A 288,358-nucleotide genomic window follows, 5' to 3' on the forward strand; every position below is an offset into this window, starting at 1 on the left:
TAGACTTCCCTTTTTTCTTTCTGACGGGCCTGGTATACTTCATTCTGAGTCACCTCTTCCATATTATAGTTTGCTACTTCGTTCTATTCTTCTCTTCCTCTGTAAAAAGAAATTAAGGACTTTACACATTCCTGGCAGGCTTAATACTAAGATCAGAACATCATTGGATCTGCGATGTCTTACTAACAACAACAAAAACAAGATCAACTTATTATTTTCAAAACTAGTCAATTTGGTCACTTTGAATGACATTCATGGCAATAGACTTCCCTTTTTTCTTTCTGACGGGCCTGGTATACTTCATTCTGAGTCACCTCTTCCATATTATAGTTTGTACTTCATTCTATTCTTCTCTGCCCTCTGTAAAAAGAACTTCAAAAAGTCTCTTCCATTCAGAAATGGTAATCATTCCAGTTCCCCTTCTAATTGCAGTAGGACCTCTTACTTCTGATGCCCTGTTATATCCAACTAAATGTTCTACCTACCGGGCGAGTTGGCCGTGTGGTTAGGAGCGCGCAGCTGTGAACTTGCATCCGGGAGATAGTGGGTTCAAACCCCACTATTGGCAGCCGTGAAGATGGTTTTCCGTAGTTTCCCATTTTCACACCAGCCAAATGCTGAGGCTGTACCTTAATTAAGGCCACGGCCGATTCCTTCCCATTACTAGGCCTTTCCTGTCCCATTGTCGCCATAAGACCTATCTGTGTCGGTGTGACGTAAAGCAAAATAGCAACAAACAAACAAAAATCTACTTCAGCAAATTTCTTCCCCTATAACTTTTTGGTTTTAATAAACTTTTTTTTTTTTTTAACTTCTGTCTTAATTGTGTTATACTACTCTTTCAGAGATTAACCATTTATGGTTCGCAACCTTCTTTTTCTCAACACTTTCTCTTAAGTTCCGAGTCATCCATTCAGCACCCTACAGAGTGAGTTGGCCGTGCAGTTAGGGGCGTGCAGCTGTAAACTTGCATCTGGGAGATAGTGGTTCACTGTCGGCAGCCCTGAAAATGGTTTCCCATGGTTTCCCATTTTCACACCAGGCAAATGCTGGCGGCTGTACCTTAATTGAAGGCCATGGCCGCTTCCTTCCCACTCCTAGGCCTTTCCTGTCCCATCGCCGCCATAAGACCTATCTGTGTCGTGCGACGTACAGCAAAAAAAAAAAAAAAAAAAAAAAAAAAACAACAATTCAGCACCACACCTTCTTCCTCTTTCCATTCAAACAGACTCCTTAACAGTTTCTAATAAACATAATTTGAAATCCTCATACAGCAAAGTTGCAGTTCTCTTCTAATCCAATCCAAGTTTCTGCTCAACTTGTATCTGGTATAGATCTCGTAACTCCAGTCCTGCAAAAGCCCCACATTTAGTCGTGGCATATCAGTAACAATTCATTCTTGTTCCCTTTCTACATCCTTAGATTTTAAAGGAATTATAACTCTTCCTACTACCATTTGGTGATTGTTTCCACATTCTGGTCCATGAAACACACTCACATTCTGAACTACAGATCTTCTATCTTGTCTTGTGATTACTAAACGAATAACTGATATTAAATTCCTAGTTGGTTCGATCTATGTATATTTATGGATATCCTTATGCTGAAAAAACCCATTCATAATTTGACATATCTGATCACATACTTCAATTAATTAATTGCTTAATTTTTTAAAAAGCTTGTTGGTAACTCTGTAGAGTACTAGTCAGTCTCTTGGGTAAATGTGTCATTTCTACTAACAAGACCAGTAGTAGAATAGGGCAAAATGCGGAATTTTTTGGCCTAGAAGTCTATACACTTTAACACTGAATCTTAATTTCAAAAATCTCATTAAAATTGCCTAGATTTCAGTCATGGTCATGTTGTTGAGAAGGAAGCAACTATATTTTCGAACTATCACACACAAGTTATTATAACTATCAGAGAGCAAACAAGTTGCCGTGGGAACCAAACCATAGGCATGTTACATTTCAAAATTCTTGCATGCAATGGTCAGTATTCGAACTGATATTGTCTATCATGGCCCTCATGACAGATTAATAAATAAGTATAAACAGCAGGAAAGTGTAAAAATACTGAGTTAGTGAACATAAATTTTATAAGGTTCAAACAGAATAAATAAAGATTACAATATGTATGTACAACTGATAGTCAACAAACCACAGAAAAAGAAATATTGAAGTATTTTGTCATGCATTACTTACTGGCTCTCAACATGCTTGTTTTCCTTTGAAAATTAACATTTTCTTTTATCTTATTCTCTATTTTTCAAGAGAAAATAAGAAGACTAAATGAAAATTACAGGGAAATATAAAAAGAAATAGTTTAATGAATTCCTACTTGATATTTTTAAAATGAAGAAAGGAAAACTACTTTCAAAATCAAGTATGGAGAGGTATTAATTAGGATCAGCCTGTCAAAACTTGTGCAGTTATGAATTTATAACGATCATACGAGTTTCGCAGAAAGTTAGGACTTCGTTGGTATTCTCGCTGTTATACATGTCAACTAAATGATATGTACTGACTACGGTGCGACAATGTTGCCAGAGAAATACAGATCCACAGCAAATATACTATCAAGATGAGAATTTTTTGAGCTTGTTTGAACAATAATCTACCGCAGATGACAAAACAAATAGCGAAAGATTTAAGCTGAAGTATTTCACATACAGTAGCAGTTTTCGCAGGTGCAACAACCACATTTTAATTTTGTCAGTTTGCAACTCTTGCACTTCACTTTTAACAATACTGTTAGTTTTCATCTTCAAATAAAATTAAAATACTATATTGTTAATTATGAACAGTTTGAAATAAATCTTCCATTTGTATTTTTTAAACCTTTAAAAACAAGAATGTTTTTCACTCTCATATATATAGAACAGTGTGTCACACCATTATTGCCAAAATTAAAAATACACAACTGACAAGCTATAATGTGAATTGACTGAAATGAATATTTCATTTATTTTAATCAACCTCAAAAGTAAATTCATTTGGTAAAAAGAAGAAAGAAAGAAATACAACAGACTTGAACCTCAATATTCCTTCTTGTATAAAATGATTAATGCCCTAGTTCTGGTTTTCATAAGCGCAGTAGTGTTTATGCAAATGCTTTACATCTGGGTCATTTGTCTAAACTGAACTAACAAGACTCAATCCAGATCTGAAGGAAGTGATTTAAGTAGCTTATGCAATTGAAAGCTGTGATGTATTTTAAAAATCTATTTCACACTAAATTGAAAACTAAACTAAATCCATCGCACAGCAGTCATGTAATCATTTTTCAAACAGAAACCAAGAAAGGAAGAGCGTTTGTTTCTGCTTTCTTTTACGCATGGCAGTGGTGTCAAAGTTCTTACTTCAATACATCTCTCCTTGTCTTTTCTCAAGAGGAACTACTAAGCAATTTTCAACAACAAAAATAAATAAGAAAGTTAACACTCATACAGTAAACTTATTTACCTCCGATAAATTTCAGTTCACACTTTAGATCACACGCTCGCACTTTCAAATATTAGTATTCACAATATCAGTCTCTTCATGTTCATTGAATAATTAAAGTCTCTTTTACTCCATCAAAACAGTTTTTATGGTGGGGAAAATGAAACAGGATATAATCAAGTTAAAAAACAATATATAAATAAGATTTTATATGCACACTTACATGTTTTCAGCTTAAAAAAGATAAAGGTTCAATGTACACAAAGACGGGGCAAAGTTCTCTTTTGTAACATCGCACTTCCCCTTCTAGTTCATAAGCAGTGCCAATGTAAGAATTAACAAACACTTCATAACAAAGCTTAAGTGACTAGTTCTCAAGAAAGGAAACAAACTCTGTTAGTTTGTACAACTGATCTTCACTTGAGGTCACTTCATCCGGTCCAGTTGAAGGACGACATGGTGATACCATGAAACTAGAATCCACCTGCCAACCTTGTTCTACAGCCAGCTGAGCTGCTTGTTCTGCAGGCAAACCAACAAACTTCCCCAGATCATCCAAGCTGATAGAGGAATATGCATGTGCTACAAGATGCAAGGCTCGCTTCCTCACAGATTCTATATAAAACAAAATAATTTTTAATTAATAATCGGTTAGTTTCATGTTAAGAGGATGGAAGAGGGAAGAATGCTGCTGCTGCTGCTGATGATGATGATAATGATGATAGAAACCCAGATAGAAGAAGGGAGGGGAAAAGGAAGACCCAGAGTAAGGTGTTTGAAAACGATTAAGAATAGTATGATTAGAAGAAATCTGAATAAAGACACAGTTGAGGAGGAACAATGGTGGCAGGATAGAGGAAGATAGAAAGAAGCCACAAACATCCCAACCCAGTGGGAAATGGGCAAGAGAAACAGATGATGATGATGATGATGATGATGAATCAGTTAGTTTAAAGGTGCTGAAGTAATTTTACACTAATTATAACACTCATATGAAAACAGCCATAAAGAAATACAAAATAGTAGGCAATAACAACAAAAGAATAAAAAGTAGAATCAAGAACTAAATGAAATTTGGTAAGGAAAACTAAACATCATGAAACACTGTCCTGCTCAGGATATCAGATAATCAGAGTTTACTCCACTGTTAGTTTACAACACACCATGGTAATGCATGAACGTAACGTATGAAACTACCACTTACAGTGTCAAGTATAAAATGAAATAACATTGTTTTATGATTAGTCTATGTTACAAATACTCCTCTGCTTTAGGTATGCACCAGTATACTATAGCCATTATCTTTTAGAACATAAAGCTGTAAATGAAGTGTGCCGTATTCTGGAAACAACCACGTACCATACTGACTGGAAGCTTGCAGGTGTAAGATGTGGAGGCTATCAGTTACTGATACAAAGATGAAATGAAATGGTGTATGGCTTTTAGTGCCGGGAGAGTCAGAGGACATGTTCAGTTTGCCAGATGCAGGTCTCTTGATTTGACGCCCATAGGTCACCTGCGCGTCATGATGAGGATGAAATGATGAAGACGAGACATACACGCAGCTCCTGTGCCAGCGGAATTAACCAATGGTGATTAAAATTCCCTACCCTGTCGGGAATGAAACCCGGGACCCCTGTGACCAACGGTCAGCACGCTAACCATTTAGCCATGGAGCCAGACAATACAAAGATGCATGGTGTTGATACCTCACTGTTCACTAATGCTATCTCCACAGGGCAGTGAGAACCACTTGGCAATTCCTTGATCTATAACAACTCTCAATTTTACCACTAATCACAACAGCAGCTAAGGATGTTCCCTCAGATCAACTTTTGTACTATAAAGCAGTAAACCACACCTGCCAAAGCTAATTGTACAGCATTGCAAAAAACTACATTTCTGGTATATTCCGAGCATGCTCATATAATTTATGAAGAAACATTATACGGAGCACAGGTTCAAATCCTTTTTAACTACCAAGTGAACATTTTAAAGACAGCAACAACTGTGATACAATCTTTTAACATATCATTTTGAAGAGTGCTATTTTAGTCTTTAAGAATTATTCATGTATCCAGCTGAGGATAACTCAATTAAAAGGGTCAAAACTAGTTCTAGTGTTTTAATATAATTGAACTTTAAATTCTTGTACTGATCAAGTGGAACATCCCCTCCTTTGAATTACAGACTGAATCTTAACTTTAGTTTGCCTATTACAAACATGTTGCAAACCAAGGGATGTATCAAACTGCATTTTCGAGAAATGCTCGTAAGTACAATAAAATATAAGTTGTGAGGTTGAGATCACAACAAGGCAACAGCTTGCCCCAAGGAACACCATGTGATACAGTGAGATCAGTGCCTGCTCTCACCCACTACAAATGCAAATTGAAGTGTTCTTGATATTTCATAAAGTATTTGTCCAATGTATGAATTAATTACTTGTCTGTTATACCTTAAGACTTTACTGCACAATTAAGAAGATCCTTCAGTGCTTAATTATAAGAATTGTACAGGGACTTTAATTAATACTAGTTTTACCAAATTGTATCGAGTTTTAGCTAGCAAACTTTTGGTGATCGCTAGGAATATCTAACAAACATGGAGAATGTCATTACACTCAAATACAAGTATTCGTGAATGGACTTTGTATGAACTATGTTCAATCTGACAAATTGAATTTCATAGTAACATACATTTCTATTCATGTTATGTTGTTTTATACATTGTGGGTGTCTCAGCAGTTCACATTCGGAAGTGAAATGACAACACTATCCTGCCTGCCAATTGAACTGCCTACTTGGAAGTAAGAGTGTTGCAACCTCACACCAAGAAAATTTCCCTAAAAGGGTCATGTATTAAAAGATGAAGCATGTTAGGGTCCCACAGCATGTTTCAACAAGTGAAATGTTGAAATGGAAGCACTGTTCCATAAGAAAATGCAAACATTTGAAAACACTATAATGATTATCAACCCTTGATTAGATTTGAGGGTCTAGAAGCAAAACTGGCAACGTCCAAATCAACCCAATTTTACAGGACACATTTTTTAGAACTCTCTAACTACAAGAGATATATACATGAATTCCATTTCTTTTTTTTTACAGAATATAACCCTTCTGTATGCTTAAAGATTTTAAAATGCAGCATGACCTAATATCTACGATAAACTTTGAGCACTGACGTTATTAAAATTGCAGTCTGACAGGTCTGCAACTAACAGATGGAAGATTTACACTTCTGTGTCCAACATTCTTAGGAGATAGCCATAACTACAAGTGAAATAATAGAAAATCGTGATCAAATAAGAATTCAATGCATATTAACTGCATTTAAACACATAAATAGAATGTCTAAATCATTATATCACATGTTTCTACAAAAACTTTCTCATTCTCTGTCACATCATTCCCCATTGTTTCCAGCATATTTGTGTGAAAATGGAGGTTGTCAACATTTTCCACCGATTGCCGTAATATTTAGTCAACAATCTGTCGATGTCTCATAATTTCAAACCACTCAGTTTAACACCTCTTTCAATGACAGTGGGATTAATCATTCTTATATTTCTTTCCAGTTTTACAAACACTTCGATAATAAGGCTCTCCTCGTACTAGCATATTGTTCATTGGATTTTTTTTAAGCTATTGTTACAACAAAACGCTTCATAACGTTAAATTTGAAATGCTTTTTTCTTTGCTAGTTGCTTTACGTCTCACCGACACAGATAGGTCTTATGGCGACGATGGGACAGGAAAAGCCTAGGAATCGGAAGGAAGCGGCTGTAGCCTTAATTAAGGTACAGCCCCAGGATTTGCCTGGTGCGAAAATGGGAAACCATCGAAAACCATCTTCAGGGCTGCCGACTGTGAGGTTTGAACCCACTATCTCCCGGATGTGAGCTCACAGCTGCACGCTCCTAACCGCACGGCCAACTCGCCTGGTAATTTGACATGCCAGGCATTGATACTTTTCAACACATCATACAATCAACCATGTGATATCTAATTCACTTGTGATTGACCAACATGGAGACTGTCATTCCCGAAACTCAAAGCTGCATGGAGATGGCCGACTTTGGAACTAACTACAATGTTTAACGTTATATTTGAGGAGGATTTTGTAGGTTAAACAACTCAACATTTTCATAGATGGTATTTACCTTGCAGAATGCTACTCATTTCTGCCAAAATGTAAAGGTTGCCAGTTTTGCTTCTAGACCCCTCATACGGATCCCACAGAAATTGAATGTTAACGGGTTTCAGTATTAACTTCAAATAAATAAATAAATAAATAAATAAATAAATAAATAAATAAATAAATAAATAACTAACTAAATAAATAAATAAATAAATAAATAAATAAATAAATACATAAATACATAAATAAATACATAAATAAATAAATACATAAATAAATAAATACATAAATAAATAAATGAAAATAAAAAAATAATTAAAATAAATAAATGAAAAACAAATAAATGAATAAATAAATAATACCCTAAAACAACATTAAAACAATATGAGTACCATGTTGGAAAGCACAAATAAGTGTCAAATCAAGTCATATATCTATATGTGACAAAAACAATACGGTTAGCCCTAGTTTGTACATACAACTCACCTTGTAATGCCTGCATAACCTGTACAACATTTTCAGACCAGTCTGCATTCAAAGCACCATACACTCCAGGAAAATCTCTTTGCCACATTTTCTGTCCTACTTTCCAGACAGTGCCGAGTTCTGGATGTGAATTTTTCATATTCTGAGGAATTCTTCGCCAAAGGTATTTAGCATTGCATCTGTGGTCAGTTAAACAACTGTTAATTATAAGTGTAAGATTATTTTCTTAAAACATCACTCATTTCACTGTATCATTTTCATAAAAACCTTTCTACACTCAGAGAATTTCAATATGCAGTTAAAAAAACATAATAACCCTTGAGTAAGAAGGTTAGAAAACTAGTGAGAAAAACACCAAACAAGCAAACAAAAATCTATAAATATGGAGCAGATAAGGAATATCCACCCCTTGTAAAGCTGGCAAGAAGAGATAAGCTCCACAGGATGAAGAGAAAAGTAGATAAGAAATGAAAAGGTTTAATGTCCCTTTAATGACTTTCAAGATGCCATAGTGTTCCATAACATGCCAAAAAAAAAATTGTATCCTTGCTCTACTACTCCCGATATCCACACTGATCTGTTATAAAGTCTATTCTTCGAGTACTGCATGTTTTTTCCTTTCCAATTTCTCGTCTCTGAGGCAAATATATGATAAAATAAGTATTATAATGGAGAAGAACAAACAAGTGACCAACCAATGTATAGAAAAACAGGAACATGAACAGGGACACATATAATGGGATAAATACAATGACAGCTCAGTGTGAGAAGAGGGAATAACAGAAAGAGAAGATTATTAATTCAGCCTGGCTGTCAAGATTTTCACACCCGCACAACGACTGTCGTTTGAGTTTCACACCCACGCAATGACTGTCGTTTGTTTACACGTTCGCGGCCTTCGAGAAGGATGTTGTCTAATGGTGCTCAGTGCTGACAACCTCTGTACTTAGGAACTAATGAGTGAGTGGTGCTTCGATAGCTGGAGGGACAAGCAAAGGGGGTTAGAAGCCGTGAAGCGGCTCTAGGAAACACGATTGGTCTGGACTGGTTCTTGCCGTGCAGACAGTTAGGATAGGACCTGGACAAGACCACTGGTCTGGAGTGGTTCTTGCCATGCGGACCGTTAGGATAGGACCCGGACAAGATCATTGGTCGGAGTTGGTAACGGATTATGATTAATATTATTGACGGGAACGAGATCACGTGCCACTTCACATTGGCCAATAGGAATGCAAGAAGCTACTTCAGGAATGAAAATGGTGTGTAACAGTCTTCATTAGGTTATAAAAGTAAATGTACTTCTTCAGATGGGATGGTGGGTTCCTGGACATGGCAATGAACACAACTCTCCTCTGAGATGCTCTCCAAGTAAGATTTCATTTATTTCCACTTAATATAACATTACAAATGAGATGACAGCCGGGCTGAAGTAGTACCAGAGGAGGCAAGGACTGATGTACCCATAAAGATGCACACAAAATGCTGTCAGTTGGTACACTTATTTATTTCACCTTAACTTCACATAAACATACACATAACCTAATCAACTGCTTTCACAAACAAAATACACACATCAACAAACTGCCATTTTTAACAAATGCCTATCACTAAGCCACACGGAGATCGCAACCTTAAAACAATTGACTGCTTACACGCATGTCGTAACATGTGGTCACAAGTATAACTCCTGTTAAACCATAACTCCAAATGAACAGTAACTCGTCTCTACCATCAAGACCACCTTCTTATATATGTGCCTGGTCAGGCTTCTGGAAAGATACATTTTCCCGTAAATTCCAGAGTGCTTAAGGCCCAGATATAATGTAAAGAATATTCTACAGAGTTCTCATCTACCCAGTACCATTCTGGATGTTACAGTATGTTTCACAATTCTGTAGTGGATTACAAATCAAATATACAGGTAACAATAAATTATATACAGGTTCCTACATTAACTAAACTCATATAAATATCTATATACAACAAATGTTTTGCGACAAAACCTCACAAATAATGCGATTGTAAACTAATAATGATACTAATAAGCGGATGTACATCACAAGTCATAATAAATAATAATAATAATAATAATAATAATAATAATAATAATAATAATAATAATAATAATCTCTGCAAATAAGCCTTTGTGGGTGAGGTTAACTTCCAAAAGTAACCAGGGGAACCCGACCCCTACAGAGCGCGTCTCCTACAGAACGGTCTCAATGGCGGATGAGGAGAAGAATCTCCCAACGGCAGAGAGGTTAGGATTCTGGAGAGTCTGCAGCGTTACACAGAGACGAGTCGGAGTGTCTTGGAACCTCAAACAAAATCAAATGCAAATACCCAAATTTCATAGCCACCTTCAATGCTAATTCTCTTCTTAAAACTGGAAAGTCAAAACACCTTACAGACACTCTCAGAAATCATCGTATTATCATAACGGCACTTCAGGAGACCAGATATATAGATGAAAACAACTTCGACTCTGACGGGTTCAGGATATACAAGGGAAAAGTTGGTCAGAGAGTCATGAAAAACATGCCACACCTAGGAACTGGCTTCATAATAAACAAGAGCGTCCTGGATTCCATACTCCAGTTTGAGTCCCAATCTGAAAGACTATCAACTTTGGTTTTCAAATCTACCAATATAATATACACTATTGTGAATGCCCACACCCCCATAAATGAGGACAACAGAAAGAACAAGGAGAAAGTGGAACTCTTTTGGGATCAGTTGGACGATGTCATCCAAAGGGTACCTGAAAAACACATGGGAGACTTCAACGCCCAGACAGGGAAGGAGAGAAAGTATCGGCACGTAGTCGGGAAATACCCACCGCATAACAGGACCAATCAAAATGGTGTCAGACTTATAGAGTTGTGCCAAGCCCACGGTATGATTTTTAAAAAGCTTCCTAGAAAACAAAAAACGTAGATCTCATCAAATCCTAACTTGGGTGAATTTCAACTGGACCATGTGGCGATTAGACAGAAGTTCAGTAGGGAGATACAAAATGTCAAAGTCCTCAAGGGAGCTAATTTAGACTCGGACCATTACATGTCAAAGATAAAGATCAAAATCATCCCCAGAAGGAGAGACAAGGTCCTTAAACACACAAGCAAATGATATGACCCGGAGAAAATTTTAAATTCAAAAGAATATCATCTTGCGACAAAAGATATATACAAACAAAATTGGGATCAAATAAAACGGAACTTATTATCAAAAGCCGAAAAATTAGCCCCTATAACAAAAGTAAAAAGCATGCTTGGTGGTCGGAAGAATGTGAAGATCTATTGAAACAAAGGAAGGAAGCATGGCACAAATGGCAGTCGCAACAAACGGAAAGTAATAGACAAAATTTCTTGAATATCAGAAAGATGGTCAATAAAAAATTCAGAACAATTAAAAAGGCTTACAAAAACCAGATGCTTATTCAAATAGATGAGGACTTTACTAAAAACAAGACAAAAACTTTCTACAAAATCTTTAAACAGAGAACAACGAAGTACAAGCCACCAACTCTACAGTTACGGGACAAGAATGGAAATATACCATATAACAACACTGATAACTGCAGGATTCTAACCGACTACTTTGGAAATCTCCTCAACTGTGAAACACCAGTAGAAAAAATGACATTTAACGTCCCAACAAATACCAATCCTGACTCACAGCCGCCAACCTTCGAGGAACTAGAAAAGATCATTTCGAGCCTTAAAAACAACAAAGCATTGGGAGAAAACCAGATCACAGCCGAACTTTGGAAGAATGCCAACACGGAAGCAATAGAATCCCTACAAAAAGTTTTTGAAGAAATCTGTGTCAAAGAAAGAATTCCAGAAGAATGGAAGATGGCCCTTTTCCACCCAATCCACAAGGAGGGGGATAAAATGAACCCCAACAACTATAGAGGCATATCACTTTTGGATATTACATAAAAGATATTCTCAAAGGCCTTACTTAATAGGATAGAACCACAGTTAGATCATTGAGAAAGGGGAGATCCTGTCTGGAACAAATCCTGAACCTTAAAAATCTCATAGCATACCAGAAATCTAGGGCAAAAACATACGTCATCACTTTTATTGACTTCCAAAAGGCATACGACTCACTAGACCGGGAAAGTCTCCTTTCTGTACTCAAAGAATTCGGTGTAGACAACAAAACAACAAACCTCATTAGGGAAACTCTCACTAATACATTTTCCAAAGTCAAATTCATGGGAGAATTATCGGCTCCTTTTGAGATAAAAACTGGTGTCCGACAGGGTGATGGATTGTCCCCCATACTGTTCAATTGTGCCTTGGAGAAGGTAGTCAGAGAATGGGATAAGACAACCAGTGGTGGAATTCGATTAGGTTTGGTAAACAAGGGTATCAAGATCAAATGTTTAGCTTTTGCAGACGACATGGCCTTACTAGCTGAGATGTGGGAGGAAGCCAAGGAGCAGGAACTGCTGAAGCAAGCAGAGAAGATAGGTCTCAAAATCGCCTTTGGAAAGACCAAAATAATAACCAACATTAAGAATCCTCCAAAATATTTGAAAGTGGAGGAACAAAAAAGAGATTGTCACGAATTTCAAATACCTTGGTGAATGGATCAGTTGGAATGGTCTTGAGAAGAAAGCAATGGAATCTCAACGAACCAAAATAGAAACAGTCTTCCAGCTTACGAACGACACTTATAACAAAAAAATCCCTCTCCTGGAATTCCAAGATCAGACATTATAATACAGTAGTCAAGCCTGAAGCCCTTTATGCTGCAGAAACACTGTCTATAACTACATATGGTCCAATGGAGAAGTTGGAGATAAAGGAAAGGAAAATACTACGAAAAATTCTAGGCCCCAAATTCCATAATAACGAACTTTCACACATCAGCAATGAAACCTTGTATAAGAAATCAGAAGGGATTTCCGACAAAATAAGGAAAAGGAGAATTGACTTCTATGGCCACATCCTACGAAGGGACCCGAAAAGGTGACTATAAAAGAATCTTCTACTATTTTCGTAATAAGAAAACCAAGCCGAACTGATTTAAGGAAACTGAGGAGGACCTACGAGAATTCCAAATTACAGAAGAGATGGTTGTAGATGTATCTGCAAAGAAAATAACCAAAGATAAAATAAAGAGGTTTCAGGACAGGGTGAAGCCCAAACGACTATACAGAATTTCTGAAGAGAGGAAGGCAAGATCTGAAAGGATGAAAAAGTACTGGGAGGACAGGAAAACACGACTCACTAATCATTGATAGATCTATCGTACCCCAAAGAGGGTGAAACGGACAATAATAATAATAATAATAATAATAATAATAATAATAATAATAATAATAATAATCGTAAAATAATAATTCAAGTTCGATACTTGCATTATTTACCCATGGGTGAGAGAATATTGTTTTCAAGTTATATCAGTTTATCACACTTGCGTCAGAACACACTTGAAAATTTAGAACGACAAGGTCAATCTCTACATCTTTATACACTGTTTTCTTCAGAGAGACTCCATTAGGTCCCAGTTCTTCCACATCTACTCCTTTGCAGCCTTTGATGAGCTCATTTCAGCTTCCCAGCTTCACCACTCAACAAGGGACCATTTTGACAGATCTTCAGTCTTCATGTATAAAGAGTAAGATAATGGGAAAACCAGATACATATAGAAAAAGAAAAACAAAGATGAAAATGTGTACAGAACACAGAACAAACATAAAAATAAAATACAGAGACAGCCATCTATGTGAAGATGCAGAGTTTGTCCTTATCTTTTTTTTTTCCTCTTCATGTTTGTCCTTGTCTCCTCTTTCCACTTTTCCCTCCTCCTACACTGACCTGTCATTGTGTTTATCTTATTATGTGCTCCTCTTTTTCTATATATGGCTGTTCTGTCACTTGATTGTTCATTTCCATTACTTATATTGACCCTATTGGGATCCTCTGTTTGTCCTAGTCCTACCAGCTGTATTCATCTTGATCTTTCCTCTTTCCCTTTTCTCTATTTATCTGCTCTTCTCCTTAACTTCAACACGAAGATCTGTCAAAATGGACCCTCAATCACAGTTGTAAACTCTCTCCTGATGAAGCTGAGATGCAGGACAAGCTCGTAATTGGCTGACAAGTATGTAAATGAACTGGGACTGATATGGAGAGAATCCAATTCTGTCTGGGCAGGTTCACCGTGCTGCAGAATGGAGTAGACTGTATAGCCATCAACTCAACACCAAGTGTCAGGCAGAGGGAAATAGCCTGACTTCCTATGAAGACCACATGAGCCTTTATATGAGGGCCCTGTTATCTGAATTCACATAAGACTATTTCACTAGTGTTTGTATTAGTGCTGGGAGCGAAGCACCTGCTCTGAGTGACCGAATCGGTAGTAACAATTACAGCACCCCTCCGGAGATAACCAGAGATATCCGAGTAGCAAGTGACACTGAAGTACCTGGAGGACATTAGCAGGGAAGTAGCAGTTAGTACGCAACTGAACCCTGTTCCGGTGTCCGCATATTTAGATTAAATGTTGCAACGTCAGTAAGTAGTTTGGTCGTTCTTTGAACGAGATACAGGCAAGAAGTGGGCCAAATATAAAGTGTGTGAGCAACAGGAGGAGGAACGCCTAATTTGTTGGATTACCTGAAATGTGTTCACCCCAACCAGCTCAATTTGGACAAGAAAGAAGATGGGTCTGTCTACCCCCGCAGAAGTAATGAACAAAAGGGGTATTTTATAGCTAGAGGTCAAAATATCCTTGCATTTATGAAAAAGAAGATATCCGTAAAGTGACAACATTCTAGTGCCTCATCAAACGCAGTAATACTTTCATGGGAGTACACTGAACTGAAACCAGAAAATAGTTCTACAAACCCAGTGAAATACTGGTGTCAGGTGGAAAACCATTCCAATTCACTCCATGTAGTTGAAGGATATTATCTGTGTTCCAGCTACATCCGTACCTGCAGGGAGAAGGTTTTCTGCTGCAGAGTAAATAATATCAGACAGAAGAAATGCAGAAAGGGTGAAAGTGCTGCTGTTTTTAAATAATGTTATTTGTTTTACGTACCACTAACTGCTTTAACGGTTTTCGGAGACGCCGAGGTGTCGGAATTTAGTCCCGCGTGAGTTCTTTTACGTGCCAGCAAATCTACCAACACAAGGCTGATGTATTTGAGCACCTTCAAATACCACCGGACTGAGCCATGATCGAACCTGCCAAGTTGGGGTCAGAAGGCCAGCGCCTCAACCATCTGAGCCACTCAGCCCGGCCCTGCTGTTTGGAAATTCAAACTTGCTGGAGTAAGATTTATTTTTATGTAGAAACGTCAAGGATATATTATATAGATTGTTAAAATAAAACTGTCCAATAGTTTAGGAGATAATAGTTTGCAAAAACCAAGGAAAAAAAGTCTGATAAACATGGGTCCTAGAACGCATGTTCCGAGATCTGAACACTTGTTCGTAGAAGGTTCCAAATGTGATGTAATTCATGGCAATGCATTCCTCTGCCCTGCAATAGCAGCAGACAGCCCTTTGGTTCATACTGTTGTTTACTTTGATTCTGAAGGACATCAAAACACACTATTGACCTCGTTATGACAACTGACTTCTTGTATATTTGTTGGTAGATTCAACAAAACTGTAAAAAATAATTTCAATTTATATTTGATTCACCTGGTATTAATAATAATAATAATAATAATAATAATAATAATAATAATAATAATAATAGTAACCTCCGTGGCTCACATGGCAGCGCTCCGGCCTTTCACCGCTGGGTTCTGTGGTTCAAATCCCGGTCAGTCCATGTGAAATTTGTGCTGGACAAAGCGGAGGCGGGACAGGTTTTTCTCTGGGTACTTCGGTTTTCCCTGTCATCTTTCAATCCAGCAACACTATCCAATATCATTTCATTTCATCTGTCAGTCATTAATCATTGCCTCAGAGGAGTGCGACAGGCTTCGGCTGCCAGCACAATTCCTATCCTCGCCGCTAGATGGGGGCTTCATTCATTCTATACCCGACTCTGTCGAATGACTGAAAACAGCCTGTGGATTTTCATTTCAATAACAATGGTTATACGTCCCACTACCTACTTTTTTGATGGTTTTTCCGCAGGTGCTGAAGTGCCAGAATTTTGTCCCACAGGAGTTCTTTTATGTGCCAGTAAATCTAGCCCCTTGAGGCTGACTTATTTGAGCACCTTCAAATAGCACCGGAATGAGCCAGGATCGAATCTGCCACGTTGGGGTCAGAAGGCTAGCGCCTCAACTGTCTGAGCCACACAGCCTGGTAGAATGGGTAGATTGCTTGTGAGAATCAGAATCAGATTCTCTGGAGAGAGAGATGCAGATGACCCTACATCCTGACGGAAACACCACCAGGAAGAAGAAGTCTGTCAATTTCAAGATAGCAGTGTAAGAAGAAATATAGATTGTCCTAGTCATTTTGTGTTTTCATATTTGTCCTCATCTCCTCTCTTTGTTGCTTCCTTTTTCACTCTGACCTGCCATTCTGTTTATCCTATTATGTCTTCCTATTCATGTACCTACTTTTCTATATAAATGACTTGACATGTTAAAATAAAGCTAGGATAGACACAAGATTTTATCTTAGTCAACCATTTTGATAGAATAAACAGAGGATTTTTTTCAGACCAGGGGCATCTTAAGTCCATAGTCTTCTAAGTAGTGCATACCAGATAACCTGTATTTCTTTAACATTTGTATCTCTAGTAATATGAATGTGGGATAGCCCTATTTCATCCAGAACTGGAAATAACGATCTAAGCTGGAGAAAATATGGGAAAATCATTTGGAGGATGATTGCTGAAACATTCCATGAACTAAAATCAAACCACTTCAACTTGAAAACCTAGCATATTGCAAAGTCTGTTTTAATACACTTGACTCTCTTTTGGAGTTGTCTACAGTAAGTGAAGGTCATAAAGAGATCAACATCACAAGGACAACGTTTCAACTTGTTATAGAAATTAATATAATAAAAAAAGGCATTATGCACTGCAATATTATTAAATGTTTACAGAATAAAACACTAAAAAGCTTGTGTGCTTGAAAACAACTTTTTTAAAAGGAGGAAGAAGAAGAAATGACAGATTGTAGTGTATAACAGACCTACACCAAGGAAATAAATTGTTGGAAATGTGCAGGATAGCATAGTGATGAACTTGAAGAGAACATTCTTTTGGGTAAGTATGATATGTTTAAACTTTTTCTCACAGGAGTTTAATGCATCATAAGCCAACAGTAAGGGTTGTCAAATTTAAACACCCTCCAATGTCACCAACCTCAGCTGGGATTTAATCTACTAGATTAGAAAAGTCCAGAAAGTAGTGGAGCCTGAAGGTTACGCTGCAGTGTCAGTACAAATGATTTCGAAAACACAGCGAACAGGGTGCTGTAAAGGCTACTCCCGCACCACTGAAATGTGGCTGGAAACCTGGCTAATGCAACCTTGAGAGTTCACCACTTGCTGGACGAACTGTATTATAATTATGGTTTTAAACACAATTAAGTACATTTTTGGTGTTCAGAGATTTTGAGATGTGAGATTTTGTCCCAATAAATTTACCAATGCAAAGCTGACATGTCTGAGCACCTTCAAACACCATCAAATGAAGCTGGAATTAAATCTGTCCAACCTGGGTTCAAAATGCCAGTGGTCTGCCATTGAGCCACTCAGTTCTGCACACAATAAAATGAGGTTGATAACAAGAAATCCATTGAGCTCTAACACTATAACCTAAACAAGGATGTAGTAATTCACCACAAAAATTCAGTGGGGAAAATAACATCACTGATTGTAGGGGAATTATACGAAGATACATTCTGTCACTAAGTAACCCTGACAGATTTTCTTCTAATTCTGAAAGAGAATCTGAATTTATAGGCCTAATAGTTGACGGGAGAGTACTAAAATACAGACTGGTAAAGTATAAATTTGCTAAGTTACAAACTACTACTGCTGTACTGTATACAAGATTCTCGTGTCACACATGAGCACCTAAAGAATGGAAATCATTGTAAAATCTATCAGGAGGACTGGTAACTAAGAACTATCTTCACCTGGCAGCCATGACTAAAGGAATCATGTTTTTATGTTCTGAAACAATGGTTAGCCGGTGCGAGTCCTGATGATGGAAAAAGGGTTTATCATCACAATGTTAGCCAGCAAAGTAGGAGCGGTCCTTATATAAAATTTCTTATAATTAGGTTTTGTGCCAAAGACCATGGTTTAATTCTAAACCTCTCTGCAGTGTTCGTATGGAGTGAGGGCAGATGACTCTGCTGATAGTGATTTGTCCATCAAATGGGGAACTTAGGCCTTGAGCAGACTCTTTGGCATTATTCAACAGCGGTAGACTAGGCACTGACACTGGGTTTGACTTTTTTTTTTCCTAGTGGCTTTACGTCACACCGACACAGATAGGCCTAGGTCTCATGGCGACAATGGGATAGGAAAAGCCTAGAAGTTGGAAGGAAATGGCCTTAATTGAGGTACAGTCCCAGCATTTGTCTGGTGTGAAAATGAAAAACCATCTTCAGGGATGCCGACAGTGGGATTCGAACCCACTATGTCCCAGATGGAAGCTCACAGCTGTGCGCCCATAACCGCATGGCCAACTCGCCCAGTTTTTACCTTCTCTCCACCTCGTCATCATCATCATCATTACACCCAGACTCTCAGGTTACCCATGGGCATCAACAAGAAAAACCTGCATAAGGCCTCCCCGGAAGCCATAAGACATCACTATAAATTTTGACAGAACCAAAATATCACAAGGATTAGAGAAACTCTCCAATCATTCCAACATTCAGTATTCTAGTATCCCAACAGTGAAATTTTCCAGTTTACAACAACAGGTCCCTGGACAATGACCGTTGTTGGCGTTACCACAATGAGATAGAAACCCTTTCCCTTGTCCCTGGATCCCACTGCCCACTATTGCTCGGGCACCAAGAGACACCGATTATACTGTGACCGAAGAAATCCATGGCCATGGCCTGTCAGCAGATTGTAGCACCCATTTTTTTCCAAGTAATAAATTAATAACAATAATAATGTTATTGATTTAAATGTCCAACTGATTACTTTTATCTGTTTTGGAGATGCCGAGATACCAAAATTTTGTCCTTCGGAAGTTATTTTACATTATGGTAAATCTACCGACATAAGGCTGATGTATTTGAGCACCTTCTAATACCACCAGACTGAGCCGGGATCGAATCCACCAAGTTGAGTTCAGGAGACTAGCGCTCTATCATCTGAGCTACTTAGAAAGTAATAAATTCTTTCTTTTCTTACAATGTGCTTTACATCACACTGACACCGACAAGGGAGAAGGCAAGGCCTAAGAGTGGGAAAGAAGTGACCTTAAGGTACAGACCCAGCATTTGCCTGGGGTGAAAATGGGGAAACCACGGAAAACCATGTTCAGGGCTGCTTACAGTGTCATTCAAACTCACTATCTTCCGAATGCAAGCCGATAGCCACATGACCCAAATCGTGCAGCCACTTCCTCAGTAAATAAGGAATTGTCTTTTACATTAATTATAATGTACCCTGGGTATAGCAGCATTGGATTTACCCCCATCTTTTTGGTCTTCCTTCTTGAAAAACAAGAGAAAGAATTGTTTGTCTGTGTAACGTAGTGTACTGCAGTGTAGTGTAGTTTATCTTCCTATATCAAAAGTGGCATGTGCTACGTATGCTGTATTCTGGTCACCCTCCATGAAATGCAATTTATTTTAACTGGACATGGTGGTTAATAAATTTATTTTCCACGAATAAACAAGAAAGTACATATTTCAGTTTCCTTAAAGTGATATTCTTCGTATTTATGTTCCCGCTGTGCAAGTTCATGAAAAATTGTAGGCCTTCACAGAATAGTCATATGCACATTCTATAAAATGTGTTTAGCTATTCACAGTCGAGGTCTGTCTGCAACTGTTATAGCTATATTGGCAAATGCCTTCTATTTTCCATTTAACCCTGCTCATTCACAGAGTAAATTTGCTTTCAAATCCATATACTTTCCACTACTTACAGCTCACTGACAGGTATACAAGTGCTTATCGAAGCTCTTTCAGGTAGTGTTTATAATGTTAACGAACTTGATCAACAATAATAGACCTATATTGAATGGTCTAGTTTACCATCAACCCTGGCAGGAACCACCCATAGAAACAAAATACATGAAAAGAAAAAAAAACATGAACTCTTGAATTTACAGATAAAGAATGTTGCATGCTAAAGAATTTTTACATTGAAGAATATTTATTTTTTAAACCAAGACAGGAAACTTCCCAGAAGAGAAAAATGGTAAAAGGCAAGGGTGAAAAAATTATTCTACAGTACTTAAATAACGATTCAGGCTAGAAAATATAAAAGAAGAATACTTACAAGTCATTCTGAAAAAGATATATGGCAAGCAGTTGTGCATACACATGTGAAGGTGGTATACCTCCAGGAGCCTATAACATGAAAATTTAAACATAGAACACTTTGACACTTTTAAATGTCATATTCGTACACATATATTTTGATATAAGGTATTAACTGCATAGAAATTGTCATAAAAAGAAATTATTAAATAAAGTGAGGTTAAGTGAAATGGAGTGGTAAAAGAAAATAACATACATCTAGCTCTTGTTTTTCTAAATCCTCCGCAAGTTTTCTAATGTTTTCTGCGTCTGTAACCATTTTAACTAGACAGATGAAGTTAAAGGTACAGCAAGTACGATTCACAAGTCCTTTTCATTACTCCATATAAATACCACCCTCCTAGTCCACTCGCGGTCTTCTTTGTCAAAATTTTCGGAGACAGCAGCTTCGACCAATGACAGCTAGGCTGATAAGAGACATATATTTCCTTATACCCTCTTTGCTCTTCAAAATGCTGAGAAATCCATTTTAATGACATAAAATATAAATGAAGAGTACCGTTAATTCCAGTACGACCATAATTAATCAATCTGCAAGGCCTTATGCCATTCTTGCTAGTATCATTCGGCAGAACTCTACATACATTGAGGATGTCTAGAACTGGGATAACGTTGGCAGCATTTATGAGAATGATCAATACTATATGTTATAGGGAGGAAGTTCCCCGAAAATTGATGCGCTTTGTGTGTTTTTACTTTCTAGAAAATTGTGTAGTTTACGTGAGGATAATTTTACTTCATAAAAGCTTCAAGGAAAGGAAATCGTTTTTAAAATCCCGGGACAATCTTCTTTGCTGACAGGTTAGCCAACTGTTATGTGACGTACCGCTGTCACATTGAGGATGGAGAAAAATATTTAATTTATTTAAATTACAATTTTATTGCAGAAAACAGGTATGGTTCTCATTTAGTTAATATTAGTTTTCTATTCTTCTAAATTTTGAGCAAATCATCAAGCTACCATGAAGTATCCTATTTATTTCCAAGAACTGTTTTGTTTACTACTTCGTTCCAGGTTGAGGTTATGCTTGTTTCATGCATAGCAGTTGTAGCATTAAATAGTATGCATTCAGCTCGGATTTACGTTAATTCTTTGTATAATTGCTTTATTATGGTCAAGTATGTTGCTGAGAGGAGACCTACTTATACGTATAATTTCGAGACATTGCCGATTCTAATTCCCCGCATTCGTAATTTACTGGATAGCCCAAACAAATATGTCCCAAAATTATTGAATAAATGTTTGTAACCTTTTCTACGTAAATCATATTTCATTTTCATTTGTAATATTTTATATTTTAAGAAGATTGTTTTGATATCTTAATTATAGTCGAAGTTATAACTTTATTGCAGTTTGCATTAATTTTAACATAATTTATTCATACTCTACCCTCATTCCCTATAAGAAACTTAGAAGGTAGAAGGGTAGAAACAGCATTTGATTGACGTTAGCAATGCGGTAATTCCCCCATTCCCTATAAGAAACTTAGAAGGCAGAAGGGTAGAAACAGTATTTGATTGACGTTAGCAATGCGGTAATTAGGCCTAAGTTATGAGTTTGATTAATGGTTGACCAGGATTCCATTCCTAGCTCTTCCATTGAGGATATAGGTTAGAATAAGTGCATTTTTCCTTATGAAGTTAACAGAGTTAAAAAATAAAGAGGGTACTGTAGTGAAAATTTTACTAGCAACCCTTTATCTCACTTCAGGCTATTGCTGAGATGGCCTAAAGCACACACACACACACACACACACACACACACACAAACCATGTTGTGTTTGTAAATCAAAGCAAGCAAGCTTCTTTCATGATTCTAGCTTGCTTTAGATAGCATAACAGATTGTCACATAAGCCCCTCCTCATGGAATATTTTTTCAGAAGAAATTAAACAGAAACTGACAATAAACATGTGAAAGTCAACTCAATGGATTGGCTCTTGTGACCATCTGAATCTGTTTTCTAAGAAACCTCAAAAGTTGTTACAATTACAGGAATGGAACCAGCTTTTGGGTTGTTAGGCCGTGTGCATTTGCAGAGTTTCGCCCAGACGTGCCATTTGGGCTCATCAGCTGGATTGGCATGCCCCTCCAGGACTCTGCTTAGCAGTGGCAGACTAAGCGCATGGTCCCGCCATGTTAGCAAATAGGGATTGCTAACCTGCTAAAGGAGAAGTGAATTCTTCGTTTCCAAATTTTTGATACTCAAAAGTTGTATTTTAGATCGTAATCTGAACATACCATTTGCCATAAAACTGTTGACCTTGATCATATTCTTTTGGTTCTGTATTTTAATGGAAGATTTTATACTGTAAGCCTACCGGTAACTTACTTCAATCTGAAGATCAACATAATACACTTGTATCAGTGTCCTTATAAACACTCATTCATGCACGCACCACACACGCATCTTTATTATGTTCTATAAGCATTTTGTAATTATAACACACACACGCACCCCCCTCATTGGTTGATTCTGTATACACCGGGCGAGTTGGCCGTGCGCGTAGAGGCGTGCAGCTGTGAGCTTGCATCCGGGAGATAGTAGGTTCGAATCCCACTATCGGCAGCCCTGAAAATGGTTTTCCGTGGTTTCCCATTTTCACACCAGGCAAATGCTGGGGCTGTACCTTAATTAAGGCCACGGCCGCTTCCTTCCAACTCCTAGGCCTTTCCTATCCCATCGTCGCCATAAGACCTATCTGTGTCGGTGCGACGTAAAGCCCCTAGCAAAAAAAAAAAAAAAAAAAAAAAGATTCTGTATACGCTACTGGGGATTATCATACCTTGTTCTTTAAGTGTTCATGAAGGAACAACCATTTCGAGTAGACCACTTTGCATGTGAATTTCTTCAGGATGATAGTACAAGAGCAACTTTGTCTGAAAGAACCTACATTTTTTTTTTTTTTTTTTTTTTTTTTTTGTTCTTTAAGTGTTCATGAAGGAACAACCACTTCGAGTAGACCACTTTGCATGTGAATTTCTCCAGGATGATAGTACAAGAGCAACTTTGTCTAAGTTTAGCAAATCTTTTCCAATGAACTCTCAGTATCATCTGTTTTACTGATCCTTTTTCAAGGAATAGTTTAATTCCTGGACCAAACAATCTCACAATCAGTTAATATTAAAATTGATTCCTAAATCAAAGCAGGTAAGCATGTAGCGTTATGTGACTGTTGCGATTGTGATCATAGCCACGGGATATCCTGTTTTATGTGAAATCTGAACCACAAGAATGTGACTTTTCATTTGAAACATCTTTCTGTATATTTTTAGTTCAGCCTTTTATCTATCTCGTTTGAAACTAACAGACATTCACTATCAGATGGATGAAGCTGCCTCACAAAGGAAAGGGCATTGGGCACTTCCAGGAATACACACCAGGGAACAAATGGATAGGAGATCAGCGAGACTTATCCTGTACGGAATGGAGAGAGGCCATCAAGATGACGGCGAATGTGTGTGCCGTTCGCTCCATGCCAGAAAGGTCCCAGGACAGCAGCCTCGTGTTAGCGTTGCCACTGAGAGCACAAAACCCTAGCCCATATCCTTGGTGCCTGTCCTCACGGGAAGGTATTGAGAAATTCTCGGCATCATTTGATACAGCACATGATTGTGAACTGAAGGGATCACAGTTTCACAGTGCATGAAGAGGTTTCTGGCCTAGCTACCGTTGGGAGTAACAGCTGTATTGACACGATAGCCTTTCAACCAAGTAGCAAGCAAGGATTGAACTTAGATCTCATAGTACATTTCGAGTTGTACATTGGCCAGCCTGAAGGGGTGGATGCCGAGATGAAGTCAATTTACCAGCCAGTTGTAAACTATTATAGAAGCAAATATTACCTAAACAACATCTCTGTCCATGGAGTCATGATCGGTGCTCGAGGAACAATTCCTAAATTTCTTGTACAACAGTGGGATTTTCTCGGTCTCAACCGGTCACAACTTCATGACATCGCTATCACCGCAATAGGCCTACGAGGTTCAATAACCATGCTCTGCAGTCATCTATATAGCATATGACGAGTCGTACATAACATGTTCCAAATTTATTTCTGAGCCTTGTGATTGTTGTTATTTCTATCTGGCACATTCAGACAAATTCACCAATGACTTAGAAGACATAATTATTTTGTAGTTAATATACTTGGTCCTTGTGGTAGCCTCCTCATGGGGGAAGTTGTATTTATAATTCTATAACATATCAAGAAAATGCTGTAAGTCATTCAGTAGAAAGGACTTGCATTAGAAGTTTAAATGAACAGTGTTAAAATGTGCACATGAGCATCCCAGTGTTAAAAGTGGTGTTCCCGCTCTCTGATATAGCTGGAAAGTAGAAACAAGCTAATCTGGGATTGAGAGGAAATAAGTTCTGAGAATGTGAGTAGTTGTTGGGAGAACCCATCTACGAAAAATGGCAGTGTGTGAAGATGTCAAGTTTATCCTTGACCTTGTCCTTCCTTTCTGTTGATCCCCTTTCCCACACTACTCCATTATTGTGTTTATCATCATGTGTGTACCTATCCTATTCCTCCGTTAACTACTTTTACAGTGTGTGGAGCTGCTAAGGTGCCAGAATTTTGTCTTGCAGGAGTTCTTGTACATGTTGGTAAATCTACCAAATGAGGATGAAAAATTTGAGCACCTTCAAATACCACCAGATCAAACTCATCAATTTGGTTTCAGGAAGCAAGCTGTCTACCGTCTGAACCACTCAGTCTGGTAAATAGAAATCTACAAAACAGCAGGCAGGATATGACATAAACAAATAGCTGTTCCTGAGAAGGATGTTAAGGTGAGAGAGAGAATAAAGTGACAGACAGTTATATGCATCAGCATGTGAGAACTCTTCTTCACTGTCCCCTCTTTCCACTGGTCAGCACATGGCATTATGCAGTGGTGGGGATGGAAGAAGCTCTATCCTAATCCTGCACATGTTTGGATCATGTTTCACCTGCTGACCTGACACTGCGCAGATAGAAGAGTAGAGAGGAACCGTCCTCTTTGTTATCCATAAACTGGGCATGACTCACATACTATCATATGTTTCACTGAAATAGCCTATAGGTTATAATAACTAACGGGCACCAGGAAATGCTCTCCGCTGTGCCTACATGCTGCTGCGTAAGGTAGCATGAGCAGTTTAGTTGGCAGCACGGTGTCATATCTGTCACTTAACATGATATATATGTATATCTGTACTTCCAAGCAATGCCTTATTCCATTATCATCTCTATTTTCTATACTTTTATTAGAAATTATTGCAAATTAGATCCACGGATTGTTTTAATCTCATAATCATTTTTCATTACCTATTTTTACAAACTCTAGTCAGTGGATACATTTTAATATTTTAATTATCATCTCATTAGGGGCCGATGACCTTAGATGTTAGGCCCCTTTAAACAACAAGCATCATCATCATCATCATCATCATCATCATCATATCTGTCACCCTCACTCGCCAACAGGCTAAGGTCAACAGGGTAGCAGTACAGGGAAAGCCACATGTGTGAGCTGTGGGCTGTTGAAATCATCAATGTGTATTGCAGTAGCCTGAGTGAACGTTCAGATAGATTATTGAAATAGTGCAACAGGATACAGGCAGTAATGTTTACTACTAAAGAGAGAGCTTTTTTGGTGGAACACGATTTTTTGCAAAGGCGATTGGTTTCCAGAAAGTGTAAAACTAAAATTTCAGGCGCGGTTTTATAATTCAGAGTGTTCAAACCGAGATTTGATAAGTAAATTTTGTGTGACATTTTAATATTTTAATTATCATCTCATTAGGGGCCGATGACCTTAGATGTTAGGCCCCTTTAAACAACAAGCATCGTCATCATCATCATCATCATATCTGTCACCCTCACTCGCCGACAGGCTAAGGTCAACAGGGTAGCAGTACAGGGAAAGCCACATGTGTGAGCTGTGGGCTGTTGAAATCATCAATGTGTATTGCAGTAGCCTGAGCGAACTTTCAGATAGATTATTGAAATAGTGCAACAGGATACAGGCGGTAATGTTTACTACTAAAGAGAGAGCTTTTTTGGTGGAACACGATTTTTTGCGAAGGCGATTGGTTTCCAGAAAGTGTAAAACTAAAATTTTAGGCGCGGTTTTATAATTCAACGTGTTCAAACCGGGATTTGATAAGTAAATTTCGTGTGACCATCTCAGTTCATGATGTACTGGGAACAGGCAGGCCTACGCTTTTAACAGACGAAAAACTAAATGAAATTTTTGATATAATGCTGCAAAGTCCAGGTAAATCAACACGCAAATTAGCTCAAGAAACAGGAATCTCTAAGTTGACAGCGCATAAAGCTGTAAGAGACAAGCTTCGGTTGTTCCCTTATAAAGTTACCGTGCTTCATGAATTACAAGGAGCGGGATTATGCAAAAAGAGTGCTGTACTGTAAATGGTTCCGAAGATTCAAAAATCGACATGGACTTGACGTTTTAAATAAAACTTTTCTTTTCAGATGAAGCACTTATCTGGCTATGTAAATTCTCAAAACTCACGAATTTGATCTTCAGACAATCCCAAAGTACTAAGACAAACACCATTGCATTCGCAGAAAATCGGCATAAGGGTTGTCATATCAGAAGCACGCGTAGTAGAGCCAATCTTCTTTGCCAGTTCAGTGAATTCTGATGTCTACTGCTCAGAGATAATTTACAAGTTTATTGCTCAGTTGAATAAAGACAAAATTGAATGTTCTTTCTTTCAACAGGACAATGCTACAGCACGTCCCACCAGTCGCTTCACCTTTTAAATAAATTTTTTGGGGATAGAATAATAACTAAAGGTCTCTGGCCACTACGGTCTCCTGATTTAACCCCACCAGATTATTTCCTTTGGGGTGCGGCAAAATCTGATGTGTACAAAACTAATCCAAAAACGATTGATGAACTTAAATTGAATATCATTAATTATGTGCAGTCCATTACGCAAGAAACTTTAGTGAAAGTCTTCGACAGTATGTGTAGATGTGTTGAAGTCTGTCTTCAAACACTAGGACAACACTTCCAGAATCTGTTATGAAAATTGCTGTGGTGAGTCCAAAGTTTACTGTTTGTTGTTTGTTTTGTTTTGATACAAGCAGCAGCAGCCGTGCTGCCAACTTAACTGCTGATGCTACCTCGCGCAGCAGCACGTAGGCGCTGCAGAGAACATTTCCTGGTGCCCTCTATAATAATATGAGCATTTTGACTTGACGCTACAATAGACTGCCTGTTTGTCAATTTCAATGTTTCTGTCTCTGTCAGACTGCAGAGAAACCAGAACTCCATTTGGTGACCTACTGCTGGCTTTTAATTAGTTCTTTTGGGACTGATCTGTATAGCTACAGTCTCTTAAGTGCGGCCAGTATCCAGTATTCGGGAGGGGTTCAACCCTCACGGTCGGCAGCCCTGAAAATGGTTTTCCATAGCTTCTCATTTTTACACCAGGCAAATGCTGGGGCTGTACCTTAATTAAGGCCATGGCCACTTCCTTCCCACCCCTAGCCCTTTCCTGTCCTATCATCGCCATAAAACCTATCTGTGTTGATGCGATGTAAAGCAACTTGAAAAAAAAGAAATTCTTTTGAGTAAGCACCAAATGTGTTGCTATAAATAATCTTTGCCCGAGTGTTAGGGCACTAGTTTTTTGTCTGTGAGGGGAAGGTGTTCAATTCTCAGCTGGGCTGTCAGATCAGTTTCCTTAAGTGCGAGTAGTTGATTCAAATAGCTCGGGAACTGGTTGTTTGTGCTGTGTGTATGCTTCTCTGCATCTCATACACAGCATAAAACACATTCCTCCACTGCAGTTACTCACATTACCTCACAAGGCAGACACCGCTCACGTGACTTCGAAGTGAGGGTCTACCTAAGAAGGGCTGCTTCTAGTCTACAATGTCTGTTAAGGCTTTAGCCTGGAGGCTAGTTGGATCCTTCAAATGTTCCATCTAAATAGGAAAACCACAAAAACCAGCAGCAGTGTCATGATGAGTTGTACAAGACATGAGGAGAGTGAGGTAGTCTGCCATTGCTTTCTTCACAGGGCCTAAAAGTGCTATTGCAGCACAAGTGGCTCTATCAGTAGCACAATTCATGAAATGCAGACACATTACTCTTGCTCCTTATGTCATAGCTTAGCACCACCCATGTATCAGCAGTTTCCATATTGTCAATTGTGAAAGAGACTGAAGCTTTAGTACAACCTACATTTTGCTCTGGCCTCTGCCAGGAGAAAAGACTATGGACATACATACATACATCTTCATTGTAGACTGTTGTGCTATTCAGTGTTCAGTCTGCAAGCCACTGTGAATTTAATAAATACTGTCTTAATCCTATATTTGTAACTAGTTATGTGGCCTCATTTACGTCTTATCACTAAATCATTAGAATGTCTAACCATCGCCATCTTGGTCTCCCTCTACTTCTCTTACCCTCCATGACCGAGTCCATTATTCCCCTAGATATCCTGTCCTTTTCGCCTCACATGACCCCACCACCTAAGCCAATTTATGCGTACATCTTCATCAATCAAGTCCATTCCTAACTTAGCCTTATCTCTTCATTCTAAGTACCTTCCTGCCATTGTTATCACCTGTTTGTAACAGCGTTCATTTGATGAGCCCAGCCTAGCACACGGGGGTGAAACGCTGGCAACCATGAATGAGTTAGCTGGAAAATTTATAATGTCCAATAATGGACCATTTATATTGGTATTACAGCGTTCATTCTCACTATTTTCATGTCTATTACTTCTAACTTATGAATAAGATATCCTGAGTTCACTCCCTTAAAGCAAAGTTGGTCTGAGAACAGACTGGTGTTTCATCGGGCAGCTGATTTCCTACTTACAGAATGCTATAGATTTCAACTGTGAACTCATTGCATTAGCTTTGCTACAGTTTGACTCAATCTCACTTACTATACTACCATCCTGGGAAAATACACATCCTAAATACTTGAAATTATCTACCTGTTCCTGCTTTGTACTATTCCCAATCTGACATTCAATTATCTTAGGTTTCTTACTTACTGATATCGCTGTAGTCTTGGGATCTATCAACACGCAGTGCTAATTTCTAAAATTATACAGTGCCTCATAAACTTCAACTGAACTCTTCAAGTACTTAAGTGGGTATTTAATTCTTCTTCATATACAGTGCTCTCTTAATAACATATTTGATCTACAACTTCTTCATAGACATGTATTACTTATACTTAAAATTATACAGTGCCTCATAAACTACAACTAAAAATATGTATTTGACTTTAGACTTCTACGTAACTTTGAAATCTCAACGCACAGTGCTCCCTTATGTGTTATAGTGCTCCATAAACTGCATCTGACAGCATCATCTAAACTTCATTTTTACCTGTGCATCTTTTATTTGTGTTTTGGCTATATTTCAGCGCAGAGTGCTCCTTAAATATTTTAGTGCTTCACTAGCAGAAACCAAACAGAATTATTTGAACTTCACATTTTATTTTTCTATGCATTGTTTTAAAATGTTAAAAAACATTTTTAAATGTGAGGTGAATGGAGGAGGATAGGTTACCTAGGAGAATAATGAACCTAGTTATGAAGGGTAAGAGAAGTAGAGGGAGACCAAGACGACGATGGTTAGACTCAGTTTCTAATGATTTAAATATAAGAGGTATAGAACTAAATGAAGCCACAGCACTTGTTGCAAATAGAGGATTGTGGTGACATTTAGTAAATTCACAGAGGCTTGCAGACTGAACACTGAGAGGCATAACGGTCTATAATGATGATGTATGTATGTATGTATGCATGCATTGTTTTGCACTTATTTGTAATGGCTGATGATGACCATGAATACTGGTCGAAACCGGTACCAATTTTAATTAAATAAGAATGTAAACTTGCATTTCTTATCTTAATAGTATTGAAAGGTGGAACCATTATATACCTTCTTTTAACTTAATATTGAACTCACTTCAATACGGAACAATATGAAATTCTTATCTCTTAATAATTGTAAGTGTCTGGAACAACTTGTCTTTGTACCTGTAAACCTCAAATTTGACTTCATTCCTTGACAAAAATATACTTTCAGTAATTTAATACTACATATTTCATTAATTAAACACTACATATTACCCTACTCTCATTCTCACTTCACAGCTGGTAAGATATGATTAGCTAGCAAAGGATTTTAAGTTAGTCAGGCACTTCATTCCACACAATTTCCTTCAGCCGAGTTGAGTGAACTCGGAAGAGCACTTGCTTTCTGACCTTTAGGTGATAGGTCAGATTCTGGCCAAGTTCGATTGTATTTCAAGGAGATCAAATACAGCCTCTCAACATTTCTAAACACCACAAAAGAAGTTAGTGGAATGTAAAACAACATTATTTTTTCTTCTTTTTTTATTTTTGAATACCTCTTAGTCAAACTTATGACTTTGTTAACCTGTGGTTACTTTCATGGTGAGCGCAGTGCTCGCCTCCGTAGTATATTGCTTTTTCTTGGAATGTTACAAGACCTCTACTTTTGAAATGCCCTGTACCTTTCAAACAGATTGTAGGAAGGGGATGTGTCGGACATTTCTATTATCTTTGAAAACCATGACCCTCAATCCATTATTAGGCGCAACAGTGCACATTTGGTGATCATTGCGCTCAGTAGCAAGTAACAATGCTAGTCACATTTTGCACATTGTAGTAAGTCAAGGTTTGTCTAAAGCTTGTGTTAAATGTGAAATGTTTATACTGTGACTGTTGTTAGTGAATTTATACAAGTTGTAATGGCATCCACTGATCGGATACTTTCGTGTTTGGGTGAAACGGTGGAGGAAGTGGACTTGAACAACGAAAGTGGTTGTAATGAAACAGATGAGGTTTATGGAAGTGATCATAACTGTGAAGCAGAGTTTTGAGGAAAAGAGCACTTTCGTTGATTGAAGGCTGTATTTGATACATTTTAGGAAGGATGGAATTAGCATCCGAGGCCTCCGTGGTCCCGCTACAAATGTTCAAACCTTGAAAAAAAAAAAATCTCCAAATATTGTTCCAGGAATGCTGAAAGCAACAGAAGTGATGACTGATTGTGTAAATATTTTATTTCCTATTATTCTTTATTATATGTCTGCATTATTTAGTTCATAGGAAGCACACTCCTACTATCTCAAATTTGAAAAGAAAATCCACAGCCTGCTTCCAGTCATCCGACCGAGTCAGGAATGGAATTAATGAAGCCCTCATCTAGCGGCGAGGATAGGAATTGTGGCAGCTGCCGAAGCCTGTCGCACTCCTCTGGGGCAATGATTAATGAATGACAGATGAAATGAAATGATATTGGAGAGTGTTGCTGGAATGAAAGACGACAGGGAAAACCGGAGTACCCGGAGAAAAACCTGTCCCGCCTCCGCTTTGTCCAGCACAAATCTCACATGGAGTGACCAGGATTTGAACCACAGAACCCAGTGGTGAGAGGCCAGTGCGCTGCCACCTGAGCCACAGAGGCTCTGCCTTCTATCTCAAATTTGTTTAAATTTAAGTATTCATGTTCCTAAATGAATAACTACTTGTTTACATTTAAGCATTCGTGTTCCTAAATAAATCTTTTGTCTGCTCTTTAGTTCCATTCCTTGATATAGGTTCGGGGAAAAGGTGAGGTGAATTATATCACTTGTTTTACCACCGGATGCCCTTCCTGATGACAGCCTCAGTTGAGGAGCTAATGAAGAAGAAATTATTGATGGGGAATGAATTTGGGTATGAAGGTGGAAGGAATCGTCTGTGGCCTATGTATAGAAGCTGCCCCAGCATTTGCCTGGAAGCGTAAACAGGAAACTATAGAAAAATATTCTTAGGATAGCAAACGGTAGGGTTTGAACTCACACATTTCCCAAATGCAGAGCTTGGCTCCATAGTCGCTCCACTCAGCTGTGTTCATAAATAAATAAATAAATAAATAAATAGGCCTATATCTCAAATTGACATATTTTATATGAGCTTATTATAGCCTTGAAACATAAAGGTAAGTGCTGGGCTCACTAGTGAATAATTACACCCATAAAGACCTAGTGAGTAATGCCAGGTTAAGGATAGGGTGTCTTTCACAAAGATTGTTTTGCCATTCATAATCATCTTTCTTCAAGATTATATTTTCCTATTCTTTATTCAGATCTCAGTGGTCTTATGACTTTGATTAGGCATCTTGAAATGGCTTACCCTATTCTTCTGGAGAAGCAATGAGCGTGCCTACTGTGTTACTATTCTGGCCATAAATACCTTCTTTGAGGTACCTCATAACTCATAAAATACAGCCTAATTTGTGTGAATCAGCAGTGCATTGCTTTTTGTACTACAAATAAGTTTTTCTCGTAGGAAAGTAAATGTCTTCAATAAACTTCATAGGAAGGTAGTTGATACTTTGCTGCTTGTATGATAGTAGGCTATCATTATATGCACTGGTTATCTTGGCCTTATTGAATCTCCTTATATATCACAAAGGAAACATTGTGCTGTGATCAAGATATTAGCATTTGCTGCCTGTAGTCATAATTGCTAAACTTTCAGCTGGATTGAATGTAGTGATTTTGTTTATATGCTGCTCATGATATGCATAACAAATTGTGCTAATTCTCTTTCTTTTGATGAAATATGTTGAGTTGATGGATATGTTAATTTGGTTTGTTTTTGTGTTGCAGAGATATTTTTAGTTATTTTGTGAATGTGGCAGTTTATTTCAGGATCATTCGATCAATAATCTCTGTCTAATTCTGAGTTATAATGATGATTTTGCCCGCAGGTCCATACAGTACTTTCAAACTATGCTGATTTGCTTCTTTTCCTTGATTTTAATCAGTCACGAAAACTATGAAAGTATTTAGTTTCTAGCATGATAGTGATGGTCAAGCCACAGAATATATCTAAATTCTCTAGGCTGTTGAAAAGAACAGCTCACTATTTTAAAACAGAATACTGGTATGTCTAAATACTATGGCTTCCGAAAAAGACAACTCACTGTTTTAAAATGTAATTTTTAATGTACATCTATCCATTTATATTTTCCAGGATTCACACAGTAAATTTTTTTCTAGTGATTTAACGATGCACTAACACATTAAAGGCTTTTAGTGATACAAAGATGGGAAAGGGCTAGGATTGGAAAGGTAGCAATTGTTGTGGCCTTAATTAAAGTACAGCCCCAGCATTTGCCTGCTGTTAAAATGGGAAACCACGAAAAACCGTCTTCAGGGCTGCCGACTGTGAGATTCGAACCCACCATCTCCTAAACACAAGCTTACAGCTGTGCGACTCTAACAACTCCGTTGCGATAGATGATTATAAAGTGAAACTACAATGTGATTTGGGTACAGTATTTTTTTTTTTTTTTCAAAAGCCTTCAAATATGACATTTAAAATCAATTTTGGGAAATGCATTTATTTCACTGTAAATGTACATTAACAAATGTTTATCTTAATCCAGTGAAACCAATGCTGTCATTGCATTTATTGTCATATGTTGCAGAGAGCTGATGTACATGTAATAATAGTCACATGATGTAGTGCTTAGTGTGTAGAAAATATTTGTGAGTTGTATTTAAACACCCTCTAATTACATATTCATCTCAAATAAGTATTTTATACTAGCTACTGTAGGTTATATTGGTGAGATGGGAATCATTTCCTTCAGTGAATTGTTTCTGTTGGGGACGATCATAGGTATTTTACCTTAGGAATTTAAAACAGTAATTCTCAGAGAAGATTGTCCATACTAGTCTCAATAAATAAAGCTAGATCAGTTCAGTTATTATACTGAATTCATAATCCAGTCATAAATCATGAAGCACACCTGATTTGTCGAATAACAGTAAAATAACAGTTAAATTTACAACAGCAACTCCTTGATTCTAACGCTCTCGTCAGTATCTCAACATTCACTATCTTCCCACTCAGTCAGGACAAAGTCAGTCTCCACATAAGCTCTTCCCTCATCAATCGCAGTATTTCTACATCCATTTTCTCTCAGCCCCTGATAAGCTCATTTCTGCTTCCTAGCTTCATCAAGATGGTGGGAATCAAAATTCATTGAGGAGCCATGTCAACAGATCTTCAATCTTGATGTGGGAAGTATAGGATAAGAAGAAAGTTGGATGAAGACAGGAAGAGAGAAGAGACGAAAAGATAGAGATGAATACAGGTGGTAAAAAACTAAGAACACAGCACAGACACAGAAGGAGTAAAGAAACCCAATGTATGTAAGTAATGGAAAAGAACAAACAAGTGACAAATCATCTTCCTGTCATTTTCCCCCACTTTCTTTATTCTTGCATCATTTTCTCCACTAAAGTAAAAGTAAACTCGTGTCCTCATACCGAGGTGGTGCAGCTCTTTTCAGGCACACCCCCATTGGAGGTGAGCTGCATGTACCATTTCAACCACATACCAGCCCTCCGGCCATTCTTAAATTTCTGGCAGTACCGGGAATCGAACCCAGGCCCCCGAGGACGGCAGCTAATGACACTAACCGTTACGCTACGGAGGCGGACATTTTCTCCACTTAAGATGACCCATAGCATCCCAAGGGTTGAGCTTTGCGAGGCATACGTCATCTCTCACCCTGTCCAGCCAACATTTTTGTGGTCATCCTCAAGGCTGACAGCCCTCCATGCTCAATTGAAGGGCTGTCTTTGCGTCTGAGGTGTCAGCTCTGTGAAGTAAATGCCCACACCATCGTAAGCATGATTCTCGCCTTTTTTGTGTGATTGTGACAACTTTAAATTTCTTTCGTACACCATTTTTCCTTGTATGGTGTAACTGAGTCAAGTCATGGACCATCACATCATCTTCATTTCCATTACTTGAAGTGCCTGTTCAAGTTTTGATGTTGTAGGCCAGCATTCGGTTCCATAAAGTCCATAAATCTGATCACGGAGTGGTAGACTTTAGATTTTAAATGCAGTGAAATTTTATTTTACACAGCTCTCCAATAAGGTGACACCAACTCATGTCATGACATCAGCAATAGTACTGCAGTCACAGAAGATCCATGAATCCATACATTTGAACTGGGCGACTTTATTAAGTAATTGTGCCATCTGTTTGGTTACTGAATTCCAATTTAATTTCATCCCAAATTTGTCAAGGTATTTCTTCCACTCTTGCACCTCTTGTTTGAAGCCGTTGCATGTTTCATCCTCTAAGATAACATCATTAGTATACAATAATGCCCATGTATGTGTCATCAGGAATTCATTCGTGATGAAATTCATATTGAATACCATAAATAGGAAGATAGAACATAGAAAGGAACACTGTGATGAACACAATGACAGGTCAGTGTGGGAAAAGGAAGCACCAGAAAATAAAATAGAAATATTTACTCATCATTCAGCATAAAATAAAGAAAAGCAGTGTACACATTAAATCCCACTCCCACCGCCCCGATGGTTTTGCGTGGTTTCCTGTTTTCACACCAGGCAAATGGTGGGGCTGTACCTTAATTAAGGCCATGGCCACTTCCTTCCCACTCCTAGCCCTTTCCTGTCCCATCATCACCATAAAACCTATCTATTGTAAAAAAAAAAAAAAAAAAGGCAAATCAGTTCTAGCTCCATGGGCTCCAATACCATTGTAGTCAATTCTAGTATGCAGGGCAATATGTTCAGGCTGTATCGGTCGTTTTAGAAGAAGAATCTCTACCAAGGGAGTTGGCTGCACAGTTTGGGTGACGTAGTTGTGAGCTTACATTCGGGAGATAATGGCTTCGAACCCTACTTTTTTTTTTTTTTGCTAGGGGCTTTACGTCGCACCGACACAGATAGGTCTTATGGCGACGATGAGATAGGAAAGGCCTAGGAGTTGGAAGGAAGCGGCCGTGGCCTTAATTAAGGTACAGCCCCAGCATTTGCCTGATGTGAAAATGGGAAACCACGGAAAACCACCTTCAGGGTTGCCGATAGTGGGATTCGAACCTACTATCTCCCGGATGCAAGCTCACAGCCGCGCGCCTCTACGCGCACGGCCAACTCGCCCGGTTCAATCCCTACTTCCGGCAGCCCTGAAGATGGTTTTCCTTCGTTTCTCTTTTTCATACCAAGCAAATGGGGCTGTCCTTGATTAAGGCAACATTTGCTTTTTTCACAGTCCTAGCCGTGTCCTATCCAACTTTTGCCAGAAGACATGTCTGTGTTGGTGTGGCATAAAACAAATATTTAAAAAAGGGAAAATCATTATGGAGACAAAAAATAACGTGCCATGAAAGCAACCCTCATGAATTTGACCAATTCCTTTCATAAAGTGAAGTCTGTGAAGTTGCTGCAATACAGAATAAGCAAAATGGTGAAAGTAATTGCTGTAGGTAACGTAGAGAGGTTTAATGCAGGATACTGGACTCAGTTTCTGTGGCCTTTGTCTTCATCATTGTGCAATGAATAAATAACTTTAGTAGTTAATGGTGCAGTTTGTAGGTTCTGCTGAACATCAGTAAGTTAAAATATCTCATATTTTGCAGCGTAACAGTCATTTGCAACATTTGCCTTTGTATAGTTTCCATAGTTCATAAAAATAGCAATCATGAATATCTTAATTGATTTTAATCCTATGGATTATTATTATTTTATATAGCATTTAGTACCTTATTCTCTAACTATAACAGTCTTTCCAATATTTCATGTTTCATATATACATATATCTCTTTTACTGAAAAGGCTTCAAGAATGCAACAGTTGGATGAACAGGAGGGTGAAAAGGATGAGGTTGATGAAGAAGTGGAAGATGAAGAGTTTAATGATGAGGTGCACAAACCTTACTGGTGTGTTGCATGGCTTTTGTGTGCACTTATCATTCTTGTTAAAAATTTTGTTTTGCACTTTGTGCATGGCTGTTGTGTTGCATTATTTTTGTGTAGGTTAGTTTTGTGATTTATGTTATTTTTGCTCGGTAATTGTTACAGCTATTTATTTTATTGTTTATTTCAACAATTTATTGTTTACAAACTGAGACCTACCACTGTATTTCCATGAATACGGTCTTCTCAATGGATTTAGTTGGGAAATTGGGTAATTTTAGCCCAAACTTTTTCTCATTTTTTGTAATTTAGTTTTTCTATAACATATTGGTGAATAGCCACCACTACCTGAGTAAAATAGAAGCTGCAATGAGATGGTATGAAGTTTGTTTCCAGATATAAGCATATATTGAAAGGATTTTTTTTTCTTTTTTTATTGTACTAGGCCTAATCCCAACCTATTAATGATTACTAGCATAACCTTTGAATGGATTTAGTTGGGAAATTGGGTAATTTTAGCCCAAACTTTTTTCATTTTTTGTAATTTAGTTTTTCTATAACATATTGGTGAATAGCCACCACTACCTGAGCAAAATAGAAGCTGCAATGAGATGGTATGAAGTTTGTTTCCAGATATAAGCATATATTGAAAGGATTTTTTTTTCTTTTTTTATTGTACTAGGCCTAATCCCAACCTATTCATGATTACTAGCATAAACTTTGAATCTCTGTGCTTTGCTGTTCTTCTCTGGGAGATATGTTTAGTGGTGAACATTAAGTGAGTTTATGATCAAAATACTCAGGAAAATTAGAACTAAACATGGAGAATTGAGGTTTTGTAATAATCTTAGCTGGGGTGCACAAGTGCTGAACATTTGATTTTTGTCATTAAATCACAGCTCCTTGCTTCTTGCAGATTGTGATGAATAATGTTAGTCATACATATTATGTTATATATTTATTTGTAGATGAAAGATCTGAGGAATTGCATGATGAAATGTTACAGCCTCTGTCAATCGAACTAGCTGCTGAGAAATGACTGTTGTCGATTATTTCATTAACAGCAAAGTTACATTCATGCCCTTTGTATTTTTATTTCATTGCTGTTTAGAGGGTAGTACCATAATAATTCAATTTCTGCCATTGCTTGTGATTTTTCTTCTTTCATTTACAGAGATATGGAGTGAATATGCAGATCTTTTGCATAAACTTTGCAAGACATAGAAATAGTGTCGCTCTAAAACCTTGCAGCTCTCTTTTCTGCTTGTATACAGAGTGATTCATAAGGTTGCACAGAAACTTAAGGGGTTAAAATACACAACAACTTTCAAATAGGAACGTATAGTCTAGGATGAATCTCTGTGTTAGAGCAAGCCTGAAATTGTCAGGAATGGCATAGTGGACAGTTTATGTTACTTATTTTTCCAAAATGCTCTACATTCATAAACAATTCAGAATGGGCAATGAGTGCAGTGAAGTTAGAGACTGGACTTTGAATGTTGGTTATAAAATCTGTTAGAAGCAGTGACCAAGACTTACATGCTAGCACATTGCAGGAGTGCAACACCATCTGGCCAGTGTTCCGACTGTCTTCCAACCTTTGCCTTGTTAGGTGAAAGTGTGTGAGAGAGACAGATGTTTGCTGACAGTGACGGCAAGTAGGAGTAAGCGGAAGGTCTATTCGTTGTGAAATCTGATTGCTGAGTAAAATCCATCTTGACAGCCTCGTAATCAAATATAATATGATCATAAAAATAATATTTTATATATATAGGTATATTGCGGGATTAGACGTATTTCCCAATTTGACTGAGCCAGAATTATGTCATTGGTAATCCTTGATAGCGACAGTATCACACATCTTAGGGGTTACTCAAAGTATAGTGTCAAAAACTTGGAAAAGGTACTGTGAAACCAATGCTGTGACTGAGAGACTGAGGGAAGGTCAACCACATCAAGATCGGTTCGTCCATGTACCAGCGCAGAGGAGATGAATTTTGACTGCTCAACAGTTATGAATTATGAGATGACTTCTGGAGGTCAACCAGGGTCCATATATCTGCACAAGCTTTACACAATTGGCTGCATTTTGACCAATTTGATGTGTTCCACTAGAGAATCCTCATCGTGTTGGGAAGAGAAGATGGTCCATCCAACGTCTTAATTCGAGGTTGGATGAATGGTATAATGTCGTGTTTGCAAATGAAATACAGATAATACTTGGGCCAGATATATGACGACAAAGGGTGTGGAGACGTAAAGGACATGGTGGAAATTATGCGTGTGTTCAAGAGGTGATGTGGTGGTGTAATGTTTTGGTTTGGGATTATGCACGGCCATCGTACATCTTTGATTCCAATTTGAGAGACGTTAACTGCCCAGCAGAGTACCAATGAAATTCTTCGACAAATTGTACTACCCTTGAGGGATGAATATGGTGCTGAATTCATTTTCGTCAACGACAGCAACCTCGTCCTCATTGAGGTGCATCTGTGAGGAACTTTATGAGAGAAGGAGGTATCAGCCATATGAAATGGCCAGCTAATTCGCTAGACTGCATTGACCATGCATGAGATAGGTTGAAAACTGTTGTTTTTGATTGTCCACAACCTCCACAGACACTCCTAGACCTCATTAGAGTTACCCTGCCCAGATGGAATGGGACCTTCTTCCTCAAGATTCATCAGTGTACTGATTGCAAGCAAGGTACAGCATTTCAGAGACCTGATCAATGCAAGAGACCATACAAGGTACTAAGGCCGAGTGAAGAAGGGACAACCTTCTCTAAAGAAAAATACCAAGTTGTAACCTTTTCATTATTATTGTTTATTTATGTTCGATATTGGAAGAAACATACTTGGGTTTGTAAAAGTTTACATTTCCAGGTTGTGTGCGTCTGAGGTACAATAAACAACATTCTGTAACTTTATTATTGTATTGCATCCTTGATATTCAAAACTATTTTGTGGTATATATTATAACAATGCTTTGCATACAGGTGCATATATTCGCTCTTTTCAGCAAAGCAAAGAACACTATTACCTGAGATAGGACATATGTTTATTTACGTTTGGACTGTACAGTATGTTATGTGTTTGGAACTAGGCTTCTCGATGCAGGCAACCGCAAGGAGATGCATAGGTTAACCTGCATGTCGCCATTCTTAGTCAGTTTCACAATAGAAAAGGAAAAGACTGCGTATTTGGTAGCAGTGGTTGATACTTGTATCCGAGTGTTCATTTCTCTCCTGCAATTCTTTCATCACCTGTTTACCCTGTGCCGATGTCGTTGGTGATGAAGCAAAGCGAGCCGTGCATAAAATCTGCAGCTACACACTCTACATCTGATGGAGGGTGGAGGACGTGGCTGAAACTTTGATGGATGTGTAAATTCTGTCTTCAATGTACACATTCATATTACACAACAGCATCTCTGGTAGAACGATCTTCTGCAAGAGCATGCCAGGTGCTTGTGTTTATGCCGGTGCTCCTCATGATCTTCTTTAGCTGATCTTTATATCTCTTCAGAGGGACACCATGAAACCCTCTGCCAGTGCTGATTTCACTATTCAGTATTTGCCGACGAAGTCTGTCATCTCCCATACACTAGACATATCCAATCCATGTAAGCTTATGACAAAGGATAGTGGCCTGTACATCTGTTCCCTCTCAAGAACTGCAACATTGGGTACATAGTTATCCCATTGATGTTCATAATGAATCTTAAGTTCTTGCTGGTGGAAACATTCCAGTTTCTTAACATCATGATATAGGGTCCAGGTTTCATGTCTCGAGAGTAATGTTGAGATAACAACAGCTTGGTACACCATCAGTTTAATATATATTCTAAAATCTTTGTTCAGGAAGACGTGATGGGACAGACATCCAATACAGACAGCCTGTATAGATGCAACCAAATATTGAATGAACTTTAGTGACCTACCTGTTCAGTTGATGATATTGCTGTTGAGGAATTATTTTACAAAAATCATGCACATTTCTGGATTGTAGCAATATGACCTTGAGCCAAGTGGACACTGCAGATCTGTCAGCTCAGGCTGGAGGTAATGGGGGACATTCTGAGCCAAAAGTGAGAAAAGTCTATGTACTGCCCCTATCTTCATTTGGCTAACCTCCCCTCAGTAGAAACCATTGTCAAAAGAACCGACTTGATCTTCCTTCAAAAATCCCTCGCTGGCTCCATTTACCTTTACCCATTTTGCCGCCTTACCCTATCCTTTTTTTAAATGTAAGAATTTCATTTTTGTCCGTATTGAACTGAGAATGGAAGATAGGAAACTTAATCCTTTCGCTCTGTCCACAGAGGCATTAATCTTGTACCTCCATTTGACTGTACCACCTTCTACCAATCTGGTTACTACGGCCGCTCCCCATGGCTCTAGAATGGACTACAGCTTAAAATAAAAGCCTTGACTCTAACGCAGTTTACAATACTGTATATGTCAAAAAGATGTGGTAAATCTCTGTGTGTACATGATTAGGAATAAAAGCGTTGGCGAGTGAATGAATTACTGTACGAGCGTAAATATGTGAATAATATAATATTATTGTAAATATTAGCTTACTGTTGTGGGTCTGTGAAGCAGTTAATGTACAAGGGGGTTGCACTTTTCACTAGACCATCCATAAAGTCTGTATGTTTCGTGGTAAATAAATAATAATAGTAATTCATTAATTTAAAAAATCTAAGTCATATAAGCAATAAATTTCATGGTTGTGCCTGTATGATGGATATGTATTGATTAGGTGGATAATAAACTAAAGTTTTGTAAATCTAAGTCAGTCTTAAGCTTTTCAAATTCTCAAAACCTCTTTGAAAGTGGACTAGTTGAGAGGCTGGCAAGGTGACTGTGCTGCTGTCACGCAACTTTTCTTTCTTTCTCTCCCCTTGGCACACAAGACTGTCCAGCCTTGCCTGTTGTACCCAATACACCACACATCTCATAAACTTTAGATGCAGTGAGAAGTGTTTCTGGGTTGGGCACTGGTGTTAAATAAACAAGACTGCCCCCAGAAGAAGAAACAGAGGCATCATATCTAGGGAGCAGACCAGTTATGCAAGTGAATCTTTTCCTCCAACCCAAGGCCTGATATATGTGCGATTTAGTGCATCTTATACTGCACGAGCAAAGTATATCAGTGCTTCATCCAGTTTCATCCACATCTAACTACACATCCTCTTAAGAGACGTGACAAAACATTTTGCAAAAGGTACAGTACATCACCCATTCAAACGTGGTGGCAGGAGATATGGTCCAACTAAGTGATCAACGATAATACTAACTTGTATATTCACTGTAAATTTATGTTGGCCATCGTATTCAAATAGGGCTGGGGGATACTGCTGTACCCAGACATGGCTGTTACTGTACAACAAGTACAGTAAAGAAACCATCTCTAGTAAACTGTGCCTCACCTGTGAATTAGAAAATTAGGCTCATTTGGACTATGGTCCTCCTGTCATTGACAAAACTGTGCTCACCCTGGGAAATCTTCTGCTGTCAACTTGCTGGTGATTATGGTAGGAATGCAGCTGGTTGTCATTCATGACTTGACACCCACACTTTGGGAAATTCTCATGTAATGAGCATTGGTATGTGTGCTGGTAGATTATTGTTCTGTTCTTTCACATGTACAGAAACATCCTCTTTGGTATCATTTGTTCGAGCCTGACGTTGCTGGCCCACATGATGCATTGTGCACAACAAATCTGTCTCTCCAAGCCATTGGTGAATGTTATGAAATGTGCTGCAAGGCTTGGAATGGCTTTTTGTCAGATAATGTTTGTGATACAGGTGTCTAGCTTCATGCGCATAACCAGCGGCTCTGCTGTAGATGAAATGGATGTCTCGGGGTTCTGTAAATATGTACCAGTGTTTCACCATGCGTTCCCCTCAGGATATTACAGAGACAAGAGTTACCTTCCACACAAAGTCGTGGTGTACACTACCTTTACAGAACTGCACTACAAACAACTTGCTTGTTGCTGTGTGTACTAATGACAAGCAGATGCAGCCAGTCTACACGTCACATATACTAGCATCTGTTATGACTGTAGGCTGCCCATCATCATCCAACCCAGTGCCTCATGACACCGTTTGCTTACTTCTGCCATAGTATACGACGGTGATGTGATGCCTGCATTGAATGAAGTGGGCGACAGGTTGAACAGCTTTTGTAAACATTCATTTTACTGAGCGATTGGCTATGCGGTTTGGGTCACATAGCTTTCAGCTTGCATTCAGGAGATAGTGGGTTCAAGCCCCACTGTTGGCAGCCCTGATGATGGTTTTCCATTGTTTCCCATTTTCATACCAGGCTTCATTTTCATGCCGCTTCCTTCCCACTCCTGGCTTTTTCCTATCCCATCATCGCCATATGACCTATCTATGTCAGTGCGACATAGAAAAAGAAATTCCAACAATATTCCTTGTCCATTGTCTAACTTCACTGTGTGCATAAATGACTATCACTGGTCACTATAATTGATTTTCAGTTCTGCATTGTGCAGGATTTTAGAACATATTGGAAAAATGAATAAAATAAATTTTCTTAGTCCACTTGGTGGCCATGATAGTTCAGGCAACAAGTCTGTATGGTCTGACACTGTGGTTAGCCAGTTCGAGTCCTTCTGGTCAAAAAAGTTTTCACTATCAGAATGTTGGCCAGCAGGGTAGGAGAGGTGATGGTATACAATTTTTAATTGCTAGATTGCACGCCAAAGCCTGAATTCAGTTATATACCTCTCCACATTGTTCATATGGAGTGAAGGTATATGACGCTGTTGATGGTGATTTATCCGTCGGATGGAGACATTAAGCCTTGAGCAGACCCCTTGGTGCTATTCAACAGGAGTAGGCTAAGTGCCCTACACAAGGTTTCACCCTCTCCCATCCTACTATCATATATCACGTCATTCATTTCATCTAACTCATCTGATGAGATTGACGTTAGGAAGGGCATCTGGTCATAAAACTTGTTACAAAGATGCTTCATTTCACACCCGACTCCATAAAGAAACAGGACAAGGGTTAGATATACATATAAATAAAATAAATTGTCCATTATGTTGTTCCTGACATTCCCAGGCTTGCCCTGACACTGGGTTTCGTCCCAGCCTATATGTTCCTGTTCAGAATTTGTGCTTCGAACCCTCCGTGCTGTATTTCAGTTTTTGCTTGACATTTTGAATCACCCAGTATAGAGACAGAGTAAAATGAAGAGGAACTTTTCTGTACCTTGACTTGGTGGTATCTCAATAACAGAAATGAATGAATATGATAATATATTCTTTTGTGGAATATGCATGAATTATTCAGGATATCATGAAAATCCACAGCCTGTTTCCAGTCATTCAACCAGGTCAGGAATGTAATGAATGAAAAACCCATCTAGCGGTAAGGATAGGAATTATGCTGGCTGCCAAAGCCTGTTGCACTCCTCTGGAGCAAAGATTAATGACTGACGGATGAAATGAAGTGATATTGTAAAGTGTTGCTGGAATGAAAGATAACAGGGAATACCAGAGTTCCTGGAGAAAAACCTGTCTCACCTCTGCTTTGTCCAGCACAAATCACACATGGAGTGACCAGGATTTGAATCACGGAATCCAGTGGTGAGAGGCCAGCACGCTGCCTCCTGAGCCACAGAGGCAGTTCAAGATATCTTATAAAGGATGATAAAATTTGATGTTGGTATTGAAATGTTGCAAATTATCTTGGATTCAGCACTTTTTTAATCTTAAGGACTTCCTGTTTCCTCATACTTCCTTACTCTGTTGGCAAAGGCCAAAACACTATCAATCCTTAGGCACATTTAGTCTCATGAGCTTGCTGAAAAGACTATTCATATGATTATAGATTCCAAAGTGCTATGGCAGTATAAATTCCTGTTTTCAAAAGAGAAAGTTTGTACCATCATTACACTCGAGGCAAAACATATTAGTTCCTTTCCTAAACCTTTTGCACAAAGCTTAAAAATAAATAACTTTCAATGGTCTTAAAAGAAAGGCAATTTCTTCAAATTGATTTGGATTACTTCCTGAGTATGTAAACTTGGAGTTTGTGAATCAACATTTATTATAAACTAGCAAGATACCCGTGCTTCGCTACGGTATTATACTGAAATTTATAATTGAATGTTGTTTTAGATATATAATCAGCCGAAATTCGCGATCTGAATCGTTTTCTGCGAGAATCCGCCAAAATTCGCGATCTGACTCGTTTTCTAATAGATTATGGCAAGTTTCCTCCCATTTTTCAATCTTTATTTCCAGCAATCGATTTCGTACTTCCCAGGCTAGGTCCAGGTATTCCACCCTGTCAGTTGGGTCCCTAAATCTTTGCCATCTTTTCTTATAAGCATTTTTAATATGGAACAAATCCTTCAGGAGATCCGGCGTGGTGTCGTCTTGGGTGCCTTGGCGGTACTGAACCCGCGGCCAGACTGCATTCTTAGTCATTCCCCTTCCAGGACCCGTTTCCACCGCGGTCCGCACATTTGACGACGGTCCAGAACATTATTATTATTATTATTATTATTATTATTATTATTATTATTATTATTATTATTATTATTATTATAGATGTTCTGGACCCCACAGCAAGATGCAAGACCGCTACTTGGCGGTAAATTACATCTGCTGCCATTGTTATTGTTGAGAATGTGACCAGCACCAATGTCGCGCGTAGGCAAGTGTGCGGGATTTCTGGCGATACGAATGACATACTTCCGTGCATTATTGACCTTATTATAGAGGTGAACAATTGGACGGTCAATCTCATTCCTATCGTTTATTTCAAATGTGTTTAAATTTGTATTCATATGCCAGGAGAATCTACTGTAATATAAAAACGTTCTCCGAAGGAAAAGTTGGCTGTTGAAAACGAACCCAGGAAAGATTTAAAAGATCGGTTTATGATCAGAATAAGTACATCGAAAATCTACAGCCTGTTTCCAGTCATTCGACAGGGTCAGGAATGGAATGAATAAAGCCCCATCTAGCGGCGACAGTAGGAATTGTGCCGGCTGCCGAAGCACTCCTCTGGGGCAATGATCGATGAATGACAAATGAAATGAAATATTGGACAGTGTTGCTGGAATGAATGATGACAGGGAAAAGCGAGGTATCCGGAGAAAAACCTGTCGCGCCTCCGTTTTGTCCAGCACGAATGTCACATGGAGTGACCGGGATTTGAACCACGGAACCCAGCTGTGAGAGGCCGGCGCGCTGCCGCCTGAGCAACGGAGGCTCCTTATAAGTACATTATGAACAGCAAAATCAATTGGTCTCACCTCCTTTTACACCCCACCGCCGTTAAGTTTATTTACCCCCCCCCCCAAAAAAAAAATTAAAAGAAGGAGTGTTTCTTTATGTTTAAAGGAGATTCCAAACCCCAATGTTCACGTCTATTACCTTGAGTTTTGAGATATAAGTATCCCCATAAAAATAATTCGCTTTTTTTACTTCCTTTCACACTTCTCCCCCCCCCCCCCCCTTAAGTGAATTTTCCGGCAAAAAATACTTGTTTCTTTAATAGTAAAGGATCTTCTAAATAGCAATTATCACGACTCTAACTTCTTCAGTTTTTGATTTATGTGTCCTCATGAAAGGAATTCAACTCCTTTCCACTCCCGCCCCCCAAGATGGTTTCCCCCTCAAAACGCGTATTTCTTTGTTTTTAAAGGAGATCAAAATACCAATTTTCACGTCCGTAACAACTTAAGTTTTTATTAGATGTATGTATTCTCATACAATTAAGTCAATTAATTTTAGTATTTCCCCCCCCCCCCCTTTCATTGGATTTTCCGAGAATACGCGTTTCATTATTTTTAAAGGAGATCCCATAAACAAATTTTTAGTTCTGTAATATATTTAGTTTCTGAGATATATGTATCCTCATTAAAGGCATTCAACCCACTATTCACCCTTTTACACCCCTCCTATTGGGATTTACAGAAAACGAAAAAAATTCTGATTCCTTTACTTTTAAAGGAGATTCTAAATACCAATTTTTACATCTGTAAACTTTTAAAGTTTTAAGATATAGACACATTCATTTTAAAAATTCACCCCCCCTTTTCACCCCCCATTATCCGGATTTTTCAAAAACGAAAATATACGTGTTTCCTTATTTTTAAAGTGGATCCCCAATACCAATTTTCAGGTCTGTAATATCTTCAGGTTCTGAAATATAAGTAGCCTCGTTAAAGGCATTCAACCTCTTTTTCACCCTTTTCCACCCTTCCTATCGGGATTTTCCGAAAACAAAAAAACAAAAAAACGTGTTTCTTTATTTTTAAAGGAGATTCTAAATACCATATTTTACAATTATAAACTTTAAAAGTTTTGAGACATAGATACACTCATTTTAAAAATTCACCCCCCTTTTCACCCCCATTATTTGGATTTTCCAAAAACAAAAAAATACGTATTTCTTTATTTTTAAAAGAGATCAAAGGTACCAATTTTCAGGTCTGTAATATCTTCAGTTTCTGAGATATAAGTATCCTCATTAAAGGTATTCAATCCATTTTCACCCCTTTTCACCCCTCCTATTGGGATTTTCCGAAAACAAAAAAATATGTGTTTCTTTATTTTTAATGAAGATTCTAAATACCTATTTTTACATCTGTAAACTTTAAAAGTTTTGAGATATAGATGCACTGTTTTTAAAAATTCACCCCCCCCTTTTCACCCTCCCATTTTTGGATTTTTCAAAAACAAAAAAAATACGTGTTTCTTTATTTTTAAAAGAGATCAAAAGTACCAATTTTCAAGTCTGTAATATCTTCAGTTTCTGAGATATAAGTACCGGTATTCTGATTAAAGGCATTCAACCCCCTTTTTTACCGTTTTTCACCCGTCCTATTGGGATTTTCTGAAAACAAAAAAATACGTATTTCCTTATTTTTGAAGGAGATTCTAAATACCAATTTTTACATCTGTAAACTTTCAAAGTTTTGAGATATAGATACACTCATTTTAAAATTCCAACCCCCTTTTCACCCCCTTAGCGAAGGAATATCCAAAAATCCTTTCTTAGCGAGCACCTACATCTTAATATGAATCTATGCCCAAAATTTCATTTCTTTATGTCCAGTAGTTTTGGCTCGGCGATGATGAATCAGTCAGTCAGTCAGGACAAGTTATTTTATATATATAGATATAGTGCTTGTTTTAACCCGGATCTGCTTGGTTTTCCGACAAATGGAATCTTTTGGAATCTTGTCAGGATTTGCTCATATTGGACTTCTTAATATGAAATGAGTCATTTGTCTTTTAAAACACCCATTTTCCCTTATAGGCAATAGTCTGATGGTACCGCTAGGCAGATATGGATGCAAAATTCTTTATTCTCAAATTTTCTTGAATCCCTTTACCGAAACATTGCAATATAAAGTGCAAAAATCACCAAATATATTAATTACTTTGTGTGTTATTATCAACATCATGATACAGTACAGTTCCTTGCAAAAGTAATTTTAAAAATTACAAAAGAAAGAAACTGCTTCTGTCAGTCTTATAAAAATGCCAGAAAAACAAAACCTTGTCTTTGTCAGTTACCAACATTTTCTGATTTTGTGTGAAAGCTAGGAAAACAACACACACAGAGCCGCAGCTGACACTTAACACACTGTGTGTGTGTACGTGAAGGACAAGCGGTACATCATCAGTGTTCCTTGCATAAAATAATCAGATGGTCTATACCGTCGTGCCTCAGGTTATCCAGTATCGTATAAAAGGAACATATTTTTAGATGTATAATTATATATTTCAACGAAGATAAGTACAGAGGGGTCCAGAAAAATGTAGACACTCTTTGATAGTTAAAATATTTCGAACAATATGACATATCATTGCAATTCTTGCTTGGTAGCTTAGTCCATTGTTTTCTCAACAGATGATGAAGGTCACGTGAATGGTGCAACAATCTTGGCGCACGTTTTCCAGCAGATGATAGTGCAGCAGTGAATGAATTAAGAGTGTCATTTGAGCAACACAAGGCTGTATTGAAGTGGTACTGGAAGTACAAAAAATGATGGAGTTCCACGAACACGTACAACAATTAATCATATTCGGGATAAATTTGAAGCCGACGGTACTGTTCAGGATGTGCATACGAAAAGGTTTGGCCAACAAAAAACATCAAGTCCAGCTTCCAGCGCTGCTATGTTGCAACATTTAACTAGGGCACCTAAAAGATCTGTGAATCAGGGTGCACGTGAAAGCGGGGTACGATGAATTCTGAAGGCTGCAAAGTGGAAAGTGTATATTCCAAAATTGCTGCACGCTATGAACGGGGACGACCCGGATCGAAAGATGGAGTACTTTGAATGGTTTGAAGGCATGCTTCGTGAGGATGAATGGTTTGCAAGGATGGTTAGGCCTATCTGGTCTGAAGAGGTGCAATTCAAATTGAACGGTACTGTAGACCGCCACAACTACATGTACTGGGCTCCTGAAAATCCTCACGTTCACATGGACAAACGTTAATCTACCCAGTGTTAATGTGTGGTGTGGTCTGTGTGGTCCGTCATCGGGCGGTTCGATTGGCCCATTCTTCTTTGAAGGTACCGTAACTGGTGAGGTGCAAACATCGATTTTACCTGCCATCCGAGAGATGTTTGGAAATGAAAGATTTTACCTACAACAAGATGGTGCTTCGCCTCACTACCACAGAGATGTCAGAGCCTACTTGGATGAAAATCTACCTGTATGATGGATAGGTTGAAGAGGAGCTGTTGAGTACCCACCACTGTCTGCAGATCTTACACCTCTTGACTTCTACCTGTGGCGGGCCTTGAAAAATGAAGTTTATCGACAGAAGCCAGCTTCACTGAACAAACTAAAAGAAACCATCAAGGCGTTCTGTGCAGCTATCACACCTGCAACACTGACAGCCGTAGTTCGCTCTGCAGTTCAGCGGCATCGACGTTGTTTGGCTGTTAATGGGGGTCACTTTGAACACATAAAATAACCTCCTCCCTCCTCCTTGTGCAAGAATTTTAACGGTATGTCATTTTGTTTGCAAGAAATCAAAACAACGTTGATACCGCTGAACTGCTGACCAAACTATGGCTGTCAGTGTTGCAGGTATTTTATTTATTTATTCGTGTCAGAGGTACCAATATATATACAAGAAAGAGATACTGAATATGAAAAATGTACATGAACAAATTAATCGTATATAGTTATGAATGAAGCACTTGACAAATTTGCATATGAAGTATAACGAATGGAAGAACATACGTAAAAATAAAAAAGGAGAAAGCAAGTATTATATGAAAATATCTACTATATATATATATATATACACACATTATTTACACAAGTTGTGACCAGTATTTGGCTACATTGATGGCATTGTTTCCAGCCAGTGCCAATTCCAACCCTGTACATGAATCTGGGCATAGACGACAGTGCAAGAGATGCCTAGAAGTCTATTCCTCTCCACATTCGCACGAGTCCCCATCATGCACGATGCCCCATTTCATAAAATTGTCCTTAGATCTTGCAACGCCGGTCCGCAGTCTGTTTAACGACTTCCATATACACCATCCCTCTTCGTGACCAGGTGGCAACTTTTCTTCAATTTCAACACATTCCGGATGATCTGGGTACCTTTGTTTCCATAGCTTAACCCTGGCTTTTTTTGGGGTCAGAATCAAGTGGAACAGAAGACTGTAGAAAACTCTTCCTGGACTTCAGTCGAGATGGTGGTGGCTGATGTTCATGAAGGGGATGGGCTGAGATGCTGCAAACCTTTTGTCTCTCGATATTATCAGACACCTCACATCTGATATCAGCAAGTGAATACAACTTCTGTGTGGGTGTTGGTTTTAAACAGCCTGTGATTAGCCTGCAGGTTTCATTCAAGGCAATGTTGACTTTCTTTGCGTACCACACGGGACTGGCATATTCAGCAGCAGAGTGCTAGAGCAGTTGTCCTTACTGTCTGGAGATGGGCACCCCATCCAGAACCAGTTACCTTATGCAATAGGCAGTTTCGTGATGAAACTTTTGCCTTGAATTTGGTGCAGTGTGTGGTGAAGGTCAGCAAACGATCCAGGGTAACACCAAGGTAAACTGGAGTATTGCTGTGTTCCAGCTCCATTCCTTTCCAATTCACACGCAGTTTCCGTAGGGCTTCTTTGTTCTTTAAAGGAAAAGCGCATACATTAGTTTTTGATTGGTTTGGCTTGAGGTGATTTTCCTCATAATAATCTGAGAGCATCTTCAAAGCAGCAGTAAGATTTTGTTCCACTTTCTCGGAAGTTTTCACTCTGAGTTGGCAGGGCCAGGTCATCTGCATACAGGAAGCTTCTTGTATGAGGTGGAAGAGGTTGGTCATTGGTATATGTGTTAAATAGCATTGGTGCTAGGACACTGCCTTGTGGGAGACCGTTCCTCTGTATTCTCCATCTACTCCGCTGTCCTTGAAATTCAACAAAGAAACGTCGGTTCTGCAACAGCGTGATAATAATCGTTGTGAGCCTGAAATTAATAGTAAGATGGTAAAATTTCCTTAGAACTATCTGGTATTGTACAGTATCATATGCTGAAGAGAGATCAACAAAAGCCACTCCAGTAATATCACCACGCTAAAATCCGTCTTCTATGTGCTGTGTCAGATTAAGGATCTGTGAACAGCAGTTCCTTCCTGGTCTAAAACCAGCCTGCTCTGGGATTAGAAGAGGTTCGACCACTGGTGTTATACGGTTCAGAAGCATTCTTGCAGGTGTGATAGCTGCACAGAACTCCTTGGTGGTTTCTCATAGTGGAAATTTACTGTTATTGATTCAGTGTCATTTTTTTCCATTAATATTGACCATCAAAGAGTGTTTACATTTTTCTGGACCCCTCTATATAAGTATGATACTTACTGGCCATCAGTGCTGCCTCTTGCTGATGAAGTTCTTCCAGGACCTGTGGGTGGATTTCTGTGCCTCATCAAAATAGTCTGGGTGATTGATCTTCAAAGTCCAAAGAGACATACTTGTTCCCTAGATTTTCGATAAAGGGCCTAGGCATTATGAACTGTGACATCCAAAATCCAGGAGAAAATTACTTAACCACTACTCCTTACTCTGTATTCCAATTCAATACAGGAATATGCCTTGGTCCATTCAATTTGTGCCACCCATGAAGCGCTTATATTCTGCAAACACAGATGGACGGGCTTTCCTTCCCTCTCATGCATAATCCTGCTTCTGGTCTAGTTTCCAGAAAGGTTTTCAAGCAGACTACCAGTGTTTTCCTCCCCAGAATCTTTGTCGGAATGCACTGCAAAGACTGTAGGTTCTATAAAAATATCATTGACATGTAAATTGTCATTCTCCATCATTCGAATAGCTTCATTCAGTGATATGGCCCTAGAACAACAAAAATGCATTTTCAAAATGAATGTCGTAACATGGCTGATAAGATCCTTTGAGAAAATGTTATGGTAACTGCCTAGCGGTATCTTACGGTACCAGACTAATTTCACACATCATATCTCTGGCAGGTAATATAATTATAGTGAAAATATTACTAGAATGCTTTATTGGAAGGGTTTTCTAGTTGATACCACTAATATTTACCCAAAATTATAAATATAATGTAAGTAATTTAAATACTTCAGATGTCCATGTTGGAAGATTCTGGAGCATGACAAAACTTCAAACACCTCTAGTGTACTTTATGGTAGGTAACTTCAAACTGTTATTGGACACACATTAGAGCCAGTGAGCCATATATACAAAGAGAAAATATAAAAGCAATCAAAATTGCAGTGTGCTTGTAGTCTCATACAGTGCTGCTAGGCAGATCCAGATTAAAATATCGTATAATGCACAACATTTTAATACTTTACTCTATTTGTTATTTGAAATCTTTGCTGATTGGAATCATCCTGCATTAAATCATTATGAAATTGAACACTTCTGTATTGAACTGGAACTTATTTTTGATTCATCATTGTCCACCTCCTGCTACATACAGTGAATGATTTTTTCAATTTATGATGTATTCCTTAACACAGGTGAGGGTTGCAAGAACATACTGATAAATTGAAAGGTCATGTTATGGAAGATGAATCTTTGTGAGAAGTACAGTATTGTGTATTGTTTGTTCAGGGCTTTGTAGAGTATCCAAGTGTATGTAGTAAGGTGCTGTTAAGTTAAATATAAAGGACTAGCTCATTTTCCTCTCTTGTATGATAATACCCATGTAAAATCTGTGTATTGTAGATAATCTACCACATTTGCTGTTAATTTTGGCATAAATTGGTTCACATGCATAGAAGTAGATATTTTGTGAGTGTAAAATTTTAACTGTAAATACAGCTCATGCAAATAGAGATGCACAGTGGGCCTGGCCTACATGTTAGTATTCCCTGCTTAGTCAATTGCCAGCAGCGGATGTGTTGTCAGCTGGTATTACTCTGTGGGAACACATTCGGAGTTGAAAAAGGTCACCAGTACAAAGCCAGTTACAGGACAAATTTCTTTATACTCAAACCCATGAGGTGGTTTTTAGTATGAATGAAAGAAACTGTGCTTGCTGCTTCATTGAAACTCAAATCCACAGCAAAACGATTGGGTGCAGCAACTGGTATATTGTTGACTTCCATCCAGTGAATCAAGAAAGAACTGAAAATTGTCCAGGCAGGTGAATCCCAACACCGCATTAGGAAAGGTCCATAAGATATTGGAAAGCCAATCCAGGCAGTTTTACTTATTAAGTCGTTCGCATGTGATAAATAATTTCTACACTACAGATAAAAGAATACCCACTTGAAAGAAAATTCATACAAAATTACCTCTTTATTTAAAAATCTGTTTTACGTCGTACCGACACAGCTCTTATGGCGACGATGGGACAGGAAAGGGCTAGGAGTGGGAAGGAAGAGGCCGTGGCCTTAATTAAGGTACAGCCCCAGCATTTGTCTGGTGTAAAAATGGGAAACCACGGAAAACCATCCTCAGGGTTGCCGACAGTGAGGTTTGAACCCACTATCTCCCGAATGCTGGATACTGGCTGCACTTCAGCGACTGCAGCTGTCAAGCTCGGTAGCAAAATTACAGACCAATAAACACACTCCATAAAAATGTTCACTATCTAGAATTGAGGTAGAAGAAGACAAAGAAAGAAAAACTGAAAAGTACTCCAGGAATAAAGTAGTATCAGGGCCAAGTGAATAGCTTACTTGACCAAATGTACGGGAATGGGTGTCATCCAAGTGTCTATATAAATGAGACTTCTCACACGGCATCCCACGAATGGAGTGACAATTCACTGCAGAGCCTGTTAAAACTTGTTTCAAAAGGAAATTGAATTATTCTAATTCATGCTGATGGAGAGGACTCTTTTGTACTGAATGCCCATGTAAGATTTAGATCTGGTCAGAAAACAGGTGATTATCACAATGATATGTGATTCACAAATTGTGAAAAGTGGCTCAGGGAGAGATTAATACCTAATTTACTACTGGATTCTAGATGTCATAATAAGCTTTTGGGCTTTTTCCTTGTCAAAAAGCAAGGTGAAATTCTTTACGCTTCACAGAGAACGTTGCTCCGCATCTTCAGAAGAAAATCTCATCTGTTCATTGTCAAGAATTCATCCTTCTTCTTGTCCTACCGATTTTTCCCACATCTGTGGGGTCGCGGGTGTGAACTGCATCGCACATGTGGATTTGGTCCTGTTTTACAGCCAGATGCCCTTCCTGACGCTAACCCTGTATGGAGGGATGTAAGCACTATTGTGTGATTCTGTGGTGGTTGGTAGTGTGGTATGTTGTCTGAATATGATGAGGAGAGTGTTGGGACGGACACATACACCCAGTCCCTGAGCCAGAAGAATTAATCATAAGCAATTAAAATCCTCGACCCGGCCGGAAATCGAACCCGGGACCTTCTGAACTGAAGACCAGTACGATGACCATTCAGCCAACAAAAACAAGTTTTTTCTCTGAAGGAGCAAAGTTCTTTGTGAAACGTAAGGAATTTGACCTTGTTTTCTGATGAGGCAAAAGCCCAAAAGTTTATTATCATGTCCACAATTATAGGCCGTGAAATCATCAATCTAAATACTTCATACTATTCTCATTCTAAATAACACTTCTTACCACAACGATTGCTCCCTTCCACCGCATCGCTCTTCCTGTCATGCTGTTCCCCTCCCATGCTTGTGTTTTCGTCTATTTGCATGAGCCGTTACAGTCGTCGTATAATATTCCTGTTAACTTACACTTGATAGTTTGTAGCACTGTTTTCTTTAACTACTGTTTATTTAGTGGTTATGGTATTTTCTTTTAGCCATTATATTGTGTTATACTTGATAGAAGTAATCTGTAGTTTGTAAGCTTGTAAATGCATATAGCAGCGTTTTCCAAACTCTGTTTTAGTACCACTTATATCAACACTTTGTTAACTGCCATTCAACCTTACAGTGATTTATTTTATTTCATTCTATATTTACTGTAATATTCAAACAAGATATCCAGTGATTTGAATAGGGAAATGTATGCACGTCAACATCATCATCATTGTCATGTAATCCTGGGTGGGATGATTATGAAAATGCCTCCAGCAGGTTCACCTATTTAGGAATGCCTCATTCTCTTTATTACTTGCGTCCGGCTTTTCTTCCACATCTTATCTCAGTTGATCTGGCAATCAATTTCTGGATCTTTCTAATTGATACTTACGAACTATCATCCCTTCCACATAAATATGTGGTAGTCTTGCTTTATCTCTTCTTATTATATGCCTCTCTTTCTTGTACTGTCACGCTTCATGCAATCTCATTTTTCGACAGGCAATTTTAAGAATGTTAGCTTCATGAGCCTGCTGTTAATTAAAGTCTTTCCTTCATACTGAACATGTCTTTTCTAACTTAATGTGAGGATGGGAATGAGGTACAACTTGTATGGAATTATCTTGGTTCTCATAGACACATTTTCGTCTCATACCAGTTGTCACAAGGGACTGCGGACATACCTGTGTGAACAGCTGTTTTCTAAAATGAAGTTATGTAACAGCCAGATTTTTATTTGCTCGTCAGATCTTCGCCTAAATAACTGAAGGGTTAAATATGTTCCGAATCAGGTCGTGGTGGTAGAGACTCCACGAACGAGATTCAGAGATTTGTCCTCTTCCACTTAGATGGATATATTACCAAAGTTGTTGCACTTGAGCAACCAGTCAGCCTTAACTGCAGTGTGCATTTTGTGCAGAAAGCTACCATTGCACTTTTTTTTTTCCCCTCAGTTCTTCAAGTTTGCCGTAGACACCTTTGATGTATCTACTGAAAATGATCAATTCAATCAGCTTGAAATCATGCCCATCATTTCTTGTAGCATCCAGGGGCCTAGGGATATCGGATCCCATCTTTTCATGCTGAACATGTTCCCACTGGGTTGAACCCCACAAGGAATCAAAAGTTGAAGATTGGGTGGTGGACCACCCTGGATAGGCTTTTGACATTTGGAGGCTATATCGAACGTATCCTCGCAGAAGATGGGAACATGAGCATTGTGCATTTGATCCACTGATTATTGTAAATTCTTATTTTTTATTTTTTAAATATAATTTTGCTTTACATTGCCTCAACACAGATAGGTCTTATGGCGACGATGGGATAGGACAGGCCTAGGAGTGGGAAGGAAGCGACCGTGGCCTTAATTAAGATACACCCGTGGCATTTGCCTGGTGTAAAAATGGGAAACCATGGAAAATCATCTTCAGGACTGCCGACAGCAGGGTTCAAACCAACTATTTACCCGAATGCAAGCTCACAGCTGCGCGCCCCTAATCACGTGGCCTGGCCAACTCACTCGGTCATAATCATTTTCCTCATGATTATAATTTTAATTCTAGGCAGTGGGTAAATTTTAAATTATACCTTAACTTCATTTCATCTTATACCATAAGGGGCTGATGACCTAGATGTTACGGCCCTTTGAGCAACAGTCATCATCATCAAAACAGCAGTTATCATTATGATGTGTAAGTTTATCCTGATTTGGGTCCTAGAGCAAGGTTGCCCAGTTGTACATCCTCTTAAAACAATAATCAACACCACATGTCCTGGGACCTTTAGTGTGCTATTTGTAGCACTTGTTTTGTCATAAAATTCTCAGTAGTACTGTATGGCATCAATACAGCATCATACATTACTACATATCACTTGGTATGTCTTTAAAAATTAGTTTTACTGGTAATTTATAGTGTTCAGTGCACTGGTCACGTTTTATGTACAGTAGAGTCTCGCTCATCCGACCTTCGCTTATCCGACATTCTGTGTTATCCGACACTGGTAGACTTAATTTGAACTTTTGGTGGAGACTAAATTCAGGCACACCCGCTGTGGAGGGTGCGACTATGGGACAAGCACTGGCCTGACCGCTGGCGGTAGGACAGTTTTTTTCTCAAGGACAGGTGCAGTGAGTCTTCAGTCAATGTAGTATTGGTTGGGTGCGGATGTTCTAGTTTTCATATCCTCTGTGAGTATAGCGAGTAAATGGAAGAAAGTGATTGTTTCTATAGAAGACGAGTGCATTAAAGAGACTGGACAAAGGGGAAATTCTTCAAAATGTGGCTCCAGATTATGGATGTTGGATGTGTTACTGTGGCAGACTGGAAAAAACAGAGGGAAGAAATTTAAAAGTGGTGCTCTACCAGAGCAGAGAAAAAATGAAAAATGTGAGTCCGAAAAAGTAAGTGAAGCACTATTTATTTGGTTATCTCAACACCGGGAGAAGGACCTGCCAATATCTGGCCCCATTCTACAGGAAAAGGCTGCGTATTTCCAGAAGGGGTTTAATGAAGGGGGCCGTAATTTTCCTGCCAGTGCTGGGTGGCTTGATCGGTGGAAAAAAAGGTACGGCATTAGGCAGCTTAATATCTGTGGAGAAAAGTTTCCTTTCGTAAGACATCTGGAATGTTTTCGTTCAATACTGAATGTACTGTACAATTGAATTGATAATTCAATAAACAGAGTACCGTAAAACATGTCATTGTTTTAGTACTAGAGTATAGCCTTGCTGATTGTTTCAGTTCATTTTCGAAGTTATTCTGTATTATCCGACATTTTCGATGATCCGACGTACTCCAGGTCCCGTTTAGGTCGGATAATCGAGACTCTACTGTACTAGGATACAATATAGTCATAATAATAATACAAAAAGTTAAGTCTTAGTTTCATTATAAATCATTACTGATATAGTTAATATGAGCTGAGAATTAAGCTACAATGCCAGCATCAAAAATAGAGGTTAGTAATAGTCTAAAACATCATTTTGCCATGTATGTCAAATATGAATCCAAAAACCTCTTATTGCTTCTCATTTTCTTTTCCAAATGCATGTAATATATAATTTCATTAGGCTTTTTCTAGGCTGGTGCAGCCCTTGTAAGACAGACCCTCCGACGAGGGTGGGCGGCATCTGCCATGTATAGGAAATTGCTTGTAATTGTGGTGGAGGATAGTATTATGTGTGATAAATTAGTTGCAGGGATGTTGGGGACAGTACAAACACCCAGTCCCCAAACCAGGGGTATTAACCATTTTAAGGTTAAAATCTCTGACCTGGCCAGGAATCAAACCCGAATGCAACTACACTGACCATTCAGCCAAGGAGCCAGGCTCCAAATACATGACTATAAATATATTTTAACTAAGCAGCATTTAAGCGTCCTGTTTGTTCAAACAGATCACTTAAAATATTTGCTGTATTAGCAATGAATGTGTTTGCAAACTTTGTAAATGGCTGTTGGTAGTTATGTTTCCATCAAATGAATTAAAATAACACCTTGGCATTTTATATTAAATAAATAATTTTGAAGAGGATTATTCTTGATTTTGTATTTTGCTTGAAGTTGATTTGACATGACACAGTTAGTACACATAATAAAGTTTGGGAATCGCTGTTTTATGTAATAAGGAAAAATTGTGTCATGTTTTATGTTGTAGAAAGTGAACTATTATTTTAGAATACAGTAAGCCTGTGTGTTCCTTTCAAACTTCTGTATGATTAATTGACTTGTAGATGGACATTGTTTTGTATAAGCTTTGAACTAATGTATTTCATTGTATTGTGTTTACTCTTGTGTGTCTAAAATACATAACAATAATAAGAAAAACATAGCCTACATAATCTTACAAAAGACTTTTAAAATGTTCAAACATGTTCATTTTGTATGCATATGTCTAGAAGGATACTTTTAGGTACGTATTAATATTGAGGAAAATGTTCTTGGGGGCAGGATTGAAGAACAAGACTGCGTTATTCTATTCCTGTCGCGAAAAACAATTCTTACAAGAATCAGAATGGTTGAATATGGGAAATCACTAATTTAGGGTATTACCACATCTCATTATGAATTGAGTACGGACCCTTTCTGCTTTTTTTTTTCCCTCAGCCTTCATTTTTTAGGAATTCTATATTTCTTTTCATTTTTGGATTTAAGAAATTTGCTTTAAAATTTAAGAACCATCTAGGCCTAGATTGATTTGCTGTCACTTTTGTGGCTAACCAACTATTTTAAGTGAAAGATTTCACGAAAATACTTCATTGTTTCAACTGTAAATCAGAGGCGGGTAACAGTGTATATATTCAAGATGGGCCTTTTGTTGAAAATAGCCTGTAAGACTTGCAAATAGTAGTTAATGCAGCTACTGATTTAACAACCTTTATGTTTTCTGTTTTGTAATTTTCAGTTCACGGTTCATTTTCATTACCAGTTTCTTTACAGTGCCCTCACCAGGATTATTTGATTAAAAAACTGGAAAAAAATCCAAAGCAAACCAGCTCGATTTGTTCTGGGTGATTTGCAACAAAAGAGTAGTGTTACAAAAATGTTGCAAAGTTTGGGCTGGGAAGACTTGGGAGAAAGGAGACGAGCTGCTCGACTAAGTGGTATGTCTTACTGAGTATTCAATACAATATCGAATAGGTGGGGTAATGAAATACTCCTTTTGTATACTTAGTGAGATACCGGTAGCTGTTTTCAATACGGAACAAGGATGAGAGTAATTAGTAGATGAATAAGTTTGAGTGGTGTCAAGATAATTCTTCATCAAAATGGTTTTTTTTGCTAGGGGCTTTACGTCGCACCGACACAGATAGGTCTTATGGCGACGATGGGATAGGAAAGGCCTAGGAATTGGAAGGAAGCGGCCGTGGCCTTAATTAAGGTACAGCCCCAGCATTTGCCTGGTGTGAAAATGGGAAACCACGGAAAACCATTTTCAGGGCTGCCGATAGTGGGATTCGAACCTACTATCTCCCGGATGCAAGCTCACAGCCACGCGCCTCTACGCGCACGGCCAACTCGCCCGGTCATCAAAATGGTTTAAGAGACCAGTACTTACTTTTGGTCATATTCTTCTTCTGGTTATCATCATCATAAACTGATCAAATATTATATCATGAACAATTATTAGAACATTCTTTCTATTTAAATAGGAATTCAAGAGGACAAATTGGGGCAAATATTCGTTTACAGAAAGGGGAGTTAGGTATTGGAATTACTTACCAAGGGAGATGTTCAGTAAATTTCTAATTTCTTTGCAATCATTTAAGAAGAAGCTAGGAAAACAACAGATAGGGAATTTGTCACCTGGGGCGTCTGCCCTAAATGCAGATCATTAGTGATAAGACCTATCTTTCTCGGTGTGACGTAAAACAAATTGTAAAAAAAACTATTATTAAAGGTATGCATATAATAACAAAGAGATGCCGCACTATTGTCAGTACGGCTTTTTACTGTACAACATTACAAGGGCTGAGACGTACATCCACGTCAATTTGCGCGAAAACATAGTTAAAACGAGCAGTAATTCAATACCGTACTTCACTGAAGGCCGTAATGGAATTAAATAGTGTATCGTTTCGTATGACGACGTCAGACTGGGAGCAGACGCTGATACCATGTGCTTTTAAAACAATAATAGCTATACTACATGCGGAAATAATATTCGAAACTTACAACGTTACTCAGGGAACATGCTCAAAAAGGACGACGTGTTTTGACCAGTTTTACCATCATCACGACAAAAGAGGAGTGTAATTAAATTCAATCATAGACTTTCTAAACCGCAAATCTGACAAATTTGTAGTCAGCCTGATAAACTGGCAGATACGCGCACTATGTTCCTGCATCAGCTGGTTCGTGTGCCTGCTGCCTGGTCTGCTGCGATTCATCCATCGCTTTGTCGCGCGTTGCCGTGAGAGTCACTGCGCTGCGAGCTCGATCGCATTCCCGTGCTGAGCTGACAGTGCGTCGCGCATTTACGATCGTTACATGAAAGTCTAGTCCAAGCAATATTACAAAACAAAGTTAATAAACAATGTTAATGGAAACATTTCTCAACATAGTTAATAAATTATTAACAAACTTCTTCAACATTCTGTACACACCAAAAAGCTGTTTTTGAGATAACAATGCATAGGATCAGGAAGAAGAAAATACAACCGCAGATTTCATTACTTTAGTCACTACAGTTAAACAAAAGGGCAGGCGTAAAGTGTGGCAAAGGAAAATATTGGAACTAAAGGCGTTTAGAATTAAGTTTTCAGAGAACACTTATGTCAGAACTTTTAATTAATGTCTTAGTATTGCAGGGCAGAAAATGCGACTCACATAATTTCAAAAAATTCTGTAAATGTCCCCACATGACTTCCAGTTCTTGATAGTTGGGCCTGAATTTACTAGAAATGATACAAATTATCGGAATATTTTAACTTATTTACAAACGTACAAAAAACAAAGACTGAAACTGTACACGGAGGCTATTTATTACTTTATATTCCGTTCGAAATTTGCCAACAATGTAGTATGAACATTACACGGACTCACAAGCAGAGTGGCTATAGTTTCACTTTCGTCTACGTCTATGTTACTCTGAATCATTCCCGTTTCCATCAGTCCATATAGCAACATCTTCTGTATCATTAAATGCATTGGAAATCTCATTTTTCATGAAGCACTTAAAAGACGATCACTTCAGATATGTTACCCTAAGCCTCAATGATCCATTGACAGATCAGCTGGAATGACGGATGCTTCAGCTATCCACCGGGCGTATATTCATGGTTTCCATCAGCCATCCAGTTGGAATAATTTCGCCGCAAATTGTCCTTAAATGGCTTGTTCATTGATAATTCCAAAGGTTGCAAGATCGATGTTAGACCACTCAAAATCACACAGTAAGCGGTTTTATTATACTGAAATTCAAGTTAAGAGCTTAGGAAAAGTATCCTTCCGCATGTGAGCACGTCCCCTGTTCCCCCTTCCCGTCTCCGTTCTCCATCTCCGCCACAACCAGCTTATTATTAACACGGTGCGTCTACCTGACAAGTACTTCATTCTCAAATAGTGAAGCATCAAACGAAATCACATCCTTTCACATAGCTGTACTTTGATTACGTACCATACCTATTTATTCCTTTATTGGCCATGTAAAACCTACAGATTACTGACGAATACCGAGGCAAGAGAAGCAAGGTTTATTTTTATTTCATAATGCAATTTGTGTGAGGCATATGGGGACTTACAACAGAAGTATACGATTCCGCTCTCGTGCAACGACTGTCAGTGGCAGTTTCTCACAGTTCACAATGCTGAAAAAACTACCTGTGAGTGGGATTGCAAAATACAATGTTTCCAGGAATGTTGTAAATATTGTAATCTCGTCATTCGGAAAGTAAAAAAAAACGAACTCATGATCCCCTGATGACAACATTTCTGCAGGTAGAGGGCAATTACGAACATAAAGCAAAGTACAAATTATTATTATTATTATTATTATTATTATTATTATTATTATTATTATTATCGAATACGCCAAGGATCCTATTACCATACCGTGTTAAAGCCCTTCTTGTTTTATTTACGGCGAGTGACACATCGACCTTTCGCTGGAGACTTGGATTTTCGATGGACTTTAAATTCCACGCGAGCGACGTAAACACTGTACACAGAAACGCCGGTCAGCTGCGCGGTGTTTTTCACCACGTCTTCCACAGTCCACAGCGGATTCTCATCTCGTGGGCTACTGTAAACGTTTAAAACAATTTGGTTTAGATTTCCCACTTAATTTTTCTCCACTTTTGTTAGCTTTATAGTATTTCACATGGGACTCAAGCGTCACAGCATCACACACGTCTTGCTCACAGCTGGCAGCCATTATGAATACTGACCATGTTGTTGCAGCCAGTAGCCCAGTATTGCCAACAGTTTTCTTGGATCCATCTTCAACGTCGCACATATTGTGCGAACTTATCAGCAATGGAACGAACTCTAACAAAGCTTACTAAGTACACAGTGCAAGAAGATATCAATATCATATTAAATAATTATTATTCTGCTACATACACCACTGAGAACAATAACTATTCATGGCCATCTACGTATAAAATATAAGAGTTGGTAACGAACCATACAATCTGTGACATATTTTCCATATTTATACAGAGCAAAAATATTTAATTCGTCAAGTCAGTTCACCAGAATATCTAACAAAACTGAAGGAAGCCCCTGACTTCAGAAACAAGTAACAAACCTAGGGAACTATTTGGCGCTGCGGAAGCCGTTTCACCGACCAGAAGTCTGACTACCATCAAAGGGACCGCTAAGGTCTTGAGTTGACTCTCAGTATAGCTGTCCAGCACAAGTATGCCCTACTTTCGGAACAGTACAACAGGACCTCGCTGCCACACGGAACGTATCTATTTTAGTCGCGCATCATTTTCTCGTTCATCCAGCTTTTCACCTGAGCACGTACATGGATACCAGTTAGGAATGTGATGTTCTTAAGTAATGTTTTGCGTCTAAATATAACGTACGGAGGTACTTTACGGTCATCACCGGTAATAAGCAACATCATTGTACAACGTAACGTATCGTTGCCGACAGTTTTAATTAGAACACTTGCCGCTCGCTCCCTTCCTTGGCATGTCAAATACACTGGGGTTTACCAAGCAAGTGGCCGCGCGGTTTGAGACACGTAGCTATCAGCTTGCATTCGGTTGAAAGTGGGTTCGAATCCCACTGTCGGCTGCTCTAAAGATGGTTTCCTGTAGTTTCCCATTTTCACACCAGGCAATTGCTGGGGCTGCCACAGTCTCTTCCTTCCCACTTCTAGCCCTTTCCTATCCCATCTTCGCCATTAAGACCTATCTGTGTCGGTGTGACGTAAAGCAAATTGTAAACAGCAACAACAACAAACACTAGGGTTTGGTCAGCATTGTCGATATGAGAGAGGAGGTAAGAGTTCTGCTGCCGTAACCTGATCACATGCTTGTGAAACTCTGTAACTTTATTGGAGCAGTCTTTAACACAGAGACGTTTTCCGCCACAATAGCAAGTTATTACGCCGCACCCGCGACTTGTGTTGAGTAAGTTTCCCAGAATATCGTTGGATTGCGCAATTTCCCGTGCTTTTAGTTGTGACATTTCGTGAGAAACGCTGCAACCGTTGTTCCGCATCTCTCTCACCCATTCCAGTAATGCTTCCTCAACACCCGGGAACTTAACCTGTTTCGGGCCACGAAATGCACGTCTGGATGAACTAGTATTTTTGAAATTCTACTTGCTACTTTCTCAAATTCCTCACTTGTTTGTCGTGAACAGAAAACTCACGGCCCACTGCTCTATTATAATTTTCTTCCGCGAATTTCACCACTTTTAGCTTGAATGAAGTTAACTACCTCCATGGCGAATATTTACAAACAAGCTCCACAGTGGTTGATTTCAGACTGTGCGCGGCAGCGGCTCTTACCGTTTGTTGCTGCAGACGCGCATTCTTGCGACAATCCCACGAATTGGATGTTCGGCTCTTTATCGGTACAAATATTTCTTCGAATATTCGGTCGAAAATTAGGGGTGTGGCTGATGTGCGATGGCGTCTGACATGCGAGTAAATGCGGTAAGTGGACAGGGTCAACTATATGAGATGAGTTCACTTTATTCCAGCTCATATTTCTTGTTTATCACTGTTAATGTACCTAAATAGGCCTATAATGTTCTCAGATGTTTACCACTCTTCTGTCAGAGATAACTCCCTTGGCTTGATACTACTATTTTGTCAGAGGTAACTCCTTTGGTTGAAATATTGAGATTCTGGTATGGATCTCAGGGAATTTGAGCATTTCAAGCTTAATTCTTCAAGTTTACTGTCTTTTACTTGACCATAGAGTTTCTTCTTCAATTTCTATGTTTTCTTACCTTGATTTGTCAGGTAATATGCAAGCAGTTTTGATTTTCACTTTGATCACCCAGTTTACATTTCTCATTAAATGGTATTAATATCACTGTTTACTTGGTTTGTCTTTCTCAAGTTCCATTGTTTATTTATTTAAATCACTGAAACCATGTTCAGAATCATATAACTTTAAGCATTTCCTTTTTTTTATTATTATTATTATTAATCGATACGGCCACCTGTGGGCCACGTTTACACAATCTTCCTTCTGTCACGCAGACTGATACCCTTCTCTTTACACTCTCGCCAAAGATTCTTGAGTCTTTGACTTCTTCTTGCTCGTTCTTCCACCGAGATGTTCCGTGGCTTCGCATGTTGCTCTTCAGACGCATCCCTCAATCCCGCAACCTTCTTCTTAAATGATGTCCTTTCTTTTATATCCTCCTCCTTGATACCTATTTCTGCCAAGTCATTGTGCACGTGTGTAAGCCATCCCGGTTGTTTTTTCCACCTTTCCTGCAGAAGAAGTATCCTGTTGGTCAATCTCTCAGGGTTCATTCTTTTAATATGTCCATAAAACGTCAGTCTCCTTTTTCTCATCACAGTCGTGATTCTTTCTACTGTCTTGTAGAGCTCCAAATTCGATCTTAAGCGGAATGTGTTTGGGTCACTCGTCGACTTTCTAGGGCCTAAGATTTTTTGCAAGAATCTTCTTTCTCTTTTTTCAAGGACTGGGTCAGCCATCCTCGTCAAGGTTTCTGCTCCATAAAGGCACTCTGTTCTAACCACTGTGCAGTAATGTTTTAACTTGGCCTGAATTGAGAGAGACTTGGACTTATAGGTGTCATGACATAGCCTGAATGCCAGCTCCATCCTTCTCACCCTCTCCTTTAATCCCTCCTTTTCATCTCCATTGGGGGGTGAGTATTTCTCCCAGGTATTTAAATTTTTGCACACGCTGGATATCCCCATACAATGTAACAAGTCTACCCGTGTCGCCTTTTTTTATAGAATCCATGAATGCTGTTTTCTCGAAAGAGATTCTTAACCCTGTTTTGACTGCAACATTTTGTAGTTCTTCGACTTGTTTCTTGGCTGTTTGACGGTTGTCTGTAATAAGAACGACATCGTCTGCGAAGGCAAGGCAATCCAACATCATCGCATTTTTTCCACAACCTATCTTTACCCCATTCTTCATTCCATTTTCAGTCATTCTCAGCCTCCATTCCCTAATAACTTTTTCTAAAATGCAATTAAAGAGTAGTGGAGAAAGGCTGTCTCCTTGCCTCAAACCCGTTTTTATCTCAAATGGATTTGAGAGTTCGCCCATAAATTTGACTTGAGAAAAAGTGTTGGTAAGAGATTGCCGAATTATGGCCAGAGATTTCTCATCCACTCCAAACTCCTGCAGAACGTTCATGAGCACTCCACGATCTATGGAATCATATGCCTTTTTGAAATCAACGAAGGTTATGATTGTCCTCTTCTGATTTCTCATAGATCTTATTTTTATAAGTGATTTTAGAATATAAATCTGCTCAGCACATGAACGCCCTTTCCTGAACCCTGCCTGGTATTCACCAATTTGTTTATCTAGATGTGTTTCAAGCCTCCGCTGCAATGCTTTGGATAGAATTTTGTATGCTATAGGAAGAAGAGAGATACCTCTGTAGTTGTTGACGTTAGTTTGGTCCCCTTTTTTGTGTAAAGGATGAATGAGTGCATTTTTTTCCTTTTTATTATAACTGTCATCACCATCATCATCATCATACAATGTATGAATACTTAGTTTGACTCAAATTGATGAAATAAAAAATTTGATGTCTGTAAATCTACTAGGAATATGAGGATGGTGGAGAGCGAAAGGGTCGTGCTGGAAGCGGTGCAACGGGAAGAAATGTCACTCTTCAGATGTTGCTGTCAGCTGGTGTTCTTCAGCCGGGTGATGGTGCCATGACTATTGAATATTTGGTAAGTTTCACTGATTTCCTTCACAAGATTTTCCACAATACCAGTACAAATGGCAGTGTTCAACCATCACTGCTGAACAGGTAGTCAAATAATACAAGGTGTCCAGGTTAAAGGTATAATAATATAAAATTTAATAACTTGAGAAGTAGTGGAGATATTTTCTTGCAGTTTGATTCTACAAGTAGGGTAACTCAAAATGTTTGTTTACATACCTAATAAACCTCGATATGTGCACCATTCGTGGTGCGACAGACATCTGATCGGTATTCTACTTCTCTCCAAGTGTTCTGCAGCATTGTAGGTGTAACATTTGCGATAGCTGCATGAATGCGATGATGCAGATCTGGTAGATCACAAACTGGTGTCTGGTACACTTGATTCTTGACAAACCCCCTCAGGAAAAAATCAAGTGGTGTAATGTCAGGGCTTCTAGGGGGCCAAGCAATTGATGGACTACCTCTCCCAATCCAGCAGTCTGGGAACTCACGATTCAAGAATTCCCTCACAACTTCCGCATAATGGCATGATGCACCATCTTGCTGAAAGATCACGTCACGAGGAAGTTGTGGCACAACATATTGCTCCAACATGTCTAGGTTACGTGTTCCATTAACTGTAGGCTCCGCGTAGATCAATGGGTCAATAACCGTGTCCTTCAACAATCCACATCACACATTCACTTTCGGAGAGTCCCGTTCCAACTCTATCACTACGTGGGGGGGTTTCAGATCCCCATATGCGGCAGTTGTGCTTGTTTACCGTGCCGGAAATATGGAATGTAACCTCGTCCGAGAAACAGACCGAATCGAGGAATGCCTCATTTCCATCAATTTTTGCCAGAATTATCTGCACGAATGCCTTCCATAGCGGCCTGTCCTGAGGTTTGAGTTTTGACAAAGCTGCAGTTTGTACGCCCGTAGGCGCAACCTTTTGTGGACGACATTGCGTACTGTCAAACGAGGTAACTGTAACTGCCTACTTGCTTGTCAAATTGACTTACGAGGGCTCACCTTGAAGGACTCGCAGATTAAATCAACAGTAGCTTCTGAAACTGTGTACTTGGCGTGGCGGCCCGACATCGACAGCAAGGTCCCAAATTCTCGAAGGCGCCTGTCCCATTTCATGATTGTTACGTAAGTGGGAACATCATCAGTTGGTAACAGTCCATACTCACGCCGAAATCTATGTTGTACTAGTGTAACAGATTTTATCTCCGCGAGCGAAAGCACACAGAACACCTTCTGTTGTGGAGTCCACATGCTTACTGGCGCGCTTCTCGTGAATAATGCAGTTACGCACATCCGCATGTGGTACTACCGCCACTGCAAGTGAACACAGAAAACACTTTGAGTTACCCTAGTTGTAGAAACAAACCGCCAATAAATATCTCCATTATTTCTCAAGTTATATTTTTTTGATACAAGGATTGGGGCAAAAGTCATGGCAACTATTTTTTTCCTTGTAGATATGTGAACGGCTCACAAACGTATATGTGTCGTGTGGAAGTTCTGCAGGCATAGTGTGTATGCAGAACAACAGATGGCTCTGTGATAGCTGGTAGTAGCGCAGCGAGGGCTGTGAAATCAGTCAGTTGGTGAGTGTCGCGCAAGATGGAAGTAACCCATGTTGAGCAGCGCGCTTACATCAAAATAGCTGTTCTCTGAGGGAGAAATTCGATGGAATGTCTCAGTGAATTAGTGGAAGCCCTTGGGAATAATGCCGTACCATACTGTACAGTAGCACGGTGGGTAGGAAAGTTTCAGCAAGGACGTGTGTCAACCAGTGATGAGCAATGTTCGGGACGACCTGTCATTGTGCGGACCAACGTGGTACGTGCCGTCATCGAGCAGCCCCTGGATGAAGACAGACGATGGACGCTACTGGAGTTAGAGAGGGCAAGTGGCATCAAGAAACACACCGTCCACAGGATATTGCATAAAGAACTGCAACTGCGTAAAATCGCATCGCGGTGGGTACCGCATGCACTGGCGGAAGTTCAAAGGTGGGTGCGCTATGCAATATACACCGACCACCTTGCACGCTGGCAACAGGACGGCAATCGATTCTTGTCACGAATAATCACCATCGATGAATTTTGGGCCAGTGCATACGAACCAGAACTGAAACGTCAGTCCGCAGAGTGGCGACATGCTGGATCACTAAGGAGGCAGAAGGTCCATCAGAATCCTTCCCCGGACAAATTGATAGTAATCGCCGCGTATGACGTCAGGGGTGTCATTGTTTGCCACTTTGTTCCACATGGCAGAACAGTGACCGCACAGTACTACAGGGACTTCCTGGTGCGACAGGTACGACGTCGCGTTCGGGAGAAACATCTGGATCTTGTGGACAGTGCAGAGTGTGTAGGGCAGCTACTGCAACGTTGGGGATGGGAAGAATTGGAGCATCCACCGTACTCTCCCGACATTTCGCCCTGTGACTTTGATCTCATTCGAAAGATTTAGGAATCACTACGTGGTAGGTGGCTTGCAACACGAGAGGACATTGCTAATGCTGTGCGTTAACAGATGACCCGATTCACACATGGTGCTGCAAATGCTGAGGCAGATGGTGTTCAGCACCTCCCACATCGTTGGCAGCATGTGGTGTCAGTAGTAGGGGACTACTATGAGGGTCTTTAGGCCCAGGTTTGTCATATCAACTTTATGTGTAGTGTGTTGTCATTCTTTTGCACCAGGAAGGCCATATTGCCCTGTATACTACCATAATAAAATATAGGTCTTTTCTGCTCTGATGGCAGGCGGCCTACATGCTGTCAGGGGAAGCGGGGAGCATGGGGCCGACCAATCCAGGACGACGTGAGGGGCCGTTAAGGGAAAGGGACAGAGGCCACTCTTACAACGTTGCCAGGAGCGCCCGTGCGCGTGTTAAAGTTGTGTTGAAATCCACATTACTTTGAAATGCAGAGCTTCGTATGTTATAGTTTGAGTATGGCCTATGGATGAGTTTTTATTATTTATTTATTTATTTATTTATTTATTTACTTTTAATATTTAATTATATCTTCGATGTAGTACGATACGACTTAAATAATAATGCATATAAAAAGTGCATTGACAACAGACCGAAAAATAATTCGTTCTAAAGTACAGAGTTGCACAATGCATTTGTTTAGTGTCGGGTATTCACCCTTTACGTAATACCGTAACTGAGGAGAGTTCTTCTTATTACATCTTTATGGAATCCATCGATTGCCTTTGTTATACAGTTCCTTTTGATTCATTTGCGCGGTGATTGAAACGAGATGGAACCAGATGACTGGGTAGGTAATGTCTTTATCTTCCTGTACTGTACGCTGAACGGTTCGCGAACTAACTTGACAAGCTTCCGACACACTCTGTTGCACTTCATACACACTGACTAAAGGGCCATTATTTTCTGCTTCCTTTTGAAAATATTCATTGACATTGCTGATCATTTTTCTACCCTGGCTCCTTATCTCCTTCCTCTTTGCTATTGTAAGATATATAGTGCAGTTATTACATACAACATAGATCATTGCAAATAGAAACAAACAAACATCACATCACATGTCACAAACACGCTAATCGCAGAATGCAATAAAGGACGTGGCAAGAATTCCTCATAAAACATGAATTATCCTAAAACAAACTTGTCAAGCAAGCTCTTTGTTATACCCACACGCACACTGCAAGGCTACTCGGCAACACAGCAGTTCAGAGAGCGAAGTGAGCGGGGCAAACTCCCCGGGAGACTGAGTAGTTCTCAGCGCCACCGCCAGGCGATTTTTTACCTGATTGGGCAGTGACATACTGCCTGCACCCCACTTCCCCTGACAGCATGTAGGCCGCCCGCCATCAAAGCAGAAAAGACCTATAGTGTGTTACGATATTTCAATGCTATTCATTGCCCACACATGTAGTTAACACCTTGTTCTTTCATCTGAATATGTCACATTTTCCAACCGTACTGGTATCTTCAAGAAAAAAAGTAGTTGCCATGACTTCTGCCCCAACCCTCGTATTATTATACCTTTAATCCAGACCCCTTGTATTATTATACATCAAAAGTGTTCTGCATCACCTATGAAGTTTACTAATGGAGGTACACGTTCTTTGCACGGGAGTCTCTTGTTAATAAAAGTTTGCTATTCTTCTGCATGCAAAAACAAGTGAAAGAAAAACTCTCCCTTGATTCGTAGAATGTCCACTTCATATTCCCACTTGCTATCTCTGCCAAGTATTGGCCTTTCTCTTACAGGAATCACCAGTCGGTGTTATAGAATATGGCTTGAATCTACGCCAATTGAAAAATACATTATTTACTACACACATTCTTAACTTCTTAGCTATGCTTATATGTAACTTATCACGTTATCTACCCTGTCGATAAATGCACATTCCTCAGGCATATTTAAATTTAAACATTGCAAATCTTTATGACATCAAGCATGTAGAATCCTTCACATTCACTCAACAAAACAGGAAGCAGAATTGCCAGTCGCCCCATCGTAAAATAAGGCCTAACTGCCGTAGTTGCATTTAATAAACTTCATGATCCATTCCATATTGATTTACAACTGTAATCTGGCAAAATTTCTTATAAACAAATTATAAAAGAACAAAACAGACAAAATTAAAATTCGCAACGCCTCACGTGAGAGACTTCAAACCCAAATTAATAAAAGGGCAAAAGGAATGGTGTTCTCAACTGAAGAAAAGATGTCGGCATCTGAGAGGATGAAGAAATATTGGAAGCAAGAAAAGCTAAATTGTCTTTGTATAATTGACTGGAGTGGTCCTGTGTTGGCCATAAAATGTAAAATAAATAAATAAGTACATGTTTTGGACCCTTTTGGACCTTCTTCAGCTAATAATCATAGATAGAATTAATAATTTAAAATAATAATAATTTTGCATGGCTATTTCTAGCCGAGAGCAGCTCTTGTAAGGCAGACCCTCCGATGAAGGTGAGTGGCATCTGCCATGTTTAGGTAGCTGCATGTTATTGTGGTGGAGGATAGTGTTATGTGTGGTGTGTGAGTTGCAGGGATGTTGGGGACAGCACAAACGCCCAGCCTGCGGGCCACTGGAATTATCCAATCAAGGTTAAAATCCTCGACCCGGCCGGATTTCAAACCCGGGACCCTCTGAACCGAAGGTCAGAATGCTGACCACTCAGCCAACGAATCGGACATAATTTAAAATAAACATACTAAAATATTTTTCTCAACAAGTCCAAAATCTTATGCCTGGTTTCTGGAACACCACAGTTACCTGTGAGTTACCTAAATGCGCTTGTAACTTTAACTGCGCTTTTAACTTTAATGAGTTTCCAGAAACATAAATCTAGATTTATAAGCCCTGGTAATAAACAGTGCAGTTATCGTCATGTTTAGTATCTGTCGTCCTCCAATAGATGTCTGTACGCAAATGCTTTTAGGGTTATTTTGGTAATATCTAGTTACTTTTACTAGCAGAAGTTTTCTACAATGAAAAATGGTTGGCAAATATGTACACAGACGTCTCAATTAGTCTGATTCAGCATGTAACAATCTCTCATAATATGAATATATGTATGATCTAATAATGCAAACATTAGATATATTTCCCATTCTTTCTTATTCACAGTACACAGACATCGTCTTAAATTTCACCTTGATCGTTGTCGTCAGTAAAATTATAAAAATACACAGCAATTACCAAACAGATCACTTTTCACTGATCCAGACCACAACAAGCGTAAACGAAAATAATCACATTAATGAAAACGTTCAGCACACTTTGGAACCTATCATTCCGGCACTGAAGTTCTGCACTGATAGTGTGATATCCATTTGTCCTCGCTGCAACTGTTGCAGATTTTTTGTAGTAGACTGCAAACAAACCGAAAACTCCTACTTAAAACGCATATGCCGTTTTTCTCTTCAAGGATGTTGGATATCTATGGCAAGATTGCCGTTTCTTCAGTTTTCTTCCATATCTCGGTGCCGAGTCTTACGTGCAAAATGTTGCTTATTCCTGCTCATATCTCTCTAGGAACTCACTCATTTATCATTCTTCTATGACATGAAATTTCACCTGATCAGATGCCAAACCTTTCAAGAATTCCATTTTTCCCGGGCTTTCGTGGCACAACTTGGACAACACGAAAGTATTACAAACTGCGATCTCCAATAGCCAAAAGAAAATAGCCCTATCATTCAATTTTTTATTAGTACTGTAGTTCCCTAATGTACTCCTCGAACTGAGAATTTGTAGTTTTTAATAACTGCAATGGACTAGTAATTTGAGATGTTTTACTTACACTGACCACGCAACATGCATTGACAAAAATACTGTTGTAACTGCTAATGTGAAGTCCACTTGAGAATTTCAATCGAACATAGCGAGCTAAACCTGACTCAGGGTATGAAGTGTGTTGACACAGATAAGATGATGACATAACCTACAGCTCCCTGCATGATTTTTAATTAAATAAGGCCAGATGTTTTGTGTTTATTGGGAGTCTATGAGACCTCACATCACCAGTTAAAGGATATAATAACATTAAAAAAGCAATGAAAAATCAATATTTATTATTCAGCAGGCTTATATTAAATGCATACTGGTACCTAAGATATTTATTATTTATTATTTAATACAAATTAAATATTAATGGTAAATACTCCATAATTTCAGATTGGGTGTAAACTAACTGTTGGTGGGACTCATGATCAAAGCCTGACGAAAGAAATCTTAACATTATAGCTATGGTACACTGAAAGATCAATTTGAGCCTGATGAAAATCCGTTTGTTTCCAGTTCTATTTTATTTGATGATTCATTTCCCGTATTGCAAGATACATCTACATTAGAAGTGTCATGCTCCAAGGAGATTATAACCTAAACAGATGACAGGGACAGATGACACCATACAAGTGGAATCAGTGACTAAAGCCAGTGATAACGTGGAAGTAAATGTTCTGACCGAAATATTGTCGACTCCAGCACACCCAAGCACGTTAAAACTACAATGAATGACTGTAAATATATTATAACCAGTTCATTATCACTTACTAATGTTTACAAAACTAATATAAGATCTTGTAGGAAATGGTATGGAGTGGCGCCTCATAGCAGTATTTGTTGGAATCAGTTCTGACATAGAGGTAACTACAGCACTAGCTGCAGTTACCAGTTGTTGCGCAGATAACTGTGAAGAAGCCGATAACTTTTGTTTCGGAAACTCATTTTAAACATATCACCATGTTAAGTCACTGATAACCATGCATCTACAGATAACTGTCATTAGAGAAACTGGCCATTAAAGTGTCCTATTTTTCATTAAAAATTCATGTTAAAATAATGGGACAGTGAATTTTAAACATTTAGTTCAAAATTACATCAAATTTGAATCATTCTTGAAAGAATCAAACTTATGAAATCGTCATTAAAATGACTTGAACACCACTGAACGGAAGATAATTAAAATATAATCTGTAAGTAGTTAAACTTCCTGTTGATCTAAGAGCAGTACTAGAATGTTCATTACCAGGCTGAGTAGCTCGGTTAGTAGAGCACTGGCCTTCTGAGCCTAACTTGCCAGATTCGATCCTGGCTCAGTCTGGTGGTATTTGAAGGTGCTCGAATTCATCAGCCTCGTGTTGGTATATTTACTGGAACATGAAAGAACTCCTGTCAGATAAAATTCCGGAACTGGCATCTCCGAAAACCGTAAAAGTTGTTTGTGGGACGTGGAAACCATTATTAGTCATTCATCAGATTATTATCTGGGAAAACAAGAAAAGAAAATTAATATTGTATAATACTGTATAATAACAACAATTTAACTTTTACTTACGCGCACAGCTGTGAGCTTGCATTCAGGAGATAGTGGGTTCGAACCTCACTGCCACTAGCCCAGAAGATGGTTTTCTATGATTTCCCATGTTTACACCAGGCAATTGCTGTGGCTGTACCTTAATTAAGGCCACAGCCACTTCCTTCCTGCTCCTAGCCATTCCCTATCACATTTTCGCCATAAAACCTATCTGTGTCGGTGCGACGTAAAGGAACTTGTAAAAAAAAAAAGTGTTTACTTAAAACTCGTGAAGATGTGTATGTATGCAGTGAGAAGTTGACACTGAACTGACGTTGCTCAAGGTTGAATGCTGAAGCGTGTTCATCAGAGTGCATTCATCAGAGTATATGAATGATTAAAATCTGACATATTCACTCATCACTGAATTTATTTTTTCTTGACATTAACATGCTCCAGATACTGTATGTGAAAACTTCTACCCATCATAGTAATGATTTGATCATTTTGCATTGAGGTCAGAAAAAAAGTCTGTTGCTTAATATTCTCATATTCAAATGAATCAAAAAATTTCTGAGACTGTATATTATGTGATGTCTTTTACCCCGTCCCTTACCACCACCTCCGGTTTCCATCAGTGAAACAAATATATATTTTCCACCATAAAACAAAAACTATTTTCACACAGTACCAGCAACATAACACAAAGCACACAGCTGATACAACCTCACACGCCGCTTAACTTCTTACCTGTTAGGCGCACTGCAGGCGGCACTTCCAAACTTGCCTACATTAAGGCGGCAGGAACATATATTGTGCGCAATTTCTCAGACACTGTGAGTGATGTAGATGCACAATATGAATGTCCAGCTTTTCCAATGTTACGTTGTATGGTCCTTTCAGCCAGTTCCGAGCAAAAAAGAAAAATTTACCATTGTGGCACTTTCACCCTTTTCCATTTTCACTCATCAGTTAATTGTTTGTTTCATATTGACTGTTGACAATGTGGAGAGGTTTGACATTGAACTCAGGCTTTTGGCAGACAGTCTAGTAATTAGAAATTGTATACCACCACCCCTTCTACCCTGCTGACAAACATTTTTAAGGTGTTTCTTTTTCCCTCCCACCAATGTGACTCGAACTATTTAAACTTTATGCACTTGTTATATGTGATCAGGGGTCGAAAAATACGGGCGCCCAGTTGCCATTGCGTCTGAAAATTTTTACTTGGTGCCTGAATTTTCAAATTTGGTTTTGAAAATTTAATTTTTGAAATCCGGAGTTCCCTTACATGTATGTTCTTACCACTGTACAAAGTAACAAGTCGTGTGGTGTTTCACGTGTTTTCTGTAGCTCATACGAGGGCCATCCGGAAAGTAGTACCCTTTAGCGTCGCATGAAGCGCTGACGACTCGGGTAGCCGCTGGGCAAGGTCATACCACGTCAGTGGCTTGTCTGCCTGCTCTGTGCGAGGTTGCGTGACGCTAGCATTGCCTGTGTTGTGTCTGTGATCGTTTAAAATGTTTAAACAAATTGAGAACCCCGCCAGTTGTGAAGTGAGGGCCATGTTTAAATTTCTTAATGCATGAAACGTTCGACCTTGTGATATTCATCGCCAATTAACAGAGGTGTATGGAGATAATGTGATGGACGAGTCGTCTGTTCGGCGCTGGTGTCGCAACTTCAACCTGGGAAGGGGGAATACACATGACGAGGAGCGTTCAGGGAGACCATCTGTCATTACAGACCAACTGCTGAGCGCAGTAGACGAATGCGTGAGGAACGATTGGCGCGTCACAATTGATGAACTCTTTGGACATTTTCCTAATGAGTCTCGAACAATTGTTCATGAAATTGTCAAAGACCATCTGCATTATTCAAAAATCTATGCAAGATGGGTCCCTCGCATGCTTACAGAGGAGCACAAAACCAAGCGTATGGTTGCAACACTGACGTTTCTGGGACATTATTCCGATGAAGGAGACTTTTTCCTGACTCGCATCATTACTGGGGATGAAACATGGGTTTGTTATGCATCACCTGAGAGTAAATGACAGTCAATGGAGTGGCATCATGCTCATTCACCAACCAAAACAAAAAAATTCAAATTCTGTCCACCAGGAAACTCATGGCAACCGTTTTCTGGGATCGCCGAGGTGTACTGTTCATTGATTTTATGGCCCGCGGAGACACAATTAATGCTAATGCGTATTGTGAAACATTAAAGAAATTACGGCGGGCAGTACTAAATCGACGGTGAGGTCTATTGTCTACAGGTGTCATTGTCCTTCATGACAATGCCAGGCCTCATACAGCTGCGATAACACAACAACTTTTGCAGCAGTTCAAGTGGGAAACCTTCGGCCATCCCCCATATAGCTCGGACTTGGCCCCTTTGGATTTTCATCTCTTTATGAAGCTTAAAGACTTTCTGGCGGCAAAAAGATTTGACAGCGATGAAGAAATTAAACGAGCCGTGACTACGTATCTCAATACGCTGGCGGCGGAGGACTATGACGCTGGAATACAAAAACTCGTCCCACGTTATGACAAATGCCTAAATTTGCTTGGAGATTATGTGGAGAAGTAGTGTAAAGTATGCTCTTTCCAATAAAAATGTGTATATTTGTTCATATTTACTCCTGTGTCTTTATTGCGCAAACGGGCACCACTTTCCGGATGGCCTTCGTATATGCTAATATGATTGTGCAATAAACATTTTCAGTGTTTTTGGCAGTCTTGAATTCTGTAATTCATCTTCGTATCTTGGAACGGGATGAAACTAATTTAAATAGTTCTGCAATAGATTCCATTACAGATGGTCAGCTATCGGTAGCCGAGTACAAAGATAAGACCAGAGTTGTGTAGAAATGCAGAGAACTAATATGTTAAATAATTCCACAAACACTATATTACTGCCTTCCCGTGACTAGCCGTTCCTGAACTATTGCCACCAAAGCCGTGCTCATAATTATTCTTGCATGTAGAACATACGAAATGACGTGTTTATCAATTCTTGTATTTTCACCGAACATTATTTTTACTTTTAATTTAATTACAGCATCTTGGTATTGAACGGTCTGCACTTTAGAAATACGGTTGTTTTTATTCCTGTGCGTTTACGGAAAATTGGCAACGTAGCATCAGATATCAAAGCCTGTGAACTCGGAAGCCATTTAACGCTGCACAAATTGACTGATGCGGGTAATAAACAGTGTATTCTTTCGAATTTCCTTGTAAGTAGGGCCCGTAAATGTAACACAAAGTGATACAGAAGCGAGTGAATGTGAGAAAACACTTGATGGAAGTGCCGATTGTAGTGTCCAGGACGACAGTGACCAGTGTGAAATTTATGGTGTTCAAGACAAGGATAAGTCAAACATTAAAAATACGTTGAAATTTCAATTTTACCGGGCAAGTTGGCCGTGCGGCTTTGAGCTCGCATCCGGGAGATAGTGGTTTCCCATTTTCACACCAGGCAAAGGCTGGGGCTGCACCTTAATTAAGGCCACGGCTGCTTCCCTCCCGTCCCTAGGCCTTTCCTTCCCCATCGTTGCCATAAGACCTATCTGTGTCGGTGCGACGTAAGGCAAATACTGTAGCAAAAAAAAAAATTCAATTTTCAGGCAAACGGAAATTTCAGCCCTTTTAGCGAAATGCATAAAGAAAATTAGTGCTAATATGTTACAGCATATTAATGCATTGTTCATGGCATCTTATCATATTGCGAAAAATAACACACCCTACACTGATTTTGAAGGTTTGGTTGCATTGTTAAGCAAGTTGAATGTTACTGATTTGGAGAAGTATTTGAATGTTACACAATGCAGAGAATTTATTTCATACATTGCCTCAGATCTTCGTCAAGATTTTACATGTGACAATAAGGAAAGTTCATATCAGTATCTGACTCGATGGATCAGCAGATAAATCTGATGTTGGGGAGCTGATACTTTACTTTTTTTTTTTTTTTTTTTAATAAGGTGACCTTCTATTGTGTCATTGGAGGATGCAACAAGTGATAGCTATATGGAGGCTCTAGAAACAGAATTGCTTCAGTTAGGGCTTGGAGAACTATTCACGGTACCAAACTGATAGGTATAGGGACTGATGGAGCACCATGTGTGATTCGTGTCTGTAATGGCTGGGTTTCAAAAATATCTGGAAAAATTGAGAACTTCATTGTGTTGCACATCAATTCCAACTCGTTGTTCTTCACTCACTGAAAAATGTGAAACTTAAAAAATCATTGATGAAATTGATTCTACCGAGCTTGATAGCTACAGTCGCTTAAGTGCAGTCAGCATCCAGTATTCGGGAGATAGTGGGTTCGAGCCCCACTGTAGGCAGCCCTGAAAATGGTTTTCTGTGGTTTGCCAGGCAAATGCTGGGGCTGTACCTTAAATAAGGCACAGCCGCCATAAGACCTATCTGTGTCGGCGCGACGTAAAGCAACTTGCAAAAAAAAAGAAAAAGAAAGAAATTGATTCTACACTCAAGAAACTATATACGTTTTATCGACATTCACCAAAAAGACTTCGCGAACTGAAGAAATTTTCAGAGTTGCTGGAATGTGTAATATCTAAATTGCAGTACTTACACCAAGTTAGATGGGTAGCAAGCAAATTTAATGCTTTACATGCAGTTGTCAAAGACTGGGAATCCCTAGTGGTGCATTTAGACAATAAGGTGAAGGGGGAATCACGGCTAAAGGTCTTCTAAAGAAGATCAAGGACTTCAAATTTGTCAACACAATTCACTTCTTGTATGACTCTCAGAGTATATTTGAAAGACTTTCACTTGTGTTTCAGAGGCATGATCTGATTGTCAGATAACAGTGCATGCAAATAATGCAATTAATTCATTACAGCAACTTCAGAACACCAAGGGCCCAATGGCAGAAAAGTTTGTTTCTGCTTTAACACTTTCAGGAGTTTTCAGTGGAATACAGTTATCAGGTGTGTTGAATAAGAATTTCACGAGCGACAAGGAACATATTTTGGCAATAGTGGAATTACCTTTCTGAAAGACACCTTTCTTCAAAATGAGGACATTCAAAGTGCCACTGGTGTTTTTGACACATATTTGTGGCCATCAAGAAAACAACTGGAAAATTATGGCAACACTGAAATACAGCTTCTTGCCACTCATTTTTCGAAACACCTTGAAATTGAGGAGAACAACGTAGAAGTCATACTGAGCGAGCGGTGCAAGTTCAAAGCAGTCGGGAAAGGTCTTCCACTGAATGATCTACTTGAGAAATCGCGGACTGTGAAAGGGCGATTTCCGGTTTTAGGAAAGCTCCACAGTGTAGTGGCAACAATTTCTGTATCGACTTATCATGTGAGCGAGGGTTGAGCACAATGAATATTATTAAACACAAACTGCGAACCAAGCTTGCCAAGAAGAACTTAAGTGATCTCATAATGATATCTTTGAATGGACCATCTTTAAAGGACTTTGATGCAACGAAATGTATTGATTATTTGTGTTTTGGTGGGAAATCAAACAGGCACATATAATGTAATTTTAAAAGATGCTGACCTTGAAGGTGACTAGTGATTATTTGGGTTAGTATCCCTTAAAATATAAATTTCCATTCTTATATAAACTGATAGACTATACTACTTAAGGTCACATTTCAAAAACAACATGTAGCTTTATCCTAGTCTAACCTGTGGTTTTCATAATGTATATTTGCAAAAAATTTGTTGGCTCCTGATAAAAAAGGGGTGGCTACTGAATTATTTCTATTTTTTTCTACCCCTGTGTATTTGATATTCACCTTTTCCTGGTTTGACTTGACGATTTCTGAATATTATTACGTGCTGGCCCTGCGGTAGCCCCTTTTGGTACTTCCAGGAAGGGGCTAGTGACTCAGACGACCAGGGATCTCCCATCCGGCTTGTGGGGTGGGGCCAGCCTTTCTGTTTATTGTTCTCATTGGCTGGCTTACCTGTGAGTTTCTTCGAAATTCAACAAGAGTAGTCCGCCTCTAGCCACCTCGCAAAAATTCTTGCTCACGTCACCCAAGCTATAAAACGTAGGCTAGCCGTGGACATTCAGTCAGTATAGGGCTGTGGTGGAGTCAGAGTTGATTGCTGGACTGTTGTAAGTATCGTCCTGCTGTTGAATACTGTTGAGTCATTGCTATTTAGTTGTTCACTGCATGTGACTGTGTGAGTTACTGTACTGTCTCTGCAGTCAAACCAACAAACAGTCATCGTGTGTTGAGTGGCCCATAGCCTAGTATCAGATACAGCAGTCTACACACAGCTGCTGTATGAGGTGACTGGACTTGGGGAAGTAATAATAATAATAATTTTGTGTGGCTATTTCTAGCCGAGTGCAGCCCTTGTAAGGCAGACCCTCCGATGAGCGTGGGCAGCATCTGCCATGTGTAGGTAACTGCGTGTTATTGTAGTGGAGGATAGTGTTATGTGTGGTGTGTGAGTTGCAGGGATGTTGGGGACAGCACAAACACCCAGCCCCCGGGCCATTGGAATTAACCAATGAAGGTTAAAATCTCCGACCCAGTCGGGAATCGAACCTGGGACCTCTGAACAGAAGACCAGTATGCTGACCATTCAGCCAACGAGTCGGACACTTGGGGAAATGAAAGTAAGGATTAACTATCCTCGGGGTATTGCAACGGGCCAGACCGCCTGCTGTGCTGTAAGGAAGAGAGACTTGTAAATAGACAGCCTTTAGTAACTGTAACTTAGCTGATAAGAATTGTGTGTGTGTGTATGCGTTTATTAGGTCATCCTGAAATTAATTAGAGTAATAAAACAGGCGGGGTTTTTTTCGTAACAGTATGAAGAAATCTCTTACTATGGTAAAGTACTTTACCATCCAGTGTCCATTAGTTATTAAGAGCCATTTCTCAGGCTAAGGAGAAACAGATCAGTTGAGAAAGGAAAATCCCCTTTTAGATCAAAGACCTAATATTTTTATATCGATTAAGTACTGTAATTATATTGGTTAAGGATTATTTTATCATCAGCTACCGGATTTTCTTGGTGTGAAATCTGTTGGATAAATATGTATTTTTATTATGTCAGTTGAAGTATGGATAATTAGAATTATTGGTAAACGAGGAGTGTTGGGAGCAGGTCATAGAGGAGCATTGAATACCTATAGCCTTCAGTCTTAGAGATATAAAATGATTGCCTTGATGAACAAATGGAAAGACCAGAAAGAATAATTAAGGTGGTTTTCTTTTAAGTGGTTTAACATTGTTGTACACATACACACCGAGCGAGTTGGCCGTGTGGTTAGGGGCGCGCTACTGTGAGCTTGAATCCGGGAGATAGTGGGTTTGAACCCCACTGTGGGCAGCCCTAAAGATGGTTTTCCATGGTTTCCCATTTTCACACCAGTGAAATGCTGGGGCTGGAACTTAATTAAGGCCATGGCCGCTTCCTTCCCACGCCTATCCCTTTCCTACCCCATCGTCGCAATGAGACCTATCTGTGTCAGTGTAACATAAAACAAAAAAAGAAAAAAGAAAGAACAACCCAAACACACACAGGTTTTGGCAATGCATGAGTGGGAACGGGGTACAATTGTGAGTTTCCAACCCACCATCTTCTGAATGTATGCTCACAGCTACACAAATGGTGATGTGTTTACAACTGTCATGGTAAAATAAAATAAAATAAATAAATTACTCGTTACCCATGAAAATAAGGTTTGCAATAAGAAAGAAATTGTTGATTCTTCGAGGGTTAAAGGCATTGCTTTGTTTATCCGCCTCGGAAGAATATTTTTGAATAACAGAATGACTTAATAATTTCTCTGAAAAAATTTTTCATCATCAGTCAGTCGCTATTGTGCATTTAGGGCAGTTGCCCAGGTGGCAGATTCCCTATCTATTTATTTTGTTCCTAGCCTTTGCTTAAATGATTTCAAAGAAATTGGAAATTTATTGAACATCTCCTTTTGTAAGTTATTCCAATCCCTAACTCCCCTTCCTATAAACAAATATTTTCCCCAATTTCTTCTCTTGAATTCGAACTTTATCTTCATATTGTGATCTCTCCTACTTTTAAAGACACCACACACACTTATTCGTCTACTAATGTCATTCCTCGCCATCTCTCCACTGACAGCTTGGAACATACCACTTACATGTCATAAACCTCATGTTTTATCCGTACTGAAGGCTGTTATAACTTAAAATTCAATTAAAGTATTTATTAATCCACCTATTCAATACTTATTGTCCACTTATATGTGGTTACAAATAACATACTCTCATTTATCACTTTCGGGACATGTTTCGCCCTATTTTAGGACTTCTTCAGCCTTGAATGATAGTACTTCATTGATATTTTATTATGAGTTTATCAAATGTAATCCATTTCACAATATATGTACCAATATTTTAGATAATAAGGTTACAAGGCTATTTTTTTAAGCTTCTTTTTTAGTATTTAAGTGTAATATTTTAAGATTGTATTCAAGACTGAAGATGCCCTAAAATAGGGCGAAACAAGTCTTGAAAGTGATAAATGAGTGTATGTTATTTATAACCACATATAAGTGGACAATAAGTTTTGAATAGGTGGATTAATAAATACTCTAATTGGATTTTAAGTTACATACCACTTAGTCGAGCAGCTCATCTCCTTTCTCCCAAGTCTTCCCAACCCAAACTTTGCAACATTTTGTAACGCTACCCTTTAGTCGCAAATCACCCAGAAGAAATCGAGCTGTCTTTCTTTGTGGATTTTTTCTAGTTCTTGAATCAAGTAATCCTGGTGAGCGTCCCATACACTGGAACCATACTCTAGTTTGGGTCTTACCAGAGATGTATATGCCCTCTCCTTTACATCCTTACTACAACCCCTAAATACCCTCATAACCATATGCAGAAATCTGTACCCTGTATTTACAATTCCATTTATGTGATTACCCCAATGAAGATCTTTCCTTATATTAACACCCCAAAAGAAATTTCACCCCACTAATGCAATAATTAAAACTGAGAGGACTTTTCGTATTTTTGAAACTCACGATCTGACTTTTAACCCAGTTTATCATCATACCATTGCCATACCATCTCACAACATTATCGAGGTCATTTTGCAGTTTCTCACAATCTTGTAACTTACTGGTATTTATTACTCTATATAGAATAACATCATCCGCAAAAGCCTTATCTCTGATTCCACTTCTTTACTTGTATCATATATATATAAGAAAACATAAAGGTCCAATATACTGCCTTAAGGAATTCCCCTCTTAATTATTACAGAGTCGGATAAAGCTTCGCCTACTCTAATTATCTAAGATTTATTTTCTAGAAATGTAGCCACCCATTCAGTCACTCTTTTGTCTAGTCCAATTGCACTCATTTTTGCCAGTAGTCTCCTATCAAATGCCTTAGATAGGTCAATCATGATATAGTCCATTTGACCTCCTGAATCCAAGATATCTGCTATATCTTGCCGGAATTCTACAAGTTAAGCTTCAATGGAATAACCTTTCCTAAACCCAAACTGCCTTCTATCGAACCAGTTATTCATTTTGAAAACCTGTCTAATATAATCAGAAAGAATGCTTTCCGAAAGCTTACATGCAATGCATGTCAAACTGACTGGCCTGTAATTTTCAGCTTTATGTCTTATCACCCTTTCCTTTATACACAGGAGCTACTATAGCAACTCTTCATTCATTTCTTATAGCTCCTTCGTGTAAACAATAATCAAATAAGTACTTCAGATATGGTGCTATATCCCAACCCATTGTCTTTAGTATATACCCCAAAATCTTATCAGTTTTAGCTGCTTTTTTAGTTTTCAACTTTTGTATCTTATTGTAAATGTCATTGTTAGATAAATTTTAATACTTCTTTAGTATTAGTCACCTCCTCTATCTGGACATTATCCTTGTAACCAACAATCTTTACATACTGCTGACTGAATAATTCTGCCTTTTGAAGATCTTCGCATACACATTCCCCTTATTCATTAATGATTCCTGGGATGTCCTTGGAACCTGTTTCTGCCTTAAAGTACGTATACATACCCTTCCATTTTTTCACTAAAATTTGTATGACTACCAATTATGCTTGCCATCATGTTATCCTTAGCTGATTTCTTTGCTAGATTCAACTCCCTAGTAAGTTTCTTCAATTTTTCCTTACTTCCCCCTGTGGGTTGGGGCGGTAGAATAACACCCACGGTATCCCCTGCCTGTCGTAAGAGGCGACTAAAAGGGGCCCCAGGGGCTCTGAACTTTAGAGCGTGGGCTGGCGACCACGGGGCCCTTAGCTGAGTCCTGGCATTGCTTCCACTTACTTGTGCCAGGCTCCTCACTTTCATCTATCCTATCCGATCTCCCTTGGTCAACTCTTGTTCTTTTCTGACCCCGACGCTATTAGGTTTGCGAGGGCTAGGGAGTCTTTCATTTTCACGCCCTTCGTGGCCCTTGTCTTTCTTTGGCCGATATATCTTCATTTTTCGAAGTGTCGGACCCCTTCCATTTTTTCTCTCTGATTAGTGTTAATTAGAGGATGGTTGCCTAGTTGTACTTCCTCTTAAAACAATAATCACCACCACCACCTTTTCCTTACTTCCACAGCCATTTCTAACTCTTGTTTCCAACCTTCTTAGACTCTATCCTTCTCTGATATAATATAGTGGGTCTTTACCATTCGTTACCACCTTTAAAGGTACAGACCTGTTTTTACATTCCTCAACAATTGCTTTAAACCCATCCCAGAGTCTGTTTACATTTTTATTTACTGTTTTCCACTGATGATAGTTACTTTTTTTAAACTCCCTCATACCTGTTTTATCAGCCATGTAGTACTGCCTACTAGACCTACTTTGAAGACCTTCCTTTCTATCACATGTATTTTTAACTACGACAAAAACAGCTTCTACCATTCCTATGCTATCTCTATGATACACACACTAGTTCGGTGAGAAAACGTCTGCTTCCATTATATCATTTCTCAGCTATTATTCAACTCCTATTACAATATCTGGTAGGTATATATCTATTAAATTACTTAATTCTGTTCCTTTCTTTACAGTACTTCTATAGTTCAATCATAATAATCATCTGTTTACTCCACTCTGTGCACCTGAATCCTGTAACAATCATTTAAACCTCATGCATATTGTTATGTTTGATATTGACCTTTTTCTTGTTTTTACTTGCTAATTAGGGAAAATAGTTCCTGAAATTGATGTTGAAATATATTTCTTCATACTATATGATGCTCTTTGTCTTTCAGGGTCAAAAGTTTACTGGCGATTTGCTTCCTGATGGCAAAATTAAGTCTCAAGAAACAGATATCATATTTGCTTCTCCAAGTGCGTGGGCCATTCACTGCAAAAGAATCATTAATCCTGAAAAGAAATCTGGCTGTGGTTGGGCTTCAGTAAGTTTTGCATGTGTAATATGGTATTGCATCATTAAAGCATTTGAAAATTCTGGGAAAATTTTAATGCTAATTTTGTGGGTGAAGCATGGAATTTAAGAAGGACCTATATGAGGTGGAATGAGGAGAAATAATCAAGATACATGTTAATTTTTTCCATTATAATTATTCAGCAAATCAAACTATTTAAACAAAATACAGATAGAAAATGACACAGAAGGGCACTTAGAAAATTGATTGAAAAACAGCAGAAATTTGCATTAAGTCCTTAGTGAGAGAAAGGAGATGTGTTCCATAGTTTGGTACTGAAAATAATAGGGAGAATACTGGAGGTTGGAGAGATTAACCCTCTTGCACTCAGCCTATATGCTCAAAGCAGCTCAAACTAATTTTTGTGATTTTGCAACCAAATTATAAAAAATCAATACGTAAACAGATTAACACACATTAAAATAAAATAAATCACACTAATATAGGAAAATATAAGTATTTCATAAATGTATATACCTTGGACATATTATTATTGGTAAAGCCGAAAAAAATTTATGAAACTTTGAAAATAATTTTTGAAAAATAAATAATGTTTAATGATGGAAAGATCAGGCATTATTGTGTCTTTCTTCTTTAATCTTAAACCTGAAAGAAAGAACATTTAATCCTGAATAATTTGATATGAATATGATGTATGCGCTACAATTCACTCATGAAGTATGGCACAAAGTTATTCACTGTACATGTAACTGTCATCGATGTCAGGTTCTTCACTGTCCATTGCATAGTGAGCAGCCATGACTGTGCGAAAATCTTGAGGGGTAAAATCGTCACTTCCCACATAACAGGGTCACTTTCGACAAAAAAGCCTCTATTACTGTCTAAATCATCTGAAAATTCAAGGATATCGAAATCATTCAGCCTTGAACATGGCTCGGTCATTAGGAGAGAAAGATCACGCAAGAACGTGCAACAACGGAGTAATGAGAAGACATATATGCCCTAATTATAGTTCACGAAGTACAGCAAACACACGATATACCAAAGAAATGAAACAAACTCTAAACTAAACTTATAGCAAGATCAAATTGTTGTATTCATAAGCCAGCCAAAAACAGATCTGCGTAATAACAACTTCGAACAACCACAGCAAACATTCACGTTTGTCGAAAATAAAAATATTTCGTAGGGCTGGTGGATTTATCTGTTGAGTAAAATGCAATCAATGCTTTAAGTTACTATCATGATCATCTGTTACCATTTAACAACCACACAAATTACCAAAATCCCTAAATAGCATAGAGCCGATGTATCGGCGCTGTGAACTTTCTCGCCATAACCTCTCGTGCTGATATATCGGTGTGCTGAGTACAAGAGGGTTAAGGATAGAAGAAAAGATAAGAAGGGTTGTTCGGGGTAAAGTTATCTAATGGTTAAAACTGAGACTGCTGTGAACTGGCAATGCATGAACTAGTATAGCTGTTATTGCTCTGGAGTTGCTAGATAATAATTTAGGTAAATGGTCACTACAGTATAATTTTAAGTAGATTTGCTTTGAGGCCATCCCAGTGGAATGAGGTTGGTAAAATTGTTTCTGGGTAAAATGTACACTGACTGACAGAGCAAATGCAACACCAAGAAGGAGTGGTTCGAAAGGGATGAAAGTTGGGGGAAAAACAGAGACGGCACGGACGAATAATTGATGTTTATTTCAAACCGATATGCAGGTTACACAATGCGCACGGCATCGACTCAGTAGGATGTAGGACCACCGCGAGCGGCGATGCACGCAGAAACACGTCGAGGTACAGAGTCAATAAGAGTGCGGATGGTGTCCTGAGGGATGGTTCTCCATTCTCTGTCAACCATTTGCCACAGTTGGTCGTCCGTACGAGGCTGGGGCAGAGTTTGCAAACGGCGTCCAATGAGATCCCACACGTGTTCGATTGGTGAGAGATCCGGAGAGTACGCTGGCCACGGAAGCATCTGTACACCTCGTAGAGCCTGTTGGGAGATGCGAGCAGTGTGTGGGCGGGCATTATCCTGCTGAAACAGAGCATTGGGCAGCCCCTGAAGGTACGGGAGTGCCACCGGCCGCAGCACATGCTGCACGTAGCGGTGGGCATTTAACGTGCCTTGAATACGCACTAGAGGTGACGTGGAATCATACGCAATAGCGCCCCAAACCATGATGCCGCGTTGTCTAGCGGTAGGGCGCTCCACAGTTACTGCCGGATTTGACCTTTCTCCACGCCGACGCCACACTCGTCTGCGGTGACTATCACTGACAGAACAGAAGCGTGACTCATCGGAGAACACGACGTTCCGCCATTCCTTCATCCAAGTCGCTCTAGCCCGGCACCATGCCAGGCGTGCACGTCTATGCTGTGGAGTCAATGGTAGTCTTCTGAGCGGACGCCGGGAGTGCAGGCCTCCTTCAACCAATCGACGGGAAATTGTTCTGGTCGATATTGGAACAGCCAGGGTGTCTTGCACATGCTGAAGAATGGCGGTTGACGTGGCGTGCGGGGCTGCCACGGCTTGGCGGCGGATGCGCCGATCCTCGCGTGCTGACGTCACTCGGGCTGCGCCTGGACCCCTCGCACGTGCCACATGTCCCTGCGCCAACCATCTTCGCCACAGGCGCTGCACCGTGGACACATCCCTATGGGTATCGGCTGCGATTTGACGAAGCGACCAAGCTGCCCTTCTCAGCCTGATCACCATACCCCTCGTAAAGTCGTCTATCTGCTGGAAATGCCTCCGTTGATGGCGGCCTGGCATTCTTAGCTATACACGTGTCCTGTGGCACACGACAACACGTTCTACAATGACTGTCGGCTGAGAAATCACGGTACGAAGTGGGCCATTCGCCAACACCGTGTCCCATTTATCGTTCGCTACGTGCGCAGCACAGCGGCGCATTTCACATCATGAGCATACCTCAGTGACGTCAGTCTACCCTGCAATTGGCATAAAGTTCTGACCACTCCTTCTTGGTGTTGCATTTGCTCTGTCAGTCAGTGTATATAGCATTGTCTCTGGGTTTTTTCCTTGTTCAGCTTGTCACTAAAAAAGTTATTTGATCTTCGTCTTTATTCTTTAGCGTTTATACTGCGTGGTTGCAGGGCCTGCTACATGGGTGTGCTATCTCAGTTTCATTCTATCTCTGTCACATCTGGATGGATATTCACAGTCTTTTGGTCTTCTGGTGCTGACCTCTAGGTGTAGCCCGTCTTGGCAATTGTGCAGCTCCTGCTCGTAAAATGTACCCAAACCATCAGATTTCTTGGATTGGTTCAACTCCAAATCCTTTTTTTGATGCTGTCGTTAGAAACGTGATCTGATTTAGTGATGCTCACTGTTCAACATCTTTGTCTCTATTACGCTAAGCCGGTGTTCTGTCTCAGCTGTAGTCGGCCAACATTCGCAGCCATAGCGTGTGACAGGATGAATGACAGTATAGTAGAGTTTTGATTTTAGATTATTTTTCATCCTTCAATTGCGAGTGACTCCGGTTGATGTTTGCCACTTTATCCAGCCTGCATTAATTATAGTGTTTATCTCTTGATGAGTCGACCATTGTCAGCTTCCATGGAACCATGGTATTTAAACATTTTCACTCTCAGCAGGCCATTGACTTCTACTTAAATTGTTCCCATTTCTTGTGTGTCAGATGTCATGTACTCTGTTTTATTCTTGTTGAGGTGCTTGAGTTTGGCATTGTAGATCAGTTTGTTCTCTGCAACATGACATCATCAACATAGAGAAGGGTCCAGGGTTGTTGGTTATCGATTGATGCAATACAAAAAAACTGAAGGAACCACAATAAAATATCACATGACCAAGCACCATTATCACTATTACGACAATATATTTGATGATGTTATTCTGTATAGTGTAATAATAAGTTACAAGATTGTGAGCAACTGCAAAATGAGCTTGATAATGTTGTGAGATGGGCAGCAGGCAATGGTATGATGATAAACGGGGTTAAAAGTCAGATTGTGAGTTTCACAAATAGGAAAAGTCCTCTCTGTTTTAATTACTACATTGTTGGGGTGAATGTTCCTTATGAGGATCACTGTAAGTTAATATAAGGAAAGATCTTCATTGGGGTAATCACATAAATGGGATTGTAAATAAAGGGTACAGATCTCTCCACATGGTTATGAGGGTGTTTAAGGGTGGTGGTAGTAGTAAGGATGTAAGGGAGAGGGCATATAAGTCTCTAATAAGACCCCAACTAGAGTATGGTTCCAGTGTATGGGACCCTCACCAGGATTACTTGGATTCAAGAACTGGAAAATATCCAAAGAAAAGCAGCTTAATTTCTTCTGAATGATATCCAACAAAAGGGTAGCGTAACAAAAATGTTGCAAAGTTTGGGCTGGGAAGACTTGGGAGAAAGAAGACGAGCTGCTCAACTAAGTGGTATGTTAAAATTATGTTCGTAAATTGTACTAAGTGGTATGTTCCGAGCTGTCAGCAGAGAGATGGCGTGGAATTACATTAGTAGACGAATAAGTTTGAGTGGTGTCTTTAAAATGAGGAAAAATCACAATATGAAGATAAAGTTGGAATAACTTACCAAGGGAGATGTTCAATAAATATCAAATTTCTTTGAAGTCATTTAAGAAAATGCTAGGAAAACAACAGATAGGAAATCTGCCACCTGGGCCATTTAAAGACTTTTAAACCTTATTGAGAGCAGCTGCTGTGTTTTCATATTCATTCCACCCCATGCTAAGTGTCAGGTATACAGGGTAAACCGAAATTCGCGCACTCAGGCGTCACAGCGCAACTCCTCACATGCCAGCAATAAAAAAATGTCTCTCACAAAAGTTCATTCTGCGAGTATATCCGGCAGAAAAACTACGTTGAAGAGTGGCAATCTGGCAACACTGTAACAACATGTAAGGTAACTACCTCTGTCAGCACATATTAGTCGTGCTGTACAGTTGGTGCAGTGGATAGAGTTTTGGGTTAGCATGCAGAAGGTCGAGGGGTCGATCCTGGGTTGGGGTGTATGTTTTATATTTAGGAAATGTAGTCCAGGTGGTATGGTATGTGGCATCTTAATCATCAACAGCGAATAAATTCACGCCCACGGCGTGGAAAGGGCGTCTTTCAAAGCTGACCAATGAAAACGATTGTTCGTCCATTTCTAGGATCATAGTATGTAAGTGCAAATGGTTTCTAGAGGACCCGCTGCAATCGCAAGACGAACTTTTGTGAGAGACATTTTTTTATTGCTGGCATGTGAGGAGTCGCTGCAACGCCCAAGTGCACGAATTTCGGTTCACCCTGTATATACACTTTCACAGTTGGACACAAAATGATCACAGTTGTGATCTTCAATACTAGCATGCATTGTTACTTTAACGCTTAATTGGGCAGGTCAAGCCAAAAGTTCGAAACTGTATTTATGGCTACTCTAGGTATTTTTCTTAATCTTAAAATTGCTTGTGAATGTTTACAGGTAAGATATAGAGGAAGGAAATTAGATGCTATTAAAACATCTTGGTGTAAGAAGCGGAAACAAGACCAGAACAAGGAGAACGAGGTTTCAGATGGTAAGTTCATTAAAACAAACACAGTTTACTCTATTCTGGAGGTGGCAGCCCCACCAATGGTCTTACTTCCTTCAGGCTAGCAACCCGTCGGAAGGACATTTGATTGCTTTCAAGTCTTGCAAAAAGTAAAATGCAAGACCGTAAGGGGTCACATGGCCCAATACTTGGAAGGAAGATGATGATGATGACTCTATTCTGTTATTTCTGTCTTAGCTGGGTCATCATTTGTATTAATTGTGATAGGTTTGATGTACTGTCAACCAGCCTTGAGACAGACACTCTTTACAAATTCTCCCCCCCCCCAATCAGGGAGCATTGTTGGTAAATTTTGAATGTACTTACAAACAGTACATAACAGGAGACGACCGAACTAGTTGCCCATGCAATTAGGGGCACCAGCTGTGAGCTTGCATTCAGAAGATAATGGGTTCAAACCCCACTGTCGGCAGCCCTGAAGATGGTTTTCTGTGGTTTCCCATTTTCACACCAGGCAATGGGGCTATATATTAATTAAAAGGCCACAGACGCTTCCTTCTCACTCCCAGCCCTTTCCTATCCCATTGTCATCATAAGCCCTGATTGTGTTGGTGCGACATAAAGCAACTTGTAAATAAATAAAAATTTAAAAACAGGAGATGTATTACAGGTTATGGTGCAGTTTCCTGATGCTATTAATTTCATGGCAAAAATTATTTAAAATGGTGACCGACTCAATCCAGCAATTTAGTTATACATGTCCAGTCATTACACAAAAATAGAGCAGAAGAATGTATGAAATTGACACAGTAGCCCTGGAAATCTGCAGCAAAAATGAAACAGCCTATTTCTTTCACAATACTGGCCACTTGAATTTCAGATCTCCACATGTCATAAAATGAACGTCAAAGCCCTCTCCCCTCACATCATTATCACTAAACTCCATGCATTGATAAAAAATTAAGTTTTCATAAGGAAACTTCAATTTATTGCTTCCTTAACAGTACTTGTACAATTGAGTTATCTGAATTTATTTAAGCCCCATGTAATTTCCGATGGACTTCTTTGTGGAAAACTTTACTAGCAACCAGTCTCATCATTTTGGATCTGACTATCCAACATTTTATTTATTTGTATCGTCTTCCTCGCCATAACATTCTTCGGATGAGTCATTTACAGTGTAGGTAAACGATGATGATGATAATAATAATAATGTTATTGGCTTAACGTCCCATTAACTACTTTGATGGCTTTTGAGACTCCAAGGCACTGGGATTTTGTCCCGCAGGAGTTCTTTTATAAGCTGGTAGATCTACCGACTTGAGGCTGGTGTATTTGAGCACCTTCAAAAAAAATACCACCCGATTGAGCTGGAATCAAAACTGAGCTTAAGCTTTGGAGGCCAGCACTGTATTGCCTGAGCTACTCACTCTGACTACAAAATAACTTCTTTCAAATTCACTCTCACTCTGTTCCTTAGACATTGATGGACATTTTCTTTTATCTAGTGTAGTCTTCTTTTTTCTTGTGCTGGTTTGGTGTGTCCAGAACTAGCTGAGCCATTTTGAATTGATGGTCTATAATGAAAGTCCTCAGTTCCTACACTTTTCCCAGGTTCCTCTTTGAATTTTTCCCTTCCTTTTCATGACATTTGCCTTAGTTTCATAGTGCATATCCTAGTGCATATTACGTGTGATTTCGAATTAACTGCCAATTCGCAATTCAGAAGTACCAACCCTTGCCACGTTACAAAATATTCTAAGGCCCGTTACTGCATGCAGTTAACCTTGATTCACAGTTTATACCTTTCAAATGCCATGAAAAAAGACCTATTTCCAAAATGTATCCAGGAAGGTGCATTTACAGTATTCATGTAATGCACTTGGATATCTCACTGGCAAACATAACCTCACACAACAAAAGAAAGGGGGGAAAAAAGAGCACTATTCAAAGACGAGGAGAAATCTATGCTGGCTCCCATGTGCAAGTGCTTTATTCATTGGATTACTATACTGTATGCATTTTAGATGCCTTGTATTTACACAGAAAGTACCCGATGCTTTTAAAATAGAAGTTTCCTATGACTCTATCCGTACGATTTCCCGCCATGGCACTTCTCTCATACTGCAGAAATGTAAACACTTGCGGCGTCACGAAGTATTCTAAGGCCCATTAATACATGCAATCACCTTGATTCACAGTTTAAACCTTTCAAATGCCATGGAAAAACTATTTCCGAAATGTATCCAACAAGGTACATTTACAATGTTCAGATAATGCACTTGGATAAATCACTGAAAAACATAACCTCACGCAACAAAAGAAAAAAATTCACACAATTCAAAGACGAGGATAAATTATGCTGGTTCCCCTGTGCAAATGCATTATTTATTGGATTTCTGTACTGTTTGCATTTTTAGATGCTTTGTAATGGCATGGAAAGTGCCCAACGCTCTTAAAACATTGTGGCTTACCAAACTTTTCTATGACGAGGGGATAAAATTTCTTGTTTCCACGTGCATTGCAACACACTACAATGACCCCCATCCCCCACCCTTGTACGATTCCCCGGCTGGCACTTTCTCCTTTAAAACCATAAGACCATTTGGGCTCGCATTAAAATAAAGCAATGCAATTTGATTGGCAATGACAATATTATTCGGTGCCTATGAATTTATTACATGAGCCACATTTTTTCGTCAACTGTCGGCATCGCCAGTGTTTGCGGACTCTGTTTTTCCGCACACTGCCTGTTGCGTGATATTATGGCGTTCCTTAAAAGGTTGAATACAAAAGAATTCAGATTTCATTCAACTTAGCAATCATGAAGCACACTGTAGACCCACCGAAGTGAGTGTAAGTGTGGAGAGCTACCCCTCCACGTTCTGGAACACGTGTTCTATTATAACGCGGATAAATTTCGAGTTAAAATTACTCTGTAACATACTGTTGTTTTAAAATGTAAAGGCAGTTTCGAATTACGAATTATCCGTATTTCGAATTAAACAATTTAAATAACATGCAAATCTGTATCTCATGTTTCCAGGAACGAGAGCTTCTTCGAATTAGGCGGGATTTTGAATTAACCTATTTCGAATTATCGAGGTTCTACTGTAATCCTTCACTTTCTAAACCCATGCTGTGAAATAAAGGCTGATAAAGACTGATGGATTCCATTAACACCTTGAATACAAAAGAATTCAGATTTCATTCAACTTAGCAATCATGAAGCACACTGTAGACCCACCGAAGTGAGTGTAAGTGTGGAGAGCTCCAAGCATCAGGAGCGGGTTCTTTGGAATTGATGTCAGTCTTCTGTCAGGTCTTAGCCTCCATTTTGACAGAACTGATCTCCAAGCCATTTTCACTACCTTTGGACCCTCAAGCTTCATTTCCCATGAAATTACTGTTTACTGAAACTAGTGTTTGAAGGTGACCTCATCGAAGCAACCACACTTCAGTCGGTTCTACATTGTTCCTAGCAACCATCCTTGTGTCCATGTGGCCCACGTGTTATCAGCCTTATAAACGACATGGGGGCAGGGGATGTTTACCACTTGCGATAACAGAACACATCAGGCTTGTTGTTGATTTCGAGCTATTCATCTCTCTGCTAACAGCAGCTCTAAAATGCTTGGTGACAGGCTGTGTGACAAGCTGGCTATTAAGGTAAATCTTCAGATCCACGTGCAGTGTTGTCTTCAGAATTTAGTAATTTAGTACCAAGTCTAGGGTGTCCCCTCTAAGCAGCGCACATTGATCTCACCTGACCACATGAGAAATGGAGGAGGCAGGCCAAAGAAGCTAGTCGAACATCAACAACTCCAATTGGCTACGATTAACATCAGTACCCTTACTGGAAGATGTTATGACCTAACTGATACGACATGTTGACTTTGCTTGCCTTCAAGAGACCAAGCGGACTGGTGCCAAGGTCCATGATATTGGGAAAGGATATAAAATCTTTTATCATTGTAATTACGACACAGTGGCGAACTCTGTACACCTTGGCCAACTCAAGCCTGCTTGTCAGTAATGTACGAGGCCTTCTTTTTTTTTTTTTTTTTTTTTTTTTTTAGCGAAATTAAAACCACAATGAAAATCAAAAATGTTTTATTTGGAACATTTAGCTACACCGCCCAGCTACTTCTCTACATAGTTGCCACTCCAACATAGTCATTTGTCATAGCAATACCCTCATCATAGAAGGCCTGTGCTTTCAGCCACTTCTCTACACTGGTCTGCAGCTCGTTGTCTGTGCCAAAATGCTGTCATTCTAGCCAGCGTTTCATGTGAGCAAAGAGATGAAAATCACAGGGAGTCAAGTCCGGGCTGTATGGTGGGAAATCAAACACTTCCCATCAAAAACTCTGCAGGAGCATCTTTGTTGCAGCTGCAGTGTGTGGCTGAACATTGTCGTGAAGAAGGAAAATGCCTGATGACAACATTCCTCTTCACTTGTTCTGAATTGCCCTTCATAGATGTTGAAGAGTCACACTGTATGAGGCCGCAGTGATGTTCATGCCACATTCTATGAATTCCACCAACAAAACTCCTTTTCAGTCCGAGAACACATTAGCCATACACTTTCTGATGGAGAAGTTTCACTTGCTCTTCTTTATTTACTCAGGGAATGAGAATGCATCCGCTGTTTGAATAGCTCTTTTGTTTCTTCATTTTCGAAATGGACCCAGTTCTTGTCCCCTGTGACAGTTTTGTTAAAAAAATCTTCTTCAGCATGGTAGTGGTGGAGAAACATTAAGGCGGTGTCCATTCGCTGTGTTGTGTGATGTTTGGACAGCATCTTGGGAACCCATCTCGCACAGATTTTGTGGTACTGAAGTCTTTCACTCACGATGGTATAGAGTGCTGACCTTGAAATTTCGGGAAACAAATCACTCAACACAGAAATTGTGAACCGACAATTTTAACGAATTGCCTAATCCAATTTACAAGTAACAATATGTATCCTACTTACACGCTTTAATCTTAAAACATAACCAGGCTCCTTTCTAAAGGAATATTCAAACTGTTTCAAACCCTAACATGAATGACTTTAACCAAGGTTCCGGTATTGTTAAAATTCTTACGACTCAGGCGACCATATCAGCTGAAGAAACCCCAACTCACGCAGTGATAAATTCTAGTCAATATAATTTGAGAAACCCTAATTCACGTTGTGATCAATCCAATCCACAATTGGAAGTCTAGTCAAGAAATGAAATTAAAGCAACGTACAAAAGAAAGCCCTCCTAAATTTACAATTTTATAAGGTTCATTTATTTTTGGCCCAAATGTTGTCTCCGTTGGAAAGGTATTCATTCCAACTACATGTGGACTATAAATTGAATATTAACGATTTTAACCAAGATTCCGGTTTTGTAAAAGTTCTGAATGGAAAATTCTAAATTCCCATCGAGGGAATTAGATATTTTTCACCAATAGAGCATGTCAAAAACATATTCAGGCATTTGCTCTATTAACCAGCGTTTCGTCTTAGGTCTGACACTAGACTCTTCAGAGTGGGATGTGTCAGACCCTACCCACTGACGCTGGGTGTATGCAGGTGATCTTATCAGAAGTCTATATAAAAGGCACAGTCTGATAACTGCATACGGGAGATAAATCTCCACAATGGAATTATTGCCCGCCTAGCAATTCCGAATGGAAAATTCTAAATTCCCATCAAGGGAATTAGATATTTTTCACCAATAGAGCATGTCAAAAACATATCAGACGTAAGGCTTTTCAGGCGTTTACTCTATTAACCAGCGTTTCGTCTTAGGTCTGACACTAGACTCTTCAGAGTGGGATGTGTCAGACCCTACCCACTGATGCTGGGTGTATGCAGGTGAACTTATCAGAAGCCTATATAAAAGACACAGTCTGATAACTGCATACGAAAGATAAATCTCCACAATGGAGGTCTAAGACCTAAGACAAAACGCTGGTTAATAGAGCAAACGCCTGAAAAGCCTTACGTCTGATATGTTTTTGACATGCTCTATTGGTGAAAAATATATAATTCCCTCGATGGGAATTTAGAATTTTCCATTCGGAATTGCTAGGCGGACAATAATTCCATTGTGGAGATTTATCTCCCATTTGCCGTTATCAGACTGTGCCTTTTATATAGGCTTCTGATGAGTTCTCCTGCATACACCCAGCGTCGGTGGGTAGTAGTGGTGGGGACGGAGCGGTGCGGTTTGGAGCAAGTACTGTGACGTCATTACTCGGTTAAACCGAGTACAACTTTATAGCGGTAAATTTAAACTTTATATTGACCTTCTAAGCTACAGTTTACATTCATAAAGAAGATTATCAATTAGTATGAGTTGTACAATGCTCCGTACTTTCTATTATTGGTTATTTGCACAATTTTTATAATGTAATATAAATTTAACACATAACGTAACAAACAGTGTAATTACAAATCTGTGCTTAATATGAGGCATATCAAGTAGACATAAATAAAGAAATAAACATACAAATGAATAAATAAATACAATGAATATTAATGCATATTGATACACGTACCGTATTCCATAATGTGATAATTGACGAAACAAAATCTAGCGCTTTGAAATGTACCTAAACTCATATGTCAAACATTTCATTTATAACTACCGGAATGTTCTAAAGAGTTAAATGAAAAATCTGTTAAGATAACATCAGTACAAATGAACTCAATTCTTCATCTTGTGACAAGCATTAAAATCAAGACACAACACGTTGTACACAGAGAGTAAGGGAAGTACTGTTAGTGTTCTATATTGCATGGAACAGGTGTTATATAGGAGGAGTTTCCATTCCGAAATATCAGAGTTTCAGCTCGTTTTGCAGAAAGCGACAACCTTCGGTCTGAAATAATTTGTCCAGCACATGAAAACACCTCCTATGCGGGCACAGACGTAGCAGATACGCTAAGGTAAGCAAGAGCAATTTCACTTAAGGGTCAATGAATATTGGATTTTCAAGACCGCATTGTAATCAAAATCGACTTTCAGCCTATTAGGTCATGTTACGTACATTTAGTACGCCTCGAAGAGATGTTAAGTACAGAAAACAATTGCCAACCGGACACCAGTGTGATCCGAACCCACAACCTCCCGAGTTCGCGTTCGTAGCTCTACCAATTGAGCTATGATGGCCTGGCTGTTTTTTGTTCTGTTGGAACGGATATAAGCTATAGATCTGGCTGTATTGTCTTCAGCCCTCAGTGACTGCATGTCTTCGCATACAAAAGTAACCAAACTCCTATGCAACTTATTTGTTTTTCCTGCACTGTCTCATCCATACGTAGGAAAGGAATTACTTTCACGATGTGCAACTGTATTTGTACCATGTCCTTACGATGCGCCCGTTTTATGTGATTCCATAACTTTGATGTTCCTCCACCTACACAATAGATTTGATTGCATATTTTACAAGTGGCGGATTTTCTACCTGGACTGCTAGTAAAAAGTACTGCCATGCTTGGGAGAACTTTCATGGCATTATTGCTTCTTTCTTATTACAAATATCGGTAGAAAATATAGCGCAACAACTTTAAACAAAGATATATGTAGTATAAGGAAACACAAATAGAACAGACGTCTCAGTCTGGAGTCTAAACAACAACACAGTGGTGTTGCGAGTGTAGCCTGGCTTGAAGGTTCACTGAAGCACCCGCAGCGCTATACGGAGTATTCGAGTTGAATCGGTGCTCCACTGTGACGTCACGTAAACCTAAAGAACCGAGTTACTCTACAGATCTACTCGCTCCGTCCCCACCACTAGTGGGTAGGGTCTGACACATCCCACTCTGAAGAGTCTAGTGTCAGACCTAAGACGAAACGCTGGTTAATAGAGCAAACGCCTGAAAAACCTTACGTCTGGTATGTTTTTGTAAAAGTTCTTACGAACAGTTGAAGAAACCCCAGCTCACGCAGTGATAAATTCTAGTCAATACAATTTGAGAAACCCCAATTCACACCTTGATCAATCCAATCCACAATTGGAAGTCTAGTCATAATAAAATAAGTGAATTCATTGTACATAAATTCTGGCAAAGCTAATGCACAAATTGTACATATTGTAAACTATTGTAAACTATGTAAATAGCATAAGACAATTGTATTTAGATTAAGGTAGTTTACTATAAGTTCCAATGTTATAGTTTTAATCCTTGACCTTAAGTTTAATATAGGCTGAAGATGCCCATAACTAGGACGAAACATGTCCCTAACTGGTTTGTTTAATTCATGTAGAATTTAATCACTAAAACTATATTTTGTAATGAATAGGTGGACACAATATTTTTAATCTTGAAAGAGTTTACTTATTGCCTAATCCATTCGCTGAACAAGATCATCGGTTGACACTCGCTTCCTGACCCTGTACGTCCTGCTTCAAAGTTCCTACACCATTGCCGCACTTTGCTGTCACTCATGAAAATTTCACTGTACACATTATTCATTCATTTATGAATTTTGGCTGCCTTGCTTCCCTCAGCATGAAGAAATTGAATGACAGCACACAGTTTACACTTGGCGGGAGACCCTATTGCTCTAGGTATGTTTACATGCTCACTGCGCGCACTCAAAACTGACAAGTGCAACGTGACGTGGTCGACGGGCATACTAGAGACACTGCACAATGCTTCATCGGATTCTCACTGTGGTTTTAAATTTGTGACCGATTGGACCTTGAAAAAAATAGTCCTCATATCTTTTAGTAAAGTTGGATTTATTTCCAAAATACATATCTAAATATATGAAGAGAGTGGGAGAGAGAGAGAGAGAGATAATAATGCTATTTGCTTTACGTCCCACTAACTACTTTTACGGTTTTTGGAGACGCCGAGTTGCTGGAATCTGGCCACACAGGAGTTCTTTTATGTGCCAGTAAATCTACCGACACAAGGCTGACATATTTGAGCACCTTCAAATACCACCGGACTGAGCCAGGATCAAACCTGCCAAGTTAGGGGCCTCAACGGTCTGAGCCACTCAGCCCGGCAAGAGAGAGAGAGATAGTGTGTGTGTGTGTGTGATGTGAAAGGTGAATTTGTCAATAAAGGAATACTGCATGCAGAAACATCATATTAACTGACAAAAAGTATATGATAACAGAGCAAATCATGGTGAGTGTGAAAATAACTTTTTGTAATTAACTAGTATCTGTCTATTGATCCATCCTCCTTTTTCATTTCCAACTGAAGCATTAATTTACTAACTAATGTTAGATTCCATAGAACAGTTCCATGGCATCCACAGTATTCCTCCAGTGGAGGTTGTGGAGATTCAACAGGAAACTCAGAGAATTTTGAAGAAGTTTGTTAATCCAATCTAACAGGAAGTGAAAGAAGAACAATGAAAGAACTAGGGTTGGACTTAGGAGGGAAGTGCCCTGACTGGTGTTTGTCTTGAGAAAGAACCTGACAGTGTTGATAATGCATCTCCTATTAGTTTTATTTACCAGATGAGTTGATCAGGGCCATTTAGAATGGTGGTAATTATTTCTGCATTTCTTGCCATTATTCACCGACTGAACTCGTTCCAGTTTATTGTCGTGTATGTTAACTTTTAGGGTTGCTTGACCAAACAAGTTGGCTGCATGATACGGGCCTTATGCTGTAAGCTTGCATTCAGGAGATGGTAGGTTTGGAATCCACCATCAGCAGCCCTGAATATACTTTTCCTTTGTTTCCCATTTTCACGCGAGACAAATACTGGAGCTGTAACCTAATTAAGTCCACGGCAACTCCTTCCCAGTCTTAGCCCTTTCCAATCCTATCATTACTATCAAAGAGAATGGGCAGATCCGCCTATTCAGTACCATTATTTTGATGTAATTATTTATTACATATCGGGACTAGTTTCAATCCTATTGTATTGGGTCATCTTCAGCCTTAATTCATAATTAGAAAAGATATTACATGCAAATTACAATCACGAATAACATAATATAGTACAATCGGTATGTCTTGACTTATTGTCATAATATGTTTGTGGTTAAATATGAGTATTCAAATTGATGTTGCTTGCACATGCATCTAAAATTTATTGGGGTCACTTTCCCTTGTAAGAAAAATCGTGGTCTTGATGTAAAACAGTACATTATAATGTAAACACTGCACAGTTAAAACAAAAAATGGTCCTCTGATATAAGTATTTGTTATGAACTTACGACATCCTTCGATGTGGTTTTAATCTTACGTTAGTGTTGTTATTAAGAAGTTGACCTATATGTGATGGGCACCTTTGGTCCTCAAGTTGTAATTATTGATAAGAACATGCAAACTATCATTTTTAATACTTATGGGGACATTCACAGTATGAATATGTGGCTTCCTGATCTGGTGGATTGATCCATCAATATTCCATATAAAGTGAATGTCCCCAGGTGCCTTGCGTACCAGTGTGTGGACACACAAAACCATCACAAAAAACTTTTCTTAGTTAATGCAACGTTAAAAGTACTTGCAAAACAAGTTGCCTTACTTTTTAAACATTAGTCATATAAACAGTCTTGTTTACTTGTTTTGTTTGTTTTCAGAAGAAGACATGGAGAAGGACAGCAAGATCATGATGGCTCCCGCTCCTATTCAGCGTTTAGTTGTGAAACATAATATGCTTGGTCCCCGAAGTATCGCTCAGTAAGTAATTTACTCATTGTTCTACCTAGTATCTACAGTTTTTACAGACCACCCGGCTGACATAACCTAGATATGTGCTAGTTACATAATATTAATACAGTTGAAACTATTTATTGCAACATTGGTTTTAACGATGTATTGGATATAACGACGGAATCGAATGGTCCCATCTAAATCCTATCTAAACACTGTACAGTAGAAGTCCGTTACAGCGAGAATTCACGAAAGCGGAAAATTTACTCGCTATAGCGGATTGACGTTATATCCGATTTTTGTATAAAACAATATAAATGGTCCGTTATTGGACATTATAAATTTTCCAGCTAACTCATTCCTGGTTGCCAGCGTTTCGTCACCAAGCAGTGGCCTCCATGGTATGCACTAGCCAGCGTCTTGGTAGGTGTACTAGGTACCAACTGATGAGCCCAGGCTAGCACACGAGGGCGAAACGCTGGCAACCAGGAAGGAGTTAGCTGGAAAATTTATAATGTCCAGTAACGGACCATTTATATTGGTATTATAAATTTACTCATTCGGAACAAATATTTCAAATTCCCTATGGGAATCAACATCTATATCATCATTTTGGAAAAACCCATACACATGAAAATCCGTATGAAACGACAATCAGTTTGTTCAAAAGTTGCGTTTCCGCGGATGATATCCACACTACGGCTTACTTGTTTGTTATTTTTCGAAATCTGATACAACGTGAAAGTGTATGTTTAATTTCATTCTGAAAAAATTACAATACCGGTACCGTATTTCTCCGAATCAAAGACGAACCCCACCTTTTCAGTCACAAAATTTAAATCAGGCTCAAAAAAGTGTAAAATCATATGAATGCCTTTGTTGTAGAGTACGCATTTTTAGACGCCAAACATTGGCGTTCGTTATGCCGTATTTTTTTGCGGCTGCACAATTATTCTTTATTTCTATGGGTTTAATGACTAGTAACTTAAAATTGGAATCATAATACCGAAGAGAACGCGTTGAAAATTTGCCGGCAATACCTATTCCATGCGTCTCTATAATACGGCGATCCATCAGGAAAATATTCTTATTGTCTATAAAACTGTTACGGTACTATTACTCAGCGTCAGATATAACCGGCTACCGCTACACGCACGTCTTTACTTAGCGTCAGATATAACCGGCTACCGCTACACGCACGTCTCGCTTATCGGGTTCGGCCAACTTCAGTGGCTAGCGATGTATAGGCCTAATCGAAGACGTTGAAGGTCAACGAACGAATTTATTGTGCCATGGTATGACCATTCCGCCCTTGCATTTTTCGTGCGCATACCTCACAATTTCATTTTCGCCTTGTTTAAAGCGTCTTTATGGTTCAAGTTTGTGGGTTACTGTAGTCACCTTCTAGTTCGTGAACCATGGGCAACGGCTGAGTGGCCTAGTAAGTGGTCCTGAGAGTCGGGATACCATTTGCTATAGAATGGGAGTGGGCATCTCAGACATATTCTGAGTCGTGACCCTCCTTGTGCTCAGGCGGCTAGGACTATACAATTCACCGGTGGTCCATAACCCGTTAGAGGAGAGATCCTCACTTGGACTATGTGCAAGTAGGGCAGCATCCTGCTTTATGAATTTACCGAGCTCAGAACACTTAAAGCAAGCCTCGGACCTATGGGAGTAATGGAGTCCCACTCCCATTTGACAGGCGAGGGACTCCTTGGAAACAACTTGGCGAACGAAATGGAATTCGATGGGGAGCTATCAATATTAATGGGGCTTATGGAAGAAAGAAGGTAGAACTGGCTGAGTCAGCAAAGAGGATGCATCTGGATGTGCTAGGAGTAAGTGATATTCGGGTAAGGGGAGATAATGAGGAAGAGATAGGAGATTATAAAGTGTACTTGATGGGTGTTAGAAAGGGAAGGGCAGAGTTTGGGGTAGGGTTCTTTATCAGGAATACCATTGCACGCAACATAGTTTCTGTTAGGCACGTAAATGAGCGAATGATGTGGGTAGATTTGTTAGTTGGAGGAATTAGGACAAGAATTGTGTCCATGTATTCACCATGTGAGGGTGCAGATGAGGATGAAGTTGACAAGTTTTATGAAGCATTGAGTGACATCAGGGTCAACAGCAAGGATAGAATAGTGCTAATGGGCGATTTCAATGCGAGAGTTGGGAATAGAACTGAAGGATACGAAAGGGTGATTGGTAAATGTGGGGAAGACATGGAAGCTAATGGGAATGGGAAGCGTTTGCTAGACTTCTGCGCTAGTATGGGTTTAGCTGTTATGAATACATTCTTCAAGCATAAGGCTATTCACCGCTACACATGGGAGGCTAGGGGTACCAGATCCATAATAGACTATATCTTAACAGACTTTGAATTCAGGAAATCTGCTAGGAATGTACGAGTTTTTCACGGATTTTTCGATGATACAGACCACTATCTGATCTGTAGTGAACTAAGTATCTCTAGGCCTAGGGTAGAGAAAGTGAAATCTGTCTGCAAACGAATAAGGGTAGAAAATCTCCAGGATGAGGAAATTAGACAGAAGTACATGGATATGATTAGTGAGAAGTTTCGAACAGTAGACAGTAAGCAGGTTCAGGATATAGAAAGTGAATGAGTGGCATACAGGGATGCTGTAGTAGAAACAGCAAGGGAATGCCTAGGAACAACTGTGTGTAAAGATGGGAAAAGGCGAACATCTTGGTGGAATTATGAAGTGAGAGCAGCCTGTAAACGTAAAAAGAAGGCTTATCAGAAATGGCTCCAAACAAGGGTCGAGGCAGACAGGGATTGGTACGTAGATGAAAGAAACAGAGCGAAACAAATAGTTGTTGAATCCAAAAAGAAGTCATGGGAAGATTTTGGTAATAACCTGGAAAGGCTAGGTCTAGCAGCAGGGAAACCTTTCTGGAGAGTAATAAAGAATCTTAGGAAGGGAGGGAAAAAGGAAATGAACAGTGTTTTGAGTAATTCAGGTGAACTCATAATAGATCCCAGGGAATCACTGGAGAGGTGGAGGGAATATTTTGAACATCTTCTCAATGTAAAAGGAAATCATCATGGTGGTGTTGCAAACAGCCAAGCTCATGGGGAGGAGGAAAATGTTGGTGAAATTATGCTTGAGGAAGTGGAAAGGATAGTAAATAAACTCCATTGTCATAAGGCAGCAGGAATAGATGAAATTAGACCTGAAATGGTAAAGTATAGTGGGAAGGCAGGGATGAAATGGCTTCATAGAGTAGTAAAATTAGCGTGGAGTGTTGGTAAGGTACCTTCAGATTGGACACAAGCAGTAATTGCACCTATCTATAAGCAAGGGAACAGGAAGGATTGCAACAACTATCGAGGTATCTCATTGATTAGTATACCAGGCAAAGTATTCACTGGCATCTTGGAAGGGAGGGTGCGATCAATCGTTGAGAGGAAGTTGGATGAAAACCAGTGTGGTTTCAGACCACAGAGAGGCTGTCAGGATCAGATTTTCAGTATGCACCAGGTAATTGAAAAATGCTACGAGAGGAATAGGCAGTTGTGTTTATGTTTCGTAGATCTAGAGAAAGCATATGACAGGGTACCGAGGGAAAAGATGTTCGCCATACTGGGGGACTATGGAATTAAAGGTAGATTATTAAAATCAATCAAAGGCATTTATGTTGACAATTGGGCTTCAGTGAGAATTGATGGTAGAATGAGTTCTTGGTTCAGGGTACTTACAAGAGTTAGACAAGGCTGTAATCTTTCACCTTTGCTGTTCGTAGTTTACATGGATCATCTGCTGAGAGGTATAAAATGGCAGGGAGGGATTCAGTTAGGTGGAAATGTAGTAAGCAGTTTGGCCTATGCTGACGACTTGGTCTTAATGGCAGACTGTGCCGAAAGCCTGCAGTCTAATATCTTGGAACTTGAAAATAGGTGCAATGAGTATGGTATGAAAATTAGCCTCTCGAAGACTAAATTGATGTCAGTAGGTAAGAAATTCAACAGAATTGAATGTCAGATTGGTGATACAAAGCTAGAACAGGTTGATAATTTCAAGTATTTAGGTTGTGTGTTCTCCCAGGATGGTAATATAATAAGTGAGATTGAATCAAGGTGTAGTAAAGCTAATGCAGTGAGCTCGCAGTTGCGATCAGCAGTATTCTGTAAGAAGGAAGTCAGCTCCCTGACTTACATCGATCTGTTTTCAGACCAACTTTCCTTTACGGGAGCGAAAGCTGGGTGGACTCAGGATATCTTATTCATAAATTAGAAGTAACAGACATGAAAGTAGCAAGAATGATTGTTGGTACAAACAGGTGGGAACAATGGCAGGACTGTACTCGGAATGAGGAGATAAAGGCTAATTTAGGAATGAACTCGATGGATGAAGCTGTACGCATAAACCGGCTTCGGTGGTGGGGTCATGTGAGGCGAATGGAGCAGGATAGGTTACCTAGGAGAATAATGGACTCTGTTATGGGGGGTAAGAGAAGTAGAGGGAGACCAAGTCGACGATGGTTAGACTCGGTTTGTAACGATTTAAAGATAAGAGGTATAGAACTAAATGAGCCCACAACACTAGTTGCAAATCGAGGATTGTGGCAACGTATAGTAAATTCTCAGAGGCTTGCAGACTGAACGCTGAAAGGCATAACAGTCTATAAGGATGATGTATGTATGTATGTATGTATGTATGTATGTATGTATGTATGTATGTATGTAAGGCGTCTTTGTTACGGACCACTGAATGCATTTTTTTTTTACAGTAGGCCTACACATTTTTTTAGCTATCTTTGTCATCACGCTGACACCAAATATTAACTTTAATTAGGCCAGAGCCATATTTTCTTGCGACTGCACAATTATTCTATATTTCCGAGTGTTTAATAACCATTAACTTAAAATTGGCATCATATCGACGAGAACCCGTTGAAAATTTGCCGGCAATACCTGTTCCACGTATCTTTATGACTATCCATCCCGAAAATATTCCTGTTGTCTATAAAACTTAATTTTACTAAGAGTCAGTTACAGTAGACGCGTTATAACACTGCCACTTGGTACCCGTGGTCTTTCTAAGAATTCGAAGTGTCGCATGTTTTGAGGCCATTTTGCAGATTTGAGAAACGTTTTAGAGGCCAATAGAATGTCATTCTCTCTTCACTATTTTCTGAGATCCAGTGACGTTACACACAGGCACTGTACAACCGGTTGTCGCGGCTAGCGATGTGTTATAAAGAGGCAGTCATTTATTTTCAACGAATTTTGTGTGTGCATGCGGGGGTGAAGAGAAGCGGCGTGGTTACCGCGGTAGTTGCCAGTGGTATTCATTACTGTTCGGCCGCGAATGCAAGACAACCCTTAATATTTCGCATGAGATTCTGAGGGAAAAACGTTGTCCTGGATTCGAAGAAATACGGTATCACTACAGAGTTTTCTTCTTCAAATGGCATCACCTAACCTAACCGTATATGTGTCATGAAAACATATTTGAAACGCTTGTAGAGAAATGAGTTATCCTCGCTAAAAATGTACATGTGAATAGCCTTTCCGAAATGTAACTAGACGCAAGAAAATATGAACTAAACTTATCCTCTGAAATCAGTGATGCACTCTGCCATATCTTGAGGTGTATCACATTCTTACTTAATTTCATTATATAACATTAAAATTAAGAAATTGTTTACGTCAGCCGTTATTTTTAATTAGTTAACAACTGATATCGAACACGTTATTTACGCATTTATTACGAAAACTTGTTATCCTCTTTCATTTCGAATTTTCTTTAGTGAACAGCAGTTGTTGGGGTATTTGTAATCGACTCCAACATCGCCTTCGAATGTCGACGAGAGAGTTCGCAAATGCCCATAGTTAAAAAACTATACCGTACCAAAGATGATCGATCACATTTTGTGGCAAACCTTTCAGTTTCCTTATTCAACAGCGTCAGCTACTCTACGAGTAACATAATCGCTGGGGTGCATAAATATCGGTAACAGAAAAAATCGTGCGCGCTTAATCGCTCGTAATAACGGATGCATTGGTGATAGGGCTCTCGCTGTAACCGAAGGATAATACACATATGATGAAAACATACTTCTAGCGTCAGATAACTGTTGTATGTCCGGCGCTCCCTTCTCGCTCCGCCAGCCAGCTGCACGCGCGCCTGTGTATCATTCTGCTTGCTTCGACGCGCAGCCCTCAGTGCGCGTGCCTGACCATCGAGTGTACTATAAATAGGAGCTCCCTGCCTGCTCACTTGCCCACTTGCCCCGGTGTCCAGCTCCAGAATACACCCTACGTCGAGCACGGAGGCTACTCCTCTTGAAAATGTGCTTCGACCAGGTGGACTGAATTTCTGGCAGTACGAGGTTTCACCTCTGGTCACCGCTCCCTTACCTGTTTCCGCTGCCTATGTTCCGTAATTCTTTTACAAGCCATTTTCATTCCCTAATATATGCAAGCTCCCTTAGTTTCGCTAGGTGGAATTTCTTCAATCAGTTGAACTTGCTTTTTAGGAATTCAGGCACTTCAACAAACAAAGACTCTCATGAACATTTATGTTAGTGTGCCAGATAGTTCTCGACTATCAACGTGTCAATTCACAAAGACTATCTTTTCAAGATAGAAGTGTATATAAAGACTGCAAACCTGTACATATTGTATAAAGACAGACTTTTTTCAAGATTCAATATTCCTTTTTGCTTCAAAATAAATTTCAGTTATTTGTGTAAATATCATAAAGTGAAGCAATAAAAGTTGTGTTTTGTAAACTTCAACCTTGGTTACAACACAACTCTATGGCGACGAGGTAAAAAGCACCCACTACAATTCATCGGCACCAGTCGCCAACTCTATGGCGACGAGGTAAAAAAGCGACACTACAATTCATCGGCCCCAGTCGCCAACTCTATGGCGACGAGGTAAAAAAAGCAACAAACTGCAATTCTTCGGCCCCAGTTGCCAACTCTATAGCGACGAGGTACACACGAAACCAACACTTCCACGGGCCCAGTTGTCAACTCTACGGCGACGTGCTAAACTACAACGACACTCCAACCAGTGCTGACACACAGCTTACCTTCCTCTTTCTTGCACGCATCTCGCAATGGCTACTGCGGAACAACTCGCTACGGTCTTCCAAGCCTTACAGCAGCAACAACAACAGTTTATGCAACAACAACAGGCAGCATTAATTCAGGCTATTCAAGCTCTTTCTGTATCTACACAGCCATCAGCTATTCCTCCGTTCTCTGCTTTTGATCCGGCTAAGGAAGAATGGTCAGTTTATTTAGCCCGCTTGCAACAGCATTTCATCTGCCATTCTGTCACAGATGATCAACGCCGCCGCGCACTATTTCTTAGTTCGGTTGGCAATGCTACGTGTGAATTACTACGTAAATTAAGTCCAGAAGAACACTTATCTGAGGTACCCTTCACGCAGCTCTTGGCCCGTCTCACGGAACACTATGCCAAAGCTCCTCACATAGTGGCTGCTCGTTATAAATTTTTTCAGAGCAGAAAGCAACCCCATCAGACACATACTGAATGGATAACTGAATTGCGTGGTCTAGCTAAACCCTGCCAGTTCATCTGCTCCAAGGACGGTTGTGATTCATCCTACACTGATTCTCTCATTCGGGACATGATAATTTTACATACTCCTGAAGACAAAATACGTTTTGACGCTGTCAAGCAGAGTAACCCTTCTTTAGAAGACGTCCAGCGTATTGCTACGGTTTATGAGCTTACTATCAAGACTGCCGCAGCCATAGCTTCTCCACACGAAGTTGCACAAGTCTCACCTCAGGCCCGCAAGTCCTCTGCTACAGTGAACCGTACGGATAAGGCGCTCTCCACCAAGCATTCTCGCCAGGTTCCCTCTCGTCATGCTACACGGAAGTCCAATTCTAAAAGCACCTCGAAACTCCTGCCTTCCTGCCGAGGTTGTTTCAAGCATCATGAACGTCGTGACTGTCGTTTTTTCAAAGCTACTTGTGAACGATGTAATAAACTTGGACACATTCAGACTGTCTGTCACAGTTCGCTCCGCCCTGCTAAGACTACTGCAGCGCGCCGGAAGCATATACAGCCCCGCCAAGACATGGAAGTTGATCAGATCAATCTTATTCTTCCCACAAAGGATTCTCACAAAATCATCATTCCTCTCTCATTCTCTGATCGATCTGTCGCTTTTCAATTAGACACTGGATCACCTGTCTCTATTATTAACCTGACTACCTACCACGACTTAGGTTCACCTTCCTGCTCTCCAGCTGACATCCAGCTCGTGACATTTAACAAGAAGAAAATTGACATCAAAGGTCAAATTAAGCTTCAGGCTAGTTATAAAGGAATTCAGAAGGCCATTCCTCTTCTCGTAGTTAACAACTACACTGCATCCAACATTATGGGCATGGATCTATTTAACTTATTTGGTTTCCAGATACATGACAACATTAACGTCGTATCTACATTGCATCCTACTTCTGACGTTACCGCTCTCCTAGCGCAGTTTCCTGAAGTCTTCGACTCGCAGCTCGGAACAGCAAAAGACTATACAGCTCACATACAGCTGAAATCCGGAGCTAAGCCTCGCTTCCTCAAAGCACGTCCAGTACCCCTAGCACTTCAAGACCAGGTCACGAACGAATTAGAAAGATGGATACAAACTGGAATAGTAGTACCAGTTACTTCTAGTCAATGGGCTACTCCACTCGTGGTAATCAAGAAACCTGATGGTAATGTTCGACTTTGTGGCGATTTTCGATCTACAGTCAACGCACAACTCGAAACCGATATCTTTCCTATTCCACGTCCAGAAGACTTATTTCGTCGTCTCTCTGGTGGACAATTCTTCTCTCGAGTTGATCTTAAAGAAGCATATCTCCAGCTACTTTTAGACGAAGAATCTAAGAAATTTCTCACACTCAACACTCCTCTCGGACTGCTCCAGCTCCAGCGGCTCCCATTCGGTGTTTCATCCTCAGCGGCTATTTTTCAGCGCTATTTGGCTCAACTCACCGCCTCAATTCCCGGTTGTGCTAACTACCTGGATGATATTATTGTTACTGGAAAAGATCATCAGGAACATCTAACCAATCTCCGCCTTCTTCTCCAGAAATTGAAAGACAATGGCCTACGAGCGAATCTCGCTAAATGTACCTTCTTTCAGCCTCAAGTTCACTACCTCGGACATATACTTGATAAGAATGGAATTCGTCCTAGTATGCAGAATGTCTCCGCGATAGTAAACATGCCAGCACCTCAGAACCTCAAGCAGCTTCAGTCCTTCATAGGCAAAGCGAACTATTATAATAAGTTCATTCCACGCTTCGCTACAGTGGCAGCTCCATTAAACGCTCTACGTAAAAAAGGTGTTAAGTTTCAGTGGACTCCGCAATGCCAACAGGCATGGAAAACAATCAACAACGCCTTAATTCAAGCTATACAACTCACTCATTTTCAGCCTGACAAGATCATCACGCTAGCTACTGACGCTTCAGACTATGGTGTCGGTGCAGTTCTCTCCCAGAAGGATCGTCATGGACAAGAACGCCCCATCGCCTTCGCTTCGAAAACACTTAATGACCATCAACGTCGATACTCACAGATAGAGAAAGAAGCTTTAGCCATCATCTTTGGTATTCGCCGTTTCAATGAATATCTTTATGGCAACCATTTCCTGATCATTACCGATCATAAGCCTCTCGTACACTTATTCCATCCTGGTAATAAGATCCCAGAGAATTCCCTCAGAAAGCTTCAAAGATGGTCCATGTTCCTTTCTGATTATTCCTATCAGATTGTATATCGAGCCACATCCCAGCATTGTAATGCTGATGCCCTATCCCGCTTACCCGTTGGTCCTGATACTGCCTTCGATTCTCAAGAATCTGAATGTCTTCAGTTGGACATAGAACTTGAAGATACTGTATCCAGTTTTCCTATTGATGCTACCTGCATAGCTAAAGCTACGGATAAGGACAGTACACTTGCTACTGTACGTACTTACATCCGCAACGGTTGGCCTCTTCAGAGCACACTTCCTGCCCACCTGGCACCTTATCATCGTATGCAACATCGTCTCACGACTCGTGCCGGAGTTGTCCTACTAGAAGCAGGCACCATCTTCAGAGTGGTTATCCCACTTAGCCTACAGAAACAAGTTCTCGAGTTATTACACCAAAGCCATTGGGGTATCTCCAGAACAAAGCAACTCGCCCGTCAACACTGCTACTGGCCCGGTATTGATGCCGCCATCGAAAAGCTAATACGTCATTGTGAGCAATGTCAAACGAATCAGAACGCCCCGTCTTCTGATCTTGCTTCATGGCCTCCTGCTACTACTCCATGGGAACGAGTTCACATCGATTTCGCAGGTCCTTTCCTCAATTCCATGTGGTTAATAGTCATCGATTCACTGTCAAACTTTCCATATGTTGTGGATATGCATTCGACTACTACAACCGAAGCTACCATTCGTGCTCTCCAGAAACTCTTTACTACAGAAGGTTTACCGCAAGTACTCATTTCGGACAACGGACCTCAATTTACAGCTACTGCTTTTCAGAACTTTTGTACACATAATGGCATTCGTCATATCCTAGCACCACCTTTTCACCCTCAATCTAATGGTGAAGCTGAACGCTTCGTACAAACATTTAAAAGAAGTATGAAGAAAGCTGTCTCTTCAGGCTTAACTAAAGACCAAGCCTTGCTCCAACTCTTAAACAACTACAGAACTCTACCCGGCGCTGATAATATCACTCCTGCACAGAAGCTCCATGGACGACCTCACAGAACTTTGCTTTCTCTGTTACAGCCTCTTCCGACCCAGCATAAGACCTCACCAACGAAGTTCTCCCTCAACGACAAGGTCTACACCAGGACATTCAAATCCAACCCACTCTGGATACCTGGAGTCATCTGCAGATCTTTGGGTCATCGTCTCTACGAGATACAGACTACGGAGAAACGTATCTGCCGCCATCAAGATCAGATACGTCAGCGCTACCGCCCCTGTCCAGCTATTGATGCTATTGCTAAACCAGATAAATCTATTGCTGAACGCGCTTTAGATCATTTAATAACAATGGGTTCCTTTCAGGACGAGACAGCGCCACTCCGCCCAGTTCCAGCTCCGGACAATACAACAGAGATATCAGCAGCTCCGCCCCAGCATCGCAGTCGCCGCCAGCGCCGCCGCCGTTTCACGCCGTACCGGCGCATTTAGGAGGGGAGGGTGTTGTATGTCCGGCGCTCCCTTCTCGCTCCGCCAGCCAGCTGCACGCGCGCCTGTGTATCATTCTGCTTGCTTCGACGCGCAGCCCTCAGTGCGCGTGCCTGACCATCGAGTGTACTATAAATAGGAGCTCCCTGCCTGCTCACTTGCCCACTTGCCCCGGTGTCCAGCTCCAGAATACACCCTACGTCGAGCACGGAGGCTACTCCTCTTGAAAATGTGCTTCGACCAGGTGGACTGAATTTCTGGCAGTACGAGGTTTCACCTCTGGTCACCGCTCCCTTACCTGTTTCCGCTGCCTATGTTCCGTAATTCTTTTACAAGCCATTTTCATTCCCTAATATATGCAAGCTCCCTTAGTTTCGCTAGGTGGAATTTCTTCAATCAGTTGAACTTGCTTTTTAGGAATTCAGGCACTTCAACAAACAAAGACTCTCATGAACATTTATGTTAGTGTGCCAGATAGTTCTCGACTATCAACGTGTCAATTCACAAAGACTATCTTTTCAAGATAGAAGTGTATATAAAGACTGCAAACCTGTACATATTGTATAAAGACAGACTTTTTTCAAGATTCAATATTCCTTTTTGCTTCAAAATAAATTTCAGTTATTTGTGTAAATATCATAAAGTGAAGCAATAAAAGTTGTGTTTTGTAAACTTCAACCTTGGTTACAACAATAACCTTCTCGCTATAAATTTACATGATAATAACCTTCCTGTAATTTAACCAGACGCGAGAAAATATAAACTAATCTCTGAAATCAATTGTGCACTTTGCCATATCTCGAGATGTAACCCATTTTGACTTAATTGCAGTATTTAGCATTAAACTTAAACGATCGTTTAGTCAGCCTTTATTTCTAACGAGTTAAGAACTGTTATTGGACACGTTATTTATGCATTTATTATGAAAATATGTTCTCTTTCATTTCAAATTTTCTTTACGGAACAGCAGTATTAATAATCGACTCCGACATCGCCTTCGAATTGCAATTTGTCCACTTCATGACGTATCGATGAGTATAATCAACAAGTATAATTAAAGAACCACTTGTTGATCGCCTTCGAATGTCGATGAGAGAACTCGCTAGTGGACATAGCGAGGAAACGATACCGAAGATAATCAATTGTATGCAACATAATCGCTGGGGTGCGTGAATATCGGTAACGGAAAAAATCGCGCGCTTAATCGCTCGTAATAATGGATGCATTGGTGATAGGGATCTCGCTGTAACCGAAGGATAATACATAGTTTAATATAGGAATTTTGAAGGGACAGCAGAGCATTGTCGGTATAATGGGGTTCTCGTTATATGCCTTACTCGCTGTAGCGGACTTCTATTGTATTTTAAAAAAATTGCTTAGTACGACATCACTTTTTACAACATATTGCATAAAACGACATATTTTTATCACATTTTCGGAGACATGTATCGGCTATAAGATTCAATGTTGATTTTTATTTCCTATGTATTTGGGAGTGGCTGATAACATTGTAACACTTATTATTGTAGAGTTCAAATCAGTCTGTGCATACCTGCTAACTTTCCCGATTTAGGCGGGAGACTCCCGACTTTCGACAGTTTTTCCTGCCTCCCGATTATTCTATTATTTCTCCCGGTTTTATCTTATTTTTTGTGAACTTCAAACATTTGTTTTCAAATCCCTCCAATTCAGCTTTGTACGCCAGTGGCCGGAAGTCCTTCGCACATTGGCCACGTACAAATGAAATATCGAGGTTTATTAATACGAGAAATGCGCGCGAATGTGCAATATTTATTGAAACTTGTATATCGCGACGTGTACATCGATTGTCAATCTCTCGTTCTCGCGTGCCATGTTCATGTTCGTTTACATCAGTCTAGTCTATTCTAGAGACTAGTCGCTAGATTTGGACTTTTTAAGTAATTTAGCGACAGAATTTCAAAGATAGTGACTAGTGAATTTTCTAGAGATTTGAGGAGCCATTTCAAGACAGTTCTGGCAAATTTTAATTTATTACTTGATAAAAATAGCATTGCGCTTCGCATAATCCCGCGGGCGTGTGATGCAATGTATTAATCTATGCATTTGCTAAGTAATAGCATCTAAGTGCATGGCTGAATCATACGTGTGAAGAATGAATTCATACTATTTTTGGAAGGCTTATCAGAGACTGATCATCTCACTTACATACTTTCTGTGGGGGGAATAGAGATGTGTAATTTTTTGCTTTGTAGCCTCTTATAGCAACAGTCTGGTTTGGAGACAATAAGTGTTATATACGATAGTATTCCTGTATTGCGAAGGACACGTAGTATAAGCAGTTTTGACCAATTGTATCTCCTAATTTTTCCTGATTTTCAGATCAAAATCTCCCGTTTTTTGGTTTTGTAAAGTTGGCAGATATGGTCTATGTGTTAAATAGTCAGTAAAAAATTGAAATGGTGTATGGCTTTTAGTCCCGGGAGTGTCCGAGAACATGTTCAGCTCGCCAAGTGCAGGTCTTTTGATTTGACGCACTTAGGCGACCTGCGCGTTGTGATGAGGATGAAATGATGATGAAGACAACACATACACCCAGCCCCCGTGCCAGAGAAATTAACCAATGATGGTTAAAATTCCCGACCCTGCTGGGAATCGAACCCGGGACCCCTATGACCAAAAGCCAGCACGCTAACCATTTAGCCATGGAGCCGGACAAATAGTCAGTGCAAGCATCGCTGTAAATATATAGAAGAAAAGGAAAGTGTTTAATATTGAAAAATGTCACTCGTTATATAGGATTATATAGCATTTAGAAATGGGGAGACAAACTTCATCATCTCAAAGGAATTGGGTGTATCACACTAAACGATTTCTACAATTTGGAAGGACAGAGTGAAAATACAGTCTCTTTTCAAAGAAAATGCTTTATGAATCAAGCGGGCCAGATCATCTGAGTACAAAGATATTTAAGAATCTTTACTCACAGTAGATGGTTTAAGCAGCAAACAACAAATACAGTGAAACCTTGTTAGTGCGTTCCTCATTAACACGTTTTCCTGCTTAGTACGTCGTAAATTCGAAGTCCCGATTCTCATCATATTAAATCTGTATAAAAAATATCTCACTTATCGCGTTGCGAATTTCGCTATTACTGCTTAGTACGATTACATTTTTCTTTGTCATGAAAGTGTTATTTGTCATCCCTTATGAAACAAACGTGATTCCCAACTCTGGTAAGATCCGTCGTCACAGTTGCGTGATTACGGAAATGGGCCTTAAATTCCTGAACTTCAAAGAATAAGTTGCATGTTCGGGGAGCAAGCTGTTAGCCTCAGGAATGTTCAATTTTGCTGACTGGTTAGCAGCAAGATTGCTGAATAACACAGCGAGTCTATTTGTGCTTGTATTTTGCATTCCATTCAGAAGTTAGAAATTTATTTTGTGTTGAGTGGTACAGAGAAGTGTAGCAAATGTTTGTTGTGTAATACAGTAGCCTATATCAGGATTAGGAAAATATAAACATACATATCGCATCACGAATTTTCGCTATTACCACTTACTACAAGTACGATCACATTTTTCCTGGCCCTGAAAATGTTATTTGTCACCCCCTGTGAAAGAAACGTGATTTACAACTCGAGTAAGAGCCGTCGCCACAGTTGCATGATTACGGAAAAATTTAGCTTATTTGTGCTTGTATTCCATTCAGAAGTTAGAAAATTATTTTGTGTTGAGTGGTACAGCGAAGTTTTTTCGGGTGATAATGTAGGCTAAATCTGGCTTGGGAACATAATCGTGTGAAATTCACTAGCGTGGTGCATATTTGTTTTGTGATAGCCTAGGTATGGATACGGAAGAAGTGAAATTCCTTTCTAATGAAGACAACATTAAAATCTTTCAAAAAGTGGACTGGTATCTGCATCTTTAAGTGCGCAGAGGTTGCGAATGTTGAACTCCTTCGAGTTTCGACTCGATCGGTTCGACTTGGTCGAAGTGTTTCATAATTGCAGCCAAAGTCATTCTGTTCTGTTGCAGTCGCACATGGCCAAATGAAAATCCACAGCCTGTTTCCAGTCATTCGACCGGGTCGGGAATGGAATGAATGAAGCCCCCATCTAGCGGCAAGGATAGGAATTGTGCTGGCTGCCGAAGCCTGTCGCACACATGGCCGAATAAAACCTCCAATTCATTGTCCAAAAGTGTGACCAGAAAATTATGTTTTTTAACCCATTGCTCCAAAATAAAATGTTACTACTAACATTTGTTTTAGAAAGAGTGTGATCTGCAATAATACTTGAATATTTTTATTGGCCCCCGTTCATATATTTTCATATTTGTTGTTTGGTGTTTTTCACACTGTTGAGTGCCCTTGTTATTTTATAAGCCCCAGCAGAAAAGGTTTTCATATTCTCGTGTTTTTCATCTTGAGAAATGGTAAGATATAGTTTTCATTGTACCCACGGATTCACGACGTAAAATGCCTCTATGTCGGAAAAAAACATATCTAGTGTTTCCATATCTATGTTGGATAGTTTTTATTCGTATATTCAGTAGTACGTTTTCTCGCATAACATGTTCATTTTTGTTGTCCCCTGCAGAAATGTCTTAACAAGGTTTTACTGTAATGTCTCGATCAATGAAATTCTTCACAGTCCCACTCCTAAATACTTTACTGTAAATCCAGTACTTATTTCACTTATGTTTTTTGAAGTTTTAACTTAATTCTGTTTTAACCTTGTACATGTGCAGTCTGAAATTTACAGATATGACATTTTTAGCAACAACAACAAGAACAACACAAAACAGTTTGTGCAACTAACGGTTATAACGACTGTTCATTGGAGATCCCTTCGGGGATAACTGATTTCAACTGTACATATTTGAGTCATTGGGTGCTCCAAATTAAAATGTAAATACAGTAGAAGTCCGTATAACGAGAATTCATAATAGCAAAGAATTTACTCGCTATAATGGATTGTCGTTATATCTGATTTTCCGTAAAAGTCGGGAAAAACCCTGTACACATTAAAATTGATATGAAACTGCAATCAAGTTTGTTCAAAACTTGCGTTTTCACAGATAATATCCACACTGCGGCTTACTTGTTTGTTGTTTTCGAAATCTGATACTGCGTGAAAGTGTATGATTAATTTCATTCTGAAAAAATTATAGTATTACTCCAGAGGTCTCTGTGGAAAACGTACCAGTTTTCTTCTTCAAACGGCGTCACCCAACCTAACTATATATGTATCATGAAAACATATTTTAAGCACACATACAGAAATGGTAACCTCCTCACTACAAATTTACATGGGAACAGCCTTTCCAAAATTTAACTAGATGCGAGAAAATATAACCTAGCCTCTGAAATCAGTGATGTACTCTGCCATATCTTGAGGTGTATCATACTGAGAAAACGATATGGTACCGAAGATGATTGATCGCATTTTGTGCCAAATGTTTGAGTTTTCTTATTCAAAGAGCATCACCTAACCTAACTTAACTGTACCAGTTGTATAGTGAAAACATATTCCGAGCGCCAGTAGAGAAATTATAACATTCTCACTATAAATTTACATGAGAATAGCCTCTGCAAAATTTAACCAAACGAGAGAAAATATAAACTAACCTCTGAAATCAGTGATGCGCTCTGCCATGTCTTGAGGTATATCGGATTCTTACTTATTTTCAGTGTAGAGTATTAAAATTAAGCGATCATTTACTTAGCCTTTATTTCTAACGAGTAGCTTGGAAGGTGGACTCCAACAGCCCATTCTATCCTTGGGCCAAACTATGCTACTTGGTCCTTGGTGCCCATTGCCGTGGCTGCTCCTCTCAGTATACAGGAGGATGGTATCTCAGGGTACCTTGGGGATCCAGGGCACCCCATCCTGACATCGGCAGCAGCGACCACTCTTGCCGTCAACTTTGGACGCAACTGACCGGACTTCTGCTACTTTACAAACACCATCAAGATTACTGTACATCAAAAAACAATTAGAACAGACTCTCTATCAAGATATTTTCCAACTTATATATATATTTTTAAATTATGTGTTCCAAGATTCAAGACTTCAAAACTGTTCGCACCGTGGTAAAATCTTAAGGAGTGGAGGTCTGTACTGTACCTTCTCCGTCCAATGACCAGCGCGCCTTCTATAAGGCCATCTATGTAATCGAACTTGAACTAATGTAAAGCAAGGTACTTGGGGTTGCAACTGTTAGATGTCTCTACTATTGGCCTAAGTGCCCCCTCTGGCGGGATTAAGGACAATTAATTCTTAAGGGAATTTCAATTTTTTATGTTGTAAAGATTGTTTGGTTCATGTATCAAAGTTGTCAACACTACTACTGCTTCCTTCTTCCTTAGTTAGCAACCAATCAGAAATTTTGTGAATATTTTCTCTAGCCAATTAAAATTGGGGTGTGTGTACTGGCATCCAGCCTATCTGTAAAGATTTCTGGAAACTTCCCTTCGAAATGCTATAAAAGCTGTGCGCTTTGAGGCCGTATTGGCATCTTCATTGCTCCAGTTCCGTGAGTGCAGCATGTTATTTGGAGGCAGGGGTTGGAGGTTGACGTTCGGAAGGCCCAGCTAAACAAGGTAATGGCAGATTTTCTTAAACATGTGATAGCTATGGCAGATAACTCGAGAAGAAGGTTTCAAACCTCCTTTTATGTAAAACTCTATTTCTTGGTTTAAATGTAGATTTTCAGCAAGTGTGAGGGCTCTGTTCGAATCCCAGCTGGGAAGCATGTAAACTAAGGGAACAAAGTGTAGATTACCCTCTGTTGATTCCTATTCAACTTGGTATGGGTTGACTAAAATTTTCTAACTAAATTCTTAGTTTAGTCACCTCTTTGTAGAATAAGTTTAGCCTCTGCAACTTCGGGCCATAAGCCCACTTAGGGTTTTAAGAGTCTTTCTAAAAGGAGTGCAGGTGTTTCGCCCCCTAGCATTTTGTTCATGGCCGATCATGTTAAACCCTTTCTTTTTTCATTAAGGCCATTTAGAATGAGCGCTCATTGCCCCTGTTTAAATTGTAATTATTTATAGACCAATGTGTAACAAACTGTTGAGCAGAAGTGACTGTAAAGTTTGTCAGGTATAACTTTGTGGGATCTTGTGCATCTGAGAGGCTAGACTATAGTAACTTTTGGAGCCCAGACTCCTAGGCTATGTAAATTAGTGGAGCAAACTGCTCTTATAAATAGTGTACGTATTCAGGGGTACAATGCTCATCCACTTGTATATTACCTTGTTGATAATTTCCTCTAATTTTGTACCTGTTTTTGGACTCTAGTCGTTATTGTGGGAGCTGACAAGCTCATTTGTTGTTGTTTATTCAGATTTTCTATCTGTCAAATTTTAAACTCAAAAAAGAAAACAAACGGAAAGAAATTAAATTTCAAAATGTAATGTCTTAACTTATGCTCTGGTCATTTCCTTGTCTGCCCATTCACCCCGGCACCTTCTTACACCTCTGTGTTCCCCGAAATCTCTGGAACAAAAACGAACATTGATTTAATGCAAGGTACACAACAAGGGCAAAAGAAAGCTATAATAAAATCACAATTTAAAATTCAGACTATTGCAAGATATAATTTTCTGAATATGATGATAATTTTCTGAATTTGATGATGTCATGTTTAGCCCAAAATTAAAATGTTAGTAAGGTGTCCCTGACTATTGAGTGAACTGTGGTACTGTGCTTGCTTCTTACCTGGAGTCCTCAGATTTGATTCCAGAGCTTGGATTTTTACCTGAATCTGAAGGCTGTTTTTCAGATCCACTCAACCTGCGTGATTACAATAGAGGAGCTATCTGATGGTGAGACAGTGGCCGTGGTCTAGAAAGCCACGAATAACAACCGAGAGGATTCGTCGTGCCAACCACACAACACCTTGAAATCTGCAGGGCTTTGGGCTGAGCAGCAGTTGCTTGGTAGGCTAAGGCCCTTTGGGGCTGTTGTGTTGGGGGTTTGATTTCTTTGTTGGAATTATGCAGTAATTAATAAGGAGAGAAGACATTCTTAGATTTAGGTTTAATTCAGTAACAATAGTTGTCATTGTTATTATTGAATGGAATCTGTGTTCTGTTGTGTATTGTTCTTTGCAATGGAACACAAGTTTACTAATTAACAATGAATTTACATGATTCAGTTACAGTGGAAATCTGACAAAGACACTTCCAGAATCTCTAACAACTTTAGTATGAGATTTCCTGATGTACCATTACCAGCTTGGCAACATTTGCAAACACTTAACCTCAAATTTGAAAGAATGGGAAACATCAAAGATATGGTCTGGTCAGCCATGTAACGTCCATAATGAAGAAAAGTCTGAAGCGGTTGCTCAAGCATTTGTAGCAAGTCATCTTAAGCAATGAGGAAGGTTTCTGCTCAGTTGGGCATATCTTGAAGGAGCCTGCAGAGAATCCTAAATAAGTAAAATTGAAACCTTTTCACCCCAAATTATTTCACACATTAGCTGGCCATATATGGACAGATTTTTTCGCAGGCCTCGCCTTTGGGGCCAGATCCGAGAGACCCGGCCTGCTGCTCGCCATCAACTGTGACACCAAGCCTGTCGTGTTGTGCAACATAATCTGTCAACATTCCAGACCCTCCCGTTAATGGCATGATCCCTTTGTTCTCGGCAGGCCAAGCCTCATCCGCTGGTCTTTCAAACTAGTTTGAAATCCTTGGCGGTCGGGTCTGCCATACTTAGAACTGTGCGATGGACATCGAAGCAGACAGTGTCCAGAGGAAAAAAAAATTGCTGTTACAGCTAATGGAATGTGCATTTTGCTATACCAGTATGTTAAATCATGCAAACAGGAAAGTCGATCGAAGTGGATGAAATCATGAATAGGAGAGTGAGGTATCTTTAGTCACATGAGTTTGATACAACATCTGAGAGAAAATGAACGGGACGATTACAAGAATTATTTGCGAATGGACCACAGCGATTATGGTATGCTGTTACGTAAGCATGTACCGGGCGAGTTGGCCGTGCGGTCAAGGGCACGCGGCTGTGAGCTTGCATCCGGGAGATAGTGGGTTTGAATCCCACTGTCGGCAGCCCTGAAGATGGATTTCTGTGGTTTACCATTTTCACACCAGGCAAATGCTGGGGGTGTACCTTAATTAAGGCCACGGCCACTTCCTTCCAACTCCTAGGCCTTTCCTATCCTGTCGTCGCCATAAGACCTATCTGTGTCGGTGCGACGTAAAGCAACTAGCAAAAAATGTAAGCATGAATGGATTTTTCTCGTTATTACGTTAAATGTTTGATTTGTCTCAGTCTCATCCTTGGCTTTGACAATATGAAAGTGACTGAGGTATGAGCGATGCTAGTAATGCCATTCCTTATGCAGCCAGTCCCTGGTATGAATGTTATCATCATCATCATCGTATGGCCTCAGCTACCATGTGCACACATTTCAGTTTGATGCCATCTGGCTGTCTGCTCGTCAATTTCGACGTTCTGTTTTACTCTAGGCCCACTAGATGGCAGACCGAGTAAACCGAAACTCTCTTGGGCGTCTATGGCGGAGATTTAATTAATTTTGTCGGGTAAGATGTGTCACCAGAGATCTTTTACATGCCGACATCATACGACATGGAGTGTCGAATGGACTTTTTTCCGCCCTTCAAAAATCCGGCTACCCTCTGCCGGGTTTGAACCCACCATCTTGGGATCTGGAGGCCGACACTCTACCACTGATCCACAGAGGCAGCTGGTATGAATGTTATGAAAATATCACTCATAGGGTCAGCTGGTGCGTGCATTTCAGTGGGCTTGGCAGACTGATATGCGAGCAACTTCTGACTCGGTGAGGAAAGCAACGGGAAGCTACCTCACTCCTCATTTCCCTAGTACGCTTCTTCAGTGATGTCTAGGCTATGACAGCTTTTGGCATAGCTGTGGAGGATCAAACCAACCTTCGAGCTGAATACCAAACATACACAACACATACACAATGACTTGTTTACCGGGCGAGTTTAGCCGTGCGCTTGGGGCGCCCAGTTGTAGGCTTGCATCAGGGAGCAGTGGGTTCGAATCCCACTGTCGGCAGCCCTGAAGATGGTTTTCAGCGGTTTCCCATTTTCACTCCAGGCAAATGCTGGGGCTGTACCCTAATTAAGGCCACGGCTGCTTCCTTCCAACTCTTAGCCCTTCCCTAACCCATCGTCGCCATAAGACCTATCTGTGTCGGTGCGGCGTAAAGCCACTAGTAAAAAAATAATACTTGTTTTGCGTAGCTATTACTGGAGAACAGTCTAATTGAAAGCGTATTTACTGTGGACATTGTAGCTTCTAAGCTGAAGAAGGAGGAAAGGAGCATACTGAAGAATGCTTGATTGCGACACTGTGACATATCATGTTTTAATTGTCAGAGACACGGCCGCTCTTTGTAGGCTACATTTCAATAAATTTCTCTAGCAGTACCTTTGTCCACTCCATGCTTTCCTTACAAGAGGCTTGATCTGTGAGGCGAGGTCTTTCGGTTGAGGGGCTGATAACAGGTCTCGCCTGTATCAGATGACGCCTCGAACTGATCTCGTTCACTAACGAGCAGTCCTAGCCTGTCGGTACGCGTCACAAAAGGCCTCGCCTGTCACGATTCCTTTCCGTGTATGGCCAGCTATTGCATGAAGACAATAATTATGACAGAAGTTCTGTGATTTAACATATAAGTCAATACACTAATTACAGTATAACTCTTAGAACACTACATCATCATCATTACCCGACTCTTTCCCCTTGTCCAGCTCCTGCCATGTCGGGGCAATTATGGCACTTCTTCACCTTCCTCTCTCCTTCCACAATTCCTCTTCCATCATTTTGTCCCAGTCCAGGTTTCTTCCTCTCGCACTCCACTTTATTGAATCAATCCACCTTGTTCTAGGTTCCCCTCTCGTTCTCTTTCCCTCGAACTTCATCTCCATCACCTGGTGTGGTATTCTTTTTCCCTCCATCCTCTTTACATGTCCAAACCATCTTGGTTTAAGTGTATCCTAGAATATGAGAAATTTTACTTGTGATGTTTAATCACTAAGGATGAGAATGGCAGTTCTCAAAATATGTAGGAAAATTAAATATTGAATTAATGAAGGATATTAAATAATATTGACAGGAGGGTATCCAGCCATAAAACAGGGCCAAATCCACCTGTGCGACACAGTTCACACCCTTGACCCCACAGATGTGGGAAACGTGGTAGAATAATAATAATGAGAAGAGGGTTCAATATCGACAGGGCGGACCTAGTAACGACCCCTCATATTATTGTATGGAACTAGAACCGGCTAACCACAGTGTTAGACCGTTTAGACTTGACACCTTAACAATCATGGCCACCAGACGAGTCAAATAAAGTACAGCAATAATTGTTGGTAAAATAGACATTACCAACATAATACTGCTACTATAACAGTAAAACTTGCAGTGCAACTTCAGGATTTTGACTTATTTTTATCCATTCCAGCACGGTTCGTCAACACAACTGAATACTGCAGGTATTCCAACAAGACTGGGTTGTTAGCCGTTGAGTGTATGTATTTTGTGCGCCAATTACGATTATAGAATTTTTTTTGCATTGTTAAAGCTCGAACACGACTACTCCATCTTTCATTTCTCATCATTGCCAATATACTGCACATTGTAATCCTCTTTACATGCATGCTATGGAAATAATTGCTAGCCTTCACAGAAAATGTATTGTTTGGTCAGCACAACTGAGAGTGCAGTAATTAATATTCGTTTACTAGTTTCATTACAATCTGCAATCCATCCAGTTTTAAGATTATAAATATTACTAAGACATTTTTGTTGAGAATGAAATGTGTGAATTAAACAGGGATTTTTTCCAAAAAGTTCAGGGGAAGATTGATGTGTGTCTATTTTGCAATGGAGTCCATTACACAAATACAGTATATCAAATGTTGAACTTAATCTCAGATTGTATCGTCTTTTAATCCGTATTGCTTTAACACTGTGCAAACTGAGATATATCTTCAGCAACAATGGAATAAGAAAGGGCTAGGACTGGGAAGGAAGCGATAGGCTTTCAGGAACAACAGAATAAGACTGGAAAGAAAATGACTCTGGTCTTGGTGAAAATAAGAAACCACAAAGAAACCATCTTCAGGGCTGCTGATGGTGGGATTTGAACCCATGGTATCCAATGCAAGTTACAGTAATATGGTCCATACTCTGCAGCTAACTCACTTGGTGATCAATGGTTAAGAGATTATTTTATTTCATAGACACACTGATATTATTTTATATGCACAATTAGGGTGGGATATGGAGAAGTAAGGAAACCTAACCCAATAATACCATACTCGCCAGACTTAAAGTTTAAAAATTCAATGTTCCATTTACAATACTATGAAAAGTATGTACGTCAATAGATTATAGTTTCAGATTTTTATATGTACAGAGGTTTTTTTTTTTTTTTCCAGTGGTTTAACATCGCACTAGCACATAACACATTTTTGGTGACGCAAGGATGGGAAAGGGCTAGGATTGGGTAGATAGCGTGGCCATTGCTTTAATTAAGGTACCCCAGCATTTGCCTGGTGTGAAAATGGGAAGCCACAGAAAACCATCTTCAAGGCTGTTGATGGTTGGATTCAAGCCCACCATCTCCCGAATGCAAGCTCAAAGCTGCATGACCCTAACTGCGTGGCCAGCTTGCTTGGTTACACAGTAATACATCATAGCATTATATTCCAAATAACTGTTTCTTGCTGGCTGTCCCTTCTCCTTTCATGGATGAACATTAAAATTCATTCTCACTACTCCCTGTTTATTGTAAGAATTGGATAAAACCAAATACAGTGGAACCTCGATTCTCTGTTTTTGGAGGGACAGAAAATAAACGTACAATAAGGGAAAACGGAAAATCCGGGAACGAATGAACCATCAACAATTTGGCTAAACATCACAAAAAAGAAATATGTATACTTATAATCTTACAAACACCCCTAAACCAAACCAAACTACAGCCCCAATGGGCCTTCTGCCTACCAAGCGACCGCTGCTCGGTCCGAAGGCCTGCAGATTACAAGGCGACGCCTGGTCAGTGTGACAAATCCTTTCGGCCGTTATTCCTGGTTCTATAGACAGGGATCACCATCTCACCATTAATTAGCACCCCAATTAAAGGTAATTGTAGAATGAGTGAACCTGGAACCAGCCCTCATATCCAGGTAAAAATGCCTGACCTGGCCAGGAATCGAACCCGGGCCCTCCGGGTGAGAGGCAGGCAAGCTCGACCGCAGGGCTGGCTTCAAACATTAATTACTGGTACGCGACTTAAAAATCTCGAAACTTTACATTCAGTTTTACCGGGGAAACTTCTTTCAGTTCAGCAATTTTGATCAGTCAAACTGTTCGAAAAACCTAATAACACCAAGCCAAACAACAAGTGACCACAAGTAGTTTTTAATTCTCTAATCTAATAAAATAAAGCACATTGGATACAAAAGCGCCCAACATGATGGCGAAATCCCTTTTTTTATATCTTCTGTTGTAATTTGGTCACCGGTATATTGTTCATAGTCAGTTTATGGAAATCTTGTACCGCGTAAATTAGGCCTACATAGACTTTTGAAGATTATGTTGAACTCAAGGATATGGTTTAGAATGTAAGTATCGATTCTCAAGTTCTCGAATGCATTAAATTCAATTCAACCCGTCACCAATCACAGTCAAATTGGAAAGAAAAAAATATCATCAGAACTTCCGAAATTACGGTTATTCGCGACCTTGAGCTCAGCTGGAAAGCGCGCTCGCTGTACAAGTCGGTAGGAGTGCGAAATGATATAAAGTTTTAAATGTAACGCACACAGATAAAACGACTGCGGTTTGTATAACATTTTAACACTACAACATGAAATTCCCAGTCTTATATTAGGGCCAGAACAGCAATAGGCAATCCCAAAACCTCCCATGGCTTTATGTATTGTACCAGTAAAAGAGCCCGACTTTAAGATTTAATTTTAACGTAAGCATGAAATAGTTCTCAGGGCAAACTGGATGGACACTAGCTAGGGCTTGGTACAGGAGGCAGGGTCCTATCTACAAGAAAAATTTTAATCAGATTGAATAAGTGTTTATTCATGAAATGCAAATCAAATTGCACATCACCTCATTGTAGATAGGGGTTGTCTTCAACATCATCCTTTAAATGGTCGGGGTCTCCAGCTCACCGGGCTGAACAGGCTGGAACACGTTCCGGAAGATGCCAAATACTCCGTTATGATGAGGCCGGAACATCCAGGTTGGTTGTGTATGAATAAGTCTCGAACTTCCGATGTTCTGGATGATCTCCGATGGTCTCTGACGACGTTGCAGGTAATCACTCATTACCTAAGTCCAATGTGGCTGATAGAATCAATGTCCACAAAGACTTCAAAAATGTGTTCTTCATCACTCGCAGAATTTACAAGTCAAAGTTCATAAAGACCTTGAATAATTGGTTTCTCACCACTGGCAAAATCACAAGTCACTGTCCATAAAGACTTTAAAGAATTCGTTCCTTAACACTTGCGAAAATGACAAGTCCATGTTCATAAAGACTTTGAATAATTTGAGTCATCACTGGCAGAAATTGCAAGTCACTGTCTGTAAAGACTTTGAATAAATTGTTCCTTATCACTCACAAATATTACAAGTCCATGTTCATAAAGACTTTGAACACTGTTAGAGTTCATCACTGGCAAAGATTACAAGTCACTGTTTATAAAGACGTTGAAGAATTTTGGGGTTCACGCGCGCACAATTGGTAAGTCCCATATGGCTGTGATGGTTTAAGTTCCGCATGAAGACTGTAACTACTCGAAGATAGCCTCTGACGATTACGGCAGCGAGTAGAGCCAGGCTGAATACTCGGCTGTGACTGACTGATCAGGCTAAAATGAGCCCTCCTTATATTCGGTTTGGGGGCTACTACGTCATCATATAGCGTGATCCCTTGAAGCTGGTTATCTCATGAATCCCTCGACGGATTTACTTGAGATTCACGCTTTGCGACGTTTATGACATGTCGCCCAAGTTGCTACCATAATTATTAGAGGAGTTTTAAAATTTTCTCCATTGAATGTTCGTGAAGGTGTGACGCTCGAATCCAGAACATACCAGGTCAGGCCAGCTACACTTGGCGTGTCAGGCGAGTGATCTATCTTGCCCCTGCAGCTACGTCACACACACAGCTGTCCTCGACTCGCTCGCTTGTTCCACCGAATGTAAACAAACCAGGCTTGCTCAGAATATTACGCGCGATGATTAAATGCAATTAACTATCAAAAAATACGCATGTACAGGTCGTAACCGGTACATATCCCTCCCTCTCAGGGAAAAGAAAATACGATGAGGATTTTCTTTTGGTCTAATCTCACTCAAAGTATTTTTTGAGATTGGAAGCATTGTAGATGCCTTCAAGGTTGTCATCTAGTCTCGTGATCTTATAGGCACCGTTGTCCAAACATAAACGTAGATTACCATGGGGTTTCCTTACTATGGTGAGCAGATTAATATAGGGCATAGCGCACTTTGAGATAATTCCGTCATCCTCCATCTGACGAATTAGTGTCCTGGTTTCATCCATTTACTTCTCAGGCACCGGGTATGGCTTGCGTTTATAGGGCGAAGTATCCTTGATGTTGAAGTGGTGTTTAAAATTCTTAATCTCTCCAGGTTTCTCATCGAAGACGTCCGGATAGGTCTGATATATCTCTTCCTCCGCCGCTGCTATGTTAGGGTGGTAATCTGGGGCTTCAGTTACACTGGAGATGTAGGTGAGAAAATCAGGCCCTTTGTCATTTAAATTTCATCGATGGGTCCCTCCTCATTGGGATCTCCATCTTCCATTGACATGGGTCCCTCTTCTTCTACGGGATCACCCTCTTCTTTCTGTACCTGGTCGACTGGGGCGGCATCGCCAATCACACCATGGACTTGAGTACGGGGTAAATCAATCCCTTGAGGTCTAAGATCCTCACCGTCTACCAGCTGCAACTCTACAGATCCAATCCTACATAGGTGAATAGTGTTGGCAGAGTAGTCAATGGTAGCCTTATATTTAGACAGAAAGTCTGAACCCAAGATAAGGTTAAATTTCATAGGCGAGACTATCAGAAAGACATGTTCACACACTTCTTCATTGATAGCAAACTCAAGGAAGACTTGGTGCTTACATTTGATATTCTTGTCAGGAATAATGCCCTTGATCTTAACTTGTGTTACCGGCAAAATGAGAATGTTATATCTATCCTTGATTAATGTTATCAATTTGTCAGAGATTAGGGAACCTTGCGCTCCTGAGTCCACTAGTGATGATACTTGAAATTCCCCAGTGGTAATATTGATTATTGGTAAACTTCGTTGGACACGTTCGTCTTCAAATACTAAGTCATCATCAATGTGCCAATAATTTATTATGTCTACATGGAATGACCCGACCTCCTCATTTTCAGGCAATCTTATTTCCGAAAAATTTAAGTTTTTTTTTTTTTTTTTTTTTTTTTTTTTTTTTTTTTTTTGCAACAGCACCTGTGGACTCTGGATTTTGACCAAAGGTGTTGTTTCTTTTATGGTATTCTTGGTATTCAAAAGAAGTCGCTCCAGGTTGATGACCCTCTTGTTTCTTCTGATGGAGGTAGTCCTGCGTTTCCTTCCATCGTTGGTGCAAGTCAGAATTGTTTGAGTCTGTACTCTCTTCTTGCCTTCTCTCTTGTTTTAACCAGGTAGGTTTGGTTTGGTACGGCGTCTGGCCACGGTATGGGCGTCTCCTAAACCCTCTATACTGTGGAGGTGAAGATTGCGTATCTCTCTCTTCCCTTCTATCCGCTCGTTCAGGACTTTGTCGCGGTTGTTCAGAAGTATCGGCCTGAACTGGATGGGCGGCTACGTCCTTACTCTTGCTCGGTTTCAAAGTACCCTGCGCATGAGTAGTATCAAGATGTAATACAGCATCAAATTGATCCAAGTTCTTAATGTTCGCGGCTACTAAGATCTCTTGAACGTGAGAAGGATACTGTAATGTAATGACCTGTATGAGTTCCTTCTCAGGCAAAGGAGGGTCTAAGTACTGCATCTTCTTCAACTGAGATAATCAAAAATCTGCGTATCGAGAGGTGTTAATGGAGTTGAAGTTTGATAAGGTGCTGAGTTTCTGCATTCCAAAAATGGTCAATTAAAGCCTTCTCAAAGTCAGAGTATGTCTTGAAATTAAATTTGAATACGGAGTACCAGGAAAGAGCCTTGCCTTCTAATAATCGGGCAACTGTTCTTAGCATTCTATCTTCACTCATCTTGTGCTCTTGAAAATATTCCGCTACATTGATCAGAAACTCTTTAGCCGTATAATCTTCTTTACCGGAGAATTTAGGAGGTTTTTCCTCTTGGATTTTAACGATAGTTGTCTGGTATGACGTTTCTCCGACTCCCTCTATCGAACTATGAATAGGTCTGGACGTATCTCGAGATTCAAGATTAACAGCTTTAGTGGCTAGTTGTTCGAGATTATTCTTGACATCCCCCAACTGGAGTTGGACTATTCCTTCGACTTGTTTGACATCATTCTTTAATTCAGTTTTATGTTCACCAACATCTTTGCAAATACGACTAATTTGTGTGGTCGTATTATTGGCTTGCTGAGTGAACCATTTGTCAAACTCGCCCTGCTTAGCTTTTAATAAAGCAACTTTGTTTCCAACTCTGGAAATGTCATTCTTAACCGTGTCCCTAAGAGTATCTTGGACAGAAACAATTTTAGCCTGCATTTGCGAGAGCTGACTATGTGACGCCTGAAATTTGGCCTTGAAATCCTCAATGTCCTGCAAAAGCTGTTGGACTGAAGGAAGAATCTTCTTCAAATCTTCCTTAACAATTTCTATGACTTGGTCTTTAACAGTTTTTCTCATCTGCTCGATGTTACGAGTAAGCTGAGAATTAATTTCAGTGAATCGGTCATCAATTTTCTTATTGGACTCAGAGATTCTTTCTTCTATCCTAACACTTGCTTGATCAAAGTGAGATTCTAAGTTCGCATTTATTTCAGTAAAGCGCTGTTCTAACTTGATATTTGATTAGGCTATACTGTTTAAACGCCTATCTAAGTTGGTATAATTAGCTTTAGCTTCGGCATTTGCTTCAGCTACTCGCCTATTAGATTCAACATTTGCTTGGGCTAAGTTATTCAAACGTTAGTGTACATTGGCAAGATTAGCATTAGTTTGAACATTAGCCTCAGCTATGCTAGAAAGATTAGTATTAGTTTCAGTGAGGCGTCACTCTAAGTTAGCACATGTAGCAGTAAGCCTAGTCTCTAAATTGGCGTTAACTTCATTCATATATTAAGCCTAAGGGCTTCAATTGCTGCGAGTAAATTATCCATATTAATGGCAATTTTTAATACCTCAAAATGTGACACTTAGAAATTTCCAATCATAAATTGAAATATCAGTGGCTTTAAAAGTTCAAAAGCACTCAGTTCAGCATATATCAACACATAGAAATCAACCATATGATAAGAACACATAAAACACAAATTATTTGCCACGTCCAGGGCATAAGTTTCACTTTGCAGGTACAAAACACCACGTCCAGGGTGTTGTGATTGTCTATTAATTGCTAGCACTGTTAACCTAGCTATCGTGCCCTACGTTGGGCGCCACATATATTACCCTCCTCTCTGTACCAGTAAAAGAGCCCGACTTTAAGATTTAATTTTACCGTAAGCATGAAATAGTTCTCAGGGCAAACTGGATGGACATTAGCTAGGGCTTGGTACAGGAGGCAGGGTCCTATCTACAAGAAAAATTTTAATCAGATTGAATAAGTGTTTATTCATGAAATGCATATCAAATTGCACATCACCTCATTGTAGATAGGGGTTGTCTTCAACATCATCCTTTAAATGGTCGGGGTCTCCAGCTCACCGGGCCGAACAGGCTGGAACACGTTCCGGAAGATGCCAAATACTCCGTTATGATGAGGCCGGAACACCCAGGTTGGTTGTGTATGCATAAGTCTCGAACTACCGATGTTCTGGATGATCTCCGATGGTCTCTGACGATGTTGCAGGTAATCACTCATTACCTAAGTCCAATGTGGCTGATAGAATCAATGTCCACAAAGACTTCGAAAATGTGTTCTTCATCACTTGCAGAATTTACAAGTCAAAGTTCATAAAGACCTTGAATAATTGGTTTCTCACCACTGGCAAAATCACAAGTCACTGCCCATAAAGACTTTGAATAATTTTAGAGTTCATCACTGGCAAAAGTTACATGTCAATGTCCACAAAGACTTTGAATAATTTTAGAGTTCATCACTGGCAGAAATTGCAAGTCACTGTCTGTAAAGACTTTGAATAAATTGTTCCTTAACACTCGCGAAAATGACAAGTCCATGTTCATAAAGACTTTGAATAATTTTAGAGTCATCACTGGCAGAAATTGCAAGTCAATGTCCACAAAGACTTTGAATAATTTTAGAGTTAATTACTGGCAAAAATTACAAGACTTTGAATAATCACTGGCGAAAATCACAAGTCAATGTCCATAAAGACTTTGAATGATTTTAGAGTTCATCACTGGCAAAAGTTACACGTCAATGTCCACAAAGACTTTGAATAATTTTAGAGTTCATCACTGGCAGAAATTGCAAGTCACTGTCTGTAAAGACTTTGAATAAATTGTTCCTTAACACTCGCAAATATTACAAGTCCATGTTCATAAAGACTTTTAATAATTTTAGAGTTCATCATTGGCAAAAATTGCAAGTCAATGTCTGTAAAGACTTTGAATAAATTGTTCCTTATCACTCGCAAATATTACAAGTCCATGTTCATAAAGACTTTGAATAATTTTAGAGTTCATCACTGGCGAAAATTACAAGTCACTGTTTATAAAGACTTGGAATGATTTGTTCCTCAACACCCATAAATATTACAAGTCCATGTTCATAAAGACTTTCATCACTGGCAAAGATTACAAGTCACTGTTTATAAAGACTTTGAAGAATTTTGGGGTTCACGCGCGCACAATTGGTAAGTCCCATATGGCCGTGATGGTTTAAGTTCCGCATGAAGACTGTAACTACTCGAAGATAGCCTCTGACGATTACGACAGCGAGTAGAGCCAGGCTGAATACTCGGCTGTGACTGACTGATCAGGCTAAAGTGAGCCCTCCTTATATTCAGTTTGGGGGCTACTACATAATCATATAGCATGATCCCTTGAAGCTGGTTATCTCATGAATCCCTCGACGGATTTACTTGAGATTCACGCTTTGCGACGTTTATGTGATTCCTTTCAAAATGACATGTCGCCCAAGTCGCTACCATGATTATTAGAGGAGTTTTAAAATTTTCTCCATCGAATGTTCGTGAAGGTGTGACGCTCGAATCCAGAACGTACCAGGTCAGGCCAGCTACACTTGGCATGTCAGGCGGATGATCTATCTTGCCCCTGCAGCTACGTCACACACACAGCTGTCCTCGACTCGCTCGCTTGTTCCACTGTATGTAAACAAACCAGGCTTGCTCGGAATATTACGCGCGATGATTAAATGCAATTAACTATCAAAAAATACGCATGTACAGGTTGTAACCGGTACAGTATGTAAGGTGCAACATCTGTTCTGGTCTTGATAACATGATCGTATATGATAATATTAAAATACAAAATTTGTGCTCCTTAAGAAGGAGCAGTTTCGATTCCTGCCTGAAATTTATAACGTGCAAAATCCTGCCTGCAAGCTCAGTGACTGTACAGTGCTCTGAGGGAAGTGCCGAAAAGCTGTTCGGCGATACACTAAAAAAAAAGTAAGAAAAAAACAAAAGCATCTAACCGTGGACATAATGTAGACGTTTTGCAAGTACGAACATTTGACTAAACTTGTTCCGTCTTCAAGTAGAGCTTTCGAAATATGTTCTGTCTCCTTCCAATTGTTGTGTATACTCTTTGCTTTATGATTTTGATTCTCTAAACAATACCACCCAAATACGATGCTAAGATGGTCCCATATGCAAGGTAACCGCCGATCGCTTTTCCAATATAGTACTTCCTCAAATTACCGCAATGACAGGACGTTAACATGAAGATAAGTAAGTATGCCGTAGTCGTCCTTTCATGAGATCCAATTTCTTGAAAAACGCGTGATCGAGGATTTAGCGTAGATGGGACTGAAATTTCTGTACGGTTAATACGGGAAATCGTTTCTTAGAGGAATGGATAATGCAGGATTTTTACAACATGATTTAATTAGGGTGCTCGCAGGACCACGTAATTTGAACAAATATTACGGGAAAACGTAGCTTCCGGGAACGTATAATCGAGGTTCTACTGTACTTAGTGCTCCATAGTTGATGGTTTAAGAACTAATGATCCTAAAGTTATATACAGTCATGATTTACAGAGAATGTACAAATGTTTGAATTTACAATCATGTTTTACAGTGACCCCAATACACTGGTTGAGAGTACACCATTTTCAGCATTGGGTAAAATTCAACCATTTCTTGTCTCCCTGGCAACCAATGCGGTCTTGGTGATGGATTTTCATTGTCATCTTACAACTTCTGAGGTGGTTGGATATCTCGCTGGTCATTGGGATGTAAATGCTCACAGTAAGTTCCATGTCAGAATTAGTTAATTAAGTTATAATTAATACCATCCCATCTTGATTTATAATAGATAAGCTTAATGTGCTGGGTATTTCCTCAGATTTGGCAATCACACATGCATTCCCATGTCGCTCTCGATTGGGTGATCGAGAGTTGGCTCCGTTGGTGGAAGCAGATATTTGTCGTGCAATAGAACATCGACATCTGACCCTCGTTGGCTGGTATCACTCTCATCCATGTGCTGCAGCAACTCCTACTCTCAGGGATATAGATGCTCAACTAGATTATCAGATTCGTATGAAGGGGAACAGCGATGCTAGTTATACTCCATGTGTTGGGGTTATATGTTGTAAGTATAATTTTATCTCATTATTGAATATTGAGAACACAGTACTATGTCATGTTTCAGATGCTCAGAACCAAAGTGCTATAAAAGGGATTCTGAGAAGTCTATAAGAGTTCTCTCGGTCATCACTTCATATACTGGTTTGATTGGGTTCTATCCTGTGCTAACATCATCTCTCCTACATAACTGTTGCATTCTTTGCCCACTGTAATTTGTTTGTTATATGCATATTTTGGCCTCCCTATAACTGTATAAAATTATTTCTTTTTTTATTCTTTCATTTTCGTTGTCATTTCTTGATCTGGTACACATGTAAACCTGTACAGTTGTGGTAGGTATTAATTTAGTGTCTGTCTTGACAACAGTAGTCGGTTCACTTTGCTGGTTATATTAAGAGGACAGCATTAAGTAGAAAGGAACCTGCACTCAAAATTTTAAAAAAGATGTGTTAATTAGGGTTGGGCACTATGTCCCTGTTTCGGCACACTGTGCCGGTGCACAGTTATGTTCCGCTGTTCCGGAACACCGAGTGTTAATGGTTCCGAAACATTCTCAAGTGAGACGGAGACACTGACTCGCTGTCCCGTCAGAAGCACCACTATGCACTGCCCTTCGCCTACTAGCTGACTGTCGATACCGGCTATGTGCCACCCTGTGCTGAAGTGTAAACATTTTTTCATCCAGTTATATCTTTAATCCCAAAGCGATGACCTATATTTTTCGTGGGCTTAAAAGTTTCCTTAAAGTCCAAATTAATTTTTAACGTTAATCCCCGAGAAAGTGTTGAGGAAAATTTTTGAGATATTAAAGAAGGTAAGTGGAAGTTGAGAGGGAAGGAATTCGAAGTGCAAAGATCATAACAGCACGAAAGTAAACTTTGCATAATGTCGCATTGGAGTCCTGTTCAGGACTTTTTTACTAGAAGAAAACCGGACAGAGTGAAATGCAATTTATGTTCTTCTATTTTGTCTGCAAAGGGATCTTCAACCGGCACAATGACAAGACATTTCAAACTTAAAAATCCCACAGTTTTTATTTTCGTGTTCTGCGTGTATATTGTGTTAAGTTTTATTTTCATGTTCTGCTTGTATAGTTTTATTTTTAATCTTTGTATATAGTGTTTAATTTTTATCTTCATGTTTCGCTTGTATGGGTTAATTATTATTTTCGTGTTCTGCTTGTATATTGTGTACGTGAATAGAGTACTGATGAATGTTCCTTCAACTGTGCAAGTATACAGTAGAATTCCGTTATAGCGAGAATTCACAACAGCGAAAAATTTACTCGCTATAGTGGATTGTCGTTATACTCGATTTTGTATGGAAGTCAGAAAAGCCCCCCATACACATTGAAATCGGTATGAAACGGCAATCAGTTTGTTCAAAACTTGCGTTTCCATGGATGATATCCACACTACGGCTTACTTGTTTGTTATTTTTTGTGGAAGAGTGTGTTTAATTTCATTCTGAATAAAATTATAATACCGTATTTCTCCAAATCCAAGACAAACCCCAGTTTTTCCTTCAAAAAGTTTAAATCGGGCTCAAAAAGTGCTTTGTAAAATCATACGAATGCCTTTGTTGTACAGGATGCATTTTTAGACGCCGAACATTGGCTTTCGTTATGCCGTATATTTTTCAGCTGCACAATTATTCTTTATTTCCGTGGGTGTAATGACCATTGATTTAAAATTGGCATCATAATACCGAAGAGAACCCGTTGAAAATTTGCTGGCAATACCTATCCCATGTGTCTCTACAATACGACGATCCTTCAGGAAAATATTCTTGCTGTCTATAAAACTTTAACTCAGTGTCAGATATAACCGGCTACTGCTACACGCACGTCTCGCTTGCCGAGTTTGGCCAGTTTCAGCGGCTGGCGATATATAGGCCTAAACGTGGATGTTGAAGGTCAACGGACAAGTTTATTGCGCTATGGTATGACCATTCTGCCCTTGAGCTTCTTGTGCACATACCTTACAATTTCATCTTTGACTTCTTTACCCCTTAAAGCGGAAACACACTGCTGTCACTTCACGTGAACCATCTCTGATCTGAGTCAGCGTGGAGGGAAGGTTGATGATGTCACTGTATGCGGTGTGAAGACAGGAAACACACTGTCCTCACATTCACACATCACAGTATACATCGTCCGATGGTAAACTACGATAGTACATCCAATTCATCGGATTCTGATCTTTTAATTGCCTGTGATGTTTCTGTTGCCATGAGTACTGTCTGTCGCAAATGACTGTGGGTACATGAAAGTAATTTGCGGTGAATACCACAATTTAGTAAGGGAGCTAAATGGGCATCCAGAAAAAATTAAGATGTACTTCAGGCTGATAAAAAAAATGAATTCAACTACTTACATAATCTCATCAAGGATGAAATTGTTGGCCAAAGTACGCTCTGCATTTGCAATATATTCGAAGGAATCCTACACAAGCATTTCAGTATGGGAAAATTACAAAAAAATAATTCAACTCATTTGAGGGCTCTGTGCCATGACAATTACCATCAGTTTGTCATGGAAGAATACATTGAACAAAGAAGAAATGAACTGGATATCCTTTTTTTTTTTTTTTTTTTTTTTTTTTTTTTTTTTTTTTTTTTTTTTTTTGCTTGACGTCGCACCGACACATATGGTGACGATGGGACAGGGAAGGACTAGGAGTGGTAAGGAAGCGGCCGTGGCCTTAAGTAAGGTACAGCCCCAGCATTTGCCTGGTGTGAAAATGGGGAACAACGGAAAACAATCTTCAGGGCTGCCTACAGTGGGGTTCAAACCCACTATCTCCCGGATGCGAGCTCACAGCTGCACGACTCTAACCGCACAGCCAACTCGTGCACTGATCTCTAATTCAACAGGATAATTTGTATTTGTAATTTTTGTAGGACTTAATTTATTATTATTATTATTATTATTATTATTATTATTATTATTATTATTATTATTATTATTATTATTATGTACTGCTCTGTAGCTAAATGGTTAGCGTGCTGGCCTTTGGTCACAGGGGTCCTGGGTTTGATTGCCGGCAGGGTCGAGAATTTTAACCATCGTTGGTTCATTTCATTGGCGGGGGCTGGGTGTATGCGTCTTCATCATAATTTCATCCTCATCACGACGCGCAGGTCGCCTACGGGATCAAATCAAAAGACTTGCACCTGGCGAGCCGAACTTGTCCTCGGCGGACACTCCCAACACTAAAAGCCATACGCCATTTCAATTATTATTATTATTATTATTATTATTATTATTATTATTATTGGGATAACAGTCATAAGCACAATTGTGGGACTGTTTTCAACAAATGAATCCCTATTAAAACTAGTACATGTGATCTAAATTCCTTTCCTATTTTGTACCATGTCTCGTGCCACATTTACTGATATCTATGGTTAATCGAACCTATGTCATACAGATTCTCATGCACCCACACTAATTCAATTAACATTCTTTCCATATCCTAAAAGAAACTGCTTCTATTCGCACTTCACATCGCCAGATATGTGCAAGAGCAGAAAATTGTGCTCCGCGTGAAGAGCGCTGTCACCAGATTAGGACGTCAGCCGACGTCAACAGGCGTGACGAGTGCAGTGTGATCATTCTACATTTCATACAGTGTGGAAAAGACATAGCACATCTTTCTTGACAGGTTCGATTGCGTCACGATACGCGCGAACTCGCGTGAAGTGACAGCAGTGTGTATCCGCCTTTAGCCCTCCTTTTCTTCGCAACAGTCCTGCCTCTCCAGCTCCATTTAAGGATCTGCTTGCAGAGGGATAACAGACAGCACAAACATATTGGCATCAAATTTATAAAAATCAACTAAAGCAAACACAAAATAAATATAATGCAAATACAATACAGTATTCAGGTGCAATGTTCAGCATTTTCAAACCTGAAATTATCTCAGACAGTCACTTTTTGTCTGTAATAGTGCATTGTGCGGAACTTCCCGAAACACGTGCCAGGATGTAATACAGGCTTTTTTCTACAAGTATTGCTGAAAAACACAGTCTCATGTTGTAATTCAGGCTTACAGTTCATTGCCATATTTAGGATTATGCCTAAAAATTCTTTGAATTCAGGAAGAGCAACATCTATCCACGACCTCCTAATAGACTCACGTGTTAAGGGCGTAACCTTTTGAATGTTTACACTAGCATACCGGTTAGTCTCGCGCACAATTTCCAACAATAACTCGTCAGTCATGAATAATTGGAAAATGTCAAGTTCACTCAAACTTGCGGTAGTTTATAACCTGACGTATCTGTGAATGGGCTTTTGAAGTCCAAGTCAGTGTTACGGTATTTCCACCAGCCATCAGTAGAGGTACCAGCACTGCCATTTAGCATAATTTTCAATATGAAATACACATAACACAGTTACAATGGCAGTACAGGTGTTTAAAAGTAACTAATTCAAGAATATTTTCACCAGTTGAATGTATCGGCCTGTATTGTGAGTAATTAGGGCCAGGATAAAACTTCGCGGCACGTGAGAAAGCAGTCGGAACTCTGAATGAAATATGCACCCAAAAAATCATGTGTAAATTTTCTTTTGCTTGTTGTTTAAAGGGGCCTAACATCAAGGTCATCGGCCCAAATTTTCTTTTTAGGATAAGAATGTTTTCATTCTGAAATTCACCTGTCACAATTACACTGGCAGCACATTTATTTACAAATGTCACAATGTTATTTTCACCAGAGAGAAAAAAATGGAAGGGGTCCAACACTTCAAAAAAATGAAGATATCGGCCAAAGGAAGACAAGGGCCACGAAGAGCGTGAAAATGAAAGACTTCCTAGCCCTCGCAAACCTAATAGCGTCGGGGTTGGAAAACTTGTCAATCTTATCTTAATTTTAAGGACACTTCCTCTAAAGCATTACTTTGTCAATTTATATATTTTTCATCTAAACAGTGTTATGTGGCTGAAGATGTTGATAATATACGAAACATGTACCACTTTTAACCATTAAATTGCATTAAGCAATCATTGTATCGACTAGGTGGAAAATAAATAAATAATTGTGAATCTATTGGAGGTTACACTCGACCCTGTGCAACTGCGAGGAATGACAATGACCATAATTTTGAAATCAACAAAACTTCAACCAACTCAAAGGTGCAAGTTTCAACATTTGCGCCTCCTCTGAATATGCAGATGCCAGTCCACTTTCAGACAGATTTTAATTTTGTCTTCATTAGTAAGGAATTTCACGACTTTTTCTGCACCCATAACTAGGCTACCATAAGACAGATATGCACCACGTTAGTCAGTATCACACGATTATTTTCCTAATCCAGATATAGGCTATCACCTGACAAATATTCACTACACTTCTCTGTACTACTCAACACAAAATAAATTTCTTACTTATGAATGGAATGCAAAAGACAAGCGTAAATAGGATCGCTGTGTTATTCACCGATCTCGATACTAACCAGCAAGCAAAACTGAACATTATTGAAGCTAATGGCTTGCTCCCCGAAGGTGCAACTTCTTCTGTGAAATTCAGGAATTCAAGGCCTTTTACCGTAATCATGCAGCTGTGGCAACAGCTTGTATCCGAGTTGAAAATCACGTTTCTTTCACAAGGGATGGGGGCCGATGACCTTAGATGTTAGGCCCCTTTAAACAACAAGCATCATCAAACAACCACAAGGGATGACAAATAACTAAGCGGTAATAGCGAAAATTCATGACACGATAAGTGAGGCATTTTTATATAGATTTAATAGTATGAAGATCGGGACTTCAAATTTACGACGCACTAAGTGGGAAAATGTGTTAATTAGAAATGCACAAACGAGGTTTCACTGTATCTTTATCCATTTATTTTTAGTACAAAGAGCCATTGATTTAACTTTCGACTTCAGTTTTCTCAGAATCTATTCCATGATGCTTGGTTCATTTTTGATCAATACTGTCCAAGTTACCTGTTGCGCTGTTTTCATATTTGTTATTAAAGTGAACTACCGTATTAATATGAATAATCTCTGCATATTTTTTAAAACAATTTGAGGCACGAAATTGGGGTGCAAGTTTTATTTGCAACAAGGTTGGCAACACACTCATTCTCTCCTAGTTTTCGATGTTGGGTATACAGTTATGCGTTGTGTAACCGCAGATGGAAGAAAACTGCCCCCATTTGTCATACTTAAACTGAAAACAATTCAGACTTTAATTTAAAACTGCTTGTACATTAAAAAAAAAAATTTATAGAGTAATTTAAATTCAAAATTTCTCCGTGTCATGATAAAATGCATCTTCTGGAATGTACAGGGGTACCTTCTGCACTTTCACTTCGATGTGTCGACAGTGTGTTTCATATTTGCTAAGTTCGAGTGAAATCGTAATTCTTTTGTATTCAGCATTTTAAAGAACGCCATAATATCACATAACAGGCAGTGTGCAGAGAAGCAGAATCTGTGAACACTGGCGATGCTAACAGTTGGCAAAAAAAGCATGGTTCATAATTATAATAAATTTGTATGCACCAAACAATATTGTCAATGCCAGTGAAACTTCATTGGTTTTTATACATAGCCCAAACAGACTTTTTTTTATTTTTTTAAAGGCGATGGAATCCCTGTACTGTGTTGTAATGTACATGAAAGCAAAAGACTTCCTCCCCTCGTCATAGGAAAGTGTGATAAACCACGGAGTTTTAAGGGCGTCGGGTACTTTCCGTGCAAATACAAGGCATCAAAAAATGCAAACAGTGCAGTAATCTAAAAAATAAAGCACTTGCACAGGGGAGCCACTATAATTTGTCCTCGTCTTTGAATCTTTTTTTTCTTTTGTCGTGTGAGATTATGTTTGTCAATGATTTATTAAAGTGCATTGTTTGAATAATGTAAATGCACCTTGTGGATACATTTCAGAAATAGTTCCTTCCATGGTATTTGAAAGGTTTAAACTGTGAATCAAGGTGACTGCATGCAATAATGGGTCTTAGAATACATTGTGATGGGGCAAGGGTTGGCATTTCTGAATTACGACAGAAGTGCCATGGCGGGAAATGGTGCAAGGATAGAATTACTTCCGTTTGCATTGCAACGTAGGACAGAATTACTTCCGTTTGCATTGCAACGTAGGACAGTAATTCTATCCTTGCACCATTTCCCGCCATGGCACTTCTGTCGTAATTCAGAAATGCCAACCCTTGCCGCGTCACAATGTATTCTAAGACCCATTAATGCATGCAGTCACCTTGATTACCTCCTATGTACTTCCTCCCCTCGTCATAGGAATGTTCGATAAGCCATCGTGTTTTAAGGGCATCGGGTACTTTCCGTGCTAGTACAAGGCATCTAAAATGCATACAGCACAGTAATCCAATGAACAACATACTTGCACAGCGGAGCCAGCATAAATCTTTTTTTTCTTCTTTTGTTGCGTGTGGTTGTGTTTGCCAGTGAGTTATCTAAGTGTATTATTTAAATACTGTAAATGCATATGGTTGGATACATTTTGGAAATGGCATTTGAAAGATGAATCAATGTTAATTGCATGATATAACGGGTCTTAGAATATTTTGTGACACGGCAAGGGTTGGCATTTCTGAAGTATGAGCTGGCGGTTAATTCGAAATCATTTAATTTGAAGTCCGATTTTTGCGTCCCTACAACTTTGAATTAACAAGGTTTTGCTGTATCTCAAAACTAACATCCAAGTTTGCTGGTGTGTCTGTTTCAAGGGTTTACATTGCACGAAAAGTGTTATCCACCATCAGTCATGTTAATATCCGAGTAAAAAGAGATCGCATGTGAAAAGTGTTTTAGACGTGAAGTGTGACAAATTTGTAAGTAATTTAAGAGAGGATTCTAGTGATGCAAGAGACAATGAATCTTCCGATCTACAGGGAATCGAACCTATTGCAAGTTAGATTAATGACATACCTAGGCCTACTTGCTAATTTTTATGGCAAATATATTTTATAGCAGTGATAATGTATTTTTATCATCGCAAATATGTTCAAGCAAAGCAGCTATATCCGTAAATTTACAGTTCATATTTGCATAAAGACCACATGGACATCGCGGTGTGATAGGCAATGTTTGTTTCTGTATCAAAAAGGTTGAAGATTTTAAAAAGTATCAAAAAGGTGGAAGATTTTCAATTATTGTAAGACTTTGTGATTAGAATTTGATACGGAATATGAAGCTGATTACTTGCAATAAATACAGTATGTTAATAATGCTGTATTCACCTGACCTGAAATCCTGCTCATTCTGCCAATGCACTTCACTTATGCCAACCATATCTGATTTTAACATATCGTTGCTGCCGGGACAAAACCTCCTATGTGAAATATTTTTTTTGCTAGGGGGCTTTACGTCGCACCGACACAGATAGGTCTTATGGCGACGATGGGATAGGAAAGGCCTAGGAGTTGGAAGGAAGCGGCCGTGGCCTTAATTAAGGTACAGCCCCAGCATTTGCCTGGTGTGAAAATGGGAAACCACGGAAAACCATTTTCAGGGCTGCCGATAGTGGGATTCGAACCTACTATCTCCCGGATGCAAGCTCACAGCCGCGCGCCTCTACGCGCACGGCCAACTCGCCCGGTGTGAAATATTTTAGCTTAGAACTTTGGCCGGTAAGGTTCTGTCATCTAAGGTGCAATATTGTGTGAATATTGTCAAGGCATTGCGTATATTTTTCTCATAAACGAGGAATGCGGGAAAATTGTGGCCAAGGACTAGTTTTTTTCTGACAATCGATGCGAAAAATCGATAGTTCGAGGTACGACAGATGTGGGGAAATTTAACATTAGTTTATATGGAACATTTTCAGGACTAAATAAATTGAACGATGGATACGGAGAAACGACAGTTCTGGGAACAATGCATCGAGGTTCCACTGTATTATAGTAATAAGACAATCATATCCTCATATCACCGAGTGAGTTGGCTTTGCATCAAGGGCAATGGTATAGAAATGTCTCTGGTGAAGTGTGCTTGGGACACAGTCCAGTTAGTAAACTAGAGTCCCTAAAACCGAATTAAGCTTGAGAGCAGAGGAGGTCTAGTTTTTATAAATAGGATCTTTGTATTTTACTGTTACTTTACCGTGAGATTCTTTTATATTATTACAAACCTTAAGCATGCATGACTTAACTATAATCCTTTAATCTTTAACCATTAGAATACATTATTAAGATTCAGTCTTAATTCTGCAGATATGACATTGTTTATTTCAGGAGAAATCAGATTTTCAATTCTTCAGAACTTTTAGTATGACTTCACTCTTTACATTTTTCTTGTATTCTTCCAGCTCCATACAACATGGACTCTCCAAGCCTAGAATCATCCATTGTTAGTTACTGGGTAATGCCACCCCCTGAAAGCAAACCTCACGAATATGGGAAGCCTATGTTGATGAGCTATAGTGTGGTTCAAGACCAGTTCCTGGCACCGGATTCTCTCAATGAAATGGTATGAGATCCTAATTCTAATTAACTGATGATGCTTCTTAAATTTCAGTACTGGAGATCTTATTTTCTCATTAATTGAAATTATGTTCCTATTATTTTTTTTAGAAACGGTGTGTTGACTTCTACAAGCATGAACGTGATTTTGTCAAGTTTACAGAGAGATACAAAGGCAATATTACGTATCTGGATAAATTAAAGGTAAAGAATTTTTATTTTATTTTATTGAAGTTTGCAAGCTGTAACATTGTCCTTAACTAGAGATTTGAATCTATTCTAGTGTGCTAAAATACAGTTATAATCAGCGAGGGTTGCTCGCTCTGCCAGAGCACTAGCCACTGCCATTGGTGCCCATGGACTTGGAAGTTTGGTGGATTTGAATTCTGTGTGTGCTTTATTTAATTCAGTTTTGTGACTTTTATTCAAACTTCGGGGTATTGCTGAGATCATTTCACTAGCCTAATTACAATTAATTCATATACATAAGATACAGACATCATAGTACACAGGGTTATTGCATGGAAATTTCATATGCAGTAAGTACAGGAGATGATGACTATGTCACAAGCCTATAAGTAAAATATTTAGAAAAGCTTTAAATGAAGAAAGCAAGGTACTGTCCCCGTTTCCTATCATCAAGGTAATCTGCCCCAGACTAGTCAGCCGCTCTCAGGCGTGCTCATTTCGAACTATGAAAATAACTAAAATTACACCCTGGATTTGATGGGGAACATATGTCTAATATGGACAAGATGAGGTCAATTAATAGCTATAAATGATACAAGTCGAGGCATAACATCAGTTTTGAGGAAAACATGTTTATTATTAAAAGTAAACAAGAATTACGAAATGTATAGCAAAAAAACATCAAATATGACAAGAAATACATGACTCAGATCTTTCTCGATGGTTACAAAGTTCGTCTTGAACATTTAGCAAGAAAATTTCTGAACTTTTGCACTTACACTGTGACCTGTGTGCACACACCACGCTTCTCGCTGGTTTGTTAATTCTTTCTACTTCAGATGAGTATTTCCTCTTTCCTGCTCACTTTACATTGCAGTGGGGGTCCCTAACCTTAAAAGAAAAGCGTGTTTTAATGCACTTCGGGGTGATAATAATCTAACTGTACACATGAAACTACACTGAGTGGCAAAACATCCTACCAAAAATTATTCACCTCGATAACGAGTATCCACTTAAACACAAATCACCTGTGGATCAGAGCCACACACAATAAAAATCGCATAAATGGCAAAATATTCACAAATCAAAGAACAAAAACATGTCATATTTTCCATGGCCTCACCAAGAAAAGAAAAGCATGCCGCATTCAAGCAACTCTCACTCACACATTCTCGATGGAACATATTAATTAAAGAAATTTCACACTTTGAGCAATCACTTCCTATTCAGCGTAGGTTCCTGAAATAGATTACATGACACTAAACCAATCATCTAGTGGACCTTACAACATCAAGCAGAAATCAACGTGGTTTTCTGAAATAAATTGCATGGAACAAAATTCAAGAAAATAAACAAGAGTGGGCTTTGACCTTCATCACTTAATTCAGCGTTGGTCTCTGGAAAAGATTATATGACACAAATAATCTTCAGCGCGATCATATCATAAAAGACTAGTCAAAATCTAGGTGTCGCACTGTAAGTCTCGTCTACAGTATCAACCGTAGTGAAAAACCTACAACCTGTTTTTTCCAGTCAGGGATGGGATGAATGAAGTCCCCAACTTGTGGCGAGGATAGGAATTGTGCCGGCTGCTGAGGCCTGTCGCACTTCTCTGGGGTAATGATTAATGACTGACAGATGAAATGAAAGTATAGTGGAGAGTGTTGCTGGAATGAAAGACGACAGGGAAAACCAGAGTATCCAGAGAAAACTTTGTCCCGTCTCGACTTTGTCCAGCACAAATCTCACATGGAGTGACTGGGATTTGAACCACGGTATTCAGCGGTGAGAGGCCAGCGTGCTGCCACCTGAGCCACGGAGGCTCATTAACCGTAGTGACATGGACAAATAAAATTAACAAAATAGGCCGCTGTACAAACTCTCCTCGGTAGAAATATAAATCATCCTCGCCTACCACATGGCCGAATGACTCAAAAGCAGAGATTCAGTCTCCCAAAATTGCAGCAAATACCAAACTATCCGGGGTCCAACCCTTAACACACGCTGCTCACAAGTCTACCTGAGGCAAGTTACTCAAACATGAAAATACACATAATATATCACATGTCCTAAAGTTGCCAAATCTGATACGAATATAAATGATGTCATCTTACATTTGCTCGCACACCATAAAAAAAACGAAAAAAAACACATTACCGCGCTGGTCACATACAAGTGCACTCACGCTCGTAAAGTCAAACTTTAAATCAAATAGCCAACTCTGCTATAATTCTATAACTAGAAAAACTGAGAAATTACCATCATAGATATGATTCATGTCTGAACATCTGGTAGTTACTGAAATATTTTACACGTTCAACTCAGAAAACCGCACTAATAATAATAATAATAATAATAATAATAATAACAACAACAAGGCTTAACAAAATCTGATTCTAATATTCAGAACTTGAAATACGAACTGCGATCGAAGAAATTGTGAACCAATCACAAATTCACACCAATAATGACAACGGGCTCTTGACGCCACAAAGTACACACATATTTTCATTCAAATAACCATGAAGATTATGCTAACAAAGGTCGTGGATCCAAGTTCCACCAACACACCCATTCTCATCCACACTTTATACAATAAATCGGAAAAATGTGGCGGCATGTTCTCGCACACTTTGAAATCCCATTATCTAATGAATCTAGTCTTTCCTGACTTTAATTTCAATCCCTTTTACATTTACATTTAAGCCCCGAGATGTTCACCACATCTCGAACATCACAGAAAAACAAATTATGAAATGTGGCTAAAAAACAGGAAACTGACATAAAAAATGACATTAACCACTCAGCTATGGAGTCACAATAAAAGAAAAAGAATCGGTCCACATGAACTTTACAGTTATTTACATTTAAATATACAAGCTTCCTTACACTTTACTGAGATAGATCGTGGTCCTCCCAACCAACAGCTAAACCTACTGAAATTAAATAATAAATCCTAATCTATCCCCTTTGCTACATTAAAACACATGCACAAGTACATTATGACAATGCAAATCTAATGCTTATCTTTTTGTCGATGCCGCCGCGTGCATTTTGTCAGCCTTCTCCCATTCTTTCTAACCAGCCATTCTTACTGTGATGTCTTCAAACTGAAACATGTGCGGTCCGTGGATCTTCATCCTGGTGTAGAAATCACGTTCCCAACGTCTTGCTGCCTCTGCTGGTTTGGAACTTGACTACCACATTCCGTTCATTCACGGTATTACATCTGGGTCAATGCAACCTGCCACATACGATTTACATCGCTTTGGCTTAGTTCCCCGTGACCGTGAAAACCAATTCCTATTCAGCCACACGGCAACTCTCTACTTAACTAACACGTTAACTATGTCAAATTTCCCTCTCAGTCCACACTTCACCCATATTATGTCACAACTCTACATATGGTAACAGTACACAATGCTGGACTAGAAACTGTGCTGTCTATCAGGCGTTCGTGTCCTAGGGAAATCTACTTTACTCCACCCAGGTATAAACTTGAAATAAGCAGGTAACTAGCTGCCTCTGTGGAGCCGTGGTAGAGTGTCGGCCTCCGGATCCCAAGATAGCGGGTTCGAACCCGGCAGAGGTAGTCGGATTTTTGAAGGGCGGAAAAAAGTCCATTCGACACTCCATGTCGTATGATGTCGGCATGTAAAAGATCTCTGGTGATACATTTGGTATTTACCCGACAAAATTAATTAAATCTCAGCCATAGACGCCCAAGAGAGATCCGGTTTACCCTAGGTCCGCTAGATGGCAGACAGAGTAAACCGGAACGTCGAAATTGACGAGCAGACAGCCAGATGGCGTCAAATCGAAATGTCTGCAAACGGTAGCTGAGGCCATACGATTATTATTTTAGCAGGTAACTATACATGTAAATGTTCATATCAAATTGTTATTTCCACCTAAATTTTAGTGATGCTAAAATGTCAAATTAGGGCCGATGACCTTCGATGTTAGGCCCCTTTAAACAACAAGCAGCATCAAAATGTCAAATTTATCAAGTTTACTTCAACCCAGAAATGTTAGTGCGTAATGATCAAGTTATTATCTCGGCATTGTTCTTACAGGCCCCCATGTCTACAAAATATTCTTAGCTCGCTTCTAATGATGAAAAGTAAAGTCTGAGAATATAGAGCTAGGGTAAGAATGTCCCAACACACGATCAACACACGCGGTAAGTTGACACTACTTCTCACGACTCAGCTACTTTGTAGACTCCTGCCGAATAGAATAGCTAACCCACGCGCTGGTCACTTTTATTAATTTGCCTCCACAGTCATCATCCTATGATCATTCAGGGCATTGGAACCAATGTATTGCTAATATTTATTTATTTATTTATTTATTTATTTATTTATTTATTTATTTATTTATTTACTTATTTATTTATTCACTCACTCACTCACTCAAACAGCAAGAAGACGAATTACAACAGAGTTCCGCAATGAAAAAAATATTTACAATGGAGTAGCACAGTGCAAACACGGTGGGAGAGCAATGAGGAAAAAACATCTAATGATACAAATAGAGGAACATTTTAACAACTAACAAAATAACTGTGGAGACCATACAATTAACAACAAACCATAAAAGCAAAAGAAACAACGAGGAAAATTAAAGATTGAACGTAAATTGATGAGAAGAACAGTTTGATAAATATAGATATAACACATAAGTAACGGTATAGTACAGTTAAAAAAAAATGTCATCATCTACTAAAGAGGGGACAGCAATGAGAAGAGAGAAAAGGAATATGAAGAAAATGAACTAGGTTAAGTTGGTCATACGAAGAAAAAATGTCCAAGTTCCTGTCGGAAGATAAAGAGTTAAGGAGGTTGGCATGCAGATAAATAAAGTTCTTTGAACGAGAGAGAAAGGCGGGAATATGGAATATGAAGGGGCGGATTAATCCTGGTTTTGCGAGTTGGAACATGTAGGGAAAAGACGGATGTAGGTTCAGGAGAATGAAATAAACTGTTAACAGCATTGTATAGGAATCTAAGGTCGGCTACTTTCCTGCGACTAGATAATGGGCAAAGGTTTAACTTATCCGGTATCTGATTACTGATCAAGATTCGACAATCAGATGCTCTGGCTCTAACAGTGGCACAGAAGAATGACTGCACGCTGTCAATGTGATTCAGATTAGTGGGTGAAGAGGTAGACCAAATGGGAGACGCGAATTCAATAATCGGTAGGATGCAAGATACATAGTAGGTTCTGAGGGCATGGATATTGGTGATGTCAGAAAATCTATACAACAAACCGGGAAGTGACATTGCTCGTGAGGTTATCTTTTGTATATGGGGGACAAATAACAATTTACTGTCAACCAACACTCCTAAGTCAATTTGTTCTGTTAGAGTTGGGAACGGATTACTGAGGAGGGAGTATTTACTAAGAATAGGGGATAAGGAATAGGGAATAGGTGATCGAAATAGAGGAACACTTGGTCGGGGCTTAAGACACTATGTGGAGCACCATTCAGAGAGTGAGTTAAGCCCTCTCTGTAAGGAGTTTACATCTGATAAAGAATCGATTTGTTGAATATTTTACAGTCATCTGCAAATGGTAGAATTTCACAAGAAACAGAGGATATAGTATTAATGAGATCGTCAATAAATAGGACAAAAAGAAGGGGACCTAGGATACTGTCCTGTGGAACGCCAGAGTGTACCATAACAAGAGTCGAACTGAACCCATCAAGAACCACACGCTGAGTTCTAGTATTGAGGAAGCTCTGCAGGAGAGTTAGGAAGCGACCATGGATATTAAAATGTTCTGAGAGTTTATAGGAAAAAAGTGCATGGTCTACGGTATCAAAAGCCTTTGCAATATCAATGTAGCACATGTCCAGCTGAGAACCTGCATTAAGAGCAGATGTTGAGCGATGGAGAAGAACAGCCAGATTAGTTAAGTAGGAGCTACTAGGAAGAAAACCATGCTGCTGGGACGATATATAAGGAAGGGTGAAAGAAAGACGCTGGTGGATAATCTTTTCACAGATGAGTGACAGGGTGGGTAATATAGAAATCGGGTGATAGTTTCTGACATCAGACCTCTTTCCACTTTTAAAAACGGAGTGATGTTAGTGATTTTCCAGTCATCAGGAAAGTTGCCAGCTAAGAAGCAACGGTTAAATATAACAGCAATAGGATGGGCAAGAATCGTAGCGGTATTCTTAAGGAAGACTGGACTGAGATCATCTGGATCAGTAGATTTATTTTCTGGCAGGGAGGAAAGTAAAGAATAGACTTCTGACTCAGAGGTGGAAAGATTACTGAGACTATGAGAAGGCAGAGAATCAATACACGGAAAATCTGGGAACTGAACACGTGCAACAAAATTAGATGCAAAGTAATCATTGAAAATTTCCGGTCTATTACTACCACTGGCTAAATTATCACCCCAAGTAACTGTGTCTGGCACATGCTTTGTATTTTTCCTGTTGTTTATCAGAGACCAAAATCTTTTGCTATTACTTCTCACTTCTAGACAGGCATGTAGTCCTGGTAATCCCATTTTAGAAGCTGTTTATGGTGTTTGCGAAGGTCAGAAAAAGTTTTATAGCTGGCTTCAGAAGGCGACCTTTTCCAGTCTTTCCAGGCTTTCGTTTTATTAATTTCTGCAATTTTGGTGGGTTTTTTTCTTCCATGGTGGGCGTCTGGCAGATGTTTTACGAGTGGTAACAAGGTCACGGATCGCGGCACGAGTCCAGTCATAGAACAGGTCCACTGCTTCTTGGACTTCACCCAGTTGCAGCAAGTGCGAGGGTAGAAGAGAGAGGGTGTGAGTAACAGCCTGCCAATCAACCTTTCGCCACATGGGTAAACAGTTCCTGGTATAGGGTCGATGACATTTCGGGGGGCAGAGAGGGGCAATAGAGAATGTTGCCTCTACAGACTTGTGGTTCGATTTAAAAATATTTTGTCCCACAGAAATAACTGAAGGCTCAACGGAGCAGAGCAGAAGACTATCCCCACAGGTGTTTTCAAGGACGTACTGTTGGAGGCCTAGGCCCGTAATATAATGATCGAGATACCACTTGTCAAGGCTATTAGAAGGGACACCTTACGAAGGGGAATACCAAGATATAGAGAGATCAAAGTTACCCTGTATAATTACATTAGGCTTCAGATTAATGGCTTTCATTACAGAAGAGAGAACATTTTCAGAATAATTGAGGGTCGAGGTGGTCTGTAAAAACAAGCAAATAGATTTTGGATTGCTGAAATTTCACTTCTGCCCAAACGGCTTCACAGTTACTACTTAAATCAGTACGTAGGTTAGCGTGCAATTTGGATTTAACGGCCAGGAGAAACCCATATTACATGTTATAAACCTCATTTTTGGTCCGTATTGAAAATTTACAGTTAAAAAATAATAAAGGTGTTCATTAATCCACCTATTCAATACTTTATTTCCACTTATAGTGGTTACATAAACACAATAACACTATTTTGAAGACAGAAACCATCGTAAACATATAAACGAAGCATTTTGCTTTCAAGGACTTAACCCCTTAAGTGGGGAGCTTGGTACACACCAGCTCACTCTCCGGTGGGGAGCTATTTCCCTGATTAAAGAAAATATTTAATTACTTGATTAAAAACAATCTTAGACTAAAATTAACTATTGTAAGGCCCAAAGAGAAACATTTACTTGAATATCATGTATTTAATTGTTGAAAAATTCTATTATTTTAATTTTTCAATACTTTGTGCAAAAACGTACTAAGTGCTTTCACACTGTGATATTGAGATTGCTTCTTCCTAACAGCAAAGCTCTGGTTTTCATTTATACAGTAACTTTTACCTGAATATTTTAGGCAGTTTACTATCAATCTCTGCCTGGAAATAATTGTTTATATATATGTAAATTGTAAATTTACACAGTTTACAAGTACTTAAAAGATTTACAATGGAATAGATTATAATACTCACAAAATTTTCTGTAATGTTGGTTAGCGCTTTCGAGGGATCAAGTTTATGTAGTCTACCTACAGTTCATAAGTGACACAAACGGACTATATTACACTCCAATACAGATAATATTTACTGTATTTACAGTCTTCACAGTGTTATGTCTTTTACAGCTGTTCGTTATGATAGACACGGAAGCGGATCATGTTATATAACCTTTCTCGCCTTCGCATAATTTATATGATTCCATTCCAAAACGCGATCGTTTTCTTGGTATGTAAACTTTTCACCCTAGCCACCCTTTCCATAGCAAGAGGTTCTCATCAATTGACATTTTACCATTGGGGGTATAAGCTTCCGAAAATTTTACTAACAGGTGGTCAAATAATGGATTTATCTTGTATATTTTGGGAGGAAGTTGTCTATTATTCACCTCATTGTCGGAGATATGTAAAAGGCTGTGGAGGAAAATTTAATAATAATTGTTACAGGGTTACCCGTGGATCAGCAGAGGTGAAAGAAGGTGCCGGGATGAATGGGTCTAACTACAAAGTCAAAGTTAATTTAAAATTTTAACAAAGGTTATATTTTCTTGACACAACAAAATTTAAACAACTTAGTGAAATAACAATGACACAGCAATTTAGAAAAAAGACTTAGAAAGATCCAAGACTTCAGAACTTTAACACTTTTGGGCTAAAAGCCCCTAGTTTTACACCTTTTGAGCTCCTAGCTCAACTTTACCAAAGCACAAATTTTTTCAAAGGGCAGAAAACCCGTAATACATGGAGCACTTGCTCCCAATTTTCAATACCAAGCCTCCCAAAGGCATTCTTACAACACTAGAAAAGAGCTGACGTGCTCTCAGTGTTCCCAGCCTACTCAAGGCAACACAATGTGAAAATCTAATAATCATTGGCCTTACAAGGCACTACTTACAAATAACCCTCTTATTACACGGGGGTATCTAGTACCCAACCTATGGGTCCTTAGTAAAAAAGAACAGGTTCAATAAACGGCCCGAGTACAACAGGAGTGGAGTCGGAGATTGAGTTCCACAAAAAAAAATTTAAAGACCTATAGGGCACTTGGCCAACAAAAACAGGGGCTAATCCCAATCTACTGAGGTAGCGCGAATGGAGATAACTTGAATACATTGCAGAAACAAATGCGGTACCTCAAACCAAGATGAAGGGGAGCTCGAGAGGGTATATCACACTCTATCCCCGATTACAGTTAAAGATTTATAAAATTTTACATGAGCCAAAATGAGATTTACATTTTAGAAGGTTTGTTACATAGTTAAGGTTTCGAACCTTTCCCTCGGGTTAAACTGCAGAGTTCAAAAGAAATAAAGATGTTAAACGGCCATTACCATGCTGGAGAACTGCTGCGTGAAGAAAGAGGCGCCTCCCACCCCCTGCGTGACACACACACTTAGTTAGATGTTGATCAAATGGCCAGGAGATGTGAAAATCCGCAGTTTATAAACCCTCGGGAAAAGTTCGAGACCTTTCATGAATAATCAAGACACACCCACAGAGTTTTATTGGTTAAAATCAAAAGTTACACTCAAAATCGAAGAAGAAGTATGGGATTGGTTGAAAATTAATTACAGAAATTCTTGATTGGCTAAATTCAAAACTGGCAGAAAGAAAAGATAAATATTGCCAACCAAAAGATGAATGAACAAAATTTAGTAAGGAGAAAACTTATGAGTACAAAATTTCTTCAAAAGGGTTCCTTCACTTCACACCAGGGTGCATGATCAAAGTTTGTTAGTAGTGACATCTATGAGAGAATGTTCAAGCTTCTTGATGAATGGAAAACAAAAACAAGTAGAAATTCGTACAGTTCACAATAACAAAGTTTAGTGGTGCCATCTTCAGTGAAAATTTATAAGTTGGTCCAGTTTCAAGTTCACGGTTTCTCCTGTAGAGGAGTTCTTTAAGGCGCAAGATTTAAATGTGCGGCGTAGATGTGTACCTCCCGGTACAATAATAATAATATTTGCTTCACGTCCCACTAACTACTTTTACGGTTTTTGGAGACGCTGAGGTGCCAGAATTTAGTCCCGCAGGAGTTCTTTTGCATGCCAGTAAATCTACTGACAAGAGGCCGACGTATTTGAGCCCCTTCAAATACCACCAGTCTGAGCCAGAATCGAACCTGCCAAGTTGGGGTCAGAAGGCCGGCCAGCACCCCGACTGTCTAGGCCACTCAGTCCGGCAAGAAAAAATCTCTTCTGTGTCATCAGCTCATAGAAAATAGGCATAGTGAACAAGCGATTGCGAGAAATAGTGTCCTAATTTAGGTTTCTGTACAATCTCCTGCGGCAACAGTATGGCCATAAGAAGCTCTATTTCATCTTTATTTGTTCGGACACAGTCTTGATCTCGACTCCTTCGTTTCATCTTACTAAACTGGGTTTTATGTGCGATTTCCTGTTCGGCTTCTTTCATCTGTTCAGCTGTGTTCTGGCATATATCGTCATAAAAAAATAAATAAAATATTTCGCTTTGTTTTGTTTTCCCTAAAAACTCTCCCTTTACGTCATGATGGAATTTTGGATCGAAGCGGGACTTCCTTTGTCCATTTTCAGTATAAGTTGACGAAGAACTTGCAATGGTTGGATTGTAATCAGTATTATCGTCACAACTGTCATTGTCATGATCGCTACTTGAACTGGAATCGAACACATGTTGTCTCTTTTGCGACTGCTGAACATTCGCATCAGCTATGGCCAAACCCTGTATATTCGAGCCTGCAGTACTTATTCCAGGTTCTGAATTCCCCTTTGACAGAACTTATTTTGCTAATATCACAATTCTCCCCACTAAATTCCAACATTTCGTTTATCCTGGCCTGTAAATTATCTTCCTCTAACAGTGGGGCCGGTAATTCGTTATAGATATTTTAGCGGAAAAAAATGTAAGAAAAAGGATCGAATAGAACCCTGGTCTCTGCAGTTTGGACGGAAATCATGAAATAAGCCTGTATTGCGTATGCGTATGATAATAAAATGTTGTGTAACTCGCGGTAAACACACACACTCCAGTTGTAAAGGAAGAACTCAAGACTGGAGTAATAAATCAGGTCACAGTTCTAAAATGTCATCAGAGAGTAAGAGAGAGAGAGTTTAGTGTCAATCTCTAGAAATCCCTTCTACAGCAATATTATTACATCCAAGGGAAGTTGAGGCAATGAGCTAAAGCTTCAGCACGAAGCTATTAGGCCTTAGGTCGTTCTCGCCCGGATGTCAGCTGCGTTCTTTATGTTTCAACTCGTGGATGACACATTGGTATTGGGAGAACAGAGTTGAAAAAATTCACATCAGAGGGCAGACTCATCCATAATACGCTGCTGAAAAGGAAATAAACCTCTGCAGGCAGGCAACTGAGAAAAAAAAATTAGAATTGGCGGATATATCCGCGTTCCCCGCCGAGCAAGCGACTTGTAGCCACGGATCTTGCCGCATCGCCCACTGAACGGGTTAAGATGTAAGCATAAAATCATATAAGTGAAAGACGTATAAATTAAATAACTCACCGTGATACCACAAAGATGCACACATGAAATGCTGTCAATTGTGTACAGTTTTATTTACAAATTATATACACATTCTGCACACACACACACACACTAATAAACTGCCATCTTGATAAAACACTGCTACGAAGAAGTAGAAGAAGAAGACTGCTCCATTAGCATGTCAACCAATTACCAACAGAATCACAACATGGGTTCACACACTCAGCTAACGACTTCCACTACAAATCTCGATACAACTCAAAAACAACTCCCAAGACTGCCCCTTAATATACATTGTCTGGCCAGCCTTCTAGAAAACTACGACACAACATGTTCTCTCAAAGTTTCTCGAGTCTCCAATAACCTATTTACAAATGGATCTAATTTTCTATACAACTCTATTGACAAGATGCATTGTTCTGGACTATTACCGTGTGTTGCACAACATTACACTGGATTTATACATCATATTTACAGGTAATAATAAATTATATACTATTAATTACGTGTTTTTACATTAAATAGACATAACCTCACATGTTTTGTTACACAATGCAGATCATACAACACACAAATAATACGATCACTATTTATACCAAATAAAGTTCATACATAACTATGTAAATAATAACAATAATAATAATCAAGCTCGATATTTTCATTATTTACATATGGGTTAGAGAATTGTTTCCAAGTTATACTAGTCCATTACACTTGCATCAATATTCTCCCCATAACTTGAAACAATTTCAACAGTCTATCACACTTGTCGACTTTGCCTTGGTCGTAGATTATATCTTCTCTCTTCCTCAACATCACTGGATGTGTTCTCCACCTCTTGACCAGATCATGCCGTGTGAGGGGTCGGTGTCGCCTCGCTGCCAGCCTCCTCCTCGGTGGTAGTCGATGCATTCTCCTCCTCACGCCCAGATTGTGCCGTGTCATCAGTAGCCTCTCCTCCAGTTGTACCTGTGGCAGTATAAGGCTTACTCTGTATGCGCAGCAGTTGGGTGACTCGCCGCAATTCTGATGCATGGACCTTGACAGGAGGGTTGGTCTTTATTAACTAGACACCATGGTCCAGCTGCTTATCAACCTCGGCTGGACCAACCCACTTAGATTTGAGACCTGTGTGAAACCCTCCAATCTTATTACTGACTGGGTGGTTACGTCGCAGCACTTGTTGGCCTTGCACAAAGATCTGGGTCTCTTCGACATCTTGAGCCTTGGTCTGGGTAAGGGATCTATCTCTTCTCGGCCAAAGCTTGCTTTTCCTTGATGTCCTGCTGCTGCTTATGCTGCTACTCTGCTAGGGAAATGGCTGCCTCATCTTCATCAAAAGTGGGTGTTGGACGAATCTCCCGATCCCTGGTGCCGTATAGCTGTCAGCCAAAGAGCAGCTCCGCTGGGGAATAGTCAGTGACCCAGTTGATGCGTCATCGCAGGACAAAGAGTGATCTTCATAGGACCACATTGTTTGCTTCGGAACCACCTGAGTTGAACCTGTTGAATACCACAGATTAAGAAAACAAGATTATTCTTCCCATGGATAACACATGTTTCGCAGTTTCTTTTTAACAAAACTAAAGATACACCTTATGATCTATATGTCTCAAGCTGGACTATTTTCTTGTGTATCAACACTAAACAACTGAATTACCTTCTCAGATTTTATAGAATTTTACTTTATGGCCAGACTATCATCATCTTGTACCACAATTTAAACTTGTTACTATTTAACATTTGTCTTTGTAGGTGCTTGTCATGTGTTTTATATTGTCATGGTTTTTTTTTTTTTTGATAAGTTTTGATATGCTCAATTGATTTATTGGCTGATGATGACGCGCAATGAGCATCGAAACTACTACCAATCTTGTTGAAACGACATATGATCTAACTCCCATTAATAAATTGTCATTGTTTTGAAAACGTGAGTTGGTAGTTGACATGCAGTGGTTGCAGCCTCCTTGTGCTTCGTGATAGGCAGTTGTTAAAAATGGTGGTTTTTTTGATGTGTGTGTGTTTAATGTAAAGTTAAATTGTGAATAAAATTAGTGTACTATACATACTATTACATACTATAAATTACGTGTTCTTACGTTAAATCAATTCTTATTAATATACATACAGCAGATGTATCATGACATAACCTCACATGTTTTGTTACACAATACAAATAAAGTCCATACATAACTACGTAAATAATAATAATATTCGAGCTCATTATTTTCATTATTTACCCATGGGTTAGAGAATTGTTTCCAAGTTATAGTAGTCCATTACACTTGCATCAGCTGTAATACGTATAGGATTTTGTTGGGACCGCTGAAAAAATACTGTGTAGAAAACGTTTAAAAGAAGGTTTACTGTATTTTATTTGTATACTTTTGATTCAGGTTTCTCCTACAGCAAAATCATAGGCCCTACTAAATTGTAATAATTAATTTTTTCTTTTTTTTTTTTTTCTTTTTTCAGACCACACTGTCATCGAAATTTCCCCGTGACCAGAGTGATGGAATCTTGTGGGGTTTTATCCGTGATCTTGTTTGTCAAGCTGCTGGAGCAGCACCACCAACACCAGCAGCAGCTCCTGAGAATGGAACAGCTGTAGGAAATAGAATATTCAGTGCTCCAGATCCTCCCACTAGCATGAATACTAATTCATCTTCGGCCATGGACCGAGTGAACTTACTTGTGCCAAATATCCCTATGCCTACATCTACCACTCCTATGAAGCCAAATAACAATAGCCCAAGCAGTATACTTGGTTCTGATATTGCTAATGCTCTATTTGCAACTGGAAAATTCCCATCCCCATCATCGTTAATGGGGCTCACTCCAGAATCTGCTCGATCTATGTTGACTGCAAACAATCTCAGTAATATGTTCATGCCTCCCATGGGATTTAAAATGGACAGTATTAGTATTTTAAAACCTCTTGGCTCTGCCAATTCAAATCCTTTACCTAGCACCTCAAAAGCCTCTCCAAATCTTCTTGCAGATGTCACTGCAACTCCTGTTAAAACTGCTCAGTCTGAACCCAGCAACTTTGCAACACCTGAGAATCTTGACAAAAACTGCACTATTACCAGTGGCCACGTGATGTGAGAGAGCAACATGTTTATTTTTTAATGATTTTTTGTGTGCCAAGTCTCTGTGTGTACATTTGAAGATGATTTGTTGAATTTAACTGACTTGCCGGGGGTAATGCACCCCTCACGACACAACGAGCCTCTGAGGCTTAAGAAAAGCAAGGCACAAGAAGAATGACTGTCTGTTGCTTGGAAGAAACAGACGGTTTAATTGTGGATTTTTTGAGATTAAGATATCTGGTGGCATTCGTGTGTATGTGCCAGTATGCTGAGGAATCAAGTGTATCATTGCGGTGTAAATGTATATGCATGTGTGACACAATTGTAGTGGTGTGTTAATGACTATTTGTGATGTTTTATGATTTATTGCTTTTAAGTTCACAGAATTTTATTGACCTATTTTTGGGATAATATTTTGGTTGTGATCAAGTGTTATTATAGAAAAGTTTTAAAAAGCATTGATCCCAAGTGAACTGCATAATTCTCATGTTATTAGATCTTTCTGCAGTATTATATTTTTACACTGTTTTGTAGTCCCATTTTTTGTTGCAACATAGTAAAATATACTTTTAATTTTTTGTAATTTTATATAATATATATCCTTATATAAATAAAGAAATCGTGACTGTCAGACTGGTGGTGTTCCTCTATTATTAATCTCAATAAAACATTTAGATTAATGCTTTCACAGCCTGTGATTACAGTATATACATTATAATTAGCTTTTGGGCTTTTTCCATGTAAGGAAAACAAAGTGAAATTCTTTACTTTTCGCAGAGAACTTTGTTCCGCATCTTCACAGAAAATGTTGTCTGTTCATAAGGAAAACTTCTCTAATAATGACATAGTAGTATTTCTGCCTCTTACTTCTGGACGCCCTGAATTCAATTCCCAACTTGTCTAGTGATTTTAATCCTGGTCTGAGTTTAGCCTCAGCTTTGTGAGATCAACTGGAGAGCTATCTAATGTGAGAGGCAGCAAATCCATTGACGAAAGTTGAGCGGTGTGGCTGAGGAATCATTCCATGTGTTATAAATCGTAACTACTGAATTATAAGAGGACTTCACCGTCGTGTTCACAATATCACGTTTATTATTATCAACAACACACACACGTCATGGAGTAAAAAGGCAACTATACAAATACAAAGAATACACAGATATTTCGATGTTGACGTAACCAATGTCAATCCGCGACATCCTCCCCACCCTGTTCTATCTCCAAAGGAATGACCAGCTGCACTGGCCGAGTAATGAGCGTGTTGTCAGGCTGCCGCAGAACGACCATTCTTGCATGTCCGTCTCTTCCTGGGCGCATCTCTTACTGCTCCCAGAATCCCGGCCATTCTTCTACGTTCCCTGAGAATGACTGCAGTTTAATGGTAGGAAGCTTTATCTCCGCTGTAGTCGTGGGTTGAACAAGGACACTCAGATACGTAGTGGTAGAGTCGGCTTCATTCTTCGCGCTTTTTTGTTGTATGAGGCCCATGGCCTTTCTAATCGCCCGTTTGGAGTTGTCCATATATTCTTCACAGGCTGCCACGTCGTCTTCGTACTCCGCGTCATCGAGTAAATCTTGGATACTGTCATTTAACGCATTTAAGGACGCTAACGTTTCCTGTAGACGCTCGCAGATATGCTCTATTTCATCTAAGTCCGTGGATTGATCGAACGAATGAATCTGATTAATAAAACGCGTAGTGTTCGAACGTTGAGTTACTCGTCTACATTTTAATTTCGTGAGCTGATTCGCTATACTGCCTTCCATAATGTCTCCTGCTAGTAAATTAATTCTTCATTGATCTGAATACTATTACTCCTTGAGATATTCAGACAAAAAATAAACATGTGAAATGATTGAGCGGCTCAACGTTACGTCATACACTATTGTCAATGAATGGTTGCCAGAGATGTCTTATTAAAAGTTAAGGATCATAGCTTAGTTACTCCCTTTTTACAACAGACGGCGCTAGTGTTCTACTCGAGTGTTGCATGCATAGATCTCTTTGGAATGGAAGGAATTACGGATATTTTGACGTAGGTGGGGTTATATTTCTTGTTACGAGTAATAATGAAATTCCTTCGAACTTCTATGCATTAAATGTTCAGAAAAAATTACCAATCTACGGTCAACACTACGTATATTGTAATTGTGTTTCGTCTTATCTGTTGGTTTGAAGTTGTAGCTAGTTCTGCGTTGCTGATCCTTTCTTCTCCTCAGAGATGCGTAGATATGTCGAGATTTAAGCCGCTCAACATACGTGTCCGTGGTGTGAAAATCCTCTTCTGTTCTTTCATGTCGCGTTGAACTCGTAATATTCCCGGAGGTTTCGGCACCAAGATTTATGTGTTATAAATCGTAACTACTGAATTATAAGAGGACTTCACCGTCGTATTCACAATATCACGTTTATTATTATCAACAACACACACACGTCACGGAGTAAAAGGGCAACTATACAAATACAAAGAATACATAGATATTTCGATGTTGACATAACCAATGTCAATCCGCGACACCATGTGACATTCCAGTATCTGTGGACCACCTGGCCCAGCAGCTATTGTTTTAGTAAACCCAAGAGCCATGATGGGTGTTACCGGTATGTACCATGAGTTAATTTTCCTTTACATACAAAACTGCATACATAACTTTCCTTCTGTTTGAGATTGATATAACTTGAATAAATAAACAAATAGAGCAACGTCCGTGAAAATTTCACAGTACAGTACTTCTTCTTCTTCTTTGTCGTTTAGGCCTACTGAAGACCACAGGGCTCGTATCTACTCTTCAGTAAAGTTGTTGCTTTCTTCTTCCAATACTCCTTCATTTGCTGACTATGAGCCAGCTTTTTCTCCTCTGTCCACTTAGTTCCTGTAGTCTTCTTACTTGTAAGGGACGTTGGGAAAACTCCGTGTCGGATGGCTTGACGGAATAGTAGTCGGTCATGAGTTTGTCCCAGTGGGATATCTAGTTGTTCCATATCCGACTTAACTGACGTGATCCATTTGTTCTTAGAAGCCTTGCCTCTTCCTGTTACTGTGAATATCCTATTGGTGAGTCTTTTGGAATCCAGACAGTCCAAGTGTCCATACAAGGTTAGGCGCCTTTTCCTTATAGACGTGACGATGTCCTACTGGTGTTTATACAGTTCATCATTATGGTGGATTCTGTAAGTGCCTCCTTCCTCTGATTGGTCCTAATATCCTCCTCAGGATCTTTCTCTCTTTTAACTCCAGCTTTCTGAGTGGGCCCTTCCTAGCCATTACAAGGCACTTGGAAACATACAGAACAGATGGTTTGACGACCGAGTTGTAGTACAGTACTGATATACAGAAAAAGCTGTTTTTTCTGGTGCCTTCAAGACCAAGAAATTGTCAGTTATCATAGATAATAACCACTCCTATTTCCATTCTCCAGTCTGTCTGAACCTCCAGTCTCCTCACCTTACCAATAATGACCATTATTATTCTATCCTCCACTGACAAAAGCTGCAGCTGAAAATTTTAGACCCATGTTTTTCTTTTAAGTGTACTTCATGTATAATATTAGCACAATGGGTACAATTTGGAGCATCAGTAACCATTGACGCTGCTGAGTGAGGCTCTTGTACTGTTGATGGAATGAAATAAAAATGTTAAAAAACAGCTGCCATTTTTATCTGTTGTCTCATCACACAAAATGCTCAAATCTTTGTCTCCAACACTCCTGCATGTCAGTTTGCTTCCTCCCACTGATTGAATGAATGAATGAATGAATGAAAACCTACAACCTCTTTTTCCAGTCTTTGACCGGGTCAGGGATGGAATGAATGAAGCAGATATAGGCTATTAGTACGATGGGGTCGCCACTCCCAAAGTGATTTATTAATGACTGATAGATGCTATGAAATGACAATGGAGAGTGTTGCTGGAATGAAAGATGACAGGGAAAACCGGAGTACCCGGTAAAAACCTGTCCCGCCTCTGCTTTGTCCAGCACATATCTCACATGGAGCGACCGGGATTTGAACCACGGTATCCAGCGGTGAGAGGCTGACGTGCTGCCATCTGAGCCACGGAGGCTCCTCCCACTGATTAACAGAAGATAATGCTGACAAATTTAATTTGCTAATGGTAGATCATAAATTCTGCAAACGTACGTGGCTATCCGTTCTCATATATCTGTATGATCTAAAATTTCAATTGGAATGCTCGCTTTAATGAATGCCCCTTTCAAGGTTGCAACTTGTGATCCGCTTGTTTGGGTGAGCAAACGTTTTTGAGTGTGTTTTTCAGACAAACAAAGTTTATTAAACACATCTTACTATTTATAGTCAATACGACACACACAATCCTTGCATATCATTACAGTTCACATTACAAGAAACTGTTTTTGTTTGAATTCATTTGCCTTACAGGTAGAGACCCTGAAAAGTGTTTAATAAATGTGTGTAAAAGTGATGTAAAAATCTTAATTAAAGTAGCTTAAAAACATTTAATTTTTGGTTGAAACAGTAAATAAAACTGTCACTCGTGCTAAATCAGTGCTGTAAGAAAACATTCAATTGATCAAATAATACTATATAAGCTAATAAACATTCTGTTACATGCTCAAATGACCATCAGTCCTGTCGTAGCTCCCTTCGGTAGTTCCTGGAAGGAACTAGTGATTCAAGAGTCAACTGGGAGCTCCCTGCCAGAGAGCGTAGTGACAGCCTCTCCTCTCTATTGTTCTCTTTGTCTGGTTTCCCCTTCCACCTTCTGGAACACAAAACAGGATTGTTCCATATGTAGCCGAGACCCAAATATTCTAGTACTCCATCATCAGGATATAAAAAGGAGACTAGCCGCGAATGAGGAGTAGTTGTCGTGTTGGAGCGTTGAGTGCATGGTGGGTGTTATACCAATCAGGTCTGAGTATCGTCATTCTGGAGTACAGAATGCTGTGTACCACCGTGTACTGTACACCAATATGGAACAGATGATACCAATATAAATAAATGTCCAATAACGGACCATTTATATTGGTATTATTATAAATTTACTCATTCGGGACAAATATTCCAGATTCCCTATGGGAATCAACGTCTATGTCACATGGAACAGATGATGCGAGTAGAATTGGAGCATTGTTAATTGTTGTTGTGAGGAGTATCGTAGTGGTCGTTTGCATTGTTGAGTTGTTGCTGTTATGTGACCGCTGTTTTTAGTCATCAGTGTTGAGTAGTTCACTGTTTGGAGTGGCCACGTGAATTGTATTGACTGTGTGAGCGATGGGCTTTCTCTGGAGTTGAGCCAAGGAACATTCATGTGTGTGGCAATCAGCAGCCCTGTGTTCAACGCCCTAATATCTGGATGAAACATGGGTCAACCGGAACCACAAGAAAAAATATATTTGGCAGGAATCATTAGGGAAGGGAGGTCTGAAACTTCCTCCAGGGAAAAGAAACAGACTTATTGTTTGTCATGCAGGTTTGGCAAAGACAGGTTTCATTAAGGAGAGTAAGTAGATATTTTGTTCACAACCACACTTGCACAATTCAGACTACCATTCCAAAATGAATACAAAAAGTTTAAAATTAAATTACCTAGAAGAGGGATCCATAATAATGGACAACGCAAGTAATTGTTCTGTACTTTTGAACAAATTACCCAACACTATATCACTGAAACAAGATAAGAACTGGTTGCAGGAAAGAAATATTGAATTTCACCCCACTGAAACAAAATCGGAATAACTTCTGCGCATTGCATCTTTTAAAACAGCAGGCAAAGTCTACAAACTTGATCAAATAGCTGGAGAGATGGTCCATCATATCATTCGACTACCTCCCTACCACTGTCGGTAAAATCCAATTGCACTGAAGGCTTTTAGTGCCGGGATGTGTCTGAGGACTTTGGCTTGCCAGGTGCAGGTCTTTTGATTTGACGTCCGTAGGCGACCTGCGCGCCGTGATGAGAGTGAAATGATGATGAAGATGACACATACACCCAGTCCCCGTGCCAGGGGAATTTACCAATTATTGTTAAAATTCCCGACCCTGTCGGGAATCGAACTCGGGACCCTTGTGACCAAAGGCCAGCAAGCTAACCATTTAGCCATGGAATCGGACAATTGAACTGATATAGTCTAAGGTGGAAAGGTCAAGTTGTCAAACATAATTCTACTTTTCGACTGGCGCACGCTGAAAAATTAATGCATGGTGCAATTGATAGTTATCATGTGTTCGACATGCAGAACAATTGCAAGAGGAGAATTTCCAAAAGGAATTCATCCAAGGTGAGACTTTGCCAACCATTTATTGTTAATCTGAGGGAGTGACAGTTAGATTTAAGTGATATCAGAAGTGAATGGGAAGGTTGGCCTCCTAGATGGTGATGTCTCTCAGGCCAGGAGATTTGTAGCGGAGAAGGTGAGAGGGTTGGCGACCTGTTCCGGCATTCGCCTTAGTGCAGGAGAATGGAAAACCACAGAAAAACGTTCTCAGGACAGCTGACGTTGGGGACCAGCCCCTCACTGTTTCCCTAATACAGAGGCGTAGAGCCACGATGGAGCCGTGGTCACTTGAAGGCCGAAACCCACTCTGCATCCGCCGGCGAAGGGTAGGGAGAAGACGAGGACGACTTAGCAGTTCCGTCATATATCACATGCACGTGGAATCTCTACTGACACAGTTAGGAGCTATGAATAACGCCTTTGGTAAGTAATGATTTCTTCTTCTTCTTCTTAATCTGGTTACCCTCCAGGGTTGGCTTTGCCCTCAGACTCAGCGAGGGATCCCACCTCTACTGCCTCAAGGGTAGTGTCCTGGAGCGTGAGACATTGGGTTGGGGGATACAACTGGGGAGAATGACCAGTACCTCGCCCAGGCGGCCTCACCTGCTATGCCGAACAGGGGCCTTGTGGGGGGATGGGAAGATTGGAAGAGATAGACAAGGAAGTGGCCGTGGTCTTAAGTTAGGTACCATCCCGTCATGTGCCTGGAGGAGAAGTGAGAAACCAGGGAAAACCACTTCCAGGATGGCTGAGGTGGGAATTGAACCCACTTCTACTCATTTGACCTCCCGAGGCTCAGTGGACCCCGTTCCAGCCCTCGCACCACTTTTCAAATTTCGTGGCAGAGCCGAGAATCGAACCCGGGCCTCCGCGGATGGCAGCTAACCACACTAACCACTACACCACAGAGGCGGACAAGTAATGATTTACTGCCTGAAATAGTAGCTGTCGCATTATACATGCCCGTTTCCAATCGTTTGACCATGTCAGGAATGGAATGCTTTTTTTTTTTTTGCTATGGGCTTTACGTCGCACCGACACAGATAGGTCTTATGGCGACGATGGGATTGGAAAGGCCTAGGAGTTGGAAGGAAGCGGCCGTGGCCTTAATTAAGGTACAGCCCCAGCATTTGCCTGGTGTGAAAATGGGAAACCACGGAAAACCATCTTCAGGGCTGCCGATAGTGGGATTCGAACCTACTATCTCCCGGATGCAAGCTCACAGCCGCGCGCCTCTACGCGCACGGCCAACTCGCCCGGTAGGAATGGAATGAATCAAGCTCCTATCTAGCGGCGAGGCTAGGAAACTTGCCGGCTGCCGAAGCCTGTCGCACTCCTTTGGGGCAATGATTAATGACTGACAGATTAAATGAAATGATATTAGAGAGTGTTGCTGGAATGAAAAACGACAGGGAAAGCCGGAGTACCTACCCGGAGAAAAAACCTGTCCGGCCTCCGCTTTGTCCAGCACAAATTTCATATGGAGTGATCGGGATTTCAACCATGGAATCCAATGGTGAGAGGGCAGCGCGATACCGCCTTAGACACGGAGGCTTTGTACTGTTGTACTATTTTTATTTATTAACGAAGGAATGCAGCCCTATCGCCCGCCGCTAAGCTAATCAGTGGCAACATTGCAGCCGCTCTCTCATATCATTGGGCGCTGTGCGTATTCCTTTAAATTTTGTGTCTCGTAATAACAATAATGCAAATGTTTGGATAAAATGGACAAAGAATCCTTCAGAACCATAAGGGATAGATGTCGTAGATCGTTGAGTTAATCCCAGCTTCTTGAGGAAGGAGCTTGTGCTCTTAAAGGAGGTTCCTCTGATTACCAGGTGAAAACCCTTCATTTCGCTTGTGTATCCAGTAGTATTGTAGCTCTCATTTAAGTGAGGAAGACATGGGAAGTAGGCAGCTTTCTTCTCATCGTCCACCAGTGACGCCTACTGTGTGTTCTTCTCAAAGCGTACTGTGGGGTCCATCAAATTTCTTCTTCTTGCTGTTGACAGTGCGGTTACAATATGCGCACGCTTATTTGAACTATCTTCCGCGATATAATGGACTTCTTCGTACACTTCCTTGGGCGCTTTCCGTATAGCAGTTGCGATGTATGAACTTACCTTATGATGTCGGTTACGGTATTCCTTTGTAACTCTCCCTTTGGAGAGTGGCCCAGCACATGTACAAGAGTCTCCTCTTCTTCACAACCTGGTTAGCAACATTAGATGATATTTGACGATCGTCCAGAAACTGCTTTTACTGCTGATGTATTCCAGGACCTTTTAACAGCGTTAGTCCACTCGGAAGACGAAAGGCCTCGCCTGTTACTCATCCATAAAGTAGCCGTGGGATTGTCTTTGAATGTTTCTACCCCTTTACCTGTATGATGAAAATAACGCCAACTCTCATCTCTAGCGAAGTCCATTCCTCAAACGTCGCCCAGATGTTGAAGGAAAATCTAGTTGTTGAAGACCACTTTGTTTTTCAGCTTCTATGTCTCTCTGCCATGGGATTGAGTGGACTACCTTCTCCTCAAACTGCCCTAGAGCATGTGGTGAACATGTGACTTCCGTAAAAAACATTTTTTTTTTTTTTTTTGCTAGTGGTTTTACGTCGCACCGACACAGACAGGTCTTATGGCGACGACGGGATAGGAAAGGGCTAGGAGTGGGAAGGAAGCGGCCGTAGCCTTTATTAAGGTAATGGGAAACCACGGAAAACCATCTTCAGGGCTGCCGACAATGGGATTAGAATCCACTATCTCCCGGATGCTAGCTCACAGCTGCGCGCCTTGACCGCACGGCCAATTCGCCCGGTCAATTGAAATTAACTAGCATAACGATCGATATGGAGATTAATATCTTGGAATTAATCTTTTCACACAATTTGCATATAGGCTAATCATCAGGATTTCTTCTCCATGAATGCATTTTACAATCGGTAGCCTATTACTTCGTAGCGCGATTTTGCTGCCACCCCCGGAAGCCCGTGTTCGATTCCCGGCTCTGCCACGAAATTGAAAAGTAGTACGAGAGCTGGAACGGGGTCCACTCAGCCTCGGAAGGTCAACTGAGTAGAGGGGGCTTCGATTCCCACCTCAGCCATCCTTTAAATGGTTGTACGTCGTTTCCCACTTCTCCAGGCAAATGTCTGTATGGTACCTACGGTAACTTCAGGCCACGGCCGCATCCGTCCCTCTTCCTTGTCCATCCCTTCCACTCTTCCCATTCTCCCACAAGGTCCCTGTTCAGCATAGCAGGTGAGGCCGCCTGAGCGAGATACTGGTCCTCCTCCCCAGCTGTATCCCCTACTCAAAGTCGCATTCTCCAGGACACTGCCCTTGAGGAGGTAGAGGTGAAATCTCTCACTGAATCCGAGGGAAAAACCAACCCTGGAGGGTAAACGGATTACGAAAGAAAGACAATTACTTCGGCTATTACCGGTACGTTCAAAATTCTTTCAAGGGCATTCTTGAAGGTTTCCATCTTCTTCTTCTTCTTATGACGCCGTCTCCCTTTACGAAAGAAAGACAATTACTTCGGCTATTACCGGTACGTTCAAAATTCTTTCAAGGACATTCTTGAAGGTTTCCTTCTTCTTCTTCTTCTTCTTCTTCTTCTTCTTCTTCTTCTTCTTCTTCTTATGACGCCGTCTCCCTTCGAAGGTTAGCGATCCAATTGATAATGATTACACGCGAAACGGCAGCACGGAAGATTTCTATCGACGTATGTCCATACCACCGCCGCAAGTCTTTCAGCCAGGAATTTCTCCGTCTTCCCACAGATCTTTTCCCATCAATCTTCCCTTGAATTATCAGTCGGAGAAGTTCGTATCGTTCACCTCTCATGATGTGCCCGAGGTAACTGAGCTTACGCTCCTTGATGGTTATGAGCTCTTTCTTCTTGTTCAAGATGTTGAGGACTTCTTCATTTGTCTTCTTTTCTACCCAAGATATTCGGAGTATTCTTCTGTATAAGTACATTTCAAAAGATTCAATACGCTTCTCCAATAAAGGGCTAAGCGTCCACCCTTCGAAACCATACAGAAGGACAGGAAAGACATAACACCGTAGCATTCGAACAATGAGCTGGAGGTTGAGTTCTCGGCTGGTGAATAAGGTTTCCATACCGAAAAAAAAAAAAAAAGTTCACTGTAGGTATCGAAGTGAGTAGATCACTTTATCAATGCCTAAAATTCTATACAGTGTCAACTTGAATGCTCGTTGATTACGAAATGACAATATTCTACGCTAAATATAATTATTATTATTTTCCCTATTACCGGACACCTGCCTATATGCAATGAACAATGATCGTTTGAGCGGAGATGATGAGCATCATAATGAAACTGAACCATTAAGAACAATAGGCTACGTACCAAGAATATAAGGGTATGCCTTACAGAGAGATTATATCGTACAAATAGACTACTACAGCAGTACAGAAACACAGTTTATCAGAAATAACAAATCTGTTCTCATTCTACTTCGGTATTTCATTGTCTATGAGATGCAAGACGTTCCGCGTCTTGTCTTTGATGTCACAAACAGTAGCCTGGAAATGGACTGCTGTTCATCCTTTATAACGAAGGTGGGAGGTGATTGTATATGGTGTAATAAATTACAAGAAAATTATAAATATAAACTATTTTACAACCTGCTGTAAAATTTCAAAACAATTTCCCCATAATTCTTAACACTCGTATGCGCTTTTCTTTCTGTTTATGAAGTATATATACTGCGAGGATCGTGAAATGTTATTGGGGGAGTCCGAGGCCTTGGGGTTAGCCGAGATTCAATCTCAAAACTACAGCAGGGATCATATACTACATTCCCTGCATCATCCATGTCAGCCAATTAAGAATCCGAACGGAATTAAAATAACTCTCTGCCCACAAGGCGACTTCGACTCCTCTTTTCCCGAATTTATCTGGCGGAACCGTACGATACCAGCGTACATTTTTATTTTCCTGCCGCTAATCGATTTTCCTGCGAGAAAATTGTTTTCACCTCTTTCTTGGATTTACACTGGTGTGAAGCAGTATTGGTGATTCCACCGTTCACCTCTATAATAGCCACTGAAAATGTGTTCATTGCTTGGCGGCAACGGAAATGGCTGCTCTCTTGAAGTAAATAGGCGTGCTAAGGCTTCATTTTTCCTTAATCTTGAGTTTTACCTATTGAATATTATCACTGGTGTTATCTTAGAATACGTAATTCCATGAGTAAGTATATGTGAACTGTATAGGATACTAGTAGACCTATGTTATGGATCAAAACTGCTACCTCATTATCTTTAGTTATTGATTCTAGTTTTATTGATATGATGTTCGTATTTGAAGTATCGAACGCCTTGGAGTAGTCTACGAACACTGCGTATAATTTTGCGTGTGGGAACCTTAGGGTGCGTTCAATGTCATTGATCAGTTTATTAACTGCTTGGAGTGTATTTCTTCCTGTCCTGAAGTCAAACTGTTCTTCTGAGATTTTCTGATCGACTTCTTTTGATATCCTTTTAGTGAGGAGTCTTGTTAATATTTTCAAGAAATAGTTTTCCTGAGCTATTCCGCGATATGAATTTGAGTCAGTTGTTTCTCCCTTTCCTTTATAAAGTGTCTTTATTTTAGGGGTGTTCCACCTGTTTGTTATCGTTCCTATCAGCAGGTCTGTGAAGGCTTGGAGCAGAACGTTTTTAGAAGTTTCTGTATGTTTGTTCAAACTTCCATCCATCCCAGATACTTGATTGTCTTCAAGGGCCATGATGGTCTTTTGACCGTCTTCCTTCTTGAAAAGGATGGTAAGTGTGCGGTTTGGTTCTACTTGTTTCGGATAATACGCTTTGCTGGATCTCTCTGGATTCAACAAGATGTTGGTTTAAGTTTTTCCTCCCAGGTAGCCATGACTATTTCCGCTGTTGTGTGAAGTATTCTGGATCTTAAGCGCTACAAATGGGTCGGATTCTGCTTCCCTTACAAGCTGAGCAGCTTCTGCTTTGATGTAGTTGTTCCGTCAGTGTTTTAGGAGAGCTTTGTACTTCTTGCAGTACCACAGCTCCGTAGGTCTGCTATGTTATTACTTGGCTTTGCTTTATGCAGGCTTTTTAGGACCTGCTCCTTCTCTTTGTACTATTTAGAGTCAAACAATTCTTATAGCCTTACGTTATAATATATGTAAATTAATAATAATTCATAACCATTACAATATGATTAAAATAATCAAATCTGAATAAAATAAAATAATCGCCTCACGCTTGGGCGTATATTGTAATATAATTCAAAATATATGAATAAATTACTAACATGATTAAAATAAAATCAATTAACAAAAATAATCGAAACGTCCGTAGTATGAGCGCCAGAGTTCACCAGAATGGATCCCTCGAATTTTGATAGAGCATGATAATTCTTTCTCTACCAGGGCGTGTTGTACATAAAGCTGCGTACTGGTACATCTGCTTCAGGCCTTACCTAACCTTCTGAAAACGACTAAATAGGTGGGAACTGCACGTAGGTTCATCAATAACTCCATTGATTCTAAAATGATTAACTATATTCTGAACAATATCTGTGCATGAGCACCTCATCAACACACCAAAATATACATACAACAACAACAGTAGGAAACCAAAACCGAGAACAAAGCTACCATTTGTAGTCAGACCGATGAGGATTAATTACAAAGCATATATATATATATATATGTAGATGAATACCCTTCGCTGTCTCTGTGTCTCAACGCAACTTGCATATTCTCATTATTTTTACTTGTTATATCACACAGATACTGTACCTTATAATACTTTGTTCACTGACTCTAACATTTGGTTTAAAGATACATTCACTCGAGCAACACACGCTTGCTGTTCCAGAACATAAATTATGGAAAGTCTGAGGTACAGTACCCTATTGCTTTCACGAACATATAATACCAAGCCGCCACAAGTGATACAATACCAGGTGCCTAAGCGCTCCACAGTTGTAGGTTAGTACGACACTTGACATTCCACAAACAGAATAAGACCACGTTCTACCAAAATTACATCTCCTCTCGAAGTTTTAAGTCATGGCATGTACTGCTCACCCCGGCGTCTCCATACACGTTGACGTCCATCACGTTGTGTCAGGGGAAATATGGACTCGCCTGTGATCAATACAGGTCTCCATTGCCAGTTGGCGTGGGTACGGGCAAATAGAGGGCGAGCTGCGCGATGTTGCTGCGTTAAACGGCGCACTCGAACAGGACTTCTGGGTCGTAAGGACACTTATCTTAACCTGTTCCTTAATGTTTGGTTAGACACCGTGACTCCAGTGACCATCCTGAGGTCTTATTACAGTTTTCTGGCAGTTGATAAACGACGCCGCAACGCACAGAAGTCAAATATCGGTCATCCTGTGGGATTGTCATGCGCCCACGACCTTGTCCAATTCACCGTGTGAACTAGCCTGTCACATTGTAGTGATTCCACAAGCGTTGAATAACTGACGGAGAGACATCGAGATCCATAGCAATACGACGAAAAGTCCATCCTCCCTGGATCAAAGTTACGGCTCTTGCGACTTGAACCTCGTTAAGATGTCTCATGGGATGTGGTTTACGTACAACGTGCTCAAATGACCGCAGTAGTCTATGTACCTCACAACGACACATGTACGCACCGCTATTCACTTTGTTTTGAGGAGTCTCCTGACAGTTTAATGTAGAATACACTCCAAGGAACGCAAATAGTCAAAAATGATATTTGAAACCGAGGAAGGTGCTGCTCCCCTTACGACGCCACAGGGCAGCTCGTGACAGATGGAAAACAACTCGCAGCGTATGATATAAGAAACACGGTAATCCTTTCCCTACTGATGGCACCTTAAAGTACCAAGGACTAATATAACACCAGAAATGTAAATCAGGCTTTGAAGTCAGCCGACACTTGTCAGTATCGTTCTCTGTAGTTTCCACAGTAGCCAGAAGAGAGAGCGTGCGCTGTGGAAGCCTAGTTTGTTATTCTACGAAGGTGTATCTAGATTCTAAAATGATTGTAAATTAATGTCCATATCGCCCGGTAAGTGTCCGGCAAATAATTTTCTCGGTAGTTAAGAGTTCAGAGATTAGTTTTGTACAGTATTATTGCACTTATAATAGACAATTACTATCTCAAGATTCTTCCTTTCTTCTTTGTTTACCCTCCAGGGTTGGTTTTGCCCTCGGACTCGGCGAGGGATCCCTCCTCTACCACATCAAGGGTAGTGTCCTGGAGCGTGAGACTTTGGGTCGAAGGATACAACGGAGGAGAATGACCAGTACCTCGCCCAGGCGGTCTCACCTGCTATGCTGAACAGGGGGCCTTGTCGGGAGATGGGACGATTGGAAGGGATAGACAAGGAAGAGGGAAAGAAGCGGCCCTGGTCTTAAGTTAGGTACCATCCCAGCATTTGCCTGGAAGAGAAGTGGAAAACCACTTTGAGGATGGCTGAGGAGGGATTCGAACCCCCCTCTACTCAGTTGACCTCCCGAGGCTCCCGTTCCAGCCTTCGTACCACTTTTCAAATTTCGTAACAGAGCTGGCAATCGAACCCGGGCCTCCGGGGATGGCAGCTAATCACACTAACCACTACTACACAGAGGCGAACCTATCTCAAGGTACAAAATATTATTATTTTTAGCTTTACGTAGCACCGACACAGATAGGTCTTATGGCAACGATGGGATAGGAAAAGTCTAGGAGTGGGGAGGAAGCGGCCCTGGCCTTAATTAAGGTACAGCCCCAGTATTTGCCTGGTGTGAAAATGGAAAACCACGGAAAACCATCTTCACGGCTGCCGACAGCGTGGTTCGAACCCACTATCTCCTGGATGCAAACTCACAACTGCGCGCTCCTAACCGTACGGCCAACTCGCGCTGTGATACAAGATGTAATAATAACGGTGTAAGGCCTCCAGATAGACCTGGTGCAGGTCTTGCTCTAGTAGACGGCCTATCGGCGACCTGTATGTCTGTGAGGATGAGGCCCAACCTAAAATTATTTCTCTAATGTTGAAGACGTCACAGGCATCCATCCTGCGAGCCAGGTGAATTAAAATCCCCGTCCTGGCCGGAAATCGAACCCGGGGCCCCTTGGTCCCAAAGGCCAGCATGCTAACCAATTAGCCATAGAGCTGGACTACAAAAGAGGCCGATGACCTTAGATCTTAGGCCCCTTTAAACAACAAGCATCATCAATCAAGCAGGACTACAAAATGTAGGCTGGTACTTAGAAGTACCGACAGAATATTTCAAATTGATATTCACCCACCGTGCTTTGCATTTATACAGGCAATTTCATCATCATCATCATCATCATCATCATCATCATCATCATCTGTTTACCCTCCAGGTTCGGTTTTTCCCTCGGACTTAGCGAGGGATCCCACCTCCACCGCCTCAAGGGCAGTGTCCTGGAGCTTCAGACTCTTGGTCGGGGGATACAACTGGGGAGTATGACCAGTACCTTGCCCAGGCGGCCTCACCTGCAATGCTGAACAGGGGCCTTGTGGAGGGATGGGAAGATTGGAAAGGATAGGCAAGGAAGAGGGAAGGAAGCGGCCGTGGCCTTAAGTTAGGTACCATCCCGGCATTCGCCTGGAGGAGAAGTGGGAAATCACGGAAAACCACTTCCAGGATGGCTGAGGTGGGAATCGAACCCACCTCTACTCAGTTGACCTCCCGAGGCTGAGTGGACCCCGTTCCAGCCCTCGTACCACTTTTCAAATTTCGTGGCAGAGCCGGGAATCGAACCCGGGCCTCCGGGGGTGGCAGCTAATCACGCTAACCACTACACCACAGAGGCGGACGGCAATTTCACTTTTGTTTACTCTAATTAATACAGGTACGTCAGTATTAGGCTGGTGCGGAAATGGCTAACCACAGAAAACCATCTTCAGGGCTCCCAACAGTGTGGTTCGGACCTACCATCTCCCAAAAGAAAACTAACAGTTACTTGACTTGAAATACGTAGCAAATTTGCTCGATACTATAAATTATAAAGCTAAATAATAATAATAATAATAATAATAATAATAATAATAATAATAATAATGTTGAGTCCACAGTTGTTGAGGTCCATAGCCCAATTGGTGACAGTCCCAGTGACAGTTGGAATCATGTACTTCATATCTATTGTGCGAGGGGTAAATATACACAATTATAACTCCTTTTATGTCCGCCTCCGTAGCGATTCCCGGCATTACCACGAAATTTTAAGAGAGGTATGAGGGTGGAAATGTATTTAATTAGGCCTGGAGAGATGTTGGCATCCATACTGGCAGAGTAGAAACTCAGGAATTCGGTCCTGCATCTGTATTTGGGAAGGCGCTGCCCATCCTGAATGGGGAAGGCCTTAGAAAATGTGGTCTAAACATCGGTAGTCACACTCTCAGCCGGCTGGGAGGCCGCACCCAGCGGGTCACCCCTTATGCGGTCGAAAAACGAAGATTACCAAAACTTTGATTATAGGAACCTGGAATGTTCGAACCCTACTTGATTTGAAAGACAATAACAGACCTGAGAGAAGAACAGCGCTTGTCACCCATGAGCTTGGACGAATGAACATTGATATTGCTGTCTTAAGTAAAACCAGACTCTCCAGCGAAGGTAAACTTACAGAGTTCAGATCAGGCTACACAATCTTCTGGAAGGGAAAAGATTAGGGAGAACATCGCATTCATGGTGTGGGATTCGCTATGAAGACCGCCTTGGTGAATGATTATCAGCTACTCCAACCTCAGTCAGTGAAAGAATTATGACTCACCGAATCCCACTCTCTGGAGCCAAATCTATGACACTCATCTCTGCATATGCTCCCACCTTGGATGCTGATGTAGAAGCTAAAGACCAATTCTACAACCTGCTGAGCACTACCATCACCAAAGTACCACCAAGAGACAAACTCTTACTACTTGGCGATTTCAACGCCAGAGTTGGTAAAGATCACCAATTATGGGGCAATGTGATGGGAAAGCATGGACTTCGCAACTGTAATGCCAATGGTCTGCTGCTCCTTGGTTTATATGCTGAACATGAACTCTTCATTACTAATACTCAATTCCGCCTGCCTAATCGCTCCAAGACCACTTGGATGCATCCTCGCCCAAAGCACTGGTACATCCTTGACTATATTATATTATGGTAATGTGATAAAAATATGTCCTTGTACAAGGACCGCAAAAAACGTACAAGACTGCTGGACAGATCATAAGCTCCTTTTCTGCCGGTTGAGAATCTCAATCTGTCGCAAACCAAAAAAGATCCATCCACAACCTACCCAGAAAGAAATTTGATACTTCTAAACTTCAAATTGAATCCATTGCTGCAGATTACAGAAATGCAATCTCAAACAAACGGGCTAGACATCCAGTCAGCAGTGATAGTACAAATCAGGAATGGGTCACGCTTCAGAAGGTCATCACTGAGTCAGCTGAGGAAACAATTGGTTTTGTGAGGAAAAAAGACGAGACTGGTTTGACGAAAATAATGAATTAAATATCTGATCAATGCCAAACGGGAAGCCCACCTATACTAGCTTCAAGATCCGTCTTCTAATGTGAAGAAATCGCATTTCTTGAAACTTAAAGGAAAATGTCACGCAATAAGTAGGGAAATTAAGAATAACTGGTGGCAACAAAAAGCTGAAGAACTGCAAAGACTATCTGATGCCCATGACCTGCAAAACTTCTATGCTGGCATAAAGGAGATATATGGTCCAATTCGATCTTCAATGGGGCCATTGAAGACTGCTGACAACTCCATCATTTTAACTGATAATGGAGAAATTTTAGAGCGTTGGAAGGAACATTCCTCTTCACTTCTAAATAGTGTCGCCAATGTTGCTGAGGACTTTCTTCATAATGTTTCTCAGCAGCCTCTACAACCATGGATGGCAGTTCCACCTTCATACAGAGACTTCACCAAAGCACTGACCTTCGGTTCAGAGGGTCCCGGGTTCGATTCCCGGCCGGGTCGGGGATTTTAACATTAATTGGTTAATTCCAATGGATCGGGGGCTGGGTGTGTGTGGCGTATTCAACATTAGAAATCATCCTAGGTAGGGCCCTCATCTTCACCTTCACAGACATGCAGGTCGCCTAATAGGCCGTCTACTCGAAAAAGACCTGCACCAGGCCTCTCCGGAGGCCATACGCCATTATTACCAAAGCACTCAATCAACTAAAACCAAGAAACGCTCCTGGTCCTGATAACATCCCTCTGGAACTGATACAAAATGGAGGTATACCCTTGAAGATTAGACTTTTCACACTCATCCTCTTGATTTGGGAGAAGTGCCTTACGACTTGAAGAATGCTACCAGCATCACTATCTTCAAGAAAGGCGATCGTAGTGTATGTGGTAACTACCGTGGCATATCGTTTTTGTCAATTGCAGGTAAAATTCTCGCAAGAATTCTATTAAACCGGCTCCGAGTTATCTCAGAGAGGATTTTGCCTGAGTCTCAATGTGGTTTACGAACCTCCAGAGGCACAACAGATATGATTGCCTGTGTTAGATAACTCTACGAAAAATGCAGAGAACAACAGCAGCCTCTGTAGTTTTCTATGATCTGGAAAACGCCTTTGATTCAGTACCAAGATCTGCTATGTGGAAAGTATTGAGACATTTTGGATGTCCTGAATGTTATGTGGAATTGGTTCAAGCTCTTCATGATGGCATGTCTGGACAGGTTCTTCGTGGTAACTCAGTATCAGATTCGTTCCAATCACTCTTGGATTGAAACAAGGCTGTGTGCTTGCTGCTACACTCTTTGCACTGTACATGGCTGCCATACTGCATGAATCATCTGCAAATAAGTTAGGCATGGAGATTAAATTTCGTCTTGATGGAGGCCTTTTCAATCTGACAAGACTTCACTCACAAAGACGTACTCTGGTTATCCGGGTGACAGAACTGCAGTATGCCGATGACACCGCATCTCCTGCTCTAACACCTGCAGAACTACAACAGTCAGTCAACTGCTTTAAAACTGCATGTGGTCGCTTTGGTCTTGCCATTAATGCGAAAAAACGAAGGCACTTGCACAACCTGCCCCAGGATTAACACTTCCTGGGTTCAGTACTTCCATCTTAGACACAACAATGAAACAGGTTGATCACTTTTCGTATCTTGGAAGCATCTTGTCTAAACGGTGTACCTGTGAACAAGACGTTGATAAAAGAATTGGGGCTGCTCATGCAGCATTCGGACGGTTAATGCTCAAAGTCTTCACGAATAACGACCTAAAACTGCATACCTACCAAACTTATCGTGTACAGAGCTGTTGTCATTTCCACGCTGCTGTATGGATGTGGAACTTGGACACTCTATCGCCGTGATATCAAAAAACTTGATTGCTTCCACCAACAGAAAATGAGATTCATCTTGAATATTAAGTGGGAGGACTATGTGACCAACACGGCAGTTCTCGACAAAGCGCAGCTAAATAGCATTATTGATGAATTTTGCTCCGGCAGTAGACCTCATGGAGCCCCTCTTAAGCGTTTTAAGGACCAGCTGCAACACATCATGAGGACAACTAGTATAGATACACAGACATGGAAGGATTGTGCTGTGGACCATTCATTATGGCGGAACACTACATCCACCGCTGTCAACTTGTTTGAAAGAGAACGCCGCAGACATCAAGAGGCCACGCGACAAGCAAGAAAACTCCGTCAATTACAACCCCGCCCTCCTCCATCCATTCAGTGTGATTTGTGTGGGCGTATGTTTAATGCCAGGATTGGTCCGTTTAGTCATCGTAAACACATCCATAAACTGAGTTGAACTGGTCAATATATGCAGGAAGAAGTTATATATACTCGTAGGGTGACCAACTCTAAATTTTCAAATGGAGGACAGACTCTTAATAAAAGGAGGACCTTTCATAAAAATGTTCTAAAAATGGAGGACAAATGGAATTTTAATATTTGCATACAAAATTTAGTATTACATACATTATAACTGTTATGTTGATGAAGATGCTGAAGTTGTACCTATTTTATGCTGATACTTATCGACTGCACCCACTGTTTCAGTTTCTCCGAGAACTTACATTTCCTCTTTTGTGCCTCGCTACTTTTGAGTGATGACATACTGATATTATTCAAATTTCATAATAAAATCACAAACACTCCACTCAGTCAGAAGGTCCGAATCCAACTAGCACAAAAACAAAACTACGTAACAGCAGCCAGCATTACTTGACTGGTGAATCCCCGCCGAGAATTCCCCGGCCCCGACCGAGCACGTTCAGATCACGTCGGGCGGTGTCACCACATTGGTGACAGGCCTTTCAGACAGCTCTAAGTTAAGATATGATGTATTATTAAGTGAGAAAATGACGTAGTTTGATAGGGGTATGCAGAATATGGATTGAGATAGGGGAAGTGCAACAAAAATAGTTTTGCAAACAGAGAAAACAAGGGAACGACTAAGAATACAGTAGGCCCTATGCAAAAAGCCGGACATTTAATAGCAAATAATAAATGCCTGCCGGACAGAGGACAAGCATGAAAAAAGGAGGACATGTCCGGCAAATGCCGGACGGTTGGTCACCCTATATACTCGGATCGAGTTACAGCCGACGACGACGACTGCAGATAACAGTGACGATTGTGCAAGTGATTGTGGAATTGAGATTTCAGAAAATTCATGCTAAGATAATAAAGGTTTAGAAAATTCATATCGATCGATCATACTACCGATTCAATTCAGATTTCATCTCCATTCAGTTGGCAGTATTACCGGAACCGGGAGAGCTTCCTCCTTACTCCTCACCCCTGTAAAACCAGGTATCACTAAAAGTTGCGCGTACTGTAGCTGCTGCTGAGGATCCGACAGCCCAGGGTTTACAATGTAGTGTAATTTATCTACTTTGGCTTTCATTGAATGTTGCATTTTTCTTTTCTTTTTTATTTACAGCATCTACTCTGCCATCTACGTAGTAGGCCTAGTGTATACGATTACATTTTTAATGTTGAAAATATTTCTTAGTAGGAAAAGTAGGGATTCCGATACTACAAAAAAAAATGTAAAATTAAGCCATTTAGTCAATTGTGCCGAAAGTTGAAGGATTGAAGGGCCCGGAAAGGTTTCAAATTGTGAGTACTGGATAGCTCTATCAAACTAAAATATCAAATTTCGAAAATCACTTCCGGCCTAAATGCAGTTCCGGAAAAACAGCCTAAAATCGCTTGTTTCTTGTTTCCTTTTTTTAAATTCAAATCCTTCTTTTTGTTTTGCTATTTGCTTTACGTCGCACTGACACAGATAGGTCTTATGGCGACGATGGGATAGGAAAGGCCTAGGAGTTGGAAGGAAGCGGCCGTGGCCTTAATTATGGTACAGCCCCGGCATTTGCCTGGTGTGAAAATGAGAAACCACGGAAAACCATCTTCAAGGCTGCCGACAGTGGGACTCGAACCCACGATCTCCCGATTACTGGATACTGGCTATTCAAATCCTAGACAAATTAACTTTCTGTGATGTCTTCCTTGGTTCAATATCCTCAGGCGTTTTTTTTTTATTTTTTGAAAAATGTCCACACCGAATGCAATTATAAGGGCTTAAGAAAATGAAATGGCGTATGGCCTTTAGTGCCGGGAGTGTTCGAGGATAAGTTCGGCTCGCCAGATGCAGGTCTTTTTTGATTTGATTCCAGTAGGCGACCTGCGCGTCGCGATGAGGATGAAATTATGATGAAGAGACGACACATACACCCAGCCCCCGTGCCAGCGAAATTAACCAATTGTGGTTAAAATTCCCGACGCTGCCGGGAATCGTACCCGGGACCCCTGTGACCAAAGGCCAGCACGCTAACCATTTAGCCATGGAGCCGGACAGGGCTTAAGTGAAAATTTGCATTAAGCACATTAGTGGTGCTTAAGTGAAACTGCATTCATTGACTCACGTTAACGCTCGTAGTGGTGGAAAAACGCAAACTGTTAATCTAATCGATCGGATAACGATGATTTAAGAAAAGGATTGTAAGTTTTAGGAATAAATAAAAAACGTATTCTCATAATTTATGATATTTTATTTACCTAAAATTCGTAGCTCATATCCCTAGGATGTTTTCAACATTGAGTCTGAAGGGCTAGAACTGTGGATTTTTAAAAATCTAATGCTGCCATGTTGTAGGAATCTGTCAATCGACAATCCCCCTGTGGAAGAAAAACACCCACGGTACCCCTACCTGTAATAATAGATGACTAAAAGGGGCTCCAGGAGCTTTTACGTAAATTTGGAGCGTGGATTGGCGCCTACGGGGCCCTTAGCTCAGTCCGGTCATTGCTTCCTCTTACTTGTGCCAAGTTCCTCACTTCCTTTTATAATGTCCGACCTCCCTTGGTCAAATTTCGTTCTTTTCCGATCCCGACGGTATTACAGCATTCGAGGCCAACGGAGTCTTTCATTTTCGCGCCCTTCGTGGCCCTAGTCTTTCTTTGGTCGATACCTTAATTTTTCGAAGTGTCGGGTCCCTTTCGTTTTACCCTCTGATTAGTTTTATAATATAGAATATAGTTGCCTAATTGTACTTCCTCTTGAAACAATAATCACAACCACTACCTGTCAAACTGTAATTTCAAGCGTTGTCTGGTACTTCTATCAAGGTGGAGAACCTACTCACAAATATCACAACGTGGGACCCTACCCTGATGAAACTCTGCTGAACAAATGCGTAGAATGAAGAGGCAGCATTGAATAACCGCCCGCTTACCAGACCTGATCCTGAGGACTTCATCTTATGGGTATACCTTAAACATAGTGGGTATAGCATAAATCTTAAGATTTCAAAGTAATCATTGTAATAAATTGCATCCAAATAGCATTTTATACCATTAGGATACTTAGGACTTTATTGGCCGTCGTTATCAGTAGATCCTTAGGTCCTCGATGGTAATGGTCACCAATTCGGACACGCAAGAAACGGAGAAGTTTCTATAGTGGCCTTCATTCATTTTTTTGTTATGAAAATTTGTTGTATGTTAATTTTTTAATTTCGTTTGGCTATTTCTAGCCGAGTGCAGCCCTTGTAAGGCAGACCCTCCGATGAGGGTGGGAGGCATCTGCCATGCGTAGGTAACTGCGTGTTATTGTGGTGGAGGATAGTGTTGTGTGGTGTGTGAATTGCAAGGATGTTGGGGACAGCACAAACACCCAGCCCCCGGGCCACTGGAATTAACCAATGAAGGTTAAAATCCCCGACCCGGTCGGGAATCGAACCCGGGACCCTCTGAACCGAAGGCCAGTACGCTGACCATTCAGCCAACGAGTCGGACTGTTTGTTAATTAACACAGGTGAAATGAATGAGAATATTCGTTCGTTCATTCATTCATTCATTCATGAAACTCTCTCGCCAGTTGGTGGTTATCCATGAATGGGAAAGAGGAATGTTTCCATTTTACTTTTTTCATGAAGGAATTCAATCAATCAATCAATCAATCAATCAATCAATCAATCAATCAATCAATCAATCAATCAATCAATCAATCTGCAGTCACTTATGTGCGGCCTTAAGTTACGTACCATTATTCGGGAGATAGTGTGTTCGAACCCCAATGTCGGCAGCCCTGAAGATGGTTTCCGTGGTTTCCCATTTTCACACCAAGCAAATGGTGGGGCTATACCCTAATTAAGGCCACGGCCGCTTTCTTCCCACTCTTAGCCCTTTCCTGTCGCATCGTCACCATAAGACCTGACTGTGTCGGTGCGACGTAAAACAAATTTGAAACAATCAATCAATCAATCAATCAATCAATCAATCAATCAATCAATCAATCAATCAATCAGAATGGAATGTTTTCTCCTTAGTTGCTGCGTTCCGCAGCGGCAGACAGCATTCATTCAAATAATTTCATTCATTCACTCACTCACTCATTCATTCATTCATTCAAGCACTCATTTATTCATTGAAGCACTCATTCATTAATGAATGCTCTCTCCCTAGAGGGTGGCTATCCGTGATTGGGTGAGAAGAGTGTTTATTCATTCATTCGCGAACAAAATTCAATCATTAAATCATTCAGTCATCAATACATCCATGCATTCATTCATTCATAATATAGCCTATGTTTCAATAGTTGTATGATAACTCTATACAGGCTTGTTACACAGATGTGAGCACTAATTCAAGTTAAAGGTAAGACACATGTCCTAGATTATAAAAAAATCTGTTAACTTCCAGGACAAATATAAATAAATAAATTTTAAAAATTACATTTTAGAAATTGGGTGTAAATAGTTAATTTTAATAAATTGTAATATTTAATGTAGTAATAGATACACAAACAGTAATAAGGAAAAGAATGCATGTATCAAAACGCATTTTGAATTACAATAAATAATCACTCCCCCCGCAATTTAAGGTGATCCGAAATTATTCAGTTAACATCGGCGTTATTATCATTCTGAAATCTATGCATTTTGCTGGACCAGAATTCATACCACTTTTGTCACAAGCGCTATAACAATTGGATCATATGATATCATTATGACTCATTACGAAATAATAGGGCAGGCGCTTACCTAATTTAATCTTGAATACCTTTTCTTAACAACCCTGTTAGTTCAAGGGACAAAAATAATTTAGAATAGTTCTTATTGCTTCTTGTAACAAGTCACACACTTGTTTCTACCTCTCCGATGGAAGAACCACTGAGAATGTTTATGAACAAGATACGTCACGTTTCCTCAAGGCAGGCCTACTCCCAATTAGAAGAATATTGTGAGGTGAGTGTATATCATCTTCTATTTTATTTTATGCACCATCGTCGTTGAATGCAGTGATTTACTCCTTGATTGTTTTTGTTGACCAGTTGGCAAGTTCGCCGCATTCTGTGCTGAAGATTATGTTTGAATTTTGACGAAGTCGGATGTTAATACTTGTGTACCATGTCAGTGGATTTATTACCAAGAGAATAAAACCTTTTAATTGCCCGGCTCCTTTGCTGAATGGTCAGCGATGAGGCCTTCGGTTCAGAGGGTCCTGGATTCGATTTTTGGCCGGATCGGGGATTTCTGATTAATTCTTCTGATTCGGGGACTGGCTGTTTGTGTTTGTCCCAAAATTCTTCTCTCCATATTTAGACAACTCACCACACTACCAAACACCACAGAAACACGCAGTAGTGACTACACCTTCTACATAGCGTTAGCGTTAGGAAGCGCATTCGGCCAAATCCACGTGTGCTACACTATTCCGACATTCTCAGGTAGCTTAAGATATTGTTTCAAAAAAGTTAAACATATAATAATAATAATAATAATTAATAATAATAATAATAATAATAATAATAATTATTATTATTATTATTATTATTAGAGAAAGAGAAAATCCAAAACAGGATATCTGGCCTTACATAAGGGTTACCTTCAAGATCTTTCTTTCTTTCTTAATCCATTTAGCCTCCAGGGTTGGTTTTTCCCTCGGACTCAGCCGATCCTACCTCTACCGCCTCAAGGGCAATGTCCTGGAGAGTGAGACATTTGATCGGGGATACATCTGGGAAGGACGACGAATACCTCGCCAACGCGGCCTCACCTGCTATGCTGAACAGGGACCTTGTGGGAGGATGGGAGGATGGGAAGATCGGAAGGGATACACAAGGAAGAGGGAAGGAAGCGGTCGTGGCATTACGTTACGTACCATCTTGGCATTTGCCTGTAGAAGAAGTGGGAAACCATGGAAAACCCCTTCAAGGATGGCTGAGGTGGGAATCGAACCCCCCTCTACTCAGTTGACTTCCCGAGGCTAAGTGGACCCCGTTCGAATCCTCGTACAACGCTTGAAATTTCGTGGCAGAGTCGGGAATCGGACCCTGACCTCCGCGGGTGGAAGCTAATCACACTAACCACTACACCACACAGGCGGACCGTCAGCTATCTGTGGAGAGATGGCGTGGAATGACATCAGCAGACGATTAAGTTTGAGTGGTGTCTCTAAAAGTATGAAATATCACAATATGAAGATAAAGTTGTAATTCAAGAGGAAAAATTGGGCCAAATATTCGTTTATAGGAAGGGGAGTTGGATTGGAATAACTTACCAAGGGAAATGTTCAATAAATTTCCAATTTCTTTGCAGTCATTTAAGAAAAGGCTAGGGAAACAACAGGTAGAGAATCTGCCACCTGGGCGACTGCTCTAAATCCAGATCAGTAGTGATTGATTATTATTGTTATTATTATTATTATCAATGCTCTTTTTCTAGGAGGAAAAGTGCCGGTACTCACCATGTAGGTACTATTAGAGCAACTTCCACACTTCTGAGATACACTCCGATATATCCTCGTCGTCAGCATCCATTCCGTTCTCTTACGATGCCATTTATTTTGTGAAAGTGTCTAACGGTCTGGCCAGTCATTATCAGATTCGTTTTCTTTTGACCCCGTGAATCTTCCGTGTTTGTTTTGTGACCCTATTCACCATGTCTATTTTCGGTGTTAGTTTGGTATTTTACAGGATCACAAATAGTTTTGAGAAATTATGCTTCTTTAGCCTTTCTTATTTTGCTCATTGAGCAGTGGCGGCTGGTGGTATCTGAAGCTGCGTGTTGCACCAAATTTTGCAATGTCACATTTTTGTAGGAGAAGTTTACAGAAATAACAAGAATATTATCGTTAAGTGATGAACAACATTCCTATTAAAACTGAAATATAACCGGCAATTAAAATTCAGGAAATGAGAGTCTAATTATACAGTATAACTACAATTATTCTTACCTATCTTGAATAGAAAATTTGCCCTCCTGTATTTTATTGATGCAAAATGTTGATAATATTGTGGATGGACCGGTATGGCGTTCTCTAGTGGAGTGGAAAAGAAATTACCGTTGCGAGAGGAAAGAAAGCAGCCATGAAGTAATTTCCGAAGAGTGGTGCAATCTAACGGGGACATTTGGAGTTGTTACTCGATAGGGGGTTTACAGATCCTGTACAACACCCAAGGACCGATACTGGCTAGCGTGCTACCTGATGCTACGTACAGGCTAAGGTTTACCACTAGGGAGTTGCCGTAGGTATGCAAACTCCCGTGAGTCTGATTCGAAGAAGGCAGCGTTTATTGTTCCATTACGAAGCATTAGTACATCGAACGACCAAAGATGGTAGATTTTACCACATATTAGAATATATGTTAGGTTTATTAAACTAAAAATTTAGAAGAAAATGCGACAAGTGAAGTGTAAAATTACTGGGAGTTTACAACATTGAAACAATACCACGCATCGCTACTGTCATTGACATCAAGTAACTACTTATTTTACTCATTTTAAACAATGATTGCGCCGATTTAACTTATAGTAGATTTATTCAAAATTCGCGTGAACGCTTGAATATTGAAGAGCGGTTATAGAACTGATAGAAACAATGGGAAAGTGAATACGACTATCTATTTCCGGCCGTGTTACCAACCTATGTAGTCTATGAAACATGTAAGCAAGTTACCATCCTACGAGAATGAAACCTGAAAATTCAATTCGTGAACACAGTACTATCTGTCCTTAATTAATGTATGGCCAGGTTTGAAAATAGGAAACCACGGAAAACCACCTTCACGGCTGCGGACAGTGTGGTTAGAAGCCACTATCTCCCGAATTCAAGCTGATAGCTACGTGACCCAAACCGCACAGCCACTTGCTCGGCACAGTGGTTATCACTGGAACAGTACTGACGAAGCTATCACTTCACCAGCTATGCTTTTCGACACTGGGAACATTGCATTCCTTCTATCTGCCCGAGCTCCCTGTTCTTTTCCGACTCCGATGGAGCAAGCCTCGGACCTATGGGAGTAACGGAATCCCACTCCCATTTGACAGGCGAGAGACTCCTTGGAAACAACAAGGCGAGCGAAATGGAATTCGATGGGGAGCTATTAATATGGAAGAAAAAAAGTAGAACTGGCTGAGTCAGCGAAGATAATGCATCTGGATGTGTTAGGAGTAAATGCTGTTCGGGTAAGGGGAGATATTGAGGAAGAAATAGGAGACTAAAAGTGTACTTGACGGGTGTTAAAAAGGAAAGGACAGAGTGCGGGGTTGGGCTGTTCATCAGGAATACCATTGCACGCAATATAGTTTCTGTTAGGCACGTAAATGAGCGAATGATGTGGGTAGATTTGTCAGTTGGAGGAATTAGGACAAGAATTGTCTCAGTGTATTCACCATGTGAGGGTGCAGATGAGGATGAAGTTGACAAAGTTTATGAAGCATTGAGTGACATCGTAGTCAGGGTCAACAGCAAGGATAGGATAGTACTAATAGGCGATTTCAATGCGAGAGTTGGAAATAGAACTGAAGGATACGAAAGGATGATTGGTAAATGTGGGGAAGATATGGAAGCTAATGGGAATGGGAAGCGTTTGCTAGACTTCTGTGCTAGTATGGGTTTAGCAGTTACGAATACATTCTTCAAGCATAAGGCTATTCACCGCTACACATGGGAGGCTAGAGGTACCGGATCCATAATAGATTATATCTTAACCGACTTCAAATTCAGGAAGTCTGTTAGGAATGTACGGGTTTTCCTGGGATTTTTCGATGATGCAGACCACTATTTGATCTATAGTGAACTAAGTATCTCTAGGCCTAGGGTAGAGAAAGTGAAATCTGTCTGCAAACGAATAAGGGTAGAAAATCTCCAAGACGAGGAAATTAGACAGAAGTACATGGATATGATTAGTGAGAAGTTTCGAACAGTAGACAGTAAGCAGGTTCAGGATATAGAAAGAGAATGGCTGGCATACAGGGATGCTGTATGTTGTAGAAACACCAAATGAATGCCTAGGAACAACTGTGTGTAAAGATGGGAAAAAGCGAACATCTTGGTGGAATGATGAAGTGAGAGCAGCTTGTAAACGTAAAAAGAAGGCTTATCAGAAATGGCTCCAAACGAGGGCCGATACAGACAGGGAATTATCCTTATATGAAAGAAACAGAGCGAAACAAATATTTCGTGAATCCAAAAAGAAGTCGTGGGAAGATTTTGGTAATAACCTAGAAAAGCTAGGTCAAGCAGCAGGGAAACCATTCTGGACAGTATTACAGAATCTTAGGAAAGAAGGGAGGAAGGAAATGAACAGGGTGTTGGGTAATTCAGGTGAACTCTAATAGATCCCAGGGTATCACTAGAGAGGTGGAGGAAATATTTTGAAAATCTTCTCAACAGAAGAGGAAATCTTCCCGGTGGTGACGCGAACACCCAAGCTCATGGGAAGGAGGAAATTTATGTTGGTGAAATTACGCTTGAGGAAGTGGAAAGGATGGCAAATAAACTCCATTGTCTTAAAGCAGCAGGAATAGATGTAATTAGACCTGAAATGGTGAAGTATAGTGGGAAGGCAGGGATTCAATGGCTTCAAAGAGTAGTAATATCAGCATGGAGTGTTGATAAGGTACCGTCAGAGTGGACAAAAGCAGTAATTGTACCTATCTATAAGCAAGGGAACTGAAAGAATTGTAACAACTATCGAGGTATCTCATTGATTAGTACAGTATACCAGGCAAAGTATTCACTGGCATCTTGGAAGGGAGGGTGCGATAAGTGGATGAGAGGAAGTTGGATAAAAACCAGTGTAGTTTCAGACCACAGAGGGGCTGTCGGAATCATATTTTCAGTATTCGCCAAGTAATCGAAAAATTTTAGGAGAGGAATAGACAGTTGTGTTTATGTTTCGTAAATCTAGAGAAAGCATATGACAGGGTACTGCACCCGTCCACCTCCCGAGTCCCAGACTAGCATTTATCTCAGGGGTGTCGGTTCATTATTTAAATCATCAAATATAAATATAACGGCATAATAGAACACGGGGATGAACGGAGCAACTTAAAATTAAAAGGGGGAAGGCTCGATTGTAACTTGAATTTAAGGACTCCATGATAGGACTAGGAAGTGACTGTTACTTTAAAAAGGGCATCATCTAACTACAATAAAAAGATTATGAGAGTGGTTTCCTTTGAAATAATTTGCCAGAAGGAGCGGTTTATTACGCCATTTGACGTATAAAACTTTGATACACGTGGCAACAATATTTGAATTTACACACATGTTACATATATAAATCACTTGCCATACCGCAAGTGGTATCAATATCTTGCTGCGTTGCTTCTGAAATAAAATGACATTTTGGAGGTATAATTTACGGATCGATTCCATTTGAATCGAACCGTTACTCAAGGATATAGCTTCCTTCTATCGGGAGCCCGAGCATAACCCATGTTACGGTCGGCTTCCCGATTTAACTAAGATGATGTACTCCGGCTATATACATTTTTCCGAGACCGGTACTCGGACTGGGTAATGTTTCTCGTGAAGTGCGAAAACTGGATTCCACGGACAGTTCCTATCTTACGATATCCAGCTGGTACCATACCAATGAATTAGCATTTACATTTTATTTACATGTGATCTGAATTGTCACCAGTTAGCCTCAGTAGACTACTGACACAGATGAGATAACGAGAAGCGGTGGGAAATACCGTGGCCAGTGACCCCCCTCGCATCGCGAGCGAAGTAAACAAACACGCAAGTATGACTGTCACATCGTCCCATACGGAAACCGTACAATAAAAAGATACCAAAAGACTCTAATATTATCATTCTCATTATTCAACATACGATTAGAGGGATGTTGTCACCAAACAACTTAATCCACGAAATTATCATCCTCGAAATTATTATTATTATTATTATTATTATTATTATTATTATTATTATTATTATTATTATTCCTCAACGGTTATTATTATTATTAATGAATAGGTGACCCAAGATATTATTATTATCATACATGTCACTTAAGAGGTTATTATTATTAATGGACCGGTCACTTCCGCCAAATTATATATTAAGATATCGGTCGCAATTACAAACATTTCACTGATCAACCAACGACATCATTACAGTTATTATTATGACAATTATTATTAATCTGACCGCGATGATTTAACATCGTCCTTACATTGTTATTATTATTATCGGTTGCATATTCTCAATTAGATTCCCGTTTAACATCTTTATCAACGCTCAATTAATTAAGGCGGTCCAATCCTTTATCTGCAATATTTATTATTATTATTATCACGACATCATGATTGTCCTCACTCGTTATTACAATGAATACAATATACGACCATTTCTGTGGAATCTGAACTCTCATTATCCTTAGATCCGTTGTATCTCAACGAATAACTGTGCAGTCTATTTATTTCGTACATGCTGTCACGGGTTCGAATTCTACCCGCTGCGTAACTCAGTATTTCTCTGTGACGCTGCCCGTACATTTTACACTCATATCAATATCCTAAGTGTCTCTCGTACGGAATTTATTTTTCTCTCTATCTCAATATTCCTCGATTCATTTCTTTATTCCTCACAGAATTATCAACTGACTTATTTCTTCATTTCGGACATCGTACGACCTTTTATTATCTGACTGCAGATTCTTTCACATATTCTATTTTATTTGGATCTATGCCTTAGTTCATTCTCCACAAATAATCGTAACATCTTGAAATTATATTTACCAAAATTTGACAATCATGGTCTCGTAATATTAGCACTACATGTTCCGGCTAATGAATCGCAACTTCAAAACGCGACATTTATACGTAAAAAAAAATTGGACCGTAATTTAAACCACACGTTCATTAACATGTACGGATTATTAACACCGATCTACATTTCAATATTATTAATCGATCAAATTAAATTATCACGCACTTTAATTCCAAATTAAAACGACCTCCCGTCATTAAATGATTCCCAATAAACTCAACACTTGATCACATAAATTATTATTATCTCCAAATCATATTTAAAAAAAAAATATCTTCTTTAAAAAAATAGTTATATTATTTATTTATTATTATTATTAATATTTAAAAAAATAATAACTTCGCCTGTAATACGGTAGTCCACTCTTATTATGTTTAACGCATAACCCCTTTTACAAATTCAATTTATTCTGGCACTAATCACTCCAGATATGATTTACTTGGCAATATTATATTAATCGCATCTCACAAATTTAACAACTTCACTTTGAAAATATGACCATATTAATTCCAACAAAACACACTTGGTATGGCGAAGCTGGATTTTCCTTCCATGTCATTAAATGGCTCGTTAAAATGACAAAACATAAAAGCACATATCGGGTCTTATTTAACTAGCATAATCAAAATCAAATGTAAAGAAAATTATCGACTACAAAGAAAATATGAATGCATGCATGACTTAACGTACTACACTATATATACAAATTTACATCTCCAACAAACTGAATACATAAAAGACCCGATTATTTACATTATTATGATTTACTACTGTCCGTGCTACAAATTTAGGATGGGGTCGTTAAGCGACCCATCTTGTTACAGAAGGTAACCAAGTATAATCAAATTATTCCCATTTTTCCCATCACGATAACATTTCCCAAATATATTTTACAGTTTAGTACTCATCTTAGTTATCGGTATTCCATTGCAGCTTTGCAGACGAGAGGCTTCATCCAGCCCCTCTCTGCGTTTTACTCCTCCATCCTTGATGGCGTAGTTTCACAAAAGATTTCCTGGCACATTATTATTAATTTACACTCATATCTTGATTTCCACAAACCTTCACCATTTACTACGTTAACACTGTATACTTTAATTTGGATACAACAAATTTCTATCCTAGACCCAAGAATTTAATATATTTACACTCTTTAATCTTCGTCCACCTACCGCACAATGGACCTGGACACGTACGACGAGGTGTCAACTATTTCGCCCGTCGCGATACGCCCGATTTATACGGCATTCTTGACGTGTTCATTACATCGGTTCGGTATAGCTAAGTACAGGCTACTACTTCCTTAAAGTACTGTTCGTCACACAGTCTATTATGTACGTACTTATGGTGATATATTTTATACTACTCTCTTGCAGGATAATTACTTTACATCACTGATATTCACAGATAAATAACAAACTATCCTACGTTAACTATTTCCAGATTTAACATGTTGCTTGAGCGCGATCACACTTTACAAACACTGGCGGATGCTCGCGCCATTAAATGACTGTACGTCCGTAGAATTATAAGTTACCGGCGACCAACAGTTCAACTCCCGATATTCAATTCACGTGTGCTGGCGACCGTCAATTCAGCTCCAACGATTCAAGACAAGTGTGCTGGCGACCGTCAATTCAGCTCCGTATATATGGATGAAGCCTTTTTCCCGCGGATTCGTTGACGTCATGCCCCTTAGGGAGGGGGTGGATTTTTAATATCGGTACTTGCACTCCGAATTGGAAGTTAAAATTTACATCAAATTAATCCACTCCGCTAGCATATCTGCTGGATAAAATATGAACTCCTGGTGATCACAGATTTAGGAGATATGGGTGGATTTAGCTCCTCACATTTCGCGCCTTTGTAAGCGTCCCTGACAACGTGGTCTTCTTTCAGCCAATGAGATTCAAGCTGTCCGGTTTCCAAGAAATCCAGCCTTCAATTTAATTAATTTGCCAATAAGTATTGATTATTTTTCCATGCGTGACATCTAATAAATTCATTACATCCATCCGCGTACTCATATTAATTTATTACTGATTACTTTTGTAGTTACGAAAATATCTCATCCCTCATTCCTTAAGATGGTATCACTGAGTCTCCCATCAAATTTTTACTATTGGCCGGCAAGCGGTCACGTGATTTAAATCTCCACCTGCTCGAACTTAGGCTAGCGAACGTACACTCAGCCGCTGTAATTTTCCATGAGGTCATGGAATTTCCGTCCTACCAAAAATATCCCAAGGTCTTACTCATGTGGTGAGTTTTCTTTGTATGACTCTCCCCCTTCCTCTTTCTGACCAAGACTTATTTGTGGACTCTGTATTTCCTTGTACGCCAACTAATGATATTCCCTGCTGTGAAGTAGCTAAAAGTTGTCGTGTTGAGCTAATCCGTCAGGCTCCAGTCTGTCGTCCTTCCTTCGCTCTGATTTCAACATTACATAAACGAAATATTTTCAAATACACTCCTCTGTATTTCAATAAATGTCTCATATTATTTTACCGATCAAATCATGATTGATTATGGGCCTAAGTCACTCGGGTTCAGTACATAGGGAAAAGGTGTTCGTCACACTGGGGGGGGGGGGGCTATGGAATTAAGGGTAAATGGTTAAAATTTATCAAAGGCATTTATGTTGATAATTGGGCTGCAGTGAGAATTGATGGTAGAATGAGTTCTTGTTTCAGGGTACTTACACGGGTTAGACAAGGCTGTAATCTTTCACCTTTGCCGTTCATAGTTTACATGGATCATCTGCTGAAATGTATAAAGTGGCAGGGAGGGTTTCAGACAGGTGGAGATGTAGTAATCAGTCTGACCTCTACTGACGACTTGGTCTTAATGGCATATTGTGCCGAAAGCCTGCAGTCTAATATCTTGGAACTTGAAAATAGGCGCAATGAGTATGGTATATAAATTAGCCTTTCGAAGACTAAATCGATGTCGGTAGGTAAGAAATTCAACAGAACTGAATGCCAGATTGATGATACAAAGCTGGAAGAGGTAGATAATTTTAAGTATTTAGGTTTTGTGTTCTCCCAGGATGGTAATATAGTGAGATTGAATCAAGGTGTAGTAAAGCTAATGCAGTGAGCTCGCAGTTGCGATCAAGAGTGTTCTGTAAGAAGGAAGTCAGCTACCGGACGAAACTATCTTTACATCGGTCTGTTTTCAGATCAACTTTGCTTTACGGGAGCGTAAGCTGGGTGGACTCAGGATATCTTATTCATAAGTTGGAAGTAACGGACATGAAAGTAGTGAGAATGATCGCTGGTAGCCTACAAACAGGTGGAAACAATGGCACATGGGTACTCGGAATGACGAGAAGTTAGGAATGAACTTCATGGATGAAGCTGTACGCATAAACCGGCTTCGGTGGTGGGGTCATGTGAGGCGAATGGAGGAGAGGATAGGTTATCTAGGAGAATAATGGACTCTGTAGAGTAGTGGAGGTAGACCAATACGACGATGGTTAGATTCAGTTTCTAACGATTTAAAGATAGGAGGCATATACCTAAATGAGGCCACAGCACTAGTTGCAAATAGAGGATTGTGGCGACGTTTAGTAAATTCACAGAGGCTTTCAGACTGAACGCTGAAAGGCATAACGGTCTAATATGATTATGTATAATGTATGTAATTTCACTTTTATAAATTAGGTTGGTATTAGCCCTTATGTAATGGGGTATCTGATAAGCCCTACATAGTCTCAATTCGTTTTAAATTATTCTCTTTATGCTGTGCGAGTTGGTTACGTGGTTAGGCGCGCGCAGCTGTGAGCTTGCGTTTGGGAGATAGTGGGTTCGAACCCCGCTGTCGGCAGCCCTGAAGATAGATTTTCGTGGTTTCCCATTTTCACACCAGTCAAATGGTGGGTAGGGCTGTGCCTTAATTAAGGCCACTGCCGCTTCCTTCCCATTCTTAGCCCTTTCCTATCCCATCGTTGCCATAAGACGGTACGAAATAAAAGCAAATTGTAAACAAACAAACAAAAACTGAATAAGAGATGTGAATTCTAAGACTACCGTAATGAAATGTGAAGTCTATACCTACTAAATATGATCAATCAATCAATCAATCAATCAATCAATCAATCAATCAATCAATCAATCAATCAATCAATCAATCAGCTGCATTTAGGGCTGTCGCTCAGGTGGCAGATTTCCTATCAGTTGTTTACCTGTCGTTTTCTTAAATGATTTCAAAGAAGTTAGAAATTTATCGGAAATTTCCCCTGATAAATTAATCCAATCCCTCACTACTCGTTCTATAAATGAACTCGTATTTGGCCCAATTTGTCCTCTTGAATTCCAACTTTTCTTCGTATTATGATCTTACAAAATTTCCGCTCAGGCGTATTCGTTTACTAATGCCATTCCACGCTATCTCTCCACTGACAGCTCGAAACATACCACTTAGTCGAGCACCTCGTCTCCTTACTCCCAAGTCTTCCCAGCGCAAAGTTTGCAACATTTTCGTATCATTACTCCTCAGCTGGATAAACCTACTCAATGTTAAAAAGATAGAAATACGGAATATAAAATATAATACAATGATGATGATAATGAAAATGGCTGAATAAATGAACTACAGCTCACAGCTGTTTTCAAATATGGGTAAGTACGCTTAGCACTCTCAACAATACAACTGTAGCCTCATAGAGCTTTACGCAGAATGACGCACTCATTCTTCAGCTGGCTTGTTAACAAAACAACAACGACTTTTTTTACACAAATGATGAAGAACATGGCTTGATGATTCAGATACGCGCGAAATGAGTGACCTATTCATTAGTGACGGCGACCACAGCCATAAATACCAGAAAGCTGAGTTACAAAGAAAATGATATGACGTTTCTTTTAGAAAATGTAATTTAAAGCCCACACAGGGCAATTCATATTTCAATAGGACCAACAGTTAACCGTTATTTTAGTTGATGTAGGGAAAAAGTTGCTCACATTTGCGACACACCCTTGTAAAATCCCCCACGAGTTCGAAACTGTGAAATATATCGAAATCAAATGTATCCCTTGTGTGACTCGCGATTTCAAGCTATATCCATACCACATCTCAGCTCAATCCGTCCAATAGTTTTCGAGCCTAACTGGAACAAACAAACATAGACCATCCCATTTTTATTAATAGATGAGTCATACACTTCCAAAACCCGCCTTCTTCTCCACTTTTTTTTTAATTCAGGAAGTGAGGAAAACGTTTAAAATTTACAGCTCATTATGAAAGGTTGAATGAGCCTCCGTGGCTCAGACGGCAGCGCGTCGGCCTCTCTTAGCTGGATACCGTGGTTCAAATCCCGGTCACTCTATGTGAGATTTGTGTTGGACAAAGCGGAAGCGGGACAGTTTTTTCTCCGAGTACTCCAGTTTTCCCTGTCATCTTTCATTCCAGCAACACTCTCCATTATCATTTCATAGCATTTATCATTCATGAATAAATCACTTTGGGAGTGGCGACCCCATTGTACTAATAGCCTATATATAATTCATTCATTACATCCCTGACCCGGTCAAGGACGGAAAACAGGTTGTAGGTTTTCATTTTCATATAAAATGTTGAATTAATGCTTATAGGTGTTAGTACGGTATTGTTCTGCATAAACCTTTATAACATATGTACATTTGGGAGCCCTGTACATACTCTGTTAAAAAAAATGTGAACAATTTTAATATGGACAAGGCAACATTTGAAACTCACTGGTGGAAAGGACACGTTACGAAAATAACAACAGCAGGTTTCGCACTGACCAGTAATTTTTAAGGACCAAATTTATTTAATAGAAAATCACATGAATTATAATGCAGCAATATAAACAATCACACTAGAATGGAAATAACAGGACGGTTACTGATCTAATTTCTAAGATAATAATCATCTATATATTATTTTAAAGAATTTACTAAAACCAGCTTTGGCAAGTCCATCCGTCCGTTCTAATGGTCCGATTTGCTTCATTTTTGCTTTAATCTCTCCAGAATTACCTGCCGGTGAATCATGAGATATTGATAGTCTCAAAGTTCATCCAACTTTGAGTAATTATAAAAGCACATCATTAAATGATCACTCCAATAATTGTTGGCGAAGGTTTACCCTAAGCTGCAATCCATTCTGTATTTTGCAGGTTGCAAAGCGACTAACTATGTTATTAATATTCTGGTACGTATGTGATTTTCATCCTTAGTAATGTCATTGCTTGCAGCCATGTTTGATCACTACCTGTCAAGCCAGAGAGTATACACTTCCTCTGATCACGGAATACTCTTTGATACTCTCTGATTCTCTAACCTTTCCCAGCTTCTAAATACACTGACTGACAGAGCAAATGCAACACCAAGAAGGAGTGGTTCGAAAGGGATGAAAGTTGGGGAAAAAACAGAGACGGCACGGACGAATAATTGATGTTTATTTCAAACCGATATGCAGGTTACACAATGCGCACGGCATCGACTCAGTAGGATGTAGGACCACCGCGAGCGGCGATGCACGCAGAAACACGTCGAGGTACAGAGTCAATAAGAGTGCGGATGGTGTCCTGAGGGATGGTTCTCCATTCTCTGTCAACCATTTGCCACAGTTGGTCGTCCGTACGAGGCTGGGGCAGAGTTTGCAAACGGCGTCCAATGAGATCCCACACGTGTTCGATTGGTGAGAGATCCAGAGAGTACGCTGGCCACGGAAGCATCTGTACACCTCGTAGAGCCTGTTGGGAGATGCGAGCAGTGTGTGGGCGGGCATTATCCTGCTGAAACAGAGCATTGGGCAGCCCCTGAAGGGACGGGAGTGCCACCGGCCGCAGCACATGCTGCACGTAGCGGTGGGCATTTAACGTGCCTTGAATACGCACTAGAGGTGACGTGGAATCATACGCAATAGCGCCCCAAACCATGATGCTGCGTTGTCTAGCGGTAGGGCGCTCCACAGTTACTGCCGGATTTGACCTTTCTCCACGCCGACGCCACACTCGTCTGCGGTGACTATCACTGACAGAACAGAAGCGTGACTCATCGGAGAACACGACGTTCCGCCATTCCCCCATCCAAGTCGCTCTAGCCCGGCACCATGCCAGGCGTGCACGTCTATGCTGTGGAGTCAATGGTAGTCTTCTGAGCGGACGCCGGGAGTGCAGGCCTCCTTCAACCAATCGACGGGAAATTGTTCTGGTCGATATTGGAACAGCCAGGGTGTCTTGCACATGCTGAAGAATGGCGGTTGACGTGGCGTGCGGGGCTGCCACCGCTTGGCGGCGGATGCGCCGATCCTCGCGTGCTGACGTCACTCGGGCTGCGCCTGGACCCCTCGCACGTGCTACATGTCCCTGCGCCAACCATCTTCGCCACAGGCGCTGCACCGTGGACACATCCCTATGGGTATCGGCTGCGATTTGACGAAGCGACCAACCTGCCCTTCTCAGCCCGATCACCATACCCCTCGTAAAGTCGTCTGTCTGCTGGAAATGCCTCCGTTGACGGCGGCCTGGCATTCTTAGCTATACACGTGTCCTGTGGCACACGACAACACGTTCTACAATGACTGTCGGCTGAAAAATCACGGTACGAAGTGGGCCATTCGCCAACGCCGTGTCCCATTTATCGTTCGCTACGTGCGCAGCACAGCGGCGCATTTCACATCATGAGCATACCTCAGTGACGTCAGTCTACCCTGCAATTGGCATTAAGTTCTGACCACTCCTTCTTGGTGTTGCATTTGCTCTGTCAGTCAGTGTATATTCAAGAGATGGCAGAGCGTTCCTAATAACTTACATACCGCTGAGAGAAAAGAGTGTACGTACAAACTGACCCCATCATGATTTTTCAGTTTTTCTTCCTTCCTCCGGTCAACCTAAGTGACAGTAGAAAAGGTGAAGGCCATGTATCTTTAAAATGTTTTCTGTCTGGCAAAACACGCTCTTTCGAGACTAACCCATGAGCTCACAAGACAACCGTTCTACATAGAAGAACTGCGACACAGTATCAAGCTTTACATCAAGAACTTCAGGATAAAAAGAGAATATATGGATAGATGTTTACCATACAGACGGAATGATTACGTCACAATGGAAGAATTCTAAGAACTGTGGCGTACCATAACGCGCTTCATATTAGATGTTCATAAGGCCATTGAAAAGGACAGGCAAAACAAAATGGCTACGACAGGCATATCAAGACGAGTTATCTAACCTATTTTAACGAATGCTGCGGAGCAGCAAGGGTCCTCTAGTTTTCCTTAAACTGTTTTCCACAATAATTTTCTTCTTCTGCGACTTTTTGTGTGTCATTTTCTGTAGTCACTTGTGCAACACACAACGTTTTGTAAAAACTAAGATCCTGAAGTTCCCTCCCGGAATCGCCAAAGTGGTTATTCAGGAGTCTATCTACGTCCCTCAGCTTCAGGGAGTTTCTTCTTCTTCTTATTATTTTCTTCATGGGGCCTCTAAATATTAGTTCCTAATTAGCGTCGACCTCTACCTTGTTTTTCCTTCATTCCCACCTAGATATAGATACCTGCTCCCTTCACAAAGCTGCATGTTTTTCTTATTGGATCTTCTTGGACTTTTTCTCTCTCTTCACCTATTAGTCCTAGAGTGGAGATTCTACCCAGCGCCTCACATTCGTAAAGTATGTGTTCAGCTGATTCCTCTGCTCTATTTCATTTCCTACATACGTTGTATATTGTCTCTTATTACTCCAATTCTATGTAGGTGTTTTTTTCAGATGGCAGTGTCCTGTCAACAGTCCTACTACCCATCTTATATTTCCTCTGCTGAGTTTCAACAGTTCTTTAGTACCGGTATGCTTCTTGTTTGGTCCTTTTATCAGTTCATTTGCAAGCCTGCATCCTGGAGTATTTTTCCAATTCCCCATTTGTTTCTTTTGTACGCATTTTCCTATGTAGTGTCGGGCTTGTCCATAGGAAATCCTCCAGGGAGTTAATGACAGCACCTGCTGAAAGCACCACGGGGTTCATAGTTCGGACCGAGTTTCCCTTTTCGTTAATTGGTCTTGAAACACAAGTGTCTATACGAAAGTACTGTTCACCTTGGACAATGCTATTTAGAGGATTGTTGTTAGTCCGTATTATAATAATCCTTTTAGATGAGTGAAATTTGAAGTGTCACTTTCCAGAGAAAAGGAAAGTATCTGCAGTACAGCTTTTCCTGTCATACACTTGGAATTCCTCAGGGCCTAGATATACTAGAGTCCCGTGATTAGAAAATATTTCCACATACTCTTTCGGCTCAACTAAAGTATCTTTCCTCTTTATTGCCTTTTCGATTCTGGAGAACACCTTGTCTGAAGGAATAAAGGATTCGCTTCTAACCAGGATTATAAGCTCAACATTTCCTGCCTGTTTAGGAGCATTACACAGAAGCAATTTAGAAACCATACAAACCATTCCAGAGTTTTTATTTTGTCCACCACACCCACTAGCAAGCATTCCTATTTTAGTGGTAGTGGCCTTAATATCAACACTGCAAAGGCAATGAAATACAGCACTGTCTATTTCTCTGGATGCTTTACGTCGATCAACTTCTGTCCATGAGTAGACTCATACGTTCTCCTTTACTTGGAGGCTGTTCTGAGCCTACACAAACTGTAATATTATACATGTAGATCTGCCTACTGTAGTGCGCAGATTGATCCAGTATTTAGGCAAGACCTGATTTTTGGCAATCATAAAATAAAATTAAAATAGTATTTTCTTTCCCTTCTAATAAATGCTTTAGCCGGCATGGAATGAACTCACTTTGTTACCTTGAGATTACTTTTATCCTGAATGTTTGAACAATTTCTAAATTAATCTGACAACTGCGAACATGCACCATTTTTTTCATTGTACGAAATCCAATATTATATTGGCTGTTTATGGTATTACGGAAGAAAGAATTTTCCACACCAAGGATGACATCTTGATATCCACTACTGAACATCCTCAAAAGTTTATTAATAAACATCACTAGATAAATAGTGTCTCTGCAGTAATGACATTCGATGGGTTTTAATGTATCCATCAAAAAAGAAATAGCCTGAGTGTGATTAGCTGCCACCTCCGGAGGCCCGGGTTCGATTCCCTGCTCTGCCACGAAATTTGAAAAGTGGTACGAGGACTGGAACGGGGTCCATTCACTCTTAGGCGATCAACTGAACAGAGGGGGGTTCGAATTCCACCTCAGCCATCCTCGAAGAAGTATTTCGTGATTTCCCACTTTTCCTCCATATAAATGCCGGGATGGTACCTAATTTAAGGCCATGGCCGCTTCCTTCCCTCTTCCTTGTCTATCCTTTCTGATCTTGACTTGGATCACCTACTAGCAAAAGTACTCGTGCTTCACTACAGTATTTTACATTGCATCAGGATTTCTAAGTAAATCGCTGTATACGGAGCGAGTAAGATTTTATTAAATTGCATGTCTCTTAGCGTTATGCGAGGAACACCACAAGGAGGTCCCCAGTGTTTCCGATGTAAGGTGTGCTTTGAGGAGTTATGATGATAGTGACAAGCCACGTTTCGTACTGCCATTCACTATCAAGTTCGGGAATTTCTACTATAACGGCAAAGTCACTTGCCTACTGCCATTCACAATCGAGTCGGAGAGTTTTCATTATAATGACAGGCCCCTTTTCTTAGTGCCAGTCACAATCGAGTTGGGGAGTTTTAATTACCGTATAATGGCAGCCGAACTTGCCTGCCGTCAATCACAGTCGATATCGGGAGTTGATTGCAATGGCAGACCTCCTTGCATACTATAGTCTACTATATACGTGAGAAAATTACAAACTTTACCTGCAATCGAGTAATGTAGCTCTATATAACTTATATGGGATCATGATACGACAAAAAGTACTTCGACCAAAGTTGTTCTGGGTGATTTCCGACTAAGTATTGCTACTAAAATGTTGCAAACTTTATGCTGGGAAGACTTGGGAGTAAGGAGACAAGATGCTCGACTATGTGGTACGTTTCGAGCTGTCAGTGGTGAGTTGGCGTGGAATGAAAAAAATGAAATGGCATATGGCTTTTAGTGCCGGGAGTGTCCGAGGACAAGTTCGGTTCGCCAGATACAGGTCTTTTTTGATTTGACTCCCTAGGCGACCTTCGCGTCGTGATGAGGATGAAATGATGATGAAGACGGCACATACACCCAGCCCCCGTGCCAACGGAATTAACCAATTAAGGTTAAAATTCCCGACCCTGCCGGGAATCGAACCCGGGACCCCTGTGCCGAAAGGCCAGCACGCTAACCATTTAGCCATGGAGCCGGACTGGCGTGTAATGATATACGTAGAAGAATACGCTTGAGTAGAGCTTTTAAAAGTAGGAAAGATCATAATATGAAGGTAAAGTTGGAATTCAAGAGGACAGATTGGGGCAAACATTTATTTATAGGACGAGAGGTAAGGGACTGGAATAAATTATCAAGGGAAATGTTCGGTAAATTTCCAAGTTCATTGAAAATATTTAAGGAAGAGCTAGATTAACAATTATAAATAAATGTAAATATGAGGTAAACAATAGATAGGGAATCTGCCACCTGAGCAACCGCCCTAAATGCAGATCATTGATGATTGATTGAATTGATTTGATTGTTGTAGATCTCTCCAGCAAATATACCAATATGAGGCTGACATATTTGAACATCTTCAAATACCACCGGACTGAGCCAGGATCGAACCTGACAAGTTGGGGTCAGAAGGAGAGCGCCTCAACTGTTTAAGCCCACCATGGTTATTATTATTATTATTATTATTATTAAGGAGTCTATTAAAAATTTCTACGGGGTAATTCCGTAATGAATTTGTAGCAAAATTTGCCAGTATGTATTTGTATGAAATGCATTTTTGAAGCACTATGTTTGTAGTACATATGGATACCAGAACGAATGTTACAACTTGAAGCTGTATGTCGGGTCTTTACTTTGTTTTAAAGGCGTGGCAAAATGCAGGAAGCATTGTTCACAATATTTCTGTGGGTTTATATTATGGAGTTTGTACAAAACAGGGAGCTGGAATTCTTATTTCTAGCTCGTTGGTTCAAGGTTATCATATTCCGCTAAATCTCTAATGGTTCGTCTATTGGCCACCAGGTTTACACTATACCTTGCACTAAGGTCTGGTCACGCTACCACAATCCTTTGCGGTGACGGCCATATTGGGTCTCAAGCGTCGTTATGATGCGGGCGAGCCCGATGTGATAATATGAAATATATTTGCATTTTTAAAGGAAATGGAATACTGCGCTACACCAGATTGTCAGATTTAGTCACTGGCGGGATTATAGTGTTTCGCTTTCCAGTGATAAGCAATGGTGAGCTCAGTGGATACGGTAAGAAGTTACAGGCGTGATAAATGGCAACCCACTTATAATTCCGTCCTGTTCGAGGTTAGTAAGTTATTACAATGGAATTATTCCTGAAGAATCACATGTTTATATTAACAAGTTTTGTTTTTTGTAGGTTCCATTATGTATTTTCTTCTGAAATCATTTTGATAAATCGCAATTTGAACAGAAGTGTGTAGATGGACGGTAACACTCAACTGGAATTCGATCCCAAAAATGTTTCTAATCCACCCAACTCTTTAAAATGTTATTGGAAAGTTTCCAAACATTGCCTGGTGTGAATAATGTGAAAACTACGGAAAATCATCTTCAGGGTTGCCAACAATGGAGTTCAAACCCACTATCTCTCGAATGCAAGTTGATAGCTACGTGACCAAAACAGCACAGCCACTTGCTCGGTCTTCTTCTTATGATGGTGATGATGATGATGATGAGTAGTACATTTTTTTTTGTTGTTGCCAAAAGCCAACTGAAGACTGTAGCCCTACAAATTATTATCACCAGTTTTCAAATGATTTTGACACAAACATAATACAGATGTCGGGTTTGACCCATTTTGTGGGGACAGTAGAATACATCCAGGGTATCCCCTTCCTGTCGCAAGAGGCGACTAAAGGGGGCCCCAGAGACTCTTAACTTGAAAGCGTGCGTTAGCGACGACGGGGCCCTTAGCTGAGTCTTGGCATTCTTTCCAGTTACTTGTGCCAGGCTCCTCACTTTTTCTATCGTATCCAACCTCCCTTGGTCAAATCTTGTTCTTTTCCGACCCCGACGGTATTAGAACAGTCGAAGCTTTGGGAGTCTTCCATGTTCACAAACTTCGTGTCCTTTGTCTTTCTTTGGCCAATACCACAATTTTTTGAAGTGTCGGATCGTTTCAAAAATTCCCCTCTGATTAGTGTTAAAAGTAGATGGTTCCCCAATAGTACTTCCTCGTAAAACAATAATCACCACCACCACTTTGTACTACTCAGCTGCATGGGTTATCCGTAAACTAGTTAGAGTAGCTAGGAACATCACTCTTGTTATACAGTATATGAGAAGAGTATTTTTGCCTCAGAACCCAAAGAATTTACCACATCAGTGGACAACAACAGTGTGCGGTCAGTATTCGGGAGATAATTTATTCGAACCTCACTGCCGGCAACCTTGAAAATGGTTTTCCGTGGTTTTCCATTTTCACACCAGGCAAATGCTGGGTCTGAACCTTAATTAAGGCCACCGCCGCTTCCTTCCCACTCCTAGCCCTTTCCTGTCCCATCGTTCCCATAAGACCTATCTGTGTCGGTGCGACGTAAAGCAACTGGCAAAAAAAGATAACAGCGAAAATAATTTAATGCACTCAAGTCAAGAGGCATTCAGTCTTTGTCAACATGCTGAAGTAACCTTTTAGAAACGCAGTAACCGTTACTACTTTCTTAATAAAGGAAATGCTCAAGGAAATTTACTACAACTGTCTTTAAATGCTTTTAAGTTCAATATTTCATCGATTCATGATATACAGAGGTGTGCAAATTATTATGGTAAAGACAGAAAAATATTTTATTTCAGTTTTGAGGTGACATAAAAGTTACAAAGTGAATCACAATTTCATTTCAATACTTGGTATGCATGCCTTTGACCTTTATGAGTGTTTTCACTCTATCTGGCATGCTTTCTATCAATGTCTTGCACTGTTCTTTGATAGTTTCATCTTGATGCCATATTTTTGTGAGTGTCTCGACCAAATGTGCTTTAGTAGTAATGGTTTCCTTTTTAATTTTCTTTTTCACTATAGCCCACAGATTTTCCAATGGGTTCATGCCAGGACTGTTGCCAGGCCAGTCAAGCATTTTAACACCATTTTCTTGTAGAAAGGATATCACTTTCTTTGCCTTATGGCATGGTGCACCGTCTTGCATGAAAATGCACTCATTTGAGCCATACCAGTCCTTCATTTGAGGTAGTAGTCTTTGAACCAAGACTTTTAGATACTGTTCATGCCTCATTGTGCCCTCCACAATGTACAACCTTCCAGTTCCATGCCAAGAAAATACACTCCACACCATTACGGATGTTGGGTGTTTCACCGTTTGGTGGACGCACTCCTGGTGGAATTCCTCGTTTTTCCTCCTGCGGACATACTGGGCGGATTCTTCAGCGACACAGAAGACAGATTCATCGCTGAAGCACACCTGAAGCAAAAATGAAGTATTTAGGCCATACATTTACACATTACTACGTGGTAATAAATTGTGTGTTGGATCTGTTAATCTCGATAACTTTTTCCACTTCATTGTAAAAAAGAGGCAATGACATGTTTGAAAACCCTACAGTTACAGAAATTGCTCAAGAATTGTATAAAATAATATTCCTACCTTCTTCCAGTCTTCAACACTCCAACCCTTTAAGGAATTTGCCCACTGAAGTCTCTTAGCTGCTATTGTTGGGGTGATCTTGGCTTTTCTTCTTGGTCTCCTTGCCTTTAAACCTGAAAGGCAAAGTTGTCTTCTGACTGTTGAAGGAGATATCTGTACCCCATACTCTTCCATCTTCACAGACAGATCCCTGCTAGTTGCTTTACAGTTAGATATTGCAAGATTCTTGAGTTTCCTTGTGGATCTTGGTGTTAATTTTGGCTTTCTGCCACATTTCCCAACACGACTTTGCTGGTATACACTACCCCTGTCATCACTTTTCTTGATATTACTCACGGCCTTTTGAGAAATACAGAGTCTTTCAGCTATCTGCTGCTATGTATAACACCCCTCTTGCAGTAAGGTCCTTGCAATACCTATTTTTCTTGGTGAGAGGTCCTTCTTACGCCCCATAACCTAAAAATTTAGTTCACTTCAAAGAATCCAAGTTCAAAATAAAATTCCTGCAAAAGAAATACCATACACTATAACAAAACAGTCTAACAATAACCAAATAACATCATATCATACATACCACAACTCAAACTCAACAGTAAAAGATCAGTTACCTTCACAAACTTTATGTAAGCAACACGTTGTAACATGGAAGCTCAACAGATGAAGGTCAATAATTGCAGTTCAAGTCAGTGTTGCCACCATTTGCACCCAATATTGTTATAACTAGTAATATATTTGCTGCTTAGTATCCCTACATACATATTATGTGTCATGACTAATTTGTCAACCAAGAAATTGTGCTTAAGAGTTACTAGTGAGAAGAAACAGTAGAACAAAGTGTTTTACCATAATAATTTGCACACCTCTGTAATAGAGGTGCTGTACACAACTCTATGTTTCTGTCAATGAGATTACGTATGTTTTTTTTTTGCTAATGGCTTTACGTTGCACCGACACAGATAGGTCTTATTGCGACGATGGGATACGAAAGGCCTAGGAGTGGGAAGGAAGCGACCGTGGCCTTAAGGTACAGCCCCAGCATTTGCCTGGTGTGAAAATGGGAAACCACGGAAAACGATCTTCAGGGCTGCCGACAGTGGGGTTCGAACCCACTATCTGCGAGCTCACAGCTGCGTGACCCTAACCGCATGGCCAAATCACCCGGTATTTCGTATATTGACGGACGATAGTGATTAGAAACACACTAAGATCAAGTACCTAATATAGAAGTGAAAGAGTAGGCCTATACATGAGCACTTCTCCTGATTCTTGTTTCTCAAAAAAATGTAATTTAGGTTCTATTAATTATCTTCCTATTCAAATAGCTGTGAATGCATTCATGTCATTTATGAGTTGTACAGCTATATATACATGAGCAATAGATGTCCAGTTAAATTCTGCATGATAAATAGTTTTCGTTTCTTTTTTGTTCAATATTTGGTGCCTAAATCCTCTAAATTCGAATACACTTGCCTTTGGTTACGTTCACTTACCCAGACCCAATATGGCGGCTCCATAAGTAGCATTCGTGACTTGACCTCCCTAGACAGACCTCGGTACTATAGTAATAACGTAGTGGCACCTAGCGAACAACGCATGAACTTAGTCCAACTCAGACTAGCTCTCCATCCGTGTACAAAGACAGTAGTATTCACTAATCCTCAATATTGCGGTATTTCGTTACAAGATATTTCACAGAATATGTTCCTATTTTCAGTGATCAATGTTTAGTAGTTGTGTCCCATTTATTAAAAAGAATTAAGGTTTAACCTGTTATCTTAATGACGCTATAATCCTAAATACAAATTCGGACCTCCTCAAATAAAATGTAAAACCTTTGAATAATTTAATCTAAATTTAATTACAGTAGGTAGTAATAATGCAATATATTGTCAAGTTGTATGAACAAATGGATTATTCGACATCGTAAGATGATTATTAAACAATGTCTAATATGTTTTATTTGACTGCCTCCGGATTTTGACGGCTAAGCTGCTGAACTGCACACTTAGACCTTCGTAGGTTTCATTTTTCAGTAACTATACTCTGTAACCGATACCGAAGTCTCGGTTATAATTATTTATTCGATTACAACACAGAGAAATATAACTTATGAACAAAATCAAATCAAAAACTGTTCAAATAAAATTTGAAAAATATCAAACCGCGCAACTGATAAGCATATTATTAACTTCACGCAAAGGGAGCTCGTTTGAAACTTAGTTGAGTGATTGTTACTACAGCAACTTCTAATTGGTTGTCGAACCAGTTATATTAAGATGGCTTTATACTTAGGATGGACTTTCTTCCGCCCTCGAAAAATCCGACTACGTCTGCCGGGCTTGAACCCATTGTCTTGGGATCCGAAAGCAAACACTCTACTACTGATATACAGAGGCAGCTAAGAGGCTTCCTAAAGACATAAGAGAGACATGCACATTGTTACTTTTAAGAGTATTTTCTCCAATTTGTTTCATGTCGCACCGACACAAATAAGACTCACAACGACCAAGCGAGTTGGCTGTGCGGTTAGCGGCGTGCAGCTATGAGATTACATTCGGGATATAGTGGGTTCGAACCCCACCGTTGGCAGCCCTGAAGACGGTTTGCCGTCGTTACACATTTTCACACCAGGCTGTACCTAAGACCACGACCGCTTCCTTCCCACTCCCTGCCCTTTCCTGACCCATAGTCACCATAAGACATATCTGTGTCGGTGCGACGTAAGGCCAACCAACTGAGTTAGTGTGACTTAAAGCCAATTGTAAAAACAAAACGGTGACGATAGGATAGGAAAGGGCTAGAAGTGATAATAATTAAGGTACAGACTTAGCATTTGCCTGGTGTGAAAATGGAAAACCACGGAGAACCCTCTTCATAGCTGCCGACAGTGGGGTTCGAACTTACTATCTCCCGAATGCACGCTGAATACTACGTCACCCAATCCGTGCAACTACTCGCTGGGTACTTTTAATAACAGTAACGATGATAATAATAATAATAATAATAATAATAATAATAATAATAATAATAATAATAATAAATAAGAAGAAGAACTGCTGTCGTTCTACGAGCTCATCCCATGGATATATTTTGAGCACACTCCGTGGTTTGATATCCCTCTGACCTGCGGAATGAAATTCCATTCACGGCTCGCCACTATAGTGAAGGAGCTGTTGTGGGTGGATGATTTATGCTTAGGAATAGCGAGTAATGCCATGTTCAATGCTCTGGTATTCTTATCATGGTGTTCAGAAAGACTGGGGGTTGTAAGGTAAGAATTCGATGCAGTGAAGTCAAGGTATTCAGCGTGCGTCTGCTTTCGAAGCGTAACCATCCGAGGTCAACGTAAGACTGGGTAACATGATCTGAAAATTAGATATAAATCTCACATAAACATTCTGTGCACGTTGTAGTTTATTTTGGAGTTCAGTTTTCGCGTCTTTGTAAACTACGTCACAATAGTCGAATATTGGAAGAACAGGGGTTTCGAGTACTGTCTGACCCGACCACGAGAGGTGGTGGTCAAACCGTTACTCTTAGGTTTTTTTTTTAATGTTCTGGCAATGATAATAGAAAGGGACAGGGTGAAACCCGGTGCCGGCACATAGCCTACTCCTGTCAAATAACACCATGGGGTCTGCTCAAAGATCGTCTCCATTCGACGGACGAATCACCAACAGCGGCTGTATGACATCACTCTATATGAACACTACAGTGAGGTTCGGAATTGAATCCAGGCTTTTGGCACGCTATCTAGTGATTAGAAATTGTATACCGCCAGCTCTCCTATCCTGCGGCCATCATTCTGATTGTGAACATTTTTTTCAACCAACAGGACTCGAACAGGCTAATCACGGTGTCAACAACAATACCTCAAAAACCCTGGTTCTGGAGATACATAATATTGCAAGGAGACATCTAACAACCATCATCCGGATGAGGCTTGGACACGGATGCTACCCTCACCACCTCCATCGCATCGGAGTGACTACCACGACAGTTTGCCCACATAACTATTACGATGATGCGGATCTGAATCACACAGTCTTTTCTTGTTCCAGGTGTGAGCAACAACGAACAAAGTTATTCGCACAGCTTCGGTCATTACGTATCCCATTCCCCACAAATTTCTTCAAGACCACGATAGCAAAATCTACAGAGCACTGATCCAGTTTCTACAAGACACCAATCTAACTCTATAAACCCTAATACAGAAGCCACCAACTGAAATAATTAATAATCTCCTAACTGTTACACCCCATTAACTACTACCTTTCTATCATGGCCCTCCCACCCTGTAGTAATGCCATGACCGGCCTCATGGCGAGAAGATATAGCACCATCCTTATCCTTATCACTACCAGCTGTCCAAATGGTGTCTAACCAAAGGCCATTCTTGTAAATAAAAATAAAAAAATAAAAAATCACGGTGTCATTGTGTGGTTTTCGGAGACGGCCAAGTGACGGAATTTTGTCTCTTTATAATTATTTTAAGTTCCCGTAAATGTATCGATACGAGATTGGTGTATATGAGCACCTTCAAATACCACTACAATGACCTGGGATCGAACGCGCCAACTAGGGTTCAGAAGCAGTCCGGCTTTCCCATACTTTCTTTCTTTCTTTCTTTCTTTGAGCGTTTACCGTCCAGGGTTGGTTTTTCCCTCGGACTCAATGAGGGATCCCACCTCTAAAGCCTCAAGGGTAGTGTCCTGGAGCGTGAGACATTTGGGTCAGGGATACAATTCGGGAGGAGGACCGGTACCTCGCCCAGGCTGCCTCTCCTGCTATACTGAACAGGGGCCTTATGGGGAATGGAAAGACTGGAAGGGATAGGATTGTAACGGATAGGCAAGGAAGAGGGAAGGAAGCGGCCGTGGCCAAAATAAGATTCCATTCCGGTATTTGCCTGGAGAAAAAGTGGGAAACCATAGAAAACCACTTCAAGGATGGCTGAGGTGGGAGTCGAAACCCGTCTAGTCAGTTGACCTTCCGCGACTGAGTGGACCTCGTTCCAGTCCTCATACCACTTTACAAATTTCGTGGCGGAGCCGGGAATCGAACTCGGGTCTCCAGGGGTGGCAGATAATCACACTCATCACTACGCCACAGAGGCTACCTAAGTACAAATATTCATGCGACTGCATTTCATTACTTTTGTTTTAATTTGTTTTCATCTTCTACTCCTTGTCCATACCATTCAGTAATTTCTCCAGATCGTGTGTAAACTGAGATTTTTTTAAAAATATTGACGACAAGCTCAGAGTTTTGATTTTCATTTGCTCTCCTTGAACAGTGTTTCAAGAATATTAATTATATTAGCAAATAAACTGACTACTTCGGTGGTAAGATCATGAGAGGACAAAGGAGGATAACTTACTTAGGAGAACAATATTCGAGACTTAAAACCAATAACATGATTATTCTATTCTTCTTCTTTGTTCATATCGGCCTATTAAGGCCTGAATTCACCATGAGGCACAGCATCTGAATTTTCCCACACGATGCCTTTCCTTAAAGGTAAGGTAAGGGTTATTCTGCCCGGAGGCTGTTCCGAACCTCCGCAGAGGTGTTCCTGAGCCTGAGTTTACGTGCGGTAGGGTGGCCAGTTCCTTTCCGCTTCTCCATTCCCTTACACCCACCAACAGCGCGTGGCAACCCATCCAACTCCTGACCACGCCAAATGTTGCTTAACTTCGGAGATCTCACAGGATCCGGTGTTTCAATACGGCTACGGCCGTTGGCCCTTTCCTTCAAAGTGGTAAAGAAATGTTGGCTTTTCCATAAATCTTTTCCCTATGGGAATCAACATCTATATCATACTAAGGACCACCTTATTTCAGCTGTGTTTTCTGCCCTTTGATCTTTTTCCAGTGCTCCTTCAATCGTTGCCGGTGTTGCTCCCTTCTTTCCAACGTCTACGTCTTTCCCGTCTTCAACTTTGGCCTTTTTTGAAAACCCTGGCAGTCTTTTAGTTTCCTCCGGAGTCGGTTCAGTTCCTGTATATCTTCATAAGTGCTCCCCATCTCCTGTAGATCCCTTTCCACATCCTTGAACGAAGTAGGCTGAGTCTTCCATATTTAAAATAGGTGAAGATCTGGTTCGATAATCGTATGGATTACAAATTTCGTGGCAGTGCCGGGAACAAAACCCGGTCCTCCCGGTGTGGCAGCTAATCACACTAACCACTACTCCACAGAGACGGAAGACTTAAATTGGCAATGAGATTTATGGCAAAGCCAACATTCCTTTACCACTTTGAAGGAAAGGCATCGCGTGTTGAAAATTCAGGCGCTGTGCCCGATGTTGAATTCAGGCGTCACCCCACTCCATTGTACTACTGCTACCAGTGTTGCCAAGTCAGTGGTTTTGTAGCTAAATCTGGTGTTTTCACGATCTTGGTTAGCAACATTTTACCGTCAGTGACTAGCTATTTGTTTGGCATTCTTTAATGATCTTGGCGGGTACCAGTCAATTATATGAGATTTTAATATTTATGATTTCAGTAAAGTTATTCTGTTCTTCCGTCCGTTAAAGTGGTACATGCAGCTCAATTCCATCGGGGGTGAACCACCCCGGGACGAAGACACGAATTTACTTTATCCACTTCTTATCGTTTCCTCAGGCATAAGGATCGTGATCTTCGAAACTGTTTCTTTGTATCTGTTTCCATCCTTCGTGGCTTTCTGCCAAACGGGTTGCTTGTATGAGGGATGTCTTGGTGACATGTTTTATGCAATCTGTCCACGCTTCATCTTTCAAGACACATTTCACAAAATTATGTCTTTTCAAGGCTCTCTTCTCTGCTTTGTAAGATGTGACCAAAGAATTGGAGAATTATTCGCGTAGCTGTGAGCTTGCATTCGGGAGATAGTGCGTTCAAACCCCACTGTCAGCAGTTCTGAAGGTTGTTTTCCGTAGTTATCCATTTTCACACCAGGAAAATGCTGGGGCTGTACCTTAATTAAAACTACGGTCGCTTCTTTCCCACTCCTAGGCTTTTCCTATCTCATAGTCGCCATAAGACCTGCCTGTATCGGTGCGATGTAAAGCGGATTGTGAAAAATAAAATATTTGCTGGCTTACTGATGCTCAGCACCTTTAGGATGGACTCACTAGTACGAAGTGCTGTCCAAGGAATGCAAAGTGTTTTTCTCCAGCACCACATCTCAAAGGAGTTTCAGTACCAAAGAGGAAGATAGAGAAAACCAGAGTTTGATCTACGAAGGTGTTAAAAAAAGAAACCCAACTTTTGCCATAACATCTTTATCGCTTATTGTACAATATTTTAAGCACTGTCCATCTCAAAGTAGTCCCGTCTACTGGCAATGCACCGTTCCGATCGTTTATTCCATTTCTGGAAAACATCTTGGAACGCACTTTCTGGGATGACGCGTAGGTCTCTTGTCGCATTGTCCTGAATCTCCTCTATGGTTTGGTTTCAGTATCATAGTAGGATATAAATTTCATGTTGATTGGTCCGTATTGAACTTTGATTACATTAATATTTAAATAAGTTTTGACAGTTCCACCTTTTCAATACAGCATTTTTTCAGTACAACATTTTATGCAATGTGGAACTGTCAAAACTTATTTAAGTATTAATGTTCAGTACCATAGCCATAAATCCACGTCTCATTGCCTGTTATGATGTTCTTAGGAAGGTTTCATTGTCATTGGCAAGCAGTTCCTGGCTGATTTCAAAATGGGTCTGTCTCTGATTGTCAGCCAGCAAACGAGACACGGATTTTGCACTGACACGACGCATCTCAAGTTTGTCACTCCAAATTTGATTGAAATGTCTCCCTGAAAGTTTTGCCAATTTTGTAGCAAAATTTCACACACACGCTCTTTCATTGGCACTAATCCGATGAACAGCTTGTGCACGCGCTCACTTCAGCGCCTGTAGCTCGCCAACTGACGGTCAGAGCGAAACGCGGCAAATGGCAGTTTGTTGTCTAAACCCAATGTAACTAGAAGAACAGGTAGGCCATTCCGGTGAACTGCTGCCATTGGCTGATGCGCGTGACGTCACCGTGAGGATAGTGTTACCGCCAGATTTAATGCAGTATGACCGGGCGAGATGGCCGTACGGGTAGAGGCGCGCGGGCTGTGAGCTTGCATCCGGGAGATCGTGGGTTCGAATCCCACTGTCGGCAGCCCTGAAGATGGTTTTCCGTGGTTTCCCATTTTCACACCAGGCAAATGCTGGGGCTGTACCTTAATTAAGGCCACGGCCGCTTCCTTCCAACTCCTGGGCCTTTCCTATCCCATCGTCGCCGTAAGACCTATCTGCGTCGGTGCGACGTAAAGCCCGTACCAAAAAAAAATTAATGCAGTATGTGTTAAAGGGTACAGTTAGCTGAGTGTTTCTTGTGTTTTTTCGAGTTAATCTTGTTAGGTATTTTAAGTACACTCTACTTTGCCAGGACATAACATTTATAATTTAAAATTAATAAGAAGACATAGCGCTTCAACTCTGTAGCTGTAATGATGCACATCCACTCACAACGGCGATTGCGTAATTGAGAAAAACAATATTTTATAAACGAAGTACTTGAACTAATATGCATATGAATGAGGTAAACACTGGATTCATCCTTTTTTAACTTGAACATAAAGGACAATTAGTATCCAACTTATTACAGTTAATTCACAGCTTCAAAAGAAAGATACGAGTTATATGACATGTAGGTTACACAAAATGCAGTAATTTAAGAATATTTTGTTATACATCTAGACTCATATTCTATTGGAGATTTGTCTTAAATGATGATAATGCTACCCAGAGAAGATTCTTCTTCACAGCATTCTTTCGTAAAATCTCCAAATATCTTTTCTGGTTCTTCTCATCCTAATGAATATTTTTGTTCTAACATAAAGCGATATTATTCTGCTGAGAATTTCAGTGAATTATGCGGACCTATAATCACGTCATCAGATGAAACGTAACACATGACTATCTATATTCATTTCGTCGAAGTTGATAACTGCTACCTTCTCTAAGGGCTTAAGTGTTTTTACCTTTAACCTTAATGAGATCGAGAACCTCTGCCAGAATTCCAAGTTTAAACTTAAAAATGCTTGGCCCAATTTTGAAAGGTTGAGTGACAAGGTAGAGGATATCTCTATTTTCGCAAATAAACATATGCTTAAGGAGAGAGAGATATTAAGGTAATGGCATTTGCAACGTCGTGGAGGCCCCACTTCACACTTTTTTTTCTATTACTTAGAAGAGACCGAATTTGGCCCGGACAGAAACACTGAGACCAGACACCCTTCGGTTCACTACGTGCTTCTTGTTTTGAATTGTGTGGAGATCGCTTCGTAAAAGGTACAGCATATTTTGTAACTTGGACTTGTTCAGGACCTTAAATTATTTCCTTAATTACAAATTTTCCGTCTTCAGTTTCTGTTTTCAGCCGATTGATTTCTTCTTTAATATTGTCAGCTACCTCGAGAATCGTGTCTGTACTCGTTGACTGGTGAAGTTCTGTAGAACTTAATGAGATAGACCAATAATTTCTGAATAGCCTACGAGTAGAAAATCATAGACAGAAGGAAATATAGTAACAGGAATAGTCTATTCACAATAATTTCAGATTATTTTTCCATTCAGAATACGATTAAAGTAATTATCTTAATACCACTAATGGTGCAAATGTTGTCAACTGGTCGTCATCATTTCTTGTACTTGAAGTATCGACGTCATTTCCATGCCAGTTAGGAATGTTTTGGGAGAGTACAGCATTTACCTTTAATTTCCTTTTTAAATGGCAAGCCCCGCAGTTCGTTTTCTAAGTCCCGTTCATGGTTATGAGGGAGGAAATGTGCGGAACAAATTCTAGCAGCGTTAGGGCAGATTTTATCAGCTCTTTGACACCATAAAACATCCATTTAGCTCACAAATAATATTTTTTGGAAAGCCGTGATATATTATATTCTCAGTTGTATAGGCCATATTCTTACACTCTGCAGCAGCGCAGTTATTTCTGCTTTTACTAATTTTACTACCTCCTTGCACTAAATAACAGCACGTATTCTAAACCTCACTCACACATTGTACTAATTTACTTTATAAACACGCAATAGACAATTAAACAGCTGACCGGGGACCACTGCTGATGTTATCGCTTGGAACACGCTGTAGAAGTGTCCTCACAGTGACGTCACACGCTACGAGAGCAGTTAGCGCGTGAAAGCGATTCTGGCACCCCCAGGTCTCAACCTGCCGCTACGTGTCCTCAGCTGCCGCAGCGCACTCGCTCTGTCGATTAGCTCGCTATTTCAAAAGTTCGATTTTTTTTTAACACACCCCGTAGTCTCATTTTTAGCTTGTCTGAAAGGGAGCGATCCAAATATCGGTAAAGATAGGATTATTATTGTTATATAATTTGTAGACAGCTCAAAGTTTATCATAAACATAGGTACATTTTATTATCTGTTGGTAAAGCGGTTGCTGTAAGTCGGGAAGTAAAGGAGAATCATCTCGCAAATTATAGAACTATAGTCTTCTCTTCTGCAAGGAGCTGAAGATGATTATTCAGATTAACAGATAGACAGTGATAGGCTTACTTTCCACAGTTTGCATTTATATAATAGAGAAGAGTGTGTTCTAAAATTGCATGTGAAAAAATCTGGCGTTTTTTAATATAAGTTTAGCGGGTTTTTAAAGCGTTTAAAGCGGGAAATGGATTTTTGGGTTGGCAACACTGACGACTACTATTACTACTAACAGGTTTCATTCCGTACCCTGAAAGGGTGCGGCGGGCCTCCTAGAGGGTGGCGCCCTCTCTTGGACCAGGAGATGTGTTGCAGTCATTTGTGGTGCGGAAAAGAGAAGAGGGGAGCAGCCATGACCGTAAAGAGGAACTGCCCCAGCATTTGCCGTAGTGAGGAGAATGGAAAATCATTCTCAAGATAGTCGACGCTGGGAACAAGCCACTTCGCCTCCCGAATACAAAGCTGGGAGGCTGGTAAAACTAGCCGCTGTAGAGCATTGTATCACGTATGCGCTGAAATGCAGTGTCCAGTACGTGTCAGAAGCTCCCACTCCACAGTCACAGACTGTTCACTGGCCTTGAGCAGGGAAGACGTCCAGTTCGCGCGGGGAAATAGAGCCTGTTCACATTCGCTCTCCCTCAAACACCTAGCTACTTACAATGATCCTCAAAAGGAACTTGCACCCATCAACGCAGTAATTAAAACTGAGAGGACTTTTCCTATTTGTGAAACTCACAAGCTGACTTTTAACCCCGTTTATAATCATACCATTGTCCGCCTCCGTAGCGTAGCGGTCAGTGTTATTAGCTGCCGTCCTCGGGATCCCGGGTTCGATTTCCGGTACTGCCAGAAATTTAAGAATGGCAGAAGGGCTGGTGTGTGGTTGAAATGGTACATACAGCTCACCTCCAGTGGGGGTGTGCCTGACAAGAGCTGCACCACCTCGGGATGAGGACACGAGTTTGCATTTGTATCATACCATTGCCTACTGCCTACATCTCACAACATTGTATGTGTATGTTCAGTCTTCAGCCCTAAGGTTGGTCCTCAACAGCTCTGCCATCAGCTGTCATAATTGGCCTATGCATCACTGAAGAGGTGTACTAGGGAAATGAGGAGTGAGGTAGTTTCCCGTTGCTTTCCTCACTGAGCCAGAGGTTGCTATTACATATCAGTCTGCCAAGCCCACTGAAATGCATGCACCAACCGATCCTATGAGCAACGTTTTCACACCATTCATAGCAGAGACTGGCTGCACAAGGAATGGCATCGCTCATACCTCTGTCACTTTCATATTGTCAAAGCCAAGGATAAGGCAGAGACAGATCAATGAAAGTAACAAAATTGCTCTAGCCCATACCAGAAGACATGGTGCACTGTACACAGTGGCGAATATAGAATATATTTTTTTGGGGGGGGGGCCAAGATTGATGTAAGGTTAGGTTAAGTAATTTTAAGAGGTCAGTCGATTTCAAACACTTTAGAAAGGAAAAAGGAAACATTGATTTGGGCTGATACATACATACATACATACATACATACATACATACATACATACATACATACATACATACATACATACATACATACATACATACATACACACACATACACACATACATACATACATACATACATACACACATACATACATACATACATACAGTACACCAATGGTTACAAAACGAAGTCCAGGTTTCTTGGTACACTTGCAAACTTATCAAGAACTTCTTCGTCACTAACTATAATGTATCTGTGGATAGAGAGTAAAGCAAGCCCGTTAAGCCTACTTTCAGATGTGCTGTTCCTTAAGTAAGTCTTCAGTCTCCTTAGGTTAGAGAAAGTTCTTTCTACGTTTGCGATGGAAACAGGAAGAACGGCGAGTAATTTGAGAAGGGTATAAATGTTGGGGAAGAAAGTCTTGTCACATTTTTCTAGAGAACTTACAGCCATTTTGGGAAGATTTGAAGGATTTTCCTGACTCCAATTTTCTTTCCACAACATAAACTCACTTTGCACAATCTCTTTATGTGACAGATCTCCTTCGTAGAAACTAAAAGCAGCCTCCAGTGAACCGAAATCTGTTACGATACACAATTGTGGAAGGATGTTTTGTAAGGATGCAACTATTTCCTTGTGAGATTCAAAGCGTTCTTTTAGTGAGTTACAAAAATCGTCCAGGTTTGGCACATAAACTGCTAACTGTTGGCTCGGTATCTCAACAACGATCGAAAATTCCCATCATTTTGGTCCGGTTCTTCAAGGCTTATACATTTTTCGGGGGGGGGGGCCCAGGCCCCCTGGGCCCCCCCCTTATATACGCCCCTGACTGTACACACTAGGTCCTGCCAGCACAGGCATCTCACAACATTATCGAGGTTATTTTGCAGTTCTTACAATCTTGTAACTTATTTATTACTCTGTACAGAATAACATCCTCTGCAAAAAGCCTTATCTCTGATTCCACTCCTTTACACATATCATTGATACATAGGTTATAAGAAAATACGAAGGTCCAATAATACTGCCTTGAGGAATTCCCCTCTTAATTATTACATGGTCAGATAAAGCTTCACCTACTCTAATTTTCTGAGATCTATTTTCTAGAAACATAGCCACCCATTCAGTCACTCTTTTTTCTAGTCCAGTCGCACTCATTTTTGCCAGTTGTCTCCCATGATCTACCCTATCAAATGCCTTAGATAGGTCGAATGTAATACGGGCCCACCTGCCAAAAAAATGGGACCCCCTCAAATATAATGTAAAACCTATGAATAATATAAATGTAATTACAGCAAGTAGAAGTAATGCAGTCCGTCTCTGTGGTTTAGTGGTTAGTGTGATTAGCTGCCACCCCCGGAGGCCCGGGTTTGATTCCTGGCTCTACCATGAAATTTCAAAATTTGTTCGAGGACTGGAATGATGTCAGCCTCGGGAGGTCAACTGAGTAAATGGGGGTTCGATTCCCACCTCAGCCATCCTCGAAGTGGTTTTCCGTGGTTTACGACTTCTTCTCCAGACAAATGCCGGAACGGTACCTAAGTTAAGCCCGCGGCCGCTTCCTTCCCTCTCCCTTGCCTATCCCTTCCCACCTTCCCACTCCCAACAAGGTCCCTGTTCAGCATAGCAGGTGAGGCCGCCTAGGCGAAATCTTCCTCGCCATTTGTATCCCTAACCAAATGTCTCACGCTCCAGGACACTGCCCTTGAGGCGGTAGAAGTGGAATCCCTCGCTGAGTCCGGAGAGAAAACCAACCCTGGACGGTAAAGTGGTTAACAATATACTGTCTATCTTTTTTCTTTCTTAATCTGCTTACCCTCCAGGGTTGGCTTTTCCCTCGGACTCAGCGAGGAATCCAACCTCTACCGCCTCAAGGGCAGTGTCCTGGTGCTTCAGACTCTGGGTCGGGGGATAAAAATTGGGAGGAGGACCAGTGACTCGCCCAGGCGGCCTCACCTGCTATGCTGAAAAGGGGCCTTGCGGGGGGATTGGAAGATTGGAAGGGATAGACAAGGAAGAGGGAAGGAAGCGGCAGTGGCCTTAAGTTAGGTACCATCCCGGCATTTGCCTGGAGGAGAAGTGGGAAACCACGGAAAACCACTTCCAGGATGGCCGAGGTGGTAATCGAACCCACCTATACTCAGTTGACCTCCCGAGGCTGAGTGGACCCCGTTCCAGTCCTCGTACCACTTTTCAAATTTCGTAGCAGAGCCGGAAATCGAGCCCGGACCTCCGAGGGTGGCAGCTAATCACACTAACCACTACACCACAGCAGCGAACTACTGTATTTACAGTACGTGTATATAGTCATTCCTTTACTTTCAACTTTGTTTTCTTGAATAAATGTGTAAAATTTTGGGGTGCGTCTTATACCGAAAAATATGTTAACCATACGCAGTTAAAAAGCTTAGGCCCAGTATGGTATCGAACCCGGAGCCTTCTTAATTGAAAACCAATACGCTGACCATTCATCCAAAGAGCTGAATAGCACAAGTGTGTTACTGACTGATGTCATTTGAGATGTGCTCTGACTTCTGTTGTCCCTCATCTCCTCTAGATGGCATATTTGCAACAGGTACAAAATTTAACTTGTCAACGACGGCTAGTTCCTTATATAACAGTTATGGATGACACATGGAACAGCTGAACTTTCTCTCCTAGAGCGCATTGCTCTTTCACAATCTTCATTATTAAGGCAGTGTGTTTGTCCACTTGAGAGCCTCGAGGTGGAGAAACCTGAATGGTTTTTGCCGTTGAAAATAAAATAGAGTCCGCCTCTGTGGTGTAGTGGTTAGTATGATTAGCTGCGACCTCAGCAGGCCCGGGTTCGATTTCCGGCTCTGCCACGAAATTTGAAAAGTGGTACGAGGGCTGGAGCGGGGTCCACTCAGCCTTGGGAGGTCAAGTGAGTAGAGGTGGATTCGATTCCCATCTCAGCCATCCTGGAAGTGGTTTTCCGTGGTTTCCCACTTCTCCTCCAGGCAAATGCCGGGATGGTACCTAACTTAAGGCCACGGCCGCTTCCTTCCCTGTTCCTTGTCTATCCCTTCCAATCTTCCCATCCCCCACCAAGGCTCCTGTTCAGCATAGCAGGTGAGGCCGCCTGAGCGAGGTACTGGTCATTCTCCCCAGTTTCATCCCCCCACCCAATGTCTCACGCTCCAGGACGCTGCCCTTGAGGCGGTAGAGGTGGGATCCCTCGCTGAGTCCGAGGGAAAAACCGATCCTGAAGGGTGAACAGATAAAGAAAGAAGAAATAAAATAAAATAAAATAAAATAGGAAAACATATTTTTTAATATCTTGTATTCAGCTAACAGTTTGGAAAGGTAAACCTTTCTTTCTTTCGTTCTTTATTTCTTTATTTATTTATTTATTTATTTATTTATTTATTTTTTGTCCGTTTTCCGTCCAGGATTGATACTTTCCTCGGAATCAGCGAGTGATCCCACCTCTACCACCTCAACGGCCGTGTCCTGGAGCGTGAGACTATTCATCGTGGGATACACCTGGATGGAGGACCACTATCTCGCCCAGCCGACCTCACCTACTATGCTGAATAAGGGTCTTCTCGGGGATGGGAAGATTGGGAGAGAGAGGCAAGGAATAGGGAAGGAAGCGGCCGTGGCCTTAAGTACCATCCTGGCATTTACTTGAAGGAGAAGTGGGAAACCACTTGGAGGATGGCTGAGGTGGGAATCGAACGTCCTCTACTCAGTTGACCTCCCGAGGCTGAGTGGACGCCGTTTCAGTCCTCGTACAACATTTTAAATTTAGTGGCAGAGCCGGGAATCGAGCTCGGGTCTCCAGTGGGGGAGGGGGGAGGGTGCAGCCAATTACACTAACCACTACACGACAGAGGCGGACAGGGTGAACCATTACGAGTATGAATTGCAGACATTTTTGTGGCATTTTCCTTTTCTTTCTTTCTTTCTTTTTTGCTTTCTTTCTTTCTTTCTTTCTTTCGTAATCTGTTTACCCTCCAAGGTTACTTTCCCCTCGGACTCAGCGAGGGATCCCACCTCTACCGCCTCAAGGGCAGTGTTCTGAGCGTGAGATATTGGGTCGGGGATACAACTGGGGAGGATGACCAGTACCTCGCCCAAGCGGCCTCACCTTCTATACTCAACAGGGGCCTATGTTAATCTTTTCAGACCTCTGCGTGCCGTAGATTTGGCTGGGAATCGCGCAAGCACGCGCGCGCGCTCTCTCTCTCCCTTATTATTGTAGATTATCTTGTTTAAACATTTTGGAGGTCGCATCAGATAATGATTGAATTGACTGATGATGATAATGATTTCCACACCATTGATCGTGTGTAGGGATGGAGATCTTTCTTGTCTTCCTATTTGATTTACGTCGTACTGACACAGACAAGTCTTATGGCGACGATGGGATAGGACAGGTCTCGAACTGTGAAACTAGCGAGCGTGACCTTAATTTAAGTACAGCCCCCAGCATTTACCTGATGTGAGAAAGGGAAACAGTGGAAAACCATCTTCAGGGATGCCGACAGTGGGGTTCGAACCCACTATTTCCCGAATTAAAGCTCACAGCTACGTGACTCAAACCACGTAACCAAATCGCTTGCTGGAGGAGTTATTTCTTTTGCAATGGCTTTATAGTCCTTGCCTGTTCTCTAACTATAGATTGTAACATGATTGGATTAATTGAAAGAAAGTCCTCACTGGTATAAAAGTTTGTTGAATGGCGGTATCAATTTCTTGAGTTTTGAATTGGCTACAGATTTGTAGATGATCTACATAGAGATTGTGGGTATAGTTGAGAAAGTTATTGGCGAGACCAAAGCAATGGATAACGGGAACATGCCCAAGTATAGAACCTTGTGGGACGTCTATATTTTAGTTTACCGACCTCGATAGCTGCAGTCGCTTAATTGCGGCCAGTATCCAGTATTCGGGAGATAGTAGGTTCGAACCCCACTATCGGCAGCTCTGAAAATGGTTTTCCGTGGTTTTCCATTTTCACACCAGGCAAATGCTGGGGCTGTACCTTAATTAAGGCCACGGCCGCTTCCTTCCCACTCCTAGCCCTTTCCTGTCCCATCGTCGCCATAAGACCTATCTGTGTCGGTGCGACGTAAAGCAAGTAGCAAAAAAAAAAAAAAAAATTTAGTTTATCATTCAATAACACACTCTGACGTCTGTTTACGAGGTATGAGGGGAAGAGTTGTAGTGTAGATGAGCTCAGATGAACTTGTAGCTTAGTAGAATAGCAGAATGTACGAACTGTGATTTTTATAAGTATCTATCAAGTAAGCAGTAAAGAGGTCTCTTACTTACAATTTTACTGATTTGCTTCTTTTTTTAGGGACCACTTCTACGTAATTTCAACTCTTTCTACATACTAGCACTCCTGCCAATCTTCAATTTCTGGTAATACTTGAAAATCGCACTCAGGCCCCGGAAGACGGTAGCTAATAGCACTAACCATTACACTATGGAGGTAGACATTCACGGGGTGATGGCGAACAATGCCCTAAGCCAGTAAAACTACTCACCGAGCGAGTTGGCTACGCGGTTTGGGTCACCTAACTGTCAGCTTGCATTCGAACTCCACTGTCGCCAGCCCTTAACATGGATTTTGCGATTTCACATTTTCATACCAGGCAAATACCTTAATTAAATGTCATGTTCATGTAATTCTCGTACCTAACCCTTCGTCGCCATATGCAATTTCTCTATTGGTGCGACGTATAAAACATAAACATAAACCACACCAACAACAACTACTACTACTGCTACTAATAACACTGACTCCTATTGACTGCTCAGTAGTATTTGGAATGTTTTGGTTCCTGTTCAGTCTAGTTGGAGGCAAATGAACGGCATTTTATTTTTTTATTTTTCAATTGGCTTTACGTCGCACCGACACAGAGAGGTCTTATGGCGACGATGGGATAGAAAAGGCCTAGGAATGGGAAGGAAGTGGCCGTGGCCTTAATTAAGGTACAGCCTCAGCATTTGCGTTGTGTGAAAATGGGAAACCACGGAAAACAATCTTCAGGCCTGCTGACAGTGGGGTTCGAACCCACTATCTCCCGGATGTAAGCTCACTGCTACGCGGCCCTAACCGCAGGGCCAACTCGCCCGGTACACGGCATTTTAATTTCATTATCAGTTTACCTTTCAGGGTTGGTTTTCACCCCATACTCAGCGAGGAATCCCACCTCTACCACCTCAAGGGCCGTGTCTTGGGGATGGAACTTAGCAGGAGGACCAGTACCTCTCCCAGGCGGCCTCACCTTCTATGCTGAACAGGAGCCTTGTGGGGGATGGGAAGATTGGAAGGGATAGGCAAGGAAGAGGGAAGGAAGCGGCTGTGCCTTAAGTTTGGTACCATCCCGGTATATGCCTGGAGGAGAAGTGGGAAACCACGGAAAGTCACTTCGAGTATTGCTGAGGCTGGAATCGAACCCCTCTCTACTCAGTTAACGTCCCGAGGCTGAGTGGACCCCGTTCCAGTCCTCGTATCACTTGTGAAATTTCGTGGCAGAACCGGTAATCGAAGCCGGTCCTACGGAGGTGGCAGCTAATCACACTACCCACTACACCACAGAGGCGGACTAAATGACATTTTCTGTTGGAAATAAATAATCCGTGGACAGATACTTCCGAAGGACGTTCTAGTCTGAATGGAACTTCTTTACAAACATGAAAGTTACGAGTGACCTCCAGTGAGCGGCATGTGCCCTCAATATTTAACCCAGTGTTCCAGGTCGATGGCTTATTAGAGTAGTGTGTTCCATATCGGACTCACTAATGACCTCTATTAGAATCAAGAACATGGTCTGAAGAGTAACTACCACCTGATCATCCATTCCACTCTCTTCCTTTCTTTAACTCTCCTTCTGTCCATCCTTTCTCTTCGGTCGTCGTAAAACGAAGACAGTGTTCTACTTTTATACAGAATTTATAACCTATGGAGTCAGTTCATGGCAGAGATACCAAGTTTACATCTGTAGCGCCTTTAATCGTCATCGTTCCATATAATACTGCAATCTCTATACCTCCTTCCTTATCATTGTGAGAAATTCAATCAATCAATCAATCAATCAATCAATCAATCAATCAATCAATCAATCAATCAATCAATCAATCAATCAATCAATCAATCAATCAATGGTTGTCATTTAGGGATGTCGTCCAGGTGGCAGATTACCTTTGAATTATTTACCTAGCCTTTTCTTAAATATTTTCAAAAACTTGGAAATATATTGAAGATTTCTCTTGATAAATTAGTCCAGTCCCTTTCTCCCCGTCTTATAAATGTTTGAATCAATTTGTCATCTTGAATTTCAACTTTATCTTCATGCTATGATTTTTCCTACTTTTAAAGGCTCCGCTCAAATTTGTTCGTATACTAACGTCATTCCATGCCATCTTTCCACTGACATCACGGAACATACCACTTAGTCGAACATCTCGTCTCCTTACATCCAAGTATTCCGACCTCTGTTCCTTTGTCGAAAATTACCCAGAACGAATCATGCTGCTTTCCTGTTTGATGTCTTCCAGTTCTCGTATCAAGTAGTCCTGATGGGGATCCCATAAACTGGAACCATGCAGATTCTAAGAGAGACTTATACGCCCTCTCCTTTTCATTCTTGCTACAAGTAATAAGTACCCTCCTAACCATGTGAAGAGATTTATAACCTTTCTAACAACCTCGTTAATGGTTTTTTTTTTTTTTTTTTTTTTTTTGCAATTGCAATTTTGCTTTACGTCGCACCGACACAGATAGGTCTTATGGTGACGATGGGATAGGAAAAACTTAGGAGTAGAAAAGATGAGGCTGTGGCCTTAATTAAGGTACAGTGGGGTTCGAACCCACAATCTCCCGAATGTAAGGTCACATCTGCGCGCATGGCCAACTCGCCCGGTCGTTAATATTATTACCCCAATGAAGATGGTTTTCCGTGGTTTCCCATTTTTACACCAGACAAATGCTGGGGTTGTACCTTAATTAAGGCCACAGCCGCTTCCTTCCCATTCCTAAGCCTTTCCTATCCCATCGTCGCCATAAGACCTATCTGTGTCGGTGCGACGTAAAGCAAATAGCAAAATAATAATAATAATAATAAAAAGATCACTCCTTATATTAACACCTAGGTACTTACAGTGATCCCCATAAAATACTATAATTCCACCAACACAGAAATTAATATTGAGAGGACTTCTCCTGTTGGTGAAACTTATCACCTGATTTTTCATCCTATTTAGCATTATCCGCTGTCCTTTTTACAACATTGTATACCGTTGCTTATAATCCTGTAACTTATTTATTAATCTATACACTATAACATCATCCGCAAATAGCCTTATCCCTGATTCGAGCTCTTTACTCATATCACTTATCGATTTATTATTATTATTGTGCTTTTACGGCCGCCTTGGACCATTGTACTCTACTGTATTTCTGTTCGGCCTTCTATGATGTTTTATGGTTTTTATTTCCTATTCTTCCAGTATTTCTTCATTCTATCTGATCTTCATTGTCGTTCTTTTTCTGAAAATACCCTTTTAGATGTGTCTCTTTTATCACATTTTGGCACGAATCTAATTTTACTATTCTTCAATTTATTTACTTTGTTTGATTTATTCTTTAAATCCTCCAGTGTTATGTCTAATTCTTTCATGTCTTCTTTTATTTCTTTCACCCAGACAGGTTGTTGTTTTTGTTTCCAAAGCTTTTCCAAAATTCTGCGTATTAACCTGTCTTGAGGTGTTCTCAACAGATGACCAAAGAATGATATTCTCTTCTTTCTTATGAAATCCGTTATAGGTTCTATTTCCTGATATACTGCTGCATTTGGGATGATGCGCCATTCTCCATCTTTTTGGTACTTCTTATTAATGCATGTTCTTACTATTCTTCTTTTTAATTTTAAAATTGTGTCTATGTTATTCTTTTGCTTTAGTTTAAATAATATTTAGCTTCCATAAGTTATTTCAGGTTGGACTACAGTCTTATAATGTTTAAATTTTGTATTCATTGCCAAACATTTCTTGTTGTATGTATTTCTGGTTACATTTTGGGCTCTGGATAATTTATTCGTTCTCTCTGTCCAATAATTTTTTTTCATTTAAATTGTATGTTTTAGTTTCTCCAAGGTATTTAAATTGTTTTACAATTTCTAATTCTTTCCCACATATCAGAACACTGCTTATTAAAAGGGGATCTATTGCCATTATTTTAGTTTTTTCAAATGAAATTGTTAATCCTACTTTTCCAGCATTAGTTTGGAGACTTGTGAATTGATATATATATAAAGTAGAATATGGCACTACAGTCTAGACTATAAATAATTTTATTCACACTGGGTGAAAGGTACTTTACAGTAAGGCCAGAAATTCAAATCTCAAATATCTATGTTATGAGCAATCCTATTCATAAACACTACATAACAAAAGTTATAGACCGAGCTCGATAGCTGCAGTCGCTTAAGTGCGGCCAGTATCCAGTATTGGGGAGACAGTAGGTTCGAACCCCACTGTCGGCAGCCCTGAAGATGGTTTTCCGTGGTTTCCCATTTTCACACCAGGCAAATGCTGGGGCTGTACCTTAATTAAGGCCAAGGCCGCTTCCTTCCCACTCCTAGCCCTTTCCTGTCCCATCGTCGCCGTAAGACCTATCTGTGTCGATGCGACGTAAAGCAAGTAGCAAAAAAAAAAAGGTTATAGAAAATACAATATCCAGTTATTTATGTCATATATCGTTTTACTGTACCAGCTATGATAACAGAGATTCATAATTTAGACTTCTTTTTGCTTAATCCATGTCAAGCCGAGAATCGTTAACACAGAAATATTGTTCAATAGTGTTAACTGGTAATGGTAGTGATTTTGCCGTTATTGTCTTAAAGTGAAAAATCGTTTGGTTTGGTTTGGTTTGGTTTGGAAAATTGGAAAGATGTCTATCAAAATGAGAAAAAGTCGTGAAGGAACATCATGAAAGGAGGAAGCACGACTCCCTTTATGCTGGATATCCTAATATCACAGAGTCGGAAGGAAACAAAATGTGAAGGTCTACAGCAGGGCCTCTCAAACGCCCAAAATCTCACGCGTGCAGATAGAGGCGCAAGAGCTCCGTGCACTGTGCATCACTGCCGCTCGGCATGGCTCGGATCAACGCTTCGTCTCTGGGCTACTCGGCTAAGCTCGGCTCAACTCGCCTATACTCGGCTCAAGTCAGTCCGGATTTGGAGCGCTACGGCGCAAGTGGGGCAGAGGGAGACAGGCGGAGCGAGCGAGACAGGCGTGAGGAAAGAGAGAGTAAGCGCTATTGCTCCAAATCGAGGAGTGGGGGTCTGCACTCTGGTCAACCAAGCCAAGTCGTCTTTTGCACCGTGCACAGCGCATGCACGGCCCTGGTCTACAGTATCGAAAGTCAACAATAAACGTTACAGTGACTATTGTTTGCTGTGATGCGCTTTGTCTCCTTAGCTGCTGCACGTCCAGTAGAACACCTTGTTGAATATTGGTTGGGAAGTAGCTGGGGAGTTAGATAGCATTTTTTATTAGCATGCCGTCCCTCTGGTTCATACATGTTCTGATAACTACTGGTACGTGACACACTGGGTCACCATAGTATTCCAGCTATTCGATTCCTGCTATGAAGTGCTGATAGGAATGGGCAGGGTCGACACTTAACGGAAAACGTCAGAGCAGTGTTAGTATTCATCACTGTCTGTGGCGGGGCCATTCCAGCCACTGTTAGAACGCCAGCGTAGTACTGTTCGTGAAAAGTGAGAAACTGTGCCGTTCTAGTTGGTGAATATTATACTCTGACAAGAATACTGACATATTGTAATGACCTATGTCGAATTCAGTGTAATATTTGTCTGTTTCTGTTACAGCATCATGGAAAAAACGGATGTGTTGATTTAAACGAAACTTGGTATTTGGTTATCTTTTACGGTTGGTTTTAGATGAAAATAGCTAAAGGCGATTTTTAGTTCTAAACCTTTTTTCAATACAACCAAAAATATGGAAATATCAGTGGCAATCATGTGAAAGTTTAAGTCCAGAGCAGATAACCTCTACAGATTGTACAGAGAGTTACTATGGTAATTGTTCCAGCAACGTGTTAAAGGCTGTGTACCTGATACATGGCTTTATTTTATACGGGAAAGAAGAGATCAGTCCGCCTCTGTGGTGTAGTGGTTAGTGTGATTAGCTGCCACCCTTGGAGCCCCGGGTTCGATTCCCGGCTCTGCCACGAAATTTTAAAAGTGGTACGAGGGCTGGAACGGGGTCCACTCAGCCTCGGGAGGTCAACTGAGTAGAGGTGGGTTCGATTCCCACCTCAGCCATCCTGGAAGTGGTTTCCCACTTCTTCTCCAGACAAATGCCGCGATGATACCTAACTTAAGGCCACGGCCGCTTCCTTCCCTCTTCCTTGTCTATCCCTTCCATTCTTCTCATCCCCCCCGCAAGGCCCCTGTTCAGCATAGCAGGTGAGGCCGCCTGGGCGAGGTACTGGTCATCATCCCCAGTTGTATCCCCAGACCCAGAGTCTGAAGCTCCAGGACACTGCCTTTGAAGCGGTAGAGGTGGGATCCCTCGCTGAGTCCGAGGGAAAAGTCAACCCTGGAGGGTAAGCAGATGAAGAAGAAGAAAAAAAAGAAAAAATCAAATTAAGATCAGCAATAATGCAAAAGAATCTTCTTCTTTCTTCATCTTTTGCTACCGCCTTTTCCCACACTTGTGGGGTCCCAGGTGCGAACTGTGTCGCACATGTGTATTTGGCCTCGTTTTACGACCAGATGTCCTTCCTGACGCCAACCCTATATGGACGGATGTAATCACTATTGCGTGTTTCTGTGGTGGTTGGTAGTGTGGTATATTGTCTGAATATGATGAAGAGAGCGTTGGGACTGACACACGCACCCAGTCCCCGAGCCAGAAGAATTAATCAGAAGCGATTAAAATCCCCGACGCGGCCGGTAATCGAATCCGGGACCCTTTGAACCGAAGGCCAGTACGCTGACTATTCAGCCAACGAGTCGGACTCATAATGCAAAAGAATATTAAAGTGCGAAGGACCATACACAGAAAGGAAGTGCGAACGTCACAACAAGCCGCTGACAGGTGAAGGTATGCCCGCAAATGTGTCTCAAACTCTGGAGGAACAATATAAGGGCTAGACAAACATGTAATTATGCACATGCTAAGCGGCTATCCTGTCAACGATAGGTACTACAGCTAGTAGCCTATTACAACTGTCCGTAGTCCGTGGATATTGAGGGTTCGTAGATGTTGTAAATATGCCTGGGCCAGACTCAACGGTGATACATGAGTTTCCACTCAAGGCATGGACATTCGGTGAGCATCGATGAAGTTCTATTTATATTTAACGCAAGGCCCTTATTGTCGTAACAAGTAATCATTCAACTAACTATGTAAGGCTAAAATATATCACAACTGAATAAAGAAAGATATCAAAAATGTTAGTTTCTTGGAAGGATCTTCCCAATTTAATGAAATCATAATAATTAGAACTGAATGACAATAATATTTACATCGCAATGTGATTGGAGAATATTAAAAATAAATTGAAATCAAACTCTTTGTTGGCTAATACCATTACAATTCATCATCATTAAAATTTAATTTAAATTTAACATCCTATCATGATGAAATCAAACATGGAACTTGCTGAAGGCAATGATTGACAGCATCTGGTCTCGTCGGAACTGTCCTCCTGAAAGAAAATTGTGAAGATCTACTATCTACAAAGATCCATGATACAAATCAACTCACAAAATTATTCCATTCATTAATTGTCCGCCCTTTACAGAAATAAAAATGAAAATCTTAAATGTCTCACTTATTTTTATCGTTCATTGATCCAAGATTTCATCTTTCAATACCCTATCATTCTTATCATAAATTGCCTAAGTGCTAATCAACTTGAGTTTCCTAATAATGACGTGGATTTAGCAATAATTCAATCGAATAAGAACAGCATTTCCCAGGAACTCACGTCCGCCACCTAAAAAGAAAATGCACAATATCTAGCTAATACCATCATAATCAACAAGATCTAGGAATGATTGACAGTATCTGGTCTCGCCGGAACTGTCCTCCTGAAAGAAAATCGTGAAGATCTACTATCTACAAAGATCCATGATACAAAGCAACTACACAAATGAACACAACTTACACTACGCCAGGTGATAATAACTTGCTTAATATGACATTCCACTACATCCATGTTAGTGTTATTTAATGTCGAAAACCTCTTATCAATGATCATCCGTTCAAAATATTCAGTATCCGTACCGCATCATGCCGCAAAATGATGTCTTGATGATCGTACATCAATCTACACTCATGACCTTCGGACATGTTACACGAAAACATTAATGACAACCTTACTTCTTGCCTATCTCTGGATTCTCTTAATTTGTATGATGAACGCTTAAATCCACTTCTCAATCCTAAATTCATTGAAAATCTCGAAGATTGCTTATTACGCTTCCGTAATACCTATTCTCAACAAATTATTTACTATAATAACTTCATTTCACCCTTTAAACACTCTATCGACGACCCTACCATTTGTCATTCACCATACTTTCAAGCTCACCATGCTTATTCACAATTATTTATCCCAAGAAATTCACAAGCATCTTTTCCGAAGAACTGTTATCATCATTACAAGACATGTCACAATCATCACGACACCAATCTCACGAAATATTCGCAACTATACAACGTACGCACATATGAAAATTATCACACAAGACGACCCTTTAAAATAGACATTAAATCATATCAACTCACAGAAATATTTACGCAGAACTAGTATGATTCAAAATTATGAAGAAAACATCTCTTTACATTCACGATAATTATAAGGAAATCCCGGGTAACTCACGACAAAAATGCGTATTCTACAAGTTGAATCTCGCATGGCACAAATGACCTCAATACCTTCACATTAAACTTAATTGTAATTATGAGTATCACTGGGCACTTGTAACGATCGCATTAGGTCACTCAAGTTGTTTCAATTAATATCACATCATGATAAAATTAAATAAAATCTACTCTACTACTATGAGTTCTACAAGATAGAATAAAGATGAAATCTTGGGTACTTATCAGTGAAGATCACATAACACTGCTCTCATCTCTCCATTCCATCGGTTTCAGTTTGGCATTCATCTTAGCACCAATCCGGGCCTGTTAGGACACTAATCCTATTACGCCCACATATCGGCTCTCATCATTACACTGCAGGAATAATCTTCTATCATTGTGAGCAATCGGATCTGAAACTTATTGTACCGGGTGGTACACCCCCACGCCGCTAATTCAAACTGTGCGCCAGTTGATACTCCTCTACTGGAGGAAGTCTGAACTTTATCTACTGTGTTAATTTTCAAGTTTCTCAAAAGATGTCACTACTTGGAAATTTTGAAGTTTCTGAACTGGGTCGTTTTTGATGTATTTTTGTTTTGCCTTTAGTAAGAAGTGTGGGCATTCTCTTCCAGATGGCACTACTGAAGAACTACAATTGTGCACCCTAGTGCGAAGTGAAAGAACTATGTTTTTGGAGAAATTTTGAATTCATAAGTTTGTTCTTTGTTAAATTTCTTTCAGTTATTGTTTAAGTTGGCAATATTAACCCTTTCTTTCTGCCAGTTTTAAAACTGGCCAATCATAATTTTCTGTAATTAATTTTCCACCAATAAGGTGTTTCTTCCTCATCTAGTGTAGGGGTTTTCGTCGTTAACCAATAAAATTTTTGTGGGAGGGTGTTCTCATTCCTGAACTGCTGATTTTCGGGTCTCCGGGCCACTTCAGTAACATCTATCAGTGCGTAAAGTACGTAGCAGGGGGCGGGAAGCGCCTCTTTCTTCGGGCAGCAGTTCAGCCACCAGGTAATGGCCGTTTGATAACTTCTTTTCTTGTCAGCTCAGCAGTTTAACTCTCGGGGCAGGTCCGAAGCCTTTCTACCATGTAACTTTTCCCCTAAAATGTAAAGACACCTAGTATCAATTCTATCTTTTAAACTACATATTGGGATAGAGAGTGCTTAACCCTCTGGAGCTCCCACTCATATTGCGTTGAGGTGACCTTATTTTCTCAACGGTTTCTTCCTTAATGTAATGTAAATATTTTTCTTCTATAAGTCACCCCTCTAGTATGGGATTAGCCCTTGCAGTAACGGCCTACTGCCAAATATAAAGTGTATTAGGAGTGCAAGAACGCCTCCTCTCAAGTTGGTATTTTAGAGGCCATGTAATTGACCTGTTTCTTTACTTAATAGGCCTCAGTAGGTTGGGTATTTTTACCCCTGTTTTCATGTCCTTGGAGGACAACTTGAATGTGGAGTTTGGTGTGGCCTTTGATAGGCTTAAATTTTGAGAGCGAGTTGCTCTTTCTTGAAAATTGAGTTGTTGTATGCCTTGAGGAGGCTTTACCGTGTAAAGAGGAGCAAGTGCTCCTGGGCATGATTGGGGTCTTCTACCCCTTTGTTGAATTCTGTATATCGTAAGGTTGGGCTTATAGCTCAAGAATTGTGTGTCTGGCTCTCGGAGCCCAAATCCTGTAATCACTGTAATTGTACATTTTCGAATTGTGTTTCGGCTACTGAGTACCTGTTCTATTTCTTATTTCTTAATCTTGAAAAGAAAATATAACCTTGTTAAATTTTATCTTAACTTTAATTTCGTATTTTGAGACCTGTTCACCCCCGCACCTTCTTTCACCTCTGCTAATCCACCAAACCACGGTAACACTTATATTAATAGAATTAGTACAACGATATAGGCGTTATATAATATTCCACTATTATCCCAGAACACTCGCCTTGTTTTAACAACAAATATTGAATCGTTATTTAATGCAATATTAAATCTCCCTAATATCTCTTTCAATGTGTTTCCTTTAAATTCTACTACTCCAAATGCTTCTTCTTAATGCATGTTAATAGTTCTTATGTCGACCTTCAGTCTCAGATTTTAGCTCCTTTTTTTTTTACAAAACAATTGTTCATAAAAACAAAAGTCCATTAAAAATTGTTACATTAATAACATTGGTCCGCGTTTCATATCTTCTGCTAAGTTCGTTAGTTTATAACTTCTTTTCCATATGTGTTTGACATTTGAGGAATAAACTCTGTGATAACGTCATCTCTTCTGCTTAGGAGGTTGTAAAAAGGAAAACTTCACCATTTATTTGTCTTCATGACATATACAATCGATTTATTTCTTCAGCGCCTTCTTGATCATTTAACCTATAACGTTAAGTCATGACCTCCGCCGCGTTATTGCTGGACCTAAATGTCATATGGTAGACTTGCTTCTTTCTTGCTATTGAAAATGTAAACTTTACTTGCTAGCCTCTGCTTATATATTAAATGACATTTCATGACTGCAAGCATCCGATGACTACGGGGTTCTGAGCTTATGAATCTCCGTCCTCATTTTGTATCCATCCAATTTCTTATTTAAATAAGCGAGTTATTCCGGCTATTAGACACAATTAGACGCATGACAACTGGACCTGTCGCTGCTGGACGTATTTTTCCGAGTAATCTCCGTTGATCTTTTCCTTAGCATAGCATTCAATGGCTCAACAATTGGCCCACATGTCATTGAACGGTTATGTTATATATATAAGAAAAAAATTTCCAATAATACTGCCCTGTGGGAACCCCTCTTAATCATTACAGGATCAAATAACACTTCACCTACTAGTCTTGTGACTGGTGTATATCTGTGATAAGTCTTCTCCATTTAACTCGGTCTTGAGCAGCACGTTTCACCTCTTTATAGTTTCGCAATCCGGTGTTCTCTGGGAACGTCGTCATGAAGGTCTTTCTTGGTCTTTCTCGGGAGCGGTTGCCTGGTACGAGTATTCTGTCTTCAATAACCTCAGTCATCAAGCTGGCATGTCGGTGAGTTGTCGACTCCTATCGTGGCAAACCCCTCTGGGTGGAGGCAGTATCCCAGCCTGTCGTAAGAGGCGAATAAAAGGAGCCTTAGGGGCTTTTAACTTGGGAGCGTGGGTTGGCAACTATGGGGCCCTTAGCTGAGTCCTGGCATTGCTTCCACTTACTGGTGTCAGGCTCCTCACTTTCATCTTATCTGAACTCCCTTTGTTAATTATTCTTCTTTTGCGACCGCGATATTAATATGTTACGAGGCCTAGGGAGTCTTACACTTTCACTCCCTTCGTGGACCTTGTCTTTCTTTGGCCGATACCTCCATTTTTCTAAGCCTCGGAGCCCTTCCAATTTTCCCTCCGATTAGTGTTAATAGAGGATGGATGACCGGTTGTACTCCTTAAAAACAATAATCACCATCACCACCACCTCCTCCTGTACTGTCACAGCAATGGCCTTCTCCGTGTACCTTGTCCAGCATCTCAGCAATGGTTATTTTCTTTGTCCATCTTATTTTCTGCATTCTATGCCAACACCACATCTTGAAAGCATATAGCCTTTTGTTGTTTTTCTTATATAGTGTGATTCAGCAGCCCCTTTAATACCGTTTGCTGCAGCCCAACTAACGTGCACATGCTTATAGGGATGCTATTCCCGTGCAGGCGTACTGTATCGTACTAATGCTCAGTGAGCACATTTTGCACACGATTCTGAACCCTAGTGAAATGTTATGTAATCCGTTCGCAAAAGATGTCGCTTTGAAATCATGTAGCAACGTCCTTTTACCATGTAACTATGTTAATGTCCGCCTCTGTGGTGTAGTGGTTAGTGTGATTAGCTGCCACCCCCGGAGGCCCGGGTTCGATTCCCATCTGCCACGAAATTTGAAAAGTGTCACAAGGGCTGGAACGGGGTCTACTCAGCCTCGCAAGGTCAACTGAGTAGAGGTGGGTTCGATTCCCACCTCAGCCATCCTGGAAGTGGTTTTCCGTTGTTTCCCACTTCTCTTCCAGACAAATGCCGGGGCGGTACCTAATTTAAGGCCACGGCCGCATCCTTCCCTCTTTCGTGTTTATCCCTTCCAATCATCCCATCCCCCACCAAGGCCCCTGTTCAGTATAGCAGGTGAGGCCGTCTGGGCGACGTACTGGTCATCCTCCCCAGTTGTATCCCCGGCCCAGTGTCTCACGCTCCAGGACACTGCGCTTGAGGCGGTAGAGGTGCGATCCCTCGCTGAGTCCGAGGGAAAAGCCAACCCTGGAGGGTAAGCAGATTAAGAAAGAAAGAAAATATGTTAATGTGTCGTGCCTCGTGACCGGGTGTAACGAAGAGGGGAATCAATGCATAAAACTAGGTAACAGTGCAGTAGTCCGCCTCTGTGGTGTAGTGGTTAGTGTGATTAGCTGCCACACCCGAAGGCCCGGGTTCGATTCCCGGCTCTGCCACGAAATTTGAAAATTGGTACGCGGGCTGAAATGGGGTCCACTCAGCCTCGGGAGGTCAACTGAGTAGAGGGAGGTTCGATTCCCACCTCAGCCATCCTGGAAGTGGTTTTCCGTGGTTTTCAACTTCTCCTCCAGGCAAATACCGGGATGGTACCTAACTTAAGACCACGGCCGGTTCCTTCCCTCTTCCTTTTCTATCCCTTCCAATCTTCCCATCCCCCCAAAGGCCCCTGCTCAGCATAGCACGTGAGGTCGCCTGGGCGAGGTAGTGGTCATTCTCCCCAGTTGTATCCCCCGACCCAAAGTCTCACGCTCCAGGACACTGCCCTTGAGGCGGTAGACGTGGGATCTCTCGCTGAGTCCGAGGGAAAAACCAACCTTGATGGGTAAACAGATTAAGAAAGAAAGAAAGAAAGAAAGAAAGAAAGAAAGAACAGTGCAGTAATTAATGTCTTAAACACCGACCCGGATGGCGTATGTACTCTGCTCTCGTCGTATTACCAGCGTAGTAGTGTAGCGTAGCGGATGTGGTTAGGCGTTGGCCTAGTAATCGACGAAATGTGCCAGCGGCGGTTCAAATCCTGCATCGTTCAATTATTTTTGCATTGGTGTGATGTTTGAATAAATAAACGCAGACCCACGTTTGCCACATTCAAACAGTGGAATAACGCTGTTATTCATCTTGTGCCCTGCGCATACTCCGCTGGCTAGGTCCTGAATGTGCTGTAATCTCTGCTGTCATTCGGCATGTTTTTCACAGAGGAATACGTTGACATGCTCCTCATTTATGGGGAAGCAAGACAAAACGCGTGCGGGGCACTGCATCTGTACCAGGAACGGTATCCCGACAGGCGACACTCAGCTGCTACGACATTCCGCCGTGTTGAAAGACGCCTAAGGACAACAGGCGTGATTTCTAACCAACCACCAGTTCGCGACAGGCCCGCTACATCGGATGAAACAGATGATGCCGTTCTGGAGGCAGCTCGTAATAATCCACACACCAGTACAAGGGCGATTGCACGACAGGTGAACACCAGCCAGCCGCCCGTCCGGCGAATATTGCATGAACATAAATTTCACCCATACCATCTTGAGCTACACCAAGAACTCTATGGGTGGGATTTCGAAGCTCGAATGGAGTTATGTCGGTGGCTAGTAGGCAGGGTGGACAATAATGCAGCATTCGTATCGCATGTCTTGTTCTCGGACGAATCGCGCTTCCACAACAATGGGAACGTCAATCGCCACAACATGCACTATTGGAGTCCAGAAAATCCTCACTGGGTGCGACAGGCGGCCTATAGAGTACGATGGGGAGTGAATGTTTGGTGTGGAATCTTGGGGGATCGCCTGATTGGACCTTATTTCCTTGAGGGACATTGGACGGGCCCACGCTACCTGCACTTTCTGCGTCAGGAACTCCCACTGCTGCCGGAGGATGTGCCATTGCACGATCGTTTGACGATGTGGTTGCAACAGGATGGAGCTGCACCACATTCGACTTTGCCCGTTCGTAACCATCTGAACGAAGAACTGCCAGGGAAATAGGACGAGGAGGCCTTGTTTATTGGATCGCCAGATCACCGGATTTAACGCTGTTAGATTTCTCCTTGTGGGGACATTTGAAGAACGTCGTTTACACTCAAGCGCCGGAAAACCCCGACCAGCTCCGGCAACACATTACGGACGTCTGCCGTGAAAACTACACCTGGAATGCTTCAGCGCACAAGACGATCTATTGGACACCGGGCCCGAATGTGCATACACCAAAACGGTTATCACATCGAGCATCAATCACCAATCAGTCACTACTGATCTGCATTTAGGGCAGTCGCCCAGGTGGCAGATTCCCTATATGTTGTTTTCCTAGTCTTTTCTTAAATGATCGCAAAGAAATTGGAAAATTATTGAACATCTCCATTGGTAAGTTATTCCAATCCCTAACTCCCCATCTTATAAACGAATATTTGCCCCAATTTGTCTTCTTGAATTCCAACTTTATCTTCATATTGTGATATTTCCTACTTTTAAAGACACCACTCAAACTTATTCGTCTACTGATGTCCTCCCACACTATCTCTCCACTGACAGCTCGGAACATACCACTTACACGTTATAATTCTCATGTTAGGTCCATATTGAAATGTACTTAAATACAAAGCATGTTACAAGCGTTATTCTTCAAATATCCACCCACTCATCACAAAGAGATCCTTTTCAAGAATTAAACACTATTACAGAATGTTAAGGGACATGTTTCGCCCATATTAAGGGCTTTACTGCGATAAAACATTGCCAGGGCAGTTGTGTTCCTATTATTTCCAGTATGCATGTGTCTGGCCTGCTAAGTAATCGGCCCTTCTTAGGGCCACAAGCACATTCATTCATACACAATTTGCATGAAAGCGGGTATTGAACGTACATTGCGTGCGGTACATAATAACCAAAATATATTTCAAACTTTGTGATCTTCGCCCAGGACTCGAACCTCCCATCTGACATGCAAACCCGCTCCGCCACGCCTTTACCAACTTCACTACGGTTCCATACGGCATACAGTGTAGCATATAGGAAGAATTAGGTTTACTGCGGTCACAATATCAATTTAGTTTTTCGCCGGCGTGTCAGGTTCATATGATCTAGAAGGCACATGCATGTCTTCCAGTGTTTAATACGAGTATAACATTACGGCGTCCTATCATGGTGAGACGGTACATACCATGATGTCCGGTTGTGTTGTCTGAGCATACCGGCAGGGCAGATGTTTCCAGGACGGAATGAATATTGCGGATTGCATAAAACTACATTGGAAGGGGCGGCTGAATCACGCTGTATAGCTTCAATGTTTCGTCTGAGTACAAGGCAACATACGAAACATGCTTTCATTATTCGTTAACGTAGATTAAGGGACATTGTACTTCAGCATAACAGGGACTCCTTGTCATGAGTCCCTTTATTTGCTATGGCTATTATTTTTATTATTATTAAATCCATTTACCGTCCAGGGTTGGTTTCTCCCTCGGACTCAACGAGGGATCTCACCTATACCGCCTCAATTGCAGTGTTCTGGAGCGTGATACATTTGGTCGGGGATAAGACTGGGGCGGAAGACCAGTACCTCTCCCAAGCGCCCTCACCTGCTATATTGTACAGGGACCTTGTGAGGGATGGAAAGGTTGGAAGGGATAGACAAGGAAGAAGAAAGGAAGCGGCCGTGGTCTTAAGTTAGGTACCATCCTGGCATTTGCCTGGAACAGGAGTGGGGAACCACGGAAAACCACTTCGAGGATGACTGAGGCGAGATTCGAATCCCCCTCTACTCAGTTGAACTCCCGAGACTGAGATAACCCCGTTCCAGTACTCGTACTACTTTTCAAATGTCGTGACAGAACCGGGAATCGAACCCGGGCCTCAGAGGGTGGCAGCTAATCACACTAACCACTACACCACAGAGGCGGACTGCCATAGCTATTCAGGTCCTAATTTCAGGATTGCATTGCAAATTTTCTGTGATAATCTTGCCAAAGTATTGGAACTTAACTACTTGCTATATTGACTCATCGTCAGTGTAATAGGGACGGATTCTTGCTGAAGACACTAAACTTTAGTTTTACTGATGTTGATTTTTATTCCACAGATATTGACTTTCTCGTTTAGCAGTATTCTTGGCAGGAAGGTTGGTCATTGGTGTGAACTAGCCTTCCTCCCACTTTGATCCTTATTTGGGCCGATGATCTAGCTGATGAGGCCTTTTGAACAAATAAACATCATCAAACCAACAACGATCCTTATTTCGGTGTGTGTTTGGGACATGTTTATGATCCAGTCGGTGGCATTAAAAGTCTCGGTGAGAGAAGACTGCCTTCCCTCACCCAGCTAAAACAGTCCTTAAAATCTTTTGTCCTGGAGGAATAAGAACATGTAATTTGCATTTATCGTCCACCTCTGTGGTGTAGTGGTTAGTGTGATTAACTGCCACTCGCGGGCTCGGGTACGATTCCCGGCTCTGCCACGAAATACGAAAGGTGGTACGGGGTATGGAACGGGGTCCTATCAGCCTTGGGAGGTCAACTGAGTAGAGGGGGGGTTCCATTTCCGTTCTATACGTTTCAATCTTCCCAACCCCGCAGAAGACCCCTATTCAGCATCGCAGGTGAGGCCGCCTTGGCGAGGTATTGCTCCTCCTCCTCAGTTGTATCCCCGACCAAATGTCTCACGCTCCAGGACACTGCCCTTGAGGTGGTAGAGGTGGGACCCCTCGCTGAGTCCGAGGAAAAACCAACCTTGCACGGTAAACGGATTAGGAAAGAAAGGTACTTGAATTTCTCAATAAGAAAACTAGTTGTTTTGATTAATACTGTCCGGCTCCTTGGATGAACTGTCAGCGTACTGGCCTTCTGTTCAAAGGACTCTGGGTTCAATTCCCGGCAGGTCAGAGACTGGGTGTTTTTGTTCCTCTTATTACACGTCTCTTCAACAATTTACAACACGCTATAATACCAACCGCAACCATCACAAAAACATACAACAGTGAATACATCTCTCCATACAAGGGTGGCGTCAGAAGGGCATATGGATGTAAAAATGAGATAAATCCAAATGTACTGACGTCCACAAAAGTTCGGTAAATGGCTAGAAATAATAATAATAATAATAATAATAATAATAATAATAATAATAATAATAATAATAATAATAATAATAATAATAATAATATTTTAATTAACATTATTTTAAACTTTTGTCAGTCAAATATAATTGTAATAATGTTTTAATAATAATAATAATAATAATAATAATAATGAACATTCTGAAATCTTGCTCAGATACTTCGGGAAACTGTTAAATTGGGAAGAACCCAAAGATAAATGACCTAGGAAAAAATTGGCACAAAGGATTAAAGGTTAAATCCTACCAGACGAAAAGGAACTTCGTAAAATAATTGCGGAACTGAAGAATAACAAAGCCGCAGGTGAAGACTCGGTCACAGCAGAGATGCTGAAAAGTGGAGGAGATATCACAATTACAACTTTAAGGCAAGGAATGGAAACGATCTGGGAATCCGAAGTAATCCCTGATGATTTGAACACCGGTCTGATTCAACTTTCAGATAGGGGATAGAACGGATCGTAATAACTATCGTGGTATTTCCATTGTCCCTGTAACGTATAAGGCACTATACAAAGTACAGCAGACGAGGCTAGTGGAGCAAATAGATATCAGCTTGGAGAACATGATACGGGCTTCAGAAAAGGAAGATCATTCGTCGAGCAGATCTGAGTCTGAAAAGAGTACTGGAAAACTACATCTCCAAAGTTTCGCATGATTCGGTTGACAGGGAAGTGCTGTTTGACATACTGGTAGAATTCGGAGTAAACGCCAAAACAACTGAATTATTAAGCAGACATTAATGGACACTCGTTCAAAAGTAAAATTAATGGGGAAGATCTCGATGAAGTTTGAAATCAAATCAGGGGTCAGAAAGGGTGACGGGCTATCTCCGGTCCTCTTCAACTGTTTTGGAGAAGATCATCCGCGAAGGGGATAAAGAACTGGAGAAAAAAGACTGCTCAACCAAGTATATATTGGAGGATAAAATAAAATGGCGTCAAGATCAATTTCCGTGCATTCACAGATGTTGTAGCGATCCTGTATAGAAACACTTACACAGCTGCAGAGCAGATAAATATACTAAAGCAGATAAAGCAGGACTCCAAATTTCCTTTGAAAGAAAAAAAACAGAATATGTGACCAATATCAAAACAGACCCTCATCATTTGAAGACAGAGCGTGGTAAGATAGAAAGTGTTTACAGCTTCAAGTACCTCGGGGGAAGTCATACAGCTGAAAAACTAGCGAGAAACAGAAACTGAATAGGGAATGGACAGAAGAAAGAAGAGAGGCTGCAAGAGAAATAATGCAGAGATTTTGGGCCGCAAACAGGCTTCCAGTAATGTGTGATTGTTGCTTAACGTGGTCTCAAATGACCGTGAAAGAATATATTAATAAAATAATAATGATTTTTTTCCCTGGGGTTATCGGACACGAAGGGCCTTTGGCGTAGCAAGCAACCACCGCTCAGTGAAGACCTGCAGATTATGAGGTGACGTGTGGTCTTCACAACGAATACTCTCAGCCGTTATTCTTGACTTCAGTGTTGTGGAAACATCATATCCCGATAGGAAAGGCCAATTAAACGTCGGATAGAGACAGTGAAGTCAGATGTGGATGAGAGAGGTCTCAGATGGGGAGATGTCCTGGAACAGAAGATGTATGAAAACACGAAGAAGTGGCGAGCGCTTGTCCAGTACACTTTGGAAAATGGAGTTGCAAAATTATAATGATCCGTTCCTTCATTCTTTGTACGTAACTTCAAAGTTGTAACCAACTTTTACTTACATATTACCTCGTTCTCCGTTTATATTTTATATTTATACATACTAAAATGTTTCTCGTGTGAGCAGTAGGGAACTATTTATAATTGCTATATGCTGCATTCGGTAAGCATTTGCTATATTCTAAGTATTGAATATTTGCACAGTTATACCTTGCATTGAAAATGAAAATACTTAGCTTGTTTCCATTGATTCGACCGGGTGAGTGATAGAATGAATGGAGCCCCTATCTAGCAGCGAGGATAGAAATTGTGCTGGCTGCCGAAACCTGTCGCAATCCTCTGGGGCAATGATTAGCGACTGACAGATGAAATGAAATGATGTTTGAGAGTGTCGCTGGAATGAAAAGTGGCAGAGAAAACAGGATTACCCAGAGAAAAACCTGTCCCGCCTCCGCTTTATTCAGCACAAATCTCACATGGAGTGACCGGAATTTGAATCACATAACCCAACTGTGAGAGGCTAGCACACTCCCGTCTGAGCCACGGGGGCTCTATATCTCGAATTTTTATATAATAATTAGCAGAGCGTGCGCATGGTTTACGGCTGAAAGTTTGCAATGACACTTCACTGACGTGTCATTTTTAAGCAGCAAACATCTCACACTCTGGTGTCAAATCTGAATGAGCAGGACCTACAAATACCCAGCCGAACAGCTCACGGCAAGCGCGAACTCTGGAATGCGCTGTAACGCATAAGCATTTCCTCTAGAACCACTAGAGTTTACAAAAGAACTGAATCTGGCATGCAATTGCATTTTAAGTACACATTTTGGATTTATTTGGTCCTAGGACTAACCATTTCTTACTTTCTTTCTTAATTCGTATAACGTCTTGGGTTGGTTTTTCCCTTGGATTCAGCGAGGAATCCTCTACCGCCTCAAGGACAGTGTCCAAGACCGTGAGACTTTGTGTCGGGGAAACAATGGGGAGGAGGACCAGTACCTCGCCCAGGCTGCCTCACCTGCTATGCTGAACACGGGTCTTGTGTGGGGATGGCGAGATTAGAAGGGACAAACAAGCAAGAGGGAAGGAAGCGACCGTGGCTTTAAGTTAGGTTCCATCCCGGCGTATGCCTGGAGGAGAAGTAGGGAAACCACAAAAAAATCATTTTCAGGATGGCTGAGCAGGGAATCGAACCCCCTCTACTCAGTTGACCTCCCGAGGCTGAGTGGACCCCGTTCCAGCCCTCGTACGACTTTTCAAATTTCGTGGCAGAGCCGGGAATCGAACCCGAGCCTCCTGAGGTGGCAGCTAATCACACTAACCACTACACCACAATGAACCATTTTTTGTACAAATTTTTTAAATCTACAATCTAGAAATGACTGTGAATGAATGGCAAATGGAGGATGTTTTTGAACTTTAGAAGATGCACTTTTCAGAATTATATAATAGATCAAGCAAGCAAGGAAGCGAACTTGAAACTTCACATGCCTATTGGTATCGTGATCATAGCAACAGGACCTCCAGTTTTGCGTGGAAGCTGAACGACAGATAAGTGATATTTCGTTTCGAAAATCCTACATGCACTACCGGGACTCGAACAGTAGCCACCTTGATGAGAAGCCAGGGCTATCACACCCAAATGCAGGGTGAAGCCGAACACCACCAACAAACTTTCTGAGGTTATTCAGGGATACCTTCTGAGTATATTGGTATACCGTGGTCTGTTGCCCCAGTCAGCTTTGTACCTGTATTGCACTGAGAAAAATAAATGTTAGTTCTTGACAGACCCCGGGGTGTCGGAATTTTGTCCCGTAGGAGTTTTATAACGTGCCGGAAGCCAATGATGCCGTGATCATGCTGGTCGACATTTTGAACAATACCTGCAGGGGGACAGTTCTGCATTTGTTACGTAAACACCACACCGAGAGAATAGATTGAACACTCTGTGATACAAGTGTACGTGTTTCGTCTGAGGGTTGTTACATTACTCTGTTTGTTGCGTTGTACGGTTTGGTTATTGCATATTACAGGCTTTTTCACTGGTAAGAAGTTATTTTCACAGAAACAGGGATGACTGGGATAACAAACCGAATAAATCGTTATTACGTTTTTACTCTATAACGAGCCACCGGAGACCACGGGTCCCTTATACCAATATACTCAGAAGGTATCCTGATCAACCACCGAAAGTTTGTCGGTGGAGTTCAGCTTCGCCCTGTAAGAGAGAGTGGTATACCATTATTGATAATAATAATAATAATAATAATAATAATAATAATAATAATAATAATAATAATAATAATAATAACAATAAATATAGTTTGATATCTCTAAAATTGATGTAGATTTTAAGAGATCCCGGGTGTTAGATGTTTTCCCCACTGGAGGCTTTTAACGTGCTGGAAACCTACAAGATGAAATTGCCACATTTAAACACATTCAAATGCTAGAGACCTCAGATTGGATCAAGCGGATTGTGCAGCTGAGATATTCCTGTTTGTTTTTTCTTAGTTTAAATTATTTCTGGTTAGTTCTTTTATTTCTACTAAGCTATGTAAACCGAGCGAGTTAGTCGTGTGGTTAGGTTCGTGTGTCTATGAGCTTGCATTCGGGTTCGAATCCCACCGTCGGCAGCCGTGAAGATGGTTTTCCGTAGTTTCCCATTTTCACACCAAGTATGTGCTGGCTGTGTCACGGCCACGATCGCTAACTGCCCAGTCCTAGCCGCTTCTCATTCTTGCGTCGCTGAAAAACTCCGATGTGTTAGTGCAACGTTCCACTAGACAAAAAAATAAAAATAAATAAAAACTCTGTAAAAGGCAAATTTAATATAAATAAACATAATTTCCGATGTAACAGCTTGGTGTTAGGTTTCTTAGGCACCTCTTGGAAATTATATTGGCAACTCCGCCAGTTTGTTTCTCAGCTTCATATACACTGGCCATAGTGATCTGCGCTTGTTCGCAATGCAAAGGTTGGTACCATCCGAGCATTTTACTGCAGAGAATGTTCGGGATGAACCTTTATGAAACCTCACTAAAATGGCTGTCACCGAGCGAGTTGGCTGCATGATACGGAGTACATAGCCGAAATATTGAATTCGGAAGATGGTGAGTTAGAACACTACCATCGGCAGACGTGAATATGATTTTCCGTGGTTTCCCATTTTCACACCTGACCTTAGAAGTTAGGGCCTTTAAACAACAAGCAACAACAACAACCATTTTACACCAGGAAAATAGTAGGACTATGCCTTATTTAAGGCGACAGTCACTTCCTTCCCAGTCCTAACCCTTTCATATCACATCGTCGTGTTGCTAAAAATCGATCCGAGTTAGCACGAAGTTAAAACCACTAGAGAAAAATACGGCTATCATATCACTCATCTCTGGTTTCTCGTCTTTTCAATGTCCGCATCACAATAAGAACCTACTACTCCTACTACTACTCATTATCATTCCCGTTTTACTCACGACTAGCCACAGGAAAATAGTAGAACTGCTGTCCATATTTTAGTTAACTACTAGGTTTCGTTTCTACCCCAGCGGTGATGTTTCCAGTATGAGCTGAATAGTATTCCTCTGTATGCTTTTAGTTATCTTGTCTTATTAAAACCCATCTTTTAGATAAAAGCTTTACACCAAAGGAAATGGCTATATTTTAAAATTTAATTTTGATTTTCAACGTAATAAAAATATCCTATCGCACTTTAATATTTTATTGACTGAAACGAGGCCACCTATTTCCTGCGATGATGCTAATGTGGTATTAATCTTATCTCTTATATTACAATGCCATAGATTGTGCAAGGTATTGATTTTTCCTTATCAATCAACTTGTATTGATAAAGTAAAGATCCGAATGATACATTGTAGCTGCATCAGTAGAAGGATTGTGCTCGTGGGTGCTGGTGACGTCAGGTGTGCTGCAACCAATAGCTGAGCGCTTTCCCAGGTTTCTTTAGCAGAGATCAGAGACCGCTTCAGCGTGGAGATAGTTGGTCAGTTGGCCACAAGGAGACGAGAAGAAGGCTGTGTGTGGGGTTTGAGTGAACATCTGTCAGTGCGTGTCCATTTCTTCTTTTTCTTCTTACTCTTCTCTGTAACTAATAAGCTTTATCGTAACCGCAAAATGTTGAAGAATGCGTGGTGAGTGAGTGTAGACTGTGTTGTGTGGAGAACTTCTTAAAATTATGGATGGTCACAAATCCTAGCATTAAAACCGAGGACTTTAATTGACCAGAGAAAGTCAAGAGGATTCCTAATTTACGGTGAGTGCAACCTTCACTATATATACATTGTTGCGTCCATTGTCGAAGCTCTGTGTCAGACATATGTCGTTATACTTGAAAAAATCTTGCAGTGCGAATAAAGATAACCTACACAACAATGTTAAAGGCCTTTGAAGTAATTGACAACTTTGTCAAATAGATCTAAAGACTTAAAGTCTAAAGTTTGTAATGAAGTTTTAGATCTACAGCACACAGAACAAAGTTAGGTTTTAGTTGTCTTTGTGCGAATATTAAACTGTTGCCTTCTAAGAAGTTCCAATTATATCATTTATTTATTTATTTATTTATTTATTTATTTATTTATTTAACTTATAATTTCTTAAATTACAATTAGGAAGTGCCCTTCTAATTTCGTCATTTAATGAAGTTAAGATAATACCGATATAATTTTTTCCTACGAAATGTATATGATAATTTTGCTTGCTCAGTGCTAATTCGTTATTACTTTGAAATTTAGATACAAATTTTGGAATTTTGAAAGTTTTGAATATTAATTTTAGAGTTTTTTCAGTTGCAAAATACGTTGGCGGTATTAGAAAAACGTTTGAATGGTTTTAAATTCAGCTAGATTTTCTGCAAAACTGAGAAACTTTTAATCTTGTTTTACAATGCAGTGACACATTTGTCACTCTTCCATATCCGTGCGCGTGAGAGATGTGTGATGTAAACATCAGTGTAACTCATTACAAGGGTCTCCATGGTAGACATTTCCACGACGTCGAACATGTGCGTCCTACATACATCCCCCCCACCCATAACCAACCTCCTCCAGTCACTAACAACAATTCTCTTAGAGCAGCTGATCTCACTCGTCGGTCGGCACATTACTCATTTTCAAATTAACTTTTCCAATTTATTCTTAAACTGCAAAAAACAGAAATGTATAGGCATATAGTGGCGAAAGTTACGTGAGAGGTTCATACTGAAATGTAGATACAAGTCTAAGTCCGTTGACGGGACTTGAAGTCTAATAATAATAATGCTATTTGCTTTACGTCCCACTAACTACTCTTTTACGGTTTTCGGAGACGCCGAGGTGCCGGAATTTTGTCCCGCAGGAGTTCTTTTACGTGCCAGTAAATTTACTGACACGAGGCTGACGTATTTGAGCACCTTCAAATACCACCGGACTGAGCCAGGATCGAACCTGCCAAGTTGGGGTCAGAAGGCCAGCGCCTCAACCGACTGAGCCACTCAGCCCGGCACTTGAAGTCTTGAAAGGTTGATTTCATTCTTTAATTCCTGTCATTTGAACTCAGTAGCCGCTATTCGCAATTAAAGTAAATATTCTACGTAAAATCTTGCAGAAAACTTGTGTCCCGTCACGGAAGCATTCTAATTACTCCAGTTAAAGTAATGGTGTAGTTTGAACATGTGTCCCTCTTACCCAGAGGTCCTAGGTTCTACTCCCAGCTCATCCAAGGATTTTAATCCTGAACTGAGGGCTGGAATACTATTCATTCATCTCGTAAAGAGCTGGTTCATATATAAGTGGCAGTGGATCCGGGCAAGAAACCTAAGGGTACCATCATGCTCACGAGGGAGCACCCCAGTATCTATAGGTCAGCTGTCGGGGCAGCAGTCGTCTTGGCAGGCTAAGATTCTTAATGTGCATAGAGTCTTTTTTCACTATCATTTACAACTTATCTGGTTTATCGTTTGAAATTAAGTTAGATTAACATATGAAATATCAAACATTATTAACCATACAGCTAGATTATGGAAATGATGATTAATAGTACTGCTGAAAAACGAAATTACTAGTGAAATTAAGAACACAACAATTTATGAATGATGGGATCTGGAGCTGGAAGTAATGATAGTGCGTTGTTTTGAAAAGCCAAATATCTAGGTAATAGACTCCTGTTGGTAGGAAGAAAGTAATGTATGCCCAAGGAAATTAAGGCTCCGCCTTATTAATTAATTACTGTTTTATTTTGGTAATGGTTCGGCGTCGAGCACAGTGATATAAAATTTCCGCGATAGAGGGATTAAGAAGGGCTAGGACTGAGAAGGTAAATAGGGGTGTTTAAACAGTTCAATTTTGGTATTTTTAGGAGTTTAGAACATAATTATCGTACGGTCATCAGAATAAAAAACGACTACTTCTATTTGGGTGTACATTTTGGAAAAGAAATGGAATGTCTTCAAATCTAGTAACATGAATTAACAGTTGTTCCTGTCATCCTGGTAGGACGTTTTAACTATCAAGTAAAATAATAAAAATATAGTAATTAAGCAAAGAATGGAAGTCATTCTAGATGATTAAATCTGCATGGTCCTGAATTCACACTCCAAATACTGATTTCATTGCACGAAGGACGACTATTGTGATGATTAATTTTTTCTTTAAAACTTGTAACTAATTCAGTAAACATGTACAAACACAGCTAAAGTCGAATGCTATGGATTTCTCCGAAAATATGAGATGGTTATTATTATTATTATTATTATTATTATTATTATTATTATTATTATTATTATTATTATTATTTGCCTTGCCTTGCACCGACACGGATACGTCTTATGGTGACGGTGGGGTAGTAAAGGCCTAGTGGTGGAAACGAATCGGCCGTGGCTTTAATTAAGTCCCAGCATTTGCCTGGTGTGAAAATGGGAAACCACGGAAAACATATACAGGGCTGTCGACAGTGAGATTCGAGCCCACAATCTTCCGGATGCAAGCTCACAGTTGCGTGCTTCTAACCGCAAGGCCAACTCGCCCGGTATTATTATTTAAAATTATTATTATTATTATTATTAATATTATTATTATTATTATTATTCCATGCCTGCCATATCCTTTAGAAGTGATTGTAATCAGTGTGTCATACAAGGTGTGCCAAGGGTCGATAATCTTTTCAACTGATTAATTTAATTAATTAAACGGAAAATTGCATAAATAAAATTATACTGATGTTTTAATTTTATAATATTATACAGTCACCAAAAGAAAAAAATGAACGTATTCTACTGTATAATTTCTTCACAGGCCCGCTTTTCCAGGAATAATAGAATCTATAGATATAATGTTTGTTGTGGATGACCACGGGATTTTTATCCACATGGGATGTGAATTGCTTCTTTTTCCTTTTTTAACCCGTTTACGCTCCAGGGTTGGTTTTTTCCTCGGGCTCAGCGAGGAATCCCACCTCTACCGCCTCAAGGGCAGTGTCCTAGAGCGTGAGACTTTGACTCGGGGATACAACTGGGACGGAGGACGAGTATCTCTCCCAGGTGGCCTTACTTGCTGTGCTGAACAGAGGTCTTGTGGGGGATGGGGGGTTTGTAAGGGAGAGTCAAGGAGGAGGGAAGAAACCGGCCGTGACTTTAAGTTAGGTACCATCCCGGCATTTGGCTGGAGGAGAAGTGGGAAACCACGGAAACCCACTTCGAGGATGGCTGAGGTGGGGGTGGGGGGTGGAATCGAAACCCCTCTACTCAGTTGACCTCCCGAGGCTGAGTGGATCCCGTTCCAGTATTCGTACCAGTTTTAAAATTTCGTGGCAGAGCCTGAAATTAAACCACTTTATATGGAATTGCCAGTTCAGTTTAGGATTTGGCAGTTAGTTTAAGACCGAATGCACTTCCTTTCATCACGCGTTTGTCCTATTGAAAATCTCACCTTAAGTCTCCGGGATCCGAATCCAGGGTACTTGAGTGTGAAAATATTCTGAGTTCCAAGATGGGTAGACAGAAATGTAAAGAAAGCACGAAGGAAGATTATATTTTAGACATGTTAGGGAATTATGATGAGCCTGACTTTTATGAGCATAGTAAAGAAAAGTTGCAGTGAAGCCAGCTGTAGACATTGTCAAGTTCTGGTAAAAGGGCCAAGAGAATACTATTGCTAATGTTGTCTTTCCAGTAGCTGTGCAAATCATCATCATCATCATCTGTTTACCCTCCAGGGTCGGCTTTTCCCTCGGACACTGCGAGGGATCCCACCTCTACCGCCTCAAGGGCAGTGTCCTGGAGCTTCAGACTCTTGGTCGGGGATACAACTAGGGAGAATGACCAGTACCTCGCCCTGGCGGCCTCACCTGCTATGCTGAACAGGGGACTTGTGGAGGGATGGGAAGATTGGAAAGGATAGGCAAGGAAGAGGGAAGGAAGCGGCCGTGGCCTTATGTGAGGTACCATCCCGGCATTCGCCTGGAGGAGAAGTAGGAAACCACGGAAAACCACTTCCAGGATGGCTGAGGTGGGAATCGAACCCACCTCTACTCAGTTGACCTCCCGAGGCTGAGTGGACCCCGTTCCAGCCCTCATACCACTTTTCAAATTTCGTGGCAGAGCCAGGAATCGAACCCGGGCCTCCGGGGGTGGCAGCTAATCACGCTAACCACTACACCACAGAGGCGGACAGCTGTGCAAATACCAAACCAAAACAAAACAAACCAAACCAAACCCCATGGCACTACAGCCTTTTGAAGGGCCTTGGCCTACCAAGCGACCGCTGCTCTGCACGAAGGCCTGCAGATTACGAGGTGTCTTGTGGTCAGCACGACGAATCCTCTTGGCCGTTATTCTTGGCATTCTAGACCGGGTCCGCTATCTCACCGTCATATAGCTCCTCAATTCTTATCACGAAGGCTGAGTGAACCTCTAACCAACCCTCAGGTCTAGGTAAAAATCCCTGACCTGGCCAGGAATCGAACTCGGGGCTTCTGGGTAAGAGGCAGGTACGCTAGCCCTATACCACGGGGCCGGCTGTCCAAATACCGGGTGTGCAAAATAAAACTGACCCGGAAAATATTAACAATAAGACTGACGCGGTATTTACTCTTGTTAACGAACATCACAGAAGATGCTGGAAGTGGCCTCATTTGAAGAAATGAAAAACTGACATCCAAAAGTCCTGACTCCACTTCACTCAGAAACTAACACGCGAAGGTTCGTCTGGACGCTTTATCGCATGCACAACAGTAAACTTACAGGTATACAGATGCAGTTCCTTTTTGATAACGTTTCGCCACGACGATCTCCTAACTCCCACTTGCACAGATAAACGGCGTTGAGATTTCGCTGAATTCGTTTCAGGCTTTCCATCGCTCGAACAATGTTTTCTGTCGTTCGAACTACGGTTGTTATTCACTACACATACCTTTCTACGCCATTTTGCCACTAAGTTTTGCATTGCAAACTTTGCTGGAGGTTTTGCCAAAACACTTCCAGTCTTAAACTCTCCCGCAAACAGTTCCGCACAGGATTTCCGCGAATCGTGCTTCACACAACACTCGACAATGAGCACGCGCTGTTTCATCGTGAGCACCATTTTGTGTTGCATTCAACTGGTCAGTAAACACGCCTTCTCACTCACACGAAATGGCACAGCGACGTGCTTGGGAGATGCGGGAAATGCGCAAGCGCAGACATGCGACAGCAACCAATTGGTGCATCAAAATAGTGGTTTCCAGCATTTACTGTAATGGGCAGTTCTCTTGCTCATTAACAAGGGCCAATTCCGCGTCAGTCTTAATAGTATTAGTAGTTTTATTTTACCCACCCGGCACAAGCTGTTTTATCCTATTTCAGCCATTGTCGAAACATCCAGACATGCATAAGGCTGAAAATAACTCGGGAGTGAAAAGGTTAAAAGACCAAGATAGCCAAGTGCAATAACCACTAGCTTCTCATCAAGGTGGCCGGGGTTCCTATCGTGGCCAATGGATGTTTGAAATGAAAAGTCACACCTCCCTGGTTCAGCTTTCACGTAAGACCGAGGTCCCGTAGCTGATCACGATATCAGCAGCACAAGATTTGACTTTTGACTTGTTCAAGACTCTTATACCATCAGTGGAAATTAATAAGATTCGTGTGACGTGATGAATCCTGTTGATTACCACGTTATTCGGTTCTCGCCAGAACTAACAGATGTAAATCTTCATCAAGAACTGTCTGCCGCGAGGTAAATAACTGGTAAATTTAATTCTAATGGACTGCTGGCATACTTCTTGGTGAACAACTTTCTCCTTGACTAACTTGTTTTCGGCGTTTACTTGAAGACTGTCTAGATACCAGTCCTCAGTCTCACATACGAAGGTGCGCGGGAATATCGGGATTATAAATAATTGATAATAATAATAATAATAATAATAATAATAATAATAATAATAATATTCCATTCCATTCAACGACCGGGTCAGGGATGAGATGAATGAAGCCTCCAATTTACGGTGAGGATAGGAATTGTGCCGGCTGCCGAGGCCTGTCGCACTCCTTTGCGGCAATGACTAATAATAATAATAATAATAATAATAATAATAATAATAAATGAAATGGCGTATGGCTTTTAGTGCCGGGATTGTCCGAGGACACTTTTGGCTCGCCAGATGCAGGTCTTTTGATTTGATGCCTGTAGGCGACCTGCGCGTCCTGATGAGGATGAAATGGGGATGAAGACACATACTCTCAGCCCCCGTGCCAGCGAAATTAACCAATTAAGGTTAAAATTCCCGACCTTGCCGGGAATCGAACCGGGACCCCTGTGACCGAAGGCCAGCACGCTAACCATTTAGCCATGGAGCCGTACACAATAATAATAATAATAATAATAATAATAATAATAATAATAATAATAATAATAATAATGTGGTGTCTCAGCTAACTTGCGCACACGTTTCCATTAGATGCAATTTAGGCTGGCTGCGTGCCAATTTCGACGTTCTTTCTAACTCTACCAGATGGCAGAGATGGATATCTGTCGGGCAATCAATGGCTGAAATTTAAAGAATTTTGTCAAACACCGAAAGTGTCACGAGAGATCTCTTACATGCCGACATCGTACGACATGGAGTGTCAAATATTTTGTATGATTTATTTAATCTGTTTACCCTCCAGGGTTGTTGTTTTCTCGGACTAAGCGAGGGATCCCACCTCTACCACCTAAAGGGCAGTGTCCTGGAGCGATAGATATTCTGTCGGGGATACAACTGGGTAGAATGACCCATAACACTTCGAGGCAGCCTCACCTGCAACGATGAACAGGGGTTCTTGTGGGAGATAGAAAGGGATAGACAAAACAGAGGCAAGTAAGGGGCCGTAGCCTTAAATTAGGTACCGGTACCATCCTGGCATTTGCTTGGAAGAAGTGGGAAACCACGCATGGCTGAGGTGGGAATCGAACCCCGTCTACTCAAATGACCACCTGAGGCTGAGTGGACTCCGTTCCAGGCCTCGCACCACTTTTCAAAAATTCGTGGCAGAGCCTGGAATCGAACCCAGGCCTCAGGGGGTAGCAGCTAATCACGCTAATCACTACACCACAGAGTCGGGTAGTATCGGGTTTCAACTCGCGATCTTGGGGTCTAAAGTCCGACACTCGTTTCACTGATCTAAAGAGTGAACAGAGTAGTAATTAGTTATTTTAGTTGTTTAATGTCGCTGTCACATGGGGGGCGGATTTCGGCGACGCAAAGATAGGAAAGGGCTGGGATTGGGGAGGAAGCAACCATGACCGTAATTAAGGTACAACCTGGTGTGAAATGGAATGCCATGGAAAACCTCTTCGGTGCTGCCGACAGTGGGGGGTTCGAACCCACTATCTCCCGAATGCAAGTTGATAGCGACTTGACCCAAACAGCACAGCCAGTTGCTTGGTCTCTCCTAAATCTAAAAGGTGTTAAAAGAAAGTAAACGTACAATGCTTTGATACCCATTTATTTACAATTTGCATTACGTCGCACCGATACAGACAGATCTTATGGCGGCGATACGATAGGAAAGGCCTGGGAGTGGGAAGGAAGCGGTCGTGGCCTTAATTAAGGTACAGCTCCAACATTTGCATGGTGTGAAAATGGCTGCCCATAGTGGGGCTCGAACCCACTACCTCCCGTGTGCAAGTTCACAGCTGCGCGCTCATATCCGCACGGCCGACTCGCTCGGTGCATTGATACCCAACAGTAGATTATAACTGATGTTTTTGCCTCATTATTCGTGTTTTCGTAATTTTTCGAATAGTTTTAGACCAAGGCTGAGTAGCTCAGAGGGTAGAGCGATGGCCTTCTGATTCCAAATTTGCAGGTTCGATCCTGGCTCAGTCCGATAGTATTTGAGGGTGCTGAGATACTCCAGCCTCGTATCGGTAGATATTCTGGCACGTAAAAGAACTTCTGCGGGACAAAATTCCAGCATTTCGGCGTTAGCACAGACGGTAGAGCACTGGCCTTTTGACTCCAAATTTGCAGGTTCGATCCTAGCTCAGTCTGGTGGTATATGAAGGTGCTCAAATACTCCAGCGTCGTGTCGGTAGATTTACTGGCACGTAAAAGAACTTCTGCGGGACAAAATTCCAGCATTTCGGCGTCTCAGAAAACCATACAAATAGTCAGTGAGACGTCGAACAAGTATTATTTATTTATTTATTTATTTATTTATTTATTTATTTATTTATTTATTTATTTATTTATTTATTTATTTATTTATTTATTTATTTATTTATTTATACTTTTAGAAATCAGAACGTTTGGAGCACCTGGTAACACTGATCCCTAATGAACCTGTAACCCACGCAAAGGTTATGTAGTGAGAGTTGCATAAGCAGTAGGGGTATCCTAAGGCCGTGTCCTTTACTGTTACTTTTTATAAATTTTCTTGCTAATTGCTTTACGTCGCAACGACACAGACAGGTCTTATCGCGACGATGGGATAGGAAAGGGCTAAAAGTTGGAAGGAAGCGGCCGCGGCCTTAATTTGGGTACAGCCCCAGAATTTACCTGGTGTGAAAATGGGAAACCACGGAAAACCGTCTTAAGGGCTGCCGACAGTGGGATTCGAACCCACTATCTCCCGGATGCAAGCTCACAGCTGCGCGCCCCTAACCGCGCGGCCAATTCGTCCGGTTACTGTTTTTTTGAATCTGTTTACAGAGCCGTAATGCACGCTAGGATAGAGGACACGTGCTACTTGTTGAAAAATAGTATTTTTAACCTGTGACTATATAAAATCCATTTTCCAATGATTGCGTAAAATTCTGTTACTTCCTCTGTCGTGGGACTAATCACCGAGTGAACAAGCCGACTCTCATAACGCTTATCTCTCTCAACACATAAAGTTAATAACTTTCAGATCACCGGTACGCCAGCTGCTGATAACATTATAATACGCAATATCAGATCAGAAAATCCAATACTTGGTCTATAGTGGCGTATGGCACATCCCACACTATGGCTGATATCCGTCAATGCATCTCACCTGGAGCTGATTATGATGGTGGTTTACGAAATCTCTAAACGCGATGTATCGAGCTTCAGTAAAGGGAAACAGGTAATTTACTTCTGGAGTGAACTGTGTGTTAAAAAGGAAAATAGTGGAATAAACAACTTAACATAAACCATAGGAGAAAGAGAAGATGTTCGAGGTATAAAGAGAACAGCGCTTGACCGAGTAAGGTCGGATAGGAAAGCTGAAATAATAATAATAATAATAATAATAATAATAATAATAATGTTGTTGCAGCTCTTAACGCCGCCCTATCCTGTGCTAACCTTTTCATTTCTACGTAACTACTGCATCCTACATCTACTCTAATCTCATCATCATCATCATCATCATCATCATATGTTCACCCTCCAGGTTCGGCTTTTCCCTCGGACTTAACGAGGGATCCCACCTCTACCGCCTGAAGGGCAGAGTCCTGGAGCTTCAGACTCTTGGTCGGGGGATACAACTGGGGAGTATGACCAGTACCTCGCCCAGGCGGCCTCACCTGCTATGCTGAACAGGGGCCTTGTGGAGGGATGGGAAGATTGGAAGGGATAGGCAAGGAAGAGGGAAGGAAGCGGCCTTGGCCTTAAGTTTGGTACCATCCCGGCATTCGCTTGGAGGAGAAGTGGGAAACCACGGAAAACCACTTCCAGGATGGCTGAGGTGGGAATCGAACCCACCTCTACTCAGTTGACCTCCCGAGGCTGAGTGGACCCCGTTCCAGCCCTCGTACCACTTTTCAAATTTCGTGGCAGAGCCGGGAATCGAACCCGGGCCTCCGGGGGTGGCAGCTAATCACGCTAACCACTACACCACAGAGGCGGACTCTACTCTAATCTGCTTGTCATATTCATATCTTGGTCTACCCCTGCCATTTTTATCACATATACTCCCTAAAATCTAACTGAACAAGTGCTGGGTAACCTAAGATGTGTCCTATCATTCTATCTCTTCTTCTTGTGAAATTTATCCAAATCAGTCTCCTCCCACCAATTCGATTCAATATCCCCACATTCGTGATTCGATCTACCCATATAACCTTCAGCATTCTTCTGTAAGTCTACGTTTCAAAAGCTTCTATCCTCTCTTTTTTCTGAGCTAGTTATCGCCCATGTTTCACTTCCATACAACACCATCCTCCAGACGAATGTCTTCAAAAACGTCGTTCTAATTCCTATATCAGTGTTCGAAGTCAGCAAATTCTCTCTCTTAAGAAAGGTCTTCCTTGCCTGTCCTAGTGTGCACTTTATGCCCGCTCTACTTCCGCCATCGCTAGTTATTTCACTACAAAAGCAATAATATTCATCTACTTCCTGTAAGACTTCATTATTTCCTTCATTACCTGACTTCGTTCGACTGCACTCCATTACATTTGTTTTCGATTTATATATTTTCATCTTGTACTTCTCCAAGGCTGTGTCTGTACCGTTCAGCAATTTCATCAAATCTTCTGCAGACTCAAATAAAATAGCAGTATCATCGGCAAATCTCAGTGTTTTGATTTCCTCTTCTGGAATTGTGATTCCTTTTCCAAATTCCTCTTTGATTTCCGTTACCGCCTCCTCTACATAAACATTGAAAACGAGAGGGGACAAACAGCAATCTCGGCTCACTCCTTTCAGGATTGCTGCTACTTTTCCATACCTTTCGATTATTATCACTGCAGACTGATTTTTGAACAGATTGTAGATCATTCTTCTTTCTCGCCATGTGATCGTAATCACCTTCAGATTCTCAATCAATATTATCGAATACCTTTTTTAAATCTACAAATACAGTGTGCGTGAGCTTGTTTTTCTTAATTCTATCCTCTAATAATAATAATAATAATAATAATAATAATAATAATAATAATAATAATAATTGACTTGCCGTTTATGCCATTTAGCCTATCTGGATGTTATTTCAACATTCACATTCTCTTCAGCCGAGGACAGACACGCTGATCTCTCCTGGACGATCTATCGCTAAATTTTAATTTTAAATCATTTTGTTGGGTGAACATCTAACGTCTCACTAGATTTCTATTAAATGGCAACATTGCACGGCAGGTATTTAGATTTTTCGCCCTTCAAAAATCCGACTACCTCTGTTGGGTTTGAACCCGCGATCTTGGGGTCCGGAAGTGGATACTGTAACATTGATCTTCAGAGGGAAATGAAAGAGACAAAACTGGCACAAGTACGCGGAAAACCGAGCGAGTTGGCCACGCGGTTGGGGTGTGGTTTCCCATTTTTTTTTCACTACGCCAATGCTGAGGCTATACCTCAACTCACAATAATTCTTAATCCTCAACTGAAAGTTGGAAGGAGTTTGATTCAGCCTCGCTAGGTCCCCTATGAAGCTGGGTGAATTGAGAGTCAACGAGCCCGGTCGTGAGTGCTAAGGAATACAGTTGAGATGTCGTTTCACTATACAAATGGCACGGTGATATCTGAAGGTTATCCAACTGAACAGTAGTCGTACTGAATGTGTTGTAAGTGCTAGAGGTTTATGTGATTTCAATTTTGTTGATTTTTACATCTGGAGCAAGGTGAAAAACGCAGATCTTCAAGGTCCGTTGCGTGAAGGAGGATTGAGCTACGCTCCAGGTTCGCAAGAAGTGTGCTTAGTTTCGGTGTCCCACTTCAAGGAATCGGTGCCAGTTGTACGGAGCCAGCCGTTCTGCTTCGAGAGTCTCGGAGGTGCTAACGAGGCATGGTGCCTAAAAACTGGGACGAGATGTGGTTTCGGAACAAAAGCTGATATCACACGCAATATCTTCTCCGAAGGTTTCCTCCTTACATAATAATGACATTCACCGATGTTTATAATACCTAGGTAATTAAAATGTATGTATGTATGTATGTATGTATGTATGTATGTATGTATGTATGTATGTATATTTGACATCTCCTAAACCACTGGATCAATTTCACTTATAACTTACTATCCGAAGAATAAAAATCACAAACGAACGTTTTATTTAAAAAATATATATTGAATTCTGAGTAAATTTCGCATTTTATTGCATTTTCGAAAATGGTTTACAGGTCATCAAAAATGAAACAATGAATATAAAAGTGGAAACTGGTATGATTATTTCGCATAATATCGCTACAGGAATGTGATAAATCGTCACCCATGAATGAGGGTAAGCCACCCTTAGCATTCTTAGCTGTGGGGTTTGGGAAAAGATGAGATATAAAAAATAATCGAAAATAGTGTCGAGAAAGTTTTGGGGGTCGTTGAGATGAGTAGTGACACTCTGAGTGTCGATTAAATCCAAGTTCAGCACCATTCGGCATGAGGGTGAGAAGGGGTAAAGGAAAATAACCAAAATGACTGAGATTACAGATGTATTTATGTTCTAACATAGTTCTCAACCAAACTACGTACAAATATGACTTACTATCTGGAAATAAATGTTCTGTGGAGGCAAAACACCCCTAGAATCCCAGGGGAGAGATGAAATATAACAACCAATCAGAAACGAATGATATTAGTGCCGAGTTCACAGTTTAGGAGTCGCTAAGATAAACTGTGACACTCTGGATGCCGTTTAAGGGCCGGTATTATAATAGACGTTTAAACTGTTGGTTCAGTTTAAACTTCAGTTTATCTGTTAGTCGCGTATTATAAAACTTAATCTTAAGTTTAACTAGAGATTAATATTACTGCCACTCATATACCGTTTAAACTGAAGTTTAAGTATACATAACCTTACAACATGGCAGAACGAATGGATCTCGAAGATATTTTTGAGGTGTTTGAAGAAATACTAAGTGATGATGAAGAAGTGGTTCAAATCATTGAACGACCACGGGCACGTCACTTTCAAACATGGAATGAAACAGAGTTTTTAAATAGGTTTACCCTTACAAAACAGATTTCATAACCCTATTTCAGCAAATTGGTGCTGATATGAAACATGCAACGAAAAGGTAAGAATGTAAAAATGACTTTTTGAACGGCTTGATTATCAAAAGTGTAAACTTTAGAAAATAAAGTAACTTCCTTCTATTTCAGAAATCATGCTCTAGAACCCCTCAGTCAGCTACTAAGAGCATTGCAGTTTTATGCCTCCGGTAGTATATTTAATACAATGGGAAATTTCGGAGGAATTCATAAAGCCACTGTTTCAGGTACTATATAAATATTTCTGCACTAATTGCGCAAGCAATTCTATTTCCTTACAAGTAAAATTAGGACAACTTTTATTGTTTTTATCCGCCATTTTACCTACAAGAAGTAAACAAAACATTATCGACAGTCATCTTTTCTCGCAAGTCACTGCTACCAAGATCGTATATTTCGTACTTCCCTTCAGTTTAACTTAGGCCGGCCATTATAAGACTCAACATCGGTTTAAAATCAAGTTACAGTTTAACTAAATCTTCAGTTTAAGACTTCATTTTAATACCGGCCCTAAGTCAAAGTTCATCTCCAATCAGAATGGGGGGTTAGAAGCGGTCCAAAATGACCGACATTATCGATATATGGGTGTATGTTCCAGCATAGCTGTCAACCAAACTTGGTACACATATGGATTACTATCTGGAAAAAAAGTACTGTGGGGTTCCCTTAAGGAGGGGGGGTGCAGGAGAGAGGGTGAAATATAAAAATAATAGAAACAGGCCAATATTAATGTAGAATTCATAGTTTTCCGGTTCTCTGTGTTGAATAGTGACACTCCGGATGTCATTTAAGTTCAAGTTCAGCCCCATCGGCATGGAGGTGAAACAAGGGTGAAGAATGAAATGTCCAAAGTGACCGATATTGGTGTTGAATCCACAGTTTTCGGGGTCGGTTAGGGGATTGGCGACAGTTTCTACGACAGTGGAATCGTGTACATATGTATAGCGTTACGCGTAAATGCATACAACGTTTAAGGCGAAACTAAATAATATCAAAATTAAACTTAAATTAGACAAATAACAATAACTGGAAATCTACCAAAGTGTTCGTAAAATATCAATCAATGTCACGATAAAGAAATCCACAAAGTTTACTTCAAAGAGGTAAAACAAATCCTAAAATTAATGATTCGAAAATGTACCCGAGCAAAGCCGGGTAGTACAGCTAGTCTGTAATATAATTCTGGGATAATACCGTTCCCCAGCGTATAGTCTCAATTACCTAATTGACACTCATGAAAGAAATGGCTTCATTTATGAGACGTTGGGTTCCATGGTTAAAACGTTAGCGTTCAAGGTATCCCGGGTTCGATTCCCGGACGGGTCGGGGATTTTAACCTTCATTGGTTATTTCAGTGATTTCTAATACAGGAGGGTGTTCCGATGAAATGAACAGAAGAACGACCATTCCCAAGGCAGCCACCACAAAGCTGAGTAGGATATGGAAGTACCGCACTGTTACAAAGAACACAAAACTGTAACTAGCTCACTCCCTCATATTATTCATTGCCACCTACACAGCTGAGACCTGGACAATCAAACAGGCAGATAAGAAGTTAACAGAGAGCTGTGAGTTTACCGATGCATTGTTCCGAATTTCTTGGACTGAACTAATGAATTTGTGTTGGAAGAACTAGGTATCCAGACTAGGCTTCTCAAGCGGATCAGCCAGGCTTACCTCCGATACTTCGGACATATCGCCAGAAGAACGGGCACCCTGGAGAAACTTGTGTGGCGGGAAAGATTAATGCCAAGAGAGGGCGAGGAAAACATCCAATCAGCTGCAGCTTCTGGTAGCGATAGACCACCAGACTTGGAGAAAGAAAAAAAAATTTTGCTAGTTGCTTCATGTCGCACCGACACAGAGAGGTCTTATGGCGACGATGAGATAGGAAAGGCCTAGGAGTTGGAAGCAAGTGGCCTTAATTAAGGTACAGCTCCATTATTTGCCTGGTGTGAAATTGGGAAACCATGGAAAACGAGAGCTGACGACTGTAGGATTCGAACCTACTCTCTCCCGGATGTAAGTTCACAGCCGCGCGCCCCTAACCACACGGCCAACTCGCCCGGTAGAAAGAAAATTAGGCCAGTGAAAAGATGAACGTCGCCACGCCCTGTCAAGGATAAAGGAGGATGTTCATTCCAGTGGCTCAGGGTCTAGGTGCGGTGCCGTCTTCAACATTAGAAAGTCATCAGAGATAAGTTTACCCATCCTCACAGTTGCGCAGGTCGCCTATAAGGCGTCAACTCGAAAAACTTGTACCAGGCCTTTCCGGAGGCTACACCCCATGATGTTATGTTTTTTGAAATATTAGAATAATAGTGGAATATTTTGCTTACTCTTACTGATTGTTCTGATATTTAAAGACGTAACATGGAATATAAGAATAATACACTGACTGACAGAGCAAATGCAACACCAAGAAGGAGTGGTCAGAACTTTATGCCAATTGCAGGGTAGACTGACGTCACTGAGGTATGCTCATGATGTGAAATGCGCCGCTGTGCTGCGCACGTAGCGAACGATAAATGGGACACGGCGTTGGCGAATGGCCCACTTCGTACCGTAATTTCTCAGCCGACAGTCATTGTAGAACGTGTTGTCGTGTGTCACAGGACACGTGTATAGCTAAGAATGCCAGGCCGCCGTCAACGGAGGCATTTCCAGCAGACAGACGACTTTACGAGGGGTATGGTGATCGGGCTCAGAAGGGCAGGTTGGTCGCTTCGTCAAATCGCAGCCGATACCCATAGGGATGTGTCCACGGTGCAGCGCCTGTGGCGAAGATGGTTGGCGCAGGGACATGTGGCACGTGCGAGGGGTCCAGGCGCAGCCCGAGTGACGTCAGCACGCGAGGATCGGCGCATCCGCCGCCAAGCGGTGGCAGCCCCGCACGCCACGTCAACCGCCATTCTTCAGCATGTGCAAGACACCCTGGCTGTTCCAATATCGACCAGAACAATTTCCCGTCGATTGGTTGAAGGAGGCCTGCACTCCCGGCGTCCGCTCAGAAGACTACCATTGACTCCACAGCATAGACATGCACGCCTGGCATGGTGCCGGGCTAGAGCGACTTGGATGAGGGAATGGCGGAACGTCTTGTTCTCCGATGAGTCACGCTTCTGTTCTGTCAGTGATAGTCACCGCAGACGAGTGTGGCGTCGGCGTGGAGAAAGGTCAAATCCAGCAGTAACTGTGGAGCGCCCTACCGCTAGACAACGCGGCATCATGGTTTGGGGCGCTATTGCGTATGATTCCACGTCACCTCTAGTGCGTATTCAAGGCACGTTAAATGCCCACCGCTACGTGCAGCATGTGCTGCGGCCGGTGGCACTCCCGTACCTTCAGGGGCTGCCCAATGCTCTGTTTTGAGCAGGATAATGCCCGCCCACACACTGCTCGCATCTCCCAACAGGCTCTACGAGGTGTACAGATGCTTCCGTGGCCAGCGTACTCTCCGGATCTCTCACCAATCGAACACGTGTGGGATCTCATTGGACGCCGTTTGCAAACTCTGCCCCAGCCTCGTACGGACGACCAACTGTGGCAAATGGTTGACAGAGAATGGAGAACCATCCCTCAGAACACCATCCGCACTCTTATTGACTCTGTACCTCGACGTGTTTCTGCGTGCATCGCCGCTCGCGGTGGTCCTACATCCCACTGAGTCGATGCCGTGCGCATTGTGTAACCTGCATATCGGTTTGAAATAAATATCAATTATTCATCCGTGCCGTCTCTGTTTTTTCCCCAACTTTCATCCCTTTCGAACCACTCCTCCTTGGTGTTGCATTGTCACTGTCAGTCAGTGTAATTTTGTATGGCCCCATGGAGGCCTTGCTCATGTCTTTCAAATTGACGCCTATACTGTCGTGCTAAGGGGAAAGACAGTAACTATCTGAACTTGAAAACTGACATAAATGAGATAAAGTTTAATCAATTTCTCATTACTTTCTACTTTGAGGATGACGTTGAAATTAATACATTACCTACAAAACAAGCAGGAAATATGATTTCTGGCACAGATTGTTACTACAATTATTACCAACAATAAAATGAACGAAATAGCAATGTGCAGACACTGCTTTCTTACACTGTAGCCAGTATTTACTGCCTTCTGTCAGTGTTGAGCGCGGAACGAAAGTACAAACTTAAAAAGCATTATGTATGTAGATGTCCATCTCTGTGGTGTAGTAGTTGGTGCTATTAGCTGCCACTCCCGGAGGCCCTTGTTCGATTCCAGGCTCTGCAACGAAATTTGAAAAGTGGTACGAGAGCTTGAACGGGACCCACTCAGCCTCGGGAGGTCAACTGAGTAGAGGAGGTATCGATTGCCTCCTCATCCATCCTTGAAGTGGTTTTCCGTGGTTTCCCACTTCTCCACCGGGGAAATGCCGGCCACGGCCACGGCCACTTCCTTCCCTCTTCCTTGTCTATCCCTTACGATCTTCCCATCGCACGACAATAACCCTGTTCAGCATAACGGGTGAGGTACTGGCCATACTCCCCAGTTGTATCCTCCAACCTAAATTCTCACGCTCCAAAATACTGCCCTTGAGGCGGTAGAGGTGGGATCCCTCGCTGATTCCGAGGGAAAAACCAATCCTGGAGGGTAAAAGGATTAATAAAGAAGGAAGAATGATTTCTTACAATGCAGTATCTACTTACTTCTTTCCGTCATTGTAGATGTCGAAAAAAATTGCAAAGGCAGTGACTTCATTTTCCGTATATTTTAAACAAAAAATCATATTACTGTTTTTTAAGGTTTAATTATGATGCAGAACATGGAGACCATTCCAACGATACCAGAATCTCCATATCGTTTATTTCTGCAGTTACTCCTTAGCATGACAGTATAGGCAACCTGCGTGTCCGCGAGGATGAGGCTCTACAGAAAGACGACACACACATCCAGTCCCCGAGCCGGAGCAATTAACCAATTATTCAAAAATCTCAATCTGGCCGGTAATCGAACCCTTGGACAAACAACAGTACGCTATTTAGCCATGGTGCCGAACAATATCAGAATTATTACATATAAAATCATGTTCTATCAAAATCTGTTTGAAAATTGTGAATTTACTTTTTATTTTCCTGTGAGTTAATGGGAGAAAGCTCGGATTATTTTTTAAATTAAGGCAGGTGTTGGGTAAAAAATGAATTATCACCACTCCTTTCGTACTAAATTTTTGAAAACGTCATCCGGAAATTGTGAGCACAGGGAAGAATACATAAAACCGAAAAAGAACGAGCCAAGCATATCACAAAAAAAAAAAAGAGAATGAATGTTAATTATCACGGATTTGCAGATAATCTTGTAATCCCTGCGAATAACGTCGAATCAACAACGAGATGTACCAGAATCCTTCAAGAAGTGGCCATGAAGACTAGTCTGCAAGTATCATTCCGGTGTACGGTACTGGGAAAAACAGCTATAGAAGTGGCGAGCCGAGCATCCCCTCGGATATCCGGCACTAAAAGCCATAAGCTAAACAAATTAATATTGAATTAAAATTAGATTTAAAACATACATTATATACCCTACTCACTTTCTCTCTCCATAGTTGGTGGTTATGCGTAACTGGGAGAGAGGATTCTTTTTTTCTTTTTTTCTCTCTTTACAGGAACTCAGTACATTCATTCATCCACTCAGTCCACGAACCTGCTACGCAGGCGTAGCAGGGGGAGAGGTGATACTCCCACGTGGCGCGTCCCAGGTGGCGGATAGGGGGGTCCTAACCGGCTTGCCGGCGGACTTGAGGGAAATAAAATACCTCTCGCGGACCAAACACACTACCCCCTGCGGGTGGGGGACGCATATGTAGAATACACCCGCGGTATCCCCTGCCTGTCGTAAGAGGAGACTAAAAGGGGCGACCAAGGGCTGACTGAATTAGAACCATGCAACTAATTTTGAAACGTACCATCACGCGGGGAACACCATAGGTTGCCTGTACTTGCGAGTAGTACCACTAAATTCGGTACGAAATAGGTTTGTGATTAGTAGCAGTAAAAGCCTGGCCTGGTGGATTCCAGTACCCGTGCGTCGTACCCATGTGTGCAACACCGCGGGTCTGGGCGTAGCCTGTGAGTTGTACCACTATATGAGCAGCACCGTGGGTCTGCGTTGCCTGTGATTAGTACCCACTATGTGAGGAACACCACGGGAATACCGGCGCCCGTGTTTAGTACACCTAGGTGGGGAACCTTCTCGGTTTGCGTTGACTCTGTGTTGGGCCATTGTGTGAGACACACCATAGGTCTGCGTTACTTGTACGTATTGCAATACTTGTGAGTAGTACCATCTTTTGTGGAACACCGTGAGTCTTCGCTACTTCTGATTAATACCCCAACATGACACATATCATGGTTCTATTTTACTCGCGACATGTACCATTCTGTGGGGCCTTAGACGTGGATTTTGCACCCCCTTTAGACACCAAGCATCATTGTGCTTTATAAGTGGTTCCTTGGTCGGTAGTAATGTTATTTTCGATCTGTATTGAGTCCGATCCACTGGTTTTTGTTTGTTTGTTTTGTGTTTTGTTGAGTTCCTGTCCATCCATTCATTCTTCATGCCATATTTTATTTTTATTTTGGTCAGTGGATGCCTTTGCAATTTTTTTCTTTCATTTCGTACCATTAGGGGCCGATGACCTTCGATGTTAGGCCCCTTAAAACAACAAGCATCATCATCATCATCATCATCCACTCAGTCATGCATCCTTTTATTCATCGATACATTCAGTTATTTATTCATACAGAATTGAATCTTCTGTCCTCAATTGCGGGTTTCGCAGCGGAAGCCTGAGAGCATTCGTTTAATTCATTCATTCACTCATTCACTCAATCAATCACTAATTCATTAATGAACACTCTGCCCTGTTGGTGGCTATCCTTGACTGGGTGAGAAGAGTGTTTACTCATTCCTTCATGTACGAACACAATTCAATCATGAAATCATTCATTCATTCATTCATTCAATTCACTCAAAGTGTATGTTGGAATTGTAGTTTACCTCTATAAGGTCTTGTGACACAAAAGTAAGCGCTAATACAACTTAGGGAGGGTAAGATACATGCTTGTCCTTGTTGTAACCAAGGTTGAGATTTACAAAACACAACTTTATTATTCGCTTCAAATGCAAAATACACTATTTACACAAATAAAATGAAATTTAACTTGAAGCAAATGAATTAGGAATCTTGAGAAAAGAGTCTATCTTCTGTACACTATATACAAGTTTACAGTATTTACATCCACTTCTATCTCGAAAAGATAGTCCTTGATATGAAAAGTCGATAGTCGAAAACTATCCGAAGTACTGACATAAATGTTTTGGAAAGTTCTTCCTTGCTGAGTTCATAAAAGCAAGTTCAATGTTGGAAGAATTCTTACTTGGCGAAACCAAGGGAGCTTGCATTAATTTAAGGAAATATGACGGTATGTAATAATATGACTGGATATGGGCAGCGGACTAAGAGGAGCGGTGACCAGAGGTGAGACCTCGTACTGCCAGAAATTCAGTCCACCTGGTCGAAGCACATTTTCAAGAGGAGTAGCCTCCGTGCTCGACGTAGGGTGTATTCTGGAGCTGGACACCGGGGCAAGTGGGCATCTGGACAGGCTGGGAGTTCCTCTTTATAGTACACACACGATGGTTCAGGCACGCGCACTGAGGGCTGCGCGTCGAGGCTAGAAGAATGACACTTGGCGCGCGTGTAGCTGGCTGGCGGAGCGAGAAGGGAGCGCCGGACATACAACAGTCCTAGATTATATTACTATGTTATCGTCTAGGACAAAAATAAATAAATAAATAAATAAATAAATAAATAAATAAATAAATAAATAAATAAATAAATAAATAAATAAATAAATAAACAAATAAATAAATAAATAAGCTTAAAATAAAATTTAGAAATTAGGTTGAAATGTTTAATATATTAATAGATATATATTAATAGATAATATAATAATAGATAAATAGTAATAGGCCTAAGGAAAAGAATGCATGTATCAAAACACATTTCGGATTTCAATGAATGATTACTCCCTCCTCAATTTCAGGTGATCCGAAAGTGGGGATGGGAGTTTCCTACTATTCTATTCTACTCTATTCTATTCTATTCTATTCTATTCTATTCTATTCTATTCTATTCTATTCTATTCTGTTCTATTCTATGTACTCAGTTTCAAATTATAGTATTATTAAAATTATGTGTGACTTCAAGAATTCCAAAATAGCGGTGATTAAAACAATTATATAACAAATATATGGCTTTCTGATTGAGAAACACACGATTGCGTGTTCTCAGTTTCTTCCGTAGCCCTCCAGGAAAAAAAAAAAGATGTTAAGGACTGTTTTAGTTGAGAACAGTTAGTGGTATTTGTGAAACGGTAAAAGTTAAAGGCGTTAAGGTTGCGTGATGCCCTGTAAACAAATAATTTGTTAAATTTGGTGGTACGATGGACGAGAACTTGGAGAGAAGTCTTTGTTTAGTATTTGTTGTAGATAAATATGAACCTGTCACGTGAGCACCAAAAAAGTGTCCAACTTTGTTTTTTCTTCCAAATATTTGAAGCAGTCCGCCTCTGTGGTGTAGTGGTTAGTGTAATTAGCTGCCACACCCGGAGGCCCGAGTTCGTTTCCCGGCTCTGCCATGAAATTTGATAAGCGGTACGAGGGCTGGAACGGGACTATCTCAGCCTCAGGAGGTCAACACTGAGTAGAGAGGTGTTCGGTTCCCATCTGAGCCATCCTCGAAGTGGTTTACCGTGGTTTCCCACTCCTTCTCCAGGCAAATGCCGGGATGGTAACTAACTTAAGGCCACGACCAATTCCTTCCTTCTTCCTTGCGGAGCCCTTCTAATCTTCCCGATCCCCCCCCCCTCACAAGCAAAGCAGGTGAGGCCACCTTGGCGAGATACTAGTCCTCCCCGCAGTTGTATTCCCGACCAAATATCTCACGCTCCAGGACATTGCTCTTGAGGCGGTAGAGGTAGGATCCGTCACCGAGTTTGGGGGGTAAACCAATCCTGTAGGGTAAAGGGATTTTTCAAAATATTTGATAACAAAATGTTATTGGCTTTACGTCACATTAACTACTTTTTCGGTTTACGGAAACGCCGAGGTGCCGGAATTTAGTCCCACAGGAGTTCTTTTACGTGCCACTAAATTTACCGACACGAGGGTGACTTATTTGAGCACTTTCAAATACCACCTAACTGAGTCAGGATCGAACGTGCCAAGTTGGAGTCAGAAGGCCTTCGCCTCAACCGGCTGAGCCATTCAGCCCAGGTACAAGAGACATTGCCAGCTGGAGTTGGTCTGCGGTTTTCTTCCAGCACTCCTCAAGGTACAGTGGTTCTTCGGTCATGGTAAGCTCGAGATCATAATTATCGTGAACGGCAACATGAGTACGTCGTGGAAGGATTGCGTAACGCCACAGCGCTTCCGTGTGAAAGGTAAGGAAGGAACTAGAGCGTGGCTCGCAAACACCTCCCAGGACAACCCAAACGATACAGTGTAATGAATGATGTCCCGTAACCTGCGAGCATGCATCTTAAACAGAGGCACGGGTTCGTTCCCGGCCAGGGCAGGAATTTTTACCTAGATCTGACGGCTGGTTCGTGATCCACTCAGCCTGCGTAAGAATAATTGAGCAGCTCTCAATCAATCATTCAGGGGTGTTACCCAGGTAGCAGATTCCCTATTAACTACTTATCTTCTATTTTGTTAGGCCTAAATGATTTCAAAGAAGTTTGAGATTTATCGAATATCTCCTCTGGTAATATTTTGCTTGCAGTTTAACCTCGCACTAAGGGCAGGCGCAAGGGTGTTCTACCCATACAACGCTTCTGCAGTGAGATTCGAATAAATATTAGAGAGGGAGATGTTCAAGAAATTTCCAATTTCTTTGCAGTCATTTAAGGAAAGGCTAGGAAAACAACAGATAGGGAATCTGCCACCTGGGCGTCTGCCTTAAATGCAGATCCGTAGTGGCTGATTAACTGATTGATTGATTGACTAGTTTATTTATTTCTTGATTTCTTGATTGATTAATTGATTTGACTAGTTTATTTATTTCTTGATTTCCTGATTGATTAATTGATTGATTGATTGATTGATTGACTAGTTTATTTATTTCTTGTCTGATTGATTGATTGATTGATTGATTGATTGATTGATCGATTGATTGATCGATTGATTGATCGATTGATTGATTGATCGATCGTTCTGGACTATCAGAATCCCTACAATATATGCAACTCACCGACGTAGGATAAGTGTTGAGCGGCTAGATTATACTCGTACTTGCGTCGTGTTAAAATACGTTTTCATTCCAACCTACTAGTACCTAAAAGTCCTTTGCTTAGCATTAGCACATCGAAGGGATTCGACGATGCAAGGATGGGAAAGAGCTAGTATTAAGAAGGTAGAGGCCATACCTTAATTATCGTACAATCCCAGCATTTCCTTGGTAGATAATTCCAATCCCTAATTCCTTTCCCTGTAAATGAATATTTGCCCCAATTTTTCCCCTTGAATTCAAAATTTATCTTACATTTAAATACTCCATTAAAGCTTACTTGTCTACTAATGTCGTTCCATGATAGCTCGGAACGTACGGTACCGCGTAGTCGAGCAGCTCGTCTCCTCACACCCAATTCTTCCCAGCCCAAATTTCCAACATTTTCCTTACACTATTTTTTATTGCTGTCGGAAATCACCCAGAAGAAAGCGTGCTGCATTACTTTGGATTTTTTCCAGCTCCCAAATCAAGTAATCCTGGTGACGGTCACATAACACTGGAATCGTACTCCATTTGAGGTCTTACCAGTCTTACATTCTCACCACGTTCACTCATAACCATATGAAGAGATCTGTAAACTTTATTCGGGATATAGTGGGTTCGAATCCCACTGTTGGCAGCCCTGAAGGTGTTTTCCTGTGGTTTCCTATTTTCACACCAGGAAAATGCTGGGACTGTACGTTATTTAAGGCCACGGCCGCTTCTTTCCAACTCCCATCACTTTCCTGTCTCATCGTCGCCATAAGGCCTATCTGTGTCGGTGCGACGTAAAGCAAATTGCTGTCAAGTTGGAAGACCCTGACGGTTCCCATTTTAGTTGCCTCTCATGAGACCCAGCCGCAGGGAGAGGGATACTTGGTCGTATTCTGCTTCCCCACCGACAAGAGGATGGGGAAGAATCCATCAATACGTCTGAGGATGTCACATTAACCGGGTGACACTCCAATAACTGGAGGCTAGCTGGCTTTACAGCAGTTGTCTTGGCTGTTGCGCCACGGGTTTGTTTGTAATGGTAACGACCGGGCGAGCTCTCCGTGCGGTTAGGGGCGCGCAGCTGTGAGCTTGCATCCGGAAGACAGTGGGTTCTAGCCCAACTGTCGGCAGACCTGAAGATGGTTTTCCGTGGTTTCCCATTTTCACACCAGGCAAATAATGGGGTTGTGCCTTAAATAAAGCCACGGTCGCTTCCTTCCCACTCCTAGGCCTTTCCCCATCCTGTCGTCGCCATAAGATCTATCTGCGTCTGTGCGACGTATAACAAATTGTAAATAAATAAATAAATAAATAAATAAATAAATAAATAAATAAATAAATAAATAAATAAATAAATAAATAAATAAATAAATAAATAAATAAATAAATAAATAAATAATGCAATGGTAAAGATCCCTGATGAAATAATTAATAATAATAATAATAATAATATAATTTCACAGGTATCATTTTTCAAATTACCTTGGGGGAATAATTCTTCCTTCGGAATCAGACAGTTTGACCGGTACAGAAAGGGCCTCAGAACTTCAGACGGCATTTAGACTAACATGGAATCACTACACTAAACGAGTAATGTCACGTAACGCTAAATTCAAACTTACAAAACAATTATTCCACCGAAAGCTCTATAAGCATCAGAAACCTCAACTTTAGGAGGTCATTCTAAAATTGAAGATATTGAAAAACAAGAACGTAACATTTTTAGAACAATTTTCGGCCCCATACAAGAAAATGGAATTCGAATCAAAAGGCGAACTGCAGACCTCTATAGTTACATAGATAGTTTTATCAGCACTGTACGGGGGAGACGTTTGAATTGTTTTGTACACATTTTTAGGATGGATAATAATAGACTCACAAAAGGTTATTCAATGTAATAAATTCCCAAAACAGGAGAATAAATTAGCTGGAGGAAAGAAGAGTGGACCTGAATGAATTGAACATCAGGGTAGATATCATGAACAATCGCAATTATTATTATTATTATTATTATTATTATTATTATTATTATTATTATTATTATTATTATTAACGTACGGTTTCAACTAACGTCTTGCAGACATTTTCAATTTACTCCATTTAGGCAGCCTGCGTGTCAATTTCACAGTTCCATTTTGCTCTACCAGATGGCAGAGAAACTCGGACTCTTTTGGGTGATCAGTTTTAAAAATTTTGTCAGGTAAACACCGGTTGTTTCACCAGAGATATTTTACATTAGGTGCTCGTGGAGTTCCGACTGGACTTCCTCCCGCCGTTCAGGAATCAGAGAACCTCTGTCGGGTTTGAACCCACACCTCTTCGTTTCTGGAGGGCGACACTTTACCACTGATACTCTGATAGTGAGAGGTAGCATTGGTGCATTCCTCCTGCGAGTTTGCGATGGATTCGTGCAGTCAGTTCGGCAACGTTTGTTAGTACGGGCTCGTCTACCACGAGGGGCATAATGACTGCATCCCAGGAAAGAATAATATAATAGAGGGAGAGAGACTTGGACGATATTTCAGGATGGTGATGATGATGCTTGTTGTTTAAAGGGGTCATCGGCCCCTAATGGTTCAAAATGAGACGAAATGAAATAACAAATTAAAAGCCCAAAAAACATTCACTGACCACCATTCAAAACGTGAGGACGAAGAATGAATGGATGGACGGATATAAATATAAAACGAACAGTGGAACCGACCCACAGTGCCTCACATGCACAGAAGCTGGCGTAAAACAATGGTATTACTGTCCAAGGGATTGCTTTTATAGCGCAATACTGAATCGATGATGCTTGTAGTCGGAAGGGGTCCAAAATCCAAGTCAGCAGCCTCTCACAATGATACTTATCGCTAGGAAAGTAGAACCATGGTATTTGTCATGTTGCGGTACTAATCAAAAGTGGCGTAGACTCGCGGTATTCCACACATTATGGAACTACTCACAGGTAATGAAATTCGCACATTACAGACCTACGCTGTTTCACACATTACGACGCCATTTACAGGCAACGCAACCCTATGGTGTTCATCACATAAGGGTACTAACCACAGGGACTCGTACTATACCATGGTGTTCCTCAGATAGTGGGTACTAATCATAGGCAAGCTAGAACTATGGGTTCCCTCATCCCATGTTGTCGCTCAGATAGTGCTACTAATCACAGGTAGTGTAAAAGCCGTCGCGCTCCCGTTTGCTACTAATCACAAACCTATTTGGTACCGAACATAGTGGTACTACGCGCAAGTAAAAGCGACCCATGGTGTTCCCCGCGTGGTGGTACTAATCACAAGTAGTTTCCTGGTTCTAATTTGATCATCCTTCGATCGCCCCTTTTAGTCGCCTCTTACGACAGGCAGGGGACACCGTGGGTAAATTCTTCGTCTGCGTCCCCCACCCACAGGGAGTTGTGTGTTTGGTCCGCGAGAGGTATTTTGTTTCCCTCAAGTCCGCCGGCAAGCCGGTTAGGACCCCCCGATCCGCCTGGGACGTGCCACGTGGGAGTATCACCTCTCCCCCTGCTACGGGAGCGTAGTAGGTTCGTGGACGATATTTCTAACAACTTATAGACTGCTACATTCCATTCAGAAAATAGAGGGTCTTACATTTTTGTCAAATCATCTGTCTCGAACGTTATGTGATCCTCAAAAGGCATTCTGTATTTTACACTGACTTTTGTATCTTAATAATTTTTTCGTTCATTCTGAAGGCAGCGGGCCCAGATCCGGCGTTTCTAGTTTGAATACGGCCCTGACTGTATTTTATATAACCCTATCCCCTCATTAATTGCCTTTCGTCAAGGGATTGAAATTCATCCTAAATCAATCGTCAGGTTGGCGACCTTGATGCTAATGTCCTTTTAAAAGTAAATAACAACACCAAGTTTTTGTAACTGCCATTTAATCAATTCCCTGTTGAGATTGCTGTTGCCTAGGCAGCATGAAATTAAAATCCTTTGTACAGCTATATGGCTGACATTCCTGCGAAAAGCAATCTTGATACCAATCACAAAATAAATTTCCTGAAGGACGGACGGACGGCTAATTTCCCTTCACTCCTACTATGTGGATCATCCCGATGGAGAAAGTGGTCACCGAACAGAATGTAGAACGAAAGGTACATTCAACGAAGCTCAGAAACTACAGTAATTAAATACTGCAATGAAGCATGACATTGTTGGTTTCATATTAAGCTGATCTACTTTTCTATCGATCTCAGTGCAACCTTACACGAGCCTCTGGAAAACTGATTAATGATAACTCGATGTAATCGTGTGATATGATGCGGAGAATACAACCATGTACTCTGTGATAAGGGCACTGCCTTTGTTGACTCTAGTGTGGTAAACAAGTGTAAATCTGTAATAGCGCTAAAGAGTGTCTCAGTGTAATGTTATACTTCTCTCGCAGGTTTCCCCTAAAGTAACAGTCCTCAAATAATGTGCCACGAAGAGAAAGATTTGAAAAACACACACACACACACGCACACACGCACACACACACACACACACACACACACACACACACAAGGCATGTGTGTGTTATAAAGGGCATAACAATAAGGCAGGCCAAATTTCGAGGGCACATTTCTCACAAGTAGAAGAAGGATATATATATTGCACCCATGGAACTAAGCATATATATAATAAGAGGTTTGTCTGTACATTGCTCAGAATTTAAAAAAATAGTATTTCTGTATCAGTCGTGTCCACAGCAACAAGGAATTACACTTTTTTATTTTCCGTAATTCCTCTCCGTCTGTCTGTCTGTCTGTCTGTCTGTCTGTCTGTCTGTCTGTCTGTCTGTCTGTCTGTCTGTCTGTCTGTCTGTCTGTCTGTCTGTCTGTCTGTCTGTCTGTCTGTCTGTGTGTATGTACGCGCATCACAAGAAAACGGCTGAAGATACTTGAATGAAAATCGGCATGTAACGTCGGGGAATATGTCACTATAGTCTAGGTCATAAACTAATTATATTAACGCTGAGTGAAATGGTAGTTTAGGGCGAAGGCCTAAAATTTAATTTTCAAATATTGATGTTATTAGTCGTCCTATCGATAAATACTGCACAACTAAAGTTATACAGAATTAAATTTCCGATCATTTATGCCTCACACATTTTATCGTACCTGCTAGGATAACACACATATTCATGAATTTGTATTTTTATTGCTAAGTCCATATCAACGCCGAGCCACGAGATAATGGGTAAACAGAATTTAATGAAAATCGGCATGTAGAGTCGGGGAATAAGAAGCTATAGCCTAGGCTATAAATAATTATATTCACCCTGGGTAAAATGGTAGTTAATTGGAAGGTGCCTAAAATGTAATTTTTAAATACCTGTTATTGGTCCTATCGAAAAGTACTACATAAAAAGTTACAGAGAATACAATTTTCTATCATTTATGTTTTATTCAGGCTTGCCGTACCGACTGAGATAAGAGTGGTATTCCAGAGTCAGAAGGAAACTAAATGTGAAGGCCTACAGTATCGAAAGATCATAAAATTGATCAACAATAACATTATATTGAACGTTGTTTGTTATTAGGGGCTGCCTGGCCGAGGCGGTAAAGGCGTGCTCGGTTCGCCCGGAAGGACGTGGGTTCGTATCCCCGTCAGGAAGTCGTAAAATTTAAGAAACGATATTTCCACTTCTGGAGGTGCATATGGCCCTGAGGTTCACTCAGCCTACACCAAAAATGAGTACCAGGTTAATTTCTGGGGGCAAAGGCGGCCGGGCGTAGAGCTAACCACCCTACCCCATCACGTGCCGAGCTTAACAATGGTGGAAACCTTTACCTTCCACTCCTCCAAGGGCCTTCATGGCCTGTACGGAGGTGACTTTGCTTTGCTTGTTGTTTGTTATTACGTTCTTTGTTTCTTCTGCTGCCACTCATCTCCGATAGATGCCGCTACCGAGTATAATAGCGTGCCTGAATATTGGCGGAAAGTAGCTGGGGAGTTAGATAACTTTCCTCTTTAGCGTGCCATTCCTCTGGTTTATACATTTTCTGATACTGCTGGTACGTAACAAACTGGTTCATCATAGTATTCCAGCTATTCGATCTCTACTCTGAGGCGCTGATTGGAATGAGCAGTGTACACACTTAACGGAATAATAGCATAGATTAGCAGCGTAGTACTGTTCGTTAAAAGTGGTTATTCATTTAATAACAATTCCTACTGACGTCATTGTAATGACCTGTGTTGATTTCAGTTGGGAAAACCAGTCTTTCTGAGGTTGTAAAAAGGCAAGTGGAGAGTGAATGTCTGCCATTATAATGAAAATTCTCCAATTTGATTGTGACTGATGGTAGGCAAGAAATGAAAATTCCCTAACCCAACCTTCACATGAGAAAAGACGTATGGTGACCTCCCCAGCGCGTTTCTGAGGTAACGCTAAGAGCTGTGCTATTTAATAGAAGCTTACTCACCTAGGATTCCGTACCGAAGCACGGGTTCATCAGCTAGTACGTTATATGGATGTGAGTCCGGAAATGCTTCATTTCCATGTTAGAACTCATTATCTACAATTCTGCATAGTACTTTATTCGCTGGAAACACACGAGGACAAAAACTCTTTCTTACATGAAACGTTCAAAATACCCTCCTATGGCACTGAGACATGCATCAACCCACCATCTCAGTGAATCCCGTATGCGCTGATGTACTGTATTCCTGAAGTGCTAATGCATGGAATTTGGAGTCGACAGTGCATCGAAAAGGTTAAACTGACCCAGGGCCTATAAAATAATCAGTTATCTAGAGTATGATGAAATAAAGCCTGTTTGAGCCTTCTATATGTCTCTCAGTCATCGCCATACATCAATACTTCACATCACAGCCTGCACGGTTGCTAGGTAACATTGCGCCACACATTGTCCATCGATAATTTCGTGAAGCAAATTTTTAGGTGATCCCCGGCTATAAGATATATTTATGTCAGAAACAATTACGTCGCAAGAAACGTAGCTCAGATGACGCAGTACAAAACCCCGCATCCGCAGTGCTAAAATAGACGACACAAAAGATACTATTTCATGTGTTTTAAATGTTCATAACACGTTGTGAAAAATACAATACGCGTGAAGATGGGTATTTAAAAAAAAATAAGTGTAACGCCTGTAGGTCCTTGTATTCGGAGTAAAAGATTAGTCTTGAAACTTTTCAATCAGCCTACGTATATATAATTAGACTTACGGATGATATCGGAAAAGCCATGCATGGCGGGAAATTGACACTTCTAACCCTCGTAGAATTCAGCAGCGCACTCGACACTGTTAATAATGACAGCTTATTAGCTAAGTTGCATTTTCTTTTTGCTTTACGTCGCACCGACACAGATAGGTCTTATGGTGACGATGGGACAGGGAAGGGCTAGGAGTGGGAAGGAAGCGGCCGTGGCCTTAATTAAGGTACAGCCCCAGCAGTTGCCTAGTGTAAAAATGGGAAAACACGGAAAACCATCTTCAGGGCTGCCGACAGTGGGGTTCGAACCTACTATCTCCCGAATACTGGATACTGGCCGAACTTAAGCGACTGCAGCTATCGAGCTCGGTAGCTAAGTTGCAAGGACTTCAACTCACTCCCACTGCAGTACGGCTGTTCTCCTCATACTTCAAAAACAGACGTCAGCGTGTAGTGTTAGGTGATAAAAAATCAGAGTGGAAGGGTAAAATGACAGGCGCTCCACAGGGTTCTGTACTTGGACCTCTGCTATATATTCATTTTATTAATGGTATCACTAATCATGTACATAATTGTACCCATCACCTCTATGCGGATGACCTAAAATGTGTAGCCACTACTTCAGATAATTAAATTAATTCATTAATTAATATATGGTTATTTCGATCGCGTTAACCTGAGCTCAGGAGGCAAGTATCAAACTAATTCGTCTAACTAGGTAGGTATTGATAGAACATAAAGTTAAAAAAATTTCCTGGCCTAACCTCAATACTCTATAGGTACTCACTTTCATCTAAGCATAATGAACGTATATCTCAATTACCGGGAAAATGGTGTCGTGACTGAATCTACCGTTTAAGTTTTGTTTATTATGCGCAATGTTAGTGAAGGCTCACTTAATATTTACTATAATTAGAGACCTCCGTGATAGAGGGGGCCAAGGAGAGTTGCACCACCGTTCGCGGTGGAAGAAGACCTTGTGTCCGACCCACTGAATGGCAGGCAGTCCGCTGCTGCGATGGCCTCCTTCACATTGTCTAGGCTGGTCCACTTACTGCGAGGCTCACACACATCTCTTCTCAGAGATCCTCAGATAACTCACGCTATTCAGAGGGGAAAGGAACTTCACTCCTGAGTGACGTACCGGAAGAATATGCCATTGTATTTTAATGATGAGCAATGCCCTAGACAGCATAGGACTGAACATTTTGTGCCAGGGACACCGTGAGAAAGTAGAAGAACCAAACGGGAAATGGAGTTCTAAACCAAAATAGCCATACAGCATTGGCAAGACTGGTCCAGGGAAATGAGTGGCGAGGAAGGAGCTATGTCCACCAAACAGAACAATGCCCAGAGGTGGTTCTCAAATATTTAACACCTGCAGGTGGGGCCAGTAAAATAACTTCCACAGTATTCCCTGCCTATCGTAATAGGCGACTATAAGGGGTCACAGGTATTCTTAACTTGGGATCGTGCGTTGGCGACCATGGGATCCTTAGATGAGTCCTGGCACTGCTTTCACTTACTTCTTCCAGGCTCCTTAATCCTATTCGACCTGACTTGGTCATTCTTGTTATTTTCCGACCCCGACGGTATCAGATTTGCGAATCGTAGGCCGTCTTTCATGCTCACGCTCTTTGTGGCCCTTTTTTTCACCGATACCTTCATATTTCAAAGTGTCCGATCCCTTCCATTTTTCTCTGGGATTAATGTTAATGGAGGATGGTTGTCCAGTTGTACTTATTCTTAAAACAATATTCACCACCACCAACACCACAAATATTTTAGTTTTCATCCCCCTCCCCTTGTCAGGGCCACCCTTCCCAGCCTAATTTATTTATCGAAACAGAAGTCATATTTTCAAACTTCATGCCGAGCTGAGTGGCTCAGAAGGTTGAGGCATTGGCTTTCTGGCCTTAACTTGGTAGGTTCGATCCTGGCTCAGTCCGGTGGTATTTGAAAGTGTTCAAATACGTCAGCCTCATGTCGGTAGATTTAAATGGTACGTAAAAGAACTCCTGTGAAACTAAATTCCGGCATGTTGGCGTCTCCGAAAACCGAAAAGTAGCTAGTGGGACGTAAAGCCAATAACATTCAAACTTCACTAAATTTCCTTTTAATTTTGTTGATACTAAAGAGTGAGGTTAGAAGAAGGTAACCGAAGTAATGTCACTGATTAAAGTATGTTTATCGCACAATTATTTGATGTTCTACAGGCTTTCTGTCACTGGGAACAACAAATTACATGCGCTCGATTAGGGTAGACACAGCACGGGAGCACTGTTGAGGGCTTACATCTCAGGTCACTGGATCAATATTCTCACGGAGTTGCTACTTGCAGAGTTCGTATGTGGAACATTGTTCCTTCAATATTTCCTACAGAAACGCATCCCATATTAGTAAGACTTCAAACAGTCTTACTAATAAAAAGTCTTTATACAGTTATTCAACATTTGTATACGAGTAGTTGTCTGTGCCCGTTAGATCATCAGCCCAGAGGCTGGTTGGATGCTCAAATAGAACCACCAAAGGCTATGCAGTTATAGGGAAACAGCAAAAACCAATGGCAGAGCCCAAATGAGGCGTACTACGCAAGATGAGGAGTGAGGTAGTTGCCGGGCTGAGTGGCTCAGACGGTTGAGGCGCTGGCCCTCTGACCCCAACTTGGCAGGTTCGATCCTGGCTCAGTCCGGTGATATTTGAAGGTGCTCAAATATGTCAGCCTCGTGTCGGTAGATTTACTGGCACGTAAAAGAACTCCTGCGGGACAAAATTCCGGCACCTCGGCGTCTCTGAAAACCGTAAAAGTTGTTAGTGGGACTAAAGCAAGTAGCATTATTATTATTATTATTATTATTATTATTATTATTATTATTATTATTATTATTGTTACGATGTTTTGTGGAACGGCAGAGGTGAAAGAAGGTGCTGGGATGAATAGGTCACAACTTACGAAATTAAAGTTAATTTAAAATTTAACAAAGGTTATATTTTCTTTTCAAGATCAAGAAATAACAAGTATAACAGGTACTCAGTACCATATCAACAAATTAAGAATGTACAATTGCAATTTGTTAATGGATTTGGGCTTCGAGCACCCAGACACGCAATCCTTGAGAGCAATGAGCCCAACTTTACCTATGTACAAAGTTCAACAAACGGGCAGAAAACCCCAATCATGCCAAGGAGCACTAGCTCCCAATCACCCAGTTAAGCCTGCTCGAGGCACACAGAAACCAAATTTAAGAAAGAGCAACCCGCTCTCAAAGTTCAAGCCTATTCAAAGGCCACACCAAACTCCACCTTCAAGCTGCCCTCCAGGCACACAAGAACAGGGGTAAAAATATCCAACCTACTGAGGCCTATTCAGGAAAGAAACAGGACAATTACATGGCCCCAAAATACCAACTTGAGTGGAGGCGTAACTTGCACTCCTAATACACTTTTTTAAAACCTATTTGGCACTAGGCCGCTTATGCAAGGGCTAATCCCATACTACGGAGGTGACACGATAGGAAAACTTTATTACATTACGAAGAGAAGGGAAACTGTTATGAAAACGTAGTCACCTCAAAACAATATGAGTGGGAGCTCGAAAGGGTAAGGCACCCTCTATCCCAATTTGCAGTTAAAGAGACAGAATTTATACCGAGTGTCTTTTACATTTTAAAGGAAAGTTACATGATAAAAGTTTCGAACCTGCCCCGAGTGTTAAACTGCTGAGCTAGCGAGAAAAGAAGTTATTAAAAGGCCATTACCTTATGGATGAACTGCTGCCCGAAGAAAGAGGCGCTTCCCGCCCCCTGCCACATAATCACACACGGATAGATGTTACTGAAGTGGCCCGGAGACCAGAAAATCAGCAGTTTAAATACCCTCGTGGAACATTCGAGACCTTTCAAGAATGAGAACCCACACCCCCCTCAATTTTATTGGGTAGCATAAAGCAACATCTCCATATCGGAGAAGACATACGTTATTGGTCCAAAATTAATTAGAGAAATTCGGGATTGGCTAAATTCAAAACAAGCGGAAAGAGAAGGGTTATACTGCCAACCCAAAAAATAACTGAAAGAAATTTAACAAAGAACAAACTTATGACTACAAAATTTCTTCAAAAAAAGTTCCTTCACTTCGCACTAGGGTGCACAATTGTAGTTCTTAAGTAGTGCCATCTAGAAGAGAATGTTCACACTTCTTACTACAGAGAAAACAAAAACGAATCGAAACTGACATAGTTCAGAACACTTCAAAATTTACAATAGGGACATCTTCTGAGAAATCTTAGAATTAATGTGGGTGTTAAAGTTCAGGCTTCCCCCAGTAGAGGAGTTTCAACTGGCGCAATGTTTGAATTAGCGGCGTGGAGGGGTACCGCCCGGTACAATTATTATTATTATTATTATTATTATTATTATTATTATTATTATTATTATTATTATTAGTAGTAGTAGTAGTAGTAGTAGTAGTAGTAGTAGTAGTAGTGAGTTAGTTTGCCATTGCTTTCCTCACTGAGCCAAAATGTGCCACTGCAGCACGACTGACCCTATGAGCGAGCAACACCTTTCATAACACTCAGACACTATTTTTTTTTTTTTTTTTTTGCTAGTTGCTTTACGTCGCACCGACACAGATAGGTCTTATGGCGACGATGGGACAGGAAAGGGCTAGGAGTGGGAAGGAAGCGGCTGTGGCCTTAATTAAGGTTCGCCTGGTTTGAAAATGGGAAACCACGGAAAACCATCTTTAGGGCTGCCGACAGTGGGGTTCAGACACTATTTGTGCTCCGAATGTCATTATTCAGTACCACCCATACCCCAGCAACTTCCATACTGTCACAGCCATGGATGAGACTGGGACTTCAGTGGAAGCTACACTTTCCTCTGGCCTGTGTTAAGAGATGGATACGAAAGTACTGCATCCATCAAGAAATGGCAACAGGCGTTATACATTGAATAACCACTGTATAAGCATTCCATATTTTCTTACTAATATCCTCCTGTGGGTGGGGGCGGTAGAATAACACCCACGGTATTTCCTATCTGTCGTAAGAGGTGACTAAAAGGGGCCCCAGGGGTCTGAACTTTGGAGCGTGGGTTGGCGACCACGGGGCCCTCAGCTGAATCCTGGTTGCTTCCACTTACTTGTGCCAGGCTCCTCACTTTCATCTATCCTATCCGACCTCCCTTGGTCAACTCTTGTTTTTTTTCCGACCCCGACGCTATTAGGTTTGCGAGGGCTAGGGAGTCTTTCATTTTCACGCCCTTCGTGGCCCTTGTCTTTCTTTGGCCGATACCTTCATTTTTCGAAGTGTCGGACCCCTTCCATTTTTTCCCTCTGATTAGTGTTATATGGAGGATGGTTGCCTAGTTGTACTTCCTCTTAAAACAATAATCACCACCACCACCTCTTACTAATAAACTTGATATACGCATTGTATTACTATACTTATACACTCGTTCCAAGCCTTAGTAATCTCTTTCGCTGTTCACTGACGTATTTCGTCACGTGCACCGCCTTTTTATCTGGGAGAAAAATCTTTCTAGAAATGGCGTGGTTGCACGAATAGAATATTCTATACACATATTTCAATGGTATATTATTCTCTGAACAATTTAAAATTAAATTCATTCTTACTGGCTTACTAGAGACTACACTTATTTCACATTTTAAATCAGTTCAAATCACAGAACTGTGTAAAATTAACTCGTATGTAAGATTACCTTAGGTGGGTGGGTGGAGGAGACATTTTGAGACAAAACTAAAAGAAAGGAGGCAATCAAGCGCCTGGATTATGACCAAGAAAGGACTTCCAATCACTAGTAACAATTATCTCACTCATAATAATTATTAACCTCATTCTGCGGCCATGTCCGTAGTGCTGTGAGAAGTTGAAGTTCGTAAGATATATATTTACTATTTGCTTCACGTCGCATAGACACTGGTAGATCTTATGGCGGCGATGGAATAGGAAAAAAATAGGAGTGGGAAGGAAGCGGTAGTGGCCTTAATTAAGGTACAGCCTCAGCATTTGCCTGGTGTGAAAATGGGAAACCTCAGAAAACCACCTTCAGTACTGTCGATTGCAAGATATACAATCACCTCTCGGATCTTTCATTAAGTCATTTCTTACTGTGCTAATGGCAATTAGAACATACTCCATCATAAATCGATATTTAATTTAACACTTTCGTCATCCAGGAGAAATGGCTCATTCCGCCTCTTCAAGTGTTTTATTTTACGAACATTTCCAGTCTCCACAATTTCTAAATGTTCTATGTTAAAAATATCAAGGAGATGTTATTTTCCTTTCTTTCAATGTGTGCTTTATGGATAAGTCGGATATTCCACCAGGATTATATTGTTGCAGACAGTAATTTCCACTAAAATAATTATACCCTGATCGCTCGTTTTTTTCCTGTCACTCGCTGCTATAAAACGCTCATACAAGAGTTCTTGTCAGTATAAGCATTTTTTTTTTTTGCTAGCTGCTTTACGTCGCACCGACACAGATAGGTCTTATGGCGACGATGGGACAGGGAAGGGCTGGGAGCGGGAAGGAAGCGGCCGTGGCCTTAATTAAGGTACAGCCCCAGCATTTGCCTGGTGTGAAAATGGGAAACCACGGATAACCATCTTCAGGGGTATAAGCATTTCAGTGGATAACTACAATATAACAGATGTACACACAAGGGGCTTATATACGGTTTAGTATTAACAAATAGCACGTAAACGGCGTATAAACCTGGATAAAAGTTATACGCCGTTTATTAGTAACACCGTAAGAGGATAAGGAAATGTAAACTGTTTGCCTGGTTATACGTGGGATGGCTATGTCTTGCTTGAAAACTTTCTTAATGAAATCCAGGTAACTCAGATCACAAAATGTCTATAACTCTGCTTGAAATCAGACTGTTATATTTTTTTTACAAGTTGTTGTACGTCGCACCGACACAGATAGGTCTTATGGCGACGATGGACAGGAAAGGGCTAGGAGTGGGAAGGAAGCGGTCGTGGCCTTAATTAAGATACAGGCCCAGCATTTGCCTGGTGTGAAAATGGGAAACCACGGAAAACCATCTTTAGGGCAGCCAACAGTGGGGTTCGAACCCACTACCTACCGAATACTGGATACTGGCCGCACTTAAGCGACTGCAGCTATCGAGCTTGGTGAATATGCTAAATGTTCCCAGTATATCTTATCCCAACTACTGTTGTTAAGTTATCACCTTCATTTTCAATCATCACTGATATGAATTTGGAGCAGTCTCCTAGCTGCCGGGTTTCCTATCAGTCGTTGACCTAGCCTTTTCCTAAATAATTTATCGAACATTTCCCTTGGTAAATTATTCCAATACCTAATTCATCTTCCTATAAACGGATATTTTCCGCAATTTGTCCTCATGAATTCCGAATTATCTTCATATTGTGATGTTCCCTGCTTTAAATAACATCACTCAAACTTATCTGTCTACTAATGTCATTCCATGCCATTTCTCCACTGACAGCTCGGAATATACCACTTAGTCGAGCAGTTCTTCTCCTTTCTCCTAAGTCATCCCAGCCGAAACTGTGCAATGTTTTCATAACACTAGTCTTTCGTCGGAAATTATCCACAATGAATCGAGCTCCTTTTCTGTGGATTTTTTTCAGTTTTCGAATCAAGTAATCCTGGTGAGGGTCTCTTACACTGAAACCATACTCTAATAATTATTAATGTCTTACTAGAGACTTATATGCCCTCTCCTTTACATCCTTACTACAACCCTTAAATACCCTCATAACCATATGAAAAATCTGTAACCTTCATTAGAATACCATTTATGTGATTACCCCAATGAAGTTAGTTTGTTATACTATCGCATAGGTACTTACAGTGATCCCCATGAGGTAATTCCACCCCATCAAGGCAGTAATTAAAACTGAGAGGAATTTTCCTCTTGGTGAAATTCACAAACATATATTTTCACCCCATTTGCCATCACACCATTGCGTTTGTCGAAGTAATTATGCAGTCGCTCACAATCTTGTAACTTACTTATTACTCTACACAGCATAACATCAGTCGCAGGAAGCCTTGTCTGTGAATCTAGTTCTTTGTTCATATCTTATATATATATATAGGAAAACATAGGGCCGATTGCAGAAACGGTATTTAGACGATGTCTACCGTTAAACAATGCCTAAGTATGGCTGCCGCATTGCAGAGACGTTATTTATCACTGAGCCAGTGTCTAAAACCGATTTTCAACCGGTCATGTTTAAACACTGCCAAGAGCACTGTTTAACCTCATATGAGAGGAGTGAATCACAATCAGAGGTTATGTAATTTGTATTATCATGTTGGGAAGAAAGGTTAGTCCGTGGGTCGCCCGCTGCTAAATCGCAGCAATTCGTTTGACATGTACGGGGAGATAGGTCTTAAAATAAGGTTTCGCTTTTCGAGAGACTTGTTTTTTGAGACTGACAAAGGGACAGTCCGGTAAATGTCAACTTGAATACAATTCTTGGCAACCGATATATTTTATTATATACATGGGGGCAATTTCCATGGAATTATAGGTCACTTCAACTACATACATATCAGAATTACGTGTCCTGATCGTCAGAGGGCTATCACATACATCAATCAGGAGGGATTCACTTATATTTACTGCCAAGTAAACACACATAATAGTGAAAAGTAAAAAGTAGGTTGTGTGGGTTTTTTTATATATGCTGTATAATCGTATAAGTTTTCGGCAACTATCAGATAGGAAAAGGAAAGTGGTGATTATTGTTTAAAGAGGACTGGGGAAGAAAAGCCGTGGCCATAATAATAGCCCTAGTAATTTCCTGGTGTAAAAATAGGGAAACTACGGAAAACAGTCTTCAGGGCTGCCGGTGATGCGTTTCGAACGTACGATCTCCAGAATGCAAGCTACATCTATATGGCCCGTACAACACACTCGGCTACACATTACTATTGCTGATCTTCCCTTCGTCGAAGCTACCGTATTTATGAGTGGATTACACTCACTGTAACAACGCTATAATCAAAGCTAGTCTTCCCCGTACGGTGGCGTGTCGCTTTAGTGTCGATAATATTATGATGAGATTTAATTTCCACTGAAAGCGATACTCATCTGTGGGCAAGTCATGCTCATGCTTAGCCATATTTGAGTAATGTGTAGGAAGACAAACAGCTGACTGGCGTTCGGCGCGCGCACCGACGAATTTCATTGGTTGCGACAAGCAAAGAGTTGCATAAAAGATACTTCTGTCTCCATTTTCAAACTAAAATTGAAACTTCAAGCGATATCTAGTTGAACATCGATTGAACATTGTTTATGCAATGGAAGATCGTGCTCGATTTAGACGTTGTTTAGGTAGACGTTGTCTAAGGCTTAAAACTAGTCATCGTTTCTGCAATCGGTCCACATAGTTTCAATAATATTGACTTGAGGAATGCCCCTCTTAATTATTACAGGATTGGATAAAGCTTCACCTAGTCTAATTCTCTGAGTTCTGTTTTCTAGAAATGTAGCCAACCATTCAGTCGCTCTTTTATTAAGTCCTTATACACTCATTGTTATCAGTAGTCTCCCATGATCTACCCTATCAAAAGCCTTAGACAGAACAATAGCGATACGGTCCGTTTGATCTCCTGAATCTAAAATATCTGCTATATCGCACTGGAATCCGTGAAGGTAACAGGGCCCACACGGTTCCTTTCCCGGAATGGAACAGCCTTTGTACGTACTCGTCAGGCTTTTCTCAGCTTAGAAAATGCACGTTTTCCTTGTTTAAATAATGGCTGAGCAGAACATGGCACTCAGCAGATAATGTGGAGCCCATACACATTCGCACTACTGCATGCGAGCACATAAATCTGTTGGCTTCAACTCGTGAGTTACCCGTATTCGATAAGAATGAGGTGGTGGTTATGATTACAGTTTTAAGAGGAGGTACAACTGAGCGACCATCCTCTATTAGCACTTATCAAATTGGAAAAGGAAAGAGCCCCGACACTTGGAAGAAT

General features: G+C 40.6%; 3 protein-coding genes across 10 annotated transcripts in view; 2 read left to right on the forward strand and 1 right to left on the reverse strand.

The window, feature by feature from the left end:
• Positions 1–3,637: 3,637 nt before the first annotated feature.
• Positions 3,638–20,931, reverse strand: CSN8 (COP9 signalosome subunit 8). Its single transcript, XM_067146356.2, has 4 exons — positions 20,732–20,931; positions 20,495–20,565; positions 8,073–8,251; positions 3,638–4,058 (listed from the first exon to the last, which is right to left on the reverse strand). The coding sequence occupies exons 1-4, from the start codon at positions 20,792–20,794 to the stop codon at positions 3,811–3,813; spliced, it is 561 nt and encodes a 186-aa protein (XP_067002457.1). The 5' UTR covers positions 20,795–20,931; the 3' UTR covers positions 3,638–3,810.
• A 408-nt stretch (positions 20,932–21,339) lies between these two features.
• LOC136872563 (MPN domain-containing protein) lies at positions 21,340–160,841 on the forward strand. Of its 7 annotated transcripts, XM_067146357.2 has the most exons (12): positions 21,340–21,429; positions 34,567–34,766; positions 37,218–37,304; positions 67,352–67,483; positions 86,517–86,663; positions 92,137–92,230; positions 102,746–102,845; positions 135,504–135,673; positions 135,771–136,019; positions 145,312–145,472; positions 145,577–145,669; positions 159,592–160,841. In XM_067146357.2, the coding sequence occupies exons 2-12, from the start codon at positions 34,761–34,763 to the stop codon at positions 160,222–160,224; spliced, it is 1,872 nt and encodes a 623-aa protein (XP_067002458.2). In that variant the 5' UTR covers positions 21,340–21,429; positions 34,567–34,760; the 3' UTR covers positions 160,225–160,841. The 7 variants fall into 7 exon arrangements, with proteins under 7 accessions (XP_067002458.2, XP_067002462.2, XP_067002463.2 ...); XM_067146361.2 differs by lacking the exon at positions 37,218–37,304; XM_067146363.2 differs by lacking the exons at positions 34,567–34,766; positions 37,218–37,304 and adding an exon at positions 60,061–60,224 and having other exon boundaries at positions 21,357–21,429.
• An 86,609-nt stretch (positions 160,842–247,450) lies between these two features.
• Positions 247,451–288,358, forward strand: part of kkv (hyaluronan synthase-like protein kkv) — a 391,180-nt gene continuing 350,272 nt past the window's right edge. The window contains exon 1 of one of the 2 annotated variants that reach the window (XM_067145303.2): positions 247,451–247,737. The gene's annotated coding sequence lies outside the window, so the exon portion shown is untranslated. The remainder of the gene's footprint in view (positions 247,738–288,358) is intronic. The other variant, XM_068227201.1, reaches the window with a different exon arrangement.

Source organism: Anabrus simplex, chromosome 4, assembly GCF_040414725.1.
Source record: "Anabrus simplex isolate iqAnaSimp1 chromosome 4, ASM4041472v1, whole genome shotgun sequence".
In the NCBI taxonomy this organism is placed as follows: Eukaryota; Metazoa; Arthropoda; class Insecta; order Orthoptera; family Tettigoniidae; genus Anabrus; species Anabrus simplex.

Bases quoted from the DNA above. Each gene is read 5' to 3' on its own strand.
- CSN8 (XM_067146356.2), bottom strand. From the start codon at position 20,794: ATGGTTACAGACGCAGAAAACATTAGAAAACTTGCGGAGGATTTAGAA. The intron at 8,252-20,494 runs GTAAGTATTCTT...AACTGACCACAG, and splicing joins TATCTTTTTCAGAATGACTT to ATGCAATGCTAAATACCTTT. The intron at 4,059-8,072 runs GTGAGTTGTATG...TGTTTTATATAG, and splicing joins GGTTATGCAGGCATTACAAG to AATCTGTGAGGAAGCGAGCC.
- LOC136872563 (XM_067146357.2), top strand. The intron at 67,484-86,516 runs GTAAGTTTCACT...TTTGTCTTTCAG, and splicing joins CCATGACTATTGAATATTTG to GGTCAAAAGTTTACTGGCGA. The intron at 86,664-92,136 runs GTAAGTTTTGCA...GAATGTTTACAG, and splicing joins CTGGCTGTGGTTGGGCTTCA to GTAAGATATAGAGGAAGGAA.